Genomic DNA, 267570 nt, shown 5'->3' on the forward strand with positions numbered 1-267570 from the left:
GACTTGAGATCTAATGTAGCAACATGTTACTTAGGACACATTTTATTTCCTTAAATGTATTTTTAATAATTTCCAAGGAAGTAAAGAAGCAGTGTGAAATGAACAACTCTATATTACTATCAAGTGCCAAGTTTGTGTAGAGAAATACTTAAAAATTCACGGGAAAGCTTATTCATTATAGAATGTTTGGGTAATTTGTGTCTGTTTGGTAATATCCCAATATCTTCAGGTTATTAGTTTTAATGTATTGCTACAATATAAGAGCACAAAGAAAGGTGCCAACTTTCCCAAGCGGAGCGTGATAAAATGCCACTGACGTTGTTCTATGGGCTTCCTCTGAGTTTGAGTTCCCCCAGAAGTTTACTCTAAGACAAGTGTTAGAGTGCAGGCAGTTTATTTGGGATGTGATCCTAGGAAACACGAGTAGAGGAGTAGAGAATTGAAGGAAGCCGATGAAAATGTTCATTATCAAGCAAGTCAACACTTTGGACTATGGAGCACAATGCTGCGGGGGGGTTCTGGGAGCAATTGAAAAATGTGCACCTCAATTATCCCAGGGTGCAAGGGAACTAGAGTACTGTATCAGTCATTGACAACCAGCTCCTGTCAATCATCCCTTGAAGGCTGTTCCCACAAAGACAGGGGAGAGTCAATGCCCAGCACATGCATGGAGGTGAATCAGGCACTGGTGGCCACAGAAAACCATCTGCAAAGAGATTCAGGTGTGGGCCTTCGGGAGGTCAGGCTGCACTGAAATGATAGTCATGGCCAAGAGATTTAGATGGGCACTACCAGCAACTGCTTCAGGCTTCTTAAGAACCCAGGGGAAAAAAGAAGATCATTCGATCAGTAACTGAAAAACCATTGTTACGCAAAATAAGGAAGCACTCTGTAAAAGGATCAGGATTCTCTTTGAAAAGAGTTTTTTAAAGAGAATCTCTTTTTCAAGAGAAGGTGTTTTTTTAAAGAGCAGATCGTATGCATAACAATTCTGGTTATAAATAGGCAGATGTGGGGTTTAATACTCCCGAAAGTAAAGCAGCTTCTTAGATTAATGGGGATTTTGATTATTCCAACCCCCTCATTAATACAGAAGAGGAAATCAAAGTCCAGAGAAGTCGCTCAGTGTCACACAGCTGCTTAATATCAGAGTCCAGTCCTCCTGATTCTAGTGTCTCTTTGCAGTAAATGATACTGTAGGTCTTTTCCTTAGGTAGGCACTTTTCATTCAGAACCAGGAAGTTGGGTTGAATGAATGTGAGATAAAGTAACCAGAAGAAAAGTAAGGAGAAATGACTGGTTAGACAAGGTGGTCATGGGCAGTGTGATGACTTATTTATTTTAAGAAGGAAAACAAGACTGAGAAACTTAGAGTTTGAGCCAAAGTTTAAGAAGATGAGTCTAGAAATAGATAACCAGTTTTACCAAAATTACATAGAAGTCTTCAAAATGGGTAGGAACAAAAATATAAACACTAATAAATATCTTGCAAAAGACTTGTATCCAGAATATATAAGGAACTCCTACAAGTCAAAAAAAAAAAAAATGACAGATCTTAATAGATAAATGGGTAAAAGACTCGGACAGGCACCTAACAAAATTGCCAACTAATATAGGAAAAAGGTGCTCAGCATCTAGTCATCAGGGAAATGCAAATTAAAATTACAGTATTATACCATTTCATACTCACCAGAAGGACTAAAATGGAAAGGACAGAGAATACCAAGTGTTGGTGAGGATGTGGAGCAACTGGAACTGTCAGACATTTTTGGTGGGAGTGTAAATTTGTACAACCACATTGGAAAACTATTCTGGTAGTATCTACAAAGTTGAATTAGGAATACCTAATGATGTATGAATCCCATTCCTAGGTCTATGCACAACAGAAATGCATACATACATGTTCACTAAAAGACACACACCAAAATGTTCATAGCAGCACTATTTATAGTAGTCCCAAACTGGGAACTACCTAGATGATAGTTTAGAAGAATGGATAAGTAAATTGTAAAATACTGTAGAGAAATGAGAGTTAATGCAACAATATGCATGAATCTCACGAACATAATATTTAAAGAAGCCAAACAAAAGAAGACGTACTGTATGATTCCATTTCTATAGAATTCAAAAACATAAAGCTAATATATGGTTTTTTAAGTCAGGATACCAGTTGTACATGGTGGGGAAGGGGAGGTTAACAACAGGAGGGTGGCACATGGGGGGACTTCTGGAGTGTTGGGAATGTTCTGAGTCTTGATGTGGGTCCTCCTTACATGAGTGTGTTCATTTTGAAAAATTTCACATGATTCAAGCATGTTTCTGTATGTGTGTCATACTTAAATAAAAGTTTACCCCCCAAAAATAATAGTAATGATTACACTGAAGAGACTTCTGTTCACTTACAGTAGTTTTGCACTAAGAACTGTACAGTGGTGATTTTAAAATGCTTTTAAATTTTACCTAATAATAAAATGATCACGTTTTTATTTGTTTGATTTTTAGACCTGTACTTTTCTAGCAGTGATGATAGAGTTGAATTTTTCAATTCAGGAACTCTCAGTTCTCTTTGCAACCAACAGCTTTGTCACACAGCTGACCAGGATTTGGAGAATAGTCTGTTCTTGGAACAGAGTGAAGCTAAGCAGACCACACATTCAGAATGCTGTTGCCTCATTACCAGTGCCCGAGCCAGGCGCATACAAATGTGTCTTCAGGCGTCCATGACTACGTATCACAGTCCTCAAAGCAGCAGTGGATGACTGGTAAAAGAAGGTTTGATGTTTCAAATAATTGTACATATCTTAATTAGCTGTTTCCCAAACTTGTCTGAATATAAGAAACATATGGGACTGCGTTAATGATACAGATTCCCAGGCCTGAACAAAACCAACTGAATTGGAACCTCTATTCTAGGGGAAGGATATGGGAGTCAGTTTAACAAACATCTCAGATAATCCTTACCATGGGGCAAGTTTTAGGAAACAAGTATCTTTATTCAATGCTTAGATATGAGAGATGACACAGGAGACTTAAGTTTAAATAAGTATTCAGAGGAATGTTAACTGGTTTTACTACAATCTCAGTATTATAAGATTTTGCTGAACCATTTATCCTTTAAGACATCCCTTGTTACTGCCTTTAAACAGCGCTCTGCTGAGTCACACGTATTCTGACTAGATTCAGTATAGTCTGGCAGTAAGACAAAGTTTTTCCAAATCATGAAATGTGAAGCAGTAATCATTGTTATCCCTATGCATTTCAAACAAGACACTGTTACAGTAGTTTCAGGTGTTTACAGAATGGACCAGCTGTTTCTCTTCTGCCCATTTCTTTATTTTTTTAATTTTTTGTGAGGAAGATCAGCCCTGAGCTAACATCCTTGCCAATTCTACTCTTTTTGCTGAGGAAGACTGGCCCTGACCTAACATCTATTGCCAATCCTCCTCCTTTTTTTCCCTTTATCTCCCCGAAGCCCAGTAGATAGTTGTATGTCATAGTTGCACATCCTTCTAATTGCTGTATGTGGGACACCGCCTCAGCATGGCCAGACAAGCGGTGCATCGGTGCGCGCCTGGGATCTGAACCCCAGGCAGCTAGCAGCAGAGCGTGTGCACTTAACTGCTAAGCCACGGGGCCGGCCCCATCTCTTCTGCCCATTTCTTTATACGCAGGAGATTTCAAAAAGGAATCAAAATTCTGTGATGTATTTGAATTTTGTCACACACAGGTTTAGCTTGCGAATGTAATTATAAAAGATTATAATTGAGTTCCATTTTTTAAAAATAGCATTTGTCCTGGAATTTAAAATTCCTTTTTCTTTAAGCCATTAAGATAATTTTTTAGCGTGATTTTCAGCCATCATCTGAATAGTTCTTGTGTTGTTATAACTTCCAAATAGCTAGTGCATCTAGCATTTATGAGAGGACTTAAAATTGCACTAAGAGTTTTGGACACCTTGTGTAAAAGCCAACTTGCCTTCAATCACATAAAATCCTATTCACTGCCTTTATTTTTAAATTGCATGCTTTATTTTAAAGTCTTTATAAAGACCTATTAACACTTGTCCTAAAAAAATGATTTAGGAGAGTATTTCCTCAAGCATGGTGTTGCAGGTTGGGCTCTTTGGAAACAGATGCTGAGATGGAGATGGGGGTACAAGTTGTTTATTTGGAATCAACACTCAAGAAGGGAAGGGGACAAAGCAGCACTGGGCATGGGGGAAGTCAAAATACAAAGCAGGCCTGACAAAGACTTGGCCACTCCAGTGGGGAAGCTCTGGAGCAAATATTGCTGATCAGAGTTGACATGCATCAGGCTGAAATGGCCCGGCCTTATTACCCCTGCCTCTCTCAGAATCCAGGTTCAGGCCGCCCCGTGAGGAGGTAACCTCAGGTGAGGTGGCCTTGGCAGACCTGACCTAGAAGGAGCTGACAGCTGGAGGCTGTCTGCTGACCACGCTCCTGTCATCTGGGCATCAAGTATTTCCTTGAAGGGGGATCTGCACAGCACAGCTCTGTGGCCATGAGGTGGTTTTCAGAGAGAGACAGATGATTTAAGGTATAGAGGCAAACATTTAGTGCTTTATATCCAAGATTTCAAGGATGTGCTTGGGGAGGAGGCCAAACTAGTAAATATTTTTTAAGTGAGTCGTTTTTAAAGGAAAATATTAAGTACAGAAAATTACAGGCAATAAGAAGATACAGCAAAAATCATGAAGGCAGTCATGAAACCAGAAATTTTAGCAACTCTGGTTTTAAGTTAAAAGTTGGACAGATTGTTTTAGTGCCTGTTGAAATGTAAGTGCTTACTAAATACTTTTTTTTTTTTGACATAAAAATAAGTTTATTAGAAACTGTCTTCCTGCTAAATAAAGGAATTGTAATAAGTGATCACTAAGTCTCTTGTAAAGAAATAAGGGGATTACAAGGCTCTCAGCCTGAGAAGCCAAATTAAGAGATTATTTACAATCTTTTTTTTTTTTTCCCCTGTATGAGTTTTTATTGATATTTTAATGGTTTCTAACATTGTGAAATTTTGGGTTGTACATTTTTGTTTGTCCATCACCCCATATATGACTCCCTTCACCCCTTGTGCCCACCCCCCACCCCCACTTCCCGGGTAACCACAGTCCAGTTTTCTCTGTCCATGTGTTGGTTTATATTCCACATATGAGTGAGATCATACAGTGTTTGTCTTTCTCTTTCTGGCTTATTTCACTTAACATAATACGCTCCAGGCCCATCCATGTTGTTGCAATTGGGACGATTTTGTCTTTTTTTATGGCTGAGTAGTATTCCATTGTATATATATACCACATTTTCTTAATCCAATCGTCAGTCGAGGGACACTTAGGTTGCTTCCACTTCTTGGCTATGGTGAATAATGCTGCAATGAACATAGGGGTGCATAAGCCTCTTTGGATTGTTGATTTCAGGTGCGTTGGATAGATTCCCAGTAGTGGGATGGCTGGATCATAGGGCATCTCTATTTTTAATTCTTTGAGGAATCTCCATACCGTTTTCCATAGAGGCTGCACCAATTTGCATTCCCACCAGCTGTGTATGAGGGTTCCTGTTTCTCCACATCCTCTCCAACATTTGTTGTTTTTTGTCTTGGTGATTATAGCCATTCTAACGGGCGTGAGGTGGTATCTTAGTGTTGTTTTGATTTGCATTTCCCTGATGATTAGTGATGTTGAGCATCTTTTCATGTGCCTATTGGCCATCTGTATATCTTCCTTGGAGAAGTGTCTGTTCATTTCCTCTGCCCATTTTTTGATCGGGTTGTTTGTTTTTTTGTTGTTCAATTGTGTGAGTTCTTTATATATTATGGAGATCAACCCCTTGTCAGATGTATGTTTTGCAAATATTCTCTCCCACCTGGTTGGTTGTTTGTTCATCTTGATTCTGATTTCATTTGTCTTATAAAAGCTCTTTAGTCTGATAAAGTCCCACTTGTTTATTTTTTCTTTAGTTTCCCTAGTCTGGGTAGGCATGTCATCCGAAAAGATTCCTTTAAACCCAATGTCAAATAGTGTGTTGCCTATATTTTCTTCTATGAGTTTTATAGTTTCAGGTCTCACCTTCAGGTCTTTGATCCATTTTGAGTTAATTTTTGTGAATGGCGATAGCACATGGTCCACTTTCATTCTTTTGCATGTGGCTGTCCAGTTTTCCCAACACCATTTATTGAAGAGACTTTCCTTTCTCCATTGCATGTCCTTAGCACCTTTGTCGAAAATTAGCTGTCCGTATATGTGTGGTTTTATTTCTGGGCTTTCAATTCTGTTCCATTGATCTGTGTGTCTGTTTTTGTACCAGTACCATGCTGTTTTGATTACTATTGCTTTGTAGTATGTTTTGAAGTCAGGAATTGTGATGCCTCCTGCTTTGTTCTTTTTCTTTAGGATTTCTTTAGCTATTCGGGGTCTTTTGTTGCCCCATATAAATTTTAGTATTCTTTTTTCTATTTCTGTGAAGAATGTCATTGGGATTCTGATTGGGATTGCATTGAATCTGTAGATTGCTTTAGGTAATATAGACATTTTAACTATGTTTATTCTTCCAATCCACGTGCATGGGATATCTTTCCATTTCTTTATGTCATCGTAGATTTCCCTCAATAATGTCTTATAGTTCTCATTGTATAGGTCCTTCACCTCCTTGGTAAGATTTATTCCTAGGTATTTTATTCTTTTTGATGCAATTGTAAATGGTATTATCTTTTTGAGCTCTCTTTCTGTTAGTTCATTATTAGCATATAGAAATGCAACTGATTTTTGTAGATTGATTTTGTACCCTGCAACTTTGCTGTAGTTGTTGATTGTTTCTAACAGTTTTCCAACAGATTCTTTAGGGTTTTCTATATATACAATCATGTCATCTGCAAATAGTGAGAGTTTCACTTCTTCGTTACCTATTTGGATTCCTTTTATTCCTTTTTCTTGCCTAATTGCTCTGGCCAAAACCTCCAGTACTATGTTGAACAGGAGTGGTGAGAGTGGGCAGCCCTGCCTCGTTCCTGTTCTCAGAGGAATGGCTTTCAGTCTTTTCCCGTTGAGTATGATGTTAGCTGTGGGTTTGTCATATATGGCCTTTATTATGTTGAGGTACTTTCCTTCTATTCCCATTTTATTGAGAGTTTTTATCATAAATGGATGTTGTATCTTGTCAAATGCCTTCTCTGCGTCTATTGAGATGATCATGTGGTTTTTATTCTTTGTTTTGTTGATGTGATGTATCACGTTGATTGATTTGCGGATGTTGAACCATCCCTGCGTCTCTGGTATAAATCCCACTTGATCATGGTGTATGATCTTTTTAATATATTGTTGTATTCGGTTTGCCAATATTTTGTTGAGGATTTTTGCATCAATGTTCATCAGCGATATTGGCCTGTAATTTTCTTTCTTTGTATTGTCTTTGTCTGGTTTCGGTATCAGGGTGATGTTGGCCTCATAGAATGATTCAGGAAGTGTTCCATCTTCCTCTATTTTTTGGAATAGTTTGAGGAGGATGGGTATTAAATCTTCTTTGAATGTTTGGTAAAATTCACTGGAGAAGCCATCTGGTCCTGGACTTTTATTTTTTGGGAGGTTTTTGATTACTATTTCAATCTCTTTACTTGTGATTGGTCTATTCAGATTCTCCATTTCTTCTTGGTTCAATTTTGGGAGGTTGTATAAGTCTAAGAATTTATCCATTTCTTCTAGATTGTCCAATTTGTTGGCATATAATTTCTCATAGTATTCTCTTATAATCCTCTGTATTTCCATGGTATCCGTTGTAATTTCTCCTCTTTCATTTCTAATTTTATTTACTTGAGCCTTTTCTCTTTTTTTCTTAGTTAGCCTGGCTAAGGGTTTGTCTATTTTGTTTATCTTCTCGAAGAACCAACTCTTTGTTTCATTAATCCCTTCTACTGTTTTTTTGGTCTCAATATCATTTATTTCTGCTCTGATTTTTATTATTTCTCTCCTTCTGCTGGCTTTGGGCTTTGTTTGTTCTTCTTTTTCTAGTTCTGTTAGGTGTAATTTAAGGTTGCCTATTAGGGCTTTTTCTTGTTTGTTAAGGTGGGCTTGTATCGCTATGAGTTTCCCTCTCAGGACCGCTTTTGCTGCGTCCCATATGGTTTGATATGGCATGTTATCATTTTCGTTTGTTTCCAGATAGTTTTTGATTTCTCCTTTAATTTCATCAATGATCCATTGGTTGTTCAGTAGCATGTTGTTTAATCTCCACATTTTTGTCACTTTCCCAGTTTTTTTTTCCTGGTTCATTTCCAGTTTCATAGCCTTATGGTCTGAAAAGATGCTTGTTATGATTTCAATCTTCTTAAATTTATTGATGCTTGCTTTGTTTCCCAACATATGGTCTATCCTAGAGAATGTTCCATGCGCGCTTGAGAAGAATGTGTAGTCAGCTGTTTTTGGGTGGAGTGCTCTGTATATGTCTACTAGGTCCATCTCGTCCAGTTTTTCATTTAAGTCTAATATTTCTTTATTAACTTTTTGTCTGGATGATCTATCCATTGCTGTAAGTGGGGTGTTAAGATCCCCTACTATTATTGTGTTGTTGTTGATTTCTCCTTTTAGGTTTGTTAATAGTTGTTTTATGTACATTGGTGCTCCTATATTGGGTGCATATATATTTATAAGTGATATGTCTTCTTGATGGAGTGTCCCTTTTATCATTATATATTTCCCTTCTTTGTCTTTCTTAACCTGTTTTATCTTGAAGTCTACTTTGTCTGATATGAGTATGGCAACACCTGCTTTCTTTTGTTTGCCATTAGCTTGGAGTATTGTCTTCCATCCTTTCACTCTGAGCCTGTGCTTGTCTTTAGTGCTAAGATGTGTTTCCTGAAGGCAGCATATTGTTGGATCTTGCTTTTTAATCCATCCTGCCACTCTGTATCTTTTGATTGGAGAGTTCAATCCATTTACATTTAGGGTAATTATTGAAATATGAGGGCTGAATGTTGCTGTTTTGTCACTTATTTTCTGGTTCTTTTGCATTTTCTTTGTTTCTTGTCCCATTTGTTTTGGACTGCCAATTCAGTTTGGTTGTTCTGTCTTATGATTCTTCTAGTTTTCTCTTTGTTTATCATATGTGGTTTTAATTTGATTATTTGTTTAGTGGTTACCTTGAGGTTTGGGCGAAAAATCTTCTGTATGAGATAGTCCATTATCTGATAGCCTCCTATTTCCTTATACTAAGTCAATTCAGTCACTTTCCTCTTCCCCTTCTAAGTTGCTCTTGTTATACCTTATTCTATCTTGTGTTGTGGCTGTGTGTTTACAGTGATGAGGTTAAATTTATTTTTGGTGAATTTCTTCCTTTGATCTTTGAGTTTAGTATTTAAGTGGTTGCTAACCTATTCCGGTAAAGATCTACTATTTCTCTGATTTTGTCTACCTACTTTTCTCCTTACTCCAAGCTTTGTGTTCCCTTTCTCTTCTTGTTTTCAGGCCTGAGGGCCTTCTTGAGTATTTCTTGTAGTGGCGGTCTCGTGGCCATGAACTCCCTTAGCTTTTGTTTATCTGGGAGAGTTACTATTTCTCCATCATATTTGAAGGATATTTTTGCTGGATAGAGTATTCTTGGCTGAAAGTTTTTGTCTTTTAGTATTTTGAATATATCATTCCAGTCTCTTCTAGCCTGAAAAGTTTCTGTTGAGAAATCCGCTGAGAGCCTGATGGGAGTTCCTTTGTACGTTATTTTTTGTTTTTGTCTAGCTGCCCTTAATATTGTTTCTTTGTCGTTGACCCTGGCTAGCCTTACCACTAGGTGTCGTGGTGAAGGCCTTTGTCTGTTAATATATATAGGAGTCCTGTTGGCTTCGCTTACTGGTATTTCCTGCTCCTTCCCCAGATTTGGGAAATTTTCAGCTATTATTTCCTTGAATAGGCTCTCTGTTCCTCTTTCCCTCTCCTCTCCCTCAGGAATACCTATAATTCTTATGTTACATTTTCTAATAGAGTCCGATATTTCTCGGAGTCTTTCTTCATTTCTTTTTAGTCTTAGTTCTCTCTCTTCTTCCATCTGGAGTATATCTGTATTCCTATCCTCTAAAGTACTAATTCTTTCCTCCATATTGTCAGCTCTGTTCTTTAAAGATTCCAGATTCTCCTTTATCTCCTCCATTGTGTTCTTCATCTCCATCAGCACTGATAGGTTTTTCTTTATGATTTCAATCTCTTTTGTGAAGAAACTCCTAATCTCATTTAATTGTTTGTCTGTGTTGTCTCGTATTTCGTTGAGTGTTTTTATGATAGCTATTTTGAAATCTCTGTCATTTAGTTTATGGATTTCTGTGTCTTCGGGGTTGATTTCTGGGTGCTTGTCATTTTGTTTCTGGTCTGGTGATTTCATATATTTTTGCATTGTGGTTCCTGTGTTGGTTTTGATTTTCCTCATCCTGGAAGTCTCTGGTTGCAATTTCCACCTGCCGCCACTGTGTGGTGGTAAAGGGCTGTGTAGTCTAAGCCCCCTGCGCTCTGCCCCAGTTTTTCTGCTGCGATCCGCAGTTTTGTTTTGTTTTGTTTTGTTTCTTTTCCCCACTGCGATCCACGGGTCCAGTCCAGTTTACTCAGGTCTGCCTCGGACCGCTAGATCTGGTCGAGCTGCAGACTCCGGGTTGCGGGGAGGGGGGAGCTCTCTCTTTTGCCCTCTGGGTCCCTGACGTGGGAGGCTTCTCGTTTGCCCCTCTTTATCCGCTCTCTGGGTTGCTCAGATGTTGATGGTAGCCCTGTGGCTCCTCTGAGCCCTCTGTGCGGGCGTTTCCCATTGGCTGAGAGAGCCCAAAGAGCTACAGTTTCCCGCGGAGGGCCGCCCATCCCCCCTCTCTGGGAGCCGGGCGGACCGGATCGCTGATCTGATGGGGAGGGAGCGGAGTTCTCCTTACCTCTCCCCACTTCCTCTGGGGGCCCAGCACGTTCCGCTCTCAGATGTGCGGCAGTGTGGATCCCTCCGCTCCAGCTTTTGACTGTCTGGGATTCCGTTGTTGGTCTGTGGCTGTTACTTTTGTTGTATTTTGTGGGGGAAGAATTCACGGGAAAGCTCACTCCGCCATGATGCTGACGTCACTCCCGCTTACTAAATACTTTTAAAAGGATCCCAGGTAAATGCTGGCCTGATTCCATAGAGAAACTCATCATCAAATGCAAAACTCTTCAGGATGTGAGTAATTCAAAAATAATAAAACATATTTCTTGACAGTTGAATCATGTGACTGTTACCTAGTCAAAAAATTAAAATTAAAAATTAAATCAAATAGAAAAAACTGACCAGACACCTTTTCAAATATATTTCTTTCCTGTAGCAGCACCTATTGGATTACTTTGATTAAACCACTGCCAGGTAAGCTTGAGAATTCACTCTTACTATGTATGCTCTTTTGTGATAACTATAATTAAATAAATCCCTGTTGTTCATAGAGTTGCTCAAGTAAGAAATAACACAATGTACCTCTGTAGCTGCCTTGTTTCTTTGAGGTGTCTTTCAGGCTTCCCAAAGGGAATTTGGCCACATTGCCTGTGTTTTATCCCAAATTCAGTGACCAACTTATTTGAGACCTCCATTCATTAGATTATAACTTTAATTACAATTCTTTGCCCATAAAAAAACGGCCTATCTCATAGAAGAGTCGCCTAATCCATATCCTCAAAATGTATTTTCATGAGAAAATTAAACTAAACTCCAGAAACTTTGTAAACAGAAACACGGACTATTGAGTCTATATATTAAGCAGAAGAGGAAACACGCACCTTGATTTTACAGCAAAATGGGTTGAAATATAAGCAATAGCAATTTAAATATTATGAACTGAAGATTTTAAAATTACATTTCATTAAAATAACTTATTCCACAAACACGACAGAAACAAGCAAAAAAGATGAGTTTGCTCTTTTGGAAAAGAATTCCTGAATTACAGTTACGTACCATGTTTAACTAAATGTGTATATATATATGTGTATTTCTTTCTAGAGCTTTAAAACATAGGTGTTCTCATTACCATCTCCATCATCTCCTGAGAACTTTGCTCCAACAATTATCTCCTACTTAAAATATCATCAATTGCTCCTGTTCCAGTAGGTTCTTTTTTTTTTTTTTTAGATTTTACAGTTTGGCTTCTTTTTTTTGTTTTTGTTTTTTTGTTTGTTTTGTTTTGTTTTTGAGGAAGATTGGCCCTGCGCTAACATCTGTTGCCAATTTTCCTCCTTTCTTCTCTTTTTTCTCCCCAAAGCCCCAGTAGATAGTGGTATATCATAGTTGTACATCCTTCTAGTTGCTATCCAATAGTTGATTACCCCTTTATTTATTTATTTATTTTGTGTGTGTGTGTGTGTGTGTGTGTGTGTGTGTGAGGAAGATCAGCCCTGAGCTAACATCCATGCCAATCCTCCTCTTTTTTGCTAAGGAAGATTGGCCCTGGGCTAACATCTGTGCCCACCTTCCTCCACTTTATATGGAACGACACCACAGCATGGCCTGACAAACAGTGCATCGGTGGGCACCGGGATCCGAACCTGGGCCGTCAGCAGCAGAGCGCGCGAACTTAACTGCTACACCACGGGGCTGGCCCCTCTTACCCCTTTATTTAATAGGGACAAAATATCATGGTCGGTAAGAGAATAAAGACTTAAGTTAGAGTATCCAGTTTCAAATCCCAGCCCTGCTACTGATTAGCTGTACAACCTTGAGCAATCAACTTAACCTCCCAGCTTTCTCATCTGTAAAATAGGGATGATAAAAATATCGACTTGTTTTAGTTGGAATTAGGTTCAGCTTGAGTGACAGAAATCCAAAATAATGTGGTTAAAATAAGGTTGAAGTTTATTTCTTTCATATAAGTAAGCATTTCAGGTAAGGTGGATGATGATCTTCAGGGACCCAAGTTTGTTTGTTAGTTCTTCTCCATCCTCAGTACATGTTTTCCATCTTCTAGTCCAAGATGGCTGCTCCAGCTCCTGCCATCAAGCCTACACAGCATATTCCAAACATCAGGAATAAGAAGAACAGGTCCTTTCCCTTTAGGGGCATTTCTACTAACACACATTCGGCGAGTACTTAGTTACAAGGCCATACTTATCTGCAAGGGAAATTGGGAGATGTAGCGTTTCTTCCAGGCAGCCATGAACCACGACAAAGATCAGGATCCCTAGGGGTTTTGGAAATTTATGAAGGTCTTTAAAATTTGTCACAATGAGTGTGTGTGTGTGTGTGTGTGTGTGAGTGGGGAGTTCTTTGCCAGTGATATTTAGTGGGTGGGGCCAAAGATGCTAGATATTTTGAAATGTGAAGGAATGAAGAATCACCCTGTATCCTCCATGAATTTCACATATTCTCCCAGACATTTTCATAGACTAAATACTTGTTTATAATTATCTGTACCTACATGAATAGATGTCCTAAATTTTAATATCGTCAAATTTATCCATTCTTCATGATTGATACTTTTTGTGTCTTGTTTTGAAAGTCCTGGAATTCATGAAGATATTCTCTAACATTATCTTCTAAAATGCATATTATTTGTCTTTCACATTTAGGTGTGATGGAAGGTAGAAGAATCCAGTTTCATTTTTCCACATGAATGTCCTATATTCTCAGAATCAGTTACTGTGAAGTCCACCCTTCCCTAATGGCTATGCAGTACCACTTCTGTCATAAATCAAGTGTTCATATAAGTGGGGAATTTCTGGGTTTCCTGTTATTTTTCATTGGTCATATTTGTCTATCCCTGTAATATTACTACTCGGTCTTTGTTACTATACTTTTATAATACGTTTTGATATATAGTAGGACAAATCTTACCTCTTTGTTGTTCTTCTTCAAAGTTATCTTGGCTGTTCTTTGCAATTCTATATAAATTTTAGAACAAGATTGCAATTTTAATTAGAATCACATTGAATCTAAATTTGAGAGATATGTGACATTTTTAAAAAATTTATTTATTTTATTTGTTTAGTGTGTTCGTGTGTGTGTGAGGAAGATCTGCCCTGAGCTAACATCCATGCCAATCCTCCTCTTTTTGCTGAGAAAGACTGGCCCTGAGCTAACATCCGTGCCCATCTTCCTCAACTTTACATGGGACGCCGCCATAGCGTGGCCTGACCAGCGGTGTGTTGGTGCCCACCCGGGATCTGAACTGGGGCCACCAGCAGCGGAGCGCACGCACTTAACCACTACACCACAGGGCTGGCCCCTTGACATTTTAAAATATTGACTATTTCAACCTACGAACATGGTACATCACTCCATTTATTTTTATCTTCTTTAAAGTCTCTTAATATTGATTTACAAAATTTTTTTAAAAAAGAAGCCTGGTACAACTCTTGTTAGATTTATTCTATTTTTTTTTTTTTTTTTGCTGAGGAAGACTGGCCCTGGGCTAACATCTGTGCCCATCTTCCTCCACTTTATATGGGACGCCACCACAGCATGGCCTGACAAGCACTTAATTTTTTATAAGCAATGCATGCATTTATTTATCTATTTAAAAAAATATATATTTTTAAACAGGCATAAGGAACAGAGACGAACAGATATTTGTACACCCATGTTCATAGCAGCATTATTCACAATCACCAAAAGATGGAAGCAGCTCAAGTGTCCATTGATGGATGAACAGATAAATAAAATGTGGTATATATAAATATATATACAATGGAATATCAGTCATCCTTAAAAACAAAGGAAATTCTGACACTTGTTACAACGTGGATGAACCTTGAAGACATTATGCTAAGTGAAATAAGCCAGTCACAAAAGGACGAATACTGTATGATTCCACTTACATGAGGTTCCTATAGTAGTCAAAGTCATAGAATAGTAGTCAAATTCAAAGTATAATGATGGTTGTCAGGAGCTGGGGGGAAGAGATATGGGGAATTATTGTTTAATGGGTATGGAGTTTCAGTTTGGGAAGATGAGAAAATTTCTGGAGATGGATGGTGGTGATGGTTGTACAACAATGTGAATGCAATTAATGCCACTGAATTGTATACTTAAAAATAGTTAAAATGGTAAATTTTATGTAATGTATATTTTACCATAATAAAATTCAAAAATGAAAATAAAAAACTAGCATAAGGTATACTCCACAGAGGTGACTATTTTTGTTTGTTTATACGTCTGGAAATCTCCCATACACACAAATATATACTTAAAAGCACTCAGAAGCACAACATACATGGTATTCTATATCTGGTTTCTTTTTTACTTAACAATATATGTTGGAGAGCTAACCATTTAGCTGCATAAATTTCTATATCACTCCTTATAAAGGCCAAGTAATGTTACATTGTTTGGCTATGTCATTGTTTATTTTATTTTTATTTATTTTTTATTTTAATGTTTAATTAAATATTCTTTGAGATAATTGTAGATTTACATACACTTGTAAGAAATAATACAGAGATAACACTTACCCTTTATTTAGTTTCCCCCAATAGTAATGTCTTGCAAAACTTTAGTATAATATCACAACAAAGATAATGTTATTGATACAATTCGCCAGTCTCATTCAGATTTCACCAGATTTACTTCTGCTGTGGTGTGTGTGTGTGTGCATCTAGTTCTTTGCAATATGATCACATATGTGCTTCAGGTATTGACCACCAATCAAGATACAGAACAGTTCCATCACCACAAAGATCCCTGCTACCGACCCTCTGTAACCACACCTCCCTCCCTCCTACCATCCTCTTGCCTCCCAACCCATCCCTAACCCCTTGTAACCACAAATCTTAATTTTTACAAAATTTTTATCACGAAAAATTTCAAATATACAAAAAAGTGGAGATAATAGTATAATGAACCCAAATACGCCAATTAACTAATGAACAATTATTAATATTTTGCCACTTTTATTTACTATTTTTGCTGGACTATTTTAAAGTAAACCATACATATCATGACATTTCTCCGTTAAGTATTTCAAAATCCATCTGGAAAAACTAAGGGCCTGTTTTTTTACATAACCACAATACCTACAACTACATAACCACATAACCACGATTATCATACATAACAAAAATAGTGCCTCGATATTATCTAATACACAGGTGGTGTTCAAATTTCCCCAATTGTTTTTAAACAAATTCTTAGATTTGTTTTTTTCAATCAGAATCCAAATGAGATCCAAACATCACATTTGGTTGTTACGTCTCAAGTTTTTTTTAATTCTAGAGTAAACCTCCCTTTTGTTGATGTCATTGATTTGTTAAAGAAACTGGTCCTGTGTCCTGAAGGAAGCCCATATTCTGGATCTAATTAATTCATCATGGTTTTGTTTATTTTCTTACTTCATCTACTTCATCTTATGTGTTAGTATATATGGTATCTCCTTAAGCAAATGTCTCTTGTTGAAATATAACGTACAAACAGAAAAGCGCACAAATCTTTTGCGTGCAGCTTGAATTTTCACAAAATGAATACCCATGAGTAAACAACAACCAGATTTACAATCAGATCATTAAGGACACCCACAAGACCCTCCTACTCACTAACCCACCCCAAAGGTAACCACAATACTGAGGTCTAATGACATGGCATGTATATTTGAATCTTTGTGTGTGTGTGTGTGTGTTTGTGAGGAAGCTTGGCTTTAACATCTGTTGCCAATCTTCCCTTTTTTTTTTGCTTGAGGAAGATTGTCACTGAGCTAACATCTGTGCCAATCTTCCTCTCTTTTGTTTGTGGAACACTGCCACAGCATGGCTTAATGAGTCGTGCATAGGTCTGCACCAAGGATTGGAACCCATGAACCTGGGCTGCTGAAACAGAGCATGCAAAGTTAACCACTATGCCACCAGACCGGCCCCTTTATTTGAATTTTTTATGAGTAGGATTATAAGAATATTTCCCTTTTATCTGGCTTCTTTGATTCTGAATTATATTTGTGAGAACCATCGATGTTTTTGCATGTAACAGTAGTTATTTTATTTTCATCAATCTATATATTCAATTGTGTGGCTGTATCATTATTTGTCAGTTTACTGATGCTAAATATTTGAGTTGGTTCAATTTGGGGGCTATGGCAAATAATATTGCTATGAATATTCTTTTATATGTCTTTGGTGCACATTTGAATGCATATTTAGCCCAAAGAGTGAAAACGCTGTGTTATGGGTATGCTTATGTTCCACTTCAGTAGATATTGACAGTTTTCCAAGTGCTTGTACCAATTTACCCTCCCAACAACAGCAAATGAGACTACCAGTTCTCTACATCCCCATCAACACTTGGTATTGTCAATCTTTTTAATCTAAGCCAGCTGTGGGTGGGTGGTGACATATTGTTTTAATTTGTGTTTTTCTGATGGTTAATGGGATTGAGCACAATTCACAATGTTACTTGGATATATGAAATACCTGTTCAAATATTTTGGCCATTTTAAAATTGAGTTGTCTTGCTTTTTCTTGTTGACTTGTAGTTGTTTTAGATTATGGATGCAAGTCCTATGATGGTTATATGTGTTTAAAAAACAGTGTGTGTGTGTGTGTGTGTGTGTGTGTGTATTAAAACTGATCATAGGTTTAAATGTTGTCAGCCAATCCATCCACTTGAACGTCTTCAAATTTCATCTAATGGTTTTAGCAGCCGTTGATGATCATTGTCTTGACCAGGGCTGCCCAGCAGAACTTTGAGTTGATGGAAATATTCTAAATCTGTGCTGTCAATACGGCAGCCACTAATAAATTGAGCACTTGAAATGTGGTAGTGTGACTGAGGAACTGAATTTTAATTAATTTAAATTTAAATAGCAAATTGTGGTTAGTGGTTACTACATTGGAGAGTACAAGTCTAGATCCATTATTTCATACTCGTGATATCCAATTTTATCATTCCCTCTATATTTATTAGCTGGGATTCTTCTGTAAAAAAGGACTTCCAGGATAGTTTTGAACTAAATTCACAGCTTGAAGTTTCTTTGGACCATCTAGGTAGTGTGAATATGGTCCGCAAAGCAGCATAGTGGCTGATTTATAACTACAAATTTTCAGGTATGTGCTCCCCAACCCACCTTCTACTCTCTTGTAGGTGAGAGTGTGGGATGGGCTTTCTTCAAGTTCACTCCCGGCTTTATGGGAAGGTAGTTTCCCATTAGACTCTCCACGTTGGGACTTTGTCTTCTGTCATTCTCCTTACCAGGCCTGGAAAACTAAACCTTAGGGTTTGGACAGATTTAGGGCAAAAGCAAGTTTATTACTTCACTCATTTTTTTGGGTTTCTTGGACATTGGCCTGATAATTGTTACTATCTTGTCAGCTCTCTGATGATTTATAGATTTTTGAAAAATATTTGACAAAGCATTTTTAGCGGGAAGGTTGGTCCAATTACGTGGCCCACTCTACTGTCAGAAAGAGAAATGGGGGGCCAGCCCTGTGGCTTAGTGGTTAAGTGCACGCGCTCCGCTACTGGTGGCCCGGGTTCAGATCTGGACGTGCACCGACGCACTGCTTCTCCGGCCATGCTGAGGCCGCGTCCCACATACGGCAACTGGAAGGATGTGCGACTATGACATACAACTATCTACTGGGGCTTTGGGGGGAAAAAAAACAAGGAGGAGGATTGGCAATAGATGTTAGCTCAGAGCCAGTCTTCCTCAGCAAAAAAAAGAGGAGGATTAGCATGGATGTTAGCTCAGGGCTGATCTTCCTCACAAAAAAAAAAAAAGAAAGAAAGAGAAATGGAACTCTATCACGTGTTCTTTAAACCTCATAACAACTCTAAGAAGGGGTTACTATTGTTACTCCTCTTTTTTCCAGATGAAGAAGCAGATGAGACACGTAGAAGAGACTAGCACACAATCATACAGCTAGTGAGCACTGGAGCCAGAACTTAAATCCACTTCTATTTTACCCAAAGCCTTTTCCCTTAACCACCCAATCATATGCCTTATTTAGACTGAAGATTTTCAGTGACTTTTTTGAAAAGTAACTTAACCTTTTTATTTTGCTTTTTGAAAGTATTGGATAACAATGAACCCAGATGATAAATAAAAAGATGTTTAAATATTAGAATCCAGTTTCATTTTTAACATATTAATGGCTACTATCAAAAATGTTCTGGAGTCAAAACTTTCAACTAAAGTACATGGTGAGGTTTTAGCATGAAAGAAAAGAGAACACAAATAAAAATATTACCTGTACTTGACCCTGCCAGTGAACTGCCCACAGCCTGTTTACCAGGCCAGTCACATCCTCCAATTGAGTGTTGACTGCGAAGAATTCAGAGCAGCACATTTGTACTGAAACTTGCCCTCAACCGACAGGAGGTGCCACATCTGGAAGGTTAAGCACTGTGTGTCTGCTCCCCCACCCCACTCTGTCAGTGGTCCCAAGTCAATATGAGAATATCAAAGACCAACCTTCTTGCCTCAAGGTGAGACCAGTCTGTGAGGACATTCAGGCTCTAGAGCTCCCCGTGGGATCAGGCTGAGGATAAACTTTAGCTGCGCCCACATCAGCATCTACTTCCTCTCTCCTTTCCTGTCTCAGTCACTCCCTTGTAAGTTTCACCTGCCTGCACTCCCTCAATACGTCACTTTCACAGGAATCTCTTTCTCAGGCTCAAGTTCTAGGGAACTGAACTAAACACATTACTTTTCATTTATTCCCTTGGTATCATTTTGTCTTCCACAGAAATCCTCATTGAGTAGAAATAATTACTATGATTCTTCCAGCCATGTTGAACATGGTCAGACGAGCTTGGTGTTCTGAGAAGTTTTCGCTAAAAGAAGGCTTTAATTTTTTTATTTATTTTTTTCCCCAAAGCCCCAGTAGATAGTTGTACGTCATAGTTCCACATCCTTCTAGTTGCACGTCATAGTGGGACGTGGCCTCTGCATGGCCAGAGAAGCGGTGCCTTGGTGCGCACCCGGGATCCAAACCTGGGCCGCCAGCAGCGGAGCGCGCGCACTTAACTGCTAAGCCACGGGGCAGGCCCATAAAAGAAGGCTTTCAAATTCTGGCCTTCATGTTGAAAGAATTGAGAATTCAAGTCCACATCTTTTTCTTCTGTGTCTTTCTTCTGTTCTGGGATCTGAATCTCGTACAGATACTGTTTTCCAGGGGTTGTACTTACTTTCAAACACACTGTTGTGTGGTCCAAGGTAAGATACTCACTGATACTAGTATTCTCTTCTCTGTTTCCAACAAACATAGCTACACAAAAAATACTACATATTTTACAACTTATATATATTTAACATTGGGTTCGAATCATAATGAGCACAATTTCTGTTCTTATCTTTAGTAGTCAGAATTAACACTTATCCATGAATTATAACTGCTAAATTGCTAATGATCTCACTAGAGATTTAAAAGAAATAATACTCCAGCGGCCTGTTAGATTCAATAAAAGAGACAGTATAGTTTCTAAATATGTCTAATTTCCAGGAAGAGTATTATATAAAGGAAAACGTTGTCTCAACATGTTTGCTGACCTCTGAGTTTAATTACGCTATCAATAATCTGTTAGAAAACATTTCCGTATATCTATGTAAAAGCAAAACATTTCTACTTAAAAGCAATGCTAAAATTGTGAGGTTAATAGATATTAAAACAAAGGAATAGGAGAGGGGTGTGAGACAGCAGGTCAAATTCAGGTATATTTATTTATTTAACACCATAGGTTATAATGCTGCATTAGATAACATAAGGCATCCCTACTCAGAAATTGCCTTAAGGTGGATTTAAATAATTCACAGTTTAATGAAATGAAATCTAGAAACCCAATACCTTTAGTAAGTGACGTAGGAACTCTCTCAGCTTGCACTTCTCTCTTTAAAACCCCATTGCCAGCTTCAACTTCGCACGTATCCTTGGCTTTTACCAGTCTCTGAAGTTGTTCTGTCCAATGGATTTCATCCTACTGTCCCAGGAAATGTTATCTTTTTCTCTATCTTAAACCCCTTTTTATCTATTGGTTCTTTCCTATTAGATTAAAAATATATTCCAGCCACTTGCATCTGACAAAAACTATTCAAATCAAAGCCAAACTCTTTCTGTCAATCCAACATTCAACAAGCAACATTTAAATAAAAAGATGATTATTTTTGTTGTTTTTTATTTACTTAAAAATACTATGAAATGTATCATGCATACAGAAGGATATATGATATTTACATGGGCAGTTCTAAAAATAACATAAATATGTGTGTACCCATTACTCAGATTAAGAAATAGAACATTCAAGTAACATGGAAACCCTCTGTGTCCCTCCTCAGTTGCATCATCTTCCTCTCCCCAAAGTTAAATTTTACTCTGACTTCTGTGTTAATCAGTCTCTTGTTTCAATCTATAGATTTACCACCCACACATGTATTCCTAAATAGTATATTCCTTAGTTCAAAAAGAAAGAAAAGAAGGGCCAGCCCGGTGGCACAGTGGTTAAGTGCGCGCACTCCGCTTTTGCGGTCTGGGGTTCCCAGGTTCAGATACTGGGCGCAGACCACGCACCACTTGTCAAGCCATGCTGTGGCGGTCCCATACAAAGTAGAGGAAGATGGACATGGATGTTAGCCTAGGGCCAATCTTCCCCAGTAAAAAAAAAAAAAAAAAAAGAGGAGGATTGGCATTGGATGTTAGCTCAGGGCTGATCTTCCTCACAAAAAAGAAAGACAGAAAGAAAAAAAGACAAGAAAAGCTGAGTAGGAAGCACCAATCTTCCTGTGTACAGAAAGGGCGATGTTGCCACTATCAGATAACGGCTTCTAGGAGAAAACAAACTGAACAGTCGATGGGTCATGATTTGGCGTCAGGTTCTCTGAGCATTTATGAGAATCTCTTCTAGGGAAGTCAGTGGGCAAGGGCCTTACGGAGTCCTGGCAAGCAGAGGGCTCACCATAGCTGGGGCTCCTGGACCAGATACTAGACATTTAGCAAAAATATGGTCAGAGAGAGTGGACCATAGGCAGAAAGCTGTGGAGCGGAGCCACAGAGCATGGAGGGAAAACAGGAACTTCACAAGCTGAGTATGGAAAAGAATCTGAGCAAGGCCCATGGGGGGATTCTGTCCTCAGCTGGAAAGAAGGCAAATGACAACAGGGACCCTGGAGAAGACAGCGCTCAGTCGGTTTGTCTGAGTTACACTGCCCCTATCTAAACTGGTGGCCTTCTGTACCTCGTCCCAGCTGTCATTCTGGGATCTGCCTTCAGCATCCTCTTGGGGATTCCCCTCATCTCTCTCCTGGTTCCATTTCCTGTTTTTCTATATCCCACTTTTTGTCTTTCCTGGTTTCCTTTTTTGTGTGTGAGGAAGATCAGCCCTGATTGGCCATGCCAATCCTCCTCTTTTTGCTGAGGAAGACCGGCTCTGAGCTAATATCTATTGCCAATCCTCCTCCTTTTTTTTCCCCAAAGCCCCAGTAGGTAGTTGTATGTCACAGTTGCACAACCTTCTAGTTGCTGTATGTGGGACGCGGTCTCAGCATGGCCGGAGAAGCGGTGCGTCGGTGCGCGCCCGGGATCCGAACCCGGGCCACCAGCAGTGGAGCACGCACTTAACCGCTAAGCCACGGAGCCGGCCCTTTCCTGGTTTCTCCATGAGCAGTTTCTCCAGTAGCTTCTTTCTCCAGTAGGGTGGTAAACTTTGTGAGACCTTGCACAGCTTAAAATCACACAGTTGCCTAGCAGCCTAGGGTGCAGAGGTGATCTAGGGATACAACTGCTTCTCAAACAACTTAGACCCTCATCCTCCTTATTTTAGCTACTCTTCACTCCTCTCCCCTTCTTATTTATCACCAGTTCCGAGGGTATTTGGTGCTGCCAATGCTCCTGTCTTTTCAGGATTCTGTGGTATCAGTTAGATCAATCCTCAGTTTCCCCCACTGTCAGTTTAGGACTTGGCTTTCTCAGTTTTTAAATCAGTTCCCACTTGGTCCACTGGTTTCTAGCTGAGAAAGTTCCTTGCTCTTGTGTCCTTGCCTGTTCTCCTTCTCTGTCCACAACTCCTCTTATTGTAGTTTTGGTGGGTTTCGGGAAGGAACAAAATCAGATACATACATAGAGATATGTTAACTCACCATTTATGCGTTAGCGGCACTAGAAAAAAGCGATAAAAATTGAGTGGTATTTTCCAAGGATCTGTGCTAAAACCAGTCATACGGAACATTAAAAAAACTTGAAAGAATGAAGTTTGTAAACTCCTTAAAACTCTTTTTAATAATAAAATGTAAGTGAGAGAATTATACTTCAGGAAAATTTCACTTAGCAAAGGGGCAAAAAGTGGCATACATTTTTTCATTTTTTTTTTGGCTTGGCCTATAGGGCTGAGTGGGAAGGAATGGAGAGGTGGCCCCAGGACCACCAGTATGTGCTCCTGGCAGTACCCATCTCTATTTCCTTAACACTTATATTGTCACTGCAACCTCAAAGTCATTGTGATGGTTAATTTTGTGTGTCAACTTGGCTGCATCACGTGGTGCCCAGATATTTGGCTAAACATTATTTCTGGGTGTGTCTGTGAAGGTATTTTCAGATGAGATCAGCTTTTGAATCTGTAGACTGAGTAAAGCAGATTGCCCTCTTCAATATGGGTGGGCATCGTTCAGTCTGTTGAGGGCCTGAATAGAACAAAAGGCAGAGGAAGGGAGAATTTGCTCTCTCTGCCTGAAGGCTTGAGTTGGAACATCAGTCTTCTCTTGCCCTTGGACTGGGACTTACACCATCAGCCCTCTAATTCTAAGAACTATATCATTGGCTTTCCTGGCTATCTAGTTTGCAAAAGGCAGATTGTGGGAATTCGCAGCTTCCATAGTGACATAAACCAATTCCTTATGATAAATCTCTCTCTACTGTGTATATATATAATCGGTTCTGCTTCTCTGGAGAACCCTGACTAACACAGTCATCAAGACTAATCTTGTTATGTCTTATAGTTATTTGTATCAGTCAATATAAGAAACCCAAGGCTTCCAGGTGATCCCTCATTCCCGCTCCCCCGACCCCCAAACTCTCATCACCAGTCAGCTCTCTCCATCCTCTTGTCTAATTCCATCTCCCCCATCGCCAACTCTCAAATTCCCTCTTGGTGTGCTGTGGAATTCAAGATCAGATATAACAAAACCTCCTATATCCTAAATTCTTGGAGTTCTCTCTGAAAATTCTCTAAAATTTCTCTTCATTTTGCTCTAACTGAAACCTGGTTTTCCCCTAAAGACGCCGCTTTCCCCACAGCCCTCTCAAGTGGTGGCTCTTTTCTCTCCCACGCTTTTGTACCATTTGTGGTAGCTATCCTCCCAGAAGGTCCGCAATGATCCTGGCCTTCTGGGACTCATGCGCTGTGCAGTTCCTCCCACACCGAATCAGAGCTGACCCTTGAACGCAATAGAGGGTGGTGTAAGTAACGGTGTGTAACTTCCAAGGCTAGGTTGGTCTTAAAAGGCATTGCAGCTTTCACCTTGGTCTCTTGTAGCAACACGCTCTGAGGAGAGGCACTGCCATGCCATAAGAACTCAAGCAGCTTCTTGGAAAGGCCCATGTGGAGAGGACCTGAGAACCCACACCAACAGCCAGCACCAGGTTGCCAGCCATGTAAGAGGATGTAAAATGGATCCTCCAGCCTCAGTCAGGCCTTTTGATGACTGGAGCCCCATATGACTACGGAGGGCAACCTCATGAGAGACCGTGAGCCAGGAGCGCCCAGCACAAATCTGCTATTGAACCCTTCTAGTGAATTTTTCATTTCAGTTATTGTACTTTCCAAATCCAGGAGTCCTGTGTGGTTCTTTTGTAATTTCTTTACTGACATTCTCTATTTGGTGAGACATGGTTTTCATGGTTTGCATTTTTGTACATGGTTTCCTTAGCTCTTAAGCTATATAAAATATACGCTGATTTAAAGTTTTGCCTGTCCAATGTCTAGGCTTCATTAGGGACAGTTTCTATTAATTTTTCTCTGTATATGGGCCATACTTTCTTGTTTCTTTCAAGCTTTGTAATTTTTTGTTGAAAACTGGACATTTTGGGGGCCGGCCTGGTGGCGCAAGTGGTTAAGTGCGTGCGCTCCGCTGCGGTGGCCTGGGGTTCGCCGGTTCGGATCCCGGGCGTGCACAGACATACCGCTTGTCAAGCCATGTTGTGGCAGTGTCCCATATAAAGTGGAGGAGGATGGGCATGGATGTTAGCCCAGGGCCAGTCTTCCTCACCAAAAAAAATAAAAGAGGAGGATTGGCAGATGTTAGCTCAGGGCTGATCTTGCTCACAAAAAAAAAATAAATAAAAAGAAAACTGGACATTTTGAATATTATAATTTGGCAACTCTGGAAATCAGATTGTCCCCCTCCCCAGGGTTTGTTGTTGCTGCTTGTTCTAGTACTTGTTGGTTTGTTTAGTGACTTTTATGTTCTTTGTTTGTTTAGTGACTTTTAGTACTTTGTCTAATGACTTTTATGAACTATTTTTTCTTATTGTGGTAAAATACACATAAGGTAAAATTTACCATTTTATTCATTTTAAGTGTACAGTTCAGTAGCATTAAGTGCGTATTGCTGTGCAGCCATCAATGTCATCTACCTTCAGAACTTTTTCACCATCCCAAAGTGAAACTTCACACCCATTTAACAATAGCTTCCCTTTCTGCCCTCCCCCAGCCCTTGAAACCACCATTCTACTTTCTGTCTCTATGAATTTGACTACTCTACGTGCCCCGTAAGCTGAACTAATTTGGTAAAGATTGTGCTCTTTGTCATGTATGGCCACAGAAATCTCTGTTCTGTTAGCTTAGTGATCAGCTTGCGATTTGACAGAGATTTCCTTAAACTCTTGGAACCAAAAAGAAAGAAAGGAAGAAAGAAAAAAGACCTCCCGGTCTTTGCAGATGGGCTGTGTGTGTGTGTTTTGGCATGCTTTCAACACTCAGCCAGAGAGTTTACAACTCTGCCTTAGCTTTCCCTTCCTGCTTGCACACAGCTTGAGGTCAGCTAGAGGGGAGAGCTGAGGGCTTTCTTGGGTCTTTGCTGTGCATGCTCCCAGCTCTGGGCATGCTTGTGGCTTTCTAGATTCCCAGGAATTTGTGGGAGATTTTCAAAGCCCTTATTCCCCAAAGCATCTCATTCCCCAGCCTTTCCTCCCAAACTTTTCAGATTGTCTATTTTTTGCCTCAACTGTTAACCCTTGCCCCAAGTAGTAGTGGCTAATACATTTGCCTTCGATTTTTTCAACAAATGCTGCCCTCCTCCCCTGCTTTAGGTAGCTGTCCCCTCCCTGGGAGAGTTCTGAGCTAGGTGAAATAAAGGCAAATCCTTGAGCTGGTCCTTCAGGGAGCAAGCAGACGGGTCAAAGCAAACAACCACAATTCTTTAATAAGTTCTGTGCTACTCCTTTCAATACCAGAAACCAGTACCAGGAAAGTGGGCTATTGTGGCGTGGAGGATGGTGCCATGGTAAATTAAAATGTCACAAAGCTCTCTAACTGAGACTCAACTGTTTTTTTCTTAATTAAGCATTCCCTGATTATTGCAAGCTCTTGGTTGGATTCCAGAGTTCCAAATAAGTTGGTCCTGACACGTCTTGCCAGCTTATTTGTTGCTTTTGTAGAGGCACGGACTTTCAGAGTTCTCTACTCTGCCATTCTTGTTGATGTCATGCACTATTACTCTTTTTAAAAAAAAAAAAAAAATTCAACATGGAATTCCAATGGATGGATGTATGCACATAGTTTATTTAGTGAGGTCTTCATTGATGAACATGTGTTTCCAATGTTTGCTAATGCCAACAAGTGTTCAATGAATAACTTTACATATTATTTTGCATGTGTGCAATTAAATCTACAGAAAAATCCCAGTAGTGGAATTTCTGTAAGAGTATACGCATTTTATAATTGTTATAGCTATTGCCAAAGTGCTATATCACTTGACACTCCCTTTACAAAAGTTACTGTCTCCCTAGTCTTGTCAACAGAACGTGTTATCAAACTTCTGTACTTCTGTCAATCTAATAGGTGAAAAATGGTATTTCAGTGTGCTTTTCATTTCTATTTATTTGGTTCTGAGTGAAATTGAGCCTCTTTTTATACTTTTAAAGAGACATTTGTGTTTCATTTCCTGTGAACTTTCTGACATATACTTTATTAATTTTTTACTTGATTGTGGTTTTTCCATATCAATTTCTAGAAGCTCTTTATATATTAGTGTGATCTCACTTTAAATACATGACCATGAATCTCAGTTAGGCATTTGTGTAGCCCAGCCAGTCTACTCTTTCCCTAATTCATTAGTCATTCATTTTCCTATGCTCCCAAGTAAGTATTTCATAATTTCTCCTTTCTCCTCAAACTTCCAACAACTTGCCCTCCATATTGACTTTCGGCCTAGTGTTTTATTTCACTGAGGAATATCAATGCCCTTCACTAAAGACCACCAGGAACACACCTGTAGTTGAACAGCTTTGAGTTTATTGACTCATTGCAATGAGGGAGAAAACAGACCATGGAGAACCATGAGGACATCTCAGTAAAAGGGTGTTAGAAAGGATTTACTATAAGATTTGGGTTTGTGTTAGGTCATTTTTGGGGGAGGACTCAAGAAGTAGGGCTTTTCCCCGGATTAGATGTTGTCAAAAGCTGCGGTACTTCTATGATTGGGTATCTTAATAAATCTTATCTGGAAGGTGGGAGGAACAAAGTGAAGCTAAAGCCGTGATTGGGAAAGAAGCCACATCACACATATTAGCCAGTATTGGGGATATTTGGTTATTTTTGTGGTTTGAACCACGACTACATTTTTGTCTGGGTTTAGACATGATTATGGAGTGGCCTTGTTTCTGTCTTGCTCTATCGTGGTCACAGAGCAGCTCTGATTAACATTGGTGTTCTGTGAAATTTTTTTATGTTCAGTAGAACACCATGGCCTTGCCACACATACTCGCCTTGCCACATCGATTCACTTACCTGCACCTGTGCCCATCTAGTCTTTCTTGATACTAAGGATGAACAGTCCACATTCCTATCCAGGCCACCCGTCCACCTGTGCACTAGATCCAACCCCTTCACCTGTTCAAGGGCTTCACCCAGCAGTTCTCCCTCTCTTGTGTCAGTAATTTACTCTCTGTTGGGTCATTCTCATGTGTATTCAAACATGCTGTTATTGTTCCCATCTTAAAAAACATACCAAAAAAAAAAAGCAGAACAACAAACCTTCCTTGACCCCAAATCCCCCTCTAGCTGCCATCCCATTTCCCTGCCCCATTTAGAGCACAGCTCTTCCAGTTAGTTGTTTATACATGCTGCCTTCTACTCCTTTCTTTTTCTCTTGAATCTGCTTTTTACTGAAATTGTTCTTGTCAAAGTCACTAACACCTCCAGGTTGCTAAATACAGAGCAATACAGAACTATTCTTAGTTCTCATGTTACATGATCTATTAGCAATATTTGACCTCTTTGATTCTTCCATCCTCCTTGAAATGCTTTCTTTATTTGGCTTCAGGGCAAAGTCCTCTACCTCACTGACCATTCCTTCTCAGAGTCTTTGCTGTTTCCTCTCCATCTCCACAACTTCTGAATCTTGGAGTTTTCCAGGAACAAGTCATTGGATGTTTTTACTATCTATTTCACTCACTTGGTGATCTCACCCACTTTCATAGCTTTAAAAACCATTGGTATTCTGAAACTTCTCAGATTTATATCCTCTGAACTTCAGGCTTACATACACAACTTCCTCCTCCACATTTCCACCTGCATGTCTAATTGGCATCTCAAACTTACCATGTTTAAAACTAAACTCATAGTTCCCCAAATTGTTCTTCTCTTAGGCTTTCTTATCTCAGTAAATAGCTGCTCCATGCTTTCAGTTGTTCAGGCCAATAGCTTTAGAGTTGTCCTTGACTTCTCTCTCTCATACTATACAACCAATCCACCAGAAAATCATTTTAATTCTTCCTTCACAATACCGTGCATGCAGAATCTGACCATTTCTCACCACTACTGCCACTACCACACTGGTTCAAGTCATCACGTCTCATCTGAGTTATTGCCATAGCCATCTAATTGGCCTCTTTGATTCTGTCATTGTCCCTTCATCAGCCCTGCCCCTGACATTTGTGGAGATTGGGGCAAGACTATAAATGGATGCCCATATTTGCATAAATTTTTAAGTATTATAAATCAATAACTTAAATCTCTTCCACTTCCTGTGTTGACAAATATTCCTCTACAAAGACCTGAAAGACCAGTTTGCATTTAGAATTCTTGAGCTCCTCAGAATTTTATGCTAGAAAGTAAGTGATGTGGAGATAACTATTTCCTGGCTATTAGCTTGCAACTGGCCCTTCTTCTATTCCCTGCTCTGGCTCCATTCCCTACTGCAAGGAGCATTGTGTTCATGCATATGGACACCCCAGTCTACACGTCCAAGCTCCATCCACACCCATTACAAACAGCCACCCCTGGGTAACTCCACAGGCCTAGGGTGTGCACAGCTGTGATGTCATCCATTCTTGGAAGAACAGACCCATGGAGGAGGCATTGGCAGTTCCTGGAAGTGGACATGGGGCAGTGTGGGCAAGGAATTCCAGAGTTATGGCTATTTGGAGTGTGGTCTAGAAAGGGAGGAATGTAGCCAGAGGAAGCCTAGAGTAGAGCCCTCTAAAGTTCAAGGCGAGGGCCCTTCATATCTGGATATCAGGTCAGACTCCGCTTTACAGTCTATGAGGGGAAAGGACAGAAGCTAGGAGACCAGTCAGGAGACTAAAGTAGCCAGAGTGGCCCTTTTATAAAGTAAGTCAGATCATGACCCTCTTATTCTTGAAACCCTCCACTCGCTTCCACCTCATACAAAGGAAACACTAGAGTCTTTACAATGCCTAAAGGCTCTATGAGATCTGACTTGTCCTCATCTACCTGCCTGACTGATCTCCTTTTCTCTACTCTTCCCCTTGTTTTCTTGCTTCTGTCCACACTGGCCTCTCTCATCATTCCTCAGACAGGACAGGCATCCACCAGCTCCAGAGACCTTTGAGCTCACTCATCCCTCTGTCTAGAACCCCCTTGTCCCAGATATCCCCTCTTCCCTCCTGCCTTTATTCAAACATCGCCTTCTCACTGAAGCTCTCCGTGACCTCCATATTCAACATCTTTCTGTCTTTTCCCTGTTCTATTTGCCTCCACAGCCATTATCACCAACTGACATAGGTACAATTTTACCTGTCATCTGTCTCCCCGCTTTAGAATATAAGATCCATGAGGACTGGGATTTTTATCTATTTTATTTATTTATGAACCCCCAGCTCTCAGAATAGTGCCTGGCCCTTACAAGGGGCTTAATGTATACCTATTGAATCAATGATTACAAGCCATTTTACATCTTTTTATTTCAATACAGTGGTGCATAGAGACCAAAAGTAAAATGTGTCACAACTTATTGATATAGTACCAATTTTGTGCTTGATTAAACAGAAATAAATTAGCGTGCATTCAAGCTTAGCCCTATAATAAACTCAGTCTCGTATTTTATGTGAACGCCAATCTCCATTTCTATATTTTAAGTTTAGGAAACTTAAGTCATTAATTCTGCCAAAACCAAATATAGTGTCTTACATATGGTAGGCTCTTCAGAAATCTGTTTGAAACAAATAATGGCTTCATAAGTTTCCACTAAGTCAATATACTATAATTTACTTAAGACTATTCCCATTTTATTATTTTTTTGGATGTTTACTTTTTAATATTTCACAAGTATAAGAAATGCTGCAAAGAATGTCTTGGTGAAGGAAGGATTATTTCTTGAGTATAGATTTCCAGGAAAGGACTTATTAAGTACCAATTTATGCTATCGCACAATTGAGATATAAAAATGGTTTCTCACTTTAAATATGCATTTCTTTGGGGCTGGCCCGAAGGCATAGTGATTAGGCTTGCACGCTGTGCTTCGGCAGCCCAGGGTTCCCGGGTTTGGATCCCAGGTGCGGACCTGCGCACCGCTTGTCAAGCCATGCTGTGGTGGCGTCCCATACATAAAGTAGAGGAACATGGGCACAGATATTAGCTCAGAGCCAATCTTCCTCACCAGAAAAAAAAAAAAAGGAAATGCATTTCTTTGATTATCATATACTAAGAAGAGCAAATATTAATTAAAAATTTACTGTGTGCGAGAGGCTGTGCTATTTAAATAGATCATCACATTTGAGCCCACTATGACTTGGTACTTGTAATGGACTGACTGTTTGTGTCCCCCTAAAATTAATATGTTGAAGTGCTAACCCCCGGTGTGGCTGTATTTGAGGACTTAGCAAGAAGGTGCCGTTTGCCAGCCAGGAAGAGAGTTCTCACCAGAAACTGAATCGACTGGAACCTGGGTCTTGGTCTTCTAGCCTCCAAACTGTAAGAAAATAAATTTCTGTCATTTAAGACCCCCAGTCTGTGGTATTTTGTTAGGGCAGTCAAGCAGTCTAATACAGTACTGTTGCTATTTCTTTATAACAAGTGAGGACAGAGGCCACAAGAGATTAGGTGAGTAGCTAATATGTAGTGGAGTCAAAATTTGAACGCAGATAATTTTTACTTTGGGGCCAGCCATTTTTCCCGTCCAGCCAACGGGACCATCACTTACGTCCTTTGTTCATTTTATCAATGAAGGGTCTATTTTTAAAAATTACTGTTATTGACCATTGAGTAGATAGAATAATTATATAATAGAACATATATGAAACATATGTAAGGTATCCAGAACGACTATAAACAATTTTATATCCATGGTCCAGTTTGAAGTTCCCTGTGCACCTGCCTGATTCTGTCCCCATTCCTTCCTTCTCAAAGTGAAATTTGTGTTTATCATCTTCCTGCTTCTCTTTAGCGTTTTATTATATTTGTGTCCTTTAACTGTGTAATGTTTGGTTTTATATGTTTTGAAATTCTATAAACTGAATCTTACTGTAAGTATTTTTCTGTAACTCGTTTCTGTTGCTTAATGTTGTGTTTTTGAGATTCATCTATGTTATTGTGTCTCTTAATGTTGTTTAATAAATTTCTACGTATCAAGATATCAGGTCTTTGTCTTTTGAAAATATGTACTTTTCCACCTTTGGAATTTTACATTTTAGTGGAAATTATTAAATTTTCTCTTATGATATCCTCCATTGTTTTTAACATAAACAATCTTTACTCTTTAAGAGATTTGATATTCACTTCTATTTTCCTCTTCTTTTTTTAAAAATTAGATTTTAAAAAATTATGTCATTCGTTTTAAATTGGGTCTAAAACCTGAATAGTGATTTGTTCAGCCCAACCTCAGGATCTTCCTTTATTAGGTTATTTTCATTTTTTCAGCTTTTACAAATAGTTTAAACTCCTTAGTGGGAATGGCACTGCGTAGGGTTTTAGTACCTGAGCAGAGAGAGGAGAGTGTAGGATGCTGTGACCATGATGGCTGGGCAAGGGGTGTTAGGCTGGGATGCACGAGGAGGGAGTCTGTGCAGGGGGCGGGTTTCCCACTGCACATTGAAGGAGATGTGGCAACTAATTGTAACACATGATTTGGGGCTAGATTCTTTTGCTATAAAGGACATTATTGGGACAATTGGTGGAACTCTAATGGGGTGTGAGAATTAGGAGGTAATAATGTAATGTTAATTTCCCAATTTTGTTGGCCATATTATGATTGTTTAGGAGAATGTCCTTGTATGTAGGAAATATTCACTACAGTATTCAGAGTTGATAGGGGACAGTGTTGATAGTTTGCTCTCAAATGGCTCAGGGAAAAGTTTATTGGAACATATTTGCAAATTTTCTGTAAGTTTGAAATTGTTTCAAAATTTAAAAAAAATTTTAAACAGTTTTAAAATACTTTACATAATGACCACATTCATCTTGTACCTTTAAAAAAATACTAGCAATATTAAACTCTTTCCATCCAAAGTAGAATTCTTGGTGTGGCTTCTGGTTCAAAGAATAGGTAGTCATTTTTCCTTCAGCCTATTCTTATACACAACACTGAAGGAAAACACAGCTTATGCTAAATTTTGCAGGACAAGGACAAGAACCTATCCTTTCTTGATTATCTTATTAGGCAATTTTTCCTTCAGCATTTAATAGATATTTTAAAAATACACTCAATATCTGACTTTTTGTGGAACTGGATTTGACTTTTCCCCCCTCCTCAACTTGACATTATGATTATTTTCAAACATACAGAAATAGAAAAAGAATCACTGAACAGTGGTATACCCTCCACATAGATGCAATGATTGTTAACATTTTGCTATTTTGCTCTCTATTTATCCATTGTCTTAGTCTATTCAGGCTCTTATGACCGAAATACCATAGGCTGGAATGGCTTAAACAACAAACATTTATTTTTCATGGTTCTGGAGTCTGAAAAGTACAAGATCAAGACACGGGCAGGGCCGGCCCCGTGGCTTAGCGGTTAGTGCGCGCGCTCTGCTGCTGGTGGCCCGGGTTCGGATCCCGGGCACACACCGACGCACTGCTTCTCCGGCCATGCTGAGGCCGCGTCCCACATACAGCAACTAGAAGGATGTGCAGCTATGACGTACAACTATCTACTGGGGCTTTGGGGAAAAAAAAAAAAAAAAAAGACACGGGCAGATTTGGTGTCTGGTAAGAGCACACATCCTGTTCATAGACCCCAGTCTTCTCACGGCATCCTCACATGGCAGAAGGGCATTATGTATCAACATATGAATTTGGGTGGGGAACACATTCAGTCTATGGCGTGTATCTTTGTTGAAGCATTTGAAATCAAGTTGCAGGCATCATGATGCTTCACTCCCACATATACTTGAGCACGAATTTTCTAATAATAAAGACATTTTCCAACATAACCACAAAGTATTAATTATCCATAAGGGAATAGCAATAAACTTATCCATAAATCATTATTATTCCATAACACCAACTGTAATACACATTTCATATTCAGTCTCCCCCAACTGTTCTGGAACATCTTTTACAGCTGTTTTTTAGGGAACCAGGATCTGCAACACTCAATAGCTTTTAATCAGTAACTTCAATCCCTTATTCGAAGGAGCAAGATTTGCTACGCAATTCACTTTTTCTCACTTTGGAGCAGGGTATATATTGTGAGAAGCAGAGGGGGGACTTTGAGGGGTGACTTGTGCCGAGAAGCCATTTCACGGTAGGCACAGGAGTTTCAGGTTGGGAGGACAGGGTAATGAGAGGGGCTCATCCTGATCCCTCGTCAAGACTGGCCTCTGGGCTAACAAATCAACATTACCGTACTTTCTTGAATTATCCAAAGGCAGGGGTCCTCAACTGCCGCCAGAGGGCGCAAGGCGCGCCGGCAGGACCCGAGGTGGCCCTCGGACGGCGAGCTGGCGAGGCGCGCGGGACCCGGAGCCCGGAGCGCGCGCCGGGGGTGGGCGCAGGGCGCGCGCCTGGCCGCCCCCTCCCCGCGGCGGGGCGCGCGTGCGCAGTACGGCGGCGGCGGAGGGAGCCGCGATGGAGGGTCCTCTGACTCTCCGCCAGGTAAGTGGTCCCCGCTGGGGCGGGTTCCCAAGCGGTGGCTTCCCCTGGTAGTTTTCTTGACGATGGTTGTTGGAACCCTCTCAGTTTATGATAATGAATTCCCCCCCTCCTTTTTCTTGGTGCTCCTTGGAGTAATTTGGAAAGTTGTCAGCGAGGAAACGGTTTCCTGTGCTTCCTGCGAGCTTCCCCTCGCTGGGCGATGCGGCGAACGGCTGCTTCTGTGTGGGCGCCCAGTGCTGGAATTTGGTCCTGGAATGCCCTATTCCAAGATGTCTCAGCTCAGGCCCCATTGACTCAGGCTCCATTGTCAGGATTCTGACCCGATTTCACGTTGACCCAGTCTCACCCCCTGCCCTCACCTATCAGCTCTTGATTAAAGGGCTCAGAACTCTAGATAGTGTAAATCACTGTGCTGTCCACCAAGCTTTTGGTTTCAACTAGTGTTATTACTCGTTTACTATCTTATTTGATAAACGGAAGAACTTACTGATTAATCTTCGGGGCGAAAGCCTACTATTCTCATTAATTTTACATTGGCTATGTGTATGTATTTTACTTTTAGAGAATTGCAATCAGTGTAATACCTTTTATTTGAGTAGCATTTTACAGTTTGCAAAACTGTAGAGGCACTCAGATAATTGTTGAATGAACCAGTGAATGAATGTCCTATTTCAGTTGATTCTCAAAACATTACTGTGAAATAGGCAAGATAGCTATTCAGGAACCCAGTCAGTCATTCATTCATATGTCCCTGGCACTGGGTGTTTGGGATAAGATGGTGAGTGACACAGACATGATCCCTGCTCTCAAGAAGCTTATTGTCTAGACTAGAAAGAATTATTACCCCTACTGTAGAGTGGAGAAAACAGATTGAGTGACTGCCAGTGAGCGCACAACTAATGAGTGAGAGAGAAGGGATTGTGATGTAGCCACTCTACAAAGCCAGAATAGACCCCCTCCCAAAATTTGATTTGGATATAGAAACTGATGATGCCCCCCACACACCATGAAGGTATGAAACGTTTTATTACTTATATATAAAGGTTTATTACTTATATACTTACATAATGATGTGGGAAGAGCAGGGCAGGCATCTCAAGCAGATCTGAAATGGCTTGAAAGGGCAAGGAAAGGCGGCTGGCTCTGGGCTTTTATTGTAGTTAGGGGTGGGGGCAGGGGGAGGGTTTCTGTGTGTGGACAGGGGCTTGCTTGGTTTGACTCTCCCACGCACACCAAAGGAGGGACCACCCAAACTTTCTTACCAGCTTGCCAGTTTGAGGGACAGAAGAGGAAGAAGGAGCGGTGAGCCTTAGAAGCTGTCTGTAGGCAAACATAAAAAAATTGAATGAGACTCCTTATTACAGTTCACCCCTGATGTTTGACTGCTGACTGAAATGTACCATTTTTCATTTAGTTGAATCTGAACTTGTTTAAGTACGCCATCATGGCTCTCTATGGGGCCTGCAGCCTGAAGTCAGTAAGGAAGATTGAAGTTCTACTGAACGCTTTGTTCAAGAGCCCAACGATGTGTGTATACTGAGAAATAAAATGAGTGCCTTGGTCACCATCCGTAATGTTTGGAACCCTGGCGGGGATAAGGAGTGTCTTGATGAGGTCTTTTATTGTGGCTTTACTATATGTAGAGACATGTGTGACCTTGACTTATATTTTGAGTACCTGTGAAGCAAGAGAGTTCCAGAGCTCTTTACCCCAAAGGGCGCAACTCTTAGGCAGTGGCCCAAGAGTCTGTAAAAATGTGCAGATGGAGCCAGTTGTTGGCCAGAGGACTCAGCGTTAAGGTGATTGTGGGAAGTTCAGCCAGTTGTGCTAACTCCTGGGTCCTTTCCTTTATCAGGGTCATCCTGGTTAAGAGAGGAAAAACAGTAGGTGTCCAGTGAGTTCCATCATGTGTAATGGTGGTGGTGCTGTCTGCTGAACAGAAAGTTTGTCCATCAAACTTCAAATGGGAGTTTGGAGTGTACAAACTCCTATTGCTGTTCACTCAATTGAACAAAGTCACCCCCCAGGTATTCTGGGGGTTCAGGAGAGGGGTGATCTCTTGTAGCGCCATGACATCTGAGAAGGGAGTGAGGACAGGGGAGGCCATGCCCTCCTGCAGGTGGGATATGCCAGAGGGCCCCGATTTGGTTCTATCCTGTAGCAAGGAGACCTTGGTGGCTGTGCTGAGCTTGCAAGGTGTTCCTTCCAGGACCCAAGGTGTAATGGCCATCTGGGTATGGAGGGTCACAGGCTCAGGGCTTGTGAGAGCCTCTATTTCTAGCAGAGTCCTGTATGCGGTCAGTAACTGCTTCTCTAATGGCATATAGTGTGGGGCAGAAGAGAGAGTTTTTTTGCATCAGAAGCTTGTGGACAACTTATGGACATTATGGGTTGTCCAGAGGCTCCAGGAGTCCTGAAAAGAGGCTGCTAAAGTCTCTACAGTGAAGGATTCTTTGTGTGTGTGTGTGTGTGTTTTGGTGGGGGGAGGTAGCACTAATGGGAGTGTCTGTTATATTATAATTTTGACACATTTTAGAATCTGTTTTGGGAGAGGGCCCCATTCAGGGCAGTCTGATTTGCGAGTAATAACATAAATGGGCTCAAGTAAAATGTGTAAATGAGGAATATATTGCCTCCAGAACCCAAAAAGACCTAAAAGATGTTGGGCTTGTTTTAACGTAGTGGTTGCTGAGAGGAACAATAGCTGTTTCTTGACATTGTCAGGGATGGAGTGGCCCTTGGTTTACCAAATAATTTTCAGGCATGTAACCAAGGTGGCAGGCCTTACAATATGTGTGGGGCAATGGCCCATCCTCTTTTCATGAGCTCCTTTGTGAGTATTTGTGTGTCCTGAATGGGTGTGTCAAAAGAATGTCTTCAGAGGAGGATGTAATCAGTGTAATGTCATGCCTGTGCTCCTGGAGAAAACTGGATACAGTTAAGAGGTACCCTGTGGGTAGCCGGGAAAAGGAACATCATGTCCCTCTGGAGGTGAAGGCAAACTGCCTGAGAGGTTGTTGAAAGAGGGACTGAACAGAACATATTAGCCCAATTTATAAAATCAAAATATTTACCAGTTTCTGATTGGGTAGAGTCAGTAATTTCAGTAATATTGGGTCGAGGGGCCTTCATGGGTAGGCCTGCAGCATCAAGGGTACAGGAGTCAACTGTGAGGCACCATTCATTTGTCCAACTTGAACAGGCCACATTGGGCCATTAAATAGAGAGGCAGTGGAATAATTGCTCTTTCACTAATTAGGTCTTATATAATAAATCTCAGTCTTTAAAGGCCCTGTTTTATTTTACATTGAGCTGTATTAACTATTTTAACTAGGGGTTGTGGGGTGGTCCTCGGGGCCCGACTTTTTTAAAAGCTCATTTGTAGGCTTCAAAGACTTGGTTTAAATTTCTTACTCATTGGGTCAGAGCATCCGTCGCCACTATGGGATATTTTAGGGCGATGTGTACTATGACCAGGGAGCGTTTAGGCAAGGTAGCAGCTCTGGTGGTTAAGGTGAGGCATACCTGTTTTTCGTCTATTTTATGTTGAGTAATCCCCCGAGATTATAGGGGGTACCTTGCTTAAATTCAGTGGCATCTCCAGGTATAACTGTAGTTTGAGCCCAGTACTAATTACAGCCTTGAAGATTTGCCACTTGATGCGTTTCAGCAGATGTTGAAGTTCGTTCAGAACCTATGCTGTAGAGGTGCAAAAGCCAATCTTTTATCTTTTCTTGTGTAAATTATTTTAATAAATTTTGGATTTCCAACTGGGTTAAATTGTGGACTTCTGTTTCAGTTTTTGTTTGTTTGTTTTTTATTTGTTTCTTTCCTCTGTATTCAGCTTTGTTTCGTTTTTTCTCTCTCTTTTTGGTGGTTAGTGAAAATACTTTGGGTGGATGGGGTCCTCTCTCCCCTTTCACATTTTTAAATTTCTTCCTCTAGAGACCCTTAAATCAGTTTCACCAGGGTTAGGGGCTTCCTTCATGGCAATGGTTACTTCATAGAGTTTAAAAACCCCAAGCCAAGGTTGAGTTAGAATATCCCCTTTGCTGTGCCACACGGGTGCCATGGGTGCTTTTCCCTGTAACCCTGAGGATCAGGATTTTTGTTACAACAGAGGCACAGGTGGCAGCAGCAGCAGAGGTATTTAGGGTCCTGGTGAGCTGTGTGCTCTGATAATAGCTGCTCCTCCTCCCCACACACCCCCCTTTTCTCTCTTCTTTTTTTAACTCCATAGTGACTGCTCTTCTGTATCTTGCACAGGGTATAATCTTTCCCCTCAGGGCTCTATGGATCGTGGGCCGATGCCTGGTTGAGACATCTGATTTATTTTAGCTCCATTGTTTGTATAAATCAGAATTAATTTACCAATTTCCCCACCAATGGACAGTAAGGTTGTTTCAACTTTCTTAGTATTACAAACATTGTTGACTCCACTTGCACATTAAATTGCTGAGTTGTAGTACATACCCATCTTAGACCCTACTAGGCGTTGCTAATTATTCTCCAAAGAGGTTGTCACTCCCATTACATTGTATTTTTTACAGTTTAACTGTTCCTCTAGCTGACTGTGAACTTCTGAAGGCTAAAGACTTTGTTTTATTCATTTTTGAATCTCTAGTGCCGACTAAACTATCTAAGAAATAGTAGTACTTGGAAAATATTTGTTGCATGTGTAAACGTATGAACTATGGAAGCAAAAACATACTAATTGCTGTTTTCTAAAAGCTTAAATATTGTCCTTTTCAAGTTAATTTATGTATTTTGAACATTAACTCTTTTCTTTTTGAAATGGGCATTTCTCAATAATTGATTTATATTGTTTGATACTTGTTTCCAGGTAATAAATGAAGGGGACTCAAGCTTTGCCACCGAGTCAAAGGAAGAGTTAGAGGAAAATCCTAGTCCCGTTGTGGATGAGAATAACGTAGTGTCAGCTAAAAAACAGGGGCCAAATTTACATAACTGGAGTGGTGACTGGAGCTTTTGGGTAATATTTTTCCTTTCTCATATCTTCATTTTAATCTTAAATGCAAATTTTCTTTGTCGACAGCAATTCATATAATATTTATAATATTTTCTTATTAGCTTCTAGATTTTAGTTTTAAGTTTTAGTCCAGTCTCAGACCTCTCTGATTATACTCTCCTTTGGCCGCTAGAATGCGCTGTTGTCTGGTTTGATGGAGTGGAATTGTCTGCTTGCGTTTCCCTGGGAGAAAAGTGCACCACAGAATTGGATTCCACTTACAGTGTTGTTCTGTTCGGCAGGAGACTAACGTTATACAGAAACCATTTTTCTAAATGTTACTGAGAAGCCAGCTATTTGACAATTTTGATTTAAAGAATTGGTTTCCGTACCTCAAAGGAAGTTTAACGACGTTTGAGCTGTGGTGTATGGTGATTATAAGAAAGGTTTTACAGTGAGGAGTTTCGTATTCTGTTTGCATTGTGCTCACGTGGTCACATAACCTGGCTGTGCTCCAGGTTTCCCCACTGTAAAATGAGACCACTGCCTGTTGATTAGGTGCATGGAGTCTTTTGGTAAGAACAACATTTCTGTTACCACGTGAATGCTGGCATTTGTTGTATTAAAGGGCTCATTCTAAATCTAGCAATTCCTATGAGAGTTATGAGTCTACGATTCTATGAGATAGAATCTGAGATAATGCAACTCTAAGTGAAATTTATATAAGATTATAAGGCATACACAGTTCCAATATTAATTCATTAGAAACCTGATCTCTTGACGATTAGGTATACTTGGTAGCAGAATTTCTTGTAATTTTAAAGTAGATGAAAAAAACCAATATTAACAGGTTATAAAGATTAGTACAAGTACCATCATTCTGTTCATAATTAGCAGCTCAGTTATTGAATGTTACTGAATCTTAAGATGAATAACAGGTTCTTTCTTCCTATTAAGAAAGTTAACATGATTTTTTTAAAACCATATCCTAAGGAAAATATTTAATTGCTAAAAATTATACCAAAATAACCACACATCCTAAAAATTGTGTCATCTATATTGATTATATTCTTTTTGGTCACAGTTAGAGAAAGTTTATGACTATTGTAGTGTTTTGACCCTTCTGCATTGTGGTTTTTATAGCTTGTTATAGATTGGAAAACCTTTATAGTTCCAAGGGCTATCTACAGGGCTAAACAGTCACTGTGGTTATTCTTGGCAGACTTAAAGCAAGAAAAAGGATAAAACAAGGAAAGAAAAAAGCAAGAGAATGCGGATTTAGAAATAGGAGAGAGAGAAAAAAGAGAGATGTGTTCTAGAGCTTTGCTCTCGAAGTGTAGTATTTGGGGCCAGCAGACTTGGCGTCACCTGTCAGCTGATTAGAAATGCAGAATCTTGGGCCCAAGCTCAGACCTACTGAACCAGACTCTTCGTTGTCACAAGATTTCCAGATGATTTGTGTGCACATTCAAGTTTGAGAAGCACTGGTTTAGAGTGTTGAAGGTCTGCTTCGGCTCAGTTTAGGTCTCTACGCTGATTGCAAGCACTTTATTTTGAGGAATTTTTACATGAAGTCACATGGAATAGACTTAAAGACAAATACAACACCTCAGAAGTTTTACTGACTTTTGCAGAGGTCACTGACCCAGAAACCAGAACTATCAGAACTCAGAAGCAAACAAAAGAAGAGCCTGAATAGCTAAATGAAAATTCACGCTGATATGTCCTGTAAGAGGAGAATTCCTCAAGTCTTCATTTGGAATTTCTTTAATATCTTTTCGACATATATTTTGTAAGCCTAAATAAATTGGTTTCCATTTGTAGTTGAATAGGATATCAGAGATAGGGGAGTTACTTGGTGACAACACATGGACAATAGCAAGAAATGACAGCAGAAGCTCAAAAAGTGTAGCAACCTGGGCCTCTTAATGTGCAGGCCAAAGGCCCATGCAGATAAGTTGGCTCTGAGGTAGTACCATAGCTGGTAGAAATGGTAGTTAAGAAGTTTGGGAAATAATTCACTTTTTCTCTGCCATTTTAAATCCATCTGCTTCTACCGCCGACTCCACCGTGTTGCTATTTTCACGTTCTCCTGGCAGTAAAGTAGGAATTGAATGAGTACGGTAAGATGGCAGAGTTCACTGAGGGATCCAAAATCAACACAAGGAAGACCGGTAGCAAAACAGGAAAATATTCAGGAGGCACGTGACCTGGTCGTTGAGCAAAGAATTAAAAGAGTGTCACAGCCATTTCACTGGAACATCCAAGAAATCTGGATTTGTGCCTTTTCACTTTGGAACATTTCTACTAAAAGGGACTGATAACTTTATAAAGTTTTGGTATTTAAAGAGTTAAGCTTCAGGGATCTGAAAAATTCACTAACGTAGGATAACTCATATATCTTGGCCAAGTGAACTCACTTGTTCCACAGTTGTGAATTTAGAGGGCAGCATGATATAATTGAAGGAATTGGAGAATGGGAACAAAGCATCTGGGATAGAGTGTATGCTCTGTCCCTGGTGACTTCACCGTGTGGTGCTCTTGAGTATGTTGTTCAACCTGTCAGGCCTCAGGTGCCTCACTTGTAAAAGTAGAGATTGGGGCACAGTATTGCAACACTGGTATGTCTTGAGTCAACAGGAGAAACAAAGGGGGGTGGTTATAGCTATCAAGCACTCAATGTTTACAGTCCTGGTAGCAACATATCAGTCATAAAAAACTCTGGGCATACTCAATGGGAGTGTCATATGGGGAACACCTTTCCTTAAGATTGTCCCAGTGGTAAAAAGGTTGAAAAGTGCTAGATAAGAGGACCTACTATTTGTAATATCGTAAAAAGTATTTTAAATTAAAAAAAAATTGTGAAAACTTAGCAGAAAGATACAAGGAAGTGAACCAAAGTTTATTGAAGTTTTCTGTTGCTTTTTTTTTTTGCTGAAGTTAATTTCTTTCAGACCCTATCAATTTAATCTTGTGCTGCTCAACAAACTGGCTAGTAAGTGTCTTTCTGACAGTAGGATTTTAATTTAGAGGAGTATGATTAAATCCCCATAGCAATTGATAGTGAGACCAACAGCTGCAGATTTTCTGTTTCAATCCTGTAATATAAAGATAGGAATGTTAATTGTTATATTTGTTTTATTTTTTATTTTAAAATGAAAATATTTAATCCTAGTATATGGGAAATGGGTTTTACTATTAACTTTAAATCCTCATATAACAATAAAAATTATGTGAAATAAAGAAATGAAATTTAAAATAAAGCTAATGGCAAATAAATATTTATGATTTTGTCCTTTAACTGTTAGTAAAAATACATAGCAAAAGAAAAAAATCCCAAAAGAAAAAACTGTTTTTCCCACTTAAAATAATGGTATATTGCAGGTGGATTAAGGTCTCAGAGGAAAAGCATACAGAGATCTGTAGCTGATGCATTTATTTAATGTAACTTCTCTTAGTGAGGTAGAGCTAGCAACTATTGGGAGTAGAAAAAAGCCTTTGAGATTTTCTGTTGAGTATGTTTAGAAGATGGCATATTTACTTGGATCTTTTCTAGAGGTAATAGTGCTTTGGGTAAAGTACTTAATGTTAACCATATTTTTCTACCTGGGTATTTCGTTAATATTAAGTTCCTTTAAAAATATTTGTCATTTGTGTATACTTATTTCCTTAGTAGCTGATTTAGTTGATAATTGCATTTTAAAAGGGGGAGGGATTTATAGTTTTCTGAATTGTAAACTAAAATTAATATTAAGTTTGTTTAGGATGTGTTTTTCTTTGAATAATTGTGTATTTGAAAATCTTGACAAATATACATAGAATAAAAAAGATATGAAATCTCAGATCCCTCAGATCTTTGATTTAGGAAGGGAAATAGGAAAAAGGAAAGATGGAGTAGGAGAATTTTAAAAGAGGCTGGAGTTCACATTTGTCATTTCTTTTATGTATTTGTTCTAAAACATTTTAAGAATAAAACAAATCTAGGTTTTGAAACAGTATCTATATATGTACAAACAATAACTAGTATATTTATGTTTTAATAGAAAATAGATTTGAATTTTTCTAGATAATAATCAAGTTTTTTCTAATTGTACAAGAAATCAGAAGTCTTGACTCTGTACTTTATCATTGTCTTATAGCATGATCATAGTCATTATTCACAGGTAAGCTTTTTTGCTTGTAAGTGGGGGATAAAACTTGTCACAAACCTGATTTAGAGGCACATAACGAGGATTAATTAATGTTGCACTGTTATATTAAAAAAAAAAGCCCGAGAGGATTAATTAGTATGTTTGTAACATACTTTGGCAACTTTGGAGAAGAGGTTTCCTGTAATCATGTGTTCTTCTCCACAACGTATCTTGGATTTATTCAAGCTAAAAAATATATTTCAGATTTTGACTTCAGTAACTGATGAAAAAGAATGAACTAATTTTCCAATTTCTGTTGGATTAAAAAATGTATTTTATCCAATTAAATTAATTATAGATAGATATTGTTTGAAAACCTAGATATCTTATAATGCTTTTAGATTTAATTATAAAGCAATAGGAACTAACATTTCTGGCAATATGGAGAGAGGACTATTTAACTTAAAAGCTCTTCTGCTACAAAGTACCTAGAAATGCTGGATGAAATGTTAAAAACATCTTTTTAAAATGCATATCTGGGCTCACAAAATCGCAAGGAAAATACTTAAGGGCTAAAAAAGAAGTGGGAGCTGTTTACCACAGTTGTAAGCACAGAGCTAATGCTGAGACAGCCCTGAGGAGTTATTAGTCTCAGTAACTAAAGCTTTAATGGCCACACTGGGATAGGAGATGAGGCCTTGGACTTGTGTGAATTGGAACTGAGAACTCTTTATAAAGCCACGACTCTTGAAGAGTTATACCCTCTGTGAAAGGTAGACTAGGAACAAAATCCACCTACATCTGCAGGTTGAAGATGAGGAAGCTTATCTGTTTAAACTTGGGCTTGGAGTGTGGGGGGAGGGAAGTCTTCCTGAGAGTACATAATGGTTGTCTGCTTCTCAGGAAGTTTTGGGACTTGAATTTAATACTTTATGAGTGAACAGAAGGAGATTCAATAAATAGCATATTAGACCCTCCAAAACTTCAGATAAAACTACCAGATAAAGACTGTAAAACAATCACTTGATATTATTAAAGACGTAATAGAAGGGATTAAAAATATGATAAATGGATAAGACATTCTCAAAAACACCTAGCAAATTTGGAAAAAAACCAAATACAACTTATAGAAATGAAAAATTTGGCCATTGAAATAATAATTAAGAAATTCAGTGGACATGGAAAATGGCAGCTAAAGAAAAAATGAATAAGCTGAAAGATGTATATGAGGAAATTATTCAGACTGTACCGCTGGAAGATAAAGAGAAAATTTGAAAGAGTGGTTTAACATATAAGGAGGAAAGTAGAAAAGTCCATTGTGAATCTAATAGGGGTTTCAGAAGATGAACATAGAGAATGAGCAAGGGGCAATATTCAAAGAGAATATGCATGAAAAATTTCCACTCTTGATGAAAGACTTCAGACTCAGGAAGTACAGTGAGTCTCTCACAGGATAAATTAAAAGAGTAGTGAGGAGAGACATTATTATCATAGAAGTGGCAAAGGCAGATATATGTGAATTAAGATAGGAATATTCTTTTTTAAAAAAATTATTTTACTGAGGTCATATTGGTTTATAACATTGTGTAATTTCAGGTGAACATTATTATATATCAGTTTCTGTATAGACTGCATCTTGCTCACCACCAATAGTCTAGTTTTTATCCATCACCGTATGTATGTGCCCCTTTACCCTTTTTGCCTACCCCCCCACCCCCTTCCTCTCTGGTAATCACTAATCTGTTCTCTTTATCCATGTGTTTATCTAAGATAGGGATATTCTTATTAGTTCATTTGAGTGTCTTCTATGCACCAGACTGTTCTAAGTGAACAGGACGGTGTCTCTTCCATTTTGGAGCTGGCAGTCCAGAATGGGAGATGGATAGTATACAAATAAGCTAATGTGTGATATTGTGTCAGGTAGTGATAGAAGCTCTGAAGACAATAAGAGAATGTAAGGGTGTAGAGAATCACATAGAGGGAGTAGCATTTTTAGTTAGGATGGTCAGGGAAAGTTTCCATGAGGACGTGCCATTTGAGAGGGCCCTATATGGGGGGCGGGGGGCAAAGAAAGAACACAAGTAAATCATATGAGGAAGGGGAACCGTGTTCTAGGGAAAGGCCCGAGGGAGGAATGAGATTGGCTTGTTCGACAGACAGCTTGCTGATGGGATCAGATGTGAGTGAGGGAAATAAAAGGTCAAGGATAATCATTCCTAGGTTTCTGATCAGTGCAGCTGGGTACATGGAAGCCCCGTTTAGGAGAAGAGAAAGACTCGGGGAGAAGTAGGCTTTGGGAGTTGGGAAATCAAGAGTTTTTTTGGTTAAGTTGGAGCTGCATGTTTGATATACAAATAGAAAGGTCTAGTAGGCTATTGGATATATGACTTGAATCTCAGGGGAGAGATTGAAGCTGGAAGTAGATTTGGGAGACTTTGAACATGGATGATATTTAAAGACATTTATAAAGATTGGATGAGATCACTTAGGGAAAAAATATGGACAGAGAAGAGCAGTGGACTCTCCAGTGTTTAGACCCTCAGGTGCTAGATTGGGAACTAGCAAAAGAAACTGAGATTTGGCTAATGAGATAAAAGAAAATCTTAGAAAGTGTGGTATCCTCAAAGGCAAGTCATAGAAGTTTTTAAGGACAGAGTGACTTGCATCCTAAGTATATCCTTTTGATTATCTAGAGCAATGAGAAATTTTAAATATTTCATAAATAACAAATCTCAGATAATACAAAAATTGTAGCTCAGCATTCTCTATCTGCCTTTCCAAAAAACTTTTTATTAGATATGAGATGTGAACTCAGAAGTAATGACCTTGAGCCCATGAGCCACATAGGAGAGTAAGGTTCTATTACTCTAGTCACATTTTGCTCAACAATTAAATTAAATTAAATTGTTTTAATTGTGTTAGTTCTCTGGTGAAGATGTAATAAGTAGTAAAATGGCCCAAAGATAGGCAGTTGGAGGGAGGACAAAGAAGACTACGGAGTATTGAACTCTGAATCAGCTTTAAAAGCATTTTAAACATTTCCTCCTCTTATGTACAATTAACACATTTATTTTAATCCTACCAACTTCCTCCTTATTTTACTCTTTTTTAACTTTTAGTTTGAGATAATTTTAGATTCGCATGCAGTTGTAAGAAATAATAGAGACACTCTGTACCCTTTTAAACAGTTTCCCCAATGGTAACATCTTGCAAAACTATAATACAATATCACAACTAGCATATTGACATTGATAAAGTCAAGATACAGAACATTTCCATCACAACAAGAATCCTTTTTACAGACACAGCCACTTTCTTCCAGCCCTTCCCCCTACTTAACCCTTGGCAACTACTAATTTGTTCTCCATTTCTATAATTATGTCATTTCAAGAATATTATATAAATGGAATCTTACAGTATGTAACCTTTTATATCGGCTATTTTCACTCATCGTAATTCCCTGGAGATCCATCTATTTTGTGTACCAATCAATAGTCTACTCCTTTTTAATACTGACTAGTATTCCATGATATGGGTGCACTGCAAATGGATAACCATTTATCCATTGAAGAACATCTGGGCTGTTTCCAGTTTTGGGCTGTGATGAATACAACTGCTATAAATATTCATGTACAGGTTCTTATATGAACATAAGTTTTCTTCTCTGGGGTAAATGCCCAGGAGTGCAATTGCTGGGTCATCTGATAGTTGCATGTTTAGTTTTTAATAAACTACCAAACTATTTGCCAGAGTTTTTGAGCTATTATAAATGATATTGTATTTTTTATTTTTGGAATCCATGTATTCATTGCTAGTATATAGAAATACAGTTGATTTTTGTATGTTTATCTTGACCCTGCAACCTTTCTGAACTCACTTATTGGTTCTAGGAGGTGTTTTTGTAGACTTCTTAGGATTTTCTGTTTAGACGATTATGTCATATGTAAACAGGGATGGTTTTACTTCTCCCTTTCTGATCTGTATATGTTTTATTTCTTTTTCTTACCTTATTGCGCTGGCTAGAACTTCCAGCACTATGTTGAATAACAGTGGTGAGAATGGATATTCCTGGTTTTTTTCTGATCTTAGGGAGAAAACATTAAGTCTTTTACCATTAAGGTATTTTATTAACTATAGGTATTTTGTAGATGGTCTTTTTAAAGTTGAGAAAGTTTCCCTGTATTCCTATTTTTCTGAGAGTTTTTATCACAAATGGACATTGAATTTTATAAAATATTATTTTTGTATCAAGTGATATGGTAATATGATTTTTCTTTTTTAACAGGTTAATATGGTAGATCACATTGATTTTTGAATATTGAACCAGCCTTGGATTCCTAGAATAAACTCCAGTTGGTCATGTTGTATAATTTTTGTGTGTTGCTGAGTTATATTTGCTAATATTTTGTTGAAGATTTTGCATCTATATTTATGAGTGATCTTGTTAAGTAATTTTATTTTATTTTTTGTACTGTCTTTATCTTGTTTTGGCATCAGGGTAATAATAGCTTCGTAAAAAGAATAGGGAAGGGCTCCCTCCCCTTCCATTTTTTAGAAGAGATTGTGTAGAATTAGAGTTAATTTTTTAAATGTTTTATAGAATTCTCCAGTGAAACCATCTGGGCCTGGAGATTTCTTCCTTAAGAGATTTTAAATTATGAATTCAATTTCTTTAATGGTTGTAGGTCTATTCAAATTATCTATTTCATATTGAATGAGTTGTGGTAGTTTGTGTTTTTTGAGAATCAGTCCATTTCATCTAAGTTATCATATTTATATGTGTAGAGTTGTTCATAATATTCTCTTATTTCCTTTTGAGGTCCGTAGGGTCTGTAGTGCTATACTCTGTTTTATTCCTGATATTGAGAATTTGTTCCTTCTCTCTTTTTTCTTTGTCAGTCTTGCTAGAGGTTTGTCAATTTCACTGATTATTTTTAAAGAATCAGCTTAAAAATTTTTTTTTCAATGATATTCTCTATTGTTTTTGTGTTTCAATTTCATTGATTTCTGCTCTTATCTTTATTATTTACTTCTTTTTGCTCGTGTTAGGTTTATTTGCTCATCCTCTTCTAAGTTCTTAAGTTGGACACCTAGTTATTTATGTCAGATTTTCCTCTTTTCTAATGTGTGCATTTAGAGCTATAAATTTCTCTCTCAGCTTTAGCTATGTCTCACAGTTTTGGTGTGTTTTATTTTTATTTTCATTTAGTGCAGTGTGTTTTTTGATTTCCTTTGAGACTTCCTCTTTGTCTCATGTATTACTTAAAAGTATGTTGTTTAATGTCCAAGTATTTGGAGATTTTTGCGCTTTCTGTTATTGATTTCTAGATTGATTTCATTGTGGTCAGAAAACACACTCGGTATTTCATTTCTCTTAAATGTGTTGAGGTATGGCCAATTATATAGTCTATCTTGGTATATGTTCCAGTACACTTGATATTATCAGTCTTTAATTTTTTGCTATCCTCATGCATTTGAAATAGTACCTTAGAGAACCTAGATGAACTAGACAAATTCCTCGGAAAACACAAACTACTGAAACTGACTCAAGAAGAATTAGAAAGTCTGAATATATAATAAGGAAAGGGATTAAATCAGTTAAAAAAAAAAAAAAAGCCAAAACAAGAAAACTTCACAGAGAAAAGCTCAGTACAAGGTGGCTTCACTGGCAGATTCTACCAAATGTTTACAGAAGAATTAACACAAATCTTTCAAAAATAAAAAAGGAGGGAACACTTCCTAAATCATTCCATGAGGCTAGTATTACCTGATTCTAAAACCAAAATTGATTGAAAATTTATACACTAGCACTAAACAAATTGAAAATGAAATTTTAAAAAATTTTATTTGTAGTAGCCTCAAAAGAATCAAATACTTAGGGACAAATTTAACAAAAGAAATTTAAGACTTGTGTATTGAAAACTACAAAACCTCACTGAAAGAAATTTTAAAAGATATAAACAAATGGAAAGATATCCCATGTTCATGGATTGGAAAATTTAATATTGTTAAGATGGCAATACCCCCCAAATTGATCTACAAATTCAGTGCCATCCCTATCAAAATCCCAACTGGCTTTTTTTGTGGCAATTTACAAGCTGAATCTAAGTTCATATGGAAATGCAAGGGGCCCAGAATATCCAAGAAAATCTTGAAAAAAAGCAAAGTTGGAAGATACACGTTTCCCTATTTCAGAACTTACTACAAAGCTACAGTAATCAAGACAGTGTGGCCTTGACATATGACTAGACATGTAGATTAATGGAATAGAATTGACAGTCCAGACGTAAACTCTTACATTTATGGTCAATTGATTTTTGACAAGGATGCCAAAACAATTTAATGGGGGAAAGAATAGTCTTTTCAACAAATGGTCCTAGGACAACTAGATATCTACATGCAAAGGAATGGATTTGGACCTCTACTATACACCTTATACAAAAATAAACTCAAAATGGATTATAGACCTAAATGTAAGAGCTAAAATTATAAAACTCTTAGAAGAAAACAGGTTTAAATTTTCATGACCTTTGGATTAGGCAATAGTTTCTAAGATATGACACCAAAAGCTCAAGTGGCAAAAGGAAAATTAGTTAAATGATATATCATCAAAATTATAAACTTTTGTAATTCAAGGAATCCATTAAGAAAATGAAAAGACAACCCATAGAATATGAGAATATATTTGCAAATCACATATCTGATAAGAGACTTGTACTAGAATACATAAAGAACTCTGATAGCTCAATAATAAAAAGACAAATAACCCAATTAAAATGGGCAAAACTTGAATAGATGTTTCTCCAAAGATATACAAATGGCCAATAAGCACATGAGAAGATGTTCAACATCAATAGTCATTAGGTAAACGCAAATCAAATTATTGTAGGAATGGGATACCATTTCATATCCTCTAGGATGACCATAATAAAAAAGACAGACATTAAGTCTTGGTGAGGATGTGGTGAAATAGTAATCCTCATACATTACTGGTGAAAATGTAAAATGGTGCAGCCAATTTGGAAAATAGTTTGGCAGTTCCTCAAAATGTTAAACATAGAGATACCATATGATCCAGCAATTCCACTCTTAGGTGGAATTGAAACATGTTCACACAAAAAATTGTACATGAATATTCATAGTGGCAGTATTCATAATAGCCAAAAAATGGAAACAACCCAAATGTCCATCAGCTGATGAATACGTAGATAAAATATGGCATATTCATAAAGTAAAATAGTATTCATCCATAAACAGGAATGAAGTAATGCTTCATGCTGCAACATGGATGAACCTTAAATACATATGCTAAATGATAGAACACAGATACAAAGACCACAATGTTGCATGGTTCCATTTATATGAAATTTTCAGAATAAGCAAAGCTATAGAGACAGAAAGTAGATTAGGGGTTGATAGGGGCTGGGTTGAGGGGGAAATGCAGAGTGACTGCTAAAAGGTATGGGCTTTCTTTTTGGGGTGATAAAAGCTTTGTGGAATTAAATAGTAGTGATAGTTGCACAGCTTTGTGAGTATACCAAAACCACTGAACTGTACATTGTAAATGAGTGAATTTTATGGTATGTGAATGATTTCTCTGTTTTCAAAAGTGTATGCCTTGTTGGCATGGAGCTCTAAGTGAATATTTTCTTCTGCATCTAATGGGGATTGCTTTGGGAGAAAGGGGCTCTTCCGGACAGATTCATTACCTCTTCAGTAGTATAATGACTCTTGACTTAGCCAATTAAGTAAATTTAAGTAACCATTAATTCTATTCATCAGTATTTTTGTTTCTTTTCCTTCTGGGCCCATGGTAGATATGTGCTTCCCCATGCTCCTGAAGTAAGTGTGGCAATGTGACAATGTTTTTGTGAGTGAAAGGTGAATAAAACGGTGTGTGTCATTTCCAGGTGGAAGCTCTTAGAATTGGAACACTATTTGCCATGTTCCTGTCCCAGACGGTGGAGGCTTTATTAGCATATATCCCTGAGTTAGGACAGCATGGAGCTAAGCCTCTTGCCAACCTACAATGTACATGTAGTGTGAGTGAGAAATAAGCCACTGTTCTTGTAAGCACTGAGATTTGGTGATTGCTTATTTCCATGACATCATCTAGCCTTTTACGACTGCTGTACTGAGTCACTGAGCCTCTTTAGATTATTTTTGATTAGCTAGTTGCCAACTGTTAGGATTTTTAGACTGCAAGATGATGGTTTATTGAATTTTACTGTGTTCACATGTATAGATATTCACCAAAAAGTGCTGGAATCATTTAGAGCAAGAAGATTGTTATTTTTGAAATTGATTTCAGAGAACTACAGGGAAAGAAGAAATTGAGGCCTTTAAGGACAGAAACTTAAAATGTTTAACTAATTTTGTCTTCTTGAGAGCATTATGCTAAGTGAGATAAGTCAGACAGAGAAAGACAAATACATACTGTTTGATATCACTTATACGTAGAATCTGAAAAAGCCGAACTCATAGAAACAGAGTAGAATGTGGTTACCAGGAGTTGGGGGATGGCAGAACTGGGGAGATGTTGGTCGAAGGGTACAAACTTGTACTTAGAAGGTAAATAAATTCTGACTATGATCAGCCTAGTGATTATAGTCAATAATACTGTATTACATACTTCAGAGTTGCTAAGCAACTAGATCTTAAATGTTCTCACCATGAAAAAAAATGATAATTATGGGACAAGATGGAGGTATTAGGTAATGGAACGGTGGTCCTTATATTGCAATATATAAATGTATCAGAGCAACACATTGTATACCTTAAACTTACACAATGTCATATGTCATTTATATCTCAATAAAATTTTTTTTTAAATGGAGAAAGACTAAATGTTTTCTCCCTACAATCAGAAAAAAAACTTTTACCTTTAGTATAAAAGTAGAATGAAATAATTTTGAATAAATTGTAATGTTTCCAAACTGCAGAACTTAAAGTTGTAATTTAATTTTTTGTATGATTTCAATTTTTATAAATTTTATGAATTCTTTTAAATTCAGAAATTGGAAAAATATACAAAGAAGAAAAGTAAAATTACTTTTGTTCCCACCAACCAGAGAAAACTATTTGAGATATTTCCTTTTCATGTTTTCTGTGTATGTGTATGAATTTTTTTCTCTGGCATACTTGGAATCAATATGTCTATAAATATTTATATTTCCTTTTTCTTTAACCTATTGAGCTTTTCCTCAGGCCATTAAAAATTCTTCAGGATCTTGAGTTTTACTGAAAATTTTATGCACCATCATATTAATGTTTCCAAATTTATTTAACTAGTCTCTTTTTTCCTAGATATTTAGTTTCCAAATTTTTATCATCATAAGCATTGCAGTGAGCATTTTTGATTCTCTGTCTAAATGTTTATTTCTTTAGAATAGATTACCATAAGTGGAATTACTTGATTAAAATCAATGTATTATTTGTGGTTTGATAATGTATTGCAAACTTGTTTTTAAGAAAAAGTGTATCAATTTATACACCTGGCTGTATTTGAGAGTATATACTAAACTCATTACACTTTATCCTCATGATGTAATTTTAATTTAAAATAAATTTGAAATCTTCATTTTAGTGAAAATCTTTCTAAAATTAGATTATCCTTGATGAAACATGTCATCTTTATGAACACTAATTATTAGGGTTGTTATTCAGTTGTTGCACATAAATGCTTCTTAGAGCATAGGTTGATTTATAAAAATAGAATTAATTCTTTTTTTTAATGAATGGTGAAAAGGATTGATTGCTTTGTTGCCCACAACCACGTACTCACAGTTTACTGAGAGACAGACCTTGGTGTAGGTCAGTATCTCGCTTTCTCTAGTTTAGGTGAGGAGTTCTTGACACATTCACAGTAGCACTAATGGTATTCTTCCGTGAGATGTTTCTCAGATAACGCTGATAGATCGTCATCTCTAGAATTTTTGCTTAGAGGCAGTTTTTTGTATACATTTCCTTTGAGTCAGTTTTCTTGAAGTATTCAACAAAATAATATGCATAGTAATTTTTAACTTGCAGGATTCTTTTTTTTTTGTATTTATTTATTTATTTATTTATTTATTTTTATTGCGGTAACATTGGTTTATAACATTACATAAATTTCAGGTGTACATCATTGTATTTTGATTTCTGTGCAGTCATGTTCACCACCCAAACTCTAATTACAGTCCATCACCACACACGTGCCTAATCGTTTCCTTCGCCGTCCTCCCTCCCCTCTTCCCCTCTGGTAAACACCAATCGAGTCTCTGTCTCTATGTGATTGTTTGTTGTTGTTTTTATCTTCTACTTATGAGTGAGATCATATGGTATTTGACTTTCTCCCTCTGACTTATTTTGTTTAGCATAATACCCTTAACGTCCATCCATATTGTCACAGATGGCTGGGTTTCATCGTTTCTTGTGGCTGAGTAGTATTCAACTTTCAGGATTCTTTACGGCGTTTCTTAAGCCATTCTGGCCAATGAATATAACTCATATCCTTTAACTTATTATTGCTCTCTGTTTATCTTGCTTGGGGTTTATAGGGATCCTTGAACATATTTTGTCTTTCATCAGATTTGCAAAGTTTGTAGCCATTGTTGCTTCAAATATTACATCTACCTCATTCTATCTCCCTTCCTAGGACTTCAGATTCTGTGTGTTAGACCTGCTCACTGTATCCTCAGACTCATCTCTTTTCTTTTCTACTTTCTATCATTTTTGTAGAAACATTTTGAGTCCTAGAGTAATGCTGTCTTCTTCCAGACGGTATTTTCATATACTCTGTCAAGCAGTCTAAGAACACCTTACTCCATTTTTAAGGACTAAGATGACTTGAAACTGGGCTCTAGTCCTTGTGTTGTTGATCTGTAGTTTTAGTCTATTGTTGACAGAGAACATACTTTGTATGGTTCAATACTTTTAAATTTATTGAAACTTGTTTTGTGGTCTAGCATATTTTTTATCCTGGAGAATGTTCCATGTGTGCTTGAAAACAATGTGTATTCTGCACTTATTGAATGAAGTGTTTTATAAGTGCCAGTCAGGTATTGTTGATGGAAATATTTTTTCCCCCTAGTTTTATTAAGGTATAATTGAAAGAAATGTAAGCTATTTAAAGTGTGCATTGTGCTGATTTGATGTATATATACATTGTGAAAGGATACCTCCCATCTAGTTAATTAACACATCCATCACCTCACATATTAATCTTTTTTTTGTGAGAACGTTAAGTTCTACTCTCTTAGCAAATTTCAGTTTTAATTATACAATACAGTGTTATCAACTATATTCATCATGTCCTACATTAGATCCTACATTATGTCCTACATCATGGCCTACATTAGGTCCATCCATGTTGTCACAGATGGCTGAATAATGTTGTTAAAGTCTATGTACTTGCTGATCTTCTGTCTAGTCATTCAATCAGTTATTGAGAATGGGTTATTGATGTCTCTAACTTACGTTGAATGGTCTGTTTTTTCAATTGTGTCATGTCAATTTTTGCTTCATGTATTTTGGGGCTCTGTTGTTTGTTGTTTATACATTTATTATTGTTGATTCTTCCTCATATATTGACTTTTTTATCATGATGAAAGTATCTCCTAGTGTCTGGTAATATTTTTTGTTTAAAGTCTATTTCAGCTGATAGCAATATAGCCACTCAGGTTCTCTGTGATTACTGTTCACATGGTATATCTTTTCCCATTCCTCCACTTTCAGCCTCTTTGTGTGTTTGGATCTAGGTGTGACAGCATATAGTTGGATCTAATTTTATCCAGTTTGACAATCTCTGTGTTTAGTCCATTTATATTTAATGAAGTTATAATATGGTTGTATTTACAAATAGCCATTTTACTGTTTTCTCTATGTTTTATATCTTTTTTGTTCCTCTGATCCCCCTTAACTCTTTCTTTATGTGTCAAATATTTTTTAGGATACCATTTTAATTCCCCTTGATTTTAAAAAAATGTATTTGAGAGGTTTTTTTAGTAATTGCTTGAGGGCTTACAGTATACCCCTTAACTTCTCACAGTATACTTCAGATTACTAACTTAATTCTGCTAAAATATTGAACCCTTACTCCACCTGGATCCATTACTTCTCCCCTCCTTTGTGCTATTATTGGCATATGTATTACACCTATATATCTCATAAACTCAACATTACAGTATTATAATTATTGCTTTATAGACTCCCAGGTCGTCTTTTTTCTTTTTTTGTGAGGAAGATCGGCCCTGAGCTAACATCTGCCAATCCTCCTCTTTTTGCTGAGGAAGACTGGCCCTGGGCTAACATCCATGCTCATCTTCCTCCACTTTATATGGGACGCCGCCACAGCATGACCTGACAAGTGGTGCATCGCTGTGCGCCCGGGATCCGAACCAGTGAACCCCGGGCCGCCACAGCGGAGTGCTCGCACTTAACCGCTTGCGCCACTGGGCCGGCCTCTCCCAGGTCTTTTAAAAATGTTGAGAGAGAAACTGGAAAATAGATTTATATACTCTTTTATAGTTACTCACATATTTCAACTTCTGGTGCCCTTCATTTCTTCATGTAAATTTGAGTTACTATGTTGTGTCATTTTTTGCAGCCTGAAGGACTTCCTTTAGTATTTCTTTAAGGCAAATCTACTGTCTCCATTGTTTATGATGAGGTCAGCCATTAATCATACTGTTTTTTTACCTGTATGTATGAGTCATTTTTCTCTTGCTGCTTTCAAGATCTCCTTTGTCTTTCAGCAATTTCACTGTGTTATGTCTGTGTATGAAACTTTTTGATCCTACTTGGAGTTCATTGAACCTCTTTGATCTATAGATTAATGTTTTTCATCAGATTTTGAAAGTTTTGACCATTATTTCTTCAAATATATTCTGCCTCCCCTTTTCCTTCTGATACTCCCATTACATGTATTTTGAATCTCTTAATGTTATCCCACAGGTCTCTGAGTCTGTTCATTTTCTATAATCTTTTTCATCTCTGTTCTTCAAATAAGATAATTTTTACTAATCTATCTTTAAGTTCACTGATTATTTCTCTGCCATTTTGAATCTTTTGTTGAGCCCCTCTAGTGAATTTCTTATTTCAGTGATTGTAGTTTTCAACTTCAGAATGTCCTATTTTTTTCTTAAAAATTAAAAAAAAAATCTATTTGTTGAGATTCTCTACTTGTTGAATCATTGTTGTCATACTTTCCTTTAATTCTTTAAGCATGGTTCTCTTTAGTTCTTTGAACATATTTTTAATAACTGCTTTGGGAAATGTCTTTGCTAAATTCAGTATCTGGGGACCCTAAAGACTCTATTGCCTGATTTTTTCTTTTTTAGTATGAGTCACATTTTTCTGTTTCTTTGCATGTTTCACAATTTTTGTTGAAAATTGTACAGTTTAGATAATATATTATAGCAACTGTGGATTATGATTGCATCCACTCTGCCCCTAAAGCTTGTCATTGCTGATTTTTGTTTGTCTAATAACTTAATAGAGTAAATCTGTGAAATCCTTTTCTCCTGTGGCATGTGGGAATGAATGTTTCTGCTCAGTTTAGTGTTATTGTTTTTAAGGTTGCTTTCCCAGTGGTTACTCCTTATGTCAGCCAGTGATTGGTGAGAAATTGTGCTCAAAAACATAGAGAGCCAGTGAGGCTTTTCCCTTCTGCTGATAGATCTGTGTGTAGATTGGGCAATGCATTCAAATACAAAGAATTTTCAAATTTGCCTCAGTTTTATGTTCCCCTGAGACTTCTTGTGTCTCCAGCCATGACTATGTGGATAGTTTGGGGTCTTGCTAGTCTCTGCTGCCCACGCATACAGCCTCTGTTCAGCTAGGAATACATGGAGAGTTTATCAAGTTCATCTATGGCTGGCTGTCCTCCGAGATCTCTTTGTTAAGTCTCCTAGTAATCTGCCGGGTTGCTTGTTTCTTGCCCCAATTTGGACTGCAACCTCACAGTTACTTGGGTAGCTTCAGAATTTTCCCTTTCACTTCTGGACATAGGTTTTCTATTTTCAGCTCCGAATCAACTCAACCCCCTCTCTCACCATAGCTGCTAGTTTTCATGGCCTGTTCTATCCTCGTAGAACCACCATACTGACTTAACTGATGGGGAGGAAGAGTAATGGGAGCTGGCCAAGGAAACAGTGCCACAGACTTCCGCGGTTCCCCAGTTCAGTAGAGTTTCACGAACAAACACCTCTCAGTTTATTGTCTGCCTTTGGTCAGTTTCTCATAATTTGAGATGGTTGTTTTTGACAGTTTTTTCCCAGCTATGTATGTGCTTTTGCAGAGAGGATTTGCCAGACTCCTCACTCCATCACGCTGGAAGCTTCTTTTGCTTCTTTTTGGTGTTTTTTTTGAAATGTTTATGTTTTTTCATGCAAAGACATACAAAATATTGCATAAAAAGCATATTACTTTAAAGTCCATTTTAAATTTATTTTCTAAGGCACTACATTTCAGTCCATCTCATGAAGATTATAATTAATAATGACAGAAATTAAATCTTTTGATTGTTGCAGATTTCGAGTTCCACCTATAAAGACAGGAATGAGGAATACAAAAGACAGTTCACACATCTACCTGACACAGAGAAGTTGATAGCAGGTAAAAAACACAGGAAGTTGCCAAAAAAACAATTTGACCACCTCGTTATCAAAATAGAACTGATGAATGACAATATTTGTGAGAAATTTAAGCCTTTGTGCTAGACAGAAAATATTTTTTCAGATAAGCAACATGTTATCATTTCTGATTAGACGATGTAAAACTAAGTTGTAATTTGGGGAGGAGTGATTTCTGACTAATTAAAAATATTAAATACTAGCTAAGAAAATAGAACTAAAAGGAAATGATTTGTCAGAATTTCTTCCAGTGTTTGTTTCATATGGTTTTGTAGGGAAAATTTAAATTTGATGTCCCCCAGAACCTTTATATGACCTTTCCCCAGAAAAAATTACTCCTTAATGGAGTACAGAGCAATTTTATAAAATTTTCTAGGGCTGTGTCATTACTCATGTACTCTTTCAGATAGATTATTTTTGAAATAGACTGTAAGAGGAAAAATTTAGTCATTTTTCTTACAAAAGTGCTTTCTTTATTTTTTTATTGAAGTATAGTTGACATACAATTAGCTTCAAGTTTACAACATAGTGCTTCAATATTTATATATATTATGAAATGATGACCACGGCAAGTCAAGTTACCATCTGTCACCATACAAAGTATTACAATATTATTGACTGTATTCCCTATGCTGTACATAAAAGTGCTTTATTTTTTTTATTTTTGGTGAGGAAGATCAGGCCTGAACTAACATCCATGCCAATCCTCCTCTTTTTGCTGAGGAAGACTGGCCCTGGGCTAACATCCATGCCCATCTTCCTCCACTTTATATGGGATGCCGCCACAGCATGGCTTGATGAGCGGTGCGTTGGTGTGTGCCCGGGATCTGAACCCAGGCCGCCAGCAGCAGAGTGCGTGCACCTAAGCACTACACCACGGGTCCGGGCCCCCCGAAGTGCTTTATTTTTGATATAGGCTTAACATAGATTCTTTACAATCAAAGTATAGAACTAGGTTTTAGTTTTAATATATATTTCGTTTAAACCATTTATTCATAGAAATTTCTCAGGTTTCTGGTACTGTTGGGCAATATTCAATACAACGTAACTGAATTTCTAGATGGTTCAGCTCAGTACTTTAAATATCATAATAATGAATTAAAACAGCTTTTATGAACATTTGAAAGTAACACATTCTCATGATAAAATGTTCAAATACTACATAAGAGCATATAGTGAAAAGTGAGTGGTCCTCCCAGCCAAGACCACTGCAACATTCTTCCTGGGCGATAACCACTTTTGGTAATTTCTTATATATATTTCCAGAAATTTTCTGTGTGTATTTCAAGGAGAATATACATATATTCCTAACAGAACTTAAATGGGAGCACACTGTGCTTACTGTTTGAGTCTTGTTTAGAGCTCTTTCTATTAGCACTACCATGGATCCACTTCATTCTTTTAATGGCTGCCTAGTACTCAATTGAATGAATTTTGTACCATAATTTATTTAACAAATTCCCTATTGAGGGACATTTTGATTGCTTCCTGTCTTTTACTATTACTACTAATGTTACACTAAACCTGCTGGTACGTTTGTTTTGGCACATATGTGCACACACATTATAGGATAAATTCCATGAAGTGGGATTGTGCCAAAAAAGTAATGAGATTTTAAAAGGTTACTGATGCCAAGTTACCCTCCAAAAAGGCTGCACAAGTTTTCATTCTCATCCACAGCATACGTAAGTACTTGTTTTTGAGACTAGTATTACCTAAATACCAAAACCAGACAAAAACATTGTAAGAAAAGAAAACTAAAGACCAATATCTCTCATGAACGTAGACATGAAAAGCTGAAACAAACTATTAGCAAATCAAATTGAGCAATTTATAAAAAGGATAATTGATCATAACCAAATGAGACTCATTCCAGGGATGCAAGGCTAGTTCAACACTCAAAAGCAATGTCATTCGCTGTAGCAACAGACTAAATATGAAAAACCATGTGATCACCTCAATAGATGCAGAAAAAGCATTTCACAAAATTTGACATCTATTTTTAATAAAAATTCTCAGCAAGCTAGGGATGGAAGGGAAACTTCTTCAATTTCCTTAGAAGCAACTATGAAAAACCTACAGCCAGCATCATACTTAATGATGAGAGTGAACGCATTCCACGTAAAATTAGGAACCAGGCAAACATGTCCTCTCTAATCACTCCTTCTCAACATTGTACTAGAAGTTGTAAGTGTAATATACTTGAAAAGGAAATAAAAGGCATACAGATTAGAAAAGAAAAACTAACTTTATTGGCAGAAAACATCATTTATGTAGAAAATTTCAGATAATCTACAAAAAACCTAGATTGAATGAGTGAGTTTAGTAAGCTCACAGAATTGAAAGTTAATTGAAGGTAAAAGAAAGAGTCAAATTATATATACTATCAATGAACAACTGGAATTTGAATTTTCAAAATACCATTTGTATCAGACCCTCCCAATGATGAAGTGCTCAGGTGTAAATCTAACAATCGTGCAGGCTCTATATGCTGACAACTGTAAAACGTTGATGGAAGAAGATCTAAATAAATATCTATGGATCAGAAGACTCAATATTGTTGAGATCTCAATGCCCTCAAATGAAAATCCTGGCAAGCTTTTTCACAGATATTAAGGTGATTCTAAAATTTATATGGAAAAGCAAAGGAATGAGGATAGCCAGAACAATTCTGAAAGAGAAGAACAAAGCTAGAGGACACACTACTCGATTTTAAGACTTACGAAGCTAGAGTAATCAAGACAGTATGAGATTTTCCAAAGAAGAGTTACACCAATGGAACAGAAAAAAAAGCCCATGTATAAATTCATACAAATATTGTGAGCTGATTTTTGACAAAGGTGCAAATTCAATGGAGAAGAGTTAATCTTTTCAACAAAGGGTGCTGGAACAATTAGAAGTCCATGTGCAAAACAATGCACCTTGATGCATACCACACACTTTATACAGAAATTAACTCAAAATGGATCATAGACCTAAATGTAAAATGTAAAACTGTAAAACTTCTAGAAGAAAATATCTGTGTTTTTCTAGAGAAAATCTCTGTGACCTTGGTTTTGACAATGAATTTTTAGATGCAACACCAAAAGCATGATTCATACAAGAAAAAAATTGATTAATTGGACTTTATCAAAATTAAAATCTTTTGCTATGCAAAGGTACTGTTTAGAGAGTGAAAATACAAGCCACGGACTGGGACAAAATAATTGATAATCATGTATCTGATTAAAATATATAAAAAATATATATATATATATTTATTTCATTCAATATATTTTTATATATATTTATAAAAATAAATATAAACTATTCTTAGAAGTCAACAATAAGAACAGAAACAACCCAATTTAAATGGACAGACACTTTACCAAAGATATATGGATGGCAAATAAGTATATGAAAAAATGCTCAACATCAATTGTCATAGGGAAATGCAAATTAAAAGCACAATTAAACTACATTGCTAAAATTAAAAACAATAACACCAACAAAACGACTGACCACACCAAATGATGATGAGGATGCAAAACTACAGGAACTCTCATCCATTGGTGGTGGGAATGCAAAATGGCACAGCTGCTTTGGACGACAGGTCGGCAGTTTCTTGTAAGTTAAACATATGCTTAACCGTATGATGCAGGAATCCTAGTTATTTACTCAAGTGAACTGTAAACTTATGTTCACAAAAGTCCTGTACATGAGTGTTTATAGCAGCTCTATTAACAATTGGAAATAACCGAGATATCATTCCACTGGTGAATGAATAAACGAATTGTGTTCCATCTATACAATGGGATGCTATTCAGCAGTAAAAAGGAACAAGCTATTAATACGCACAGCAACGCGGATGAATCTTTAATGTATTTTTCTAAGTGGAAAAAAGCAGAAGTCAAAAGGCTACATATTTTATGATTCCATTTATATAACATTCCAGCAAATACAAATATATAGGGATGGAAAACAGATCTGTGGTCCCTAGAAGGGTAGAGTGGCTTCACAAGGGAATTTTTAGGGTGATGGAACGGTTCTATATGGTACTGGGGTGGTGGTTACATAACTCTGTGTATTTGTTAAACCTTTACAGAGGGAACTTTATTGTATAAAAATTTAAAAATCAACCAGCATATATTGGGAGATCCCAGGATGCAATGCTGAGTGTAAGAAAACACTCTAACGGTATTACAAATGAATGACATAACTGCATTCAAGCATGGGGTACTATATATACATCTATTCTCTAGCTGTGTCTGCTGAGATGGCCTAGAAACAGTGATGCCCCAGTAGCAATGAGCACATTCAGAACCCAGATCTTGGTCTCTAAATACCATTCTCCAATGAAAGGAATGAGAACTCCTTGAAGAAATGGTCTATTCTAGGGCTGGAGCAGTGAAAATACAAGATGAGTGACTGGAGTCTCTTATAGTGCCAGAAAATAAAAAAGTGCTAAAAAAAAAGACAGGAGCTAACTTGAAAGAACTCCCAAAGGTCAAAGAATAATTTGAGCAACAAAATAAATAATGATAATATTGGATTATATCCTGAAGAATAAAATAAATATCCATGAGTCCATACTGATATAAATAAATGCTTGAATAATTAAATAAATGGAGAAGAAGACACAAATCTTCCTCCGGTAGTATCCCCAGTAATTTATATACACATTAAAGTTGGAGACGCTCTGATCTAGGAAATAACACCTAAGTGCCCTGCCTTAGGGTGAAAGCCTTACTTGGTTCTTTTACTCTCTGTACATATAATAATGATGAAGAGAGTCTCTAAAATATTTTAACCAATCCAGGTATATTGATACAACCAATTTCACCAATGTGATCCCATGTCTAGCATCCAATATGCTGATAAGCAAGCCACTGCTTCACTAATGAAAACCCTCTTCTAATGTGTATATGCTAATTAGCCAAACATTTCTTGTTGAACAGTGATAGACAGCTGAAGGGCTTATAGTAGCCCCTGATGGAATGTAGTCCTAATTAAGTTGTTAGCTGACCCATCCCAAGTGTGAATCCCTGAGTAGGGCAACTAACTATCCCTACAATATTTCTAAACATCTACTTTAGCTGGAGTATATATGCCCACTTTTTCACTCTTCATATTCATTTGTGCCTTCTCTTTTTTCTTGCTTAATCTTGGCCAAAGAAAATGTTGCGTTGGGGAAATAGAATTAAAAGCAAAATATACTACCAACCCAGAAAACCTCTCCATGAAAGTAGAAGAGAAAGAAACAGTTTTATTAGTAAGCATTAAACTGGAATGTGCTGTGCATCACAGGTAAACTGTAAAAGAGATTGTAAAGACAGAAAGAAATCTCGCCCTTTCATATAGCCAAGAGGATACCACCCTTTACACATGCCATAAGGATAAAGGATAACTAGTCCTCAAGTAAGAGGGCTGGACAGCACCACTTGTCACACATAGTTCCTCCTAAATTCACCTGTACTTGGGGTGACTATCTGTGTTAGCTAATTGGGCTTATGCAAAGAAAAAATAAACTCATCTTTATGACAAGAATTAGTTTTCCACCTTGGAGTAAGATGCCCACCGAAGTTAGGCTCCTGCCCTCTCAGAGAGAGACTGGGGTGTTACCTCCCTTGATGTTTATATTTCAAAGCTCCCAGGTCCTTGAGAAAACATTCCTGGGTTGTAAAACTGGCTTATTTTGCTTTTAAAAAGATTCACATACATCTCAAAGGGACTGAGAATTTACTTTTGTTTTCTAAAGAAAATTCCCTAAGAAAAGGGAGGTGGGGGTCTTTTCCCCTTTTTGCACCAGACAAAATTAGTTTTTTTCTTTTTCAATTTGTATTAACCCTTACAGTTGTCTGAGGTAAAACACAAACAAAATAACACACACACAAATGTAAAGTATAAAAAATGAGAATGGTTATCTTTTGTAATTTAAATACTAAATCTGAAAGCAGTCCTAAAAATGTTCCAAAGAATCCTCTTAAAGTAGTGTTAACGTTATTGGGCTCCCAAAGTTGATTACTGCTAGAAAAGAATGCTTTGGGATGTGTATTTCCTGACATGATTGTTTAAAAACACATTCTTTTAATTCACTGTCATCTCCCTTATGGATAGATATGCCTAAATTCTTTGGTAAAACTAAATAGTACATCTTGTTTATTTAAATATGTGTATACTACTTATTGTGCAAGCTTACTCTAGAAGTGTATGGTGCTGATTCACTCCATCTGTATTCCCACAACACTTCGTACATATTTGCACTGTATCCTTTGTTATATTATAGTTATTAAAATAAATCTTAAAGAGGTGGAGCCTTAATTGTGCCAAAATTGATCATGTAATAGCTAGTAAGTTGATGTTAATACACGCATCACAGTGACCTTTGTTGCTTGGTTAGTTTTCTTAATGTTGTTCTAACATTCTAGTAACCAATCATAAAGTTATAAAATCATAAAACAATTTTTGATAAACATTATTTTCGTATTCCATTCTAGATGAATCAGATTGTTAATATGACTCAAATCAGGTAGAATATTGCCTTCTGAAATGCTCATAATTACGTGTTTGCTTCTCAGTAGGGAAACTGGGAGCCAAAAAAAAAAAAGTAAAATCTCTTTGCTTTTTAAAAAAATTTTCCATTTCTTGCATAGGACATATTGCTGGGAAGCCATTTTATAAACAATAAATTCTATTGAGGTATAAGTTTATTGCAATAAAATACACCTGTTTTAGGGAAACCTTTTTTTTAAAACCACTGAAAAAAGTCAGTCAATCTATATCAAATAGTCTTCAGTTAAAATAATCCAGGTGGTTCTATAGCTTTGCACGAAGTCAGTGTAAAATGGTGCAGTGGTTCCCGTGGTGTGGTCCACAGACTAGCGATGTGGCCATCACCTGGGAGCTTGTTAGGCGTGCAGACTCTTCCCCTCAACACGTTCCATCAGAAACTCGGGAGGACGGGCTAGCAATCTGTATTTTAATAAGTCTGCCAGGTATTTCTGATCTGAAATTTGAGAAGCATTAAATTAATAAAATGTTTCAGTGGTTTAGATAAAAATTTCAGGACACCTCAAGTTGACCTTTAGCCCAATTCATGGCTTAGAGATGCGTACTAGTAAATTAGTAACTCAATCTGCTTAATAACTTACTAGGATGTTTTATTTGGGGGCATCTCAGTTTTGTCTTGCTGAAGGAAGCATTCTAAAGACTGAATTACTTTGCTCAATTTTTAGTATTTGCTTAGAAATTTCACGTGACTGAATTTAAATATTTTGAGGTTCATACCTCAATAACTTTCTCCTAAAATTGCTAATCACTTTATAGTTTTTAAATTTATTAAACTAAATCTCCTCGTAGCAGGTCTTTATATCTTGTATTATTAATAATTTAGCAATACTATTTACATTAGCCAAAGAGCCAGATCTTAATCTTAGAGGCATGGTATTAACTTGTTGGTAGGCAGTGACGTTTGCCAGAAGACTCTTGATTTTGCTGGATTTTAGTGCTGAGGTAGAGAGGATCAACTCTGAAACTAACTAAAAATACGTACAATTTTTGGAGCCATCCTTGTCCCCTCCCTCACACTTGTTCAACATCTAATTAATCCCCAATTCCCCATCAGTACTACCTCTTAAATATCTCTGAATCTAACTACTTCTTTCTCTTAATACTGTCATCTCCTGGTCTGAATCACTATCAGTTTTCCCTTGGACTTCTAACAGATTTATCTGAATCCAATCTCACAGTGTGAATTAAGTGGTCTTTAATAATACACATCTAATCATGTCCCTTCCACTTAAAACTCATCAATGGCTTCTCATAAAGTCCACAGTCTACCATGGCCTGTGAGACTTTACATGATGTAGCTTCTCCAGCGTCTCTAGCCCAGACAGAGATCTATGTTTGTGTAGTTGCTCAAATGTGCTATGTTTCTTTCTACCACAGGGCCTTTGCACATGCTGTTCCCTCATGGTTCAGCTGGCCCTTCATTGATCTTTAGATCTCAGTTTAAAGATCACTTTTTCTGAGGAACTTTCCCTGATAGATTCTCTCCTTGCTCCATCCCCCATACCTGTATACACCTTGTTATATTCTCTCATAGCTTTCTCTACACTTTGGTCATTATACTTCTTTTCGTATTTGTTTGTTTACTGTATGCCTTCCCCTCTAGACTGTGTTCCATGAGGGCAAGGTCCATTTCTGATAACTGTAGTGCCTAGCTGGTGTATGGGGCCCAAACTATATGAGCGAGTGAATGAACGAATGAATGAATGAACTAATGAACAGTGGTGGCTTTCCACGTGTTAAAGTAGTATAAGATTTATTAAGTTGCTGGATTTTTGTGAACAAGCTGTTCTTTGTTTTTGTGTGTGTAGATTATGCTTGTGCTCTTCAGAGGGACATTTTGCTTCAGGGACGACTCTACCTTTCAGAAAACTGGCTGTGTTTCTATAGCAACATCTTCAGATGGGAAACTACAGTAAGACCTATTCTGATTTGATTTGTTGATACAAATAATCGCATAGATAGAAATGTATACAGTCCTCCTGAAAACAACGTATTTAGATTCCAAAGTGAATTTATATGTATTTGTATATCTTTACGTGTATACATGTAAATATATTTATGTGCTGTAGAAGTGTATAATATATTTTTCTTAATACATTGAGCTACATTTGCACATATTTAATGCAGTTGGAGAGAGATTTCAGGTTGAAAAAAGCTTGAACATACTTCCTTTTGACTGCCAAAATCATGTCTTACGTGACAGACTGTCTGAATGTTGTGTGTGTGTGTGTGTTAATGTGAACATGAACGCCCACATGTCTTTTCACGCTGTATCCTAATGTTAGAGACAGAAGCCGATGAAGGACATGACTGAAGGGAAGGATGTCTGACTGCTTACCATGTTTTTCTTAGAGAACACAAGCATGTGCTTGTTATTATTAACGTCTTCAGATTCTTCAGCTGAATATTCAGGATTAGACTGATGTGACACTTTGTATCTTGTGCTGTATATGTTTTGGAAAAATCCATTTTGCAATTTTTCATTCTTTTGTATGTTTAGATTTCTATTGCTTTAAAGAATATAACCTTCATGACCAAGGAGAAAACCGCTCGACTCATCCCCAATGCTATCCAGATTGTTACAGAGGGTGAAAAGGTGAAACACCGTTCTACCTGTGCTTTTTTACATACTGTGGAGAGAATCTGCTGCATACTGATCATCAGTGTTGGGAATATAGGCAGTTCGTGGAGTTAGGAATATCTAATAGAGATACCTTATATTTAATACTGGATTTCTGTATAGTACTTAAATACTTATTGATAATTAACTTTAAATAACTGCTATCATTTTTTGTACTTTATAGTTTACAGAGAACTTTCTCCCATATTTTTCATTTCTTCATTGTAAGATGTCGGTAGGGTCAGCATTAGCAAAACATTCTTATTATTTCTAAATACCCTAATAATTCCATGTTTGTTGTTTAGTCAATAATACCTGAACAATAGCAACTGATAGAAAACAAATGGTTCTGGAGAACAGAGATTTGGGTAGCATACAAGTAAACACATAATCATTATAATATTTTTTTAGGGTAGCAATTATCTTTAACTGCCATCATTTTTATTATCCACCTATAATATCCACCATTTCTTAGTGGGGATACATGAAGTATCTTTCTTTGCCCACCTGGAAAATTGATTAGGGCTCTGCGTGTGACATTAGAAGCATAATGCTGAGAAAGAAAAAGAAATAAGGAAGGAAGGAAAGGAAGGAAGGTATGGAAGGGAACAAGGGGGAAGGAGGGAGGAAGGAAGGAAATGAAAGAAAGTAAAAAGGAGCAAGAAGAAAGAGAGAGAAGGGGGGAGAGAAACACTATCATGACGTTGAATTATTGCACTGATACCTTTTAATCTTACAGTTCCTTTCAAATGCACTTTAAGTTCTATTTTTATTTTTAAATAATCTCCTCCTTACAGAACACTTCCAAGTACAATACAAAGAACTTTTCCCCTCTGAGCTGTTTGAGAGTAAGCTGTCACTCTGAAGCCTCATCACCCCAGACATCACCCCAGATATTCTAGCGTGTATTTCCAACAAAGACATTCTCCTACATGACCACAACATAATCATCAAGATCAAGAAATTAACATTGATCATCACCACTATTCAACCCTCAAACCCTCTTCCATTCCCCTAACTATCCCAATAATATCCTTTATAGCAAAAAGACCCAGTTCAGAAATACATATTACATTTAGTTGTCATGCTCTGTAATTTCCTTATTCAGGAATAGTCTCTTAGTCTTCCTTTGACTTTTGTGCCCTTGACACTTTTAAAGATTACAGGTCGGTTATTTTGTAATATCTCTCAGTTGTGTTTGTTTGATACTTCTGTGTGATTAAATTTAGGTTATGCAGTTTTGGCAGAAATAACACAGAAGCGATGCTCTGTTCTTTGCATTGCATGCTATCAGATGGCACGTGATTTCACTTTCTACCATTTCTGGTGATCTTCACTTTGATCACCTAATTAAGGTGGTGGCTCCCAGACTTTACCGTAAAGTTAGTCTGTTTTCCTTTGTAATAATATTTTGTGGCAAGCTACTTTGCAACTATGTGAATATACTATTCCTCATCAAACTTTAAATTTATTCATTCATTTACTTCTGTCAATATGACCTCATAGTTTCTTGTTTTATTCAATGAGTTACAATCCATTACTATTATTATTTATTTTGATGCTCAAATTGTCCCAAATTGGGCCAGTGGGAGCCCCCTCAAGCTAGCTCTGGTGTCCTTTTGACTATTTCAGCATTGTTTGAACATTTCCTTGCTTTCTGGCACAAGATGTTACGGGCTTTCCCTGCCTCAGCCCTGGAATCAGTCATTTCTCCAAAGACTCCTGGTTTCTTTTAGGGGAGACTGATATTTAGAAGCCAGTGTGTTCATTGCTACTGGGGTGTCACTCTTCCTGAGCCCTCTGAGTGGGCAGAACAAGGGTATATATAATGTATGTATAATTAAAGACCCATATGCATACACACACACATATATATCCACTTGTACATCAGTGTTTATTTCTCTATCATCTATCTATCTATCATAAACCACGACTTCACACCAATACCTCTAATTCCTATCCAACACCACAGAGTTCAGTTTCGTTCTCTCCTTTTCATATTGGTAACTCCCTTCACTGACTGTGAGAGACCAGGCTCCCATTATCCTTAAAATATTTACTTATTTGATCTGGTGGCCCATATGTAACTGATCTTCATCTCCTCTGCCACTCCTTGCCCACATGGATGCCCTTTCACGGGACTTGGTTTCCGACACTTCAGGTCAGGCTGCTGCCCATCCCACCACGACGTAGGTGCTGTCACCATGTACAAGCTCTCCTCACCTTGCTCGGGTGGACACCCCATGCCAAACACCTTCCCTCTATTCACTCTCCCCTGCGCCAGGCCACCCCTTCACAGGGACGCCCCCCATTCCCTGCTTGTGCTCTGACATTCTGTGCCAGTCTGTCACTGTGTGTGGTCGCCTTCCTCACCCTGTTCAGAGTCTGACTCCCCAGCATAAAACCACCCTCATCGACTTCGTCACACTGCCGGCCTCACCTGCTCTGGCTCTGACGTGCCTTGTAGGCTGCCCCTGTGCATGGCCACACTCTTCACCATGCTTGGGCTGGGCCACCCAAGCCAGGCTACCCCTTTACATGCTCACCCTCCTTGGGCTCTGACTCATGGCCCTCATCCGTTCTTGTTCTGACACCGTGCTCCAGCTCACTCTGTATGTGGAGGCCCTCTTTATCCACTTGGGCTCTGACACTCCGCACAGGGCAGCCCTTCTGTGTGGACGACCTCTTCGTTCTTTTCTGGTTCTGACATGCTGCTTTGGGCTCCCGCAGCTCCTCTGCCCCAGCCTCACCTCCAGTGGTGATGCCTGCTTTCCTCTGTTCCGCCAGCTGCTTTAGGGCTGAACTGTTGAGGAAGGGAAGAAGAACTAAAATAAACTTATTCTTCATTTTATGGTTAATACATGTATACATTGCATTGCTTAACAAAATCATCAAACAGTTCCAAAACTAACATCTTCCTTTCATGCCTGTAATCCCCAATCCCATTGCTTTTTTAGAGGCAAACACTGTTATCATTTTGGTATGTATCTTTTCAGGCCTTTCAGACCTTCTTCCTTTGTATTTATATATATATGCATATATATAAACATATAGTTTTGCTTTGTTTTTAAGGAAATGCTATCTTATACGTGTTGTTCTTCAGTCCTCCTTTCTTAAAAAAGAACTTAACGTTATCTCTTGGAGTCACAGGTTAGCACATATAGATAGAACTGTGTCTATTTATTAAAGTGCTGGATAGTGTTTCATAGAATGGATTTACCATGGTTTCCTTAACCATGAGTTCATCTCCAATGTGTTGTTATTACAGTGCTGCAATGAGCAGCCTGACCATGCCTTCTTAAGCTCACGTGTGACTGTTTCTCACATGCTTGATTTCAGGATCAAGCGTTTTAATTTTAATAATGATAACAACTGGCATTTGCTGACCATACTTTTTCTAGACACTCTTTTAAGTTCTTTACATATATTTTCTCATTTCGTTCTCACAAAAATTTGCTACTCTAATTGTTCTCATTTTGCAGATGGAGAAACTAAAGAAAAGTGACCTAAAGTCATAGAACAAGTGGGAGAGCCAGGACATGAACCAGGCAGTTTATTTGCAGAGACCCTGGTCCTAACCACCTCAGTGATCTCTTTTTCCATCATGGGGGAAAATCTACACTATTAGAGATCCATCCCTCCCATGTACTCTATGACTAAAGGAAGGCTAATCATGGTACTTTTGGTTGTTTTAGGTTCTAGCATATGTTCTTTGCCCCAGCAGCTTAGAGATATCATTATCCAGAACACCTCCCAAATTAAGGTTATTAATGAACCAAGATTTATTAATAAATTTTTGAAGTTGGATATTGAGCAAGGAATAAAATGAGATGGTAATTTACGTAGATTATCCAGAAGGATGGGCGTGTTAAGTAGTTGAGAATGTGGTGGTTGTATACAAGAGTGGATAAAGTTGATAACAAGGTATTTAGTTTAAGAAGTGAGAATTAGTCAGCATAGCACAGTGGTGAAAAAGAGATGGACTAGGAGATTTTTCTTATCTACATATCTGAACACAGGGTTGTAAGACGATTACAATACAAAAAGCAAAACAATTTGGTCTAAGAAAAGGAAATAGGGGATAGTAAGTAGTGATTATTAGGTCACATATTACATATGTGATTCTATTTGGAAGAGCTCCTAGATGTATCCTTGTTATAAGAAGTTTTGCTTTATGAAGACTATTATATAGCAAGATTTCAATCTATTAATTGGAAAGTAGCACTTTAAAAATCTTTCTATGAAAAGTGTAAACTCTCACAATATTATTTGTTTGACATTTTACTTAATAAATCAAACATAGAACTGAACTTTCTCATTCCTAAAAATAACCACGCAATCATGAAAATTCACTAACTAGAGGATTGGAAGAAATGATACACTGAGACTGTTTTTAGTGCTGCCACTTGTCAGATTTTGTCATAAAAGCCTATTTTAAAATATGACTTTGCAAAAATTAGTTAAATGCAGAGGAAGAGATAGGGCTAAAAGCAAACATAGAATTATAGATCGAAACATGCTATTTTTCTTCTACAACATTCAAAGCAAAGTTTAGTGTTAACATGGGTGTTTTATATCTATAATTAGCAGAGATTAGGTATGCCTGTATTTTTTAGACGACTATGAAAGATGATATAATTTTAAATTAAGATCCTCAAAATAAATCTCTCTCTGACATCCACTTGTATTCTTTTCTTATTCTTTCGTATACTTGGCTCAAATGGCTACCAAACATATCTCTGCAAAGTTAATGAATGAAATTTTAATTTTTTAATAAGTTTATTTAGATTAATTTTAATAGTTGAACTATGATGAACATAAATAGCTACCTATTTCAAGCTCCTTTGTCTAGTACATATTGATAAAATTGTATTTGTTGTAAGATACAGTTGTTTTTTTTTTTTTTTTGTGAGGGAGATCGGCCCTGAGCTAACATCTGCCAATCCTCCTCTTGTTGCCGAGGAAGACTGGCCCTGGGCTATCATCTGTGCCCATCTTCCTCCACTTTATGTGGGATGCCACCACAGCATGGCTTGCCAAGTGGTGCGCATCCGGGATCCAGACCAGCAAACCCTGGGCCGCTGCAGCGGAGCGCATGCACTTAACCGCTTGTGCCACCGGGACGGCCCCAAGATACAGTTTTTAAAGACACTTGTTCATGCACCAGTTACCTGTTTTTTTCCTATTGTTAAAGAAAAATAGTATATAAAGTAGGCAGTAGTGACCTACTAGTTAGCTTTGATCATAGCAAGTGCCAGCAGACCTTTGTGACAGATTCTTTCCTCGTTTTTTCCATGACACTAAAATTGTCCTATTATTTTTCTTTGCAGTTTTTCTTTACATCTTTTGGTGCCAGGGATAGAAGTTACCTCAGTATTTTTCGGTTGTGGCAGAATGTACTATTAGACAAGGTAAGTGTTCATACCAGGGGCAGGTATTTGTTATAATAGCAACCTCCCAATGTGTCCCTCAACAGTTTTGTGAGTTGAAAAGCTTCTTTTTATTTTTCTGGAGTTAGTTTTGATTAGACTATTCATATTCCAAGAAGAAACTTGAAGACAAAATCCATAGTTATAAGTTAAGATGTTAATTATAATCAGGGTAACAACCAAGAAAATAACTTAAAAAATATAGTAAGAGAAACATCAAGGGAATTAAAATGGTACACTAGAACTATCTGTTTAACACATAAGAAGGCAGTAATGGAGGAACACAGGGACAGAAAAGACATAAGACATACAAAAAACAAATAGCAAAATGACAGATTACATTAAATCATTAAGCATAAATGGATTAAACACTTCAATCAGAAGGCAAAGAAAGGCAGAAATGAATGAAAAAAACATGATCCAACTACATGCTGTCCATAAGAGACACATTAGATTTAAAGACACAAATAGATGGAAAGTAAAAGGATGGAAAAAGATATACCATGCAAACAATAACCAAAAGAGATCTGAAGTGACTATAGTAATATCAGATAAAATAAACTTTAAGACAAAAATTAATAGAGATAAGGAAAAATGTTTTATAATAAAAGGGTCAATCCATCTGGAATTCATAACAATTATAAACTTATATGTACCTAATAACACAGCCGTAAAATACATGAAACAAAAACTGGCAGAATTGAAGAGAGAAACAGACAATTCAACAATAATAGTTAGAGATTTCAATACCCCACTTTCAATGATGGATAGAGCAGCCAGACAGAAGATAAATAAGGAAATAGAAGACATGAACAGAACTATAAACTAACTAGAACTAGAAGACATCTATGGGACACTCCACTCAAAACAGAATACACATCCTTCTCAAGTACACGTGGAACATTCTCCAGAACAAACCACATGCTAGGTCATAAAACAAGCCTTAATGAATTCAAAAGGATTGAAATAATACAAAATATATTCTCTGACCACAATGGAATGAATTAGAAATAAATAACAGAAGGAAATTTGGGAAATTCACAAAAAGTGGATATTAAACAGAACACTCCTAATTAATATGAGATACAGCTAAAGCAGTGCTTAGAGGGGAATTTATAAACACCTATATTAAAAAAGAAGAATGATCTCAAACCAATAACCTAACTTTCCACCTTAAGAAATTAGAAAAAGGTGAGCAAACTAAACTCAAAGCAAATAGAAGCAAGGAAATCATAAAGATTAGAACAGAAATAGAAAAAGAGAAAAAAAATAGAATAGAAAAAGAGAATAGAAAAATAGAAACAATCAACAGAATCAGAAGTTCTTTCTTTGAAAAGCCCAATAAAATTGACAAACCTTTAGCTAGATTGACCAAGAAAAAAAGGGAGAAGATTAAAATTATTAAATTCAGGGGCTGGCCCTGTGGTGTAGTGGTTAAGTTTGGCAGCCTGGGCGTGCAGGTTCGGGTCCTCGACGTGGACTTACACCATTCATCAGCCATGCTGTGGCAGCGACCCACATACAAAATAAAGGAGGATTGGCACAGATGTTTGCTCAGGGCTGATCTTCCTCAAGCAAAAAAAAGGAAGATAGGCAACAGATGTTAGCTCAGGGCGAATCTTCCTCAGCAAAAAAATAAATAAAAGAAGAAAAAAAATTTTTTAAATCATTAAATTCAGAAGTGAGAGTGGTAACTTTACTACTGACTTTACAGAAATAAAAAGCATTCATACTAGGAACAATTGTATGCCGACAAATTAGTTAACCTAAACGAAAATGACAAATGCCTATAAAGTCACAAACTATTGAAACTGACTCAAGTAGAAATAGAAAATCTGAATAGACCTATAACAAGAAAAGAGATTGAATTAGTAATCAAAAATCTACACACAAAAGCCCAGGCTCAGATGGTTTCAGTGGTGAATTCTGCCAAATATTTACAGTAGAATTAACACCAGTTCTTCACAAAATATTCCAAAAAATAGAAGAGGAGGGAACACTTCCCAACTCACTCTATGAGGCCAGTATTATCTTGATACCAAAACCAGACAAAGAACATCACAATAGAACTACAGATCAATATTTATGTTCGTTGCATCTGTGTTCATTGTGTCTATGACTATAGACACAAAAATCCTTAACAAAATATTAGCAAACCACATCCAGTAACATATAAAAAAGATTATATGCCATGACTAAGTGGGATTTATACAAGGTTGATTCAACATATGAAAATCAATCAATGTAATTCACTCTATTAGTTGGATAGAGGACAGAAACCACATGATCATCTCAATCAATACAGAAAAAGCATTTGACAAAATCCAGCATCCTTCATGATGAAAAACAAAACAAACTAGGACTAGCAGGAAGTTTCTTTGACTCAATAAGGCTCACAGAGAACATATTTAATGGTGAAAGAATAATGCTTTTGCCTTAAGGTCAGGAACAAGACAAGGATATCCTTTCTTGCCACTTCTATTCAACATTATATTGAAGGTTCTAGCCAGGGAAATTGGCAAGAAAAAGAAGTAAAAGACATCCAGATTAAAAATGAAGAAATAAAACTGTCTCCATTGGCAGATGACATGTTTTTGTATATGTAAAATTCTAAGGAAGCCAGTAAAAACCTATTAGTACTAATAAATTCAGAAAGGCTGCAGAATACATGATCAAAATACAACAATCAATTATATTTCTATACATTGACAATGAACATTCTGAAAATAATATTAAAAAAAACCAGTTTATTCACAATACCATTGAAAAGAATAAAATACTTGGGAATAAATTTAACAAAAGAACTCTAAGACATACACTGAAAGTTATTCAACATTGTTGAAAGAAATTAAAGAAGACTTAAGTAAATGAAAAGAATCTCATACTCAGATTGGAAGACTTAATATTAAGATGGCAATGCTCCCCAAATTGATGTGCAGATTTAATGCAGTTCCTATCAAAATACCAACTGGCATTTTTTTTTTAGAAATTGACAAGCACATCCTAAAATTCACATGGAAATGCTAAGTACCCGGAATAGCCAAAACAATCTTGAAAGAGAAGAACAAAGTTGGATGAATTAGCCTGTTAGGGCTGCCATAACAAAATACCACAGACTGGGTGGCTTAAACAACAGAAATTTCTTTTCTCACAGTCCTGGAGGCTGAAAGTCCAAGACCATGGTGCTGGCAGGGTGAATTTCTGGTGAGACCTCTCTTGTTGGCTTGCAGCCTTCTCACTGTGTCCTCAGATGGCATTTCCTTTGTTTGTGCACACTCCTCGTGTCTCTTCACCTTCTTATATGAACACCAGTCCTATTGGATTAGGGCCCCACCCTTATAACCTCTATCGTAGTCAGCTCAGGCTGCCGTAACAAAATGCCATAGACTGAGTGGCTTAAACAACAGAAATTTATTTTCTCATAGCTCTGGAGGCTGGAAGTCTGAGATGAGAATGCCAACATGGTTGGGTTTTGTTGAGAACACTTCCTGGCTTGCCTATGGCTGCTTTCTTACTGTGTCCTGACATGGTGGAGAGTGAGAGGGCAAACTCTCTGGTGTCTTTTCTTATAAGGGCACTAATCTTATAATGAGGGCCTCACCCTCATCACCTCATTTAAACCTAATTATCTCCCAAAGGCTCCATCTCCAAATACCATCACATTGGGAGTTAGGGCATCAACATATGAATTTTGAGGGGACCACAATTCAGTCCATAGCAACCTCATTTAACCTTAATTTCCTCCTTAAAGTTCCTGTCTCCAAATTTAGTCACATTGGGGGTTAGGGCTTCAACATATGAATTTTAGAGGGATACAATTCAGTCCAGTAACATTGGAGGACTTGTACTTCCTGATTTCAGTGTTTACTACAAAGCTGCAATAATCAAGGCAGTGGACTTACTGGCATAAGTCTAGACATACAGATTAATGGAATAGAATTGAGAGTCCAAAAATAAAATCTTGCACTTATCGACCATAAATGATTTTTGATAAGGGTGCCAAAATATTTGATGGGGAAAGAATAGTCTTTTCACCAAATGGTGCTGGAACAACTAGACGTCCACGTGCTTAAGAATGAATTTTGACCCCTACTTCATACCATATACAAAAATTAACTCCAAATGGATCATAGACCTAAATGTAAGATCTAAATGTATACAACTCTCAGAAGAAACTGTAGGTATAAATCCTCATGATCTTTGGATTAGACAATGGTTTCTTAGAATGACACCAAAAGCTCAAGTGACAAAAGAGAAAAACAATACACTGGACTTCATCAAAATTAAAAACTTTTGGGACCAGCCCCTGTGGCCTAGTGGTTAAGTTTGGTGTGCTCTGCTTAGGTGGCCCAGGTTCGGTTCCCGGGTGCAGACCTACACCACTTGTCTGTCAGTGGCCATGCTGTGACAGTGGCTCACATAAAAAAAAAAAAAGGAGAAAAAGGGGAAGATTGGCAACAGATGTTACTTCAGGGCAAATCTTCCTCACCAAAAAAAACCAAAAAAAAACCAAAAAACTTTTGTGCTTGAAGGAGTCCAATCAAGAAAATGAGAAGACAACTCATGGATTAGGAGAAAATATTTGCAAGTTACATATCTGATAAGGTATTTGTATCCCGAATATGTAAAGAGCACTTCCAATTCAACAAGAAAAAGACAACCCATTAAAAAATGGGCAAAGGATTTGAATAGTCATTTTCTCCAAAGAAGATATACAAATGGCTAATAAGCACGTGCAATGATGCTTAATGTCATTAGCCATTAGGGAAATGTAAATCAAAACCACAACGAGATACCACTTCACACCCACTGGGATGGCTAAAATAAAAAGATAGACATTAACAAATGTTGAGGATATAGAGAAACTGGAGCCTTCATACATTGCTGATGGGATTGTAAAACTTTGAAAAACAGTGGTAGTTTCTCAAAATGTTAAACATAGAGTTACCGTATGACCCAGAAATTCCACTCCTATGTTTATAGGCAAGAGAATTGAAAGTGTATGTTCACACGGAATCTTGCACTCAAATGTTCATAGCATTATTCATAATAGCTAAGAAGTGGAAACATCCCAAATGCCCAACAGCTGATGAATGGATAAACCAAACGTGTATCCATAAAATGGAATATTATTCAGCAACAAAAAGGAAAAAAGCCAGTCCCCAAAGAACACATACTGTATGATTCTGTTTTTATGAAATGTCCAGAATAGGCAAATTCAGAGACATAGAAACTAAATTTGTTGCCGGGGAGAGGGAGGAATGAGGAGTGACTGCTAATGGATTTGGGTATCTTTTGGGTAGATGAAAATGTTCTAAAATTAGTGGTGATAGTTGTACAACTCTGGATATGCTAAAAGCTTCTGAATTGTACACTTTAAGTGAATTTTATGGTATGTGAATTATAACTCAATAAAGCTGTAATTTATAAAAAAGGCTTGGGGGGAAGAATAACGATTTCCAGCTGATAAGAAAGGCTCCTTTGCAGCGGGAGCTTAAACACTGCAGGCCCAGGCCGGAACTTCCCCTTCTCTCTTCCCCACTCACCAGCTAAGCCCCTCCCAGGAGCGGGCAAATTTTGGCCTCTGGGGTTCTTAGGGTTGAAAGCTTTCCAACTTTCGGGCAGCTGCTGAGGACAGCGTCGTCCAGACGGTGCCCTACGCAGATGCTGTCAGATTCCTGGAGTCCGGAGGACGTGAAGTGGCCTGGGAGTCCCGAGGTGGAGAGGAGAGAGGAGAGAGGCGGGTGGGGGTGAGGGAGCTTGTCGAGCCCAACCCCTCCTCCCTCCCTAAGGGAATAGACAAGGCTTGGCGGGGAGCCAAGTCCATGCTCCCCCTGCCCCCATGAGTCTTTCTGGGCGTTTGGGCTCCCTGCCTTTCCGGAGCCCCGTGCCCATGCTCCTGCCCGGGGCGCTGCTCCGGGCGGCGGGCCCGCGGGTGCCGGGTCCAGCGGCGCGCGGCAGCCACCTGCGCGAGTGTGGAGCGGCTGCGCAAAGGCGTGCGGCCCCGCAGCTCCACGCCGCCCTTCCAGGTCCGGCGCGGGAAGGCTTCTTCCCTTCCCGCCACGGTCAGATGCACCGTCATAATTACAGTGGGCTGCTCTTACTGGCACGGGCTGAAAGCTCTAGGGTTGCCCAAGGGACCTGGCTAACCCAACCCCCAAATGCCGAGTGTTTTAAGTGCTCTGGGAATCCCCCAGGTGCATTTCCTCATTGTAACAGGTAACCAGACTGCCACTGCAGCCTACATTTGGCCATGCACTGGATCTGTGTCCTCCCCAAATCACATTTGTGCATGTGAGTTCGGATACATTCTTACGAAAACAGATACCTCCAGGAAAGTGATCAAGTTCAGATTTACAGATGAGCCAAGGGAGAAACTGAGATCTGAACTTGAATGAAAAAAGAGAAAAGCTCTTTAAAGTGGGAGGGAAGAAAGGGAATTCCAGGATACTTCTGAGGCCACCAAAGGCCAGAAGTGCAGCATCTGCTGGCTGGGAATAAAATCCAACCCTTTTTGCAAAGATCCTAATGTCACCTGCGTTCTTAATGTGAGCACCAGGAGTGTCACCGTCTTTACCGTAGTTACACCTTGCAAATCTTTGGATTATTTCGTTATCTTGAACACTGAACATGCACCTCTTGATTTCAAGTGGACACTATATTCTCATTTTAATAAACAGAATGGTGACCATTTCTGCTCTCTACTAAGACAAAAATTAATGTTTAAGCATAAATTATGTAAGTACTATACAGAACTTAGTGAAAGTTGAAAGTGAGATCTCCGTTTTAAAACTGTCTTAACTGGAATTTTAAACATTGTAGAGTTGACCCAGAAAAGGAACTAGAAAACAAAAACAAAAACAAAACTACCCTTCCTGTATTCTCCTAGTGATCTTTGAAGAACAGTTTTTTTTTTTTAATTTTATTTATTTATTTTTTCCCCCAAAGCCCCAGCAGATAGTTGTATGTCATAGCTGCACATCCTTCTAGTTGCTGTATGTGGGACGCGGCCTCAGCATGGCCGGAGAAGCGGAGAAGCGGTGCGTCGGTGCCCGCCCGGGATCGAACCCCGGGCCGCCAGCAGCGGAGCGCACGCACTTAACTGCTAAGCCACGGGGCCGGCCCCCTAGTTTTTTTTTTTTTTTAATGTACTAATATCTGTGACAATAATAGCAGCTCCCATTTAGGAGGTAGTAGGGGCCATGTGCTTGGTACAGTTTCAGTATTGGCTGTAATTTCAGAAGCCTCAGTTGCCTTCCAGTTGTTTAAAGTGATAAAGCCACATTGGTTAGATTTCTTTTGTAAAAGAATCTATTTGTAATACTATTTAAAAAAAAGAAGAAAAAACAAAATCCTAAAATATACAACATAACTACAAAATTCTATAAAACAACGTAATTTGAATAATAGATTTTACATATATTCAAAATATTTTTAGAGAATTTAAGTTCAGAATATTAATGTTTACTTGTAATTAGGGAATCTGAAAGTAAAAGTATGTCTTACCTTGCTTTCTTCTTGCATGAAAAGTGCTTAAAAACAAATTGACCTAGAAAAAGTATTATTCAGTTACGGTAAATACAGCAAAATGATTTTAAAGTCATGTGTGTGTATGTTTTGTTTATTTCTCCAATAAAATAAATCCACAAAAGGGGAAAAAAGGCTGAAGGCAAATATGGGGCCTTTGAGAAAGAATGCATTTAAAAGTACGTTTTTTTCATTGTACTCAGAAAGAACAGTTGATTTCAGGTCTTTGACTTACTTAATGTAAGTCCTCAATGTTTAGACATGTGTATAAACTGTCACTGTGGTCATTCGTGCGGTAATTTATAGCCCTTCAGCTTGGTTCACACCCTTTGCATTTAGCACCCTCTTTCTAGGCAGCGGGTTGAGTACCTGGGAAACGTGGGGCTAGAGGACAGTGGCAGCTCCATTCTTTGAAACAGACAATTGATGTTTTCTGTCTTTTGTAAAGAACTGTGGAACCATGGTTTAAGACAAGTCCCTAGGCCCTTCCCCACCCTACCCCCCAGCTACTTCATTTAGTTTAAGCCCCTTCCGCCTTCATGTTCTATGGAGGAGCCAGACAGACCGTCTTGTCACCTGTTTTTATATGGTCTGCAAAGTAGGAAGGGTTTTACATTTTTAAATGGTTCTTTAAAAAATCAAAAGAATAATAATATTTCATGACATGATTGTATGAAATTCAAATTTCAGTGTCCATTAATAAAGTTTTATTGAAACACAGCCATGCGCATTTGTTCTGCCTTGTCTATGGCTGCTTTTGCTCTATTGCAGCAGAGTTCAGTAGTTGCAACAGAGACCGAATGGCCCACAAAGCCTAAAATATTTACTGTATGGCCTTTTACAGAAACAGTTTTTCGGCCTCTGAACAATACTACAGCCAAATTTATCTTTTTTTTTTTCAATGTATACCTGCTAATATTAACTTCCTGCTTAATACCCATTTTCTTTGGAATAAAAATCTAAAATTTTATTTGGGGACCACATGATCTGGTCTCAGCCCACCACCACTCCAGCATCATGTCACTACACCCTCCCTGTTCTTGTCTTCTTCAATGTTCAGCTTTTTTTTTTTTTTTTCTGCACTAGGTCTTCAAACACCATCTTTCTGCCTGGTTCTTTCCCACTCCTAGTTCTAACTGAAACTCATTAATAAAACCGAAGTCAGGTGCATTCTTTCACCTTCCTATAACATCTTGCACTTCTCTTTTACAACACTCATTACTGTTATAATTATTTGTTCTACTTCTGTTCTCCTTGCTTCACTATAAACACCTTGAGGCTGAGGACTGTGTCTGTCTTGTTCATTGTTGTGTGTCCAGTGACAAGCTCAGAGTTTACCATGTAGCTGGTTCGGCATACACCTCGGTTTACCCAGTATAGTCTGGGACCCTCTGGGTTTAAGCCTCTGTCAATGTAAATATTAATAGCGCCCCCTTTAGTCTCAAAAGTATGCCAGTTTGGACAATAAGATATAGGGTTATGTTACACATAGCCAATGCTCCATATATATTTTTTGAGTGACTCAATTTAGTAGAATCTCAATGATTTAGATTTCAGATAATCACTGCACAAGACATTTTCAATTCCTTGCTCAAGGAAAAGGCAAAGGATAAGAAAAAAATACAGATAGAAATTTAGTTGCAGAAACAACATTCAGGGTATGCTCTAGGTTCAATGTTCATTTAACTTAATTTCTTAAACCTGTATGTGCTGTGAGAACAAATGATTACCTTGAAACACTAAAGTATCCTCAATTGCCAAAGTTAATAATAATATAGGCAGGATGTGTATAGACTCAAAGTATTCTTTTTGCACTATTTTTCTCTCAGAGAGATAATAGTGGTCTCTCTTGCCAGCACACGGGGGCTACTTGGAAGCTAGCTCTCCATGGAAATTTAAGAGTACATTTTGAGAGTGAATTTTTAAATCTAGGGCCTAATAGAGCAGAAATCTGTTCTTATTTTAAATTCTAAGGCTTAAAGAGACAGAATGGCTCTCAGACTTATTCCCTGAGGGCAGAAGGAGGGGACATGTGTCAGAATTAGGGATAAGGTGATCAGGGGACCTTTTTCAATGTATACAGACCCACTCTCTCCAATTCTTTTTTTTTTTTTTTTTTGTGAGGAAGATCAGCCCTGAGCTAACATCCATGCTAATCCTCCTCTTTTTGCTGAGGAAGACTGGCTCTGAGCTAACATCTATTGCCAATCCTCCTCCTTTTTTTTTTCCCCAGAGCCCCAGTAGATAGTTGTACGTCATAGTTGCACATCCTTCTAGTTGCTGTATGTGGGATGCGGCCTCAGCATGGCCGGAGAAGCGGTGTGTGGGTGCGCGCCTGGGATCCAAACCCGGGCCACCAGTAGTGGAGCACGCACTTAACTGCTAAGCCACCGGGCCGGCCCCTCTCCAATTCTGATATGTGTCACTCCTGCTTCTATTTTGAGAATTGCTAATTGAAGGATGACAGAAAAGTGTCCTATTTCTCAAGTGTGTGGGGGGAAAAAAGGGTTTTAAAACAGTCGATTGATTGTATTAGTGTATATAAAGAAAGAGTATGTTAGTCTGAAGGGGGCTTGGCCAGAGTTATGCCAAGAACTTAGGAATTAAGACAGAAACGTAGAGTCACAGAGGCAGATTTTGATCACTAGAGAAATGTACAGAGATGAATCATCAGGCCCCACCAACGTCACGGTAAATTATCCCTTAAACTGTCTACCCTTGCTCTGGTTCCATGCTTATCATGAAAATTTCTGATTACTAATATCTGACTTTCAAGGTATTCAGGCACCCCGGATGGTAGAATGAAAGATTTCTGATAACTAGAAAGGACTGTTCCCCTTCTATGCATTAGCATATTTACCGCTGAGCCAGTATATGCTGTTTGTGAGTGTGGCTTGTTTAAGTGAGCCGCTCTGAGTGCGCCTCCAGGCCGCTGACGGTGCTGAGGCCATTCTCCAAAGAGTGGTCAGTTTCTGAAGTTAGTGTCACCTTCTGAGACCTTTTGGAAGAGTGCCATCCACCTTCTCCTGCAGACTCCTCAGCCTTGTCAAATCCTCTTCTTCTTCCTTATGCTCCTCTCCAATGATCACGCCTTTCGGAGTTACTTGGAAATTTAGAAGTTTTCCAGTAGTGCTATAAATCTAACATGTGCAACATTCAAACCTACCTGGAAAAGATAAATGCACAGTTGCAACTATTTTAGTCACATTTTCTATGTGACAGCCTGGCAATGTAGAAGTTTTTGTATTCTTCTATCGTCCCTCTTTTTCACCTTTTTGGTTGGCGAGACTTGCACCTATTTCCGTTTGGTCAGTGAAGTGTATCTTCTCCTACCTAGTCACCAAGCTGGAAACCTGGATGTATCCTTGCTTCTTACCTCTTTGCCAGCCAGGTCATGTTGGTCACCAAGGCCCTCATCAGGTCTAGCTTGAACCATTACAATAGTCTCCTGACTCTTTTCGACACTCTAATCTGTCCTTTAGGTTGTTACCAAAGTAGTAGTAGTTTCAAAAGTGTATCTTTTAAAAACACAATTCTGAACTTTTTACTTTTCTAGTTTTCTATCTAAAATTAGTAGGTGGCTTTTTACATTTTGACAATGTAAACCACATATTCTTTAGCATGGTGGACAAGGCTCTTCCTGAGCTGGCTGCTTCCCCCTCCCGCACTGACTCTTTCCTTCTCCCTGCCCTCCTTCCCCCCGCCACCATGCCAGTCGTGGGGACTGGCTTGCTAGGCTGCTTCACTGCTCTGCACGCTTGCCTTTGCCCTCCAGGTGCTTATCTCACTTGATCTTTCAGCAGTATTTCACGCCATTGCGCACTCCCTCCATTTCGAAGCGCCTTCTTCCCTTGGTTTCCATGACATCATTCTTTCTGGACTTTCCTCTTACCTCTCTGGTATTTTCCTCATTCTTTTTTGCTGGCCACTCTTCTACTCAGTCTTTCAGTGCCAGGCCTTCTTGGGGCTCAGTCTTAGGTTTATTTTCCCTCTGAAGCCTGCTAAATTTAGCTTTGCTCTGTATACCAATGGTTTACTGTAAGGATTGTTATATTCAGCAAAAGTATGTAAAAATCATTTACAGTATAGTTAATGTATACTTTTTTCATATTTGACTATTTGGTTACCATAGTAGAGTAAGGATAGCTATCTACAGTTTCGGTCAATGAGAAATACCATAATGTCAAAAGCACTAGTTTTTAGACCGTGGAAGCTAGCCTCCACTGTGTGCTTTCTTCAGTTTGAGTGAGTGGTTTTCTCCAGTGTCACTCTGGTGCCTCATTCTGCTCTTGTATGAAATGAGTAGATTTTAGCAACCCCCCGAAATGTTGATCCTTGTAGTTCATCAAGTAGCATTTGACATGTCTGCACACCTTACTAACTTAAATGGAACGACTAGGTAGAAATTAGGGTAAACTTTGATTTTTCATTTAAAAGAAAATTTTTCTTCTGGAAAATAAATTGGAATTGGTCAATGAGACTCTCTATAGTGTTTCTTATAGTCCAGGTCCCTGCCAGGAAATTTTTCTGAATAAAGTCAAGAATATTTTTAAAGGAAAGAATTATTGAGAGGGGCCGGCCTGGTGGCGCAAGCGGTTAAGTACACGTGCTCCACTTCGGCAGCCAGGGGGTCGCAGGTTTGGATCCTGGGCGTGCACTGGTGCACCATTTGTCAAGCCATGCTGTGGCAGCGTCCCATATAAAGTAGAGGAAGATGGGCACGGATGTTAGCCCAGGGCCAATCTTCCCCCGTAAAAAAAAAAAAAAGAAGAGGAGGATTGGCATTGGATGTTAGCTCAGGGCTGATCTTCCTCACCAAAAAAAAGAAAAAAAACACACACGCACAAAAAAAGAATTGTTGAGAAATCGAGATATAAACTTTTCAGTGATGAAAGATGTGCTGAGGGCTTGGTGGAATTGCTCCACCTGAATAGCTCACTCTTCCTGCTGTTTCCTGACATTCCATTTACAATACTCAAGAGATACCATCTTGGATGGTTGTAGAGGGTTAATGCGTCAGTACTGAAGAAGTGGTATATGAAGAAGTAATAATGACATTGCCATTGAATAGAAAGTATTAGTATGGAGAAGAAAATTTAACTCTTAATATATTTAATTTTTACAATGAGATTAAAATAATATTGCAATAGACATTTTACATAACTGAGCATAAGCAAGATATTTTCATTTGCATTTTATTGTTTCTAATCTGTGTGTAGAACAGAAGAAATTGGGAACTGTCCCTTTAAGAAAACCCTGTTTACCTACCCTCTTTTCTAGTAGGCGTGGCTTAGGAACCTGTAGAGTGAGGTATAACTTCCAATTCTGCATTCTGACCTGCAACCTTGGAAAGAGTGCGATACTACAAACCAGGAAGTGACAAATAATGTGCTTTAAACTACAATAGAGCTTGTCTTTTATAACAAAAAGCTTCTCATAACAAAACTCAAAGATTGAAGCAGTGGTTTTACATAGGTGTCATTAAATATTTGGAACTCTGCTGCAGTTCAAGACTGTGTATCTTAGAATACAAAGCTTTCTGGGCCAGAAATTGATCTTCTGACTTTTGAGTCTTATCTGATTACTGCTCAGTTCATCTTTATTTTGTTCAAGTACTCTGCTGGCCGGAATGGGGAGACTCTCTGTTGTTTGCAGGTAGGTGGTCAGCCTTTGTTTAAAATTTAGGTTGTGTTTTAAGGTTACTTAACCCTGGTTCTGCTGCTGATTATTGAAAGAATTATGAATATCAGTCTGGGTATATGTTTTAGTGTTTGAATGTTCAGCATGGCCGTAAATAACCACATTTTTGTGACTTCTGGTCAACTTTGTAGAAAAAGTCATTTTTAACAAATTAGTAAATCTATAAGATGGTGAATTAAGTGAGTTCTGTTTTGTTTACCATTAACCTTTTATATATATCTATATGTTTTTAACTAATAGATTAAAGTATATTGAAATTACCCTCTTACTTTCCTGATAATATTTGATGATATATTTAAAACATTTATTTATGTAGTCAAATAAAATTGTATTTTTGTTGTTAATATTTTACTAAGTTTCATTTCTTTCACTCTTAGGAAGCTGTCTGAATATTTATTATTGGTTTATCTAGTTGCTTTAGTCTGTTTTTATATTAGCTTGATATCTATTATTTCAGAAAAGTTTTTATAAAAGGTCTGAATATTTATTATTGGTTTATCTAATTGCTTTAGTCTGTTTTTGGATTAGTTTGATATCTATTATTTCAGAAAAGTTTTTATAAAAGGTTAATCTTCCACAAGTATATTGAAATAGTGCTTGTTTCTTTTTTGAAGTTAACTATTCATTTATGAAACTAAAAGTATTTCAAAGATTATGTCTTTGGAAGATTGAGTTAATTAATCTTATGAGCTAATTGCTACTGTGAAAAAAAGTTCACAAATGCCTCTTCTGGAGTGGGAGTCAGAAAAGAAATGAGTGGGGTACCTTTAACTTTTTCTACCTCTAGTGATCCTTTTTATTTTTCTTCTCAGGACACTATGCTTCAGAAGACTTTTTGTCCACCAAATAAGTGGTATATATTAAATAATAAAATGTTAGAACATTATTGTTTGTTAGACATACGTTATTTCCAATGAGAGTTTCTTATCAGCCTGCGATAACCATTCTAGGCTAATATAATTCAGCCCCAAACAAAGAGGCCTGACATTTTGCTGAGCTTGAATAACTTTCATGTAGGTAACTGGATAGTTTTGACTTTTTGAAATACTGATAATAATATCTGAATTTCCATCTACTACTCTTGTGGAATCCCAGGAGTCTGGGCATGGCAAATGGGAAACTAGTGGTCTAAAGTGCAGAAATTTTGTTCTTAATCTCTTTGAGGTTCCATGAAATATAATGAAGGTCATCTAGTATAATATAACAAACAAAGATACTGTAGCTACTAGACAGAAGAAACAAGGAGAAAGGAAAAAGGAAGTGGGAGGGAGTATCGGGGGGAATTCAAGGCCTCTGTAGGTTTTGGCCCCATTGAATCTCTCTATATTTATCCCTACTATTCCCAAATTAAATTTTTTACTCCAGTTGGGCTGATAAACTATTAACTGACTTCAAAACAGATATTACTTACGTCCTTCATATATTCATTCTGTATGTGTATGTTGGTTTCCTTCTCCCAAAATTTCCTCATTTCTCCATTTCCCCCATTCATGTCCTTCCTTCAGCTCAGCTGAAGACCCTTCTCCAATGTGAAACCTTATCTGATCACCCCAATCCACAGTAATATTTCTTTCCTTTAGACTTTTGTATCATGTTGATTCCACCAGCACTTTAGTACATAGTAATATTATAGCTTGTCATATTTAACTTAACTCAAAAGTCTCTCAGTTTCTTCAGCTATAAGTTGTTTGAGAGCGAGAAGCTTAACTTGTGCATCATTTTTATCCTCCTTAGCATCTAGTGCAGTGGTACACATTTGGTAGGTTCTAAATAAATATCTGTTGAATGAATGAGAAAAATAATCTTGCCAACAGTTGCTTCAAATGTTATGCTGCCTCCCTCCATCTTGCTTAATCATGTAATTAACCATCTATAATGTTTCTAGAAATCAGACCATTGGTTACCATACTTTTATTGTGTTTGTTTTGCTATGTAATGCATGAGTTTTTTGCATGGGATGATTTTAACACTATGATACCTACAAAGAAAGAACAAGCTGGACTTTATTGAAAATAAATCAAAGGAAATATTCTGAATTCCAGCCTCTTGCATTTTATATTTACAATTTAAAGTTTCCTGATATATAAGGTTTTAAAAATTGTTAAAATATTCAGATACATTATGGATTAAGAGGATGGGTTCTGAATTGATGATTAGAACCCTGAATGGTGATCCATGGTCATGGTCACAGTAGACAGGTTGGATTGCAGAACTTAAATTGCAGATTAGTAATTGCCAGAAACTATGAACAAAATATTTTATAAAAAGATTTTAAACGTCTTACCTCCCATTTATAGTAGTTATTTTATTTTTTTTTGTGAGGAAGATCAGCCCTGAGCTAACATCCATGCCAATCCTCCTCTTTTTGCTGAGGAAGACTGGCCCTGAGCTAACATCCATGCCCATCTTCCTCCACTTTATGTGGGACGCCGCCACAGCATGGCCTGACAAGTGGTGCCTCAGTGCGCGCCCGGGATCCGAACCCGGGCCACCAGCAGCAGAGCATGTGCACTTAACCGCTACGCCACGGGGCCGGCCCCTACAGTAGTTATTAAATAATGCACTTTAAAAATCATCATTTTATTTTTTCCCAGTATCAACTCTGTCAGATAAGTTTTGTTAACCCATTTTTTATAGATACAGAAAACTGACATCTAGAAAAGTCAACTAACTACCAAAGTCACACACCTGGGAGCTGCACAATAGGTCATTTTGACTTCAAAATACATGTTTTGAATCACTATATTATACTATGTTATATTTCCCAATACTCAGTGTAATTTTTCTGTCGCTTTAGAGCTTGACCAGGCAGGAATTCTGGCAGCTGCTCCAGCAGAACTACGGTACTGAGCTGGGCTTAAATGCTGAAGAGATGGAGAACTTGTCCCTGTCGATGGACGATAATCTGCAGCCAAGGTACAGCAAAATGTTTTGAAATGTCAAGTTTTATTAATCATTAATCAAAGCAGAATTATTTTAGACTTTACTAATTCAGAATTTCTGTTAATGTACCCTTGGGTAAAATTTGCCTGTTTTTTTCTCTAGTGGAATGCAGTGAAAGGTAAGGACAGTGAATAGTTTGCTAAATTGGTAAGCAAATAAAGGACATTTAAGGAAATGTTAACTTTGTAACTCTGTCACCTAGGATTTGCTTAAAATGTGGTTTTATTTTTATTTTTTTTAAGAACTGATGATCCTTTTTTTTCTGAGAAAGATTGGCCCTGAGCTAACATTAGTTGCCAATCTTCCTATTTTTCTTTTTTCTCCCCAAAGCCCCAGTACATAGTTGTATATCCTAGTTGTAGGTCCTTCTAGTTCTTCTATATGGGACGTCACCTCAGCATGGCTTCATGAGCGGTGAGTAGGTCTGCGCACAGGATTCAAACCAGCGAACCCCAGGCTGCTGAAGTGGAACGTGCGAACGTAACCGCTACGCCACAGGGCTGGCCCCTAAAGCGTGGTTTTACTAAACCTTTTTATTAAGGATCTGGAGAAGTACCTAGTAAAATCTCTATGCTTATAGATAAGAATAAAGTAAATTAGCTGGTAGGTATTTTGAGGGATACAAAGATAATGTGACTTTTCTTCAGGGATACCCTAGCATAGTGCTTGGCATGTGGTTGGCACTCCATAAATATTGAATGCATTAATGAAAGGAGCTTATAGTACTATGGGGAATGCAAATAATTATGATACAAGGTTGAAAACGATAAGGGCCAAAAGGAGCATGAGATAATGTGATAAAGACATTCAGAGTAGAGAGAGATTATTTTTGACTGATAGGAATTCATTTGGAACAGTGAACCTGTTTTTATTAATGTGTACAAGTAAAAGTGCATTTTGTCCAATGGTAACGGAGGTCATAGCAATAAAAACTACTAAGGATAATACATTAAAATTCTACAGCAAACATTATGCTGAGTGAAAGAAGCCAGTCACAAAAGACCACATATTGTATGATTCCATTTATATGAAGTGGAGTCCAGAATCAGTAAATGCATAGAGACAGAAAGTAGATTAGTAGTTGCCGGGGACTAGGAGGAAGGGAGAATGGGGAATGATTGCTAATGGGTATGGGGTTTCTTTTTGGGGTGATGAAAATGTTCTAAAATTAGATAGTGGGAATGGCGGCACAACCCCATAAACCACTGTATCATACACTTTAAATGGGATGAATTTCATGGTATGTGAATTATATCTTAATAAAACAGTTATTAAAACATTCTATAGCAAATAAATCTTAAAATGTCAGTCTTTCGAAAGTCTCAATGTGTGTACAAAAGTTTTACTGTAAGTCAGTCTTCTAGTTAGCCTGATTCTATTTATATTGTTTCAGTTCAGCATCAATATTTTACAGTTTTTTTTACAGGGTTGTACATGCATATTTGATTAGTTTTCTGTAAAGTTAAAAATTTTCAGTGTACTGCTCTTCTTGTAAAGTTTACAGGCCTCTCAGGTACTGGAGTTGGGTAGAAAAGCAATTGATAGATACTAAGAGCCTTGGATAGTGGGAAAGAAGATCCATATTTTAGTCTGGACTTTGCCAGCAAGTAGCTGAGCAACCTCAAGCAAATTTCTTAGCCTTTCTCAGTTTACTGAAAATCCTCAGTTTACTCATCTGTGAAATGGGGCAGTTACAGTAGGTGATCGCCAAGGTCCCTGCCAACTCAAAAAGTTTCTAGTCTTTGAAGAAGGAAAGAGTAGATATTTGTGACCAGCTGCTTTATCCACTCTAAGGTCCAGCTTTTTGAAGTCACCAGAGAAGCTGCTCTTCTCTTCTGGTGATTGCGTGCCGTCTAAGAAGAGCTGAGGCGGGATCCGCATTCCCTCTCCTGCTCCTTGGCCCGTTCTTCCCGCCTCTGAAAGCAGCACGTCTGTCTGGAACCTCTCTTTCCTCAGCTCTGCCATCTTCTTGCTCTTCACTTTCAATCTCGCCTTCACTCTCCCTCCTCATTTCTTCTCAGTTTCTCCACAGCTCACCGCCATCCTTAAAATCCTCACGTGCAGACACTCAGCTTGTGGGCGAGTCTCCAGGAGCCATGTTTCTAGTTTGGTCCCCTCAGAGCCCTGCCATTCTGCCTGGCATGGAGTGACTTGGTCGTGGACCTCAGTCTCATCTGGGGGGAGTAGAACAGGGCTGAAAAGTCCTGTAGCTTTTCCAGTCCTTCCTCAGGATAATGTGGCTTAAGGTGCAGGCTGCTGCTTCATTTTAGGAGAGCTTGAAGTCTACACGTAGCAGTGATTACATGGGGATAATAATTGCCCAATAAGGTGGAGCACTGGAAATTAGATCAGTTGTGCTCCTTTTATAAGACTTTCCTTTCTTTTTTCTTTTTTTTTTTTTGGTGAGGAAGATTGGCCCTGAGGTAACATCTCTGCCCATCTTCATCTATTTTGTATGTGGGACGCCACCACAGCATGGCTTGATGACCAGTGTGTAGGTCCGTGACCGGGATCCGAACCCGAAAACCCTGGGCTGCTGAAGTGGAGCACACAAACTTAACCACTACACCACCAAGCCGGCCCAGACATTCCTTTCTTTTTTTTTTTTTGTCTTCACTTTATGTTTTTTATTTTTTTTTTAATTTTATTTATTTATTTCCCCCCAAAGCCCCAGTAGATAGTTGTATGTCATAGCTGCACATCCTTCTAGTTGCTGTATGTGGGACGCGGCCTCAGCATGGCTGGAGAAGCGGTGCGTCAGTGCGCGCCCGGGATCCGAACCTGGGCCGCCAGCAGCTGAGTGCGCGCACTTAACCGCTAAGCCACGGGGCCGGCCCTATGTTTTTTTTTTTTTAATTTTTTGTTTATTGCAGTAATGTTGGTCTATAACATTGTATAAATTTCAGGTGTACCTCATTATACTTCTATTTCTGCATGGATTACATCATGTTCTCATGTTCACCACCCAAATACTAATTACAATCCATCACCACACATATGTGCCTAATTATCCCTTTTGCCCTCCTCCCTCCCTCCTTCCCCTCTGGTAACCACCAATCCAATCTCTGTCTCTCTGTGTTTGTTTATTGTTGTTATTATCTACTACTTAATGAGTGAGATCATACGGTATTTGACCTTCTCCCTTTGACTTATTTCACTTTGCATAATACCCTCAATGTCCATCCATGTTGTCACAAATGGCTGGATTTCATCGTTTCTTATGGCTGAGTAGTATTCCATTGTGTATATATACCACAGCTTCTTTATCCATTCGTCCCTTGGTGGGCACTTAGGTTGCTTCCAAGTCTTGGCTATTGTGAATAATGCTGCAATGAACACAAGGGTGCATGTATCTTTATGCATTGGTGTTTTCAAGTTCTTTGGATAAATACCCAGCAGTGGAATAGCTGGATCATATGGTAGTTCTATCCTTGATTTTTTGAGGAATCTCCATCCTGTTTTCCATAGTGGCTGCACCAGTTTGCACTCCCACCAGCAGTGTATGAGAGTTCCCTTCTCTCCACATCCTTTCCAACACTTGTTGTTTCCTGTCTTGTTAATTATAGCCATTCTGATGGGCGTGAGGTGATATCTCATTGTAGTTTTGATTTGCATTTCCCTGATAGTTAATGATGTTGAACATCTTTTCATGTGTCTGTTGGCCATCTGTATATCTTCTTTGGAGAAATGTCTGTTCAGGTCTTTTGCCCATTTTTTAATTGGGTTGTTAGTTTTTTTGTTGTTGAGCTGCATGAGTTCTTTATATATTTTGGAGATTAAGCCCTTATCAGATGTATGGTTTGCAAATATCTTCTCCCAATTGTTAGGTTGTCTTTTCGTTTTGTTGATGGTTTCCTTTGCTGTGCAGAAGCTTTTTAGTTTGATGTAGTCCCATTTGTTGATTTTTTCTATTGTTTCTCTTGCCCAGTCAGACATGGTGCTTGAAAAGATGTTGCTAAGACCGATGTCGAAGAGCGTACTGCCTATGTTTTCTTCTAGAAGTTTCATGGTTTCAGGTCTTACATTCAAGTCTTTAATCCATTTCGAGTTATTTTTTGTGTATGGTGTAAGGTAAGGGTCTACTTTCATTTTTTTGCATGTGGCTGTCCAGTTTTCCCAACACCATTTGTTGAAGAGACTTTCTTTTCTCCATTGTATGTTCTTGGCTCCTTTGTCGAAGATTAGCTGTCCATAGATGTGTGGGTTTATTTCTGGGCTTTCCATTCTATTCCATTGATCTATGTGTCGGTTTTTGTGCCAGTACCATGCTGTTTTGGTTACTATAGCTTTGTAGTATATTTTGAAATCAGTGAGCGTGATACCTCCAGGTTTGTTCTTTTTTCTCAGGATTCCTTTAGCTATTCGGGGTCTTTTGTTGTTCCATATAAATTTTAGAATTTTTGTTCTATTTCTGTGAAAAATGTTGGAACTTTGATAGGGATTGCATTGAATCTGTAGATTGCTTTAGGAAGTATGGACATCTTAACTATGTTAATTCTTCCAATCCAAGAGCACAGAATATGTTTCCATTTCTTTGTGTCTTCTTCAGTTTCTTTCAGCAATGTTTTATAGTTTTAGATGTACAGATCTTTCACCTCTTTGGTTAAGTTTATTCCTAGGTATTTTATTGTTTTGTTGCAATTGTAAATGGGATGGTATTCTTAATTTCTCTTTCTGCTACTTCGTTGTTAGTGTATAGAAATGCAACTGATTTTTGTATGTTGATTTTGTATCCTGCAACTTTACTGTATTCATTTATTACTTCTAAGAGTTTTCTTTTGGATTCTTTAAGGTTTTCTATATATAAAATCATGTCATCTGCAAATAGTGACAGTTTCACTTCTTCCTTTCCAGTTTGTATCCCTTTTATTTCTTTTTCTTACCTGATTGCTCTGACTAGGACTTCCAATACTATATTAAATAGGAGTGGTGAGAGTGGGCATCCTTGTCTGGTTCCTGTTCTTAGAGGGATAGCTTTCAGTTTTTCACCATTGAGGATGATATTAGCTGTGGGTTTGTCATATATGGCCTTTATTATGTTGAGATACTTTCCTTCTATACCCATTTTATTCAGAGTTTTTATCATAAATGGATGCTGTATCTTGTCAAATGCTTTTTCTGCATCTATTGAGATGATCATGTGATTTTTATTCTTCATTTTATTAATGTGGTGTATCATGTTGTTTGATTTGCAAATGTGGAACCATCCCTGCATACCTGGAATAAATCCCACTTGATCATGGTGTATAATCTTTTTAATGTATTGTTGTAGGCGATTTGCTAATATTTTGGTGAGGATTTTTGCATCAATATTCATTAGTGATATTGGCCTGTAATTTTCTTTTTTTGTGTTGTCCGTGTCTGGTTTTGGTATCAGGGTAATGTCAGCTTCGTAGAATGAGTTAGGGAGCTTCCCCCCTCCTCAATTTTTTGGAAGAGTTTGAGAAGGATAGGTATTAATTCTTCTTTGAATGTTTGGTAGAATTCACCAGGGAAGCCATCTGGTCCTGGACTTTTATTTTTGGTGAGGTTTTTGATTACTGTTTCGATCTCCTTACTGGTGATTGGTCTATTCAAATTCTCTATTTCTTCTTGATCCAGTTTTGGAAGGTTGTATGAGTCTAAGAATTGATCCATTTCTTCCAGATTGTCGAATTTATTGGCATATAGCTTTTCATAGTATTCTCTTATAATCTTTTGTATTTCTGAGGTGTCTGTTGTAATTTCTCCTTTTTCATTTCTGATTTTACTTATTTGAGCCTTCTCTCTTTTTTTCTTGGTGAGTCTAGCTAAAGGTTTGTCAATTTTGTTTGTCTTTTTGAAGAACCAGCTCTTGGTTTTATTAATTTTTTCTATTTTTTTTTAGTCTCTATTTCATTTATTTCTGCTCTGATTTTTATTATTTCCCTTCTTCTACTGATTTTGGCCTTTGTTTGTTCTTCTTTTTCCAGTTCCTCTAGGTGCCTTGTTAGACTGTTTATTTGAGATTTTTCTTGTTTGTTGAGATAGGCCTGTATGGCTGTAAACTTCCCTCTTAGAACCGCTGTTGCTGTATCCCATAAATTCTGGCATGTTGTATTTTCATTTTCATTTGTCTCCAGGTACTTTTTGATTTCTCCTTTGATTTCTTCATTGACCAAGTCGTTGTTCAGTAGCATTTTGTTTAATCTCCACATATTTGTGGCTTTTCTGAATTTCTTCCTATAGTTGACTTCTAGTTTCATACCGTTGTGGTCAGAAAAGATACTTGGTATTATTTCAATCTTCTTAAATTCATGGAGACTTGTTTTTTGGCCTAATATGTGATCAATCCTGGAGAATGTTCCATGTGCATTTGAAAAGAACGTGTATTCTTTGGTTTTTGGATGGAATGTTCTGTATATATCTACTAGGTCCATCTGTTCTAGTGTGTCATTTAAGGCCAATTGATCTTCTGCTTGGATGATCTATCCGTTGGTGTAAGTGGAGTATTAAAGTCCCCTACTATTATTGTGTTACTGTCTATTTCTCTTTTTATGTCTGTTAATAATTACTTTATATATTTAGGTGTTCCTACGTTGGGTGCATAGATATTTACAAGTGTTATATCCTCTTGTTGGATTGTTCCTTTGATCATTATGTAATGCCCTTCTTTGTTTCTTTTTACAGTTTTTGTTTTAAAGTCTATTTTGTCTGATATGAGTATTGCTACCCCAGCTTTCTTTCATTGCCATTTGTGTGGAGTATCTTTTTCCATCCCTTCACTTTGTGAATGTCTTTAGGTCTGAAGTGTGTCTCTTGTATGCAGCATATATATGGGTCTTGTTTTTTTATCCAATCAGCCACCCTATGCCTTTTAATTGGAGCATTTAGTCCATTGATGTTTAAAGTAGCTATTGATAAGTATGCACTTACTGCCATTTTTTAACTTTTTTTTTCTCAGTGTTTTAGTAGTCCTTCTCTGTTCCTTTCTTCTTCTCTTGCTCTCTTGCCTTGTGGTTTGATGGCTTTCTTTAGTATTATGTTTCAGTTCCTTTCTCTTAGTTTTTGTGTATTTATTATAGGTTTCTGGTTTGTGATTACCATGGGGTCCATATACAGAATTGATCATCTCTTTAGTTTGACCTCTGTCTGAAAGCTCTACTCTTTAACTCCCCTCCTCCCACATTTTATGTTTTTGATATCATATCTAACCTCTTTTTTGTGCATTTGTATCCATTACCCACTTATCATGGAAATAGATAATTTTTCCTATTTGTGGTCTTCTCTTTTCCCCTTAAATAAGTCCCTTTAGCATTTCTTGTAGTAGTGGTTTCTTGGTAACAACCTCCTTTAATTTTTGCTTGTCTCGGAAACTTTTTATCTCTCCTTCCATTTTGAATGATAACCTTGCTGGGTAGGATATTCTTGGCTGTAAGTTTTTTCCTTTTAGCACTTTAAATATATCATGCCACTCTCTTCTAGCCTGTAAGGTTTCTGCTGAGAAGTCAGCTGATAGCCTTATGGGGTTTCCTTTGTATGTAACTTGTCTTTCTCTTGTGGCTTTTAGGATTCTCTCTTTATCTTTAATTCTGGACATTTTAATTATGATGTATCTTGATGTGGGCCTCTTTGGGTTTATCTTGTTTGGTGCTCTCTGTGCTTCCTGTACCTGGATGTCTGTTTCCTTCCTTAGGTTAGGGAAGTTTTCATCTATTATTTCTTCAAATAGATTCTCTGCCCCTTTGTCTCGCTCTTCTCCTTCTGGGACACCTATAATACGGATGTTAGTGCGCTTGATGTTGTTCCAGAGGTCCCTTAGACTGTCCTCAGTCTTTTTAATTCTTTTTTCTTTTACCTGTTCAGCTTGGGTGATTTCTTCTAGTCTTTCATCCAGCTCACAGGTCCGTTCTTCTGTATCCTCTACTCTGCTTGTGAGTCCCTCTAGTGAATTTTTCATTTCCAGTATTGTATTCTTCATTTCTGATTGGTTCTTTTTTATATCTTCCCTTTCTTTGTTGACATTCTCACTGAGTTCATCCATTCTTCTCCCACGATCAGTGAGCATCCTTAACACTCTTCATTTGAACTCTCTGTCAGTTAGGTTGCTCATTTCTGTTTCACTTAGTTCCTTTTCTGGGGTTTTGTCCTGTTCCCTTACTTGGAATGTATTCCTTTGCCTCCTTATTTTGCTTCTTTCCCTGTGCTTGTGTCTACGTATTAGGCAGGTCAGCTACGTCTCCTGCTCTTGGATAGGTGACCTTATATAAGTGATGCCTTATGAGGCCTGCAGTGTGCTTCCCTCAGTTCTGAATGTTCCAGGAGTCACCCCTATGTGGGCTACATGTGTCCTTCTGTTGTGGCTTGTTTGTTCTCTCTCTAGGTGTCCAAGGAGGCTGAGCTATGCTCCCAGACAGCTTTTGTAATGCTCAATTGCTTGTAGTTGTTGTGGGCCCTTCAGTCTCTTTCCTGGGTGTTGGGAGCCCCAGCACAGTTGGCTGCAAGTTCTAATAGCACATTTGTGTTGCAGTATTTCTTTTAAGTGAGTAGGCCCCCAGCTTGGCAGGTTGTTAGGCTCAGGGGCTTACAATTACTATAAGCCTCCAGCCTTTAGGGTTCACGTCAGCTCTCTGAGGATTGTAGCTGGGTGGGGCGGGCCTCAGGCTCAGGAGCACCCGATTGTTTCAGGCTTTGGAAGGTGGGACAAACCCCCATGTGGGTCTTTGAGAAGCACAAGTCTTCTGCAGCTGACAAGCCCTGCTGTCCACAGGTCCACACACACAGTCTACACAGTCCTGCCCCGTGTGCACATCCCAACCTCCTGAAGTGGACCCAGTCTCTCCATGGGGGGAGCCCCACACACTCCACCACTGCCCCATACCCTCCTCTTGCTCCTTGTGCCACTGAAGTGGGCCCAGTTGCTAGGCTGCAGAGAATCCAGTCACCAGTCTATTGCAGGGTCACAAGTTGCCTGAGGGCTTGTTGTCTGGTGGGGCCAGTCCCTAGGGTGGGCTGCCTGCCTTGCCTGAGCTGGATCAAATCGGTGCTCTAGTGGGTGGGGCAGACCCTGGGCTAGCAGGCCCCAGGGAGAACTCCAATGGTGTCTGCCAGTGTCTGTGTCAGCACGCCCACACCAGGCCACAACAATGGCCACCACTAATGTCCCAGTCCCTGGAGGGGTCTCACCTCTCACTGAGATGCACTCAGACCCTATCAGGTGAGTCTCTTTTCACCAACGCACTGTGCACCTTTCTTTCTTGTGATTTTAGGTTGCTTTCTCAAACGGGTGAATTTTTGCATGGGCCCTTTAAGAGCCGGTTTTAATTTCTTTGTGAGCCAGCTTTTCTGGGGGTACTCCCCAATGTTTTAGTAGCAGGCAAAGTCAGATATTATGCCACTTGCCTCGATTGTGCTGGGTCCACAAAATGCTCCCTGGCTCAGGGCCCCACTCCTCCAGGGAGGGCTGCGGACCTGTGGGCTGCTCCCAGGCAGCCGTGAGGTGCTGCGGCTTGTGAAGGCGGTGTTTTTTCTCTCCAGAAGGGAGTTTCTGCCTCTTCCACCTCAATTAGGATTGTCGTTTGTTGCAGGAGTTCCTCTCATCTAGTTTTCAGTTCTCTCTCAGGGGTAATTTTTCCGTGAGTAGTTGTAAGTTGGCTGTGTCCGCGGGACAAGGTGAGTTCAGAGTCTGCCTATGCCGCCATCTTGACTTCTCTCTCTCTCCTTTCTTTTTTGATCCTTGAGAGAGGAAAGGCAGGTCCCAGACATTTCTTGTAATCTTGTCCCTGTGACCATTTGAAAGCTGTTCCTTAAACCTTGTTGTTGGGAATGGGAAGAGCAGGAAGGTGGGCGTGGACTGATCAGTGGGCTCTGTGCTCAGACATTGAGAGGTTCCACTTCCAGGAGGGGCTCACTGTCTCAGCTGGGACCGAATCAGAAGGAAGGAGATCTAAAACTGCCTTCTGGTGCTGACTGGCATCCGAGTCAGACACCCACCCTGCACCTTACCAACCTTCATGGTTGTCCACAACTGAAATTTAAACAAGCAATATCCATTTTATTAGTTGCTGTTACAGCCACTAGTACTTGGTTAATTTCTTAATGGTTTCTAGAATTTATAAAATCTCATATGAACATATCTTATTTTCAGAAATAAAGTCAATTTGTATGTGATTTAAGAAGATAGCCTTGTTATAAGTAGAGGCATATTTGTTACATTACAGAAAACCATTTGTTGTCAAAGGCTTTATATTGGAAAATATTGGAATATATTGGAAAATATATTGGACCTCAGTGAGGAGACTAAATTGCTTATTTGTGTGGAAGTGGCCTTGTTTATGTTTCTGTGATGATGTGTTTGTTACAGAATTCCAGGAAGAAGCAGCTTGGATGACTGTGGGGAGAGAGATGAAAAATTATCCAAGTCAATCAGTTTCACCCGTGAATCAATTAGTCGGCTTTCAGAAACAGAGTCAATCGATGGAAATTCACCAAAAAGGGTTAGTGTATGATATCCCTTTTAAAATATACTTGATGCCACCATGTGTTAATCATAACATAAGATCAGATAAAAATACAGTATACAAAACGTTTAAAAACTTAAGATGTCAGACTGCTCCTTTATTTTAGGAGAAGAATTTGAAGTCTATAAGTAGCAGAGGTTATATGAGATAATACGTGGTTCTGTTATGAGCTGGATAGGTGCAGAGCTCCCAGACAGTTAGTTCCCTGAGCATCAGTGTATAAGAGGGATGGACATCATTAAAAATACAATAAGATGGAGGAATTCGTAGTTAGCAGAATTTTTCCCAGAGTAGGTAGTGTGTGTGGTGGACAGAATCTGTTTTGAAGGGAGAAATGAGAACCCCCAGCAGCACGGTTGAGGAACAATAGACGCTTCTTAGGCAGACCACTAACACAGGCCAATCCAGTTAATTACTGAGCTTCATAGTTAGTTAGTTAGTTTCTTCCTTTATTTTTTCAAGTATCATTATAAGCCCATCAATTTTTTTTATTTCGATGAGTTTCTATCACTTGGAGTCATTATTTTTTTTAATATTCAGTTCGTCCCCTCTGCCAGCGGGAGCCCCTTCAGGTTTGCTACTTTGTCCCTCTGAAATGATCAGTAATCTTTGTTGGTGTCCTTTCTTTCTGGTACAATGATGTGTCCCAGGCACATTTGGTACACTTTCTGTCACAGACTTAGTATCAGCCATTTTCCTAATGAGCCACAGTTCTTAGTGAAGAATGTGAGACCACATTCTGAGTGTTGAGTGCCCCCACTGTAGCGCTTTTGTTCTGTTGATTGGGGATGCAAGTCTGGGCCGAAGCTGAATTTCTTGGTTTAGTGGCTTCAAATCCTACCTCTGCTACTTGCTAACTGTGTGACCTTAAATTAATTAACTTAATTACTTAACCTTTCTATGCCTTTGTTTTCTCAGCTATATGATGAGGACAGTAATACCCCTTAGGGTTTTTTATAAGGATTAAATGGATTAACATATGTGAAAGTGCTTTGAACAGTCCCTGGCACACGTTAAGCTGTCAATAACCATAAGTGATTATAATTGAAGGTGAATTTGTGTGTGGCCAGCAATGGACCTTTTCTGCCTTCTTCCATGGAGCTCCCAGCATCTCCTGTGGATAAATGTTGGGAAAACATGGAAACAAAATATATTTATGTGAAAGGCCACCAAGTTATCAGCTTGTTTCAGGCAACCACCATGCAACTATCTCAGTCTGATTTTGTGTTGTGGATTTCTTTCTTTCTTTTTTTTTTTCCTGAGGAAAAGTCACCCTGAGCTAACATAAATGTTGCCAGTCTTCCTCTATTTTGTATGTGGGTTGCCACCACAGCATGGCCACTGATGAGTGATGTAGGTCCACGCCTAGGAACTGAACCTGCGAACCCAGGCTGCCGAAGCAGAGCGCTCCAAACTTAACCACTAGTCCACCAGGCTGGCCTCTGTTTTGTGGATTTCTTGCAAAACTTATTCATCATAGAGACTCTTAGGAACTGATCACTGGTGCAGGGGACGTGATTCTGGATGCTCATCTCTTTGTATGTTCTCACTGATAAGACTAAACCACTCAATTTTGGGGAGGTAATAGGACAAGGAATCTCTTACAGTCTCCTTATCCTTTTACAAAGTCTAACTTTGAGGACTGGGTCCTCAGAACTACTAATGTTAGTTGAGTCCTTTCTGTAGCCTCCTTGACGATGCCTTCTGTACCTGCTCTTGCAATAGTTAACCCATTGGTTCTTGCTTCTAGTTTTATCCCTAAAGGAAGTCATGTTTTCTCTAAGGAAAGAGAATGGAATGTAGAGGAATAATTTTATGTTTTAAGATTGATCATTCATTCATTGCTGTGTAGTAGAGATGTTTTCAGGTTGTGGAATACAAGCAATAGAGAAGTTCAGTCCTTTGTTCCCTTTTGCATTCAAGAGCGGTATGGTGAGATAGATTCTCAGATGTCAGCAAATATCATATGTCACCTACTTTGTTTCATTTTTACTTCCAAGAAAGTTGGAAGTAGCAAAAAGTCAGAAATAACATTTTTCCAAGATGAAAATAAGCTTTTAAGTTATAAAATTAATACCCTTCTTAAAAATTCAGGAAATAGAGAAAAGTATACAAAGAAATAAAAATTGTTCAGATGCCAACCACTCAAAGATAGTGACTGTTACTTTTCCTATACGTATCTATCTATGTTTTTTATAATAGAGACTCTATCTCAATTAGAAACAACAGGAGAAATATGTGCGGAAACTTACTGTACTTAGCATCGGTTAGGAGGCCCTGGGTCAGCTAAGTAAGCATGTTGCTTTGTACTGTGGAACTCCCCAGTAAGTCAAGTCTTGATTTTAGCAGTAATCTCTGCCTGAAGAATCAGTCCTCTGACGAGGATAGTTCATCCTTTAATGAATTGTGTCCTGGGTCCCAGTTATTCTGCTTTCTGAGTGGCCACTGGAAACCTGTATCCTCCCTGGGGCTTCTTCTTCTGTTCAGTGCTGCCCAAAGATGTCATGGGGCAGGAAGTTTAAGGACTGCGTATATGCTTTTTGCTCGCTTTCATCTGCTTACACACAGACTATGCAAGAAAGTACTTTGCTATATAGTTTATATTTTTCACAGTGTTCTATTAAGCCTGTAATACCACTCTACTTGAATACTAACATAGCAATAGCATTCATACTTTAATGCCTAACATTAAATTTATCATACAAACATGTGTTTATTAAACTATTCCCAGAAAGTATCATATAAAGCATCATATAGTGACTGTATATTAATGCCCAATGCCTTGGTCCCTTGATAACAAAGCCAACTGTCTTCTTACGAGTTAGCTGTGAAATTAATTTTCCCTTTTAATCCTCTCTCCACCACTGTACTCTTATGTGACTCTTATCTCTCTGTTTTCTTTCCCTTTCCCCTTTAGTTTCTGGTCTTGAGAGATGGGTGAGTTCTCTTCCTTGAGATGATGGGGCAGGTACTGTGGGGAAACTAACGGGGTTTGACTCCTCTCCCTTGCCCACCCCGAAGAACCTGCTGTCCCATTACTTTTGTCCTCTTCACCCTTTCCCTTCTGCGTAAGTGATTCACGTGATGTTGTTTCTGTGAGTTTTTTTAATATGATGTTCTTCATAAATTTATTGTTCATTACTGTGTACCAAGATAACTTTAGAGTGGTATATATTATTTACCAATATTTTATGGACTGAATTGGAAAGGTGAGGCAAACATAAGAAATTTTTCAAAGAACAGTATTTCAAAGCATCTTTATTATTAAAGATCTCACTGTAAAATCTAAGCCTATAATGTGTTTTTTTAAACTGGATTGTTTGCCTTCTAGGGGTTAGGGAAAGAGGAACCCCAAAGTGAGAAACAGATCAACAAGAGTCCTTTACTAGCTTCAGAGAAGAGGTTAAGTAGAGTGCCATCAAAGTCACTGGACTTGAATAAAAATGAATATCTTTCTCTGGACAAAAGCAGCACTTCAGATTCTGTTGATGAAGGTAAAGAATTTCTTATAAATTTTAATACAATTTCTGCTGTTTTTTTTAATGTTTGATCTTTGTATTAGATGTGTGCAGATGGAGAATTTAGTTGCATCAGATACAGTCTTACTCTATAAAGAACCAAAAAAGGATGGAAGTTGATAGAAAATAGAGGAAAGAGGCTGCTAACTCTAATCCATCTCCACTTTTCAGAAGCCTGGGATTTGAAAATCTCTATAACATTTAGGTTTTAAAAGTCCAAGCCTTAAGTTAATGGAGATGGAGCAGTAGCAGTGGAAAAGCAAATCTGAAGAAAAATCTGGATAATGTTATAGATGCTATAATTGTGCTACTTTCTTTTAACCACTACCAAAAAAAAGAGAGATATAGAGAGATGCATAAGTAGAGAATATAATAAAAATAAAAAGCAGTTGCTCAAATGAAACTTTATAGCAAATGTTCTCTCTACTCTCTCCAAGTTAATAGCAACAAGCTGGGGCTTGTCATACTTATTAAGTGGGCATTTTAAGAAATCTTTTTTTTTTTTACCTGTAAGATGATTGACATTGAAGTCAGTGAAGAAGGGACACACTGGGAAAGATCCAGGGTAGTGACGACTTTCAAATTTCAGGAAAGGGAACAATGCCGGTGGATTTTTGCTGTACCGGCCTTCCTTCTAGCAGTGCTCAGAATATTGCTGATGGGGACAGTGGTTTGGATCTGTAGGACATGATTGTATTTTCAGGTTAGACCTGGTTTGGGAACCCCTGAAGTCTTTTACTATAGTGAAAACCAAATCCATGAAAACCAAAACTAAATCCAAGTTAAATCTAAATAAAATCCAAATCAAGTCCAAATCCATGGAAACCAAATCCAAAGTAGGTTTGGTTTGGGAGCATTGAAGTATCTTTAATGAAAACTAAATCCACACTCTTAAAAACATAAATAAAAATCCACCAGTTGCTAAAAATCATAGAATGCATTAAGAAGACAGTTGTTGAGTTCTTCTGAAAAGGTAGTCGAGAGGAAGCTTTTTAAAAGGATCGAGCCGCGTGAATGACTAGACTCGCTTAGTGTCCTTTCATTCCTGCTTTGGCATGCAGCTGGTATGAATTAGTTACCCTGCCTGGCTGAACCTCTGACTTTAGGAAGATCTACTCTGGCACCCAGTGGCCACATAGGTAAGTGACGCCAAAACAAGGATTTTTTTCCCCTCTTTCTCACCTGCTCTAAGAATGGTCTTTAAAAAGTAGTTTCCTTATTGAGTTCCTATAAAATTAACATTAATGATAAGTTATATAAAGGATAACATTAAAACTCATATAAGCTGTGTTCATATCTAGAAATAAAGAAAGAATGATAGCGGTGTAGTTTCTGTATTGCTGGTGAGTCCTGATCACCTTTTGCTCCTTGCTTGTGCCCGTTTGAAGACCATTTGGCTTTACAGCCCTAAGACCTTACATGTAACATTCAGGCTTCTGTTTCTGGAGGTTTTCTTTAAGGTGTATGGGATGACTCCTTTTTCTTATTAGATCATCATTAGATAACAGATCAAGTACTCCTATTGCTTTCCCTAAGCAGGTTCCAAAATCTCGGGCTTATCATATGCATTAAGTGGGTATTATGAATCTATTTTTTATTTTCTTAAAGTTATGAGATTATGAAGACACTTGAAGTCAGTGGACTGGGAAGACAATAGGAAAGGTCAAAAGAAGTAAACCCTCCCAGGAAATCTGGAAATGTATGTGTGGATTTAGAGGGAGCTAGGTAGATCGCAGATTACTTTAAACCAAACATTATTTTATTTAACATGATAGTATTTTGATCTACCGTTGTGAGCAGGCTGAGTGAGAAAATGAGAGGATTTCTTTTTTCTCTTTTCTGCCACCTGTAGACTGTAACCTTTGGGAGGAGGCACTGGACTCTTTTGATGTACACGGGGTCTAGAGTCGAGACCCGTGTATCCCTCTAGACCCGTGTATCCTTGAGAGGAATCAACAAAGGAGAGCATCATGAAATTCTCACGGAGGGACCTGAAATAACTTCTAGCACAGTCCCTTCGATGTGGAGTTTAACTGAAGCCCAGATAGGTACAGTTAGCCTAGAATCTGCTTTGACTGGCTCTTTCTTAATGCTCTAACTCTACAGTAGGCAGTTTAGAACCCACCAAGATTGAAGGGTGCCCTTTTTAGGGATATTTCTGTATTTCCAGAAATGGGCTATGGGTGTCCAGTTGCTGAACAAAATGCTAAGCATTGTGTTTTAATCTATTAAAGCATATTATTAACTTAAAACTTTGATATGTAAAAATTCACAGAGTAAGCTACAGAACTTTGTTTATCTAGAGGGTTGCTGCTGATAGACTTTCTCAGCTTATTAACTACCTCCCTGGTTTTGGGGAGGAGTTCAGAGCATCTGAGAAGATGCTGGGAGTTTCCTGGCAGATGAAGATGAGTTGACACAATGTATCCACGTCCACAAGTACAAGGAAATTATGGCTGTGTTTTCAAGGATACAATATTTCCGTTCCTGTCAGGATTTGCTTCTTCCACCTGCCCTGCTCTATCATGTCGTGGATAGTCTGTGAAACATTTGCCCCAGGAAGTAGAGCCTTGACTGGAAGCTGACAGTCTGGCTGGTGGCATGAGGCACCTGGGCTGTGTCATGATGACAGAGGTTAAATTTAGTTTTGTATAGCTGGGGTTAGAACTTGCTGTGACAGGGTTCCCTCACCAAAGTCACTATGCTGGGAATGGAAGCTAAGTCAGACGAAGATTAGGCTGGGGGAGGGGCACAACAGAAGAGCAACATTGGATTCTGTGATCCGTAGCTGAAAGAACACGATGAATTAGAGGCAAAGCCATGCAAAGAGAAACTGGAATCAGAATATCAGTGATGCTTATTAATTAATAAAGGTGAGGACAAGTAGACCTCTGGGGAAAACCAGAGAAAAAGCCATGAAATAGTCTAGCATTTCAAGGAAGCAGCTGGGAAACTAAAACAGGTAACCCTGACACAGTTACGTGAGTCAGGTGTTTCAACAACATTCTTAAATTGAACTTGGTTTTTCAGGTGTAAAGAAAGCCCTCAATCTGAGTCAAGAAGACAGCAGGTCACCAGTTTTTAGAAAATGGAAGATATAACAAATTGTGTGTCCTTAGTTACTCACACTCCAAATCACCTGCTTTTCCTGGGTACCTACCTAGTACTTTTTTCATACACCCTCAAAACACTGTCAACTTATGGTTTCAGTTTTATTCATGTCCATGCCCCTCTCATATTTATCTGTCTCACTTTTCCCACCATTTCCATAGGCCACTTTCAAACTGATATGTTTGAAATACTATTTCTTCTTTATTGGAAATAGTTAGTAATCTGTCACCAGGTTGAGTGGTGTTCCTTTCCCCATTTAAAATACCACCTCTAGCTTAATATGTTACAGCAGTACCATTGGTAATGCTACTTGGATAGAAGGCTTTAAAGTACCATGAATTTCATAAATAAATAATAAACAGTTTATTTCATGTCCTTACTTCCTGGGACCAATTTACATACAAAAGGTATTATTGTTAATTTCCAGTAGTTGATACCACAAATTCTATTTTGATCAGTCATAGTAGAGAACAATTTATCTAAGAGTGGCGTTTAAATGAAATATGAAAGTATTATATTGAAATACCTATATGCATGTAATTTGTTTTCTTCTTAAATGTGAACAAGAAACTTACTTTTGAAAAATTATAGTTCCAGGGCTCCTTAGAGAAATGACTGCTTCTAGGGTTAGGGTGGGGAATATACAAACTGAGCCTGGAACACCTTGCAGTGCCAGAAAATGTAGAAGTTCCAAAAAAACAAAAAAAGAGGCATGTCAAAGGACATAGGAGTCAACTTGAAAGAGCTCCTGATGGCCAAATGAAAAAATCTGAGCAACAAAATAAATAATGATAGTATTGGAGTATAGCCTGAAGTATAAAATAACTATTCATGGGTCTGTATTGATATAAATGATTGAATAACTATATAAAGGAGGGAGAAAGCACAAGTCTTCTTAGAGTTCCAAATAATCTATGTAGATGCTCCCCCTTCCAGGAGGTGAGCTTAATTCACCTCCCCTTAAGTGTGGGCTGAACTTAGTGACTCATTTCTAACACAAAATATGGAAAGGGGAAAACAGAAACTTTGCAGTTGAGGAACCTGCCACACACCATCTTAATTTAGTGATCAAGGTGAACATCATCATAAATCGTGTTTTTTTTTGTTTTGTTTTGTTTTTTGTTTTTTTGTTTTTTGTGAGGAAGATCAGCCCTGAGCTAACATCCATGCTAATCCTCCTCTTTTTTGCTGAGGAAGACCGGCTCTGAGCTAACATCTATTGCCAATCCTCCTCCTTTTTTTCTTTTTTTTCCCCAAAGGCCCAGTAGATAGTTGTATGTCATAGTTGCACATCCTTCTAGTTGCTGTATGTGGGACGTGGCCTCAGCATGGCTGGACAAGCGGTGCATCGGTGCGCGCCCGGGATCCGAACCCGGGCCGCCAGTAGCGGAGTGCGCGCACTTAACTGCTAAGCCACAGAGCTGGCCCCATAAATCGTGTTGATATGTGTGCCCCCTGAGTTTGATGAGAGGGCACTTCACCTTTGTGATGTTCCTCCCAAAAATCTGTAACCCCAGTCTAATCATGAAACAACCTCAGATGAACCCAAATTGAGAGACATTCTACAAAATCCCTGACCAGTACTCTTCAAATGTGTAAGGCCATTAAAAAACAAGGAGAGAATGAGGGACTGTCCTAGATTGGAGGAGGTATAACAACTAAATGCAACATGGTATTTTGGGTTGGATCCTTGTATAGAAAAGGACATTACTGGGAAAAAAATAGTAATAAAGCCTAGTTTTACTTAATTGTACATCTAAAATTATTCCAAAATAAAAAGTTAAAAAATATGATTGCAAATTCAAAGTCCTATAAATAAAAATAGACCCTAAATATTTTTAGCATTTTCAATAGTCATTATTCATTCAAAAATAGTTATTTAACACTTATTGTTTGTCAAGCACATAATGTACATAGGTGTTGAAAATCAACATGGTCGCTACTCACATGGAACTTAGCGTTTAGTGCAGGAGAGATACAATAAATAGGGCAGTAAGCCAATAAAAATATAATTACCAGGATAAGTTCTGTGAAGGAAATGAACAGGATCAGTAGAATCACCTATACTTGTTTGCTTTCTTTGTGAATATATGAATTATTTTTACAATGAACATGTATTACTTCTGTGTCAGAAAAAAGCTATTTTTCCAGCCTAATTGGGACGTTACCTCACAGAACCTTAGCAAATTGCCTAGTTTCAATGATTCATTTCTATGCTGAGGGAGCCATTACTTGAAATTGCAGCGAATAGAATAGCTCTTGGCTACAGAGAGTGTTGTTGCAGAAAGAAGGTAAATCCGTCTCTACCTGATGTCCCTGAGTTCTCTGCACCTGTAGCAAAATAGAGGGACACAAGTCGTTTAATGAGGAGAAAAGCTACAGGTGGGTGGAGGCAGAGCTGGGAGAGTGTTTCTGATTCTTAGCCCCCTGCCTTGTGCTCACCAGACTGCCTCCCATGGCTTAATATCGACAGATGCTCTACACTGATCATGCTGAGAGCTTGAGTTCTGAAATAGGGGAGCTTCTGCCACAGTTTTCATTCTGAATTGATGGGGCATAATCCTTGAAATAATCAATAATCCCAGTCGTAAAATCATTAAAATTCCATATTGGATTGCTTTATACTGTTTCCTTTACTCTACCAGGCTCCCTGGCCGGTTCCGCCCCCCTTTCTTTTTGATTCGTCTAAGTTAAACTCCGGGCAGTATACAACAGAGGTTAAGTCTGTGTGCTCTGGAGCTGGAGTGAATTCAGAGTCCAGTTCAGTCACTCACTAGCCACGGGGCTTTGGCAATCCTCTCGTGCCTCAGTTTCCTCACCTATACAGTGGAGGTGATGATGATGATACCACTGACCTCCTGAGATTGCTGTGAGGATACGATGAGTTAATACCCCAGGTGCACAAGCACAGTGCCTGACCTAGAGTAAGCACCACGGAAGCGTGGGCTACTTTATATAATGTTTCCAGGGAACAGGAGAAGACGCAAGCACATGACGCGTCTTCATTTGCTACCAGCAGTTTTCAACATCATTATCATTATCAGAAAAATGTGATATACTATTGGGCATTATTTAGCTTTCAAGAATACTTTTCAGAAGGATTTCTTAGTTCTTTTAACGTGTAGTATTGAGAATATGTTGTGAATACAATGATACTTGTATTGGGGGTGTCTGCTTGAAGTCAAGTTTGAAACATTATTCGGGCGCAAGGGAGTGAGCGCAGCAGATAGTAGAGCCACTGATGACTTCTTCACTGACCGTACGAGCATTCGGAAGTAGGACCTGCTAATTGCTGTGGTAGATACCACCCTATGTGTCTCAGTATTGCCTTTGTCACGTCTGAAATAGTCTTTTGAGTGATATATTATGGGAGTTTGATATCATTGAAGTTAAATATTTCTATATCATTTGGGTTGTGACAACTGAAATAGTGATCATATGGAGTTTAGTTAACTATATATTATTATGTATAGTTACATATAGTAGTTAAGTATATAATTTCAATTTAGAGTTTGAATAGTGTCCTGGAATGTGCTGATCATTGTAATCACCTTTAAAAACCATTCTGTGCCAAATACAAGCAAACAAAACAAAACTTTGAAATGACCTTCCCTTTTGGTTCTGTGTTTTCTTCGTTTCCCCAGAAAATATTCCTGTGAAAGATCTTCATGGAAGACTTTACATCAACCGTGTTTTTCATATCAGTGCTGAGAAAATGTTTGAATTGCTCTTCACCAGTTCACGCTTTATGCAGAGATTTACCAATTCTAGAAATATAATAGGTTGGTCTTGTGTTCCTATCTAATGATAAGTTTGGGAGAATTTATTATCCTTAGAGGGTTGAGCCTATATAAATTGATTTTTGTTGTCAGGGAGAAAAATTAGGCAGGCTTTGATTTTACTTTGGTGATATATAAACTAGTATTTAAGTGTTTAGGTTAAATTCAATGTAAACAGTATAATTGTTCAATTAGTCAGGTCCTGCCTACGATTAAATTCAGACCCTTTGAAAACTAAAACTCTGTTTATTTATAAGTGTAGCAGTTCGATTGGGTTGAACCCTGTTTAAAAGGGTTCCATTGTGGAAAAACCGGATGCTAGTAGAGTGTAAATTGGTACAATCACTTTGCAAAATGGTTTGGCAGAATCTACTAGAGCTGAACATAAGCATTCTCTGTGACTTATCAGTTCTTCTACTAGACATACATCTTCCGAAATGGGTACATGTATTCTCTGGATGACGTGCTACGGTGTTCATAGCAGCATTATTTATAATGGCCCCCAAACTCAAAACAGCTGAAACATCCACTAGTAATAGAAGGGATAAACTAATTTCACACAAAAGAATACTATAAAGCAATGAAAAAAGCAAACCGCTGCTACTTAATAACAATTGAGTCAATCTCACAAATATAATGTGAAGCAAAAGAGTACGTACTGTGATTCCTAATTTAAATAAAAAACAGGCAAAACTAATTTATGAACATAAAATCAGCATAGTAGTTACCATTGTGGAGAGTCGGGTGGGTGAAGGCTGGGAGGGAGCTTCTGGGATGCTGGTCAAGTTCTCTGTCTTGATCTGGGTAGTGGTACATGCGTGTGTTTTCTTTGTGAAAATTCCTGGAGTTATACACTTGAGATTGCAGTGTCTGTGGTATACCTCAATGAAAATACCAAAAAAAGTTCCAGTTAGGAAATTAGTTATACTCAGATAAAGGATTCCGTTGATTGTCTTAAAAGTTTTATTTTGGTAAACATCTCAAATAAGCTTGTAGAATTTTATTATCCTTAGAGGGTTGAAACTGAATTTATCCTAAATATTTCAAGATATTTTATAAACTTTGGGAGCAGATGGTTTAGCTTACTATACAAGGTTAGAAAACAGCAGCAGCAGAGATTTACATAAGGTGAGTCATTTGACATAGTCCAAGAGAGAGTTATTCTACAATTTAAATACAGTTTATAATCTAGCCATTTTATTAACCATTAGATGTTATTCCTTTATTAAAAACTTTTATGTAAACATAATTACATATTCATAGATTATATCACTGATATGGATTCTAGATACAAAAATAATTTTTCTTATTATTCATAGTAGAGTAGCAAAGTGATTTCTAGTTGATAGCTATTGAGTCTTGTGATTAGATTAAGAATTTCATAGTTTTAAAAAATCATTTTTTTTTCTGTTCTCCCAGTTTTAAAAAGGTGGAATATCTGAGGGATGTAAATCTTCCTTTTCACTCAGTGGCTTATATTTAACTTACTATATCTGTTCTGAATCTATTTTGTTTTTTCTTGCTATTCATGTCTACCTGGAGAACTTGATATTTCATAAGAGTTGGATACATTATTTCTCTTAATTTTCTAAGATGATGGCCTGTTGATATTGCATTGCCATTTTTATGGCTGCAAAGGCCCACGAGGAACTAGCATGTTATTCCACGCTGATATTAAATGAACTTTGTCTTTTGAATCACAACTGCATTTGGTGTCTGATATCGTATCTAGCTTCAATATGGATGAATACATTTGCTGTCTGATGTTATAAATGGCTTTGGGAAGCAAAGGCTTCTGGCTAATTTTAAATATAAATAGTTATAAGCATATTGCTGTTTAGACCTAGAATTAGTCAAAAGGTTTTCCCCAAAAGAGATAATCTGCTATGATTGCACACCATTCTGCTATCTTCTGACCTTGTTACCTGGTAATCAAAGTTGTATTTCTTGAGAATGGGTTTCAAAGCCTTCTTTTTAAAAATGTTAAGAATTTAATGAAAAATTTTTGTATAGTCAATTATTTGTAGATTTAATCTAATTTCAGCACTAAAATGGCTACTACCGGATCTAATTTGTTTTCTTTTTTTTAATTAGGGAGCTTTTAAATAGATATTCTTGTAAATCTTTGTTTACAGCTTTATGACACCACTTTCGTAATTCAAAACTTAGTTTTAAGTCTTTTTATTCAACTTTTTTTTTTTTTTTTTTGGTGAGGGTTAGCTGTGAGCTAACCTCCGTTGCCAATCTTCTTCTTTTTGCTGAAGAAGATTGGCCCTGAGCAAACATCTGTGCCCATCTTCCTCTATTTTATATATGGGATGCCGCCACAGCATGGCTTGATGAGCAGTGCTTAGGTCTGCGCCTGGGATCTGAACCTGCGAACCCTGGGCCACCAAAGTGGAGTGCGCGAACTTAACCACTATGCCACCAGGCTAGCCCCTATTCAACATTTTAATTTTGAAAAATATGTAAACCTTCAGAAAAGTTGCATGAATAGTATAATAAAACCCATATACCCATCACCTAGATTCACCAACTTTTTTTCATTGTGGTAAAATGTATACATAACATGAAATTTACCATTTTAACCATTTTTGAGTGTACAATTAAGTGGCACTAAGTACATTCATATTGTTGTGCAACCATCACCACCATCCATCTCCGGAATTGTTTCATCTTCTCAAACTGAAACTCTGTACCTATTAAACAGTAACTCTCCATTTCCCCCTCCTCACAACTCTGGATGACCACCATTCTACTGTCTGTCTCTATGAATTTGGCTACTCTAGGTACCTCATATAAGTGGAATCATACAATATTTGTCCCTTTGTGACTGGCTTATTTAACTTAGCATAATGTCTTCAAAGTTTTTCCATGCTGTAGCATGTGTCAGAATTTCATGCCTTATTAAGGCTGAATAATATTCTATTGTATGTATATACCACATTTTGTTTATTCATATGTCGATGGAGTTTTGAATTGTTTCCACTTTTTGGTTATTGTGAATAATGCACTGATGTGAACACTGATGTGCAATATCTGTTTGAGTCCCTGCTTTCAATTCCTTGTATATACCTAGAAGTGGAATTGCTGGGTCGTAAGGTAATTCTGTGTTTAATTTTTTGAGGAACTGCCATCCTGCCATACATTTTACATTCACACCAGCAATGCACTAAGGTTCCAGTTTCTCCACATCCTCGCCAACACTTGTTATCTTCAGTTTTTTGTGAAAATAGCCATCCTAATGGGTGTGACCATTCATGAATTTTAAAACTTTATTACATCAAAGGATTCTTAAACTATTGGTTCCACAATTCCTGCTTTTTATTACTTCAACTCAATACATCAAAATGGCTCACATGTCTTTTTGTTTACTATTGCCATTTTTCTTATAATTTCATCCCCAATTTTTTATATCATGATGAGCTTTACTTAGGTATTGGGGCTTGACTATTCCAAGATATTGTTAATTAGATGATGTTCTAGCACAAGATATTCAGTAGGCTTTTTGGTAACACTGGTGAAAATAGAAATGGAAGACAGATACTTTTATCCTTGTTGATAGTTGCTTTGTTGAATAGTTTGCAGTTTTTTTTTTTTTTTGCTGAGGAAGATTAGCCCTGAGCTAACATCGGCTGCCAGTCTTCCTCGTTGTTTTTTTTTCTTGAGGAAGATATTCGCCCTGAGCCAACATCCACACCAATCTTCCGCTACTTTTTATACGTGGGTTGCCACCACAATGTGGCTGATGAGTGGTGTAGGTCTGCGCCCAGGATCCGAAACTGGAAACCCGGGCCACTGAAGCGGAGCATGCCGCACTTAACCACTAGGCCATGGGCTGGCCCTGAATAGTGTGCAGTTTTTTTTTGTGTGTATGTGTGAGGAAGATCAGCCCTGAGCTAACATCCATGCCAATCCTCCTCTTTTTTTGCTGAGGAAGACTGGCCCTGAGCTAATATCTATTGCTAATCTTCCTCCTTTTTTTCCCTTTTTCTCCCCAAAGCCCCAGTAGATAGTTGTATGTTATAGCTGCACATCCTTCTAGTTGCTGTATGTGGGACGCGGCCTCAGCATGGCCAGACAAGCGGTGTGTCGGTGCGCACCCGGGATCCGAACCCTGGCCGCCGGTAGCAGAGCGCGCGCACTTAACCGCTACCCCACGGGGCCGGCCCCAGTGTGCAGTTTTAACAGCAGGATTCAATGATATCTTTAAATTCTGTTGCTGATTAACAATGGATTATTTGTACAGACGCTCCTCCTTCGACTTATGATGGTTTGATTTAGGATTTTTTGACTTTATGATGGTGCGAAAATGAAACACATTCAGTAGAAACCATACTTCGAATTTTGAATTTTGCTCTTTTCCTGGGCTAGCAATATGCAGTGCGATGCTCTCTCGTGATACTAGGCAGTGGCAGTGAGCCCCAGCTGCTAGTCAGCTACGTGATCATGAGGGTAACAACTGATGCATGTACAACCACGCTGTCCCCATACAGCCATTCTGTTTTTCACTTTCAGGACAGTATTCAATAAATTACATGAGTTAGTCAACACTTTATTATAAAATATGCTTTGTGTTAGATGGTTTTCCCCAACTGTAGGCTAGTGTAAGTGTTCTGAGCATGTTTAAGGTAGGCTAGGCTAAGCTATGATGTTCTGTAGGTTGGGTGTATTAAATGCATTTTTGACATAATATTTTCAACTTATGATGGGTTTGTCCAGCTGAGGAGGAAGATCTGTATAATTTTTCTGAAACAGGCTGGCATTGACCAAAGTAATCTTTTGAAAAGTATTTTAGAATTAATTTTATATCTTCTCTCATGTACACCTAAATAAATCATTTTACAGGAAATTCTGGATGATAGATTCCACAGTTTGTGATGTTGCCTTTTTAATTTAGTTGTAAGATTTTTCCAGATACTCAAAAGGCAGCTTCAGGATCCCTCATTAAATCCCTAGGCCAGTAAAACTGGATATATCCTAAAGCCTTGCTTGATTCCTTTGATGATGGTAATGGGTGAGAGAAGGGCTCCTACATTTTAGGATGCTGATGAATAGCAGCCGAACATACCGATTGCCTAAGTCCACGTGTGCCGACAGCATCAGGTGATTCAGTCAGATCTTTGAATAGAGTTCATGCTGCTGTTACCCATGCTTTCCTAGTCTTTTTAGCTTGTAAAATGACCTTCACTGTATAGTGCTATGTTCTAAAGATATATTTCTGTTCAAAGTGTGTTTCTACTCACTGTGTTACTGCTAAACAAATGAAAGAGAATTCTGATCAAGAACTTGCTATAAATACAGAGAGATTACCCTACATGGGTTTCTTAAATATAGAAGAGGTTATATGGTTATTTATATTCCATTGCCCCCTCCTTGATTAAAAATTTGGCAGATAAGCCATTAACATTACATGATTTCTCCAAGTTGGGATCAAGGTCATGTTGTTGCATAATGACAAATGGCTTTCAAGGTTTTGTCCTCAAAGATGGGAGTGTCGAAGTGTTGTTCTGTCTCTGTTAAGGCTGGCATGATTACTTCTCTTCATAGGTACTGGGGACTTTAAAAAAGAAGCCTACAAGTGAACCAACTTTTAATTTTATCTTTAAAGAAAAGTAAAAGTGTATTAATAGACAACAATTTAGAAGTCAGTGGATCAGCGATGGGGAATATTCACATATAAGATGAGTGCCTAACATTTAATTTTCCTTTTCTTTAATGTTAACTAACACACAGTGTTAAGGAAGTTAGGACTGGTCAAAAATAAAAATTTAAATAATTCAAAAACTACCTCTTTGATTTCATTTTAAGTCATACCCTTCAAATTTCTAGAACTAACTCATTTTATGTTTGCTGTGATTAGATGTAGTATCTACCCCTTGGAATGTAGAACCTGGAGGTGATCAGCTGAGAACCATGACCTACACAATAATCCTTAACAATCCACTTACTGGAAAATGCACCACTGCCACTGAAAAGCAGGTATGTCTGCTCTGTCAGTATTCCCAAAGAGTCATGTGTGTGGGAAGAGAGAAGATGCCTGTCACAGTCACCAATTTACAAAACAATTTCAACAAATAAATGGCAAGTAAAAAAGGGAGGAGAAACCGTTACAGGTTAAAAGAGACTTAAGAAGCAAATCAACCATATCAACCCAATCCTAATTGAAACAAACCAACTGTAAAAAGGTATTTATGAGATTTAAGGAATTGTTAATTTTTTTTATGTAATAATGATATTGTAGCTGTATTTTAAAGAGAATAATATTTATCTTTTAAAGGGACATACTGAAGAATTTATAAAGAGATAGAATTTATAAAGACTGACGTGTTTATGGATGAAATTATATTGATGTCTGGGATATCCTTTAAGAGTAATCTGGCCAGGCAGAGGATGGCGGTGGGGGGAGGGAACGAGGGAGGGGTACAGATGAAACAGGCCTGGACAGGAATTAATGTTGTTGAAGCTGGTTGATGACTTGATGAGTGTTCATTATACTTCATTTCTTTTTTTTTTTTTTTTTTTGGTGAGGAAGATCAGCTCTGAGCTAACATCCATGCCAATCCTCCTCTTTTTGCTGAAGAAGACTGGCCCTGGGCTAACATCGATGCCCATCTTCCTCCACTTTATGTGGGATGCCGCCACAGCATGGCCTGACAAGTGGTGTGTAGGTGCGTGCCCGGGATCCGAACCTGGGCCGCCAGCAGCGGAGCATGTGCACTTAACCGCTACACCACGGGGCCGGCCCCTATACTTCATTTCTACTCTTGTTGTCTGTTGGAACTTTTTCATAATAAATGGTTTAAAAAAAAAACATTACTGGAATCTGATTTATGGGATCATGTCAAAGGTTAGGGCCAAATAACTAGACGGCTACTGTGACATATAGAGAAGAGATGACACGATATTTAATGCTCTACTCTGTGACCAGTGTGGCATTGTCTTACTATGGGGTTCGTGTTTGGCCAATTTGTGTTGAAGTATAGTGTATCTGTCTGTTCTGCAAATAGTTTGAAAATATCTAGTAACATCTGAACTAGTTATGCGACTGTAGTTTTTGTCCATCGGTGTTAAAATTAGAGACTTAAAAAAATTTTTTTTTCAAAAGATTTTCAAACATTTAAGAAAAGTTTGGTATTTTGGTATTGCAGAGTCTGAGAACCTTAGAGGACAGGTAGAGAAGGGGTGGTTAAAATGAGGAAGGTTTGGCCAGCGACCACTTCAAATCCTGTTTAGGGAAAGTGGTGTTTTGTCTGGTTTTCCTCTTCCTTCACATTTTTGGTGAAGGGTGGATTTGTTAAACTTTGATGAATTTTGGGGTGGGGTCCTTGCTTTGTTCAGTTGAATTTTTCCCCTATCAGGAACATTTAAAATTCTTTATAAACTAATAATACACACAAGAGATTATATGATTCCTTTCTCCTCTTCATGCCTAAAAGAAAGAAAAATATAATTATACAATGAAATGACAGGGAGGCAGCAAATACTATTTTTGCAGGTCCCTTCTCCTCAATTTAAAGATAACACAGCCAACATGGAGGCTCTTCTGGCTTTGTATATAGGCTTCTGATGTCTTTTGTAATTTGTGGGAAGGAATTCTAGTAGATATGTTCTAAATTGGCAAGGAACTCGATATATTAAACATGTATATGCAAAAACTTTTTCATCTTATTTTGGCAGACACTGTATAAAGAAAGTCAGGATGCACAGTTTTATTTGGTAGATGCAGAAGTACTGACACACGATGTTCCCTACCATGATTACTTCTATACCGTGAACAGATACCACATCATCCGGTCCTCGAAACAGAAATGCCGGCTGAGGTGAGCTGTCGTCAAGGAGTGTTTTAGTCAGGGTAGGCTAGATTATGCTCCAGTAACATATTAATCCTAAAATTTTTGTAGTAGCTTTACACAACACGGCATTATTTCTTGCTCAAATTACATGTCCCCCAGCGGTCAGCAGAGAGGTGGGGCTCCTCACCCAGTGCCCCACACTGATGACCACTTTGCCATCCGAGAGCTGCACAATCCAGAATGTGTGTCACTTCGGTGTGTACAGAAAGAGAGAGCTGTAGAATTGTGCTCACAGTCCAGTGGGCAGAACGAGTCACAGGACCCTGTTTAATGGCAGGGGGCTGGGAGTTCTCCAGGAGCCCATGGTGGGCAGTAAACCACTCTAGTGCCATGGGGAATGAAAAATGTCGGTGCATTCAAGATAGTGATGGGCCATTATATGCTTGGCCTAGTCTTAGCTAATGTAGTTATTTTCATCGAATGACCACTAGAGATTTTTTAGACAAGGCATTTAGGAAATTCAGAATTTATTTTGAGCCTTTATTGCTATTTAAGTAAAGAAAATTCAGGGCTAGAGAAAGGAAAGAAAAAATGCCACGTACTTAGAGGGAAAATTTGATGGAATTACTAGCAGCACACAGTCATTTTTTAAAGAACTCTTTATCAGGAACAGATTTTCTTTTATAATCTTAATGACTTTGAATCCTTTTGGCTTTCCACGGAATTCAATCTTACATTTAATTACAACGTTAATATAACTAAATTCTGTGCTTTAAATAAATATTCTTCTTTCCTCCTTATCCTATTAGAGTTTCCACAGATTTGAAATACAGGAAACAACCATGGTCCATTGTCAAATCTTTAATTGAGAAGAATTCCTGGAGTTCACTGGAGGACTATTTCAAACAGCTTGGTTTGTAAACTTCTTGATTTATCTATTTTTGTAAAGAGAGCATTTATTAACAAAATGGGTTGATTCTTCACTTGGATTCATAGCAGGAACTGGTAGATGATGTTGGAATGACTCCCACTGAAGTGGTTCCAACTACCCCACTTGGAATTTCAAAACTGTAAATTTTCATTGGCTTAACAGACACACATATAATGCTTATTACATGCCAGACGTTGTTCTACGTGCTTTATAAATATCAACTCATTACAGCCCTGTGAGGTAGGTACTATTATTTTTTTTCCGTTTTACTAAAAAGAAATATTGAACCACAGAGACAGGTTAAGTGACTTGTTCAAGATCACACTGTTAGGGGCTGTCACGTGCACTGCCTCTGCGAGGAGCCACGGAGGCTGACTGTAGTGAGGGGCTGCATAACTCAGTCATAAATATGCCCTTGTGTTTGCTAAGGTCTGGGGAGCCCTCGGGCCCTCCCTTAGCAGCCCAGCTTTTCTGGATTTATGCAGGGCCACTTAGCAATGGATCATGCGCACGTATGGATTACTAGACTGAGGGAAGTCATACAGTTGTTCTGTTTGGATATTCCTTAAAATACACATGAGGAAAAAATACACATACATGAGCATAATTAATTTCAGTTCAAGAAAAGCTGGTGGGCAGTCAGCTCAGGTAATTTAAGGCTTCATCATCTAGTTTGTCGGTTATTTATTTTCCTTGCTTTTCTGTCTTCGGCTATTTCATTATTAAGCTCCTTTTCAGGAGCAAAGAAAATGCAAGTCAAAAATTAGTTTGGCTACTGGATAATGGGCTTCTTAATAAAAATCTGGTGAAGGAAAAGGTTGAAACAAATGACAAAAATGAGGTTTTTAGGTTGTCTGCAGATTTTCTTTACTAGTGCTTCCTTTTTTGCAAACTCTCATTGTAAATTAGAACTATTATATGCTACGCCTTCCTTTGAGATTGACAATCACGTACTATAATCTATCTTGGAAATCTTTCTAATGATCCACTAGAGGTGGGTAGCCTGTTGTTTCCATAACTAAACTCGTTACATTAATATTTAATATAGCACATGGTGAATTTGCTCTGATGATCCCATCATTTATTAATACAGTTCTTTTTCCTAGAATAACGAAGCCTCATTATGGGATAACCGTACTCTCTAAAACTTTTCATTAAGAGTAAGGTTTGAATCTTGGCCATAAGAACCTAAGTAATAGTTAAAGAAAGTTACCAAGGCTTAAAAAAACAAACTGAGAACAAAATAACAACCAGACCCTGTGTATGTTATAGTTGAGAAGCTTTCTCCACTATCTAAAGAGTTTTTTTTCTTCTTAGAATCAGATTTGTTAATGGAAGAAACTGTGTTAAATCAGTCCATTGAAGACCCTGGAAAACTTAGTGGCCTACGAAGGAGAAGGCGAACGTTCAACCGAACAACGGAAACGGTTCCTAAACTTTCCTCTCAGTGTTCTTCTGGAGACGCAGGCCTAGATGCCAAAGGAGATGTTACAGGTAGCTGTTAGCTGGTACACAGAGATAAAAGATTTTAGTTTACTTATGTGAAGGAGAATATTCCTCTTGTTTATACGACACATCAGTTAGGGTGTCTCCCTTTCTTCTTTCCTTTTCTGATAATGTTTATCAAACTCTGAGTTCCTTAAAGATAATTAATATATAGGTAAAAAGGAGCAGTTGCAAAATGGCTGGCATATGGCCAGTAGAAGTATTTTATTGGGCCTACATGGTATTTTAAAAATTGGACATTTTTATATAAAAACTCAGATCTGACGGCCCTGGACCCAAATCCCTTCATAGCAACAGTTGGTTGGAGCTTAGTGGTAGCTGCCCCATTGGTGGTGTGTGTGTGCTCCCCAGGTCACCATCCCCACCACTGACCCCAGCCGCTGGACGCTTTGCTCATTAATTTCCTGCCCAGCATTTACAGATATCTGATTTGTACTCTGGAATGTACTACAAGGATTATATGCTTTTAGTCCTTATGTCAGGGCCAGTCCAGTAAAACTGCAAAGGTGGAATTTGACTTTCATTATCTCCACTCTCAATTTTGAAGACATCTTGCCTCTACTAATTGTTACTACCTCCCTCTCAGACCTACAAAACTGTCATTCCTTCTCTTCTTTCTATATTATCAAATCCTCTTCTAATGCTTATATCTTAGTGTGAATATGTTTAGCTACCATTTAAGCTTAATGGCTCTTTAATTTTGGAATTTAAAAGTTGGGGCAACAGAGAACAGGTGAGAATGATTAAAAAAAATTTTTTTTTTAAGGAGGGAAGCACTGTACATGAACCCAGCTCAAATATTATTGCCGAGATGGAGCTTAGCTAGAGATGGTACATGATGTATTGAATTGCTTATTTAATTTTAGAGTAAATTAATTTGCAATATAGGCCAAATTTGCAGGATGGATGTAGGTTTTCTTTTTGTAGATTTGTTTTATATTACTCAGGATATCAGACATCAAAATAGGGGTGCAGGGAATTCACCCTAAATCACTTTGTCTTTACAAATAATTTTTTATTTTTATTTTTTTTGTGAGGAAGATTAGCCCTGAGCTAACATCCATTGCCAATCCTCCTCTTTTTGCTGAGGAGGATTGGCCCTGGGCTAACAGGCATGCCCATCTTTCTCTACTTTATATGGGACGCTGCCACAGCATGGCTTGACAAGCGGTGCATCGGTTCACACCCGGGATCCGAACCTGTGAACCCCGGGCCACCGAAGTGGAGCATGTGAACTTAACCACTAAGCCACCAGGCCGGCCCCTACAAATAATTTTTTAAATTTCTGTTTCCAGTTCTTTCAAATGAAATTAATTTTTACCAGTTGTAATCACAATCCTGATTCTAATGCAGCCTCGTGTGTGTGTGTGTGTGTGTGTGTGTGTGTGTGTGATCTGCAGGAAAGAAGAAGGACATGGAAAGCTGTAACACCACCCTTATCGTGGTGATGAGTATTTTGTAAGTAGTTGCTTTGAATGCTTATTTTGCTTGTGTCTTATCTTTTAACAGTTTCCAAAGGGACTTGAATGCATTTATATATTATTGTGTAGAAATTGCCACTATTTGACCAATTTTGACCTACAAAAACAGTAATTTTTTATGCTTCAGTCTGATAGTTTTTGATGTATGATTTTCAGAAGAATTATTAAATTTCAGGGAATATCAAGTACACATTCATAAATGTTTTTATTTTTTAAACTAATCTGATTTATTTCTACCATCATAGGTTTTTATGGGAAGTTCCATAAACTTAAGGGGAATATTTACATATGCAGGCTGGTGAAATCCCAAAAGTGCTATTTGATTAGACCAGGGTCCTTACCCTTTACTGTGCATAAGAATCACTTGCTAAAATGCAGCTTTCTCAGCCCCAATCTCAGAGATTGAGTTAATAGGTCTTGAGTAGGGATGGGGAATCAGGATTTTAAAATGCACACTCACATGGTGAGGAATACTGGGGCAATTAGTCTGAATCTCAGCGTAATCTATGGGAATCTACTCAGCTAGTCACAGTTAGACTATTATCTACATGGCTCATCTTGAATCTTGAGGTAGTCCATTATATTTAAATGAATTGGTTCTAACTGGGTGATATACTCTGGGTGAATATTTTTTGGAATGAGGTTCTTTGATCAGGTGTTTTCTTTAATGAGACATTTCAGAACATAGAAAATGTTTGTTGTGCCTTGGAGTTTTATAAAAGGTTTTCATATTCTGTTTAAGTTGGTTTGCTATGACAATTTTGAATAGTAAATATTATCAGTGATCTTCTGCATTACTTTGCAGAAAATTTATGGTCAAATGTTGAAATGTTGATCTATGTACTATTTCAGTGCCACAATAGTTTCATAGATTTGATTTTTTTGCCACTACTTTAGTTTTTACTTTTTAAAAAATCCTCTTCTGGACAGGTAAAGGTGAATACTGTATATTTCAAGGGCAAGTCAATATTTTAACAGAAAAATAAGAGCGAGATGATGCCACCTATATATTTGCATATATGTGTAAAAGAAATATATGCATTCAGTTGAAAGGCTGCTGTGAGAACTAACAGAGTAAGCTCATTTAGCAGGTAACATTTTATATATGACACCATTAATGTATATTTGGGATTTGATCCTTCCTTTGTCTAAGTTGAACTAGAAATTTTTGCTGAATGGTAATTTTTAAAATTAGTTTTGGCTTCCCCTGGGAATAAGAGGTACATCATGCTTTACCTAAGATCAAGTCCATATTGATCTTCATTTCCTGTTTGAAGTGCAGCATTATGGGTGTATAATTGCTTAAGCCAAAAGCACCCAAAAATAGATCTTGAAAGCTTCCCTGGTAGATTTCTAAGCTGGTGGCCGCATATCAACACTGGCTGGGATTCCTGGCAGAAAGAGATGTCAGGGACAATCCCAACCTGCTTTATTTGAGGACTTTACTGTCACTCTAGTTACCTGCCAACTTTTTTCTCAATGTCCACTTAATACTTAAAAGAAATTATTTCATACAAAAAGTAGAGATAATTGATTTAAGTAATAGCAATGATTGGAAACTAATCTAGATGATATACATTTTTGAAGCTTTGCATGTGTATTCTGCATTAGCAGTGCTTCAGGTCTGGATAAGGGTGGATTAACCAGGTATGATTTGCTCTGCCTAGTTTGCTGTTGCTAGTTTTGTTGAATGTGACTCTGTTTCTGAAGCTGTCAAAGATAGAACATGCGGCTCAGTCCTTTTACCGTCTCCACCTGCAAGAAGAGAAATCTTTAAAGTAAGTATCCCCCCACCTCAATCTGTTATTATTTCGATTCTTTAGTTGCAGAAAATTTAATTCCAGTTTTAGAGATTTGGGTCTGCTAACTATTCTGTAGTCATAAACTTTTTTTTGTTTGTTTAATTTTTTGTTTTGTTTGCAAATTTATGGGGCATGGAGGATTTCTAGAAATGAAAGATTAAAAGCTATTCCCTTGGTTATTAAGATGGTATTTTCCTTTCAGTTTAGCCTCTGATATGATGTCAAGAGCAGAAAATATTCAGAAGAACAAAGATCAGGCCCATCGTTTAAAAGGAGTGCTCCGAGACTCCATCGTGATGCTTGAACAGGTGGGCATCTGCGTGCACCGCAGTACCGGGGACTCTTGCACCAGGATGAATCATTGCTGCTGTGGTTGTGGGAGAATATTGGCTATACCATTATTTGAAGAAGTCTCCTAGAGGCAACTATCCTTGCCAGTTTCTGCATTATGGATATTATGTACATAGTCACTTGTACTGTTTTTACAAAATGGGAGCATACTATACACACCATTGCCTACCCTCTTTTTTCAATTAGTAATATATTTTGAAGATGTTTCCATATTAGCATGTATATATCTACCTCATTCTTATTGATCTTTCTATATACAATTTTATGCTTAATATTAACTCTTTTTATAGAAATGGTAGATACTGTATATACTGTTCATTATTTTGTTTTTATCTATTAACCATGTATCTTGGAGATACTTCTATATCAGCATATAAAGCACTTCCTTTTCTTTTAACAGCTGCATAGACGTCAACTGTATAAATGTGCCATAATTATTTTACCAGTTCTCCAGTGAAGAATGAACATTTAGCTTATTTTGGTGTTTTGTTATAAACATCTCTTGGACATAGTGTCATCAATATGTGCTGCTCAATTCCATGAATCAAAACTTAGGACTCCCTTTGAAAAATAAAGATTAATATTTCCATTATAATACAAGCTTACTTTTCAAAATTGAAAAATAGAGAATAGTCGAAGAGAAGAAAATCTATAGTTGTAGCATTCACACATAATCACTGTTAAGTCTTTATTTCCTTCCATCCTTTTCTTGTATGCATTGATTTGTTTTTTAGAATATTCAGTTCTTGAGCATTTCTTAGGCTATCACGCAAGGCACTGAAGATTACAACTTAAACTCAGCACTCTTCAGACGCACAGTATCTACAGTTCCATAATAGCTTTCTCCCCCGTCTCAGCAAGGAGTCTACCATATTCTCACTTTTCTCCTCATCCTCTCCTCCCATTTCCCCCCAGTCACTCTCGACTGATGACCATGCTTCAAGGACAAAAGAGACATTCCCTCTGCTTCTATAAACAAATCTCCAAACCTTCCTATCGCTGCTCCCCTGTCCTCTTCTCCACTCCCGTTAGAGCATCCCTCTGCCTGTGGGAGGCAATCTCCACACGTTAGCAGGAGACTCCATCCATCACCACTCTAGCTTCCCCATTTTCATCTCCCTCATTGAACTGGATCTTCACCATCAGCACATCACTCTGCTCGGCTATCTCCTACATTAAAGAGCCCACATCATCCACATCCTTCTCTCTCCACTTGTCTCTCTCCACTCCCTTCCACAGTCACCCTCTTCCAGAGCGGCCTGCTCCGGCTGTCACACTGCTTTATCCTTCATAACCATTCACTTTTTCAAGGTTTTATTTTCACCAAAATCACTTGTTCTCATAAAGAGTTAACTTGTTCTACAAGGTTTGTTCAGAAAAATAGCAACGCCAGCACCCTCCTCTCTATTTCTTTCCCAAAGACAACAATCTTTTAACTCTTTTAGTTTATTCTTCTGGTGTTTACTTCCATATTTATAAACAACAAGCATGTATCGATACTTCTTGATTTTTCTGTTTTAGACATTATCGTTTGACTTCTTTTATGGAAGACAAGGATTTTGTTTTCTTTTACTTCTTCTTGTGCCCATTTCTAATTTCCCCATCCTCCCAAGGAAGTTACAATTTTGGTTAGATCAATATTCAGCGTTTGCTTTGTTCTGACTAAGTTTGCTATTTTGAGCTGAGCCAGAGAATAAGCCATGACTACTTTTTCTTTCCTGTGCTTTTTCTTATCCCTGAAATTTTCTTATTACAGTTGATTAGTATTTCATCCCCGAATGCTCTGTCTGTTGTATGAATCTCCTTTCATAATCCTCATTCACCGCAAGAATTCTATCAGTGGAGCCCCTGACGGGCTTCTCTCAGGACGGGTGGCCCTCCTCGTGGGTGCACAGCTGTCGTCCTGGGGATTCCTGTTGTCCATTGCCTTTGTTTCCTTTACCCCCTCCTTTTAATGGAGCATATCTTCTAGTCTTTCCTGAGAAAGACAGTATGGAGCTAAATATTTTAAGACTTCAACTGCCCGAAAACTTCTTATTCTGTCCTTCCTCTTGATTAATAGTTTGGCTGGGGATAGAATTCTGGTGTGGAAATAGTGTTCTTTCAGAACATTTACGGCACTGCTCCATTTTCTTTTGTTTCTAGTTTTGATCCCGAGAATTCCGAGGCTGTTAGCATTCCTAATCCTTTAATCTGGAAACTCATGCCCTTTAGGTCTGGGAAGTAGTGAGTTATATAGTTATTTCCTCCCCCCCGATTCTCTCTGACTTCTGACAGCTCCTGTAATTCAGATGTCGGCCTTCTATTGACTGGTTGTCTAATCTTCTTACCTTTTCTTTCCAGCTTCTGTTTCTTTGCCTTTTTGTTCTGCTTCCTGAGAGATTTCTTCAACTTCATCTTCAAATTCTTCTATTGAGTTTTTCAATTTTTGCTAACAAGTTTTTAATTTCAAAGAGCTATTATTTCTCTGAATTTTCTTTTTTTATGGCAATGTGATCTTTTTAAATGGCTGAAATATCTGTATCTTTGACCATATTACTGATAGTTAAAAAAATTTTGTTTTCCTTTTTCTTGCATACTCACTTTCCATCAAGATCTTCCTTCCTTGTTCTGATTTCTGTCCTTCAGGTTAGAGGATTTCTTTAGATGTCTGTAGTCCTTGGTTGCCTGCTTGTATGGATCAGAAGCTCTTAACATGTGAGTCGGGCTGGTCTACCCTGAACTTCTCTGTAGATCTGGCTGGGCTGTTGGTTGAGAAATCCTGATATCGGTATCTTTAGGTCTTTCCTCCTGGATTGGTCAGTTTCCACAGAGAAGACTCTCCTACCTGAAGGATTAAGGGCTGGCTGCCAGTGTTTTAGGAGCTGAGTGAAAGAAGAGGGATGGGGCTGGGGGGCAGGGCAGAGGGGATGGTCGCAACATTCAGTATATACTCTTTCGTATAATCCCCATTTTTGGTATGGTACCACTGTCTTTACTGACGTCTTGATGTCCACCCCAGCCAGATAGCCAGAGACCCTCTGTTTTATCCTCTCCAGAAAATAAAATTTTAGACTTTTGCCTAGGTTGTAGGAGAGGTCAGATGCCCAAAGTTTCAGCCAATCCTTCTTATTTTAGCCCCTTCCTTTTTATTCCCACTTCCAGAGATTCCTGGCCATCAGTTCCTGAGGCTTTTGAGGATTCTTGAGGGTAAATTTGGTTGGTTCTCAGCTTTCTTTACTGTTAGCTTAGGATTCAGCTTTTTTAGGCCTGCTAAATCGTTCATCTGCTTTTGAGTTTCCAAAGTTGTGTTGCTGTTGTTACCTTTTCTGTTCTCCCCACCCTTGTGGATTTCTGCCTTTTAAAAAAAAAATCCCTTTGCCATGCTTTTAGTGGGGTTTCAAGAGGGAGCTAAATTGGATGCCTGTATTTAATCCACTCATTCGCTCTTCAGCTCATTCCTGCCTTGTTTTCTTCCCCCATACCTTCCACTGAGATTGCTCGAGCTAAGGTCCCCAGTGACCTCTGGCTTTTAAAATTAATGTACCTGTTTTTAGTTTTCATCTCACAGTGTCAGCATTTGACAGAGCTGACCACTCCTTTCTTGAAACATATCTAATCTTGCCTTCTTTAAAACCATGAAAAAAATCCAGCTTCACTGTGATATAATTCTATCAAATTTACCCTTTTAAAGAATTTTTAGTATATTCACAAGGTTGTGCAACCTTCACCACTATCTAATTCCAGAGCATTTTTATCTCCCCCAAAAGAAACCCCATACCCATTAGCAGTCACTCGCCATCCCTCACTCTCTCAGCTCTTGGCAATCACTGATCTCCTTTCTGTTTCTATGGGTTTGCCCTATTCTGGACATTTCCTATAAATGGACTCATACGATATACGGTCTTTTGTGACTGGCTTCTTTCACTTTAGCATAATGTAAAACTACTTTCTGCTAGTTAAAAGCATTCCTCTACCCGACCCCTTCTGTCCAGTGCTCTGGGCTCCATGTTAGATTCTCTTCTGTCTCTACTGTCCCTTTAGGCGAGCCCATCCGCTCCCTTCTGGAACACCACATGTGCCAATGACTCCCCATCCATCTCTCTCACCTGGATGCCAAGAGGCATCCCAGCTGATCATGTCCAAAACAGAATTCAGTTTTCGCCCTAAGTCAAACCTAATTCTCCTCTAGTTGACCTAATTTCAGGAAATGATACTACCTTCCTCCAGTTGCTCAAGTCAAAAACAATACAGTATGTAAGTCTGTGTTTACGCATGTGAGCATTCGTTTGAGTTCCGTATCCCTCACTAGTCTGTAAGCTCCATGAAGGCAGGGACAGTGCCTGTTTGGCTCACCATTGTATACCCAGTGCTTAGCACACTGCCCAGCACAGAAGAGATAAGCAATACATATTTGTTGAACGAATGAATACAAAAAAGCATAAGACGTAATTCTTGCTCTCAAGTTGCCTACAATTTATTAGAGAAATCAGATGTCCATGTGTATTGTTAAGTGTCAAAGTAAGCAGTGATGCTTTGAGAGTTGAGAGGCAGGATGATTAGGGAAAAGTAGCTGGAGACAGTGGGGATGGGTAAGTGTCAGATCGTGAAGACAAACGTGCGCATGATAGCAAGCAAAGGCTGGAAGCGGAACTTGAATTGTTTAGGGGAGGGTGAGGAGAGCCCTGCAACTTCAGAAACCGTTTAAGAAACACGCCTTTCCCTCTGGATAGTGAGATTAATGGAAATTCATACACAGCAGTACACTGTAGGCAGAAGCGCAGCACTACAGCAAATGGGAAGAACTGAGGAGCAGTCACGCTGACAGACACCCTGAGGAATCAGGTGTTTTATAGTCAGTCTTTTATTTGGGCATTAGTATAAACAAAATTACATTAAATGTGAATGTAAACTTTTGGCATAAAAATAATAAGATTTAAGCATTCTGATTTTGAAAATTAATTTTGTTTGCAGTTGAAGAGCTCACTCATTATGCTTCAGAGAACCTTTGATCTCCTAAATAAGAACAAGACAGGCATGACTGTCGGAAGCTAGTGATCTTAAGGACTGAAATTTAGCGATACTTGGAACTAAAAGAAAACAATGTGAAGAAAACTAGAGGATGAAGGATTTTAATTGTCACAGGAACATTTCCATATTTTCTCATTTATTGGTAGTTCTAGTATGAATATTCTCTTTAATAACATTTGTTTGATAATGAATCTCTGATGGCCTGATACATGTATATATGTATACTTCTTAAACCTAAGTCTGTGTAAAAAATTATGTATAAGCTGTGAATTCTCCAGTGAAGTGTGAAATATATTGTGGATTTGAGTTTCTATGATACAAAAAGAAAATGAGACACTCTGAATTGAATGGTATGACCTCATTTTTCAGTGAGGTTTGAAGTTTGCTGCCTTAAATTGATCTGTTAGCACAGAATGAGTATGTGTCTAATAGGCTGCTCTCACAATTGAGACACATTCAAGAGGCTCGAGACAACAATATAAGAAACCTCTAAACTGCTCCTCCTTTTGAAGCATCAGTTTTCAGGCATATATTATAACATTTCTAGGTTTTTGTACTGTAAGTATTACAATGTCTTCATTTATTTAGCATGCAAATTCAATAGATAAACCTTTTGAATCTGCATGTTGATGATGATTATCTGCAAAGTTCTTCATCCATATGGTGTCTTGATGAAAGAAATAGGTGTTTCTTTTTCAGGTAGCTATCAGAGGTGAGATTATCTTGCCTCTTCATATGTCAAATGGCAGAAGAGTCCATTTCGGAAAAGGAAACATGTAGGATACCAATACTCAAAAACGAAGAACCATGCTCTGAGTTGTAAAAACCGGAAGATTATGTTAAAATCTGGGCATTTAGTGACAGATCAAATGAATACTTGAACTAAGCGTGGCTTCAGCTTAGCACTCTTTCATGGTGAAAGTGAGCCATCTGGTTGAAAATAATTTGTGGATTAGTTTTCAGTAGCCACGGATGGCTTCATTTATTCATGCATGTGTGTGGCTTGTTTTAGTCAGTAAATTATAAGCCAGACACCAACTTTAGCTCTTTAATAAAAAACTTTTGGAGGCATTATCTCTCAATACAAGTGCACCGACTGAAGTTCTAAGTCTGATACAAGGTTTGGCTCTTTTCATAAAAAGTTTTTAGGCCTATATATCTCAATACAAGTGACGCCTCTGGAACAACTGTTTGAACAACTATGGCCTTTACTTAAATGTTTCTTTTTTTCCCCATAGTCACCAAAGCCACATGGGATTGCTAGAGTTATTTTTGAGATGCCTATAGAGAATGAACGTATTGACTCCATTAGAGGGAAAATAAGTTTCTCTGGGTGAATTTCAACTCACCTCCCTTGGGGCACCAGTGTACCTACCTGGGGGTTTTTTGATAAGGATTTATGAAGTGTCTGGCTGTGAGCAAGAGTGACTGGATTATAAACTTGAAACCTTGTTCTCTGTTAAATTCACAAAAATGATCAGTGACAAGCTGAATATTTTTGTGATGTTTCTTTAAAACTTGTACTTCATAACATACCTCAAAGAAAATTACCGAAGTAAGTTGGTTTATAAATTACAACTAAATATATATGTGTGCAGAATTCAATTAATTGTATTTAAGACTGTTATGTAAACTGAGTATCAATAAAAACCCAAAATCTGAGTTGTAGTTTTTCTTCTTCTGTTTAAAAAGCCAAAAATACTAGAAAGCCTTCTGTAGGAAAAACATGTACATGGGCCTACACTCTTTAAATTTTTTAAATAAAATGCAAAAATAAAACCCAAAGAGGATTCTCATCTTAGGGCAATTTCATTTCAAATATGCAGACTGCTGGAACAAAAGTACTAGATAGGCCTGCTGGTCTAACGTAGAGACTGCACGCCAGAAATCATGAAAATGAACAAGCTGGATAACTTGACAGACAGGGCAGGAATGGGCCTTTAAGGGAAGGTTAGCAAATTTGGGGGCGGTACCTGGGGAACATTTTGCGGTGGAGATCTCCCCACGCCCGTTGCGGCGTCGGAATGAAGGCTGCCCGGCCCACGGGGCTCACGTACTTTGGAAATCCTGCGGGCGCCCGGGGTTCCCGCACTTCCGTCTCGGCCCCTCCCCCGGCCCGAGGGCTTTGGAGCTGCCCCGCCCACGCGCCGCCCGCAGGCACCGGCGGGGCGGGACGGGGGTGCGGGCCGGCCCTGCGCCCCGCCGCCGGGACCCGCGCCCGGGAGCGCGTCCTCGGCCCTCGTGTCCTCGGGCGCCGGGGCCGCGGGCGGGGGAGGGGCTGGGCGGGCGGGGATCCCCGGCGCCGGGGGCGGGGCACCCGGAAGCGCGCGCGGACTTGGGGCGCCGAGCCCGGAGGGGACGGCGCGGGGGGGCGGGCGCACCGGCCCGGCCGCCGCGGGCTGTGGTCACAGGTGGGCGGGCGGAGCCGGGGGTCCGAGACTCCAGCCGTCTCGCCGGGAGCCCCGCGGAGCCGAGATCGGGAGACGCGTGCGCGCCTCTGGAGAAGCCGAGCCTTGTCCCCTCCGCTCCTGCCTCTCCGGCTGCGGCCGCACCTCGGCCCCGGAGCGCAGGTAACTTCCCTCGCAAGGTCATTCTTCGGGCGGGGCGGCGCTCGGGCCCGCCCACGGCCTCACGATCGGCTGGGCGGAGAGGCGCGCCCTGCGCGGGGCCGGGGGAGCCGAGCTGGACGGCGACCCCGAGCGCTGCCCGGGCGCCGGCTGGCTTCCTGGAGCCGGGGCTCCGGCCCCTGCTGCCGGGCGTGTCCGCCGGCGCAGCGGGCACACGCTTTGCTCTGCCGGCAGCCCCGAGGGTGAGTTTCCCCCGCGCCCAGGCTTCGGGCGGGGACCGCCCGGCCTCCCCAGCCCGCGCCCGCAGGTGAGCGCCGCCGCCCGCGCCCCGGCTGTCCCGGGCGGCGTGGTCGGCTGTCGCCGTGGGAACGGCGGGTGCCCAGACGGCGCCTGCCCTGGATGGGAAGGGGCGGTGAAGGCGGCTCGGAGCCTCGAGAGCCCCGCAGCTCCCTGTCTGGCCAAGCCGAGCCACAAAAGCCTGGATAAAACGGGACCCCCTCCCCCTCTTTCTTCTCCTCTTTGATTTCTCAGGCGTCGGCGGTTAATCAGAGAGGCGTGGATGTGTTTACAAGATGTGACTTGTGTTCTTTCCACCGTTACCTTCTGAGGGCTCTTACGCCTCATGGTGACAGGTGGATATCGTGACACAGAAGAGCAGTATGAAGCCAGTGAAGAAAAACAAAGCGGAAGACCCTGAATTGGAGCCCCTGTGCTGCTGCGAGTACATAGATCAGAATGGGCAGAAGAACCACGTGGCCGCTTGTTTGTGTGATTGCCAAGATCTGGACGAAGGCTGTGATAGGTAAGAGCTGGGTGTTTCTTGGCCGACCCCTCTGGCCCTTTTGAGAACTGCTGTGTCCACGTTCAGCTTAGCCATCCAGAACGCTGGACTTGGCTCTTGATTCTGTTTCCAAGGGTCTAAAACTGAGAGTTGTCTTGTGTCAAGTGTGAGGATTTTATAAAGATGAATTACTCAGGAGTGCACAACTGTCCAGCTCAGTTTACTAGGACGTTATTATTTTTCATTTAAAGGGAGAAGATGATGGAGAGAACAGGCAGATAAAGGGAGAGTAGGCAAGGTAAATGTATAAAAAATAAAATGCAGGCCAGCAGAATCTGTAAGTTTAAAATAAATGCGTTAGTACTAGAAAGTTCCTACATTCCCAGTGGCCTCAGCCTTTAGAGACTGACCTCTTGAGACTGGACTGCACCTGGCCACAAAGGGCCTAGAGGGATGAAAGATCGTTTTCCTGTTGTTGGAATTGGTCTCACCCCTGGTTTCTGGGGAGGAGATCCAGGCTTCTAGAAGGCACCTCCCTCCCCTGGACTGGCTGTTCTCAGCATGAGCAGCAACACTGTCTTGATTGATGCTATTGTATTTGGCTTTTATTTTCACCATGATCCCAAGAGATGGAAATTACTATCCAAAAAGATAATTTTGTACCAACTGGTACTAACCTGGTTTTTATCCATTTTCTAAATAATTATATATTTAAAAATTATTGTCACATGAAAAGCATAATCCTGGAAGAATAAGGATGTTGGAAACTTGCTTTTCTCAATACCAAAAACTTCTAGTTAAAAAAGTCGTTGCAATGGCAAATTGCAAACTTAGTGCTTGGTGTGTTAATCTAGCCATGAAGAGCATTCTTGGGAACCACTGTAGTCTAGTACCAACCTTGATTCCTGAAGACCCCATAACCCCTTGTAATTCTTCCTTGACAGTGTCTATAGTCTTTTGTACAGGTGTCTTTAAATATAGGTTCTTTAGACTTAGTCTAAAACCCATACTGAGAAAATGGAGCCCTTTGTGCTAATGAATGGAGAAATGATGGTGTTTCCATAACCTCTGTCACTCAAGACCGAAGGTCGTCTTTAACCTTCTAATGCATCCTCCCTCCCAGCCCTTGAGACCTGGGCTGTCCCTGTCTCTGCTCTCTCCATACCCTTCTCTGGAGATAGACTCCCAGCATTGCCACTGTCTGGCTGGTCTGTATGACTTCCATATGGTTATCTCCCACTCACTTCCAAGTTCTAGCCCAACTATTTTATTTTTCTTTTGCTGAGGAAGAGTCGCCCTGAGCTAACATCTGTTGCCAATCTTCCTCTTTTTGTATGTGAGCCGCCCCCACAGCATGGCCGCTAACAGACGAGTGATGTAGGTCCGAACTGGGGAACTGAACCTGGGCCGCTGAACTTAACCAGAAGGCCATTGGTGCTGGCCCTAGCCCTACTTTTTTAAATTGTCTAAAATCAATGTTATCAATGTTATCATTCTTTAAACTGTTCCTTTCCTTACTAGCATAATTGTGCAAAAAAGAGAGCAATACCACGTGTTCACCAAGCTCAGCCATTTGATTCATGCTGGTTTGATCTCCACTCTTCCTTGCGCAGACCCCTGCCCCTGCCGACCTGGTTTACTCCCTGGGCGCAGGACAGCTTTTGTGCTGCACACCTGTGTCTCCACTGGAACACCTGCCTCCCTTTCTCTCCAGCCATACAAGTACTAGCCAGCCATCGAGGTCGAGCGCAGATCCCACCTTTCCCACAATGACCCCTCTAATGACTTCCCCCGGAAGTGTTCACTCTCCTCTGAGCACGCCTCCTGGTCTTTGACCATAATAGTTCATTGGGTGGTTTTGCTGCTTTGTCACACCTAGTATTTCTTGAATTCCCATGTTGTGTTGTCTTCACGACTAGATTATGGATTTTTTTGAGAATCTTATGTCTGTACACCTACTCAAGTCTAAACAGTACTTGTGTGGAATATGTATGTATTCCTGTGTGTTTGTTTTGTGGAGGAATAGTTTTAACTGTTCAATTTCTAAACATTATCTTCTCATTTGTATTAAAAAATGATATATGAACCTGAAAAACTTGTGTTTAGCAGTGAGAAAGTAGAATGCTTGGCCCTTGGCCTCTTCTGTCATTTATCCTGCTGTTTGGCCTACAGTGTTCAGTGGTTTTGAATTCCACAAACCCACATGAAGTGTCTTCTCTTTGTGCTCTTTTTGGATAGATGGATTACGTGTAAATCTGTGCAGCCAGAGACTTGTGAAAGAATCATGGCTACCATCTCTGATCGCCTCCGAGTTCCTTGGCTTAGGGGAGCAAAAAAAGTCAACGTTAGCATCATCCCCCCGCTCATCCTCCTGCCCGTCCTTCTCCGTGTGGCTTCCTGGCACTTCCTCCTGGGGGTGGTGGTGTTGACTTCCCTCCCTGTGCTGGCTCTGTGGTACTACTACCTCACTCACAGAAGGAAAGAACAGACTCTGTTTTTCCTGAGCCTCGGACTGTTCTCTCTGGGCTACATGTACTATGTGTTCCTGCAAGAAGTGGTCCCCAAAGGGCGTGTGAGGCCCACTCAGCTGGGTCTTCTTACCTGCGGGTTATTGCTGATACTCTTAGCCTTGTACAGAGCCAAGAAGAATCCAGGCTACCTCAGAAGTCCAGCAAGCAATGACAGATCTCTAAGCAGCAGCCAGATGGAGTGCCTGAACACACAAGGGCAGGAGAAGACCAAAGGGTCCCCTGGGCCAGAGTCGTCGGGCGGTCTCAACAACCGCACGCCCAAGGATGACCTTAAGGGCTCTTCCCGGATGTTGGCAGGAAGCCCCACCAAGGTGAAGGAGGACTGGTGTGCCAAGTGCCAGCTGGTGCGGCCAGCCCGGGCGTGGCATTGCCGGATCTGTGGCATCTGTGTGAGGAGAATGGATCATCATTGCGTCTGGTATGTTGGAGAAATTTTGAGGCTCGCAAAGTATAAATTCACGTGAGACTCTAGCTGTGTTTGATCCTGGTGCCATCCTGAAATTTCTCTCCTTCCCAGCTTTACACCTTGTAGATATTTGTGGGCTGCTGTGATGTTCCCACTTAGTCATCAGGTTTTCGGGTTTCACAAATTTAGTTCTTCAGTCATTTCCTGAAGGGGTTTTTTTTTTTTTTTTCTTTTGGCTGTTTTGCTTTTCTCTTTTGAGCTGCTCCTCATTTATCTTTCTAAAAGAGAAGTATCTACAGTTGAATGATTTTTATTTTTAATTGATCAGAATCGGTATAGGTGTATTTCCCTGTGCTGTTCCTTTTGAACACAGAGCTCAAGAAAGTGTCCCTGTATTTTTAGGTGACTCTTTTGTCCTCTCACCATATGTCCTTGATCATTTTGATGCTACCAGTGGTTTCTAGTCTACATTACTGAATTAAGGGCCTACCAGATAACTCCCTATTTGGTTATTTGCAGAGAGATGGGCTTTTTTGGTAGCCCCCAGCTGGCCAGTGACAAATGAGGACACGTAAGGCCCATGAGATATGAAGTGCAACTTTTAAAAATAATGTTGCTAATTTACTGAGTAAATCTATAAACTAAGGGAGGTGTAGTTAATTTGGATATGAATGCTGTAAGTCGTATGTTTGCAACTGTATTGCTCTGAAGGCAGTCGGGTCAATGAATTATGCTTTTTATGGCGAGGATTCTGGTCCTGGAGCGTACCCTCTCCTCAGAAGGGGACGTGGGAGAGGGTGAGGGTGCAGAAAGGCCAGGAGGGCATCGGAGTGGGCCTCAAGTGCAGGGCTCAAGTATAGGGACAGCTTTTTTCTGGGGTAAACAGGTATTTTCCTTTTTAGATTTCCCACTTCTGTGTCTTCGTCATTTATTCACGCGTGCGAGCGTGTGTGGGTGCGCGTGCATGTGTGGTGGCCCATTTACAAGTGCGGGTTTGCAGAGGCCCTGACAGCCCCGTCTAAAAGATCGCTGCCCGCTGGGGCCTCCCTGTGTGCAGTGGGCAGAAGGGCCACCTGTACATCCTGCCCTACAAATGGCCGTGACACAGACCTCTTTTTACCTGATAGGTAGTCAGCATATTATCGGGTTCCACATACACACCGTGTTTCTAATCTCTTTGGGTCTTTTTATTAATACATATATTTAACATAGATTTTCCCATACTGTAATACTTCTGATTTAGCTTTTTTTAATTAAGGTCATATTGGCTTATCACATTGTGTAAATTTCAGGTGTACATTGTTATATTTCAGTTTCTGTGTAGACTGCACTGTGCTCACCACCAATAGTCTAGTTTTTATCCGTCACCATACATATGTGCCCCTTTATCCCTTTCGCCCTCCCCCGATCCCCTTCTCCTCTGATAACCACTAATCTGTTCTCCTTATCTATGTGTTTATCTTCCACATCGTTTTTAAGTTTTCATAACTCTGACATCACTCTTTCCTTATTGCGGTGATTACAGTGTTAACGCTCTTCATAGTTGGGTAATAGACTTCACTTACCTCTATTTAGAAAGATTTCTTAGCCAGGTTCTGCTTTTTACTTAATCTAGTCCTTAAACTAATGATCTGATTTCACTTTGGAAAGAGCAGAGAATACAAGACTATATCTCCCAGCGGACAAGTTTTTAATTCCCTAAAATTGAAAAATAAGAGAACTTTGTAATAAGTGAAATTCACACTCCCTGTTTTAAAAGCTTTCTGTATTATGTGAGTTACAGAGAGACCTTTTTAAAACGTGTTTGCTTTTTTCTTCCCCCCGTGCTGTTTTGAGGATAAATAGCTGTGTCGGCGAATCAAATCATCAAGCATTTATACTTGCTCTTTTGGTCTTCTTGCTCACCTCGGTGTACGGGATAACGCTGACACTGGACACCATTTGTAGAGACAGAAGTGTCTTCACAGCTCTCTTCTATTGTCCTGGAGTTTATGCAAATCACAGGTGAGATGTGGGTACCACAGCGCCGGGGCCCGCAGAAGAGGGAATGGATGTTGCCGTTAATGTAAGGGGCTATGATTTGCTGCTAGGGTAGGAGTTCTCAACCAAAACACGGGACAGGCTATGGGGCTGCCAACAAAAATTGTGCGGTGGATAGGTGTACTTTTCTAGGGTGATGTCCAAAGGATCGTTGACCCTTAAAAAGTGAAGAACTAGTACTCTGCAAGTAGGACCAGGCTTAGTGAGGGACTTCCAAGGTCAGATGACTGTCCCATGCCCTAGGTAGCAACAGTGAAACTAAAACAGTCAACTAGCCGTCCCTGGGTGTGGATGTGGTGGAACTCCTCACTTTATAGCTGCTTTCTGGTGCTTTTTAGCCCAATCTTAATTGACTGTTTCTGACTGTTGTGAAGTGCTCACAATCTCTATAACCTCTCTTTTCTTTTCAACCTCCATGGATTTTTCCTGTTCTACTTCTTTTTAATCACGACTCGTGATTACTATGGTATCTGGGTCAGAATTTCCTTCAGCCTCGTTAGGTCGGGGCACATCTATATCGTGAAGCTCTCCAGGTTTTGGGAGAAGCTGGAATTTTCCAGCTTTGGCCCCGGCCACCACCCCAGCCCCCCGAATGCCACGGGCGCCCCTGCCTGTTCCTTGATCCTTCTCCTCTATGGTTTTCCTGTGATGTGGGTGCTCTGTGGTCCCCAGTCTGAGCTGGGGCAGCTCTGCCCCTGTGATCCTTTTCTTCTCACTCTTCGTTTTCAGAGCAATCCCTGCTTTATCTACATAGTACCCTGTGCAGGTGATCTGTGAGTCTGTGGGCGGTTCTCCCCACTGCCGTTATAGATCTAGACATTGATAGGCATTATGAGAATAGCTTGGTCCTCCTCCTCGGGATAAATTCATTTTCTCTCTGTATTGAGAGTCTTAGTAGTTGTGAGATTCTTCAGTAACACCGTGGGTGATAAATGTCTTAGAGCATGTCTGTACGTGACTAAGCAGGAGTGTTGTGAACTTTCTGTGGGCCTCATAAACGACATGAGGAACACAGTCCTGCCGTTGCTTCTCACCGCGCTGCCCAGTACAGGCGATTCACGCCTCCTCGCTGGGCCTTGACTTTCCTCATCTTTATGGTGACTTAATCATCTCTGAGGTCCCTTTCAACTTAACAAATGAAGATTCTGAATGAATTTATTTCCAGCTAACTCATTTTCAAATGTTTGAATGAAAATAACCAATTGGCAGACATTAATCACAGCCTCTCCTCACAGTCTTATTAATAAGCTGAAAGCTTTGTTGTTCTGTGTGATTCTGTTTGGCTTTAGGAAGCTGAATTTGAAATGTGATGGTGCTCCTACATATCTTATATGTAAAGGGCTTCCAGTATTGGGGGTTGTCTTGTGTTCGTCGGCACTGGACTGAAGAGAACGGAGATGAATAATTGTAGCGCGGTTCCTGGGTTCCCACCCACAGCTGCCTTGAAGACGTTTATAGAAATCTCATGGCACCTGCATTCCTCCTATGAAGAACGGTTTAGGAATTATTCATTCATTCAACAAACAGATTTTGAATGCTATTGTGTCAGGTACTCTGTTGGTTCTGTGGGGGATGCAAAATGCCAAAAACAGTCATTGCTGTCCTAGTATAACATACTAGAAAAAGAGGTACCGATAATTATAAAATGAAACAGAACATATTAAGAGTCAGAAGTTAAGCAGGTTATTGGCATTCCGAGGATAGAAAAGTATCTCCCAGTTGGGATGGGGAAGGTGCCAAAGTCCTTAGTAATAAGTACCACATGCGTAAAATGTAGAATGGTGACAGCCTTCTGAATGTGAAAAAATCAGCAGCCCTGACCGGCCGTTTCTCCCCTCCCAGCTCGGCTCTGTCCTTCACCTGCGTGTGGTACTCTGTGATCATCACCGCGGGCATGGCCTACATCTTCCTGATCCAGCTGATAAACATCAGTTACAATGTGACCGAGAGGGAAGTCCAGCAGGCCCTTCGCCAGAAGACGGGGCGCCGGCTCCTCTGTGGGCTCATCGTGGACACAGGCCAGTACAATAGGGGCTTCCTGCGGAACTGGCTCCAGTTCTCCACCCTGGGCACTCACCCGTTCCATCACCCTGCTGAGGACATTGTCTGAAGTGCCTTCTGCGCGGCCCTGAGGGGTAGCCCTCCCTCTGCTCCCTCCCGCTGTACACTTCGGTGTCCACGCAGGATGTCGTTTGTATCCCGTTTCTTAAAGGCATTATAGGGCCATGCTCAGGGTTGGAGACTGGACTGGGGAGAAGTTAATATTTCTGATTTCACAACTTAAGAGATTTTTATATCGAAGCAGTACAAGGAGAGCCATTCTTTTCCAGTCACCTTGTTAACTCAGTCACCTGAAGCTGGAAAGGATGTGGATTGCTAATGCACACATTGATAGAAGCAGCTCTGTCCCTTAGTATGGGAGGAAGGGTTTGGATTAGGATGGGTTCTAGTCTGTCTTTCAATTCCTGATAGCCATGTGACCCTAAGTCGTGTCACTTCCCCGAGTCTCAGGTTCACCTGGAAAGTGGGGTACTGATGCCTGCCCTGGCTGCCTCACAGAGCGGCTGTGAGGATCACGTGAGGGGTGAGGGCTATGGAAAGCACTGACGAACAACTAAAGCACCTGAGAGGTATGAAGTAGTATTAGGAAAATCCTAAGACTGAGAAAAATGTTTGTGAGTCAGAACATTGAAGCCAATATTATCAGAGTAATCCGTTCTCAGCATTTCAGAGTGAAAAACAGATCCCCAAATAACATGTTGTACAGTTAGGGGAATTTCACTCTCTGAAGTATTAGACATTAACTACTCAAACAGAGTAGAAGATGACCAGATGGATTTCCGCTATCATCTAACCTTGAAAGGACAGTTGATGACAATTATAAAGATATTTATTGCTAGTATAATGTACAGTGGTCATGAATTTAGGTGATGAGTTCTTTAACTTACTTCTTACATATTTATTCTGTTTGGATTTCTGTAAACTCTAGTAGGCATTACAGTTTCCCCTCTTCCTATGACTCACGTGGTAAGGTGCTAGCACACTGGTGACTGGCTGGAAGAGGAGAAGAGACACTCTGTGGAGTTTGACTCTCTTTCCTGGGTAGGGTGGCTGCTAAATATCAAGGGCTTGATTTTTTTGTTTGTGTAAGTAATTCAAATGCTGTCAGGGTACTAAGTTGCAAACACCAGTCTTCTGGCATTCACGTTATTCTGGCATGAACTCTTTGAGGAGATGATTGACATCTTCCCACTTACCTTGCACATTACTTCCATTCACCTTCCCCTGGATAAAAGTATCTCCCTAGGAGAGAAAAAGCAGGGTACTGTGGTTTCCACTCATTAATGGATTACTGTTCTTCCCTAGCTCTTCCTAAAATATCAAATGGTTTCTTTAATCATATCTCAAAACTGAAAATGTATAAAGGATTAAATATTTATGTAGAAGGGTCTATTCTGCCATAGAATTAAGATGAGGCAATTTCAGATGGGGAAAATACCCTCTTGAAATATTTGGTTTTGTACATGTAGTTTTTTTTTGCAATCCCAAAGATAATTCACGAGTTCCTTAAATTTGCCTTGGCTTATAGCTTAATATAGGGAAAATATTGCCAGCTTTTTGGGACTTTCTCTGCATGCTGCTGTAGCAAGAATGTTGAGAGGAAATATTGCTACTTCCTGCAACTCTACCCTCTGCAGCTGGCACCGTCCCTAGTCCTGCTATTAATCGAGGCTATCCTTGAGACGGGCACCACCTTTTTATACAGGCTTGTCGTTGGTCTCCCCAGAGATGGATTGTTGAATGAGCGATAGGCTCTTCCACTGGGCTGAGCCAAAGAGCCAGTGTGGGGATGTGAGCAGAGGCTGTGGTTTCTACAGGGAAGCCCTTGCCCTAGGCCAGAGTCGAGCAGTCATTTGGAATTAACATTGGATCTGATATAACTAACTCCTTTCTGTATAGGTTTCAGATAAGAGAGAGAGTAATAATGCCAGGGACAGCACATGTAGCCAGAAATCCCTAGCTGTAGTCTCTTGAATGCTGGATGTACAGCCAACTCTTTCTAGCAATTGATAATAAAATTCATAGAAACATTAGTACAGTCAGTAATTTTAGCCTCTTGCCAAATCTTTACAATCAAAATGTGATGTGATGAAGATGAATGGTACCCAGAAGACCAGAGTCATCTGGGAGCATTAGGAATGATCACCATCTTTATAACAACACACCCCTAATAGGCTTACCTCGATGTGGCAACTCCGTTTCCCTCACTTGGATAAGGACTCTTGATATATTATTCCGGCTTACTGGAATTGAGGGGCTTGTTTTAAGTTCCTTGAGAACTTCATGATTGGCAGTTTACAGAAGAAAGCTCAAACCTTTGAAAAGCTCAGGGGTTTCGTGGGGGTAAATGCCTACTGACGTATTTGCACCAAAAGGAGCAGCAGACAAGGGGCTCTCTGTGAGCGGTGTGTCCATAGGCTCCGGGACGTCCTTGGCCTAGACTCCTAGACTCTTAAGCCTTTTTATGATCTGTAGCTGTTTGAAGGATTTTGTCCTTTTAAAAGCCAAGGCATCTGTGAACCAATGAGTCCCAGAGAAACGTTTGGTGGTGGCAGCCATGGGGAACTGCCCTGCAAACCTATAAACTGGCAGTCTCTTGGTCATAGGAGCAACCCCTCCCCCGCCCCCCCAACACTGTTCTAGACAAGTGGGTCGCCTTCTCTCCCCAGCATCCTCAGCCTCTGTTAAGAAACATACTGGATGTGGAACTTAGTAAATGACCTACTATATTCTGACCACTGACATTACTGTCATGCCAGTGTGTACTATTCCTGGGGAAGAGAAATGCTCCGTTTGACAGATTCAAGGGAGAAATAGTTAAGGATCAGGATTTCATGAAAGGAGAAAAACCCTTCAATATTTAAAATGTTTCTTATGATACCCCAAGAGGCCTTTGTGGTTATAGCTGGGTCCACCCGAAACGAACTGACTATTAAAGCGCCTCTTTGGGAGGTTTCCCTGATGCTGCTGGCGTCAAGCCTTAAATGTGCTTTAGGGACACTGCTCCTCTCTCACCTCGGCCGCCTGTGTGTCTGTTTAGGATACTGTCAATCTTGGCTCTCCAGGTAGTGTTTTCCTTTGGTGAATGAAGTAATTGTTGTCTTCCACTGTACCATCTGCCTCGCAGAAACACTGCTACAAACTTTCTCTTATGCAATAGTCCTTGGTACTTCTAATATTTTTAGCAAGAGAAAATTTTCTATACTAGAATCTTCCACTGCCAGAAAACACAATGCCAGTAAGGTTCTTCATGATACTGACCATCTGCTTAATAGACTATATTTCCTTTGGGTAGGACATTAGCTTTTTATTATAAACCTCAACTAATATAAGCCAAAATGTGACATCTGGAAGCACAGTTTTAACCAGGATGTTTAAAAATTGATATTTTGTGAGGGTAAGGGTCTCTTTAGGTAAGTAGGTTTATATGACTTGCCTTCATTTTAGCCATATTTTGGTACCCTGCATGTTAACAAGGAGAATTTCCTCAAACAAGCAGTGGGTGAGAGAGCTTTGCTTGAGGCACTTGTTTGGAATGCGGTTTTCCCCTCAGCAGCTTGACAGATGTGCCATTTTATATTCAACATGGCAAAGGTGACGCAGGGGGCGAAGGAGAGCTCTGCTTAACTGAACGCTGAACACAATCCAGTGTGTTCTTGTGGATGTTTGCTGTGATGGATACAGACCTTTTGCAAAATCAGCTCAACTGAATCCTGTGGCTGGTGGACAATGATCCCCACTTCAGCTGGCGCTAAGTGTTGCACCGGAACGTCGGCAGCAGGTCCAAGACTCAACAGTTAACGGAGACAGATTTGTTGGGGGTTGTGGCTGTTTCCGAGTTGGGCTTGTGACTTGTTACTGGTCTAGCCTTCCTGATTGTGCCTCTCACTTGTAGAAAATTCCTACTTTAAAGGCAATGCTTTAAAACCAGAGCTAGTCTGTTCTAGTTATTGATGCAGCTAAAATTCTCTGTCTTCAGATGGAGCCACTGAGAAGATGCCACGTTAGAACTTGCTCAGCTCGTGACCCTGTGGTCTGGGTGATCTGATGGTGTGAGTGTTAGGGCTTTTGAGCCTTTTCATTTGATTACATTTCTGGGTCTGGTGTTAGACTAATGGAAACCCAGGAATAGTTATTGAAGACTAAATTTAATCGAACAGGCCCAGCAACGTGAAAGGGGATTTCTGAAGCCAACTCTGGAGGCTGTGGGCTGAACATCTTGCACTCTTTTTATACTTGTATTCATATCCTCTTATCACCTCAGACTCAGACACGGGCCTTTTAAATGGAGGGTTTAAAAAATTACTGCCACTTATGTAAAATAATGTACTGTGACCAAGTTGTTTAAATGGAAAATAAAGTGCTTTCTTGAAGGAAAATAGTTGGTGTTTCTTGGTGTGTTTCCTGAACTCTTTTGCTTTAAGGAAATCCTGCATTTAGCTGGGCTGCCCCTTCTGCCACCTAGATGTCCCCCACTCTGCCCCATGACCTATGCTGTCCCTGGCCTGAAACCGCCCTTTTCCCGGTGGTTACTTTTCCAGTTTTGTAGGCCAAGGATGCTGCTTATTTGGGCATTCTGTTAGCAGTAACGTTTCAAATCATGCCTTTAAGATGGTCAAGCAATAAACATAGGTCATTTACTAACTTATTCTCCTATGTCTGTCTCTTTAGAAGGTTCTGTCAGTAGGTAAAACGTTCTTGCTGGCCCAATCAGAACATGGACTGCTAAAGACTCAGTTTCTAATTGATGCTGGAGGTGAAATAAAAATAAAAGGAAGCTTAAGAGAGAAATCTTAAACTTTATGGGCTTTATTTAGGCCCTTGGCCTGTTCACTTAAGGGATTTACCCTTCCTTATACAGGCTTGGCATTGAAATAAAATTGGTATTTGATTTCTGGGTGCTAATATCAGCAAATATTCTGTAACTGTATTACAGTTAAGTATAAATAGTGATTTAGATGGAAGAAGATTAAATATGAATTATTTTTAGTCCCATTTTCTTTAGTGGCTATTAGTCTTAAAAAGAGTTTTTTTTTTTTTAACTTTATTTATTTATTTATTTCTCCCCCAAACCCCCGGTAGATAGTTGTATGTCATAGCTGCACATCCTTCTAGCTAGCTGCTGTATGTGGGACGCGGCCTCAGCATGGCCGGAGAAGCGGTGCGTCAGTGCGCGCCCGGGATCCGAACCCAGGCCGCCAGCAGCAGAGCGCACGCACTTAACCACTAAGCCACAGGGCCGGCCCTTAAAAAGAGTTTTTAGGTGACAACTGTATAATTATATTAGAGGAAAAACGTGTGGGGACAGGAACACTGTAGAGGAATGAAGTTCCATTAGGGTGTTTGTTTTGTCATATCTGAATAAATCATCACACATCTTCCACAGAAGAAGGATGTAAGTCATTTTGCAGGTGGTGTAGCTGGATAGCCCTTCTGGGAAGTAAGAGACAATAACAGAATTTACTGAACAACAACACACAGAATTTTATTTCACCAACTCAAATTTTCAACTTCCCAAATAATAGTAGTTACCTCAGGGCTGCAACGGACTTTCTCATTTTGCAGGGTGCACTCGTCGGCTACTTGAATTTGTTGTAATAAACATGTATTTTGTAATGAAAATTTTTTTTTCTAGCAGCTAATTCTCTGAGACAATTCACAGAAGGGAGCATTTTGTCTGTCAGTCTTTAACACCTTAAAGATTGAAACATTCTTTGAATTCAAGATAAGTACCTCAATATGTAGATCACACTGAGCTGAGCACATGAAGACAGACAGATGGAGTGTATTGTTTAGAAGCTGCGACTGGGAGCATGGGCTGACATTTTAGCGAATTGCTGGACTGCCTTGGACAGTCATTAGCTTTTGGGACCCCTTCCTGCTTGTCAGGTGCACTGAGGAGGAGGGTCTCTGGTGCTGCAGTTTCTCTGAGACCAGGCCGTGCTGCATCCCTTTCAGCAGCTGTGCACTGTACCTTTTGATCCGTGGTTTTCCATCAGCAGTGGACACCAAGGTTGGGGTCTGGCAGAGGCTGAGGGACTAGAAGACTGACCACTTAGGACTCCTTTTGTAAGTACTCACTACTTTTCATTTCTATTTGATTAAAGTTACATTTGTCAGCAATGCACATTGAGCTCTGAGGACACATATTTTCCTTCACAGCCTCAGGCAAGCAAACACTTGTCCTTTTTAAAGTTTACGAGGCTAAAAATACATAGGATACACTGGAACAGTAGAGCTCTAGACTGTTCCTTTGGATGATCCCGCTGTGATAAATGCTCTAGTGAACTGAGCAGCAATCCAAGAGAAATCAAAAAAGGAAGTACAAATTCTCCAAATAATTCCTTTGATCCGAGAAGTATATGACAGAACATAAACCAGGGATATGCACGTCTAGGTGGGTGGAGATAACACACATATTATGGACCAATCGAGAGTCCCATCATACACACTGCACTGGTCCGTGCTCACTGCACACCCAGGACTCCTCTTACACAAGGGCCGAGTATATGACTGCTGGTACGACTGAGTCACGGTGGGGCGAGCAGCTGGAAGTCTGGAAGAATTTCAGCTACCTTCCTCCGGAGTTGCTCTCGCCTTTCTTCTTTGACTCTTTCCTCTTTCATAAATTTTACAAACTTCTTCCATGTCTGAAATGTGATCCGGAGAATCCTCCTTTATTAATAAAGAGGAAAAAAGTGAAATACTAAGGAAAAGTTGACTTTCCATCTGAAGTACATTAAAAACTTCATAAGAATAATCCTTACGTGAATAAAACGTTATAGTATGGAAATCACAATTGGGATTCAGACGGTGAGAAATGCTGAGAAGAAAATAAAGCAACAGAAGAGGACGGGAGTGACTAGTAGGCTATTTCCGTTTTCCCTCAGGGCGTCAGGGAAACCCTCTGTGAGGAGGGGACATCTGAGCAGCACCCAGTGGCCTCTGAGAAGCAGGCCACCAGACAGACTCCTCAGGTGATCTGATCGCAGCCTGTGCCTGTGCCCAGCACAGGACCGAGGGAGCCAGGGCTCCAGCAGCAAAGCCCTCCAGGCAAAGAAATGTGTTGTTAGGCAATTTCGTCGTTGTGCGAACATCATAACGTGTACTTACACAAAGCCAGATGGTATAACATACTCACACCCAGGCTATATGGTGCTAATCTTATGGGACCACTGTCATATATATGGTCTGTCGTTGACTGAAATGTTATTACGTGGCACATGACTGCAGTGTATTTTATAGTTTACAAATGAGATTGAATTAGAATAATGGAGAAGGCTGATAAAGCAAGAAGAGAATGGTTTGGAGTCAGAAAATCTGATTCAGAGTCTAGACTCCACCAAACATTTGTATACCTTGAGCAACTCACGCACCTGCTTGTAGCTTCAGTCTCCTTGCCTGAAAAGGGAAATCCTAACCTGTGCTCCCTCCCCTCTGGCTTACACTGCGCTCAGGTGAGACGGTGGTATGAAAGCCCTCTCTAACTGCCCTCTGCCACATCAGGCAGCTGCCCCAATCAATCTCTCAGTCTGTATATGGCAGCTGAGAAACAGAAAGAAAACCGAGGCAGACAGAAAGGATGTTTAATAATAATACATTTAGTAAACAAAAAATAGCTATTGTTTTGGGCCAAGCAGTGCATTAAGTGAGGTACTGTTACCTTGTTTAGTCTTCCCGACAAGCCCATATGACAGGTTCTGTGTTATCCTCATTCTACAAAAGAGGGACGGGGAGCCTTCGAAAGGTTAAGTTCTGTGTCCAGGGTCACACAGATACTGAGTCCTAAACTTCAAACTTGAAAGCGCAAGCATTTATTCAAAGGCAAGTCCTCTGAAGACCCTCACTCATTGCCTATTTATTTTATTTTAGACAAAATTAGAATTCACTTGTTTATGTTTTCCCAGCCCACAGATTTGAGTACCTGTGAATTAAACCAGGATGAGCAGGTTTTGCTGGAGGTGGGCACCCTACTGGCAACAAGAATGGAACGCTTTTATAAAAAACAGACACACACACACACACACGCACATACACACAAATGAAAACAAAGCAACCACAAATGAATCTGCGTGTAGTGAGAAAAGGGACACTTCTACACCTACACAACAGTCTTCACACTTCAGAACCTGGAGGCATATGCTCACCACATTCTGCTCATAAGGAAGACACCCAATCACGAAAAAAGGACAGATCATTTGTTTACTCTCAAAGGGAAGTGCATAACGAAATTTAGAACATTTCTATTCAAAATGCTTAAAATTAGAAAACAAAGAAAAAACTTACTTATATGGAATACCTTATTCCCCAAGAATGCTAGATTAAATAAGACATCACTATATTGTAAATATTAATATGGCATACAGTATGATTTGCTTATATAAAGTTCCAGTCCAGGCAAAACTAAACCATAGCCTTGAAGGCTGCATACTTAGGAGGTAAAAGCAAGAAGCAATGTAATGAATGTTCATCACAGAAGACAGGAGAGCAGTTTACCTTTGTGGGGAAGGGCAGGACTTGTGAATGGGAAGGAGCCTGTACGGACTTCTAGGGGCCAGTAATGTCCCACTTCTTGACCTTGGTGGTGGTGACATGGGTGTCTACTGTAGAGTAATTCATTAAGCTGTATTTGTATGATTTAAGCACTTGCCTATATTTGTGTTATATTTCACAATGAATGTTAAAAAAAATTGAACTTAAAAGATAAACCTATAGACTAATAAAGAATACAGTATCTTGGCTTAGGTGTGTGCCATGTATTTCACATCATTTTATTCCCTTGCCAGTCCCTATGAGGTAGAGAGGGCAGCCTCCTCCTCTGGCACATTTGACAGATGGTGACCCTGGAGTTCCAGGGGATCACCAGCTTGCCTTCACCCCCGTGGTCAGTAGGTAAGCCGGGACTCCCACCCCTGCCTGGGATCTCCCAGTGCCGGCTCTCCTAGCCTCCATCACGTCTTTTCAGACACATTCTAGGCACAGAATACATTGCAGAGCAATTGTAAAGTCAGTGAGTGCATTTCCATAGAGATGGAAACCTCACCTGTCACTGTGCTCCACTGCAGTCTCGTGCTTGCTCTGAGCATCCATCTTGGCCTCCTTGACCAGGTTAAACCAGGCCCTGAAAATCTTCTTCTGAAGAAAATGTACCCATAGTTTTTGTACTTCTTCCGCCAGATCGGTCAGGTACTGGGGGTGAGGACAGGAAAAGAAGTGAGACAAATAATATCACAGACAAAGACTTAGAGCAAATAAACTGTACAAAAGAGAGAGAATCGACACAAACACAAAAGAGAGGAACCAAGGACCCTGGAGGCACAAAGAGAAAAAGGTAACGTGGCCATTAAGATAATATCCTCTGTAATGTAGTAAAATAAAATAATGGAACCGAGGGAGTAGAAACAGTTATAGACTGTGGGGGTAGGTTTCTAGTAAAATCACTTGAGCAATTGTGGGACAAGAAACAAGAAGTGAGTATAAAAACAAAAGCTGATGTAATGATACATTACAGTTTATAGAGATGAACACTTTCTGTGTGAAAAGAAACAAGCTTAAGATTTTACACTAACAAAAAATTGATTCGCGCAGCAATACTCACTATAGCCAAGACATGGAAGCAACCCAAGTGTCCCTTGACTGATGATTGGATAAAGAAGATGTGATATATATACCATGGAATACTACTCAGCCATAAAAAAGACAAAATCGTCCCATTTGCAACAACATTGATGGACCTGGAGGGTATTATGTTAAGCAAAACATAAGCCAGAAAGAGCAAGACAAACACCTCATGATTTCACTCATATGTGGAAGATAAACCAACAAATGGACAGATAGAACTGTTTGGTGGTTACCAGGGGCAAGGGGGGTGAGGGGTGGGCACAAGGGGTGGAGGGATGCATTTTTATGGTGACTGACAAACCATAATGTACAACAAAAATTTGACAATAAAAAAAGTAAAAAAAAAGTTGATTTGACATTTTCATATTCATTTTGAAGCAATGAATTGGATTGACTATTCTATATTGTTCCTGAAAAAAACATACTGACTATGGACATGCTGGAGTGCGTCTAATTTCCTTATGTGGGGTTGAGCAGAGAATGTATTTACAGCTCCCTTCCCTGTGGCCTCACCTGCGCCCAGCTCCGGATGACTCTCCTAAGCAACATTTGGGAATAAAGTTGATCAGCCTGGGCCGTCTTCCCAGCCAGGCTTTCCTGACTAAACCGGAACCAGGTCAGCAGGCATTTCCTCTGTAGGGCCAAAGAGTGATGTTCTTCGGCCACCTGGACGGTTTTCCAAATGAGAAAAGGAAGTTATTCCTTATATCTTAAACCATTTAAGGAAACACACATCACTTTGGCAAACGATGCTGTAAACGACATGTAGGCAGTTACTAGAAAGGACAATCTTAAGGACGTTCAGCCTCCATCCTAAAAGCTTTGACTACTCACCCTCTTATATGGGGCTTTTAGCTTCACATCATGCACAGCCTTTCAGTGCTGACTCCCTGAAGACCACAGTGACTGGCTGGTTATTAGGGAAACGGAATAAACCACCTCCACAGCCATGAGTTCACTTGCACCAAGTTTTGAAGTGGGTGGCTGGCAACATTCTCAGTTTGTTCTCCTGCAGCTTGGACAGCAACTCCATCACAAACTCCTCTTTATTATGTACTTAACCACTTTCTAATTGAGGAAATGCCAATCCTTTCAATTAGTTTTGTAGAATGAGCTGTCACTAGCATTGAAATTTAGACATTATCAATAAACTGTAAAACCATTGGATAGAAAAATAACACGATGAATAATTTAATGTCTTACCAACTTAAAAGGCTCAGAGCATCATTCTATCAAAATAAACATAGAACTCAGGGTTCCTAGATTTAAAAAAGTAACTGTTAAATTCTTTCAAGAGGTAGGAGGGAGGAACCGTTCTCTCTCAGTCCTCTCCAGACAACTACACATTTTTCTAAGCCCTGTCTAGCTACCCAACACTGTGAATGTGATTGACCCAAGCGAATCTCTTGGCAGTCACACTTACTGGCCACAATGACCATCACAGGAGGTCTCTGTGGCACTGAGACCGCTGCCTGTCCTGACTCGTCCCAGCCTGGGAGCCAAAAGGCGAGAGGAGCGGGAAGCACACGGCCTCCTGCCCTCCCTGCCCTCCATCCTCGGAGAAAAGGGAGAGAACCAGGAAGTAGAAGAGAGATTATCACAAGGTCCCTAAGAAGTTCTGACAATGGTTGCTGGAATAAATGCCATACAGCACACGTGAGTTTAAGAGAATGAATTTAAGGGAAAATGCTAAATAACTCTTCTGAAAAAATGTTATAAACAAGCCAGGAACTGTTTAACTGGAGGCTTCTTCTTTCTTAATTTTTTCTACCCCTTCCTGGAAGCCAACTCTGATGGGTGAAGAAGCTACCTCTTCCTCTTACTGTCCCCAGAACTCTTTCTTTTACTTCTTTTTATTTTTTTACTTTCAACTGGTGGTTGGCATCTACACACACCTCTGGTTCCTACACAGCTCAAAGGCATGCCAGAACCCCAGGATTCTGGGAGGAGGGGGTGCTGAACTCCATTCTAGCTTTGTAACCAATGCACTGTGTGACCTTAAGCCAGTCAGTTCTCTCTAGGGCTCAGTTCCCTTATCAACAAATTGAAAGAGATGGAGAGGAGTGCTAATGTTCTAAAATTCTATTACCCTGTTGTGCTGGCTGAATAGGTGGCCCCTCAGGGATGGCCATGTCTTCATCCCTGGAACCTGTAAATGTTACTTTACATGGTAAAAGGGATTCTGTAAATGTGATTAAGTGAAGGATCTTAAAATAGGGAGATTATCTTGGATTATATGAGAGAGCTTTAAATGTAGTCATGAGGGTCCCTATGAGAGGGAGGCAGGAGGATCAGCTGATATCAGTATGACATGTGAGGGTGAAAGCACGAGGTGAGAGTGATCGAGGAAGGGGCGGTGAGCAACAGAATGCAGGCGGCCACTAGAGGCTGAAAAGGACAAGGAAACAGATTCTCCCCTCGGAACCACCAGAAGGAGCTTGCCCTGCCGACACTCTGACCTTAGCCCAACAAGTCTGGTTTTGCACTTTTGACCCCCAGAATTTTAAGATAATAAATTTGTGTTGTTTTAAGCCACTAAGTTTGTAGTAATTCGTTATTATAACAGCAATAGGAAACTAATACACTTGTTATAAACTAGAGAGATGATTTTCAAAATGTGGTGCTCAGACCACTTGTGTCAGAATCCCCTCGGCTACTTTTAAAAAATGCAGATTCCTTGACAACCCCCCAACCCCACCCCCATCCCCCACTCAACAACTCAGACCTACTGAGAATACCTGGAGGTGGGACCAGGAATGCGCATTTTTATAAGTGCTCCAGATGGTTTTATGAATAGCAAAGTTTGAAAATGCTGGTTTCAGATCTGTGTCTTCCTGTTTTTATTTTAATTGGGTTTTTCTATATCTAAAGCCTATAATTGTCATTTTGAGCCCAAATTCTTATTTCTACTTTTACATTCTTATGAATACATTTTTAAAAATTTAATTTGGTTATTTACCCATAGATTCTATTTTGTTTCTAAATTTTATACCTTTCTTGATTTTACTCAGTCAAAAACAAGGACCAAAAAAGAGGAGGTGATAAGAATATAGTGTCTTTCCAATGCCTGTCTGCTCTTCCTTTGCGTATTAATAATTAAAAACAAACAAAAATATACACAAAAGCCAGATAAAACAAAATAAAACTAGGAGCATTCAACTGGACAGCAAACTATCTGATATGACCAGTCTTAGTGGTAGTATGTAAGAAGCAAATTTCAAATTTCATTTCCAGATTCATTTATTCAGGGGACTAAGGAGTCAGCCCTCCCATCTCATTACTAGGAAAAAGCCAAAGCAAATGGCTTGGGGCACGGATGGGTCCAGGCCTCCAAACAGGGTGGATCCTGTTGCCCTTAGGCCTGACCACCACAAATCAACTTCCTCAGTTGGTTTGGAATACTCAATAGTTCCAGAACCACTGGTAAGGAGACTAAGGACAAAAAATCAGAGACAGAGAAAAAAGAGTGAGAAGGGCATTTAGGGAAGATGAAAAGAAGGAAAGAAAGTGTGAAAATAGGAAGAGAACAAAGATAATGAAGGGCGAACAGACTGGCTAGGGAGGACAAAAGCAGCCTAAGTCACATTCACAGAGGAATAACCTGTAGCATTACTCAATTTAGCGGGAGTCTTATGATATGAAGCATTATTATTCATCTTTAATCTCGGTTTTCATAACCAAAAATGCTAGTCTTACTTTTCAGTATTAACCTGGCCAAATGTGTAAATAACAGTGGTCATAACTGGTATACATTACTGAACTAATTATTAAATAGAATTCTAAAGATAACATTTTATCTATTTTGAGCTTCTTGATCATTTAGTTGAATGCCCTGTTGTGTGCCCTGGATAAATCTGAATTTCCATGTATTTGATTTCACATATCTCCATGTGGTAGAGTGGATTACTCTCCCCTGTAATAGGATTATACACCCTTGTGATTTCATAGTGCCTCCCAGGTGGGGCTCTTTCTCCTCTCAATGGCCCTGAGTTTGGCCCCATGACTTGCTTTGGCCAAGGGAATGTTAGTGGACAGGACACAACCACAGGTTTCACATGGGTTTACGTAACTGGGTTTGGCCTTTGTGCCTCAGACATTTGCCAGGTGAAAAGTATGCCCTGGATAACTGCTGGAGTCAGAAAGAGAGGCTGTGGAGGGACCTGAACCCAGTCCACAACTGGCTCACAGACACGAGAGTGAGAAACAAATGCCTCAGTTGTAAGCCCCTGACGTTTGGAGGCTGTTTGTTATGCAGCTTTATTGCAGGAGCAACCTGACTAATATACTCATGGTAATTATTTTTCTCTTTATTAAACACTGCTGAAATTGAGAGAGGCCTCTATTCAACTTACCTTGGAGGTCTCTAACCAAAAATTTACTCTAGTTTTTTTCCAACCTATTCAATTACAGAAGTCTTTCTCTACCTTGGAAGACCAAATCTAAGTTCTTATCCAAAACAAATAAATGCACACACTCAACTCATTTATCTTTCTGGCTTTTAAGTCACCAAACAACCCCAAAGCCCAACTGGGTATTTACCCTATTTGAAAAGTCCATCTCTAATTGTGGGGATTAGAGTGTGACACTATACCTGGATGTTTTGCTTGCTTTGCATTCTCAACCTCTTCCAAGGCTCCAGACCTTTTTTTCTTAGCAAGACCCTTTCATAATGTTCTTTGGCTATTGCTTCCAGCTGCTGGTTCCTCTTAATTCTCTTCTGCTTCTCTAGTTCCTTCTGGAAAAAATAAAAAAGTAAAAATGCTGAGGAGGGGCCAAGATGGTGACATAGGAGGCTCCTGAACTTTCCTCCTCTCACAGATGCACTGAATGTACAGCTACGCAGGAAGCACAATGAGCTATCACCTCACACCTGTTAGGATGTGTATTATCAAAAAGATAACAGATAAGAAATACTGGCAAGGATGTGGAGAAAAGGGAACCCTTGTACACTGTTGGTGGGAACGTAAATTGGTACAGCCACTATGGAAAACAGTATGGGGGGTCCTCAAGATTATTAAAAATGGAACTGCCATATGATCCAGCTATTTCACTTCTGAGTATATATCCATAGGAAACAAAATACTATCTCAAAGAGATATCTGTACTCTCATGTTTATTGCAGCATTATTCACAATAGCCAAGGTATGGAAACAACCTAAGTATGCACTGATGGATGACAGATCAAGAAAATGTGGTATAAATATACAATGGAATATTACTCTGCCTTAAAAAGAAGGAAATCCTGCCATTTTTGACAACATGGATGAATCTTGAGGGCATTATGCTAAGTAAAATAAGACAAAGAAAAACAAATACTGGGTGGTATCACTTACATGTGGAATCTTTAAAAAAAAAGAAGTTTGAACTCAGAAACAGAGAGTAGAATGGTGGTTGCCAGTGGCTGAGGGGTGTGAGAAATAGGGAGAGCCTGGAAAAAGGGTACAAACTTTCAGTTATAACATGAATAAGGTCTGAGGACCTAACATAGAACATGATGATTATGGTTGATACAACTGTATTGCATAACTGAAATTTACCAAGCGAGGAGAACTTCAGTGTTCTCTCACACACATATGCACAAAAGGTAAATATGTGAGGTGATGGATGTGTTAATTAACTCAATGGTGGGAATCCTTTTACAATGCATACATATATCAAATTATCATGTTGTACAATTTTGTCAATTATACTTCAATAAGGCTGAAAAAAAAGAAGTAAAAATGCCATGACCAAACAACTATGAATTTCATTTCAACAAATACCTAATCAATTTAATTTGAATATGTAACCACTAAACAGAACTCTGGAGCATTAAAAAAAAAAAAGAGACAATTCTCCCAAGGGCGTGAGGAAAAGTTGGTCATGAGTCCTACAAGAATCAGGACTATGCATTTTCTTGGATTTATTCAGTATTGTTCACAGAAATGATTTACATCTCGCCAAGTTACTAAAAAGTAAAACATCCAGTTAGGAGAGCAATCAGTATTATTTTTCCCTCATTATTATGGAAAACCTAGCAATATGGCCCCTTCATTCAGATTATGGGGTAGAGAGTTATATATAAATAACCCTATTTAAATTTAAAGGTACTCCATACTCCATTAAAAGTCTAGAAGAATATTCTTACACTGAGCTGTTTTTTTAAAGTAATCAACAGTAAGTCCAGAGAAGAGTTAAAATATTTGATCATCATTAAATGACCCTCCCTCCTCTGAGGAGGAGAAAGATTAACCACCCCTGGTGATGCACTCAGAAAACACACCCCTAAGCCCCTCAAAGAAGAACTGCACCTCTGAGGGACTCCCTGAGAAAGATGACATCATACAGATGTCATGATTTCTTTTATTTCTTTTTCTCTTTTTAGTGAAAATAGGATATAATAAAAGTGAGAGGGGGGCCGGACCCGTGGCTTAGCGGTTAAGTACGTGCGCTCCGCTGCTGGCGGCCCGGGGTTCGGATCCTGGGCGCGCACCGATGCACCGCTTGTCAGGCCATGCTGTGGTGGCGTCCCATATAAAGTGGAGGAAGATGGACACAGATGTTAGCCCAGGGCCAGTCTTCCTCAGCAAAAAAGAGGAGGATTGGCATGGATGTTAGCTCAAGGCTGATCTCCCTCACAATATAAATAAATAAATAAATAAAAGTGAGAGGAAAAAACTACCTAAAAAGGATGACAACGGGTAGCAAGCGACACCCATTATGAAAGTTACAAGAGCAAAGGCGAAGACTTCAGACTGCCTTCACAGTAGTTGTCATCCATGTAGCATAAACACAAAAACGTTTAATTTAAGCTTCTTTTTCTTTACTTCCCACAGTTTCACTTCAGGAAAAGCATTGGGGTGAATTGGCCGATTCTGACAAGTTACTTAATTGCCTGAGCCTTCTGTGAGAAAAAAATAAAGAGAGTGAGCACTGGAACATTTCCAACATGGAAGAGAGATTTGCTCTGATCTTCTAATCTAAACTAACTGTGTCTGTACAAACTCTTCAAAGTAAAATGTCCCTATTCTCTAAAGTGTTAAATCAAAATTATAGTCTTTTTTCCAGACACTTGAAATGTTGAATTGAATGGCCAGAAATAAAAATTATTTCCAAGAATTTTCTTATGAGTAACAAGAGGAAACCAAGGGTTATGTGGGGGAGGAAAACAGAAACTGGCCATTGTCACATCCACTGAAATGTCCCCGTAGCATTGAGGCAGCAGTTGCAACTTGCAGACAGGAATCTAACACAGACAGTAAGCCTTTGAAGAAGCCCTCAGGCTTGGCCAACCCTGTTCACACACCCAACTAAGTTACAGTGTAACTACCTTCCTGGAATTACAACTCTATGGCTGGTGTTTTAGGCTCCAAAGAAAAACCATTTTCAGATGGATTGTGGCGAAAAAGAGCCTTTTTTTTTTGGTGAGGGAGGTCAGCCCTGAGTAACATCTGTTGCCAATCTGCCTCTTTTTTGCTTGAGGAAGATTGGCCCTGAGCTAACATCTGTGCCAGTCTTCCTTTATTTTGTATGTGGGTCACCGCCACAGCATGGCTTGAGAGCAGTGTGTAGGTCCACACCCAGGATCCGAACCTGCGAACCCCCGGCCACCGAAGCAGAGCACGTGAACCTACCCACTACGCCACTGGGCTGGCCTCTTTAAAGAGGCCTTTTTTAAAGTCTACTTTCCTGTGGAAAAATAGGAAGAAAAACATTTAATAAATTAGAGATCTGCTTGAGCCAAAATTTTGTATTCTTACATAGCAATTTAATTTAAATGTGTATTTCCTCCCTTGATTAAGGATTCTGCAATAGAGTTGGTTGTATTTAAGTAATATTACCATATTTTCCATTTCCTGGTATATAAAATGTCTCTAGTAACACCTGCATCCAAAATTACATGAAATGCTGCTGTCTGCTTTGAGATGGCACTTATACTGGAGATCTGTGCAGCTAGGGTTCCATAGACTAGGGTTCCATAGAGCATAGGTCACTCAGGCTAAAAAGGGATAAATCAGGGTATCTTTTTGATTTAAATTATTCAACAAATGACATGCAAAAAGTCAGATTCATTTCAATGTCTATATCCACAACTAATGCTTTAGAGAAAGACGAGGAATTACAGCAAGAATTAAGAGGAGTACAGGGCAGTCGACCCCACCCCCAAACTCTCTGCCTTCCATCCATTATAAGCCACCCTTTCATTGTGCTCTGGAACGTATTCCCACTTAGGCACTCCTGGTAGGTTATACCTTCTGCTCTTATATCATGAATTTCTCCCTCGCAACTGGATCATTCTCATCAACATACAAATATGTGCTGGTATCTCCCATCTTTAAAAAACAAAATAAAACCAAAAAAACAATCACCAACAGAAAAAAATCCTTTGATCCCATGTGACCCCTATTATACTCAAAGTCTCTATTTCCTCACCTCTTATTCTCTCCTCAACTCACTGGAATTGGGCCCCTTCCCAGCACTGCACTGAAAATTCTCTTGATCATGAATGATCTCCATGTAGCCAAATCAAAGAGTCACTTGTCTGTCCTGCTTTTAATTGAACTCAGCAGCATTTAGCCCAGTTAACCATCATCCACTTGCAGAAATACTTTCTTCTCTTAGCTTCTCAACAAAAAATTCTCTGGTTCTCTTTCTACCTCACTAGCTCCTCATCTTCTGATTAATTATTCATACATCCTAGGACTTGGTCCTGGACCCTCATACTTCTTCTCTATCCAGACAATCTCCCAAGTTGATTTTATTCACTTCCAGAGCACTAAAAACACTGAAATGTTTTCGACTCCCAGATTCCTTACTATAATCTTGATGTTAGGTTTATATACTCAACTGCCTATTGACACGTTCATAGGCATCTCACATTTAACATGCCCCTAGTGGACCCTACATCCAGCAGCTCAAATACCACCTCCTCAGAGAGGCCTTTCCCATCTTGCTTCTCCCATTACAACTCTCCCTCCCTACTTCTGTAGTTGTTAACTTGTTTATGGCCTGTTGTCCCCAACTAGCATATAAGCTTTGTGAGGGCAGGGCTGTTGTCTGTCTTCTCATTGCTCTATTCTAACCCCTACAACAATGCATGTAGTAGATGCGCTACAGATATGTGTTAAATGAACAAATGTGCTTGTTAAGCAATTATGGGAGACCTCAAATCTTGCCTGGTCTTCTCTGATAAATTTATCTTTTCAACCACAAACTTCATCAACTGTCTATCAATCAAAAGAATATCAATACAGCCATACAAGTTATTGCTTGATAAGACAATTATCATTATTAATGATACAGTTACCATTATTATTACTAGCAAGTATGCTTTTAATAAAAATAGAGCAAAAGGATATTAAGAGGAGTTTAGAATTTTATTTTCAAAAGGTCAGTGTGTGAGACCTGTGTGTGGCCACCTTACTGCTGCACTTGAGGGACTACGCCTTCGGAATCACAGGGACACTAAGCCACCATTTGGACCACCACTGATCACGCTGTCCCAGGTGGTACTTCCTTCCAGCACTACAGTAGCCCCCTTCCTGAAGAATGTAGCACTTCTAAGTCCCAGGGAATTGCAAGTAACAAGAGTCTTTCACAGAGGGCAGCCATGTCCTGACTCTGAACCATTTCTTCCTGAATAGACGGGACACATTTATCATGGGCTTATCCATGAGGAATTCTTCCAGTTCCTTTATCCTAAAACTGTTGTCACAGGACTTATCTTGTATTTTCTATCCAAAGAAATATAGGTGATTGCCCTAGAGACCTTCTTTACCATATTAACAGTTGGGTTGCTCATCTGTGTAATTAGAAAATATGGTACCTCTGTTGGACAATCTGCCGATCAACTTAATGAGCAAAAAAGTGCCCAACTAGAAGAGGTGAAGCAGGCTTCCATCAAACACATCCAGGAGGCAAATGATTCAGAGAAGTCACAGCAGGCACTGGGTCAGAAGTGTCATTCTCTCTTTGGTGTCCAGAGGAATCACACTGCTTACTAGGAAGAGCTATACAAAGTATACAAGGAGGTAAAGAATGGCCTGTGTAGAATATGATGCATCAAAAGGAGTAAAACCACATGAGAAACTGGGTGGAGAAACACACTGTGCAGAGCATCTTTGCCCAGAAGCAAGAGGAGACAGTTGCCAAGTGCATTTTAGATCTAAAGCTGCTTGCAAAGAAAGCTCAAACATAATCAGATCTGTAAATGCATCTATCTCAAGTGAGACAGCTATGAATAGCTGATTTACTAAATGGAAACTAGTCTATGTGACAAAATCTTTTTGTCTATTGTTGTGGATTGAAGGTACATTTTACCCTTCCTAAAAATGAAAGATTTAGGCTTGGTATAGTGAAAGAGATAAAACAACCTATTGGCCAGTAGTGTATTTCTCATCTTTCTTGCTTTGCATAAGCAGTTTGCTTCCAGCAAGAAAACAGCTGGACAGGCACCTTCTGGGAGACACAGGACCCCAGCATTTGCTTACCTGCAGCAGAAGCCACCACACACCATGTGAGCCAGTAAGATAATTAAACTAGAAATTTTGGTGAATTGCTGGAGGCCAAGGATGGGACAGCATGAGAAGGGTGAAGCTCCTGAGGGACACAGTCATAGGGAGGTTCCCACCTCTTTGCAGGCTTTTGCTCTAGGAACTCCACCAGGCTCTCCCAGAAAGGATCAGGGAGAACCCAGATAAAGTTCCCACCATGATGCTGGCTGGGGGAGAGGAATAGCAACCAATGCAAAATCTGACCAGACCATTCTCCCTTAGGAAACGAAAGGCTTCATCTGCAAGCAGCACCACCTGAGGGCACTAGTGGAATGCCACTGAAGCTGGGGGAAGGGGACTCTGCCCAGACCAGCCCCCTATCTCACCTAAGTGGAGGCGGAACCTCACAGAGGGAAGGGCTTTAAGGTCACAGACTGAGCCAGCAGATACTGAAAGAAGGGAACAGAGAAGCAGGGAAAAGCTCTACTCCTAGAGCAGGAGCAGAAATTCTTCTGAGTCCCAATACTGTGCACTCCAAAGACTGAGATTTAATCAGAATGTTAGAGAATGCTCCCTGTCATCCACAGCCCACCAGTACGCTAACAAACCTCCAGTAATAAGGGTGGAGTACAACTGGGAGAGCTGCAAGAGACAGACTCTCTCTGGGGAAGAGCACAAAGGGAAGACCTAAAGCCAAGAGAGGAGACAAAAACAAAGTCACTAGAGCCAATTGAAGTCTATGGTGCCCATAGCAACAACAAACCTCAGCAATGGTAACCATAGCAACAACAAGCTTCAAACATAGCCCAACTCCTGACTAGATTAACAGAAATCTCCAAACTAAATGCCCATTTATCTCGAGTTTCTGTTTCCCTGTACAACATGTCTGGCTTTCAACAACCAAAAAATATAAGACATACCAAAAGAAAAGAAATAAACACAGTCTGAAAAGATAAAGCAATCATATGACAGAGATGTTGGAACTAACAGAAAGAGAATTTTAAATAACGATAATATTAAAGGCTCTAATGGAAAAGGTAGTCATCATTCAAGATCAGATAGCTAGTTTTAGCAGAGACATGGAAACTACAATAAAGAGTCAAATAAAAATGCTAGAAATCAAAAACACATGGTAATAGAAATGAAGAGGGCCTTCAATGGGCTCCTTGTCAGACTTGACATAGCCGAGGAAAGAATCATGTAACTTGAAATTAGGGTAATAGAAATTACACAAACTGAAAGGCAAAAAGAAAAAACAGTGAAAAAAACAACAGAGTATCCACGAGCTGTGGGACAATATCAAACAATGTAACACAAGCATAACTGGAATCCCAGCAGGATAAGAAAAAGAATGCAAAAGGTGAAATATTTGAAGAAATAACGGGTAAACATACTCCAAAATTCCTGACAGACACAAAACTACATATCTACGAAACTCAGAGACCACCAAGCAGGGAAAACAAACAAACAAATCACACGTACGTTGACATTCAAACTGCTGAAAACCAAAGACAGAAAAAATTTAGAAGGCAGCTGGGGAAAAAAACCCCACCTTACCTACTGTTATGGACTGAATGTTTGCGCCCTCTCAGATTCATATGTTGAAGATCTAACCCCCGGTGTGACTGTATTTGGATGGGGCCTTTAAGGAAGAAATTAAGCTAAAATGAGGTCCTACGGGTAGGATTAGTGTCCTTATAAGAAGGTATATGTAAGAGAGCTCATGCGCTCTCTGTGTGTGCATGCACTGAGGAAAGGCCAGGGGAGGACACAGTGAGAAGGCAGCCGTCTACAAGCCAGGAAGAGAGCCCTCGCCAGAAACCAACTATGCTGCCTCCCTGGTCTTGGATGTCCAGCTTCCAGAACTGTGAGAAAGTTAATTTCTGTTGTTTAAGCCACCTACTCTGTGGTATTTTGTTATGGCAGCCGAGCAGACTAAGACACTTACAAGAGAACAAAGATAAGAATTACAGCAAACTTCTTGTCAGAAACCAGGCAGGCAAACAGAAAACTGAGTGACATCTTTAAGTGTTAGAAAGAAAAAACTGTCAACCTAGAATTCCATATCCAGGAAAAAATACCCTTCAAACATGAAGGAGAAATGAAGACCTTCTCAGACAAACAAAAACTAAGGGAATTCACTACTTGACAAGAAATGTTAAAAGAAGTTCCTCAGGCAGAAGAAATATGATATAAGTTAAAAACTTAGATCTACACAAAGAAATAAGGAGCATCAGAAATGGAAGAAATGAAGGTAAAATATAATCTTCAGCTTATTTTTAATTACACCAAAAAGTAACTGTTTAAAGCAATAAAGCAAAGTAAACCAATAACAAGGAACTGTGTATTTATAGTATATATAAAAGTAAAATATATGACAATAATGGTGAGAGACTGAATCTTCCCCATGAGATGTGGAACAAGGCAAGGATGTCTTCTCTCACTACTCCTATTCGACCTTGCACTGGAAGTCCTAGCTAGTGCAATGAGGCAAGAAAAAGAAATAAAAGGCATACATATTGGAAAGAAAAAATAAAAACTGCTTTTATTGGCAGACAACATGGTTGTCTATGTAGAAAATTCCAAAGAATCTACAAAAAAAAAACCTCCTAGAATGAGTAAATGAGTTTAGCAAGTTGCAGGATTCAAGGTCAACATACAAAAATTAATTGTGTTCCTATATAGCAATGAATAAATGGAATCTGAAATTTTAAAAAGATACCATTTATAATAACACCAAAAAAAGAAGTACTTAGGTAAAATCTAACAAAATATACACAACATCTGTGGAAAGCTATAAAACATTCAGGAAACAAATCAAAGATCTAAATAAATGGAGAGATACACTAGGTTCATAGATTAAAGACTAAACGTTGTTAAGATGTCAATTCTCCCAATTTGATCTACAGATTCAATATGATCTCAATCAAAATCTTAGCAAGATTTTTTTGTACATATTGACAAGATTAGTCTAAAATTTATATAGAAAGGCAAAGGAACTAGAATAGCCAAAACATTTTGAAAAAGAAGAATAAAGTGGAAAAATTCATACTACCTAATTTCAAGATTTACTATAAAGCTATAGCAATCAAAGACAGTATGGTATTGGCAAAGCCATATACATAAGATAAATAGAACAGAATAGAGAACCCTGAAATAGACCCACACAAATATAGTCAACTGATTTTTGACAAATGTATAATCAATGGAGGTATCAATGGAGAAAAGACAGCCTTCTCAACAAATGACACTGGAACAACTGGATGTCTATAATGCAAAAAAATGAACTTGGCACATACTTTACACCTGATGCAAAAATTAACTCCAAATGGCCAACAGGCCTAAATATAAAATATAAAACTTCTTAAAGAAAATATAAGAGAAAATCTGAGTGACCTTTGGTTTGGTGATTAGTTTTTGGATACAACACCAAAAGCACATCCAAGAAAGAAAAAATTGATCAAGTGGACTTTACCAAAATTAAAAACTTTTCCTCTGTGAAAGACACTGTTAAGAGAATTAAAATACAAGCCACAAACTGGGAGAAAATAATTGCAAATCATATATCTAATAAAGGATTTGGTCCAGAATATATAAAGAACTCTTAAAACCTAGCAATAAGAAAAAAACTCAACTGAAAAATAAGCAAAAGATCTGAACAGACACTTCACCAAAGAAGACATATAGATGGCAAGTAAACAAACGAAAAGATGCTCAATATTATTTGTTGTTTGGAAAATGCAAATAAACCCCACAATGAGATACTACACACCTATTGGAATGGCTAAAACCCAAGAAACATACAATAACAAATGCTGACGAGGATGCGGGACAAAAGGAACTTTCTGGTGAGAATGCAAAATGGTACAGCCATTTTGGAAAAGAATTTGGCAATTACCTATAGAGTTAAATATAGACTTAGCATACTACCCAGCAATCACACTCCGAGGTATTTACCTAAGTGACCTGAAAATTATGTCCAAACAAAAACCTATATGTGAATGTTTAAAGCAGTATTCATAAATGCTGAAAACTGGAACCAATATCAACAGTGAAAACGGACAACTAACTCTGGCATATCCGGATGGAATACTATTGGAATTTGGTGATAAAAAGGACTGAGCCTTTGATTCATGCAACAACATGGACGAATCATAAATGCATTTTACAAGTGAAAGAAGCCATATTCTAGGAATCCATTCATATGACATTCTGGAAAAGGCAAAACTCTAGGGATGGAAAACAAATCAGTGATTGCCAGGGGTTGGAGGCTGGGAAAAGTGGTTCATGACAAAAGGGATGCACAGGAGAACTTTTAGCCCAAAGGAACTTCTCTGTATACTACTGAGTTATGGATACACAACTCTATGCAATTGTTAAAAACCATAGCACTGTACATCACAAAGAGTGAACTTTAATGCAGGCAAACAAAATCAACTAGCATCTCAGATTCCAGAATGGAATGTACCCCATGACAAATGAATCTAATTGTATTACAAATGACACAACTGCACTCCAGGAGGTGGAAAAAAATAGGAGCTGACCTAAGTAACTAGAAAACCAAGTTTTAATTGGAAACTGTAAGGTTAAAGACAAAAGGAACTGTATAAATACTGTACTCTAGTTGGTAAATTTTCTCATGGGGGTATGGTTAACAGTTCTGAAACTGCTTTACACGTATACTGGAATTGAACAAATTGAGTAAATGGATGGTGGATCGTGGGAGCCAGGTTTCACACTGTCAGAGAGCGAAGTTACATATAAGCAAGAAGGGAAGGGAAAAATAAACCCTCTCGTGCTGGATTAGAGTCGGAGACATCAGTATGAACTCATGTTTGGCTTAATATGTTTATCTAGATGGATAGATACAGAAACAATATATGTGCACATACGTGGTTTAGTATACATATGTATATACCTAGCTCTGTCTGCTGAGGTGCTAGACTCAATGACACCCCAGTAGCAATGAGCACCCTCACTGTCCAGATATTGCTTTCCAAATACCATTTAGAACCAGGGCACCTTGGAGAAACGGCTAATTCTAGGGCTGGGGCAGTGAAAATACAAGATGAACAGTGTTGGGAAGTAAAATGCTAAAAAAACAAAAAAAGATGGGGGCATGTCAAAGAGACACAGGAGCCAACCTTAAAGAGCTCCCAGTGGCCAAAGTGGGAACAATTTGAGGAACAAAATAAATAATATTTTTTATAACTCAAAGTATAAAATAAATATACATGAATTCACACTAATATAAATGATTGAATAAGTAAATAAATGGAGGAAGAGAAATAAATCTTCCTTACAGAAGAATTCCAAATAATATATGTAGATAGTCCTCCCTTCAGGAGATGGAGCTTAATATCCACTCTTCCCTACATTGAGAGTGGACCAGAGTTAATGAATTGCCTCTGAAGAATAGAGCATGAGAAGGGAAACATGGTAACTTCACAGTGGAGAAACCTGTCAAACACTGCCTTAACCAAGTCGTCAAGGTTAACATCACCAGAGATAAGGCACCTTGATATCACGTATCCCCTGCTATGATATGATTAGGGGGGTACTTCACTTCAGTGGCATCTCAAGAAAAAAACCCATTACTCCAGAATAATTATAAGAAAAACATCTGACCAACACAAATTGAAGGACATTCTATAAAGTACCTGATCAGTACTCCTCAAAATTGTCAAGGTCATGATAAACAAGAAAAGACTAAGTGCTATGGTCTGAATGTGTCCCAAAATTCATCTGTTGAAATCCTGACGCCTAGTGTGACAGTACTAGAGGGGGTCCTTTGGGAGGTGCTTAGGTCGTGAGGGGGGAGCCCTCCTGGCTGAGATCAGTGCTACAATAAGAGGCCCTGTAGAGCTCCCTTGCCCCTTCCACCATGCGAGGACACAGGGAGAAGTCAGCAGTCTGCAACTCAGAAGAGGGTCTTTACCAGAACCTGACCATGCTGGCACCCTGATCTAGGTCTTCCAGTCTCCAGAAGTATGAGAAATAAATTTCTGTTGCTTATAAGCTACCGAGTCTGTGATATTTTCTTATAGTCCCAAACAGACTAAGACCCCAAGAAACTGTCACACACTAGAGGACACTCAGGAAAAATAACAACCAAATGCAGTGTGGTATCCTGGTTTGGATCCTGAACATTAATGGAAAAACTGGTGAAATCTGATAAAGTCTGGAGTTAACAGTAATGTACTGACGTTGGTTTCTTAGTTCTGAGAAATGTGCCATGGCAACGTAAGATGATAACATTAGGGGAGACTGAAACTGAGTGAGGGGTATATGGAAACTCCCTGTCCTACCTTTGCAACTTTTCTCTAAATCTAAATTATCCCAAAATAAAAAGGCTATTTAAAAAAAAATGACCTTCAACATATAGAGATTTTGAAGTATTCTGAATGACAAGTGAAAATACTCATGATAGAATCTTAAAGGAAAAAAGCAGCTTAAAAACTATATACACCCCCAAACACACAAATTATCAACCTAACTACTAAAGAGAGAGATGCATAGAGAAAAAGAAGAGAAGTAGATATTCTAAGATATTAAGAGTAGTTACCTTAGTGCTGAGCTCAGAGATTTTTTTCCCATACTTTCGGTGTTTCTCATATGTTCTAGAATGAACAGACATGAGAGGGGAAATATTTGATACTGTGTCTTTTTTAAATCGTCTCAGTGCTTTACAGTAGCATGAGCCCAAAGAGCTCTTCCACGAGCTGGTACTGGGTGCTCCGTAAAAAAGGGGTTCTGTGGCCAGATATATGTGACTCCTTGGTACACTGTGTCCCTCTTCTGGAGACTCATGCCTGTTAGGATGTTCAAGTTTCTGAGAAGTCAACTAATAAAGAAATGTGTTTAACTTGAATCAGCATTTACTAAATTTTTTTGACCACAGAACTTATATTTTCTCAAAGCAATTTAATATTTCAGGAAGCACTAGGATTACATGGAACATATGTCAGGGAAATGCTACTCTAGAATCCCTCACGTAGTTTTTAAGGGAGGTAACTGAGCTGTTTCTAGAGATTTCTTAGGCTGACTTAGCAAAGGATGAATTTAATATCTCTTTTGCTCCATGAACAAGATGACCCATTCTGTGGATACCAGTCAGCCTCTTTGCCCGGCCATTCCTGTCATTGCCCAAGGGCTCATGACCAAAGTGGCCATGGTGGCAGGGATGGAGCCTATGCATGGGCTCAGTAACACAGACTTCCACTCACCAAGGCCGACTGGCTATGGCCACTGCTAAGTGGCCAGTCTGCCAGCAGCAGAGACCAACACTAAGTCTCTGATATGGCACCATTCTCTGGGTTGATCAGCCAGCTATCAGGTGGCAGGTTGATTATATTGGACTGTTTCCATCATGGAAAGGGCAGCATTTTGTTCTTCAGGGGATAGATGCTTACTCTGGATACAGATTTGCCTTTCCTAAACACAATGCTCCTGCCAAAACTACCGTCTGTGGACTTACAGACCATCCATGGACTTACAGAATGCCTTATCCACCATCATGGTATCCGACACAGCATTGCTTCTGATCATGGAACTCACTTCACAGCAAAAGAACTGCAGAAATGGGCCCATATGCATGGAATTTTCTGGTCTTACCATGTTCCCCACCATCCTGAAGCAGCTGGCTTGACATAACGGTGGCATGGCCTTTTGAAGACTCAGCTGCAGTGCCAGCTAAGTGGCAATATCTTGCAGGTCTGGGGTAAGGCTCTCTAGAAGGCTGTATATGCTCTGAATCAGCATCTAATATATGGTGCCGTTTCTCCCATAGCCAGGATTCATGGGTCCAGGAATCAAGGGGTGGAAGTGAGAGTGGCATCACCCATTATTACCTCCAATGACCCACTAGCAAAAGTTTTGCTTCCTGTTCCCAAGACTTTATGTTCTGCTGGCCTAGAACAGAAGGTTCCAAAGAGGGGAATGCTTCTACCAGGAGACACAACAATGATTCCATTGAACTGGAAGTTAAGAATGCCACCCAGCCACTTTGGGCTCCTCATGCCTCTGAATCAGCAGGCAAAGAAAGGAGTGATGGCTGACTACCAAGGGGAAATTGGACTCCTATTCCACAATGGAGGTAAGGAAGAGTATGTCTGGAATATAGGAGACCCCTTAGGGCATCTTTTAGTATTACCATGCCCCGTGATTAAGGTCAAAGGAAAATTACAACCCAATCCAGGTTGGACTACTAATTGCCCAGCCTCTTCAGAAATGAAGGCTTGGGTCATCCCACCAGATAAAGAACCACAACCAGCAGAGGTGCTTGCTGAAGGCAAAGGGAACAAAAGTGAGTAGTGGAAGAAGGTAGTTATAAATACTAGCTACAACCACATGGCCAGTTACAGAAATGAGGACTCTAACTGTCATGAATATTCTCTTCTTATTTTGCTATGAATATATCTGTTTGAATGTATATCTGTTTTATTTCCTCTTACTCCCTTATCACGTTAACATAAGGTGTATTGACTTTATATCATGGTATTTAAGTACTGTTAATTTTACATTATAGTAGTTAGGTTATGGGATATCAAGGAGAAGAGTAAACATTACTTGAGGACTTTACCTCCTCTCCTGGGGAAGAGGTTAGTGCGTTTTTGGTTGTACACAGGATAGTTGCATTATATTAGGCAGAATTATGATCTTGTTATTGTCTTTATTTGGAAATTAAGTATGGTTTAAGGAGATACATAGTGGTGCCAAGTTGACAAGGGGTAGACTTATAATGGTTAATTTTATTTGTCAACTTGATTGTGCCACAGAGTGCCCAGATTAAACATTCTTTCTGGGTGTGTCTGTGAGGATGTTTCTGGATAAGATTAGCATTTGAATCAGTGGACTCAGTAAAGTAGATTGCCCTCCCAAATGTGGGTGGGCATCATCCAATCCTTTGAGGGCCAGATTAGAACAAAAAGCAAGAAGGAAGAATTTGCCCCTTTTTTCTTCCTGCCCGCCTGCTTGAGCTGGGACATTGGTCTTCTCCTGCCCTTGAACTGGGACTTATACCATTGGCTCCCCCAGTTTCAGGCCTTTGGACTAAGACTGGAATCACATCACCAGCTTTCCTGGGTCTCCAGCTTGCAGACGGCAGATCATGGGACTTCTCAGCCTCCAATTCCTCACAATAAATCACTTCCTATACATGTATCTTATTGGTTCTGTTTCTCTGAAGAAGCTTGACTAATACAATTTACAATTCAAATCTATTTTCCATAAAAATGCCTCTAATTTCTCTAAAATCTTCATGGATCTTACCTTGTTTGACTCTCTTGATCTCTTTTGATCTGTGAGGCAAAAGACAGCATATGCTGTACTAAATTGTCTCTGACAGGTGTATATTTTTCGGCCTTATCTTCACAGCTAGAATTAATAATGTTGAAAGCAAGAGCTTTGTCTCTTATTTCTTCTGTGTATCTTTTCTTCCATTTTTTCATTGTTTTCTCATTCACTTATTCACTCATTCAGCACATTTGCTGGGTTCCTCCTATACGTGAGGTACACTGCTAGCCAATACAACAGTGAGCAATATCAGACTGTTCCCTTTACTCTTATGGAGACTGCAGTTTAGTCGGGGATGTAGAAATGAGTAAAGCAACCACAAAACAGATGCATAATTGTAAGCCCTGTAACACTCTAAGAGAAGTATACTTCAGAGACCATAAGGGGGACCTAACCTAACCCTGGGTGGAGAGGAGGCTAATCTGGAAGTCATATTTGAGTTCAGATCTGAAGAATGAGCAGGTTTTCATTAAATAAGGGAGAGAAAAAGGGTGGAGGTGAGAGAGGAGTGTTCTAGACGGAAGTTCTGGGGTGGGGAAGGTGCACAGGGCCACAGTATTGCACACAACAGACTGACCAAACAGATGCTACTAACCAGTTTCTTCAGTCTCTTCTCTTCTCGTTTTTTCTCAAGCTGAGCCTCCTTTTCTTCTGCCTCCCTCTTCTGACGCTCCTCCTCTTGGGCCTTTAACTGGGCCTGATCAAGATTAGAAATCATAAAAATCAGAACCATCTATTTGTACGGAAATAAGATCTTTTACGTCGAGGAAAGTCAGGTATCTACCACAGTGCCCACCCGTCTCGGAAGGAAGCCTGCACTCTGTGATAGAAGGGAAAACCTGACCAACAGGAAGCCAGTTGTGTAACTTAAAACGTCCTCCAAAACAATCCTCTTCTACTTGGGAGGGTGAGATTAAGCATGAAAAAGACCATTAATTTTTCATCATAAAATGATTAATTTTCAGTTCTTATTTTTATCTGTGAAATACTAAGTCCAAACTATATACAGTGTGGGGAAAAATTTTCTTTCATTTCACCAAAACCACCCCAAAATTGTCAGAACTGTTTATTTTTTCTTAGTAGGTGCAAAATTTACTTCTATCAGTCTAAGTCAAAACTTTGGAAGATAAAAACTATCCACCTTTGCAAACTCAGCAAGTGGGACATCTACCTATAACACATTAGTCTTGGTTTTGTGTAAATCTTCCAATTTGCTAGCTCCCATCAACTTTTGTAACATTTCCTTCCTGCTAGACTAACCATGTCCATGTTTTTTCCCTTTATTTTCCTAAAATTGTAACAGAGTTCAGGCTAGTAGGCAAAAAGCCATTTCCAAAGTTGGTGTAACTTCTTGTCTCAACAGGCATCATTTCTAAATAAAGACCTATACAAATCTTTTTTCTTGTCTCAGTTTGCATTCCTGATTTATTACCAATTTCTCTTCTTCTTGTTTTTTCTTCCTCTCTGTCAAGATGCGCCTACGTTCAGCTCGCTGAACTGCTCTCTCTTCCATGGCTAGAAAATAGTTAACCGAGTTCTAATACCAAAAATGTAAGGAACACTGTAAAAGAAATGTTTCTATTTTACAGTAAAATTTAGTGTTATTGTTAAGGTTTTCTTGTGAATGTTCACAATCTCAGAAATATATATATGTATGTATAAAATTTATATAAAAATATAAATATATAAATTGTAAGTGTATATACATATACCCCCTACAGGTTAAAGATCTACAATCCCATCCTCAGCAATGATGAACAATTTGTAGATTATGTTTCTGTTTACATTTCTATTAGAATAACTGTTACTGGTTTAAATAAGATAATGCACCGTGATGACACTTTTAGTATGTGAAACCCAGAAACCAGAATTTCAATTTGATAATTCCTTTAATGAATGTAGAAAACTTTAATTACATCTAATAAATACTTTGAGAACAGAATCACTTCTCAAATCCCATTGAGTCTGCTCATTTTTCCAAAGTCACTATATATATGTCCATATATGAAACAACAATAACAGACTAACTAAAGTTTAGGGTCACAATGACTAACATTTTAATCTAGTTTTAAGGCCTGGATATCCAGATGGGCAGGAAATGGAATTGTACTAGGCATTTGGAGAACTGGCATCTGAACGAAATCAAGTGTCAGACTCCTGTTCTTGACAATCTATTAAATATCGATCCAAAAGAAGCAAATGTGCAAGATGGTCTGATAATATGACTCTGTCATCAGTTGGGGCTTTTACAGGAAGAGGGGCATGGGGGGAGGAGTATCAAGTTCTGTTCACCTAAGTCAGCCAATAATTACTTTCAGTTTCTTGTGCCATGTTATAGAGAAGAAAATTTAAGTCCAACTTTTAAGAATTAATAAACAAAAAACTCACCAGGCTATTTCTTACAGATATTAAGTGCCTGCTTTGCTGGAAAACGAATAATGCAGCTGCCACAGATGGCGGGAGTGAGACTGTCTTTAAGGAGGCAGAACGAGACTGGAGGATTAAGTGAGAGAGCCCCGAGAACCAGTGTCTCTGGTCATTTGCCCTTTCCTCATCTTTTCTAGAGCTAATCATTAAAGACTACTTGAAAAGTAGCCTGGGGTTCTAATATGCTAACTCCTGATCAAACAATAATTTTTAAAAAATAATCACACAGAACTGCGTACTTTCTGATCATCCTCAGTGGGGGACAAAGATGGCATACACTGCTGTCCTCTAATGCAAAGACTGCTAATTTCTTCATTAATAGAAACTGACTTCAGGCACAGTGTCCTTCAGATGACATCACTTCTTGTTAGGGCAGCAATCTTGCCACAGGTGAAAAATCAGATTTACAAACCACAATATAATTATCCAAGTGCCTATCTCCATACACAAACGTGTACAGTGTGTGACTAAGTATATAACAAAAACAATCAGCAGATTCACTAGGCAGGTTCTAGGGAATGCTTCCCTTCTCACAGTATTGTTTGGTTTAAATGAGGATTTCTATGTGCATCAAAAATGTTATTAAACTAAAATGTCTGGTTTGTAGATTTCATTACTAAAAGCCTGTCATCAAGGCACAACTCATTATAAAATGATGTAATAACGTGATGTGGATTGCTGTAAACTGATCAATATTTTAACATTAACAAAGTACAATAATACATGATCTTTATCAATGTTTATCCTTAGCAGCTACTCAGACTTTTCTTATTTGTATAATTGCCCCATTTTCTTTTCACAATCCAAATTTCAACCTTACAGCAATGTGTTTTTGTGTTGGCTGGGAAGGCCAAAAAGTTTGGCAGAAAAGGCAGGAAAAAAGTTGTGGAGCTCTCTGGTGCGTTCCACTCCTCACGCACCTATCCACCTCAGACTTTGACCAGGTTCTGCCAAGTCTCAAAACCCAGGAGTTGCCAGGATTCAATTCCAGCACATTCTACTCCAAGAGGACAGATCACCACCACCAAGGCCCCCCAAGACAGCCCTGCCTTTTAGTATGGGATGGGGTGCCATCAGCTGCCTTGGGTTCCTTCTGGGTCCAGAAAGAGAATTTCGGGAGTCACTTCTACTACCTTCAGTCCCAGAGGAAGCAACAGGCGAACTAGGGGGGAAAGAAAAGGAAAAGAATTCAGACCATTAACCAGCCTCCTTCAAAGCCCTTTCATCTGAGGAACTCAAAGCATTTTACAAACTTTAATTAATCCTTACTCACTGAGACACCCACTTGATAATTGGTGTACTGAGGTATGGACAGGCTGAGTGACTGGCCTGAGTCTACAATGTGAGGCAGGTGCTCTGACTCCCAGCCCAGTGCTTCAAATCAACAGCTATCACCTACTTCTTACCCTACCAGTTATCACATGTATGGAGTAGGTCTCAAGCATGTCTGAAACCATCTTAAATTGCTTTTGAGAAACTTGGACTCTTATCCTAGGCTCAAAGATGTTTACTTTCATCCAAAACAACTACAAATTTAAGCCAGGTAATTAGCCAGCCCCAGGGGCTGCTCCTGATATTGTCTGACCTGGCTTCTTAGCACGAAACATAACCAGAAACACAGAAATCAAGTTAAAGCAAGTAAGCCTTCTTCTCTTGTACTGGTATAGCAACAGAGCTCTTCAGACAAAGGCAGCCACGCTACAGATGCCAACTGTGTAACTAGATCCTATAGGCAGCCACTTGCCCTCAGTACCTATCTGTACCTGTCATGTACCAATCACAGTGGTCAGGGCTCCTTTGCTTTGAGAGTGCACAATAAAAGGAGAGATATGGAGTCCAGAAGCTGGGCAAGGAAGTTCAGGAGCTTCTCTACCACAGACTGAAAAGCCCAGATAATGAGTCCAGAGAGTGTTCTGACACAATGGACATACTTTGGAAGCACCTGGCAGGTTCTTTTTGGTTCTTCTTCTCTGGGGTTTGACAGCTGGCGGCTCTGTGCATCCGTGACTGCCGCGGCACGCTCTGCTGTCAACCGAGCCTCCGCTAGCCGCTGGTTTTTCTTTAGCTCCAGAATTGTTTTCTGCTGTTCTTGAAGTTTCTTCTTTTGCCTTTCAATCAGCTGTTGCTGGAAGACATGGCGGGTGTGGAAATGACCCAAGCAAATGGGTGCTGCTTTCTGGCTGGTAGTTCTGAGCTTCTTGTTGCTGCCAGGTTGTTTGGAGGGTTCCACATTCAGGGTTTTATGCTGCTTATTGTCAGATGTGTTCAGAGGGACATTCTGGAGGGGAACCTGCAAGTTGCTCTTTGTTCGTCTTCCTAGGTGGGGGCTGGGCATAAAACCACTGCTGCCTGAGGGAAGCTTTTCCCACAAAGCGGGCACGGCAGTCACCTGGGAGAGAAGAAACATGTTTTAGTGCAGCTGTTTAAAGGACTGTGCTGATGAGATCAGTCTTGTTCTGTTCAATGGCACATCTGCCTTGCACCCCAGCCAGAGCTGTCCTGTACTCCTGGCCTGGCTGTCTCGGAGGCCACCAGCCGTAGCTCTGCGAGCCACTCTTAGAACGTGCACTGCTGCTCACCATGGAAACTGGGTGGGAGAGTGGCCACAGCTGTACAAACCACTGACATGGGCCAGGACATCTGCAATAAGAAAAACGTGCTCGTATAAATTTCTAATTTAGATAGTTCATTTGTGAATTAGGCAAGATTACTCCAGACATATATTACAGGAGTGTTAACCTGCAAGAATTGACTCTGAATTTTGCAGAAATTTGAAACCTAAAGAATACCTTTACAAATCAATAATAGCTCTGTTCTTTCAATGCCTCTCTCTTGCCATTAGTAAATTAATCACAGGGCATTTATTTACTTCAGGATCAAGGCCTGGATTAAAACTCACAATCTCAGTCTTCAGCTATTCCCAAACTATTTGTGGGAAATATATGAAAGCCCAGGATCACTGGGCAAATGTCTGCATTACATAAGAATAATGTTACCTAATAACATTTTGTATTAGCATACAGCTTAATGGCTTTAAAAGCTTTATCATACAAATCTCATTTAACAGACTGAGGTATCATACTCAACTATAAGTTCTATACAGAGAGGAAGGAAACAGAATTCTTAATCAGAAAAACTTGTCCTGGCCAAAATAATGTCATAGTTAAAATGTCTCTTCTAGAATGGTTAGATTCCATGGTTGAAGGTCTAACCAGTTTTTGATTCTGCCATCTGTAGTGATATAAAGAGAAAAGTACTATGAACTATCTCATATCTTAGAAGCTTCTAGCTCTAACAGGGTGACATACTAAGGTACTCAGAAATATTTTTTATGATGATGGAAATATTTTCTATAGACCCAGCCGAAGTGAAAGATGTGATGTATGGAAACTCTGACATGTTAAAGACTTTTAAAAATAACTTTCTATTTCAGAAATGTCGGTGGACATTTATTCATGAGAACACCTGCTTAAGTAACTTAGCATCAAGCAGGGTATACGTTTTAGGCCCTTTTAAACTTCGTAGTAATGATACATTATTAACCCAGCAGGACTGGAAAAGCCTTAAGTACAGCAGCAAGATTTCTTTTAGATCATGGTAACTTTTTAAGGTGAAAATAAAAGAATGAAAGAAAAGCTCAATGGTACAGATTGTACTTAATAGAACAGGACTGAACAGTCTGGCTTAACTAGAGAAAATCACCTATTAGCTAACTGATAATTTTGAAAAATTTCAAGGTATAATATATGCATTCATGGTACATGAGTTCCTATGATTGTATAATTAATGAGCATCTAACTAAAGATTTCATATTTTCATTTGTTCATGTTATACTCTACCCTCTGGAAAAGATTCAAGTTTATCTAATAATCTACAGAGTCATTATAACCCTTTATTTTCATTTGCTCTATTTTTTTACAATATTCTCCTTTCTTGATAAAATCTTTTGTTCTTGATTTCAGAAATTTAGAGGTTTTTTAAATTAAATCTAAATATATATATATTTAGTAATTTTTATGTTTTATGCAGGTAAAAAAATACTTTGTGTTGACTTTTTCTGCATTTAAAGATAACAACAGTGGAACTTTGTAAGATAAAAGGTCTCACACAGCTATTTCCCAAGATAGAAGACTCTCTTGGGTCTCAAGGAAAACAAAATTACCTAAGTGACATAAAGGTAGATAAATTGCCTAGAGGAAGGGGCCAAAATGTTACCTAAGTCCTGATAAGCATCCTCCTGATCCCCCGTTGCTGAGAGATTAACCTTAAATTAAAACCAGCCTACTTGCTAGCAGTGATCAGGGTAAAAAGCAAGACTGGGGACCCTCCAGTGCCTGATTTCACTCCACAGGTCTAAGTCAAGCACTTAACAGCATTCTGTGGAGGTGTGGAGGGGTCTGGGGAGCAGGTGAAGGGAGAGAGGACCTTCTCCAAAAGGCTTTCAAACATGACAAGCACAATTATGAATGAAAAACTGATAGGATTGACTTTATGAAAACTTACCTGTGTATAGTACCAAATGCCATAAATAAACCAAAAAGATAAATGACAAAATGAAAAAAATATTTGCAAAATATAAAATAATAAAGTATCATTAGTCTTAAAAATATAAATAAGGAAAAGATATATAATCAAGTAGAAAAATGGACAAAGGGTATGAAGAGACAGGTCACTATATATCTCTTTCTATATCCACTTTCATATACATATATATGTAATTGGTCAATATAAAAAATGTTTAACCTCACTAGTAATCAAAGAAATGCAAATGTTGAAGCAATAAAAGATGAAAATATTTTACCTGTCAACTTGGCAAAAATGAAAAAAATGTTATCAGATGGGAAAATAGGCACTTCTTCGATACAACTTTTCTAGAAGGGTAATTTGGTACTAGTCTTTAAAAATGTGCATTCTATTTTTAGGTATTTATCCTAAGTAAAGCACTGTGGATGTGTACAAAGATTTCACTACAAGGATGTTCACTGAGGCACTGTTTACAACAGCAGCACACTTGACACAACTTAAACGTCCAGCATGAGAGAAGGATAGAATATCACGAAGCCATTACAAATGATGGCACAGGATGGTAGTCCTTAACCAGGGGTATGCACCAGGTTTGCCTGTGGAACTTTAAAAAAAATACAGATGCCCTATGCCCAGAAATACTGATTTGGTAGGTCTGATTCTGCTTTCTACTCTCATTTGAAAACTACTGTTGCAGAAGCAGATTTAGTGACACACAAAATTCTCATATTAAATTGTGAAAATGCAAAAAAAAAAAATTAGAAAAACAGAATAATTACATTATTATTAAGAAGAAAAAAAAAATGGCCTTCCTTTTCCTGTAGTGTCAGACTAGATATCCTCAATGACTTGACTGAAGAAAATTTAAAAGCTAAATAAAATATTAAATAGAAAAATTTGCATATGCCTGAATAAAGACTAGACAGCTATCCTTCAAAAAGTTACTGGCAGTTATCTCCAGATGATGGAACTGTAGGCTATTTTTCTTTCTCCACTGTCATTTTCTCCTACCAAATTGCTACAATTAATATATAAGACTTTTCTCATTAGGCAAATAAAAACTTAAACATTCTCCTAAGTCATAAGCGTATTTAGAAAGGAAATGTCTGATTGATCAAACAAGAGTTGTAAACAATGCTTCAGATATCTGTTCCTGAAGGAGTCTTTCACTTAGTGGTTTTCAATTTCCTCTCTATATTATGTCCCTACTAAGTTTCAACTATACTCAAGTTTATATGTGATTACAAAAAGAAGATTCAGTTCAAGAAAATCAATGCTGACTGAAAGGTAACCTTTGTGCATTGTAGCAGCTCTCAGCTTTTACACAGCCTAGGCAAGGCAATCTGACAATGGTGAACAGAGCCCAGGCTATACAAGTGCAAAGCTCAAATGCAAGTGTTTAAAATGCAGGAAGACCAAGCAAAGGAAGAACAATGTACCTCTCCATTTTTTGCAGGTGGATCCACCATAGCTGGTGCCTCCTCAGGTAGACTGATGCCTGATGACCTGTTTGCACTGAGTTTCCCTAGCGATGCCGCCTTCAGCAGCTCATTGATTTTCTTCCTGGTTTCCTCCTTTGTCAGAGCCAGCTCTCTCTTTAGGATCTCTGCACGATGCCAATGCTGCCATTCCGTAAAGCAGTGTTGGAGAACTTGTTTCCGGTTATACTCAGTGGCCAGTTGTTGTTTTCTAAGCAACAAAGCACTTTCATTAAAAAAAAGAAGCCATTTACAGCTGGTTAGTTGATAATATAAATGAAACACAAGTCCAAAGGAGTCCCAGAAATGCTCCATCTTATGCTTTTATTTAAGCTGAATGGAATCACTTTATCAAATTCCCTGGTGCAAAGGGTCTGCTCATAGAAGGTGCTGGCACCTCAAGACATCACCTCAGAAGAAAGAGTGACTGTTCTGTTCTATCATGTCACAAAGACATATTACATTTTTTGATTACCATAAAATAGTTTCTGAGAGGTTTGGAGGGGAAGGAGCAAAAAGAATAGGTATATAAATAACTACTTAAAAAATATGAATGCATGAGGAAGATATTCAGCCATGCTTGGAAATCTAAAGAAGACAGAGGTTTGGGAGAAAGGGAAAGGAATAAAACTTAACAAGTGAATTATCAATAATTAATTAAGTATAAGACTTACAAAAGTCAACATGAAACCACGAGGGTGGATCTTGTGAAAAAAGGCCTTGGTCAGGGAAAGGATCTCTAAAAAAGGGACTCATTTACCAAACCCTTAAACTGAATGAATGAGGGACTGCCTCGTGAAGATACTTGCTAAACACTAGAGACGTGTGAAACTTCCTCTCATGGAATTCATTCATAGTCTCGCAGGGGCTCCAGTTCATTCTTTTCCTAAGGAAGAGCTCCTCTGGATTCCTGGAAACTTCATGAAGATTAGGGGACATGACTGAGTGGACTTAGGAACTGCCAGCTACATTCCCTTCCCAAAGGGAATCTCCATTAGGAGACACTTCGGTGGCAGCCAAGTGAGAATTCAGAGCATAGAGGTCTCTGAGATCTATCTATAAGCGGATTATTGTCCCTGAAGAAGCGAGCTGTAGAGCTTGGAACTTAATATGCTGCACCAGGGATCAGTTTTGAGATTTAAATCTAATATTGTTTAGACACTTACTTGATTTTATCTTACAAAGGTGACAAGTTCTCTATAACACTATTTGCACATCCATTTCTGTTAAGCATACATAATGCTTACAAAACAGTGCCCCCTGGACTTTTTGGGGTTATATCAAAAAAATCAAAAAGTTCTGAAGTCAATGAGTCAGGAGAACATTTCTACAGTTCTTAACTGTAGAAAGACTGCACCTACAGTATCTTGAGTCACAAGATATAAGTTTACGTGTGTATGTGTGTCTAAAACAAAAGTATATATAACTGAAACAAAAGTTTCACCAAATAATATTTATCCTTACTACCAGAGATACACTCTGATATTTCTTTTCTAATCTCTATTATTTCCTTAAAAAATTCAGCTCATCTTGAGTCTGATTTCAGGACCCATTAATGGGTTAAAACCCTTAGATTGAAAAAGACGACTTTAGAGTCAGATAATTTAACCTATGTCAGAGGAGTTAGACGAAACAACCAATTAGTGAGAGCAGAGTCGACTGAAATAGTGAATTTCAGGATAAACACTAACTCTGCCAACAGCATATTTCATTATATTTAATTGCTTCCTTCTAATGCATTAATGATTGTTAATAAATACTTGGTGATTGACTGACTGATGGCTTGTAACAAAAAGTACAATATAGGTGGTAGTAAACATTTATATATAGTATTTTACTTTGATGGAAATAAATTAAGTATCTAATACAAGACTGAATAACCTTGAAGGAAAAATTTTAGAAGAAATAATGATAACAAATCAGGTAGCAACACAGGTCCAGAACAAAGCTCCAAAAATATCAATGTATAAATAGTGAAACAAAAAAGCTTTTGGCAAAAACCATTATTTACTCAAGTAAGTGAAAATCATAAATTTCCACAGGATAGAAGATGTACATTGCTCTGTCTGCTTAATGTGAAATTCGACTTACATCAATCTGCTCAGGAAGGGGGAGTGTGAAATTTACCTGATGTGTTAATTTCATGTGTTTACAGCATAAACAGGCAAAAGCAGCACTGGAATTTTGACTGTCAGGGAGGAGATTATTTGGACAATATGAAAAGGCAAAGAGAAAAATATTTCTGTAAATATAAGAAAAAGACTAAATAGTAAGAAAATGAGTAAAAAATGCATGTTCACTCTAGTGCTTGGAGCCCTCTCTATAATGGTTTTGCAGGGAAGTTGAAAACGTATTTACAGTATCTGTTTGCGGGTTGAGGTGGAAGGGTGGAAATGCAGAAACTAGGGATCCAGAGACAAGGCCGGCTCTACTCCTGCTCCCTTGCAATTCACTTCAGCAGAGTGCCAATATTCCAGTTTGGCCAATCTCCATAGTTTTAAAAAGATGACACTAAAAACATACATATTTCTGAAAGCGAAAAATCACTTAAATATCTTCAAAGCTCAATCAGATGTGATTTACTTGGGTATGCTAACCTAAAGAACTGGTTTCAGAAACAGTTCCCAGATAATCATAAAATGAAGAACAGAGTTCCCTTATAGAAAACATCCTGTTCCAATATGCTTCCAAGCTGAAATCAGGGAATTTCTGGCAAGAGTATAAAAACTGATCATCACAATTATATAACTGCATGCAGAGAAAGGCTGTCTCTGTAGACCTAAGAATATAAAGTATAAAAGGTTTAAATAGGAATTTAAATATGAACCATGCTGCTTAGAGTTGACACCTCAAGTGATGTTTAGTGATTGGGGCGTATTCTAGAGCCTAGAAGTCAGAAGAACACTAACTAGACACGGGACACTGGGCAAGCAACTGGAAGTTTCTAAGCCTCAGATTCCTCCTCAAAAATGGTGTCACTCAAAAAAAAAAAAAAAAGCCCTACACTGCTTATCCTGTAGGAATTTTGTTTCAAGATCTAATTAAATAAAAAAAGAACCTGAAACTATAAGATAAATTCACATGTAAGGTAATAACACTATCTTAGGGCAAGACTACTAGATATCTAAAAACTGTCTTGAATTTTTTAAAAGGAAATGAGAAATGATAAATAAATAACCACATAGTAGTGATCTGATGAAGTGCCGAAATCTGATGCAGAACATAAAAATAGCAATGATGCACACAGCTGCATTTCAGATGAGCAGGTTCAGCAGGAATAGGAATAAATAAGCTAATGCACTCAATAATGCACCAGGTAGCCCCCAGGGAAAAAATGGAAGATAACACAAATCTGTTTTAAAGTGAGCCAGGCAATGCAGGTCTGGTCCTCCTGCCTCTCTGACAGCCCTGTCAGGAGCTTCCGCAGCTTCAGATGCCATGCGGTGTCTGGTCTCTCCCCTGGATACCCAGGTGAGCACGGAGGGAGTGGCAATCGAACATGATTAGCAGAGGTGCTCCATAAACGACTGCCTTCACGCATGCTGAAGTCAGGAGTACTGGGACTGGGGAACACCTGACAGGCTATTTTCCATTCTGCCTCCCCACTTCTAGGCTGGCCTGGCGGGTTCACCCAGCCGGTTCCCACATAAGCTGCCTATGTGCTGGTGTACAAGTTTGTCCCCAAACTGACAAAATACCTTCTTCTACTTAGCCACCATCTGTCTCTCTCAGAAGATGGGGCCCAAGAATTCCTATTTTTAAAAAGCTCCTCAAGGGACTGTAATGCATGATAGCCAAGTCTATGTCACTCCTCAGTATTTATCTTATGGTGGCTTCTGTTGCAATTATTTTTAGCATTTGGGTACAGTAATTTTTAACTTCTCCACTTGGATTGAAAACTCCCAGAAGGCAAGAATTTGTAACACATTTTTAGTCCCCCCTGGTACTTAAGAGAGAGTCTAGCACACGGCAAGTGGCAGTAAAGCTGGTTGACTGAATGAATACATGCTATCAAACAGAATAAAGAATGAGTGAATGAATGAATGCCATGCTCTGAGAGATGTCAAAGGGCCAGTTCTTCCGCTGGCCTACCACAGTACCCTCAGATCCCCATCACTTACATTTTGGGCTCTGTTTCCGGACAATGCCTGTTAAAGTGGACTAAGTTTCCTGGGAGGGATAACGTCAATTGAGGATTACAGTGACAAAGCGTGAGGGGCTTGAGGGACAAAAGGAAGAGACAAAAGCATGTTCCAGGAAAGGCCCAGAGCCCTGGTGCAAGAAAGTCAGGATTAAGGTGATGTGGAGGTTATTAAGGGAAGGACAGAGAAGCTTCCCAGGAAAGAACTGAGAAATCAGGGCAGTGGGGCCCAGGAAGAGCATGTGGAGGATGTTGAAAACAAACCCCGCTTCTTCCCAATTTGTCTAGGGCTGGCCACAAATTTAGGGAGGAAGGGAGAGGGAAGGAATGTTAGATCTGGGGCCAAAAAAGTGAATATGCTAAGGAAATTAAAAACAGTTCAAATTCTAATACCACCATGTCAAAGGGTCTAACTGAATGTGTGTACCACAATTTTGTCACATTACCTAAGTGAGGGAATTCTTAGTTAGGATTTGGGAATATTTGTTAATGTTGAAATTGTATTACAATATTGCATTGAAATTTTCTAACACCATTACCATAACTACTTTTCAAAGAAAAGAGATCAACAAAAATAGAGTGACCAGAATTCCTATTAGGGACAGCAAGGTGCATCTTTAGAAGACACACATGGATGAGCCCCTGGAGTGGAGGGGAGACTCTGAGCATAGGCTCAGTAAGAGAAGACAGTGGCTAAATCATGAAGAAGAAGAAAGGGATCTGTTGTTGCTCCAGAGAGAAAGTGGGAAGAACAAAAATGAGAGAAGGAAAAGAAAGAAGTCCGAAAGGCTGGGCCCCACCTGGGGGACAGGTGAGTGAGGGGAAACCTCAGGTGGCACAAGCAAATGTAGATGGAAGAGCTGGAGGATGAGGACACAGACGACATTAGAGAAATGGACACAGCAAAGGATTTCCACATCCAGGTGGATGGGCCACAGACGCATCTGTGTTTTGTTAACCTGCTAAGAGTCTAGTTTCTGCAAGGAGTGACCCACTATAATAAATGCTTTCTATCCCTCGGGCTCACTATTTATAGAAAAAAATGCTTGAAAATGCTATCAAGTTAAATTGCAAGAGAGGAAGCAACTGAGCCCTTCATTCATCCGCTGACTCACTTTTATTCAACAAATATGTATTCGGCGTCCACTGAGGTACCAGTAGACACCCCGACGGGCATGGTAAGAGGGTCCCAGCCCTCCTGACACCCTCAACCCCACCGACGTTTCTTGGTTTCTGCTTGCAGTAGCTACCTTCGAGCTTTCTTCTCCACCTGTAATATCCCAACCTTCTTTGATCAAAACCACTCAACTTAATTTCCTAAACCAATCTCTAGAACAAAGAACAACAGGCAGAGGAGCCAGGGATTTGGAGGAAAGCTGCACAATGGACAGTTTGTGTCTAATGGCTCCTTCTTCTCATGTTTCTAGCACGACCTGTCACGTGTTAATTACTGCTCTTCTCTTCATCTGCATCTAAAGTAAATTGCAATATAATTGGAAAACATGGCTGTCTTAGGGAACCATCACCCAGATGCTATTTAACATGGAAGGAGTGAGGTATAGGAAAAGCATCTGACTCAGAAGCAAAAAGACCAGGCCGTAGCCCCGGACTAGCTGCTCGTAACCTGACGACCTTGCGAGAGTCGTTTACCCCTTCTGGGCCTTAACTTTTATTATCTGTAAAATGAGAGATTGGATCAGATGATCCCTGAGGTGCCTTCCTGCTCTCAGATTTTTTTTGCTTTAAAGTTTTATAGTACAAAAATTATTACAAGTTAAATATTTTCTAACTCTGGCAGTTGAAAAAAATGTAGTACCCATTCTGAACATTTAAAAATAGGCACCTGAAAATAATTCACAGATACGAGACATAAAGTTCTGAGAAGATCTTTAAAAAAATTGGCACATAATGCTATTACGAAATCCCCATTTAGTGCTTTTATATTTAAACTGTTTAATTGGAATGCAATCTCAAGTTCTTCAGATTTTTCTTTGACAAGTTTCTTCCAGCATGTACATTTCATGGGCCACTTCTAACTTGAGCATCTCGGTTTCCACTCCCTTCACACCCTCACTCGCGTTGCTTCCCCTTGACAACACCTCCAGTTTCCCTTCTTCAGCCAAGAATCCTGCCAGCCACTCTTTCTTCAGTAAGCTATCATTCCAATTCCTGAGACCAATCACTAGGTCTTGAGAATTTAAAAACAAATTATGGAAGAGTTTTTTACGAGGACATTTTTTTTCACTGCAGATTTCCCCCAGCACACTGTAGGAAAGGGAAATTGACTCGGTCACCCTCATACTTAAAAACCTTCAAGAATTTACCTTTATTTACCAAGGAAAACCTAACCTTCTTGTCCTGGCATTCAAGGCCTTTCACAAATGGATGAACTTGACAACCACGTGCTTGATGATCCTCAATCTGGATGGCTACACTTCATGCCATCACCTGTCTCTCCATCTCCACCTAGGAACATCCTACTTGTTGTGCAGAGCCCAGCTCAAGACCCATCCTCTTCTTTTTTTTTTTTTGTGGGGAGGAAGATTAGTCCTGAGCTAACATCTGTTGCTAATCCTCTTCTTTTTGCTGAGGAAGATTGGTCCTGGGCTAACATCCGTGCCCATCTTCCTCTACTTTATAATTGGGATGCCTGCCACAGCATGGCTTGATAAGCAGTGCACCCAGGATCTGAACTGACAAACCCTGGGCTGCCAAAGTGGAGCACGCAAATTTAACCACTACACCACCAGGCCGGCCCCTTCTTGATAAAGCCTTTCCCGGCACCCTGTAGGAGCCTCCTCAGTCACAGTGATGCTTCCTTCTGCTAAGTTCTCAGCAGCAGAAGGGGATGCATTATGAAGTTTATAATGCCACTCACACCTGTACTGTTTTTAGATCTTGTTTTCCCCACAAAGCTGTGAGTTCTTTGAGGACAAGGCGCCGTGCATCAGGCTCCTACGTATCCTCCCCAGGTCCTGATGCTGTCACAGGACTGCACAACTCTAGAGGGCGCCATTCCCTCCTACATAACAATGCTTTCACATATCCTTCACTCCATTTTTCACCCTGAATGAATAACAGAGTCACTGGTAGAGAAGTGATTACACACAGGAACATGAACTGCTCCCCTCCCCCCAAACAAACAAATCGTTCCTTCTACATCTATGATTTTGGTTCAAGAATGCAAAGTTGAACTTGGAAATGAAAAGAAGAAAATGTATTTAATTCTAAGATGATGGAACAAAGAAAGTTTTATTTGAAGACAAAGTTTTGTCATTCTCAAGCCTAAAAGGGAGCTGATATAAAGGTGTCAAAAACCTCTAAATAAAGTGTGGAACAAAAGATGGGGGAGGGGGAGGAATCACTCTTGGCAGGTCTGCCCTCCCAGATGGATGCTCCCTGTGTCCCTAATATGAACATTCTAGGTGCAGACAGTGGTTTTTATTAACGAGAATTACTGGCATATAAACCAAACTCTGTCTTCTGAATGGTAAGACAGTCCAAGGTGAAATGCTACTGCATCAGAGGACAGGGGAAAAGCATAATATTTGCTTCCTTTAAAAAAGGAAAGCATGTACGTTAGTATATTTTAATCACATAATTTTTTTGCTTATAATTTTCAGTTAAATTTTTCTAGTTTAGGATGTAACACAGAAAAACAGTGATCACCACTGTTTTATAAGTGGTGAGATGATTGCAGTGAACAGCATTTTTAGAGTTTATTTCTAGAGTCTTCAGGAGGAAAGACGTCCTAGATAAACACACTAGAAGGATTTTCATGGTACAAATAACAGTACCTGTTTTCTTCCCTGAGGTCATTTTCCATGGCTTGTGTCTCCCGCTCCAACTTCCGGGATCTTGTGTAGTCTCTCCAGGCCCGCAGAACCTTTAGTTGAAGCTTCCAGTCGGACAGGGTCCCAGCTTTCCCCAGCTTAATCCTGTGATCAAGAATCAGCTTGTGCCAGGCAGAGAAATACCGTTTTTGACACTGCAATGGAAACATTTGGAAAATCACCACTGATCAGCACTAGTGTTTTTAGTATCTAATAGCGAGAGCCCTCTCTTCGGATTTCCCCCTCACATCTTTTCTAACAAATCTAGAAACTGTCGTCTTGATGGAAGGGGCACAAAGCACAGTTGCTTTAGGCAAATAATGGCAAGAAATATTCAAGTCACGCAACTGAGGCACACACAGCCTCATGACTTAAACTAAAATACTTAATTCTCATTGTAAGGCACCAGTCCTATGGGGAGTTGGCGTAACAGTCAGATCTAAGGGCTCAGTTAAGGGGCTTATTTGAGAGGCTTGAAAGACCTGCTTCCAACAGGATCTCCCCTGCTAGGCTGTCCTGGAGTTTGAAATACCAACCATTTAATTCATTCCTGTTACTAACACCACTGTCCTGCACAGATGAACATAGGAGATCCCATAAGGATAGAATGGGTTCTTGGGTCCCTGGGTCCCTAAAAACAATAGCTTCAGCTGGGCCACCACTGGCCATGTTAGGGCTTTGGTGAGCAGGCCTAGAAAGACTATATGCACTTGACATATAGACACTGCTTGCAATCTTCCACTATATGCATTTGACCACAAATTGGACAAGGTCTACTCACCCTAAGGATGTCCCCAGAGAAGTAGTTGTGGTCCTAGTCTAAGAAAATCTCTCAGATCCAATCCTTGCCTACATCTTCTAACTTCCAGCAAGCTGTTAAGTTCCTACTACATCAAATTACTTTCAGCTCTTGCCTTACACCAACCATATTGTTTCACACCTTCCTATCTATAGTCATACTAATTTCTCCATCCTTTTCTGCTCTCTCTGCTTGACTACTTCAGGAGTCACCTCTCTCAGGAAGCCCTCCTATTACCAACCCCTCTCCCCAAATGTAAGTGCCCTTCCACAGTGTTCCCAGAGCAACCTATGTTTTCTTCAGTCAAAAAGCTTATCACACTGTATTATAATCACCTATTTACCGACTGCCACTAGACTGTGAGCCTCCAGAAGGAAGAGACTGGGTTCCATAAATGGGAATGGCAAATCTGAGAGTGGTACCAGTGCGGGGTGCACTAAACCAGAAAATAACCTCATAGGAAGTGACTTTGTGGGAAGTACGAGGGATGCCTGATGACCAGCTTCAAGAACTTGGTAGCCTTGGCAGGGTCAGCCCTATTGACTGCTTCTGTCTCTATAAAAATACTTACCTTTTACTATTTAAACATTTAGTAAGCACCTGCCACTATGTTTGAATTTGGAAACTCTGAACAAAGTTGTTTAAGATACAATCTCCACTTTTGAGAGGTTATAGGGAGAGAGAATATATAAATTAAAAGACCAATAACATAAGGGAGCATATGCTAGAATTCTTAGAAATAGCCCATTTGGCCAGAAAGGTTTTCTACATAGGAAACCAGTTATATTCCCATTTAGACAAACTACAAAATCTTCCTTATTATAATTTCTTATTGGGAGAAATCATGGCAAACTTGAAAAAGCCCTTGTTCCCTTTCCATTATGTCAAACAAGGGCACATTTTCTAGACTTTGACCTTAGATCCCATGGAAAGAAGGAAGGGAAGGAGGGAGAGAGGGAGGGAAGAAAGTAGGAAGAGGGGGTGGAGAAAGAGATTTTCTGAATATAGGATATGCCTTCAGTCATAACAAGGAAAAGACACACAGCTGCCAGGTTGAGGGGGTATGCTTTTTGAATTATTTGCTTATTTATCCCACAAAATACAGCATGAAAAAAAAGTGTTACCTTGTGTGCTATGGTCAAAAGAAAATACTCTGTGTTTATTTACTAGATTCATTTAAGAGATTTCTCTTGAATGACTTGATAAAATATTCTATATATAGCTATCTCTAATTTTAACTCCTGGAATACTTCTAATGATGAAATAGTAGAAACACAGTCCACAGCCACAATAATACACTATTAATAATGTCCTTGGATTTCCACATTCCTTCTCTGTGAAGTGCAAAGCACCTTATATCTACTAGTTTATCAATTCGTAGATCATCAATACAAAATAGAGAGACTGCAGATATTATGATTTACCTTACCAAGCTAAACTTCAAGTAGAGAAGGGTTAATAACTCAGTTTACAAAGTGAAGAGATAGTGGTACACCTAAGGCTAAAATGGATACATTCTGGCATCTGATGACCCAATGTACTGGGCAATAAATCTCTCCTAAAAAGGAAGGGCAAATTCTTTGCTGCTTTTATACTGAAAGAGAAAGAACTCAATACATAACTTTCTACAGTACAAAAGCACTGCTAGAACATATCTGAATTTAAGAGGGGAAAATTTGAGTTTATAAATGCTATAGTCAATATATGTCTTTAAAATACTTAAGTTTAGACTTGGAGAGCAAAATGGTCAGTTTTAAAGGTCTATAATTCAGGTTCACTACACAGAAGTTAACAGCAGCGAAGTGACAGACTTCTACAGCAACTGCTTTCTTGAAATCGACCTGCTATTGTTTTTTTTCCTGCCTTCTCAAAAAAGCGATTTCACTGAAATTTAAACAAAAAAATAAAAGTATGAATCAAGAATAGCCACTTAGTTATTCTTGATTCACAGCAAACATTACTCAGGCAAACAGGAGTGCCATAAATGTGCTTGGAGGAAAATATTTGGGAAAGGAAAATACTCTCAGTCCTGTCTTCTCTGGGAGAGGATGCCATGCCAGCACTCCGCTTTTATTTAGAAGGGAGGAGAAGTGGCACACTTCCCTAGTCATGATCTATCTGTTCTTTCTATCACCCCTCCTCACCGCTGAGTCTCCGCTGCCCCCAGGCCTGCCTCTCCTCTTCAGTTCTACACTGGAAACACACTAGTGCGCCATCCCTTTGCTCTCTGAAACAAGAACTGTCATTTACAACCACGATTGGGTTGGAAGAGGAATACATTCTGTGCAAGCCAGAAGAACTTAATGTTTTAACTAGTCAGGCAACTACTTGGACCTCCTTCCATTTCTTACCTAGTTCATTTATTTATGCACCAAGTTTTTATTTTTGATAGATTTTCAAATATAGCCATGCATTCTTTTACTAACTTCCACCATCCCTTTATCATAGGTGGTAATTAAGGTGTGATACAGGTAAATAAAATACAAAAAATCATTGTAGGAAGAACTGTTCCTAAGCACATATCTATAAGAATTTTTGAAAATAAAATACTACAAAGTGAAATTTAGAAACTTTTTAAATGAAATGCTTTTCTTCTCTCAAACTCTTCCACAAGACATCATTCAATTGTTAAGGATTCCACTCAAGAGGAGAAATGACAGCTCGCCCTGCTAAATTTATTACCTGCACTGGAGTTGCCCTCATTTTGTTGGCAAGAAAAGCTCTTCCCTGAAGTGTAATCACACTGCTGTCACTGGGAATGATTGACGTTAGGTGGAACAGCAATTTGCTATCTAATCTTCATTGTAATTCCAACCCTGTCACTGGAGATGCTTGTTCTGATTAATGAAGTGGGTAACTCATCAAAATTCCTCAGCTATTTCCCTTTTGTCAGAAAGCTCAGTGATAATTGCATCAAAATTCTCAGTCATGGAAAAATAAACAATGAATTGTAAAGAGGACAAAAATGTCAACAAGTTTACCATTTATTTCTGCTGAATAGAACTAACTGTGGTGCAACTAGTGGTCTAGGGGAGTGGGCCAAGGCTGGAATGTTAGGAATATAGCTATACTCCCAGCAGAGCCCCAACTGACTCCTTGCTGCTCCCAGGCCAAAAAGAACAGACACCTTATTGCTACTGTCGGGGCGAAGGAAAATCCCCTTTCTTCCCTTCTTATGTTCTTATGGCTGGACTAATAGTAAAACTGACACAAGACCAGATTAACAGGAGAAAAACCCTGTTTAATATACATGTATGGGAGATAATAGAGAAATGATGCTCAGAGAATGAACCAAGTAGGCAGTATATATGACTTTTACACAAAGAAACATAAATTTGTGAAAAATTGACAGGACAAAGAAACTTAGGTTTGGGGTATGTAATTAGTGAGGAATTTAAGCGGTTTAGGCTTAAGGTAGTAAATTAGCAAGGTTTGTCTATGCAGGCTTCTTGGCCCTGAATTCCCCAGCTCTGGTGATAAGGATGCAGGGAAAGCACCTTTCACAGGGGAGATTTATTTCCTGCTCTCAGGGGGAACAGAGACAGGAGGGTCAGAACGCCCTTTTTGCTTCTCGAGTAACTTTAATTCAAAATAATCAGTATGCTATTGTGGGGTATTTTGGGGTGGCCTGCCCTGGGCCCCAACACTACACAAGGAAGCAGTCCCCCACATTTTTTCCTTTTGGGGGCCACTATAGCTAGGAAAAGAGCCCACAGACCCTGTGAATTGCCTGGGTGTTGGGGAGAGGAGGATCTTTCATGGCAAAATAAATGCCCCAGGGAAGGAAGAGCACTGAAAAGCAGTACCCTGTGACCCATTCACTGCTGATTTTCATAATTTTGCCTCAAAGAAAAGAGAGGAAATGATTATGTCCCCTATCCCAAAGCATATATACTTCTAAACTAATTATACTGGAGAAAATACATTCAGTTCCCAGCACACAGTGATGAGACCTGTACTTGCTGTTGGGTTCCATGGAAAGCCCAGAGGCCTAAACTTTGACAACCACTGCTGTGTGAAATGCCACCATCGGCTATAGACAAAAAGCTACTTTTGTTATATTCTGGGAGAGGTGAGGCTCGTTTTACTCTTGTATTTAAATTTTTTTCTCTTTCCTTTTTTAAACTTAAAAAAAAAAACCCTTATTACAGAAAATTTAACAAACATACTCAAAAGTAGAATAGAAGAATAAACCCCTCACCCAGCTTCAGAAATTATCAACATTTCGCTAATTTTGTTTCATCTCTCCTCTACCCACTTTTTTTCCCGGAGTATTTAAAAATAAATCCCAGACATCAGACATTATATCATTTCACCCACAAATGAGTCAATAGGTATGGCTAACATAAGGACATTTTGTAAAATCTTCTTAATTCTGCTAAGAAGTTTCAGTCAATAATATTGTTGTAATTACCTAAGTCTGCTTCATTCCAGAAACAGTACAATTTCAGAAAGCAATTGCTTAGTCTCCCCATATAGTAAATTCTTAACCAACAAAAACTCTCTGAGATCTTTGGAAGAAGAATGACCATAAGACAGCCCATAACCTGACTATCCATTAGGACAGTGCTCCTTCTCCAGTGCAGCCTGGACCAGCACTCATCACCTCACGTCTTTAAGAGGGAAGGCAGACCTACCGCTCCCCATTACCATCTCTTTCCCTTCCTTTCTTCTCCTTCTAGACCTCATTCCCCTTCCCACCAATCCTCACTCCCTACCCACTGTCCCCCACCCCCAGTCACACACACACCCACACTCACACACACACACACACACACACACAAATGCCAAAAGTACAGCTTACTTCAGAATATATTAGACAAACGCTTGATTCACCTCTAGGGTAGTCTGACAGTAAGACGATGTGATGTTGTTTGTTCCTCACCCATATGGTTCTCAAGATCCTTATAAATATTCACCTGAAATGTCTATTGTTTAGAGGACAAGGTATTCTACTCTGTACAATTTTAGAGAACGGGCTTCATTTACTTTGGTTCTTAATTTTTTTTCAAAGCAGAATTTAATACTTTTTTTTAATAAAATAGTTTTATTTACATTTCAGATTAGCTGATTTGTTTGAAGAACTTTTTTTTTATTGAGGTCATAATAGTTTATAACATTGTGAGATTCTAGTTGTACATTATTATTTGTCAGTCACCATACAAATGCATCCCCTCACCCCTTGTGCCCACCCCTCAACTCCCTTCTCCTGGTAACCACCGAACTGTTGTCTCTGTCTGTGTGTTAGTTTATATTCCACATATGAGTGAAGTCATACAGTGTTTATCTTTCTCTGTCTGGCTTATTTCACTTAACATAATACCCTCAAGGTCCATCCATGTTGTTCCAAATAGGAGCATTAATACTTTTTTAAAAGACAGAAAAAAAATCATTTGCAAATGAATTGGAACCTCTGGGATCAAAAAAAGCTTCACGTATTTTGAAAAGCAAAACACCAGTGCAATGTTTTGGTAAACTGGCCCTCATTGTCCCTTCTGTGAGAATGGGAAACCTGGGTTACTCACAGGATAAGGGTAAGGAAGACTATCATAAAATAAACAAACAACCTCCTTACCAATACTGATAAAATTTTACTTGGAAATTTTCCACAGAGTTAGCTGTATGAAGTAATACATAACAATGCTTCAAAACCCCTCCTGAAATGTATACCACATGTCCTTGGCAGTAAGCTTAGAGGGGAGAGTTACAGGAATCCCAACATTCTTCATGTGTGTGCCTAACATTTCTCTTTCTCTGCAGTGTTATTTGCAAAGAGGCTTTCCCTTCATTTCCTTTCCCAAACATAAGACAACATTGCTGAGAGTCCGGTTGCAGTTTCAGCTCAGAAACGGTTTTACTTCAGTGGTGTGTGGGCAGTCCTGATAAAACTAAGATCTTTGGGAAGGAATCATGCTATATAAATGAGGTACTTAACTACAGTTTTCATCATCTCATCAGCAAAAAAAAAACCCAGGCTTCTTTTCCATATTTCTCCACATTCCCTTGGCTTAGTTTGGGGTGGCCTTCTGGAAGGCGCTATGCCACAAACCTAACATTAACAATGACTCCTTTGGGTCATTATTATCTTACTCTCTAACGGAAAAACCCAATCAAATAAGCAAACCAAAACCCTCGCCCACAGAATTAATATTTAGGTTAGTATCAACCCATCTTGCATTGTTCTCTTCAACTTCCACAAGCAGGAACGATCACAGACTTTCTTATCTTATTAAGAAAACATAAAAGGTATTCAGAACAGGGTGAGAATTAACAAGGCCATTTTCCAAATAGTATAGGAATTTCATAGTTAATCCCTTGTTGTTTCTGCTAATTAGCAAGGACGTGTGGATTGCTAAATCTCCCCAAGGGATTTCACTGCGAGATCAAAGAGAAAATAGGATAGGATGGAGGTAGAAAGTTTCTACACAAAAACAGATGTTTTGGATAAAACAAAGAGACCTGGCAATGAAATGTGTGGGAAAGATGCATGGATAGCACTGCACCTGAACTTGTGTTTGGATAAGAGAGCCTGCACCATTTCTCTCAGAAAGTCTCCTATTGAATAACGTGGGCCAAATGTGATGTTAACAGACTGTCTGGGAGAACAAATACAATCCAGAGTCAAAGAACGAAGAATACAGGAATTAAAGGAGCCTGAACCAGAGCAACTCCTAGAAACAGATTCTTCAAGGTTTTCCCGCAAATACTCTATATGGCTTGCTGTTGGGTTTGCGCCAGTGAACCACTGTGAAGGCACTGACACGAGCTTCCTGCTGTCTAGCCACTCGCTGCAAGCCAGCTAGGCATTTTCCCCCTTCATCCTGTGGTCTATTTAGAATGCTGAGTATCCAAGTTTCATGAGCCAAGGGCAGCTTCAGGATCCTTCAGAACCAGGCCAGGAATGTGGACTGGAACCCAGATGATGAGCCCAAGGGCCTGCTACTCCAGTGGCGTTTATCCGAGGACTGTCCTGTCTCCAGCCGAGTCTATGCACAAGTCTGAGGAGTCCGGCAGGTGCATTTCCCCATGTCTCAGTCACACCCATATGCCCTAAATCAGGTTCACTAACAATATCACAAATGAATAACAGAATCACAAGGAAGGGGAAGAAGAGAACCCACCTAAGTAACAATATTTTGGCTGAATAAGGCTGAAAACGAAAATAACTGTATAAATATTGTACTCTAGTTAGGAAATTTGTTTCCATAGCAGTATGGGTTAGCAATTCTGAAACTACTTTTATAGTAACTAGGATTAGACAAATAAGTAAATATGTTTTAGATAAGGAGCTCCAGGTTTCTCACTGTCAGAGAAAGAAGTTATAAACAAGCAAGGGGGAAAGGCGACACTGAAGTCTGTGGTGCTGGGTCAGGGTTGAAGTTATCATTATGAACTCACGATTATTTTAATATATATACAGATAGATACAGAAGTAAGGTACAAATAAGGAAGGGGGAAGGATAGCATGAGCCCTGTGTTGCTGCACTGGAATTGGAGGTATCAGCATGAACTCCTGGATTTTAATATGTATACAGATAGACCCAGAAATAAATATAATGTGTGTATGTGTGGGTTACTATACATACATGTATTTCCAAGCTCTGCCTGCTGAGAGGACCCAGAAACAATGACAGCCCACTAGCAGTGAGAACACCTAGTATCTAGATCTCGATTTCTAAATACGATTCTCCAGTAAAAGGAACCAAAGGTCTGTGTAGAAGTGGCTGATTCTAGGACTGGGGCAATGAAAGTACAACATGAGCCTGGAACATCTTGTGGTGCCAGAAAGAAAGAAGTGCCCCAAAAAGGATGGAGCATTTTGAAAGGGCAAAGGAGTCAGCCTGAAAGCTTTCCCTATGGCCAAAGTTAGAACTTGAGTAACAAAGTAAACAATGATAATATTAGATTATAATCCATAGAATAAAATAAATACCCATGAGCTTATATTGATACAAATAAATAACAGAATAGATGAATGAATAAATAAACCCAGGAGAAGGGACAGCGTTTCCTTCTAGAAGAATTTCAATTAATAAATGGAGAAGAAATGAGGGAAATACAAAATCATCATTAGACAAATACCACATTAATAACTGTTGCAGGCAAAATCCACCAACGGATGCTAAAATTAATAGGTGAAAGTTTAAGGAGAAACATAATATTTGCACAGTTTCACACCATCTCCTCTAAGACATTTATGAATTATAAAGGGAAAAACAGTAACTTTACAGTGGAGCAGCCCAGCAGACACACTCTTAAGTGACCAAGGTTAACATCAACAGTATAAGACATATCAACATTATGTACCCCCTAATTTGATATACTGAGAAGTGCAGGGCATCACTTGTATTCTTACCAAAAATGCATAATCTCAATCTAAGCAGAAGAAAACATCAGAAAACCCAAACTGAGAGACATTCTACAAAACACCTGACCAGTACTCTTCAAAAATGTCAAGGTCATAAGAGACAAGGAAAGACTGTGGAACTGTCACAAACTGGAGGAGACTAAGGAGACGTGACAACTAAATGCTGCAGGGAATTAAGGATTGAGTCCCGGAACAGAAAAAGGACCTTACTGGGAAAACTGGTGACCTTCTAATAAGGTCTATAGTTTAGTTAGTGGTATTGTACCAACGTTAATTTCCTAGTTTTGATAATTATTCTATGCTTATGGAAGATGTCAACATCAGGAAAAGCTGGGTGAAGGTATTCAAGAACTCTGTGTACTATTTTTGCAACTTTTCTGTTTGTCTAAAATTATTTCAAAATAAAAACTTAAAAACAATAAAGTAGAAGCTCAAAGCAAGCAGAATTTGTGGCAAAGTGGAAATAATTTATTCATGATCTCTCATTTTTAAATACACTGGCTGGTCCTTTTAAAACTGAGTAATCTGTTTTAGTAGGCCATTAATTTTGTAAAACTCTTTATATGTGTCTAAAATTCATGCTAGCACTTCTATCTAAAACATACATTATTTCTTTTTGTACAGTGGACTTGAATAAAATTTAAAAGTTGATCTCACTGAGAACACACGTCTTATTCATCTCTCATTGGTTGGGTAACATATCATGACACTTTTTCCTTACGCCTTCTCAAGATGGCCCCCTAAGTACTCACTTGCCTTCCTATTTTCTTTTAGAAATCTGAACTGTTATTGCTGGAGGACACACTAACACCATCTGTCTTATGAAGGATGCAGCATCTACGAGTCTTGGCTAATCTTTCTCAAAATGTTAAGCCCAACTCTTAACATTCCCTCCTACCACACTTTCCTCTGTGTTCGTAAGCCAAAACTCTGACCAAGCTCTTGTTTTACGTCTGAATAATTATGACTTCTTGCCCATCAGTACAAAACACTGCCATTGAACGTGTCCAGCTTTTTAAAAAAATCGCTTTGACTATTTTACTTTTTTCCTCATATCTTAGTTACCCATATCATATACAAACTCCTGTTACTGACTTCCAGGGCCTTTGTGGTCTATCCTACATGTATCAAGCTCCCTCAATATTTTCCTGACATTCTCTTTTCTCTTGTTGAATCCATTCATTCATCCATTCATTCCACTAACCTTCACTGAATTTCAGCAATGCCTAAGGCCTTGGAGTGGGTATTTATGGTAGGAGATATAAAAATACACAGATTTATCTTTCCTCATTCTGACTTCTCATTTACAAATCTTCCCAAGAACTCCTTGCAAGTAACTCTGAAAGGTTATAAGCCCCAAATTCATGCTGTTATCAATCCTACTTATTGAAAAAAAACTTCTGCTTAAGTGGCCTGGGGAGGATGCTCATTTGTCAATAAAAAATTGGCCAGTTAATTTTTTTTTTTTGTGAAGAAGATCAGCCCTGAGCTAACATCCATGCTAATCCTCCTCTTTTTGCTGAGAAAGACCGGCTCTGAGCTAACATCTATTGCCAATCCTCCTCCTGTTTTTTCCCCAAAGCCCCACTACATAGTTGTATGTCATAGTTGCACATCCTTCTAGTTGCTGCATGTGGGACACAGCCTCAGCATGGCCGGACAAGCGGTGCGTCGGTGCGCGCCCAGATCCGAACCTGGGCCACCAGTAGCGGAGCACGCGCACTTAACCGCTAAGCCACGGGGCCAGTCCAGGCCAGTTAATTTTACAAAAAGTAAAAGTAAAAGAAAGGGAGAGAAGAGTAAAATAAAATGCAGACCGTTAAAACGAGAAGCACAAACCTAAGTGTATCATTGCTTGAAGATCTGAGCTTCCAAAAGGCAAGTGACTTTCTGAATAATCCAGAACACAGCAGTCCATAAGACTGTCAAAGTGGAAGCCAAGCTTTCAAAAACTGTCTGAGATCTACATCAGTAGTTAAATGCCATTCTGAAAAGGGTAATTTAGGAAGACATGCCAAATCTGTCCCCCGATTTCCCAAGGTCACACGGAGTATATAAGAAGAGCCCCTGAACAGGGGACGGGAGCACCGCCCTGTGCACCAGCCCAGCAGGGCAGCAGGAATAGAACAAACGGTGTGGGCAATTGTGGTATCTGTGACGAGGCTCAGGTGGACTTAGTGTTACACTGTCCCATCTCTGATGGAGCCCTTTGTCATTTATGCTACAGAATGCTGAATAAAGAGACATTACAATTCCCACCTGGTGATCTTCCTTGTAAGTTTGGATTAATAACTCTTTCAGTTTCTTCTTTCTTTCCTTTGCCATTTTTTCTTCATCCTGAAGAATATGAACACTTTGAAACATGCCTTTTTCCGGATTTTTTTGAGAATTTTCTTCTTGCTTTTTCTTCTCTCTATTAATAACAATTTAAAAATACATGTATGAATAATAGACTTAACAATGAGTAATTACAACCTACCATAGTGGAATGAACACTGAATTTTCCATCAGAAGACACAGATTTTTAGATCTGGCTCTAAAACTACATAGTAGGGTGATTTTCTTTTTCTAACCTTAGTTTATTCTTTTATAAAGCACAGATTAAATGAAATAAAATTGTTATACTCTGAAAAGTAGAAATCCACATAGATATTTTAGTAAAGTACTTTTATTGAGTTTAACATTGAGCGATACTTTGATCAAAATTTGAAAGTTAACTACTAGGTATTCTCTAATGTAGACATAAGTCCTCTCTCTTCTTATAAGAGGGGACAAAAAGGACCCTCAGGTAAGAAAAGAATGAATTTTTACCACAAGGCTTTTACAAAGTTTCTAGGGAGGAAAATAATAATAAAACAATCAGGTGTTACTGAGTAAGGAGAGAATGGAATTTGTATTAATTCTAAAATAGCTGAAAAGAGAAAAAGTAGAACTTAACAACAATAAGGAAAAGGCCTTTAAGCTAGTAATAAGAATCTCTGAGTAACTCTGTTGCTTATCTTTCTGGCCATCACCCACCAACCTATTCTTTCTCATCCAGGCCATCTGTCTTACACTCATCAATCCAAGCAAGTTCATAGCCACTGCCTTCTTACTGGAGTGGACTGAACTACATAGGTACGTGTATGTATATAAAGTATATATACTATCAGTGATGTAGTAAAGATAGCGCCTAGTCAAGAATCAGGATTCAGGGGCTCTGACCACAAACCAGCTGTGAAAACTCAGCCAAGTTATCTAGTCTTTCTGAATTTCACTTTACAGTTGTGGAAACTCAAACTGAGAGAGAGATGCCAGAATACTCTATTGACATTCTCTCATTAATTCTCATATATCATATAGCGGGCACACAATGTTCTATCTTATTGCTGGTGATATTAACCATCACTTGGTTAAGGCGGCTTCTCCAGTGTAACGTTGCTATTTTTCCCTTTGTAATTAATAAATCTCTTGGAGGAGATACTTTGAAACTATGCAATGAAGAGATTTAGGATACCTTACAAATAAATTAAAAAGCCCTACCAACAATAAAATTTTACTGATTCTTTCCAAACTTACTGATGCCATAACAACGTTATACTATATGGATTTACGTAGATCATAGTGGGCATTTAAAGAAATACAGTTCTAATACCATGGATCCGATTTTTTAAAATAACATTAAAATATGTATCTGTTAGGAAAGTAATACCTACTCATTGAAAAAATTGGAAAGGTATAAAAGCCATCCATATTTCCACCCAGAAAAAAAACACTGATAGCGTGTCAGTGCTTTTTGAGTGTACAACCATTCTTTATTAATGTCTGTTATTATAAATAATATTACTTTAATTATCTTTGTGCACAAATCTTTGTCTGGATTTCTGATCATTTTCTCAGGGCAATTTTCCTAGGACTGGAATTCCCAGATCAAGCGATAATACTATTTTCATGGCTCTTGCTGTTTATTGCCAAATTGCTTTCTGGAACGTTTAAATCAGTTCATCCACCTAGAAGTACAGCACATTATCTGTCTCACTGTAACGTGGATAAGATTTTAACTTTTAAAAGAAATGAGTGGTCAGTGAATGTTTGCTGAGTGCCCCACTGTGAGCAGAGCATCCTGCTACCATCAAATGTTACTTGTTTTCACAATTTATTTTAGGTCAGCCTAGATTTTTCAGGGCCTGAGAGCAATCTGAAAAGCAAGGTTGACCTTAGCAAGAACTCACTAAAACACTGGTGATTGCTTTCTGAAAGGAATGGAGTCTGGAGGAGGCCTGAGCCTGGCACTTGAAAGAGTGAAGTGCACGTCCACTGCCAAGCTGTTTTAAATTGGGTAGAATAAGAGCAATCAAGAACACAAGGGGAAAAGCTGTGTGGGCTGACGGGGGTGGAAGGGATTATCTAAGAGGTCTTTCTGGCCTCTCAGTTTGAGTGTTCAGTCACTTCAGGCACGTTGTTCCAAGGCTTTTGCAGTTCACGCATCAGTGCTGTTTCTCCGAATAAATACATTAGTTATTTCATTTATGAAGCTAATTTTCTGCATGAGGATACATAATAGTACTACATCCTGTGAGGACTATTTTGACTTTCCACTTATGTCAGATATTCTTTTTCTTTATCAGTGGCAGTAAGGCAGTGGTGACTCTCTGTGTGATTATCAGAAAATAAGACACTGACACAAACCACAACAGGACAAGGCACAATTAATGAACGTGCATAAGGAGACGGGCTCAACCTTAAAAACGTTCCCGTAACCAAAGACATGCAAACCAATCAATACAATACCTATTAAAAAGTGCAAAAATATTGAAAATGATGACATTCCCCAATGCTGAGAAGAGTGAGGTAAACTGGCCCACTGCCAGCAACAATGTAAATAAGTACAAGCCATTTAGAAAGTAATTTGGCAATGTTTCAAGAGTCATAAAAAGGCCTATACCATTTAACTCAGTAATTACACTCCTAAGACTATAACTTAAAAGAATGAAGAAGCTCTATGCTTAAAGATGCTCACTGTGCTATTGGTAAAAAATCTAAAATAGATGAAATGCTTACCAGAATAGGGAGGGGAGGTCACTGCATAAATTATACTACAGGAATTCAACGATGTAATATACAGACCTCAGGACTCCGGGCAATGTGTTAATTACAACAAGAGAAATAACAAATTAAATGTACTTTATGGTTGCAATTAAGTAGGTAAAGGGACCAACACCAGGAGGAAACATGGAAAAAGGAAAACAGTTCATTGTTAAGATGGTGGAATAATGGGTGATTTCTTTTTTGTGTTTTGTTATTGCAATGTTTGTGCATTTTAAAAAACCTTAGAGGACTTCCAAAATGACTGCTTAAACAACACACTTCACGCTGCTCATCACGGCGGGCTTACGTTTTCCATGCTTCTTCCACTGTGCGTCTCCTGTCAATGATCTCCCTCCGCAGCTTTACCATCTCCCTTTGAATCTCCTCCTCCTCTCTCTTGGCCTCCAGAGCCTTCCTTTTCTTCTCTTCTTGCACCAGATACTGAGCCTCTAGGAAGGCCGATTTTTCCAGGGTCTTTTCAATTCTCTGGCGCTCCAGTTCTCTCTCACGTCTTAAGCGATTTTCTTTTACCTTAAAGAGAATACAAGAAAGGTGAACGCAGCCTTTCGAGTAGAAAGGGATATGCAAACCTTAGAACATACTCTGAAGTTCAGACTCCAGTTTGAAACATTCTGGCCCAGAACCTCACTGTTTATCAGAAGAACAGGGGGAATTCATTTGTTTACTGGGTAAGGGCCAATACAAAATTTTGGATGAAGTCAGGTGGTAAGATGACTCCCAAACAATCTGGGAATGATCTGCACCGTGGAAAAGCTGAAAATCTAATAGTCACATGCCAAGTTCTGGATTCTTATTTAGTCATGATCTCCCACCCATAAGATTTTCCAAGGAGTACATTACTGCTATTAATGTAGGCCCTGTCTGCATGCTAATTATAATTTAAGAAAGAATAAGGATATTTTTGGGAGGCTACATTGTAAAGAATAGAACAGTGATTTACTGCCTTAAGGAACACCACAACCCTTTATTCATTTCTATCATTATTTAAATATATAAATGATTCTGGATCATATTTGGAAATCAAAACCATGAACTTCACAGATATTTCTGAATAAGCACATCATTTTTTTCAAACTATTTATTCTTTAGAGGCTTGACTAGCTACAAGTTAAGGAGTGTTCCTCTCCCTCCTGCTTTACTTAACTCTACCCTTATCTTACTCTCCAGTTATGATAAGACTTCTAGATGATGGCTATCTCTTACTGAACCCTCGTTCCTCCCTTTCAGCATAAATCCAAACCAAGATCATAATTCTACCCCAATTTCTCTAACATCCCCAGTGCTGATTAGGCACATCTTAATGATTTAAAGCAAGCAGAAATTCAGTCTTATAAAAAGATAGCACACACATATAGAGACATTAATTCTAGTTCGGCCTTAGTTCTGGACATGTGGCAAAGACTTGGTCATTCTGATTCCCTGAAGCTCCTCTACAAAGTATTGAGATGCATGTTTTTTTCTATAACCTACCATTCCCTTTCGAGAAAAGAAAGTTCCCATATGCCTTTCTAATTCAAAACAGCTGAACTAGGTTTAATTCAGATCTGTCCTTCCTTTCAAATTATAATCACAAAATGAGTGAATTTTTCAGTTGTCTAGAGAAGAATTATCATTATAACATTCACCAGAATATTCATGATATTAATATATTGATGTCACAATTCAAAAACCAAATTCAAGCAAGACCCAATCTACATATTTATAAAAGGAAGTATCACATCCAAACTAATAAACTTTAGCTCACCAATTTATTGGTCAAATGAATTATTCCTTTTTTGATTTTCTTAAATAAATAGTTTCCTATCCTCAATTTATGAGCATTATTTTTCTTCTGAAGTTCTATTTTATTTTTATTCTAACCAAACCACAGATGGCACCCTTTTTCATAATAAAGCCTAAGTCTTTATTTAAGCTTATTAAATGTGTTACACAAAGATTGCTTCCTGTTATCCATTTTAATTTTGTTTTTCCCTCCCACCTGCTTATGTCTCATCTCCATGGTAAGACGAGGATCCTTCTGCTGTTTCTTGTCTAGGTTTCCATTCATTCCAAGATCTTCCAACATCCCAGAAGCTACCACATCTTTATGGAGCAGATGGTCTATAAATTTTTGAACGGTGGTACTTTCTTCTTCTTCCTCCAAATAGCCACATAAATCTGCGAGAAACAAAACAATAACAAAAAAGGAAAATTTTAATTTCAGTATAATTTCCATATTTATGTAAATAATCTTAGTACAATGAAAATCTAAAGCTGTGAGTGTTCAATAAATAGTAACTGATAATGCCAATTGGCTGAGTATAGCCCTCAGCAATTACCTTCAACTAAGAGGAAAAATCCTCTACTCATAAGGAATTGCCCTCACTCAAGTCACTGAAGGCTCCCTCAATGCCAAATTTAAAAAAGATATTACTTCAATCTAAACATTCTTGAGGACTCCATTGTCTTTTTAAAAAAATGGCTTTACTGTGGTATAATTGACATAAACTGTAAATATTTAAAGTCTACAATAAGTTTTGACATTTACATATACCAGTAAAACCATCACTACAATCAAGATAATGAACATGTCTGTCAGTCCCACAAGGGTCCTCATGCTGATCTGCAATCTCTTCTTCCCACTCCTGCCCATGCTCTCTGCTCTATCCCAGGAAACCACAGACCTGCTTTCTGTTACTATAGATTAGTTTACATCTTCTAGAATTTTATATCAATTAAATCATACACTATGTACTCTTTTTTTTGGTCAGGCTTCTTTTGCTCAGCATAATTATTATGAGATTCATCCATGTAGTTTATCCTTTTTTATTGCTGAGTAGTATTCCACTGTATGGGTATACCACAATTTGTTCATTCATTCATCTGTGGATAGACATTCAGGTTGTTTCCAGATTTTGGCTATTACAAATAAAGTTGTTATGAACATATGTGTACAAGTCTTTGTATGAACACATGCTTTCTTTTCTCTTGGGAAAATGCCTAGGAGTGGAATGGTTGGATCATATGATAAGTATATGTTTAACTTTTTAAGGAACTGTCAAATTGTTTTCTAAAGTGGTCGTACGATTTTACACTCTCATCAGCAGCATAGGAGTGTTCCGGTGTCTCCACATCCTCACCAATACTTTGCATGGTCAGTCTTTTAATTTAAGCCATTTTAATAGGTATGTAGTAACCACTCATGGTTACTCATGGTAATTTTAATTTGCATTTTTCAAATGACTAATGTTATTGAACATCTCCCTTGTTAATGTTCTGTTTAATTCCATACATTATTAAAAAAGGGGTATTGAAGTCTCTAACAGTTATTGTTGAATTATCTATTCCTTCCTTCAATCCTGTCAGTTTTCGTACGTTTCTTGGGGCACTTTTGTTAGGTGTATATATGCTTATACTTGTTATGTTTTCTTGATGGATTGACACTTTTATCATTATAAAATGCCCTTCTTTGTCTCTAGTAACAATTTTTTATCTTAAAGTCTATTTTTTCTGATATTAGTAAGATGCTTTCACTCTCTTTTGGTTGCCATTTGCATAGTATACCTTTTTCCATCCTTTTACTCTCAGCCTATTTGTGTCTTTGAATCTAAATTGTGCTTTTGTAGACAGCATATAGTTAGGTCATATTTTGAAATTCATTCCACCAATCTCTATCTTTTGATTGGAGTGTTTGATCCACTTAGATTTAATTTAATTCCTGATAAAGTAGGATTTACATTTTTCATTTTTGTATTTTTTTCTATATGTTTTATGTAAATGTCCTTTGTCAGGTTAAGGAATTTACCTTCTATTACTAGTTTGCTGAGAGTTTTTATCAAGAATGAATGTTAGATTTTGTCAAGTACTTTTTCTGTGTCTACTGAGATAACCATGTTAATCAACATTTTTCGTAAACATCTTTTTTAATGGCTACATAATATTTTGTTCAATGTTTTGATCAAAAAAAAAACTCCACAAGATGAATGAAGCCTGTTTTACAATATAGTTTCACAATATTCCATCTACGCTTCAGAATAAATGTGAAGTACTGAAATGCCTCACTTTAATAATGGCATTAGAAAATATCCAGAAGGTGGCAACCAGGATGATAACATCTAGAAACAATGTAATACAAAGAACTGTTGAGAATACTGGTGCTATTTAATCTAGGAACATTGAAGTATATGAGGGATCAGATATGATTACAACTCCCACAAAAAATAAAAAGACTGTTCTCGAGAGAGACAACATGCTATTATTTTCTGTTGCACTAAAGGGCAAAAGTTACTGAGGACAAAACCCTAATTCTCCTAAATAAGAGAGAGTGCCATAAGATTAGAGCCTCACAACAGCTGAATGGGCTCTTCCCAAAGTGTAGGCTCCCTATCCTAGGAGGTGTTCAGGCAGAGATTATGTCACCCCATGTTAGGGCTACCATAGGAGGGTCTCTATCTGAGAGGGTGAAGCGGGTAGATCAGACCAGGCGATCTTCAAGGATCCCTCTAACTTTAAGAGCTCATGACTTTGTGATTGCTGATCTGGGGATTTCGTGGAATCCTAAACAAGGGGAACGCTGCCAGGTGAGTTCACCAAGGCTGTCTGGGTCGCGCCTGCGGAGCTGCACCACCATCACCACGCCTACCCTTACGCTCAGGGAAAAAGCCTCACACTCTTTGGGCACATTTGAGGACTCACAAGTTAGCTATTTCACTTTCCCGACACTAGCTCTGTGTACAAGTAACAACCTTCCTCATAAAGATATACGAAGCATTTTGTAAATATAAAATGATACATGAATGTTTAAACGTAGTCCCCATCAAAGCAAATACTCAAAATATACGGGAACAATTAGTCCAACAGTGTATGGGAAAAGGTACTCAAACAGCATTAACTGCTATTATAGTCATAAGAAGAACTACAAATAACAGAATTTTTTTAAAAATATTTTTATTATTATTATTATTATTATTTTTTTGTGAGGAAGATGAGCCCTGAGCTAACATCCATGCTAATCCTCCTCTTTTTGCTGAGGAAGACCGGCTCTGAGCTAACATCTATTGCCAATCCTCCTCCTGTTTTTTCCCCAAAGCCCCACTACATAGTTGTATGTCATAGTTGCACATGTTTCTAGTTGCCGTATGTGGGACGCGGCCTCAGCATGGCCGGACAAGCAGTGTGTCAGGGCGCGCCCGGGATCCGAACCCGGGCCACCAGTAGCGGAACACGTGCACTTAACCGCTAAGCCACGGGGCCGGCCCAGAAGAATATTTTAATTTAAAAAACACCATGAATTTACTGAGATATAGAAAGTAATTTAAATTGAATCAAGAAAAATTAAAGCCAATTATAAAACTAAGCAAAACACAAAAAAGTCAAATAATATATCATTTATTATTCAAAAAAATTAAAAAGACTTCTTAGACACATTTATTGGATGTTAAAGCTTAGAACAATCAGACAAGTCCTTACCATCAAACTTGTCATATTTCAAATGACCATTGGCTTCTGGCACAGGAGGGATACTCGACATAGCGTCTTCAGCATCACCTTCCCCATCACTTGCTAGTTCTTGCTTAAGTTTGGTGTCTAACCAGTCATTGACCAGCTCCTGAGCTATTAATAAAATAAACACATCTTTTTTAATATTTCAATTACTTCAGAGACCTTCTTCATTCACTGTTTTCATGCATTCATATAATATTAATTGAGCACCTATCATGTGTCAAGTACTGTTCTAGATGCTGGGAATACAGTAATGCACAAAACAGGAAAAATAAAACCTACCACCATGAAGCTTACATTCTAACTGGGGAAGAGAGACCATAAATAAGTCAGTCAGAAAAAGAGAGCAGGGGAAGGAGAAATGGCGTACAAGAAATGGAAGACAGGTGTTGATAGTTTTAAAATGGGTGGTCAAAAGAGGCTTCACTGAGAAGACAATATCTGAGCAAAGAAGGGAAGGAAGTGTGAGAGTGAGCGATACGCCTATGTAAGGGGATATTTCTCCATGCAGAGGGAAAGCAAGTGCAAAGGCCCTAAGGCAGGAGAGCGTCAGGCGTGTTGGAGAAACAGCAAGGAGGCAGGGTGGCTGGAGAGGAATGAGTGAAGGGGGAACAGTAGCAGATGGGGTGGAAGCGGTAACGTGGGGATCAGGTTTAGAGCAATGTTTCTAGACTGGGGGTGGTCTTGCCCCCCAGCGGACATCTGGCAACGCCTGGAGCTGTTTTTGGTCATCACCACTGGGGGAAATGAAACTAGCATCTAGTGAGTAGAGGCCAGGGATGCTGCTAAACACCCTACAACCCACAGGACAGCTCCCCCCCCCTGCCCCCCCCCCAAAATTATCTGGCCCAAATGTCAGTAGTGCTGAGGTTGAAAATCCTTGTTTAGAGTTTTGACACCATTCTAGGTACTCTGGCTTTTACTCTGAATGCAATGGGAAGCTACAGGAGGGCTGTGAGCAAAGAGGTGACATATTTTAAGAGGATCACTCTGACTACCATGTTAAAATAGATTACAGGGGGACAAGTACTGAATCAGGGGACACCAACCGGGAGACAAATGCAACAATCCAGGAGAGAGATGATAGTGGCCTGGATCTGCAATAGAGGTATTAAAAATGGTCAGATTCTGGGGCTGGCCCGGTGGCACAAGTGGTTAAGTGTGCGTGCTCTGCTTCGATGGCCCAGAGTTTGCAGGTTCGGATCCTGGGCGCGCACCGACCCACCACTTGTCATAGCCACGCTTTGGTGGCGTCCCACACAAAGTGGAGGAAGATGGGCACAGATGTCAGCTCAGGGCCAACCTTCCTCGGCAAAAAAAAGAGGAGGATTGGCATTGGATGTTAGCTCAGGGCTGATCTTCCTCACACACACACACACACACACAAAAAGGTCAGATTCTAGGGGCCAGCCTGTGGCATAGTGGTTAAGCCCGCAGGCTCCACTTCGGTGGCCCGGGGTTCATGGGTTCAGATCTTGGGCCTAGACCTACACAATACTTGTCAAGCCATGCTGTGGTGGCGTCCCACATATATAATAGAGGAAGACTGGCACAGATGTTAGCTCAGGGACAATCTTCCTCAAGCAAAAAGCGGAGGATTGGCAATAGATGTTAGCTCAGAGCCAGTCTTCCTCACCAAAAAAAAAAGGTCAGATTCTAGAAATTAATGTTTTGAGGTGGAGTTGACATGATTTGCTGATGGACTGAATATGGGATGTGAGAGAAAGAAATCTACAAGGTTTTTTGCCTTAGCAACTGCAAGAATGGAGATGCCCTTTAGTGAGACAGAGAAGGCCAATGGAACAGCTGGTGTGGAGGGAAGATCAGGAGTTGAGTTTCAGACTAGATAGGTTTAAGATGCTTATGAGACATCCAAACAGGGATGGATGGCGAGTGAGTATTGGCTATACCACTCTGGAATTCAGGGGAAAGATCCAAGCTGAAGAAATCAATGTGGGTGTTGTCAGCATACAGATAGTATTTTAAGCCATAGAAGTGGATGAGATCACCAAAGGAGGAAGGTGGCTAGAAAAGTGGTTCAAGGACTAAGCCTTGAGGAACTCCAGTATTTAGGGGCTGAAGAGATAACCTCCATTTGGATTTCTTTCTTAGTGATATTCAGAAAATCTTCTCAAATATATACATATGGGAGAAAATATCTACTTTAGCAACACCTTCATCATTATTATCATCATTAAAAAATAACTCATGGGTAGGGCATGGGGGTTTCAAAGAAAAAAATGTGTATTTCAGCATTCTCTTCATCATCACTATTATTATTATCACATAGCTCTGAGGGAATGAAGTGTTTCTATATAGTACATGATGCCAAAAGGTATTTAATACAGATAGAAATGCATGATATATAAAACAGAAAAAAATGAATCAAGGTAGTAGAAACTAAGTGTAAAAAGTATACTAGCAACAGATACTACTATCAGCTTTCAGACGAAAGTAGAGAAAGGGAGCAGATATTCATTGAGCACCCTGTGTAAGAGAATTCAGACATTTATGTGTATAATAACTTATGTGTAGAATAATTCAGATCTACCAAACACCATTCACTGGTAGTTTATTCATTGGTAGTAAATAGTAGTTTGCTATGAAGTGCCCCAAAAGAACAAAGAAAGGGAACTTCTCTTGGAGTTCAACTGTAGGAATACCACATGTTGGATCAGAGGAGGGGTATACAAGGCTTCCTTAAAGCAGAATTTCTCAAAGTTAGCTCTTCAGAACACCAGTTCTTACAGAATATTAATAGATGGTTGATGAGAGGAGAAAAAAGTACATAAACCTTTGAAAACCATGTACTATCCACACACTAGTATTTCCTAATGTGGATCACTAGTTTCTCAAGATATTAATATGTATGTGAGGATAAAAAGAGTTCCATGGTCTAAGAAACCTGGGAAATGGGTAAGTAAACATTTTTGTTTTAATTGCAGGACTTCTCAGAAACCTTAAGAGGCTCAAGTACACTGTATATTCCTCTTTATGGGGTGGGAGGTGGGGCGGGCAAGACACAGCCTTGTCAGTTCAGAATCAATCTCCTTTCTCCAACACCAGTACCAGCAACCACCCAAGACCAAGAGCCATTACTGCTCACCCAGGTCACTGCAATAGCCTCCAACTGATCTCCCTTTTCCCTTTTTTTCTCCCCTATAATCCATTCTTCATATATTTAAAAAATTGTCCTATTACACCTCTGCTTAAAACCCTTCAGTGATGTCTCATCATACTCAGAATAAAATCTAAATTCTTTTCCCAGTCCTGTGAGGCCCTGTGTGACATGTCTCCTGCTCACTCCTGCAAGCTCTTCTCCATTGGGAAGCTCCAGCCATACTGGTCTTCCTTCAGGTCCACAAGCACACCAAGCTTGCCCCTACTTCAGTTCTTGACGCCACCCCTCCCTGTGCCTGGAATGCTCTTCCTCCACCACTGCTCAGCCGGCTCCTTCTTCTTATTCAGGTCCAAATTCAAATGACTTACCATTATCTGACCATTTCTCTTTAACTTTCTTTATTCCCACACTAGAATATGTACTCCACGAAAGCAAGGGCTTTGCCTCTCTTTTTCATAACCTGTTCTTCCAGTGCCTAAAATAGTACCTCGCACAGAGTAATAATTATATATATATGTACAGAATGAATGAAAAAATAAACTGAATAACTGTAGATGTAAAAAACCCAAATGGAAGTTGGCTTCCAGGACATGGCACTCGGACTTTCTTCCTACCTCGCTGGCCTCTCCTTCCCTGTCTTCTTTGCTGGTCCCTCCTGATCTCTTCATCCCTAAATGGTAGAGTTCCTCAGGGCATCAGTAACTAAAATACTAAATTACAGAGGAGTAAATGCTTTTGGGAGGTAGGAAGGTTAGATCAGTTTTAGACTCTCTTCATAAGGAACAAAATTGATTTATAAACTAGTGGTCAAATTATCTGTAGGATACTAGGTCAAATTAGCAAGTTGTCCTCTGTGCTACAGGACTAATACCTACAATACTCCCCAGTTCACTGTGCTATGTCAAACTGCCTCTGGATGTGGTTCTATTTCAGGAGACAAAACGGGCCTTAAATATAGCCTTACTTGTAATATTGGGGTTAACTCCAGAGTAAATGAGCTTCAGGGCAGTAGAAGGAAATGAAAATTAAGAAGAAAAGAAAGAGAAGCTTCCATTCTGTACTTTGAAGTGCATTATGAGTTATGCTTTAATAAGTTGTACTCCAAAGAATTGTTAATTGCAGCAAAAAATGTATTCTCTCACCTTCTGCATAGACTTCATCATGATCCTCTGTTTGCTCAGATGTTTCCAAATCTATGATTTGGCCCCAAAGCTTTCCAGGTAAGTCTGAATTTCCAGCAGAAAATGCTTTTGAAACTGCAAATTCTGAGGCTTTCTCCACTCTCTTGAATATAACGGGAAAAAAAAAATCCATTAAGATGACAACAACTTTGTTTAGGGTTAGAGAATTTTTCTCCAGTTCAGGAATCTGATTTTCTACCAACTACTAAGATACTTTCATTTTTCCATTTTTGAAGGAACTCTGAGGTTTAAACATCTACCGCAGATAACTGTTTGGTTTCATATATAACATGAAATGATATGCAGTATTTTACAGGAGGAGGAAGACTGATTTGGGTACTAAAGAAGGACGGAGCCTGGCACTGACAAGGAAGGGAGTACAGAGAAATGTCTGCTTGCCTCTAGCAAAGCAAATATTTGGGATACCATTTAAAGACTTTGGAAAAAAAATAGTAGGTGATACTAAGGATTAGAAATCATCTCTGTACTTCCTTGTTGTAAAATATTACATCCTTACCATATTTTTTCAAAATAAATATGTAAGAGATAAGAGATGTCTACCTTAAATTATATTTCAATAAAAGAAACAATGTGTTGACTTAACAACTTATTCTTCAAGCAACTTGACTGAAAGCTAGCTCTGTTCCCAGCACTGTAGTGGACATTAAGGAGAAAACAGAAGTAAAAGCTTCTGTTCTAAAAGAGTTTAGTTTTTTTTGTTTGTTTCATATGTCACGTGTGTAATAACTCAAGAACAGTTCTAAAATAATATGGGGTGATTAAAAAAACTGAATACCTTCAAAAGTCCATTACTCAGTAACTATGTTATATACAAGTATACAATTTGAAATTATCTCAGTTATTTCCATCATCTTATAAATGCTCAACACAGGCTCCTCATGTCCCACAGCACACACCAACCCCACTGTCCACTCGACAGCAGAAACAGCAGCTACAATGCACTCCTTCATTTCCTCAAGGCTGGGAGGTATAAACACGAGTTTCTTGACACACTCTCAGGTGCAGAGTGCATGCTCATACATGATAGTTTTGTGAGTAACATATTTTTGAAAGTGCTCTATTCTTTTTAAATCACTCTGTATATAAGCAAATGCTTGATGCTGTATCTGTTGTGCATGAAGGCCAAAACAGTTCCAAGGAGAAGAGTATTAGAAGACAGGATTAGATGGTTGAGGTGGGTGGCGGGGCTGTTCCCTGAGAGGCACATCCTGAGCTGAGCTTTAAGGGAAGGATCTGGATTGGCCTCCCAGAGAGGAAGGGTATTCTAGGCTGGGGAATCAACATGAGTCAAAGCAAAGGGAAGACTGATCTGACGGAGGGGAAGGAGACTGGCCTGACAGGAGTCACAGAGTATCAGTAAAAGGTGGACTGATATTACAGGTAGCTTAACAGAGGGCCTTAAATGCCCATCTGGAATTTACAGAGTTTCATCCGATGGCATGCAGAATCACTGAAAGTTCAAGAGCAGAGAACTGACATGATGAAAATGTTCAGAAAGCTCAAAGCAGCAGAAAGCACTGGAGTAAGATAAGTCAGTTTATCAACTCAGGATGAGGATGAACCGTAAATTGTGGTGGACTGTCACATTTTGGGTGAGCTGCCCCAGGACTCACGGTTCTACCAAGGACCTGCCTGATTCTAAGTGACTTCAGCATCCCTGAGGATGACTCACCAACATTCCAGCCTCAAGGTTTGCCTGATCTCCCATATGTCAACAGCCTTCCCCTCATCTGCACTTCAGCAACTCATGACATGGTCATCATGAACCAGATCACACAGAATTTTCCATTGTTCAAACCAAATGCTGATAACGAATCCCCTTTGCAACATCAGCCTCCTACCTATCTCCCCCTTCATTCCCCTGCTCCACTACATTGGCATTGCACCTAACCAAGCCCTCTGGTCACCAAATGCATCCTCCTTCTCCCCACCTATGAGTCCTGGAAAGGGACCCTTCCTTTCCTACTCTGCATGGATACTCAGCTACTATCTTACAAGAGCCTCAAATCTCTTGTTCCTTTGCCTTTTCAACGAAAACCTTCAAGCCTGGCTCCATCGATCTACCAATTTTGGTACCACAAAAATTATGGTTACCTGCTCCAGCCAAGTCTCGAGTGCTGCTGGCTGATCTTCCTTTCCTGTTCTGAAGAAAGACCCTCCTCCACCCTCATCATCTCCACAGCCTTTCCATATGCCTCCTCCCTCTTCCCTTAACAAGGTTGTAGGTGTTTTGGAGACGGTGGTCTACGCAAGTGGATTTGGAAGTCTTAGGTCCAGAGGTTTAGGGCACCTAACTGTTTAGGGCATCCAAAGTTGGGAAATATTAGGGAGCAAACTCAGAAAAGAAGACAGAGAAGTGAACAGAGAGGTAGTAGGAGAAGCAAGAGAAAACAGTGTTATAAAAAGACAAAGGGGGAGAGGATTTCTAGAATAAAAAAGTGATAACTATATCAAACTAACCTTAAAAAGTTTGAGGACGAAGAAGAGACCACTGGGTTTGGTCAGGAAGTCATTTATGAAAACAGTTTCTGTGGAGTGGTAAGAAATAGAAACTGGAGGAAAATAACTGTGGACACGAGAGGACAATAAAAATACAAAGGCAAGGAGTCCAGATTATACATCCAAAGATGTTGGATAAGAAGAAACTGTACGGCAATCAGAATGGACTGCAGGGTCAAATGAGGACTTACTGATTTTCTTCACGACAGGGGAGATTTGAAGGTATAATGGAGAAACAGCTACTGTAGAAATTTTAGAGCAACGATAAAAGTCTGAGTCAAGACAACTGACAACTGCATGAGAGAGGAAAATGGTGCAGACAAATCAGGGCAGAATTTTATCCTTCTGTTTTACTTCAATCTTCCCCTCTGGGGGAGACGGTACTAAATGTGCACCTAAGCCCTGCAGGGGTGTGCACAGGGTCTCTCAACACTGGCAGGTAAGTTAGACTTAATGGAGGCTGAGGGTGGGCTTCTCAGAGGCTAGCCTCCAAGTCGGTGATCCATAGTAGTCGTCTTCTAAGTCAGGCCTTCTGCAGGAGCCCGGAAGCCTTCCGTGGCCCCATCTATATTACTGCCCTCCACCACATGCTTCCAGTAGACCATTAATGCTCCCATCAGCTTTAAGTAAGCTGTTTATCCCCCACTGGACTATGAACTCTGTGAAGGCAGGGACTGTACCCGCCCCTGCACTGTTTTATCTTCAGTGCCCAACATAGTAGGCTAGTACTTAGTAGGCACTTAATAAATACAGGCTGGCTAAATAAATGGTTAACAATTATTACATCCTGCCTAGGTTCCACCTGGCCTGGTGCTGTCAACTTAGGTAGGTAAGACCTCTTCAAAATACTACCAGGCAAAAGGATATTTTCCCAGGAAAATGCTGCATGATTTTGAAACATGTGGTGCACAAACGAGTATGGCAAGTGGCCAAATTGACACTCAGAGGCATGCACTCGAAGTGGTTTAACAGCACTTTCAACTTAAACGGTACTTGGATTCAAAAATATACATCTCAGGCCTGGAAGAGACCTCAGAGGTTATCTGAGCCAATCCCCCTCTCATTGAATGCTCAAACATATTCCTCACTAGCCCTAATATTAAGGGACTATTTAGAATCCACTTGAATACCTCCAGCGACAGAAAACACATTTCTTTATGAGAATGCCCGCTCCATTTCTGGATTGCTCTAGTCAATAGAAAATTCTTACTCTTGATGCATGCATAGCTTTGACCTATTGCATTGGTCCCACAGGTCAATGCAACTATAGTACAGTCTTTCCAATTATCTGAGGAAGGCCACAGGGTCCTCTCCTAAGGCTTTTCCTCCCCTCCTCCTTTAATCCTCTTCATGTGATCCTCATGGCAATCGAAAGGGCATGTCTACACCTGTCTTTTTGTCATTCATACTCTCAGGAGAAGCAACAAAACCATGAAAAAAATAGTAGAGTATAAAACTAAGGCAACATATATAGTCAATAGGAATAAAAATAGCAAAATATGTGCAAAATGGAAACCTATTAGTACTCCTTTTCCATCTGATTGTGTCTGACTCTTAATTCTCTTTCTATCTTAATTGTGAAATATCCTTACCTTAATCCAGTGTTCCACATTGTCAGCGTCAAAAGTAGGCTGTGGATAATATATACAGAATATTAATACACAGAAATATCTTTGTCAACTTTGCCATTTTAATCGGTCCTTCTGACTAAAGCATATGGAAAAGTGTCCTTTATTCTTTCCCCAAAGCATTTCATTAGAAAGTTCAGCAACAAAAGAACAAAGAACCATGGCAGGAGGAAGAAACATGAAGCCTCCTGGGGGACATCCTCTGACTGGTTTTCTCTCTTACCTAGACCCACCTGGAGATTCTGATTTAACTGGTCTGCAGTAGGGCCTAGGCATCAGTATTTTTTCAAAGCTCCCCAGGATTAAGAGCCAAGAGAGAGGAATGCTAGATATAATATTCCTTATAAAAACCCAAACAAGCACTGATTAACTAGCCAGATTATTCAAGTGTCATAGAAGCAAATCTGCTTGGAAAAGCAGTAGTAACCTGTAGCAAGAGGCTTTCATTACCTAGAGCAGGGATATTGTTTGGTCCAATAAGAACTGGGTGGTGGGGTAAGGGATAATCAAACTTTTACTGTTTTACAAAGCAGAAAATGAGGTAGAAATCACATAAATTTCTACCCAGGTCAGCCAGAGATTAATCTGAAATTAGAAACCAGACCAGTAGAACACCTCCTCTCTTCACTCTCCGTAACTCTCAGAAGCTTGCAGAATTCCCTCCAATAGTCACTCAACAAATACAGGTATTTGCTTTGCTAATAATTCAGATGGGTTTTTAAATAAAGAAGGGAATATCTAACTAGCATACTGACACATGGAGGAGAGGAAGATATAATACTCTTTCACTTACATAACACTTCTCCTTCAAAGCACCTTACAGATAACTAATTAATGCAGCTGTACTGCTGAATAATTTTGTCATTGCAACAAAGAAAGAGCTGATCCTAGAAAAACACAACTGAACTTCAAGGAGCTCTTGTGTTTTCACCTTTCCATCCCCTAGGCACTAACAATGAGCACCAGCAGCAAAAATCTTTCCTTTTGGAGTCCTAAGAAGTTGTCCCAAATTTTTACCTTTCATCATCAAGTCTACACTCATAACCTATTTTGGATCCAATCCATTATAGAACTGGTACCTTACAACAGGAGCGGACTCTGTTTCCAAGTCTCTCTCCTGTTCCAGTATGCACCCTCCATTACTGGGGAAAGATATTCACCAAGTGGAATATGTCCAGTGCATTATCTAGCTGGTATATTTAGAATTAACTGGGAGCACAATTGCCTAGGGCCCTCAGAAAGGCCACATGTCTGTAGACCATTTTTTTGAGAATGTAACTTAAGGGTGAAAACAGCTGGTGAAACTGCTCTGGAGCTGAAAGCTGAGAAGCCGCTCCATTTTGGTACACATTTACATTTAAAGCATTTATTTTGGTGACTGTTAAAAAGGTAGTCTGTGGAAAGCACACACCGTGTAACCGTGACTTTGCACATGTCATTTACATATGTTTCAAGTTGAAAATGGGGTTATCAGTTTTCCCTGTCTTGAGATGCTAATGCATCAAAAGAGGTAACAAATATGAAGAGGAGCTATTTTTTGAATGTTGGTGGAATTTAGAGATTTTCAAGTGAATCAAATATTGATATATTCAATACCCACTTGCATTCCTGAGTTCATTTTAGATACTTTATGTAAAACTAGAAGGGGAGGGTATGAGGCAAAGGACTTAACGTGAAGATCTTCCCCTCCAATAAAGATCAGTTCCTTATGATTTGCAAAATATAAAAAAAAAACAAAAAAACGAAATGTGCCGGAACTTCCCTAAAACAGGAGGGTAGGGTGGGAAAGGGGGGTAGTTCGCAAATTCTCTTCACCGGGATGGGAAATACCAGATCTCTCCGGTTTGAGAAAAACGTTAGGTAGAAACAGTTCTTCCACGATGCTGCCCACCAAAGCCGTAAGGTACCCAGACCCCAAGGTTTCGAGGCCCTCTTCCAATGCTGGCTCTGGGGGCCCCCGGGCACGGGCCGGCCAGGTGAGGATGCCCTTGGGGGAAGAGGGAGGAAGCGCAGGCTTGGCTGCGGCGGGCATCGGGCCAGTCTCAGCCTCCCAGAGCTCGCGATTGGGACGCATCACCTTGGGACTCGGCTTCCTTGTAAACTGTTTCCAGCGACTCAGCCCGGTCCTCTTCCTGGAGGAGGACCTCTCCTGGCGCGCCGGCAGCATTTTCCAGCTTCAGGCCCGGACCTCGGCCAAAGCTGGAACAACCGCTCCTTTGCCCAGGCTGCTTCCGGCTCTCCCTGGGAGTTGTAGTTCCTCCGCCCGCAAGGAAGGCAGGTATGGGGCGCCGCAGAACCACCACTCCCAGGAGGCTTTGCGCAGGCGGTACGCGTTAGCTCAGTTACCCATGGCAACAGCAGCGGTCCCTGGACCTCGCGGTCACCAGCGCTCGCTGTGATATTACCTTTGCTTTTCGCCGGCGCCCGGTGATGACGCAGTGCTCCCTGATTGGCTCTGCATCCGAGGCGGTGGTTTAGGGGCCGAGATTTCCGCTAGCCGGACACGTGGTAGCGAACGCCGAAGAGTTTAAGGGGTCGCAAGGCGAAAAAGGTGAGAGGTTTGCAGGTAAGTGCCCCCTTTCCCTGATGGTGTGGGGGCTGCTGGGGGCGGATGAATCGCGTCGCGCCCAGACGCTTCCTGATTGTGTTGCAGTAACTGTCATGTAGTCCTGCCGTGTCTCTCTTTCCCTTTTCTGGCTGTCCTGGTGGATCTTGGCTTCTGTAAGTCCAGATTCGCCCAAATCATGGGGGCTTCACCGCATCTCTGAGAGAAGAGGGCTTCCTTTCGCCTGGCCTCTGCTCCAGGGTCAAGTTCTGAGCCGGAAGTTTTTTCAGGACTGCCAGAATACTAGGGAGGGTTGGGACGATCTCTGATACCTGGGCTACGCGGGTCTGGGGTCCCTGGAGATGGTCCATGGAGTGAAGATACATCCCTGGAGATGGTCCATGGAGTGAAGATAAATCCATCCCTGTTGACTGAACCTAGATGTTGCCGGGTCAGTCCATTCTGGAATACATGCGTTCAACAGGCAGGGTAGAGATTTAGAGCGGGAGCTTTGGACCCAGCAACTTTGTGGCTGTAGGACCTTAGGCACCTTGTTTAATAACTCTCGGCAAAATGGGGGCGATAGTAACTAAATCATTGGAGTGTTGTAACGATGAAAAATCAATGTATGTATAGATCTCTGCCAGGAAACGTAAACTAAAGTAGATTTGAGATTGGTGAAAATGAGATCAGGGAAGCCCTGCCCTCAGACTATTGCAGAGATTATAGAACCGGCTCTGTAACCCTGAGTGTCCATCAGCAGGGTGATGGTTGAGTAAATTGTGTGTTACATCCAAACTATGCAGTATGGTAAAGTAGTTATTTTAAAAGGGTAAATTAGCTCTGTGTCTCTTCTTCAGGAAAGATATCTATTGTGTATTCCTGGGAGAAAAGCAAATTGCAGAGATGTGCATTCAACGTAGTATGTTTACATTTTTTGTAAAAAACACCTCTTCCCATATACTGGTGTGTTTAAATGTTTGTATGAGTATGGAGAAAGGTTGTAGAGGCTGGGAGGATGGATAGAGGCAGAGAGGGAGATAAGGGAAAACAAGAAAAATAATAAGAACATTATAGCAAAATGGAAAATATGACTAAAATTATATCTTAACATTACAGTTATTATGTTAACGTTGCATATGCTTATAGACAAGATGGGACTTCTAACAGGCTACTAGCCTATTGGAATATAGCCTCTAAAGCCACACTTCTGTGATTTAAGTCCTAGCTCTGCCACTTCTCAACTGGTGACTTTATTAGCCTCAGTTTTCTCATGTGTAAAATGCACATAATAATAGTATGTGTCTTATGAGGTTGATATGATGATACGTATTAGCAGAGTTAATATGTAAAGAACAGTACTTGATTCATAGTAAATGCCCAATGAATGTTAGTTGCTACTGTTGTCGTTATGTCTTTAAATAGTGAAATTAATTTGTTAACTTTTATTGTGGTTACTGACATATCTGGACTTACTTCTACCGTCTTATTTTGTATTTTCTATTTTCGACATGCTTTTTGGTGTCTTTTCTCTCTTGCCTTTTATTGTGTTAACCAATTTTTCTTTATCCTTCTCCACTGCTCCCCAACGGGTTTGGAAATTATGCATTCTGTCATTAATTTTTTAATGGTTACTTTAAAACTTTTAACACACATACTTAACAAAGTTTGACATTATTCGTTATCTCTCTCCTCCTCCCAAATAGTGTAAGGATTTTAGAACACTCTGCCTTCGAATAGTCTCCTTCTCATCTTCTGTTACTGTTTTCTGGAATTTTAGAGTCCATCACTTCTATGTGTCTTTCTGAGTCAGCTCAGTGCACCATATTGTTTAGAAGTCCCTCAGACTTTTTTTCTATGTATATACAAATATTGTAGAGTGTGTGTGTGTATTTATAAATATACACATACAGTTTTTCTTTCACAGAAAATATATTCACCTAAGCTTGCTCTTTTCCTTTAGCATATTGTGGTCATCTTTCCATGATGGTCTGTAGAGAATCCATCTAAAAATCCCTTCTCTCTCGGGGGAATAGTTGGCGGATGGGGGAAGAAATGTGTGGCACTGGAGGTGTTAGGACGGGTACAGTGCTGCCAAGGTTAGCCCTTATAAAGGCACAAATCCACTGATGGCCTGTCACTTGTCCTTAAAGTGATAAAGGTTTTTCCATTACCCATTCATTTCCAAATGGCTTTTCTAATGGTTTTTCCTTAAAACTTTCCCAGAAGTTTTATAGAAGTGAAGTGTGAATGTGTATTTAGAAAAAGACAACACCAGAAACCTTAGAAGCGACTCACAAGTGAAAGAACAGGTGGTGATGAAGGCAGATAAAAGCCAGTTGATATTTTAGAGACTGTTGATTTGTTTCTTGAGAACTTTGCTTGCATTAGCAGATTATATCACTCCCAAAGCATGTTTTAAAAAATATGTACATGAAGATGTGTATGTGTGTGTATTATATTTACATTACTTCATAATAAAAACTTCTGTATTTGAGCCCCTAGAAAAAAGGTGCAATTATAAAAACATTAACCATAAACTGAACAGTAATGGAGAAAGGAAAGCTTGGTTCTTCTAGCTCTGGACAAAGTTACATGTTATTTTTTTTAATGTTGATTTCCAGCCAAAGTGCATTCTCTGATGCTTTCCTCAGATTTCTTAATATTTATATTTATCCCCACAATACAGAGAATCACTGACAATAGCAATTTATCCATTATACTTTTTCTTAAACACAGTCATCTACTTTTCCTTGCTTACTTTTTCCTTTGGTGACGTGTCAGTTTACCGTGATTAGGGTGGAACTCTTAAGAAGCCCCCAACAGCAGAATGTGGGTACACAGCATCAGAGTCCTCCACTGTGGAGAGAGTCAGGTGGGCATTTCTCTCCAGCTGATCTAGTGGGGTCAGTATACCTGTACTGAGCTGAGGATTCTGAATTTCATCTTTAAAGGTATGGAGATGAAACTTTTTTTGTGCACTGTGTCACAGGAGAACCCATCTCTGCATCTAAGAACATGGTGGCTGATGTCCTCTAGAGATGCCAAGGACCTGTAATGAAAGACCTTGGGTCAAAAATGAAGAATTCTATTTCTTCACTTGAGGAAAGAGTGGGAAGAGGAGATACGCATACACAAACATTGTATTATTATCACTTAAAAGATGTAATAAAAAAAGCACAGGCCTCTTGGCAGGAGACCTGGGTTTTAGACTGTCAATGATTACTCTTGCTTAGCCTCAGATTCGTTGTTGTAAAATGGCAGAGAGGAGGATGATGTTCACGAGAAGTTCTCAGGTTGGAGTCTCTGGTAGCAATGGTCAGACTCAACTCTTTTCAGCATTTCTAAAGTCTAACGGCAGTCATACATTACCTGGGTTAAACAGAGGTTGGCTAAAGCATTGGCGTTTGCTGTTTTTACCTGGAATTGAGTTAACTTAGCATGGAAAAGCAGATTATCTCATGCTCATCAGAAGCTTTGATTGTCAGTCTTTTATGTTATTTATTAATAAACTGGAAAAATGAAAACATGGGTTTGATGGGGAGAGATAATAAAAATTAGTAGCATTCTAGAATCCTAAACTTCGTTTTTCAAACATACTAGTTTTATCCTATGAAGGCTCTTTCTACCTTTATATGAATTTAATTAAAAAAAATACAGCTCATGTGTGTGTTTAAACTCCTTACAAAACTTAAACAGCTCAGGTGAGACAGAATTTCTGGAGTAAGAGGAGGAACCAGCAAATTCTTGTCTCAAGCTCTTTCTGAAAAAATTCCAGACAATCCAGTTTCTTCCTTTTGGAGATGTGTGTGAGCTAAGAAGTGCCTAAGTTATTGCAGTGTTTAATAATCCTGGTCCATTACATTTTCATTAGTTCTTATTTGTGTTTCAAAAACCTGTTGTTCCATATTTGGTTGATTTCACTATTGAGTCAGAATAACAGGTGTTGATTCATTAACTTTAAAGTGCGTTTCTCTTCTTTGTGCTTCCCCTCGCTTCGGTTCCCTGGAACTTTCTTAGATTGCAAAGTGCAGTCTTTGACTTTGCTACAAGTGGCTTCAGAGCTCTGTTGGTTTAAAATATATTTTTATCACTTGAAATCAGAAGGTTATGTGTATTATCTAATAAATCAATAAGGAATATGATTGTGTACACTAATGACTCGTATTTTCTAGAGTACATTCTTATTAGCCTGTAACTATATTTGTATATTTTTTTGGTATAAACTTTCTTCTTTTATTTTAACAGTTTCAATGTGTCATAACAAAGCTTTTTTAAAAAATAGCTTTTATATTACTCTTTGTTAAAACATAACTTTTTTCCCTTAATAGTCTCCATTTCTGTGGGTTCCAGTGACACTTGTTTTTATGTCTTTCTTTGCGATGACTTGAGATAATGAAGTTAGAGTCATAGAAAATTGACCAAGCTTTCCTCAAACATTTATACTATTTTTTTATAGTTCATATTTAACATGAAATCTCTTATTGGACCATATAGAAAGTAGTTATTCTTATTTCTAAAATTCTAAAGACGTATTGACTATTTCATTTCAATGTAAGAGTTTGTGACTCCCAAAAAAGTAATATTCACGTTCCCGAATATTTTTTAACTAATGATAGAAAATGCTTCTTTGTTTGGGAGCATCTTAAATAGTGGTTGACTTTGAGAGTGTGGTAGAGTATAATGCTGAAGAGGATAGGATCTGAGGTTGGAGCCTCTTGGAGAGCTGTAATAATTTGTCTACTAATAAAACTGGACCTGGCCCAATTGGCAAGGATTCCAGAGGGTATGGTGCTTGCTGTAGAGATACTGGTATTTGTATATCCAGTGACTGGTATATCCAGTGACATTTTGCAAATTATCCACCATGCCTGGTTACCAAGTTTTGTAGTACATTTTAAGAAGTGGAGCCCAGGATTTGCTTCACTGATAATAATTAATTAATGGCATCCAACAAAGTAATTGATAATGTTTTCTGATTTTTTTTCCCTGTGTATCTATGGAAGTTAGAAAGTATATCTTGATTTTTTTTCTTTTATCAAATACTTTCCCTTCCCAGTTATTAAAGTAATGCTAAATTGCTTATGAATTACCTGTATGCTCCGCACAGTTTCTCACCTCTCTTTGGACACACAATAAGAACAAATTGGAAAATATTCCCACCTCTCAGAGATAATGTCTGTTTCTCTTTTGATGTACATTCTTCCATGTATTTTGATAAACATCAGAATGCTGGTTTAGAACCTGTTTTCTTCATTTAACTATGTATTAGGAAAAATTGCTGTGTTGCCAAGTATTCTCTCAAATTAGAGAAAGAAAAAATGGATCAAATCAGTAATTAGTATTTCCTGGGCAGTGTGGCCTTTGTCTATACACATTTTCAAGGCTGAGAGCGAGCATTGGCTTCATAGCACTCTTTTCATGCCTGGTCTTTACTTCAGTCCTTCCATTTATTTGCTTTTCATCAGCTCAGACAAAAATTCCATGCCTGAATTTAAATGTGGTCTATGTCATCTTATTGCTCTGGGACTTTAGGGAAGGTGTCTAATTCTCTCTTTGTCTTTTCCCATTTCCTATTCCTGATATCTAAGAAAATCCTAGACTGAAAGTATTAATAAACATGCTATCATTTATTTTTTTGTAGGTTGCTTTCTTTGCAAAATGTTTAGCCTTTAGGTGTCATGGAACTCCTGAATTTAATGCTCTTTCCTTATTAGGACCTAGAGCAATCCCTTAGGATGAAGCTGAGTCTGACCGCGGTAGTTAATGGCTGTCGCCTAGGAAAAATAAAAAACCTAGGCAAAACAGGAGACCGTACCATGGACATTCCGGGCTGCCTTCTGTACACCAAGACTGGCTCTGCCCCCCACCTGACCCATCACACACTGCATAACATCCACGGGGTTCCCGCCATGGCTCAGCTTACACTGTCATCACTGTAAGTATTAGACCCGACCGTTCAAGTGTCATCTCTGGCAGCAGCTTAGTTACCTTAATAAGGTGCAGTAAAAGGAAAGACTTTTTTGCTTATATATGCAAAATTTATAGATTTTTAGGATGAAATCAGAAGAGAGCTATCAAATATTATACATCATCTGGCCCTAATCTGGAAGCCATGGGCCAGACCTGCATGTTAGAGCTGCTTCACTTTTCCTCTGAACCTACGGTCCCATACCGCACTCAATGCCACTGCTCCCAGGGTGACAGGGCAGGGAGTCCTCCAGGAGAGCTGAACTTGAAGCCTGCGGGCTGTCTTCATGCACTAGCCTCAAAGTCTTCTCTGTCTCTGCACATCTACTTGCTAGTACTACTTTATGGAAACAACCAATGGAGTCAGATCATTTTGTGTAATGTATCTACCACTTTATTGTTAATTGAAGAACCTGCTCTCTGATCAAATAATTCTGCAGTATTGTGTTAATAACAGTGATTTTAAAGGGGCAAGGGGAAGAAGAAAATTCAGTGGATCTTTGCCAGTTTCTCTTCTCACAGAACCACTTGCAAATTGAAGACCTTTACTCTGGCTAATGAACCTAGCCTAGTGAGTTGGGACTCTTGAATAACGGTGTGCTTTGTTGTTCAAGACTATGTTTATTGTCATGTGGCTTGTTTGGGGGAGGAGAAGAGTTGGCTTCACTTGTTGTATGGAGTATCTGTAGAATGATTCGTTATTATGTTACTTATTTTTCTGTTTGCTTACAGGGCAGAACATCATGAAGTTTTGGCAGAATATAAGGAAGGAGTAGGAAAGTTTATAGGTAAAAATTGTTGTTTGTGTCTGCCTTGTGATGTATTAATTTGGAGTTTGGAAGTGCTGTTTGTTCTTTGATCTTTCATTCATACATTTATGTATCTACTAATTTAATAAGCATTTATTGGGTATCTAAGAACCAGGCATTAGGGATTCAAAGATGAGTAGGAAACGATTGCTGCCCTCATGGAACTCAGAGCCTAGCTGGGATAAAGAGAAACAGGTGACTCTAGTGGAGTGTAGTGACTGTATTTGCAGGATTAGGGATGTGTACGTGTGTCATGAGAGCCAGAGGGAGGAGCGCGTGACCTGTTGTAGAGCACTTGTGGAAGGAGGTCAGAGCAAAGAAAGTGTTCTCGAGGGGCCCCCTTAGCTGGGTCAAGGAAGAGTAGGAGTTAGCCAGGTCAGGAGGTGCGTGCAGTGGTGGTGGTAGACGGGTGTGGGTAGACACTCCAGGCATGGAGCGGAGACCCAGTGGTGAGAAACTGCATGGGCCGTAGCTAAGATCCAAGGCAGTCTTGTCATGTTTGAGCCCAACACATAAGACAGAAGATGAAGAATTTATATACAGCTATATTCTGATGTGTTATATCTTTTGTTCTAGAAATAGGATTTTAAATGTAGGTGTACATGTCCATTTATTTATAGGAAAAGCTTAGCAGTGATAGCTAGAGGCCAATTCTTCTGTAGACCACTCTCTCCTGAAGCTTTTCCCAATATCTAGGATTCACTTCAGTGAATGAAAATTCTGTTTCCCTTGGTTAGTTAGTCCGCTGCTTCTGAGGGAAGCTGCATAGTGACTTCATTGTCACAAGGCCCTGTATTTCAGTGGAGGAATTTATATAATATCGTTTTCCTTGATCTGAGACCAATTTTAATAACCAGCTTTAAAGTATACAAGCATATAATTAAGTGAACATAGCTAATATAAGCTTTCTGGAGATAATTGTACTAATTGAAATTGTGGAAAGTAAGGTGGAGAACTGTAGAGTTTTTTTTTTTTTTAATTTGCTTTTTTTAGGTGTTTTTTTCAGTGAAACCCTATTTTTTTTTCTTATGAAAATGCAGGATAGCATATGAAATTTAAGCACATATGGTTTACTAAACATTTTTTTGGATTTTTTCTTTTAAAACGACTATCTTTTTGACTAAAGAACCTAAGAAACTGTCATCTTGAATCAATGAAACTTACTGAAGATGAGGTCTGTTGCAGTATCCTACTGTAATTCTGCCCCGAGGGACCCATGCTGTGGGATGGCCTTATTATTAATGAGATTACCTTTTGACCACATCATTTCATCTTTCCAGTAGCTAATTCTCCTTGGATGGTACCTAGAATGAACATACTCGATATTAAATTCTTATTCAAAGCAGATCAAGTAGGGTCAGCATGTCATTAAACACTTTAATTATATCTCATACTTTAAGATACATCTTTCCTTTGTAGCAACCCACTATGTCATTAGACATGAACTTTGCATTTAATTCTTCTTTTAGATTAGTAAGTTTCAAAGTAATCTTTTCATTCATGTTGACAGGCTCCTGTAATTCTAAGATCAGGTATGAGCCGTTTACTGTGTTCCGAGTTGCTTTATCCAGCAGTACCCGTTAGGAGCTGCTCTCTGTTGCAGCGCAGTGTAGTTGTTGATGTCACTGCTTTCAGAGGTTCTTTTTATGTTTACACAGGCATGCCAGAATCGCTCTTGTACTGCTCCCTGCATGATCCAGTCAGCCCCTGCCCAGCTGGTTATGTGACAAACAAGGTGTGTTCACAGAAGGTCCTCCAAGGCTGCAGCTTTGTCCCAGGAAGTCAGTCTGTATCCCTCAGATGCTAGGATCCCACTGCCTGGGATGCTAGCCCATTCCTGACCCCTTATGCCTTCTCTTTATTTCTATGAGTATAGTGGGATGGGGTGGTTTATAGGAGTTAGAGTAGGGCTGCCTGAGGATGGGGTTAAGGTGAGGAATGTGTCCTCAGCTTTTTCATTGTCGCAAAAAATTTGGGAGTAGAGAAGGGTCAGGTACATGCCACAAAAAAAAAATTGCTGTGATGGTAGAAAACACTGGTCTTTTGATGCCACACTTTATTTGCGGTTCTGAGAGGCTCAGGAAGAGTAGAGAAGGTTGCTGATGAGTGTTATCACGCGGATAACTATATATAGTAGAACCTCAGCATCATACTGCTTGCTTTTAGAACAGAATTTGAAAAAGCCAGAAATTTTAGCTAGTGAAGAACGGTCTCAAAAGGACTTCATTAGAATTTTCACCTGAGATGTGGCCCCTTGCATTGTCCCTGGGGACAGCCTTCTGGCGAGACTTCAGTCTGTACTGCTGCTTTACAGACGCAGCTGCATTCCCTGCACCCGCTTGACTGTTGTCAACAATATCCACTAATCTTGCTTAAGGTAACTATTTTAAATCATTCTTCTGCTTTAAACTTCTTTTTATTTTGTAATCTGAATTCAAAAGAAAATATCTGACCTCAGTTATCTACCCCGTTTATAAGGGAGAGAGGATTCATTTAAACAGCGTTGTTATGCCAGAATAAAAGAACTGTATGTAGCCTCCCCTCTACGTCCTTGTCGATCTCTTCCAAGAAGAGAGATGCTGTAGGGGAAGGAGGAACCAAAGGAACATACAGAGTTTCTCGTGTACTGTGGAATTTGTGTCTTTGCACATAATTCTGTTTCTAACTCAACCTAATAAACACTTATTAAACATTAATAACGTGTGAGGCCCTAGGCTGTGCTTTTGGGGCACAAATGTGGACTGGGATACCCTCGTCAGACAAATCTACAATGCTGTGCTATGGGCTATCTTTTCTATGAAAGAAAAAGTACAAACTGCTGGAGGAGCTTAGAAGAGTGAGTGAACGACTGTGCCTAGGAAAGTTTGGGGAACACGGTAGAGATGATGTTTGAACTCTCCATCTTGAAGGATGCATAGTATTTTACCCGGCAAAGAAGTTGGGGAAGGGCATTTCAGTCGAAAGGAACAATGTGATCAAAGGCAGAATAATCAGGGTCTGTGGTGTATTCAGGAACAGCATGGGTGAGAATGGAAGACTGGGCTTCTAGAAAGTATAACCAAGAATTCTTGGGTGCCAGCTGAGAAGTGGGCTTGTATGGCCTTTGAAGGATTCTCCATGAGCTATAAGGTCCTTAGAGAATTTGGAAATTGTATAGGACACTTATTTTACCCACCATAGCTAGGATATTGAATACCACCATCTCTCCAGTTGTAAAGAAGAATTCAATTCAGAATTGCTGTATCATTTTATTTTGTTTTTATTCGCACTTTACTCTCACTAATTCCTCATCGTCTTGTTCCATGGCAGTCTGTGTCTGTGTGGGGTGTTGGAGGACGAGTGGAAATGACTGTTTCCAAGTTCATGGCAATCCAGCAGGCCCTTCAGCCCGACTGGTTCCAGTGCCTCTCAGATGGAGAGGCATCTTGTGCGGAAGCATCTTCCATAAAAAGAGCCAGGAAGTCTGTTGACCGATCGCTTCTCTTCCTGGATAATTGTCTGCGGCTACAGGAAGAGTCCGAGGTAAGGCAGTACCACTCACCACTCCCTTCTCTTTAAAGCTCTTGCTAATTTACATTCCATGATGCTGCCTTTACTGTCCTCCTCCTCCTTCTCTGCTCCTCACTTCTGGTCTCTTTTACTCTCTCGTGTTTTTCTCCTGAGCCGTTAATAATCCCCTTATTGCCCTCAAGGATTCTGTCTGAGACTGTCTTTTCATCCCACGCTATATGTGCCCTCTGGGCAGCCTCATCTTAGTTGTAATTGCTGGATAATTCTAAAATTATGTGTATAATCAAGATCACTCTGCTTGGCTTCAGAATTACATAACTACAGGGCTTTAGCTAGGTTCTATCACTAGAATATCCCTCACATGCACCTCAGACTCAGAGGTAACCAAACTCAGTATCCTGTTACCTCAAACTTGTTCTTCCTTTTGCTCTCCCTCAATATTCTTGCCACAATCCATGGCAGTCACAAAGTTCCTCAGCCCGGAAATTTGAGTCTTTCAAGACCCCTTTTACTGTCCAGTTTAGTATCTATTTGTTCACTCCTCCTTGATTCCATCTCCCTAAATATATCTAGAATCTACCCCCTCCTAACCCTTCTTATATCACGTTAAGGCATAATAACCTCATCACCTCTTGTGTAGACAGTTACCTTTTAATTATTCTCTCTGTCTCTGTTCTCATTTCTATCCAATCCATCTTCAGCCCTGCTATCTGAGAGATCTTTGTAAAGCACAAAAATGAACCCATTGTCCACTTCCCTAGAAGAATTTAGTGACTCTCCACTTCAACTCTTTTTTTTTTTTTGTGAGGAAGATCAGCCCTGAGCTAACATCCATGCTAATCCTCCTCTTTTTGCTGAGGAAGACCGGCTCTGAGTTAACATCTATTGCCAATCCTCCTCCTTTTTTTTTTTGTTTTCTCCCCAAAGCCCCAGTAGATAGTTGTATGTCATAGCTGCACATCCTTCTAGTTGCTGTATGTGGGACACAGCCTCAGCATGGCCGGAGAAGCAGTGCGTCAGTGCGCGCCTGGGATCCGAACCCGGGCCACCAGTAGCGGAGCGCGCACACTTAACCGCTAAGCCACAGGGCCGGCCCTCCACTTCAACTCTTACATGGCATGGACGGCCTGCTGTGACCAGGCCTCTGTCTGCTCCTCCAGCTCAGTGCCGGCTGCTTTCTCTGGTGGTTGGCACTGGCTCTTCTGAGTTACCTGCAGTTCCCTGAGGCGTTATTCTGTTTCATTTCACTGTGCCTGTCCACAGACTTCCTTCTGACTGGTTCTTCTTTTCTTATCTCCAGCCATGTTCCTTCTCTTGCTTCCAAAGCTGGCTCATTTCATTCCATTCTTCATTCTAGGAAACTGTTCCTGACCCTTCCAGGAAGTTCTGTTCATCCTTTGCCACCCCTTTAATTTGTATGTAGCTATATTGTAGCCCCAATCGTATTGTACTGCCATGATTTCCTTATGTGTTGTCTTTATTAGACTGTGTCATTTTTGTATCTTCATCATGTAGCAGAACGCCTGACACATAGTAAGGCCTCAGTAAATGCTTGCTGATGGTGAATGGTTAGGAGTGGGGAAGATGAAGCTGTGGTGGTAAATAAGGGATCCTGATAGCAGAGTTGATGAAGTTGAAAAGGATGCATTCACTAAGAAAGAGCAGAGGAGGTAGGAGAACAGAAGGTAGTGATCAGAGGGGAGAATTTCAGTGTCTGTGATAATTTATGTGGAGTAATCCTAAGCAGTGATGAGGTCCTACTATGGCAAAACACATTCAGTTTGAGGAACATTGTTATTTTGAGTTTACCAATAAAAATGTAATTTGGCTAATAAAGTTAATATACATGAAATAGAGGAAACTTAGTTATCATTCTGAATAGAACTCAGCATCTATCAATAGGAGCTCAGTGTGGGGACATTGCTGTGGGTCTGAATTGTTAGTCTTGCTCACTAGCAGTTGTTTTGGGCCGGTAATTGTCCTTGTAGGATGAGTAGTGTTTGGAGTAGTAGAAAGGAGGACAGGGACTATGACAGAGCGTGATTATTAGAAAGGCCAGATGAGCCTCAAGTCCCTCTTCTGTGTTACAGTCAGCCTCACCATTTCATACTATGTCTGTGTGTTGGTCAACGCTGGGGTGTCTCTCTGTACCCCTTGTGCTTATGCTGTTGTCTTGATATGATTATTAATGGTGCCCCCTTTTACTCTTAAATGTGTTCCATTTTAGACAATTAATTATGTGATCATACTTCTTACACCCATGAAAAGGAGTTTCCCAGATAGGGCTGTACCAGTCATGTAGAGGGGCAGGCCTGTGTAAGTGTCTGCTTTGTATGTCTGCATACGTCTTTTCCTTTCCTATGATTCCTTCCCCTCTTATTCACTGGATCCTCTTATTCTGAATGCCCTTAAATATTGACGCTCCCCGAGGTATTGTTGTTGGCTTTCTTTTCTTTTTCATATATTCTCTAGGCCAGGGATGGCAAATGGGTTTCATCACAGTGTGCTTGGAGCTGTACCCGGGTGCAGCAGGAAGAGAGGAGTCTATTAGCCACGTCTGCCTTGGAAGCTAGAGTGGGGAATGGTAGCACTGTGCCAGACATCTACCATTCTAGCCTGGGCAATCACATTTCTATCACACGTGTCCATAACTTTAGGACCACGTATTCAGTGGCTGAATTTGTACGGCCCTCTGATACCTCAAACACAGAATACGCAAAACAGAATGATCATCTTGTCTCAACCTCCACTGTTTTTCTAGGCTTCCCTGTCTTTGCTCTTTTCACTGTCTCCCTGGACTTCCCAAAGGAGCCAGGAGGCATCCTAGACTGTCTTCATCCTCTCCTTCCATCAGTCAAGTTGTGTTGATCGTACCTCCTGATGAGGTTTCAAATCCTATCTCTCCTCTTCACCCCACTGCCCATGCCTTAGTCCACATCCTCTTCATCTTTTACCTGGAATATTAAAGTTGTCTCTTACCCCATCCTTTAGCCATATTCACCCTTAGTTCATTCTCCACACAGCATCCAAAGTGTTCTTTCTAGAGGAATAGTCTGTGTCCCTCCTGCTTAAACTAAGAAGTGGGATTCCCTCTTGACAGCCTGCCAGGCTCCCTCCGCATTCCTCTCTTCTACCAGAGAGCCACTGTTGATTTGTGTATTTCCTTGCAAACCTTATTTTTTACAGTTACATACACATAATTATTACATATATATGCATATCTATATGTGGTTTTTATTACATGAATATGATCATATATTCAGAAATTTCTTGTTTTTTTTTTTAATAGTGTCTTGAAACTCTTTCCCTGTCAATGATATATTACTCTCTCTGCTGCATTCTTTTTAAAACAGCTGCAGAGGAAACCATACTATGAATATATCATATTTTATTTAGGCCTTTACTCTACTGATGGATATTTAGGTTATATTTCATTAATCTAAACATCTTTGTAAATATACCTTGGTGCATATGAGTGAATATATTCACAGGAGAGATTCTTAGAAGTGGAATTTTAGCATACAGAGATAAAAGCGTTGGCATTTTGATAAGTGTTTCTACTTGCCCTCCCATGAGGCTGATCTAATTTTCACTCTCTGGTTATCAGGGTGTATAACGGCCATTTCTCTGACACCTTCACCTCTACTGTGTTGCTGTCTTTTAACTTTTTGTCTGTGTGATGGGCAAAAATGGTATCTAATTGTTTCCAATTTTCATGTCCTTACTGGTGAGGTTTAGCTCGCTTTCCATATGTCTACAGGACATTCACATTTATTTTTCTGAAGTTGATATTCACATATCTGCCTAGATTTTTACGGGGTTTTCATTTCCTTGGAGGATTTGTTGGAGCTTTTTCTATGGTGTAGATATTTACCTATTCCTCCAAAGAGTAAGTTCTCCTTTGCCTTTGTTATAGAATATTTCACTAGAGAAGTTTTAATGTTTTTGTATTCAAATATGTCAGCCTTTTCCGGTAAGCTTTAGGTTGCTTAGGAAGGCCTTCCTTATCCCAAGATTATAAAAATATTCAGTATATTCTTCTGATACTTGTATAACTATATTTTTTATGTTTAGATCTTAGGGCCAATAAATCTTGTGGAATTTATTTTTGAGGATGTGCAGTGTAGTTTTTATTTTATTTTTTTCCAAAAGGATAGTCAGTTGTCCCAACTGGTTTCAAAGTTCCTAAAGTTATCTATAACTAAGAGGCTTGGAGGTGGCCTAAAGCAGGCCTGGATAGTCACTTAAACAAATTAAAACTCTTCCTTTTGTCCTTTTCCTCTTGTACCTGCTAAGTTTGTCTTTAATTTAATCTAAGCTAAAGCATGACTACATATGTTGATTGCCTCAGTTTCTCCTCGGTCTTTTCTTGCCTATTTGGGTGGCTTTCAAATTGTGTTCTCTGGAGCCCTGAGATTCTCGGGGACGAGGGAGCACCATCCTTCTGCAGGCTTCCACTGCAGCAGCTCCCCTGGTCTCGTCCGTCCATTGGGCTTCTGTGTAAGGTTCCTTTAAACAGGGGTCTGCACTATTGGAAATGGCTAAAAGCATTCATGCTTTCTTGCCTTAGGTCCTTCAGAGAAGTACGATCATTGGAGTGATTGAAGGTGGAGACGTAATGGAGGAGAGGCTGAGGTCAGCGCGAGAGACAGCCAAGCGGCCCGTAGGTGGCTTCCTGCTGGATGGCTTTCAAGGGAATCCAATGACCCTGGAGACTAGACTGCACTTGCTGTCGTCAGTCACTGCAGAGCTGCCAGAGGACAAACCGAGGCTAGTGTTCAGTTAGGATGCAGGTCAAGCCTCGTGGGCTGCAGGGCAGGAGTGCTGGGGACTGTGTGTTATGCAGTCTATACATGGGCGTGTCTTCTGATGTTTTGATTATGTCCTTTCTGGGCTGAGTCTCCTGAGGCAGACTGAGGGGGGCCAGATTCCATCAAGGCTGTCCTGTCCTTGATTTCAGAATGTAGACCAAAGGACCATTGCTGTGTGAATTAGTTTATTTGATCCTCGTAATAAGTGAGGGAAAGTGTTATACTATTTCCCCTCATTCTTGTGCCAAAAACAAATATTATTCTTTATTCATTAGAACGTGGTGCATGGGGACAGGTATAAAATCAGGTGGGCCTCTGGCATTAATCAAAGCAAGTAAAGGGCAGCGCTGGGATGCCTGGTGGAATGGGGATGGGCCCTACTAATAGAGACATTTAAGAGAGGGATGTCATTTTTTGAAATCGACGGGACTAGCAACACCATTGGCGTTGGTTCTTTCCATAAATCGCAGGATTCACTATGTACTAGTGAGAAGACATGATCTGTAAGATTCAAAGCTAAAAATCCCAGGTTTTTGAGTGCAGCTGATGTTTGATTAGACTACTCCAATTTTTTTCTCTTTTCTTTATTTAAAAAAGGAGACTAGTCTTTTATCCCACTTGGTGTGAATATTCATGCTTTTTTCCTGAAGATATAGTAAGAGGTTTGATTATGAGGTGCTGTTTTATACCGCTTGGCATGTTGGGTGGTATATAGTATATGTAATTTTACCACTTAAAAAAAAATCCAGGTGTAACTTGCAGTAAAGTGTGTGAGTCTTATGTACAGCTCGATGAATTTTCACACGTGTGTACTTGTGTAAACACCAGCCAGAACAAGACATTTTCCTCACCCCAGCCAGCATTTGCCCCCAGTTTCAACCTAGTTCCAGTGTTCGTTGCTCCCCCTCCTGTGCTTATTTCTCTGGTACAGATGACAATTCCGCACTAGGATTTCTAGTCATCTCCTGGACTTCTTTGAGTTAAGTGCTCACAGATGTCTGTCACTGGATTTGAAAGCTGGGATTGTTTTTCTTTCCATAAGTGTGTAGAAATGCCAGCTTCAGTTGGAGAGGAGTTCTAGAACATTACATTACTTGAAGGAAACTGTAGTCAGAGAAACTGGCATATATGTAAGGGCTCTGGTTGTTTAATATGACATAAACCTTTTTTTGGACTTCTTTTAGAGTCTGCAAGCTTTTCTCTGCCAGTTCATAAAAAGGACTATGGGTAGAAAAACAAACATAAAAATTAGCGGCCAGCCCTGCTCTAGTGCATCTACCCGGCTCGTTTTAGTGGCAAAACCTGGTTGAGTAATATTAACACTTGGAATGCCTTACCATTTCCTCTGAAAATACCATCTCATTCCACCGGGCAGACTTTATTAATGGAGAAAATAAAAAGAAGCACAAAGAAAGCCAACTAGATTCTTAGATCCTCTGGGCAGAGTTGACATTCTGAGAGCAAGGGTTACTTTGTAAGTGAACCTGTGAAGAATATAGAAGATAAAAATGTCTTTCTAGAGCCAATTATAAAAAAGAATTATAGACATGGAAAGTGTTTGAGGGAGAAATAAAGCACACAGCTTTGTGCTCTTAAAAAATCTACGTAGTACATAGATAGGCTATAAAGTTCCGTCTAAGACCAGGGAAGTTGTTTAGACAGGATGAGAGGGGAAAGGAAACTAACTTTTATTGACCTTCTCTTTGGGGCCAGAAACTACATATGTACTTTTTCAAATATCTCATTAATCCTCACAACAATTCTGTGAGGTATGTATTATTGCTCTTGTTTTTAAAATGAGAAAACTAAAACTCAGAGAGGTTAAGAAACTTTCCTAAAGAAACAGAGCAAGTAAATAAATGGCAGAGCTGGGTTTCTAGCCCAGGTCTCTGCCTCCAAAGCCCTATGTTCTTTCCACCACACCTTGTTATCTGCTGCCTGCCATGCTAACTGTGATTGGTGATTTTCATTATTACTTTTTTTTTTTTTTTAAATTATGTCCACAAATTCTTTGACTTTATTTATTTATTTATTTATTTATTTATTTATTTTTCTCCCCCAAAGCCCCAGTAGATAGTTGTATGTCATAGCTGCACATCCTTCTAGTTGCTGTATGTGGGACGCGGCCTCAGCATGGCCGGACAAGCGGTGTGTCGGTGCGCGCCCGGGATCCGAACCCGGGCCGCCAGCAGCGGAGCGCATGCACTTAACCACTAAGCCACGGGGCCAGCCCTTCATTATTATTACTTTTAATGCCCTCTGGAAAGACTCTCTGATTTCATTCCTGGCATTGTCCTCATGTCACTGTTCTTATTGTTGTTTTCACAGGCTCATCTGTGGTGTTAGCCGGCCAGATGAGGTGCTCGAGTGTATTGAGAGAGGAGTGGACTTATTTGAGAGTTTTTTCCCTTATCAAGTGACGGAGCGGGGATGTGCCCTGGCTTTCAGCTTTGATTACCAGCCGAATCCTGAAGAGACATGTAGGTCTTTTGAAGTTAATCTCTGTGTTATCCTTAAATTTCTTCTATTTCCTGTGAATTTTTGGCTTGAGTCACAAGCCAGAAATATGTACAGGCTGTAAAGCCAGGCTTTTATAAAACTACATCTTTGTTTCTTATCTGTTCACCCCGGCGTGTTGGCACACATAACCAGGTACTTAATACTATACACATAACTCATCAATATTAGGAAGTGATTTGTAATGAGCAGAACCAAGAAAAACAAAACCTCTTCTTAACAACCTGAAAAAAGAACATTCCGAGTGAACAGTGATGAAAATCTAAGAAAAGAAAACCTTTGAACTGCTTGGTGCAAGTTAATTTGTTTTTTTCACAGAAGAGTTCTTGTCTGCTTTTTGCAAACCTCATGCTGTTAAAATACAGAGAGTCTCACCCCTTCTGATCCCAGTGTTACTTTTATTTTTTGGTGTTTTTTTTTTTTTACACACTGAGATGTGAAAGCTGTTTTCCTTTGAAGCACTGCCATTTTCTTTGATTGCTTAGTTATTCAGAAGTCAAGAAAATCAGTTTCAGCTTCTGACATTTACCTGGCAATAGAGAAGGAACTGGGACACAGGCTGTGGGCTGGGGTCCCTTGAAGCATCTACCTGGTGTTTCAGGAGAATGTCGCCTGCCCGGTTGTCCCTCGGCCTTTGGAGGTGGGCTATGCTTCCCTCGTCCTGCTGTGCTTTGAACTCTTCCTCTGTCACCGCCACCCTTAAATTTGAGTAGGGCCAGAGACTTCTTTAAAGGTTCTTTTTATTCCCCACAAGTGATTAAAATTTCATTCAGAAGATGTTACACTTTTTTTTTACTGAGGTTTTAATAGTTTATAGCATTGTGAGATTCCAGTTGTACATTATTATTTGTCAGTCACCATATAAATGTGCCTCTTCATCCCTTGTACCCACCCCCCAACCCCCTTCCCCTGGTAACCGCCAAACTGTTCTCTCTGTTAGTTCTCTCTGTGTGTTAGTTTATATTACACATATGAGTGAAGTCATACAGTGTTTATCTGTCTGACTGGCTTATTTCACTTAACATAATACCTTCAAGGTCCATCCATGTTGTGGCAAATGGGATGATGTTGTCTTTTTTTATGGCTGAGTAGTAGTCCACTGTAGAAGATGTTACACTTTTATAAAGCAACTTAACCGTTAATCTAAGTCGAATTACTTTTGGAAATAAAATAAGTTGCTTTGATCAAATTCTTATCTATAGGAGGTCAATTTTACTGTCCTTTAGACAGACCAGAACTTAATGTTTGTGGATAGGTGTACCATAAACACTTTATAAATGTTCATGACTTCATTTACAGGCTAAATTATTTCTACCAGGACATAGGTAGCTGTTAGTCATTTCGTACCAGAAGATGCAGAACTCTACAAAGAACCTGCTATTGCATTCTCTGGAATAAACAAGTTCCTTTTCGGCCAGAGAAAGCCAATTTTCTTCATGATTAGGAAAACTGAAATAGTATGAACATTTTTATTAAAATATTATTACTAATCATGTTTGTGTGTGTGTGTATAGTAAATTAAAGTTCTTTGCCAATTACAAAGTGAAAATTCCAAAGGAATGAGTTGCCTAATATAGGTAGCAATTCCCCCTAGTGACAAGGACTTTGCAAAAAGCCAGGGCCTTGTTATGGTATAGCAGCCCTGTGCTCAATGCTCAGGTCACTTTTCTTTTTCCCTTAACCTGGACAAAATTACCTTCCTAGGACTGTCTGCCCATTCTCCTTGGGCCAACCCTGAGACTGTTATTACTTGTTCCCGGCAATGCTTCTCTACTTGGCCCTGTTCAAGGCAGCTGGTTCTTTGCATAGTAACTGGTATTGCTCTTACAATTCCGGGAATATTCTTTCTTAATGCAAAGAGTTCAAGGGAACATTTAATTCTGGATAATCTGAATTCTCTGGAGGACCAGAGTCTCCATACAGAACACATAAATTAAAACCATATTTTACTTTTCATCTATTTGGAACATAGGCAGTCACAAAGACCAATTAATTTGCATGTATATTATGATGAGACATAACTCCGGCACACGTACACACATACACACACACACACACACACACGCACACACACACATGTTTATTCTCTCTCTCTCTTACAAACATACACATATACCCCAACTGGTTTTTTAAAATCATCCCTTGATAGTAAGATTGTATGTTATATAGTTGTAACCATAATTTGCTTAGACATTGCTGAGTCTCCAAGTTTTGATATTATAGATAATAGGTCAGTCATCATCTTGGTACATAGTGCTATTTTTCTTTACTTGTTTCATTTCCTTGGGATAAATTCTCAAGAGGGAATTACAGGGTCAAAGTGCATGAAGTAGTAACTAAAATAAAATTCTCCCAAGGCCACTCCTTATCTGATCTTCATTCAAGACTTTCTGTTGGTTTGTCCTTCAGTATTACAACAGAATGGGACACAGGAAGAAATAAAATATGTGCATCAAACAAAGAAAATTAAAACAACCCATTGCAACCAAGAAATGACATCATTTGAAATTAATCTGAAGGAAAAAAAGTAAGGAATTTTTTTAAGTTGGGATTTTGATTTCTGATTTTTTAATTTCAGTCTGTTTTAAAAGTTTATGTAACTGTTCCCTTTTCAGTTTATGACTTCATATAAAATTTATAGTTGGGTATTATTTGGACCTTCTCAAATTCAGTTCCAAAAAAACTTTATTTCTGCAGATGAATTTGTGTACTTTGTCTTGTCAGAAAACTGAGGCTGGATAACTATTGTTTTAGAAGAGCTATCAGAAAGATTAGACCAAATCCATTGTTTGATGTGTTTACTCCTTCCAGTTACTTTAAATAATGACAGAACAAAATAAGGATTTCAAGATAAAACACAACAAAGTTTTTAAATTTTAAGGAACTTAAGTCATCTTGGTTATATACAGATTATAAATCTCAAATAAAATATTTGCCTCTATAAAGAATGGACTAAGATATCTTGTAACTTTGTATTTGGCCAAAAGTGCTAATAATCAGTGACCCAGAGAGTGGTTTTCCTATGAGTTTGGTTCACTCTTTAGTGCTGGGTGTGCTTGGTCTTGTGTAAAAGGATGTTACAGGGATTCAGACTTAGACTTATGTCTTTCTAGTAATAGTACAGACTTGAAAAGTTATGAAAGAATATGAAATTCCTAGTTCTTATCTATATTCTCTAGGGGCCTGTTGATTGTAGGTCTGAAATGGTGATGTTTACCACATTTAACTTCTTGAAAAATAGCCAAGGAGATTCATTTCTGTTTTTAAAGTGCTAGGTTAATATAAATGGTTACTACCCAAATTCCCTCTACATTATCGATTGAACTGGAAATTGTAATGTTCTTACTATCAGCACTAGACCTGAATGAAGTCTTGGAGATTGGGAGTTCAGATCCTAGCACTGCTCATGACTATGTGACTTTGGTCAAGTCATTTAACTTCTGTTTAATAGCTGATCAAAGGTAACACATGTGTAGTGCTTAGTATGTGCCCAGCAGTGTCCAACCCCTTTACTATATTAACTCGTTTACTCCTTGTAACAACTCTAACGGTAGGCACTGTTATGACCCTTATTACCGTTACAGATGAGAAAACGAAGACACAGAGGGAGGGTAAGTGACTTGCCCCAGTGAGTCGTGAGCCAGGAGTCCAACCCAGGTGTTGTGGCTCCAGAGCCCTCCCTCTTAGCCCCCTTAGTAGTCTTCATCGGTAAGATGACAATAAAAATGCCCATCTCCAAGGGGGGTTGCAGAGATTAAATGAGACAATGTATGTAAAATGCTTTGTAAACTGCAAAAAGCTGTGCAAGTGAAAGGTCGTGGCATGTCTTTTGATACTAGTTCTGGTGGCAAATGGGAGAAAAGTGTCATCCATCAGAACAGCATTTCGTAACATTGTATGCCTTTACAGTGTGACTAACAGTGCCCAGCATGAGAGAGTGACCACACGACTGTCTCTCAGTGCTCCTTGGTGAGCCTCAGTCCAGGAGACCGTATCCATCGGAGGAAGACTCCTGAGTCTCCTGGCTCGTTGTGCTTTGTTGACTTTGGGCCACACTGCCATCTTAAGCAGGTGCCCGGCACTGTATTTGCCAGTGATGTTATTAATTATTGGTTATGCACCAGCAGAATAGATAGCCTAGGTTGTGGATTTCTTGTATTCTTCCCTTTCTGAAATATCACTGTAACTTCCTTTCTCAGGTACCAGGAGGACTTTGAGCCGCTTGTGAGAGGGTGTTCCTGTTACTGCTGTCAGAATCATACTCGTGCGTACATCCACCATCTGCTGGTGACCAACGAGCTGTTGGCTGGGGTCCTGCTTATGATGCACAACTTTGAACACTACTTTGGATTTTTCCACTCCATCCGGGAAGCGCTGAAAAGTGGCAGACTGGCACAGTTGAAAGAGCTCATCCGTAGGCAGGCATCTTGAGACCTGGCATACACAGTCTGAATCTGCACCTTGAGCCTGTACCGCTATTGTAATTTGGGGAGAAGAGAACAAGAAAGGATCTTAGCTTTAATATTTATGTTTGAGAATAAGGTCTGCTCAAATAAGGAACGTCTGTACCGAACTCTGCCCACTTGAGGCTCAAGAGATTTCTTCTAAAGACTTAAATGACCTGGGTTGATCAGAAAGAATTGAGCCATGACTTTTAATGTTTCTGTGCTAACTCTAATAGAGATTTGTTTAGTCAAAGACAAAAGCTTTAGGTGTGAAGGGACAGCCGTGAAGTGGGGGTGATGAGATTCTGAGGGTTCACTGAGCTGGATTGGAGCTTGAAGGGAGATGATTGGTCATGAGTAGCATGACTTCTGTGGACACATGTCTGTTGACTGGAGAAGGAATCTGGCTGATTCAAGAGTTTTCTTTATTTTAATCCTTATAGTCTCAGGGACCTCTTATGGACATTTCTGCCTTCCACACTGCCCCGGCAGTGCAGTTCAGTCAGAAATGGCTCTTGTGACTTAACCAGGCTCCCGTCTCTATGGAAGGTGGGGCTCACACATCGCCCCTATGATCGGTTGGCCCAGGCACACTCCTTCATTTGACCACATGGTCTGTTTGTGACTTGTCCCCCTAGAGCCAATGCAGTTGCCTGTTAGGAGCCGAAACTTGCTGAGCTGCTTTCATCTGATCACAGAGATCCACTGTGATCTGTCCCTCAGGCTCATTAATAGTCTAACCACATAATAACTGTAGCCCCATCACTTGAGGCTACACATTCCGTGTGTCCACTTGGACAGAGCCCTGGCCTGGCAGTTAGAGGATCAGGTTTCAATTCTACTCAGCTGTGACAACTGGGCAACTCAACCTCTCCATAGCTGTTTCCTCTTGAAAAAATGGGGACAGGCACAGTGCATAGGACTAAATGAACTTCTAAGATTCCATCTGGCCCTAATATTTGGGGACCAAGAAGTTTTAGATTAGAGTCATAGCCTTCCTTGTGTGCTTGTTTATTGATCACTCTTGGCCTGTTGAAAAATGCAGTGGTGCCAGGAGCCAGGCAACAGTACAGATATTTGAGAGCCTAAAAAAGAGATTTGGCCTGTGGATTTTGAAGTGGTTGGTGAATTGGCATCAGCAGTTCCTGAGGCTGGGAAGAGCTTCTTGTATTGTCTCTGATTCTATGAGTTTTTTTTTTGCTCTCACCAAAGGAGTGACATTTGTGTTGAAGGTGTGACAGGTGATTTTAATTTTCTTTGTGCTTTTCTATATTTGTCAAGTTTTTCCTAAGAATACACATACATGTACGTGTATGCACATAGTTTCTGTAAAAACAACAATAGAACCAAAAAGATGCCTTTGTTTTGTTTGTAGGTGTGTGAAATATATTTTTTTCACATTCTTGTGCTATATTTTGCTGTTTGTTCATTTTAGCGGGCATTATTGAACATTATTTTTAATTATTATGTGGTTACTGTATTTTTTTTATGCTGAGGAAGGTTACCCCTGAGCTAACATCTGTTGCCAGTCTTCCTTGTTTTTTGCTTGAGGAAGATTAACCCTGAGCTAACATCTGTGCCAATCTTCCTCTACATTATGTGGGTCACTGCCACAGTGTGGCTGACAAATGGTGTATGTCTGCGCCCAGGATCTGAACCCACGAACGTGGGCTGCCGAAGAAGACCACGCCAAACCCAACCACTATGCCGTGGGGCTGGCCCCTGGTTAACTGTATTTTTATGTGCCCATCTATATGGTTTTCTTTTATTAGTGGTTTAAGAATGTCCATGAATTCTAAAATTCATGAATTCTGGAATTCATGGACATTCCTATAACCTCTCCTCCATGAATGACAAGGGTACTTATGAAAGGCAGAGTTTCTGTTTTCAAGGATCTGTTTTGAAATATATTGGATTGGTCTTGTTCATATGTTTATATTCCCACTCAATGCCAAACCCATTGTTGGAGGAGTGTTAATAAATATCCCAGAATCCATATAAAATTTATGACTTTTTATTTATGTTCAAAACACTGAAAATTCTGCCCAACATTGTCTATTTTTCTGGGTCTTGTTCTTATTAGCACATTTGAAAAAAATGTGTCTTTAATGTAAATCTATTAAAGTCAATAGCCAATAAACATTTTTAATTAAAAAAATAGACTGTCTTGTTTCCTATAAATAGTAGTGAGTCTATTAAACAAAATATTAAATTTCCATGGTACCAGAAATGTTCTCCATTGGAAAAAAAGTTTTCTTCATTTGTTCCATCTGTAGTCATTGTTTTAAGTGCACTCACACTAAATGGAGAATCCAAGAAGGAGATTCAGTGATAGACCTGTCTCTATATAATTAGGGGCCTGAAGGCCAGACTAGCACATAATAAAAATAATAATAACCACAATCTGTGGAGCATTTTTAATGTGCCGGGCACCTTAGTAAATGCTTTCCGTACATGTCTCATTGACCCTTACAGCATGGCTGTGAGGTGTTGATATTATTCCTATTTTAAGAACTGAGTTTCAGGAAGGTTGAGTGTCCTGCCTGAGGGCCTACCAGGAATTTCTGGAAGGTTGAGCAGTTTGCCTAAGGGCCTACCACTAGTCAGTTTGTGGCTTAGACTTGAGCTCCATCTGACTAAAACTCAACAGTTAACCATTGCACTAAATAGCTTCTTGTGACGTGCTCCTGGGTTGAAGGGGCTAAGAGAAGCAGGACTGAACAGAGGGGCCTTCTGGCCCTGAGGTATAGGGTGCCTCTGGAGCTTTGCTGTAGCTCCGTCCTGGCTCCCAGTCCTCCAATGAGGAATAGCTGGCACTGGCATGTGTAGCCCACGGAACCATTCTGGCACCTGTAGGTCTGTAGGTACTCAATGTGAGTTGCCATTCCATGTCCCCAAATCCCTCCCATCCCAGTTTGGGGACTGTAATCACACCCTGAATAGTGTTGAAAGGGTTTGGGTCTGTGATCAGTTCAAGTGGCCTCAGGTAATCAATAGGGGTCTGAGGTTTCCTATATGCCTCGGAGGAGAGAGATTTTATTATTCTCTGGGAATAAGGGAAAAGATTCATTTAAAACATTTTTTAAACCAAATACTTGTGTAATTAAAGCATTTTAATAAAAATTTCACACAAAGACCATCAAAAGGTCAAGATTAGAGTGTGTAAGCAACTATCTTATCCAGGATGTTTTTTTCTGTTGAGGCAGCTTGGAGCTCACTGAGAAATTACAGAGTTAAATAATTATTCTGTGCCTTCCTGATTAGGAACAGTCTGCTCTCTGCAGTTTGATTAGTCTCACTGGTAGCTACGGGATTACAGCTTATTAAAACTGACAGTGCTGTGTAGGGCAGGGAGCCAGGAAGGTCAAACTTACACGCTGAGCCAGCCACCAGCAAGGCTCTGCCTTTACCTGAAGGTTTGGTGTAATTGGCATTCATTTTAATATTCTTTTTCATTTCCTTCCTTTTTCTCAACTTTCAGGTTTCTTCCTCATTTTACACCTTTTCTCTCTCTTTTTCCTCATGAGAATCCCTGACTTATGACCACATAACTCAAATAACAGTGGGCAGAGAAGGACAAAGCAAGCCCAGTGTAAGCCCTGTGAATTAGGGTAACCATACATCTTCATTGCCCACAACAAACCTGGTTTATGTCTGTGGTCCAGGCATAATTACTAATAGCACCCTGTCTTACTCTCAAAAGTGCCCTAGTGTGGACAACAAGTTATATAGTCACCCTAATGTGAGTGGTAGAGGTGGTCACACTAGAGAGCAGGTGCCCCTTCTCAATGGGACAGCTGCTACTCACCTCTCGCTAATTGCCACTGTGGGTCCAGTGCTGTCAGATCTCCCAGTCTCTCAGAGAAGCCAACAGTCTGGATTTTCAGGTGAAATCTTACAATTTTTAAATACTGGATCAATTTTTTTAAAAATATTCTGCTAGTCAAACGGAATCTAGCTGTGCCTAGTTTTTGCAGCCTTTGGTTTAGAATCTGGATGGAAGGCTTTGGCATCTCTAGCATTTGAAAATTTCTCAATGGCTCATCAGAATATACAGAAAAAGCACCTATAGTTTCTAGGTCCTGCAGCTGGTTACAGGGTCCCACATTAAGCGATCCCCATGTTGTCCCAACTCCACGGTGTGAGCAGATATCTCTCAGAACCATTCTACATCTGCCCGAAGGGAAGGTGCAACTCATCTCGTTCAACATCTCTTACGGATGAGAACTGCTAGGCCTGGTGAAGAAAGACTAGCAGTCGCTGTGTCTTGCCTCTTAAGGAGTTTAAACAGACACGTATTTCTTTGCAGTTACCACTTCGGCTCTCCTACATCTTACCCTATTGTTAGCGCACCAGGTCCATTTTTGCCTGCTGCCCAGAAAGCCAAACACTAAGATGACAAGATTGCAGCAGAGAGAGAGGGTTTAATAATCACAAGGCAGCCAAGTGAGGAAACGGGAGAATGAATCTCAAATTCGCTTCCCCGAAATAGGGGCTCAGGGATATTTATGGGGTAGGGGGCAAGTTGGTCTGAAATGATTGGAGGTGAGGAGAGATGAGGTAATTGATGATCTCTGCAAATGTTGTCAGACTTCATGCCTCTTTGTAGGACGCATGTTCACAGAATGATGGCGTTAGCATCCCCTGAGGTTGGGGTTTTAACCTCTTGACGTCAAAATGTCACTAATTGGACATATGTCTGTGTGGGCCCAGTTGACGGGTTGGTGGTCTCAACCGGGCTGAAGTGGGCAAGGGGTTCCAACTCCTGAAAAAATAGCTCAAACACCCATTATCATGGTGACCCAGGCTTCCAGGGAGATGTCATCTGTAGGAACCCCGTGAGAGTCAGATAGCATATTGCCTAAATAGCACAGTTAACAATGGGTAAGTTTATCATGTAGATTTAAGTCTTCACCTTCCATTCTGATAAGTTTCTATGTAAGGCCATCGCCACCCCCCACCCTTCCTGGTACAGCGAAGAAGACACTTTTAAAAATGGAGATTTCCTTTACAAATGTAAATGTCTCTTACAAAGGGTAACCAGAAGCAAGACAGGTCTTAGCAAGGACCCTCCCAGATACCCGGAGATGTCCATGGTGATGGCCTGTTCTGGGGGCAGGCCTCCCAACCCAAGCACTTTTGGTCAGTTAGTGGGGGTGGGGATCAAAGTGTCTTTCAGGCAGAGACATATTTTAAGGTGGCCAATTTCTATCCCCCAAAGTTACTAACTGCTTAATCATCAATGGCTAACTGTTTGCTGGTTTCACTATTGTCTGCTGGGCTGTGCCCTTCCAGGGTCAACAGCGATTTCCCAGTACTCACTTTCCAGTGATCCATTCTGACTCACTAAACCAGTTGGTACAAGGACATAAGGGCTCCCATTGCACCCTCCAGCACTAACAGCTATAGTCCTGGCTGACACTTTGAGAGCCCAACTACTGTTTGTCAAGCGAACAAACATTGTCAGAGCAGTTGAGGCATTATCTTCAGATTTTAGCCAGCTGAGCACTGGTTAGAGGTGACTTGCACAGCAATATGGGGTAGAACCTCGGCTGAACATCTTGTCAGTGGTGATTTGATCTCACTTTATGCTGGGCAAGCTCCCAGTGACCTGACATTTTTTTCTCCTTTTACTCGGTTCTGCTTTCTACCATTAGCATCTTCTAGTGCTGGCCTCAAAGCAATTTCCCCTGCTCTGATGAGAGGAACTCAGAGTGAACTTTTCTTTTGTCCTCATTCCCCCAATCCACTTGGAGACCAAGCTGAAGTTGCCAAGGAGTTCAAACGGGCCGTGCTTCCACCAGTATGATTCAGAGGGATCAGCACTTCCTCTCGGCACACTCTCCCTAATGGTCGCCTCTTTCCCTGAACTGCTGTCCCCTGCTGTCTGCTCCTTTGTCTGAGAAACACATTTTCTCTTATTATCACCTTGTTCCCTGCCTGTTTCGGATGGCTTCGGCTTGCCTCTTAACAAAATCAAGATGTTGCTATTAATGGTCGTCTCTTTCTTAACAGCTTAGAGTCACTTCCTTTTATTTAGTCCTTTCCCCTTCCTTCCCAAACCACGTAATCATCTCTGCTTCAAATACACGTTTCATAACCACTTCATAACTACTGCTCTATAGTTGCTATCAATAAGGCACAAGAGGACGGAGATAAAAGTTAGTAGAGAGAAACTGAAAGGTGTGGGAATGAGGGATACTCCAATAACTGAGAGACGGGGCAAGCATCTGTCTTCAGGACTCTTCTTTTATGAAGAAATTAGGTAAAATGAGCCCTCAAGACTGAACATTACAAGCCCAGTGGTCTGGTGAAACTTTCCTCTAATTTTCACAGATGGAATGGGAAGATGGTCTCCCCTCTGAGAATCTATTTTCCTTCTAAATAATTAAAATATGGCTTAGAATCATCAGAGTTTCATTTATGTTAGTCACAGGTTCCTTCATAGAATCCAATTACATGATAGGTATATTTCAAATCACACCTCTAAAAAGCTAAAATATTGATCCACATTTTCCATTTCCTACTTGTTTGTTTATTTATTTTGGTTTAATAAACTTATATAACACTTCCATCACCATTCCATCTGAAGAAAATACAAACTATGCAAATATACTCATTCCTCACATAGTAATTATACATCAAAAGAGAAGAGAGTGACAGAATATGTTCAATTTTTTTTTTTTTTTTACCCTGCATCTGATTTTGGTTAGACTCTCCAATTTCATGTTGTTTGAATAGAAAAGTCACTTTCAGTCATGTTGAAAAAGTTAATCCAACTTTACTTTTCCACTTGAACTTTCAGTTATTACCACAAATCCAACATAACAAAAACCAGATTTATTATCTATCTTCAGTCAAACTAGTTCTCCACTTCAACTTCCTTGCCTTTATCAGTGGTGCTTGTATTCCAGTCAATCCAACTGGAAAACTTATTCTTTGGATGGATGAAGTAACTCATAGAAAGAATGGGCATAAGATATTTCAAGAGAGATCAACAAGACTTGATGACTAGCTCGGAGGATGCAGTTGAAGCATGACTGAAGGAAGATTACCACCCATCCTGTCCTCATCCCCTTCTTGTCCTCTCCTACACCTCTCTTACTCCTTTAGTTTTCCCATTCACTGCTTTTAGGCTAAGCTGTCGTAAATATTATCTTCACTGGGATACTCCTTGACTAAAAACCTTCAATGGCTCCCCAATGCCATCCAGAGCAAGGCTAACCTGGCTAATGAATTTCTATGCCTGTCATAATCTGACCCTATCCAATCACCATGGGCTTTTCCACTTTTTCACAATGGTCATATCCTAATCCTACCACTCTTCAAGGTCCAAATCTTCCATAAAAGCCTACTTTTCTAGAACCCTAGACTCTCAAGATTGGAAGAGAAGGGGCTTCGATTCTGGCTTCCCTTGTTCATAAAGGCATCAATAACCAGTGCTCTAGGCATTTGGTTTGCTCAGCCCTTCAATTCTGTAAGCCTCATCTCCCAACCACACTACAGCTCTGTGAGGGAAGGATAATTCCTCAATATTTTCCCATTTTGCACCCCCTACTCCTGCCCCAGCTTGCAACGTATGTGTCCACTGAAATAAAGAGGGACTGTGTGACTAGTTTTCTTCCCATCACATGCCTATAGTATGCTCTCTGCTATCTTTAACATACCACTTGTCTCATTCCTCTTGTCATTATAATTTGTTTAATAATATCTATGCTTTAGCACATTACCTTTTACTGCTCTTGGCAAACCTCTGAAGTTGATATTCTCTCATTTACAGAGAAGAAACTGAGGCTCAGAGAGGTTAAGTGACTTGCTCAAGGACACAAAGTAGGAGATGCAGGATTTGAACTGGGTGCTACAACTCTGAAGCCCAGGATTTTACAGTTTCACTCCCTGACCTCCCTAAATTGTGTTTTTCTCATACAGAACAGCTGCTCTCCTTCAAGGACAAAGGCTGGAGATAGGTGGAGGCCTGTGCCCAACAAAATTTCCTTGTGTGAGCACCTCTCTTGGTTACCCTACCGGCCACTCCCATAATTACTCCCCGGTACTCTAGGACTGGTAAGTCAGGATGACATAGTAACTGTTTTCTTTTCCCTTTTTGGTCCCAGAAATCTGCAGCTGTATTTTAATGAAGAGAAGGCTGAGAAGTGACCCAGAGATGGTAATTTTGTTTTGGTCAAAGACTCATACATTTACATATAAATGAAAAGCAAAAGGACATTTAAATTGTAGAAAGGGGAAAAGAAATTAGCTTAGCCTTTCTCCTTATCAGAAAGAGGATTCTTTGGTGACACAGAGAATATAATTTTAGAGCCAGGAGGAATGTTACAGATCATTTATCCAACCCCGTCATTTTATAGAGGCGGATGGAACCCAGGCTCAGACAGAGAGCGTGACTAACCCATGGTCCAACAGGAAATGAGAGCCAAGGCTGGAACAGGAGTGGATGTTTCCTTTCTCGGTCCCAGCCCTTCTCCACATCCTTATCTTATGTTCTGCCTCCATGCAGCCTCAGTACTCTAAAGCAGCTCCTATGTTATATACTAGGTGCATGTGATGGTTAATTTTGTTTGTCACCTTGACTGGGTAAGTGATGCCCAGATAGCTGGTAAAACATTATTTCTGTGCTTGTCTGTGAGGGTGTTTTGGGAAGAGATTAGCATTTGAATCAGTAGACTGAGTATAGAAGATGCCCTCACCAATGTGGTGGGCATCATCCAATCCCTTGAGGGCCTGAGTAGAACGAGAATGTGGAGGAAGGATGAATTTGCTCCCTTTCCTGAGTTGGGACATCCATCTTCTCCTGTCCCCTGGACATCAATGATCTTGGTCCTTGGGCCTTCGGACTTGGATTGGAACTTATACTATTGGCTCCCCTGGTTCTCAGGACTTTGGGTTTGGACTGGAACTATACCACCAGTTTCTCTGGGCCTCCAGCTTGCAGATGGCAGATCAGATCGTGGGACTTCTTGGCCTCCATAATCTTGTGAGTCAATTCCTATAATGAATCTCTCCTACCCATATCTATCATCTATCTATCTATCTATCTATCTATCCATCTATCTATCCATCTCTATCTATCTATCATCATCTATCTATCTATAGCCTATTGGTTCTGCTTCTCTGGAGAACCCAGACAGACATTATTTTACCACTCTGGCAGTGGCTATAGTCTCCCTATATGCTGGGATAATAGTGATTCTTGAACACAGAAGTCCTTCTGTTTGTAGATACATTTTTAGGAGGCTTCATTGACCTCATTATGACTGTGGGCATCATGGGAGTAGGGAAAGACGTCTCAAGCCCAGTTCAGAAAGATCATGTAGACCAAGCCCTTTCCAATATATTAAGCCATTTATAATCCCCTCTCTGGCCTATGCCCCTCCCATAATTATAAAGGGCCCCACTGCTTTTTGTGGGTTGCTGGTTTGTATCAGGAGAGGGGAAGGAGTGAGCAATGGTTTTTGTCTTCTAGGGCTCCATCAGGTGATTCTATCTTTTTTCCTTGGGTCCTTGATGGTCTATGGAATTCAGTCCAACCATTCAGTACATAAAAACCAACATCTTGATTAGGCACTTCCCATATTTTGGCACCAGGGATGTTGCTCCTTCACATACATCCTCCTCATCCTAATTCTCTCCAATACCTAGTATTCATTCATTCATCCAGTCAAGAAAAACTTATCCACATCCAACTAAGTGTCAGGCACACTCGACACTTGGGATTCAATGACAAACATCCCACAGAGAACACCTGCCTTCTTGGAACTAATAGACCAGGAACAAGCTCCAAATTTTCATATATATTCTACAGAGTTAGAAAGCTTCACTTTGCTCATATAATCTATCAAATCATATCCTAGCCACAAAAGAAGACTATTAAACTGTTCTAATAGATAAGAGAATATGGAAAATCCCTAGATGACAATATCTTTAAGGAAAATCAAAATGTTAGAGCTTTTTACCATTAATTATCGAAGGAATAGAACTGCAGGCCAAACCAATGAGCTGAGTCTGCCTCTTAGCTGGCAGCCTGGATCAGCTCACATTGATTCAGTTTGAGTGGTCTTCATTTTAAGCTTCCCAACGAATCTGTAATCCCTCAAAAAAGTATAATTGTTCCCATTTTATATTTGAGGAAACAGGCCTGGAGCAATCGAATAACTGCTAACCATTACCTTGATTTCAGGAAAATCTGGTTGTGGAGCCTGAGATATTGTTTCTGTCCTCACTGCCTTCTCACTCACTGGCACTGGGCCCAGGGGAAGGCACTGCAATGGAGGTGAAGACAATACAACCTGTCTACTCTTAATAAATATGTTTCTACAGAGCCGTGCCACTGATTTCTTTAAGCAGAATTTTGAAAAAAGTGATTTAATCTTGATGTCTAAGAAGATAACCATAGGGATAGAGACCTTTTTTAATGATTCTGCAATTACTTAAAACCTTTTTGGAGCAATATTTGGAAATAGAGTTTGGGAAAGGAGTTCAGACTGAAAAGCACATTCAGTTGAGTATTCATAGATAGCATTGTATATGTGCTTTACACTTTAGAAAATATGAAAGGTCATTTAAATCCATGTCTCATGAGATGATCAAGCTAACCAATTCAGGTTATGATTTTTTAAAAGGGCGTGGGTATATGGGTTACAGTGGCTGATACCGGTTTTCTTGTGTGATTTTGAAGTCAAGAACAAGATCCTAGCTACAAAGCCACAGTTGGAGTGTTCATTTGGAGATTAAAAAATTAAAGGAGTTGCTGTTTCATACTATTAACCTGTTTGGATGTTCAGTCATTTTTCTTGATGGATGATTTCCATCAATCTATTGCTTGCTTCTATGTCCCACCTTTGTTGGCTGCTGGAGATTCAAAGGTGAAAATGTCAGTTTTTACTTTTGAAATCACAGCTTAGTGGAGAAAATAAAAACTTCCTTGAAAAAGAGCACAGTAATCACTTTGCTAGTGGGATCTACAAAGTGCTGTGGTGTGAAAGCATGAAAGTTTTTCTCACCATGTTTTCTGAACCAAAATAAGAACATGTAGTTTGACGCATGTGAATCTACTTATGGGGGCGATAGGAGAAATAGTTGACTTGGTAATTTTAAAAAGGACGTGTAGACTTTCACCAAGGAAAGAATATTCCAGGCCACCAATGAAGTGGTCTGAGAATTCCTCCCCGATTTGCCTTTCCACAACGGCATGTTGCCTCTGCTTGTTCTTGCAATAGTCATCACTCACTCACCCAATCATAATTTGCTGACCGACTAGGCAGGCAATGTAAGTGAGACAAAAGGAAGGAGCATTGCCTCCTTTGATCAAACAAAACCCAGAACCTCCAAAGTTGAGCACTGGAAGGAAGATGATGTTCCTCGTAGGGGTGGTTAACTGACTCTAGTAGTTGCAGTATTCTCCCTCTGAGACTTAGCTACCCTATGGAGACTTCATATTTGAGTTAGTGCTGTCTCCATCATGCAAACTTCTCCTGGAGGGACACACTGGCTTAAGCTGGATTTGAAACATTTGTTTCCTTCCTGGAGAGCAGTTGAAATTTCTTCATTTTTTTTTTTTTTTTTCCACATAGTGGAGCAGATTTAGACCCACAATCTTTTTTTTTCTTCAGCATTGGGGGTGATGTAGGATGGCAGAGGGAACATGGGGGAGATACTGCCCACAATTGAGTGTCTGCTTCAAAGCCAGGGGAGGTGTTTTGGCCACTATTATAACCTCTCCTGGAGTCCGAAGTGATTGACGTAATAACTGCTAATCCTAAATCCATTATCTCCTTTGCAAAGAGTTCAATAAACGCGACCCTCTCCACTCTTCGATATGAACATTAAACAGCAAGCTGGTGCCATTTTCTTAGCGTCAATCAATCAGCATACGGCCAATCTTGTTTTTTCTACATTCTTATCCACTCTCCTTACTCCCACCTGGATTATTTTGAAACAAGTCCCAGACATTTTATAATTTCACTTGTAAATATTTCAATGCGTATCTTTAAAATATAAGGACTCTTTAAAAAAACTAAACACAGTCCTACTATTCCACTTAAAAATGAATAATACCTCACTATAACCAAACTCCTAGACAGTATTCAAATTTCCTCCATCATCTGGTCATTTTTACAGTTGGTTTGTTTGAATCAGCCTCCATGTAGCTATTGAGTGCTTGAAATGTGGCTAGTCTGAATTGTGATATGCTTAAAATGTAAAATACACAAGAGATCTCAAACTTAGCACATAAAAAAGATGTAAAGCATTAATAATTTTTACATTGATAATAGGCTTCAATAATATTTTTATATACTGAGATAAATAAAAAATATTATTAAAATTAATTTCACCTATTTATTTTTACTTTTGTAATGTGGCTAGTGGAAAATTTTAAATTACATATGTGGTTTACATTATATTTGTGTTGGATAATGCTGATCTAGAGGCTTGATCATGCTCAGATTCAATTTTTTTGGCAAGACTGTTTCATAGGTGGTGGCATGTCCTTGCATGTGGAGGAAGTAATAGTTGGCTCACTTCTTGTGCTGTTAAGATTGATCTATGGTCCTGGGATTGCAGCCTGATTCATCCATATCTGGTACACCATCAGCTTTTCACCTAATGGTTCTAGCAGCCATCAATGATCATTTCCCAGATCCACTATTTCATTAGGGGGTGCTATGGACTGAAAGCTTGTATCTCCCCAAAATTCATGTTGAAACCCTAATCCAAATGTGATGGTAATAGGAGATGGGGCCTTTAGAAGGTAATTAATATTAGATGAAGTCGTAAGGGTGGAGACCTCACGAATGGGATTAACGATTTTATAAGATTCACAAAAGAGCTTGCTTCCCCTCTCTCTGCTATGTGAGGACACAGGGGGAAGTCAGCAGTCTGCCACCCAGAAGAGGGCTCTCAGCAGAACTCAACCATGCTGGCACCCTGATCTGGGGCTTCCAGCCTCCAGAACTATAAGAAATAAATTTCTGTTGGTTATAAGCCACTCAGTCTGTGGTATTTTTGTTATAGCAGCCTGAACATGACAATGTGTGTGTGTGTGTGTGCGCATGAGTGTATTTATTCAGAACACATATGTGTGATATGTGTGTGTGTTTATTTATTTCTGTTAAGAAACATGAAGGATAGACTGAAAGGTTCCAACATTCCAGTATATCTAATAGGAGTTTTATTGTAGAAAGTATTGGTAGCAGCATTCCCAATCACTATTGCCATTTCTTCACTCTTAATAGCAAAACCTTGATGTTTTTCAGAGAGGAAATGTGCCTATTAAAAATACTTGATTTCCAGCTCTCCCTTGCAACTAAGGTAGTCGTGTGACCAGTTCTGGACAGTGAGATATCAACAGAAATTCTCAGGTAGGCCATTCTTTTCTTAAGAGAAAGCTCTTCATCCCATAGCGTTTCTCCCACTACTGTTTACTAGTAGACAAAAGTCTCAGTTGATTTTTACAGAGTAATTTAACAAACTTTCAAAGAACAGGTAATCCCTACCTTTTGAAAAAAACGGTATGGGAAAGCTATGTAACTCATTTTATAAGGTTATTATATCCTTGATAATAAAGCCATTTAAGAAAAAAAAAATCAATCTCACTTGTGAAAACAGATGTAAACATCCTAACAAAATAAAAATTAATTTAATGTATATATGTGTGTGTGTATATATATATATATGCCAGACCAAGATGAATTCACCCCAAGAATGCAAAATGATTTCACATCAGAAAATCTATTAATATAATATACCACACAACCAATAAAAAGGAAAAAAACCCATATGATCAAATTAATAGATACAGAAAAAAGAAAGCACATTTGATAAAAGTAAACATTCAGACATTCTCTTATTCATTTATTTAAAGGAAAAAAAAAAGTGGCAGAATAAGACTGAGGAGTTGAGAGTTGCTATTTTGCATAAAGTGTGCCTTTTATAGATGATATTTGAGTAGAGACCTGAAGGAAGTGAGGGAGTGAGCCATGTTGATATCTGGGGGAAGAATATTAGGGATATGGACTTTGAGATGGAAACACGTGTAGTGCTTTTTAAGTCACAAAGACACAAACAACTGAACTCTTAGCACCTACGGGTAGAAGGAAACCCCTTTAATTGGTCAAAAGGTAACTATCAAAATCTCGCAGAAAGTTAATGAGGAAAATTTAATAAACTGTACTCCCAGTTTTATTCCGCATTCTGATGGACATTGTAGACAACGCAATAAAAATAAGAAAAAGAATAAGAGGTACAAAAATTACAAAGAAGCTTCAAAATAGATCTTATTTTCAGCCAACATATTTGATAACATAGGAAATCTAAGAAAATCTATAAACTATAGGAGTTAATCAGAGTCATTGAAGGTTGCTGGATACAAGATTAATGTAAAAAGATCAATTGTATTTCTATATTCCAGTAATAAGCAAATTACAGTTGCAATAGAAAATATCTCATCAACAATAACAATAAAACTGTAAAGTGTCTAAGAAAAAATAATAGTCCTTAGATTAGCATATTCAATAGTTAACAACTCAAAGGATTGGAAAGAATGTGAATAAGTGAGAACTCTCATACACTAAGGATGAGGAAGTAAATTAATACAACCACTTTGGAGAAAAAGTTGATACTATGTACTAAAGTAGAAGATGTGCAAATCTTTCTACCAATAGTTTCTCTTGTAGGTTTATATCCTAGATAAAATTCTGTTCATATGCAAAAGAATATATGTATAAAAATGTTAATTATAGCTTTGCAAAACAATAAAGATTTGAGAACAAACTAAATGATTATCAACAAGAGAATAGTATGTTTTTACAGCAGTTAAAATGAATGAACTAACTGAACCTGCATGTATCAACTTATGTAAAAAAGGAATTTTCGGAGAATAGTACTTATATACACTTTGAAAGCATGAAATTCAATACAATATGGATATATGCATGTGTAGCAAAGCATAAAACATGATGACAATGATAAACATTTAATGCCAGATAGTGATTCCTTCTGGGCATGGAAGGAGGAAAATAATATAAGGATGATTACTTTAAGTGTATTCATAAGGCATTCTTTCTTTTAAAAGATCTGAAATAAATATGGCAAAATGTTAACATCTAATAAAGCTATTCAGTGCAATATTATTCTCTAAGGTTTTCTGAGTGATACATTTTATAATATTTTCAAAAGTGAAATAAATCATCTAAGGAGACAACATTTTTAATTTCATGCGCCTCTCCCAAGGCTGCAGAGTTTAGTGTTTCCCCCAGTTGGGTATTCCAACTCCTCTCTCTTAGCTGTCCATCCGCTCTTTAGGAGTTAGTATGAGGTCATGTTTGTGTAACCACCAGGGCAGCCCAACAAGAACCAACTATTTGTTCTCCCTATGGTTTTATCCTGATGGGAATGAAAACTCATTCTGATTTCCACCCCCATGACGTTGCTCATCAATCGACGTAAGTAAAGGAATAATTTACGAACTTGGAAGTTTCTCCCACATTTCCTCAGAATGAAACCTCATAAATGTTGAAGGTGAGGGGCTGACCTGGTGGCACAAGTGGTTAAGTGTGTGCACTCTGCTGCAGCGGCCTGGGGTTCGTGGGTTCGCGTCCTGGGGGCGCACGGATGCACTGCTTGTCAAGCCATGCTGTGGCGGCGTCCCATATAAAGTAGAGGAAGATGGCCAGGGATGTTAGCCCAAGGCCAATTTTCCTCAGTAAAAAGAGGAGGATTGGCAGAGGTTAGCTCAGGGCTGATCTTCCTCACAAAAAAAAAAAAAAAAAAAGATTGAAGGTGATGGTGGTGGGTGTGAGTGGAAACGTGGGTGGGATGGAGTTAACCAGACAAGCTTTTGTTTTCTTCTTCATTGAAAGGAATTTACTCTTCCTAGCTTTCTAGCTTTTTCTAGCTTCTCACTGAATTCTTTATTTCAAACTAACATATCTCCCAGCTTTCCTCTCTTTTTTCTAAACCATAATTTAATTTATTTTCACTTGATAAAGCTATTTTTTTGCTGCTTTTCTATTTCAGTTCTACATAGAATCACTTCACGTGTCTCACAGAAGCTTTGCTCCCTCGCTTTACCTCCCTTTGCAAATCCTTAGCCAACTCATATCTCCGCTCTCCCTCCTCTATCTCAGTCTTCCGGATGGCTATGTTTTTATAATATTTTCAAAAGTTAAATACATCATCTTAGGGGACAGTAACATTTTTAACGCTTGGAGCACTCTACTTCTGCAGCCTTTCCTCTCTCCCCACGTGTGTGGGGACATGGCAATTCTTGATTACAAAAACTAAGGGCTCTATATTCCTGGTTCAAAATTCTCCCTAAAGACAGTTCATTTGTACCTAGTTTCATACTCAAAAATCTTGTCTTTGATATTTTAGGGCAACATATCTATGATTAAGCACATGCAGTAGATATTCTTTTATAGGTAGATCGTGCTTTCCAATTTATATTTTCTTACATATCTTTGTCAGCAATTCCGTAAAGTAGACATAATGGAGATCATTGCCTTCATTTTACTCCTGTGGAAGCTCAGGCATAAAGGGATTTACTCCTTAGAGTCTGTCAACTGAGGAAGATGGACTTTAATTGCAGTTGACAGAAGCAGGACGGTTAGGAAACGGAAATCCCCAGCTGTCAGGAGCTACAGGCAGATACAGCCAGTTCCTTGTAGAAATGGTTTTGAAGCCAGGTACCTGAGGGTTACTGTAGATATTCGATAAGAACATGATTGCCTTTTGACCTTGTTCCCAACGCAGACATAGATGAATCTTGTCAATTTGCTGTTTTCTCATTTAACTTGAGGGGTGACTCAGGTCTCGAGGACTTATGAGTTTGTTTTGCAGAAGAATGAGAATGCCTTTGGGAAAGTTGTGATCACCAGATGGCCAGCGCCCAGCAGCCATTACAGATTGCCCAGGGGCTTATCGGGAGTGACCCCTTTGTTTCTCTGAAGCTCCTCCTGCCAAGCCCCTTGGCTCTATAAAACCCCCCTGCTTTTTGCTCTGGTGAAGGCAGATTTGAGCAAACCCATGCTCCCACCTTCTTGTCTTAGCCAACTTGAATGGGGCTTGCTGTGCATTGGGCACACGAATTTAAGATTAAGAGGTTTAGTATCAATTTCTTCACTTGGTTCCACTCATGAACTTTGGAGGCAGGTGGCAGGTGAGTTCCCCTGGTGCAACAAAGGCTTGCTCCAATACACGAACAGAAGGTATTTCAGTTCAACAAAAGCAGAGTCTGGGAGAGAAGCCCAGGGGGATTACGTGGATCCTAGAAGAACGCAGGAAAACAACCAGAGGGGAAAAGGACAGGAGGAAAGTGGGAGGGGGAAGGAGAGTAAGTGATAGAGAAGGAAAGTATGTGAAATAATTTGCCCCTAATTTGTCTTTATGAAAATTTAATATATGAAAATTCCTACTTGAAAATGAGATAAATAAAAGGGTAATTATTTGCATTACAAATTAACTCTTCACTTCAAAAGAGTATTTACCACAGGTGTGATTCTGTGATGTGAGACTTTAGAAAGGAATATGACTCCGGGGAGGTGGGAGATTTAAACAATAAAATCTTGATTATAATATAATAGGAAATAATCCACTGATAAAAGGGAGAAGAAGGAGGTGGCTGTACAGGGAGCTCTCTGCAGATCTCAGGTTTTCAAAAGGACATGAACAAAAGACAGAGAAGGGATTATAGATAAGCTCGAGCACAAAAGAATATCATGAACTTTCAAAAACAGAATAAAGAAGGCTAATGTCAGGAATAAATCTATCTTTACAAAAAATGCTGAAGGCTGCTGTAAGGGTGTAAAAGCTTTGCTTCAAGTAAGGAGAAGAATAAACATGGAGCAACTTGCTCTTTGAGTAGATAAGGTGGTATAATGTTAACAGAAGGTAGGTAGGTCTTACTTTTTACCATTATTTATTTTGCTTCTGTCTTTTCCAAGGTGTAAAATGACAGGGAAAATTCTATTTCTCTTAGAGAGATAGTGAGGAAGGAATATATTGATATTAGCCCACTTGAACAAGTAGTGGAGATTCCCAGGGTCTGGGCATCAAAGACAGAAGACTTGGGAGCTCCTAGGCCAAAGTTGGGAGAAAGATGGGAAGGAGAAGATGTAAGAGAGAGACAAAGCCAGGAAGATGATGATCTGCCCCTCCTCCCTCCCCCACCCTGCTCAGATCTTGGATAAATTCCAATGAAACTTATTAATTGCTTACAATGAGTGGATTTCTTATGGAAATAGGAGATGGAACTCAACTTGGCTCCCTAGGGACCTGGGGAAAATGAAAACAAACTTTCTAGATGTAGGAGCCAGAGGAAAGGGACAGCAGAACATACCACCTTCAATTTGGAAAGGAAGGTGCAATGAAAATTGAAGTACTACATAGGTGACGTAGTAAGAAAATATGGAACCTCTCTAAGTGGATTTAAGTTTTGTTGATGCAAGTAATCCATAATCAATCTATAAATCAAAATTGGGGTGAGTTTATCATGAGCCAAATTTGAGACCAGAGAAGTGGGATGTACAGAGCAGTTATATACCATCAAAGAGCATGTATCACATATGATTGCAGTGTCCCTTTTACAATAGTTACTAGATCGCCCTGTCGGCACAGTGATTGGTGGGCATAGCACGTAGCAGGTCTGTTGTCTCGAGTTGGGTGGTCACAGGATGAGTGCAGCAATCAAATCCTAGCCCAGGGAGAAATGCTTATCCTTAAGGAAATGCCAATGTGGAGGAAGTTGCACCCTTATCTTAAGGGCATTTGTTCTTGTCTTTGGGACGTGGTAAATGCTTAAAGCAGGTACACAATGCAAGTTCAAAGGCCACAGGCCCTTTTGGAAAAACAAGGTCAGCCCGAATTAGTTTTACACAAATGGCTTCCTCATATGCTCCAATATATCCTATTGCTTGCCATTTATTTACCAGTTGGTAGAGCTAGAGGAATTAAATGCCAGGAAATTGAAATAATGTACAGTGTAGAGGGGTTCTCAGAGCCTCTATCAATACTCCATTAGAGATTACAGCAAATGAGAGAGGTGCCTGAGTCTGAAGGCCTTCCACAAAGGGGAGCAGGTTAGATTCTACCAACTATGGATCAGTAAACCTTGACATCCATTCCACTGTAAATGATTAGTCTAAGGCTAAGCCAACCATGGTATTCCATTCCCCTTGCCAGGATGGATTTTAGAGCACTACAGTGCCTTAATCCTGTTTAATAAGATGCAAGGAGAAGTCTTCTGTGGGTAACAGGCAAAGAAATGACACGAGGGGAAGAGTGGGTCTGCTGCTGTTGCTGGACATTGTTGTGTCAGATAGGACTCCTGGAACCTCTCCATCATTACCTTGTACTCATGGAGGTGTGGGGTGAGAAACCAGCTTAAGCACAAAGCCAACACTCCAAGGTTAGCAGAGAGGTGAGCTGGAAACAGCCTGAATCCATGATGACATTGCTGAACCACTGAATCTGCCAGTGTGAAGCTCACACTACCTATAGACTTCTTCGTAAGTGGTGATAAACTTTCTCATTATTTAAGGCAATACAAGTCCGAGTTTTTTGATATTTGGGGCAAAGACATCCTAACTGATACAATGGTATATATTAAATTCAACAAAACATTTTCACAAACATTTCCATAGTGTTTTTTATATGAAAGTAACTTGTGGGCCAGATAATAATAACTAGATTTGTGGATGGCTGAAAAAGTGGTGATAATCCGGGCAAGTCCTACAAATATTGTCTGACTCTGAGGAGTCAAACCTCAATGTTTTATCATTAACATGACAACATTCCCTTTGATGTCTTCTTCTATTTGAAGATAATTCAGATCTCAAAGGAAGTCTGAGAAGAAGATAGAATTAAAATTCAAAGTGACTTCGCAGGCTGGAATGCTAAGATAAAACCAACAAGTTGAATAGACCACAAACGCAAGATCCAGCACTGGCTCCAAAAATCCACCTCAGAAGTTCAAGATGAGTCAGACTTGGTTTAGTAGACCTTCAATGGAAAACACCTTCAAACTTTAGCTGAACACGTGTAGTGGATGCTATTGTCTGCTGTCTAGATTCCCCCTTCAGAACTAAGGCAATAATTCCCCCAGCTGTGGGGTGTATTGGTGGCTAATGGCCAATGGCTCTCTGCTGAGTCCCTCTCCAGGAATGGTCCTTAGCTGAAGAGAGCCATTCTCACCCCCCAGGTTGGGCCACCTCTTTGGAGATAGCTGCTTTTAATAATGATCAATATGAGTGTAAAAGGCATGGTCCATGGGCCTAAGGGCAGGACAAGTCTGAAGCGCCATCCCAGATCCAGAGAACCTCATGGGATCTATGGAAGCCCTTGTTACAACTAAATCAGAGTGCCTTGGATCATATGACCTGATGGGGCCTATGGAATAGGAAATATTATCAACAGGAAAAATGCTGGCTAGATTTTATAGGAAGCCTCAATAGGAAAATCGAGGTAGACCCCCTAGGATTCAGAAGCAAGACAACTATATACCTTTCGAAAAATAGCTCCTGTGTGCTACTGGTTCTTGGTAGAAAACAGAGCACCTGACCATGGGATACCAGGTGTCTATGGAGCCAGAACTTCCCGTAATAAATTCTGTCAGACCCCCAACAACAATCATAACAAAAAAACTTGTACGTCTGGGATCAGGCATGAGCAGATCCAGAGAGCACAAATAAGCTGCATATTAGGTGGCCCAGACTTCTATTTCGTTCACCACTCTTGCACTGATGCTTCACACTTAGCTCACACTTATGGCTGCATGAGGTGAGGGAAAAAGCCGAGTTTGGTTTATGAATAGGTAAGATCAGTATGTGGTTGCAAGCCAAAAATAGACTATTGCTGTACTTGATGGCTGCAGCCCCACTCAGAGGTGTCTCTGAAAGATAGAGATGAGGGGAATTGTTCCTAATGGACAAAGCCTGAGGAAGTATGCCTGTCAAGAGACATACGTTGAGGTAAGAAAATATATCACTCGTGGACAGTAGTGAAAGACTTGGCCAATTGATTCTACATGACCTAGGAAACAGAGTGTCTTAGTATGTTGGTGTCAGCCAATTTCTGTCAGTGCTGGCACAATAGTCACATTAATAGACTAACAGGTGAGAAATGGAGTCAGCATCCTACCAAGGCTAATTGACCTTGATTATCAGGAGAAGGTAGTTCTGCTGTTACATAATGGAGACAGAAAAAAATACTCCCTTGCCCAATCTTTATGGTAATGGGTAAGTTCAACAACCATAGCTTGAGAAATGGTGGCAAGGATGGAGGGTATGCATGGCCCAAAAACACAGGCTCCCACTTGCTCAGGCTGATCTAATTACTGCCACTGTTGAGTATCCAGCCTGCCAGTAACAGGTACCAGCATTGAGCTCCCAATATGGCTCCAACTCTTGAGACCAACCAGCTTCCTAATGGCAAGTTTATTACAATGGGTCCTTCCATCTTGTGATTTATCTTGATAGGAATTGACTGGAGTTGACATATATTCCAGTGTGGACTTATCTTTCAGCTAGACAGTGCTTATGTAGTATTTGATCCACTGGAGTAGAATCCTGCCAAACATTGCATCAGACCAAGGTAATTACTTATATCAATGGAGGTATGGCTGTGTGCACACGACCCTGAGATCCACTGCTTCTATCATATACCATAACTCCCAGCAGCTGCCAACCTAATGGAATGCGCAATAGCTTGTTGGATGCACAACTGAGGCATCAGCTTAGAGATAATACCTTCTGATGATAGGGCACCAGCCTCCAGACACAATTTAGACACACTATAAATCAAAGACCATTATACGGTGCTGACCCAATCAGCAGAATACATGGATCTGGGAGACAAAACGTGGAAGTAGAAGTGCCCCTGCTTAACATTATTCTCCCTGACCCGTTTGAGGAGTTTTGTACTTCTTGTCTCTGTGCTTCTTGTCTCTGCAGATTTGAGGTCGTTGTTCTTTTTTTATAACTTTATTAAGGCACAATTTACACAGCATATAATTCACCCACTTCAAGTATATAATTCAATAATTTTTAGTAAGTTTACCTAGTTGTACAACCATCACAATAAGTCAGTTTTAAAACATTTGTATCATCCCAATAAAATCCTCACCTCCATTTACTGTTAAACCTCATTCTCAGCCCCAGGCAACCATGAATCTATTCTTTGTCTTTATAAATTTGCCTTTTCTGCACATTTCATGTAAATGGAATCACACGGTATATAGTCTCTTGTGGCTTGCTTCTTTCATTTAGTATAATGTTTCTGGGATTTGTCCACGGTATAACATGCATCAGTAGTTTGTTACTTTTCATTGTTGAATAGTATTTTGTTTTATTGATACATGACGTTTTATCTATCCATTCATCAATTCATGGAAATTTGGATTGTTTCCAACTTTTGGCTGTTCTAAGTAATGTTGCAAAGAGTATTAGTGTACAATTCTTTGTGAGCATATTTGTTTTCATTTCTCTTGAGTAGTTGCCCAGGAGCAGAATCACTGGATGGTATGGTAAATTTATGTTCAACTTTTTAAGAGACTGCCAAACCATTTTCCAAAGTGACTGCACCATTTTACATTTCCATCAGCAATGTATGACGATTCCTATTTCTCTACCTCCTCTCTAACATTCTTTATTGTCTGTCTTAAAAATTTTAAATCATTCTCTAATGACTAATGATGTTGAGCATCTGTTTGTGTTTATAAGTAATTTTTATATCTTTTTTAGTAAAACATCTATTAAAATATTTTACCACTTTTTGGATTGGGTTGTTTTGTCTTATTATTACTGAGTTGTAAGTATTCTTTTTATATTCTGAATACAAGTCCTTTATCAGATATGTATTTTGCAAATGTTGTGCAAGCCAGTCTGCTGTTTCTAAACGGTGTCTTTTGAAGTGCAAAGTTTTTAATTTTCATAAATTCCAATTTATCTTTATTTTTCTTTTTTTTACGGTGTTTGTAGTGTTATTTCTAAGAAATCTTTGCCTATCCTAAGATCTCAAAGATTTTAACCTACATTTTATTTTAAAAATTTTATTGTTTGGCTCTTAAATAACTCTCTGATCTGTTTTGAGTTAATTTTAGGATAGGCATGAGGTATGGGCTTAAATTCACGTTTTTGCATATGAATATCCAATTGTCTAACACCATTTATTTAAAAGGTTCTCCTTTCCCGTAACAGATTGCCTTTGTTGAAAATCAATTGACTACAAATATAAAGATTTTTTTCTAGACTTTTAATTCCATTCCATTAATCTAAATATCTATCCTTAAGCCAATACCATACCATCTTGATAACTATAGCTTTATTGTAAGTTTTGAAATTGGGAAGTAAACATTCTCCAACTTTGTTCTTCTTTTAAAAAATTGTTTTGGGAGCCAGCTCGGTGGTGCAAGCGGTTAAGTGCGCGAGCTCCGCTGCGGTGGGCCCGGAGTTCACCAGTTCGGATCCTGGCATGCATCGACGCACTGCTTGGCAAACCATGCTGTGGTGGTGTCCCATATAAAAAAAGTGGAGGAAGATGGGCACGGATGTTAGCCCAGGGCCAGTCTTCCTCAGCAAAAAAAAAAAAAAAAAGGAGGGTTGGCAGATGTTAGCACAGGGCTGATCTCCCCCCCCCCACACACACAAAATAAATAAATAAATTATTTTGACTATTCAGGATCTTTTGCATTTCCATATAAATTTCACAATCTGCGTGTAAGTTTCTGGACCAAAAAAAGGTCTGTTTGACTTTTGAGAGAGGTTACATTAAATGTATAGATCAATGTGGAGAGAATTACCATCTTAACAATATTGAGGCCTCCAATCCAAGAACATGGACTCTTTGTGGCCTTGTTCTTTTTTATTTCTTTTTAAAATTAAAATAAAATTTTATTGAGGTGAGAGCCACATAACATAAAATTAACCATTTTAAAGTGAACGATTCAGCGGCGTTTAGTACATTCACAGGCATATTGTGTAGCCACTACTGTTACCAAACCAAGCGGGCTCACTTCCTGGTGAGTTAAATAAGACTCTACACTAGTGGAAGTTGTCTCACAAAGTAAAGTGTATTTGCAGCAAACAGGAGGCTATGAGGAATCGTTTCCAAAGTCATGGCATCCCTGAACAAGGGGAAGGAGGAACTTTTATTTGGTTGGGGAATGAATATTCAAAAGGGAGAGGCAGGTACATTGCAGATTATGGTAATGAGGCTTAATCTCCTCGTGAAGAGATTTTAGCATTAAAAATAAGGCAAAGTTATGGGCGCAGGTCTTGTAGGGAGGCTTGGTTAGCTTCAGGGTGGTTGCCGGTTGTGTCTCCTTAACATAAAAAACAACTTGGAAAAACAGTTAAATGCTTCCAAACCCACCATTAAGTTCCTTGGGACATGAGTCGGTGACATTATCTCTGATTCCAAAACATTTTCATCACCTCCAAAGAAAATCATGGACCCATTAAGCAGTTATTCCCATTCCCTTTCCTCCTACCCTTGGAAACCACCAAGATTCTTCCCGACTCTATGACTTTACCTATTCTGGATATTTCATATAAATGAAATCACACAATATGTGACCTTTTGTGTCTGGCTTTTTTCATTTAGCACAATGTTTTTGAGATTCCTCCACATTGTAGCATGTATATCAGTACTTCATTCCTTTTTAAAGCTGAATAATATTCTATTGTATATACATATACCACAATTTGTCTATCCATTCATCTGTTGATGGACGTTGGGATTCTTTTCAAACTTTTGGTTATTATAGATAGTGCTGCTATGAACATTTCTGTGCAAGAATTTGATTATTTGTTTTCAATTCTATGGGGTATATACCTAGGAGTGGAATTGGTGGATCATATAGTAATGCTATGTTTAATTTTGGGGGGTAAATGTCCTTCTGCTTAAAGGAGGAATTTGTCCACTAGGGGATAAGAATCCTATTAAGCTTTAAGTTATGGCTTCCACCCAGTCATTTGGAGCTCTTTATGCCAGGAGACCAACAGGCAAGTGATGGAGCATCCTGACAAGGATAATTGAATCCTGATCACTGGGAGGAGTTAAGGATGTTGTTACACATGGGGACAGGGAAGAATGCATTTGGTATCTGGATGATCCACTGAGGTGTCTCTTTGTATTCCTTGTTTAATTTTGATGGTACATGGATAAGTGCAGCAGCCACGGCCTGAGAAATTCACCGTGTCCCTCAGGGTCACTCTACCAGGTAAGCCACCTAATCAGTGGAGTGCTAATCAACAGTGAGGGGAATCCAGAATAGATAGTAGAAGAGGGCAACAGTGAGAATTACTTTGGCCTTGAGACAAATTGTTGTGGCAGAGATTATAGTCCATCCTACTAAACTTCCACAGGAAGAGAGATCAACTAGATTCCTGATGAAGCTGTTTCTAGAATTTATTATATGAAGGAAGTGGAGCCGAATGGCATAAAGGGTGGACTATAGTGGGTGCTGTGGTGTGCCACCCAGATCCCCCCTTTAAGATGGAGGAATTTGTTCTCCCAGTTGCTAAGAGTGTTGACAGCTGAAGGTTTTCAACTGAAGAAAACTTCCTTGCCTAAGTCATGCATCCTTCCCAGAGGTAGCCTGCCTCCCGTTACTGGCTGGGGCCATAAAGGCCCTGTCCCCTCCAGAACTTCCTGTAGGATCTTTGAGTTCTTCGTGTGACTGCAGTACAGCTCAGCTCCTCCCTCTGCTGATTCCAACTTCCTTCACATATAAGTGTTGATCCCTAAGGTGTGTCCTGGTAAACTTATCCAATCAGGATGCAAATATCCTTCTTAGAGTTTCAACACGAGCCATAGCAGTCTATGCGATTTGAGCTGGGTCATTAAAAATTGAATATTTCAATGATGCGGAATAATGAGTCCATGGCACTCTGAACTGGTTAAACAACATTTAGAAGATTGTATTCTATTTGGGGCCTCGCATTTTAAGAGAAACGCTAACAACTGTTAGTGACTACATCTAGAAGAAAGCAACCAAGATGGAGAGTGTAAGAAAATGTAACTTGAAGTAGAGATATAGGGATTAAAACTTTGGAGAACTGTTTTAATCCCTCAAAGGCTGTCATTGGGAAGATGGAATAGAAGTTTCTGTGCTAGAGGAGAGCATAGAGACCAAAAGGTGGATTTTATAGGAAGGCAGAGTTTAGCTTAAAGGAGGGAGGAGTTTTCTAAAGGACAACTTGTCCCATGTCTTGGGAAGTAATGAGCCAGCTCCTTAAAATAGCTGCGTGATTGTTGGTCAGAGATGTTAGAGAGAATTTCTGTAATAACTAGGGAACCGGGCTAGAGTCCTTTCCAACTCTTAAATCCCATAATTATAGGTTGTGATGAATTACAAGCTTTTAAATGGTCTTTAATATGCAGTCTTATGGGATCTACTCAAACCATAATACAAGACTCAATTATATCAGTTTTTCTTAAAGGGAAAAACACCCTCCTCCACCTTAGTCAGTCTGGAGTGGTAGAACTACATGTAGTCCCTAAGCTTTCCTCAGCTGCCATGATTTTGCTGTTGAATTTTTTTTTTTTTTTTAAATACTGAGAAGCGAGTAAGGATTGTCTGAGCAATTTTGCCTCTCATTAATAAGCATGCTTGAAGGTTTTTAGGGCTCAAAAGATAGTTTATATCCTTCTAGAGTTATGTTTAGCTTGTCTTATCATAGTTTAGGAGTCCAGACTTATCATTTATACTGATAAGAAAGTTGAGCTCCAGGAAGTTTGCAGACTTGGCTCAGGCCACTAAAGGGGCTACATGCCTAGGCTGGAATCTAACCTCTTATATTCTGAATCACATAGCTCTTGTACATTTCCCCCAGTTATCCAAGTTCCAAGTCCCCTTGCCTTTCAGATCACTGTCACCAAATTTTGTGGATTTATTTGTGTCCTCTCAAAAGATATGACCAAGTCCTAACCCCCAGCACCTGTAAATGTGACCTTATTTTGAAATAAGGTCTTTGTAGATGTATCAAGATAAGACGAGGTCATATTGGATTAGGGAGGGACCTAATTCAATGGCTTATAAGAAGAGGGAAGTTTGGAGACAGACACACAGGGGAGGACACCATAGGAACATAGAGGCAGAGATTGGAGTTAATGCTGCCACAAGCTAAGGAACACCAAGGATTGCAGGCAACCACCAGAAACTAGAAAAAGGCAAAGAACAATCTTCCACTACAACATTCAGAGCGGCATGGCCCTGCCAACACCTTGATTTTGGACTTCTAGCTTCCAGAACTGTGAAAGAATAAGTTTCTGTTGTTTTAATCCACCCAATTTGTGGTAATTTGTTATAGCAGCCCTTGGAAACTAATGCACCATATCCGATGCACTTGTCTTAGGATTGAAGAGAGGAAAGGGCTCAGGGATCGTGAGGAACAAAGATGGAAAGTCTTAAGGAATAGATGCGTTCTGCTCCTCATTTCCTGGCCAGCAGAGGAAAAGAGGACCCAAGATCATCTTTAACAAGCAAGTATCTGCCATCAGCCTAGTGTTAGGTCATGCCATACATATCTGGGCACTTGGCTGTGTGAGCAGGGAAGGGGTGCCCCATTAGAGGCTATCCATTTGCCTAACAGTTTGACCACAAATTCAGCCAAGTATCCTGGGCACATTTATGGAATAAAAGACAAGAGAAAAATCAGATTTCATGTGGGAGGCTGACAGACTATGCCTAAACACTTTAGACCATTAGAGAATCAGCAAAGAGAAAGAAAAGTGGTCTGTGAACCAGATAAGTATGATAGAAACAGCGGCTTAAAAGTGAAATAAGTCAGAGGGAGAAAGTCAAATACCGTATGATCTCACTCATTAAGTAGTAGATAATAACAACAACAAAAAAACACATAGAGACAGAGATTGGATTGGTGGTTACCAGAGGGGAAGGGGGGAGGGAGGAGGGCGAAAGGGATAATTAGGCACATGTGTGTGGTGATGGATTGGAATTAGTCTTTGGGTGGTGAACATGAGAACATGCAATCCATGCAGAAATAGAAGTATAGTGATGTACACCTGAAATTTATACAATATTATAAACCAATGTTACCTCAATAAACAACAACAACAACAACAACAACAACAAAAAGATAAAAAAACACAGCTGCTTAGGGGGAAAATAATAATATCAATGATAATAATCATCTCTCACATTTGTCAGAGCTTTATAGTTGACAAAGCATTTCTAACACATGATGTTATCTAATCCTTAAATGGTTTAGTGAGAAAGGCCAGGCCTTCAGGTCTCCCATTTTACTAATGAGGAAGTTGAGGCTCACAGAGGTTGGATACTTGCCCAAGGTTGCTTGTCCACACAACCACTCCAGCCCTAGACTGACTTCTGTCCATCGTTTTTCCCATAAGGTGGTCAGAGCCACCTTGGGTTCAGCCCGCTCCCTCTCTGGGGCACATCCATTCTCAGAGGCCTATGGCCACCTCTCCTCTCCTCCTAATACCCAGCAGACTCTGCAGAAAGCAGGGACTTGATCAACAATGATGGAGGCTGGGTGATTCATTGAGGTGAGAGTGGGTGGACCAAGAGGTTCCAGGTCTTGTGCTTGGCACAGACTCTCTGGTTCCACCTCCACCAGTGTATGCTACAGAGCCAAGCTGACACTGGCATCACCCTCAACTGAGTCTCCATGTTAGGAGGTAGTCATGGAAACTCACTCCCTTCCTGAGCTGATGAGGAGAGAATTAGGTGGAAAAGAGGAATCAAGTTAATTGCCTGTCATCCCCTTTCTGCTCTCTGTGTGTTGATTCAAATTAAGCTTTTTCAGTTTTCTGATGTTAGCAGATACCAAACGATTGGAGCACAGGCCTGGGAATTAGGACCTCCAGGAAACAGCCAGTTCTGAGCGAATCTCTTAACCTTTCTGCCTCTCTGTTTACTTCTGACCCCAAAATTCAGGAAAACAAATCTATTTGCCTCATCTCCCTCAATTTCTGACCCAAACTCCCTGAACTGCCTTAATTTTAACCATCACTGAGTCTATAGCCATTCAACTGGCCATTCCGCCTCTTGCAGAGAAAAGAGCAAAGAATTCAAATAGAATTCTGCATTTACTGAAATTCACTGTATCTCAGAGAGTAGTTAAGTAAGTCAGCGGTGGATGTTCTGTGATGGGTGTTGCCTACATGGAGGGAAGTGGAGGCAAGATCTCGAGGTCTCCTGTGAGAGTTGTCCCCACCAGCTCAGCTGCCACCTGAGCAGAGCTGGAGGAGCTCTCCAAAGATGAAGCCCTTCTCTTTCCTGTCCTATCCCTAGGATCTCTTCTCTACAGCCAGATGGAATTATCTGAGGTTCCTTGCTTGTTCTTATCTTTAGCTCTTCAGAGGTTTTCTCTGCCAGGAACACCCTTCCTACTTTTTAAATGTGTCTCAACCCTGACAATACTTGTCTGGGAAGCTTTCTCAAGGCTGAATATGGGGCTTTCAAACACCAAGAATTCTCTTTAGTATAGACAACAAGTAGATCATCACCATACACATAAATTCTACCTTCTTACTGGACTACAAGCTTCTGGGGGCAAGGACCAAGTCTTTCTTGATCATGTTTCCCAGCATCAAGTACAGTGCCTGGCTCACAGAAGGTGAAAAATCAACATTTATTGAATAAGTGATTGATTTAGTAAATGAGTAATGAGTGGAGTTTTGGAGGATGGTGTCCTGGAAGAAGGAAATACTTACTTAAGTCTAGAATCAAATGTTGTTTGTAAACCATTTGGATTTCCATACTATTTGCATTTCACCCAAATAGTATGGGTAGCTATGGGGCTTCTTTGGTCTCCAGAACTGGTTTGCCTCAAGAACTCCGCTCTGCTTCATTCAGGCCAAAATCTCTCCTGGGATCTTTGGCCGTGCTGGCTCTGAAAGTAGGAGCCCTGTGGTT

At 39.5% G+C, this 267570-nt stretch overlaps 4 protein-coding genes and 1 pseudogene across 15 annotated transcripts; 4 read left to right on the forward strand and 1 right to left on the reverse strand.

The window, feature by feature from the left end:
* The first annotated feature begins 34411 nt into the window (after window positions 1-34411).
* On the forward strand, window positions 34412-130357 carry GRAMD1C (GRAM domain containing 1C). 5 transcript variants are annotated; one of them, XM_058555813.1, is made up of 18 exons: window positions 34412-34445; window positions 39289-39438; window positions 58055-58139; window positions 66514-66617; window positions 67206-67301; window positions 72656-72736; window positions 88779-88897; window positions 99246-99378; window positions 102734-102896; window positions 109676-109813; window positions 115674-115792; window positions 117491-117633; window positions 118416-118519; window positions 119855-120031; window positions 121444-121501; window positions 123192-123302; window positions 123529-123634; window positions 128631-130357. In XM_058555813.1, the coding sequence occupies exons 1-18, from the start codon at window positions 34419-34421 to the stop codon at window positions 128709-128711; spliced, it is 1995 nt and encodes a 664-aa protein (XP_058411796.1). In that variant the 5' UTR covers window positions 34412-34418; the 3' UTR covers window positions 128712-130357. The 5 variants fall into 5 exon arrangements, with proteins under 5 accessions (XP_058411796.1, XP_058411797.1, XP_058411798.1 ...); XM_058555814.1 differs by lacking the exon at window positions 67206-67301; XM_058555816.1 differs by lacking the exons at window positions 34412-34445; window positions 58055-58139 and having other exon boundaries at window positions 39379-39438.
* Window positions 130358-131106: 749 nt separating this feature from the next.
* On the forward strand, window positions 131107-143473 carry ZDHHC23 (zinc finger DHHC-type palmitoyltransferase 23). Of its 5 annotated transcripts, none has more exons than XM_058555823.1 (5): window positions 131107-131257; window positions 131786-132056; window positions 134274-134984; window positions 136809-136976; window positions 138302-138848. In XM_058555823.1, exons 2-5 carry the CDS (start codon window positions 131914-131916, stop codon window positions 138396-138398), a joined length of 1119 nt encoding a protein of 372 aa, XP_058411806.1. In that variant the 5' UTR covers window positions 131107-131257; window positions 131786-131913; the 3' UTR covers window positions 138399-138848. The 5 variants fall into 5 exon arrangements, with proteins under 5 accessions (XP_058411806.1, XP_058411805.1, XP_058411801.1 ...); XM_058555822.1 differs by lacking the exon at window positions 138302-138848 and adding an exon at window positions 138855-143473 and having other exon boundaries at window positions 131108-131257; window positions 136818-136976; XM_058555818.1 differs by lacking the exon at window positions 138302-138848 and adding an exon at window positions 138855-143473 and having other exon boundaries at window positions 131109-131257.
* Window positions 143474-144171: 698 nt separating this feature from the next.
* CCDC191 (coiled-coil domain containing 191) lies at window positions 144172-215256 on the reverse strand. Its single transcript, XM_058555828.1, has 17 exons — window positions 215127-215256; window positions 213014-213052; window positions 208863-209004; window positions 204567-204710; window positions 201097-201275; window positions 199405-199628; window positions 196290-196443; window positions 184828-185018; window positions 176851-177100; window positions 172819-173276; window positions 171937-172049; window positions 169893-169975; window positions 169056-169157; window positions 153286-153429; window positions 149208-149360; window positions 148117-148262; window positions 144172-145748 (listed from the first exon to the last, which is right to left on the reverse strand). Exons 1-17 carry the CDS (start codon window positions 215214-215216, stop codon window positions 145604-145606), a joined length of 2757 nt encoding a protein of 918 aa, XP_058411811.1. The 5' UTR covers window positions 215217-215256; the 3' UTR covers window positions 144172-145603.
* On the forward strand, window positions 153677-158871 carry LOC131415046 (ATP synthase F(0) complex subunit B1, mitochondrial-like; annotated as a pseudogene).
* A 247-nt stretch (window positions 215257-215503) lies between the features above and the next one.
* Window positions 215504-239069, forward strand: QTRT2 (queuine tRNA-ribosyltransferase accessory subunit 2). 4 transcript variants are annotated; one of them, XM_058555824.1, is made up of 9 exons: window positions 215504-215600; window positions 221312-221532; window positions 222297-222352; window positions 224032-224108; window positions 225683-225895; window positions 230454-230653; window positions 233023-233174; window positions 235621-235738; window positions 237411-239069. In XM_058555824.1, the coding sequence occupies exons 2-9, from the start codon at window positions 221333-221335 to the stop codon at window positions 237640-237642; spliced, it is 1248 nt and encodes a 415-aa protein (XP_058411807.1). In that variant the 5' UTR covers window positions 215504-215600; window positions 221312-221332; the 3' UTR covers window positions 237643-239069. The 4 variants fall into 4 exon arrangements, with proteins under 4 accessions (XP_058411807.1, XP_058411808.1, XP_058411810.1 ...); XM_058555825.1 differs by having other exon boundaries at window positions 215534-215615; XM_058555826.1 differs by lacking the exon at window positions 215504-215600 and adding an exon at window positions 215624-219415 and having other exon boundaries at window positions 221319-221532.
* The last annotated feature ends 28501 nt before the right edge of the window (window positions 239070-267570 follow it).

This window comes from Diceros bicornis, chromosome 15 (assembly GCF_020826845.1).
Source record: "Diceros bicornis minor isolate mBicDic1 chromosome 15, mDicBic1.mat.cur, whole genome shotgun sequence".
Taxonomy (NCBI): domain Eukaryota; kingdom Metazoa; phylum Chordata; class Mammalia; order Perissodactyla; family Rhinocerotidae; genus Diceros; species Diceros bicornis.

Bases quoted from the DNA above. Each gene is read 5' to 3' on its own strand.
- CCDC191 (XM_058555828.1), bottom strand. From the start codon at position 215,216: ATGCTGCCGGCGCGCCAGGAGAGGTCCTCCTCCAGGAAGAGGACCGGG. The intron at 199,629-201,096 runs GTGGGAGGGAAA...ATTCTCTTTAAG, and splicing joins TGGAGATGAGACATAAGCAG to GTAAAAGAAAATCGCTTAAG. The intron at 169,976-171,936 runs GCAGGGCTGTCT...ACTATTTTCTAG, and splicing joins ACCCCATCCCATACTAAAAG to CCATGGAAGAGAGAGCAGTT.
- ZDHHC23 (XM_058555818.1), top strand. From the start codon at position 131,914: ATGAAGCCAGTGAAGAAAAACAAAGCGGAAGACCCTGAATTGGAGCCC. The intron at 132,057-134,273 runs GTAAGAGCTGGG...CTTTTTGGATAG, and splicing joins CTGGACGAAGGCTGTGATAG to ATGGATTACGTGTAAATCTG. The intron at 136,977-138,854 runs GTGAGATGTGGG...CTCCCCTCCCAG, and splicing joins GGAGTTTATGCAAATCACAG to CTCGGCTCTGTCCTTCACCT.
- QTRT2 (XM_058555824.1), top strand. From the start codon at position 221,333: ATGAAGCTGAGTCTGACCGCGGTAGTTAATGGCTGTCGCCTAGGAAAA. The intron at 221,533-222,296 runs GTAAGTATTAGA...GTTTGCTTACAG, and splicing joins CAGCTTACACTGTCATCACT to GGCAGAACATCATGAAGTTT. The intron at 225,896-230,453 runs GTAAGGCAGTAC...TTCTTGCCTTAG, and splicing joins GGCTACAGGAAGAGTCCGAG to GTCCTTCAGAGAAGTACGAT.
- GRAMD1C (XM_058555813.1), top strand. From the start codon at position 34,419: ATGGAGGGTCCTCTGACTCTCCGCCAG. The intron at 115,793-117,490 runs GTATGTCTGCTC...TTATTTTGGCAG, and splicing joins CCACTGCCACTGAAAAGCAG to ACACTGTATAAAGAAAGTCA. The intron at 123,635-128,630 runs GTGGGCATCTGC...TTTTGTTTGCAG, and splicing joins CCATCGTGATGCTTGAACAG to TTGAAGAGCTCACTCATTAT.